This window comes from Periplaneta americana, chromosome 10 (genome assembly GCF_040183065.1).
Source record: "Periplaneta americana isolate PAMFEO1 chromosome 10, P.americana_PAMFEO1_priV1, whole genome shotgun sequence".
Lineage (NCBI taxonomy): Eukaryota > Metazoa > Arthropoda > Insecta > Blattodea > Blattidae > Periplaneta > Periplaneta americana.
The window spans coordinates 74,633,939-74,890,725 of NC_091126.1; the positions used below are offsets into that span (position 1 = coordinate 74,633,939).

Genomic DNA, 256,787 nt, shown 5'->3' on the forward strand with positions numbered 1-256,787 from the left:
GCACTTACCGGTACAAGTAAATTAAGATATTATGCTTATTGCTTACCTATCTTTTGTACACTAAGTTGATCCTCCGTTCCTTCAGGGCTGCGAACCTGCCAATAACGTTCTCATGGAGGGGCTGTGATTCCATCATTTTGTCCAACATACATTTTTGGAGCGAAATATTCCCTAACGCTGACAGTCTCTACCGTGACATTGAGTTTCTCTGTTTTGTTTTTATTCGTTTTAGACACGAGAACCTCTTCTCGGCCGATACGCTAGTAGACGGTAGTATTAAAATGAGGGAATGTAACTTCTGCACTTCTCCAAATACATATTTGTGTCACGAAGAAGTCTAGCACTTTCTTAACTGGTATATTCCTATATTCACTGTTCTGGTATGAAAGCTCAAGTTCAGTTTTTAGAACTTGCTTCTGTTTTTAATATGCTGAAATAGCTAGCTTATAGTGAAAAAAGCGGATCATGTGGGAAGTTTCTACTATAAGTGTCAAATTTGGAAGTACCAGCAAGGCTGACGAAACGAATTTTTTCTAAATCCCCAAATCTTTTACCGATCTGCATGATGATGTTGTCAATTATCTCAAAGAACAATAGCCTATATTGTAATTACGATCATGTTCTACATCACTTTTTGCACTGTAGCAGCAGTCTGTACTTTCTCCCTGAGAATTCACTTCTACTTTTTGCTACGTTCAAAATTCTAGCATAGTACAGTATCTGAAATTTCCACGTTAAGCAAAGAAATGTTTTCGTCATGGCTCCGAAATGATAATTCCTGCTTGCTTAAATACAAAGCAGCGTCGATGACTGACCGCATAACATATCTGTTTAAACGAACATTTTCAATATATTGCACTAGTAATAGACTAGCATTTTCTTCCAGAATATTCCCAATAGTGTTCATATTCTTCTGTAAATGTTTGAACTGCAGCACGCCCTTTAAATGTTCCGTCGAATTTTCATGTTTTTGTAGAGCACGACTAACATTAGTTTAGAAAATCACTGAATCCAGTTTCATTCCACACATTTTTTTAACTCCAAGTAGTAGGCAAGATTAACAAAATAGTATTTCAACGTAATGGCTCCCACACAACGACACATTAATGCTTGCAGTACCATGAAGTTTTAAAATAAAATTCGTATGATTTACCAGCTTGTGAGTTTAACTTTTACAGTTTATGTCTAAAATTGGTTGAGTTCTGTCTATAAACAATATATATCTCTTATACTGCTCACACCAGCGATTAAACGAGGTTTGAATTAATGTACACACTGTGTCATTGAACGGATTCATTTTCACATTGCAACATAACAATACAAAAACTTATATGGTAGGTCCTAACACACTTATTAGAAATTAATTAAAAACTGAAACACACTTAATGTCTTCATCTAATAAAGTAATAAGTAAAATAAATTATATTTTAAAAATTTGGCCTATCACAACTGAATAGCTCGTCATAGGCCTGCCGACTCAAAACACGACGAAAAACAGACTGAGGAAAGGCAAAAATTCATTCACAACTTCCACTAACAAGGCTGTGTTCAGAATATCAAATTTTCTTTCCATTGCTTTCATAGCACTAATTTTTAATGGAATTTTCCTATGAGGGACAGTAAAATTGTGGCCAGAAGAATAAATAATGAAAGGAATGAAGATATCAGCACAAAAATTAAAATCATAAAACGTAATAGGACCTATACAGGAAGAAGACTTGACAAAGCAGAATTTTCAGAAAAGAATGTTCTTTAGGACGGGCCATGTTGCTGGACAGGCAAGTAGTCGTAAATCTCCGTGTCACCCATTATAGAAAGCGCATCAGTTGGGCTGAAGACCAAATACGTGTTCGTCACAGCAATACCCGTTTCTAGAAGAATGTGGAACCTAACATAGAAGAACAAAATCATATTTTAAATTTGAGAATCATTGCCTCGTCGCTGCCGCTCAAGGAACTGAAACGTGAAAATTACACAACAGCGGGAATATTTAAACAGACTAGTGATACTGTACTTGAGATTTATTGATTTATAGCGCTATTGTTTTAAAACTGAATAATTTAATATATGAAATATAAATCAAATGGCTCGCAAAATAACAAGTGAAATTTTCTTCACCTTCTTCATTTGAATAGCCGCTACTGACACATAGACAATGGTAAAATTCAGAAATTTCGTCAGAATAATAGCTGTACGAATAAAGTGTTTAATGAATTAATTGGTCCACAAAATTCGAAATGCAGTTCTCCTTAAATGTAGATAAAGCTAGCTTTTAATACGCAAGAAGCAACTGGCAATTACCAATATGCGATATCGCTGATTTCGGTCTGTTTACAATGTAATAGGTCTAGGTGTAGAGCTCTTGTGTCTAGCTATGGAGTTAAGAATTTGTATTACTGACTACAAAAAATCCTTTACGAGAATGGAAGGAGGTAAGAATTTGTTAATTCAAATGTGTTACTGCAATATAGCTTTTACTGAAATGAAAGGAGGTAAGAATATTGTAACTCAAACGTAGCCTATTACAACAAAGGAAAAGTGAAAGAAGTTACCGGGATTTAACTGTTGCCAGTTAAGCATTTCCTCCAAGTGTAGCACTCCATAATGATTTAAGGATTACGTAGTTATGTGACAAAAGTTGCAGTAAGCCTAGATAATTATTAGACCCTCTTTGTACACCTAGGTGGTTAAGCCTACAATTAGTAGCTTACATCGGATATATAGTGAACACATTTTTAATTATAACAAGTTACCTCGAATTTTTGTTTATTTATTAAATGTTTCCCTGATGTATGTATTTTACAACATATTGTGATCCAAGATGAAATGCAATGGATATGAAGAAACAATAAAACTGTAAGCACTTCGCTAATAGTATGTTTTGCTTCAATCATGAACACTGCAATTTTATATGTATTTTGAAAAGAAAAAGTGCATTTTCATTAGACCTACATAATAAGACACAAATATCACTACAGAACAAAGGAGTAATTACAACAGTTAATACAAAGTTTCATCTGAAAGTTTAGCATGTCTGAACAGCTGATCGCTAAAATCAGCTGTTAGCTCTGCCGATACTAGCGACATGGTTGGATTCGTTGAGAACTAGACCTCCCTAAGCTTGATTTTAGTACCAACAACATCAAAGGTGCCGACAAGAGTTGTCTCTACTGTATCGTCTTTGAACGATGCGTGTTGCCAGCGATGTAACGTGCACGTTCCTTCTATATATCCTGGATTATCTTTGGAATAATGCATTTGTGTGAAGTCTTGCTTTAGTTAGCTGCAATTTGTCAATTTCTTATTCATATTCTATAATTTTATTAACTTCATTAGATCCTCGTTTATTTCTTTTTACAGACACTGTTAGGTGCACATATTTTTCATACGCTGCCTTAATTATTATGGATGATTATGAACTTCGAAAATGATGATAAATTAGCAATTGTATATAACTTACTTAGGCTAGCGAGTTTGTTAGTTGTGTGTAAAATACTTAAATTTTATGAATATTTAACTAGATTTGAGATGGAAACATTAATCTATAATAATATACGAAAGTAAATTTACATTCGTTAGCAAACATTGTCTCGAATTAATTAATACAGTGACATTTTCAATAACGGATACAATAAAGATAGATGATATTTTGGTGTTAATAGTCAGAGGATTTTTATGCGATGACAGTAGACGTGAAGCTGTGGAAAATATCGGAAAAAAGTTGAGAGTGAGACCTTGGTTTCGAAGATTTTCATATAAAGAGCACCACAAGTACCACGATAAGAACTATGACATGGACCAGGATAAGAAATAGGACAAGGACGACGAACACAATTAGGAACATGCAAAGACAACAAGTAACACTATAAGGATCACGTTAAATTCCACGACATTGTCCCAATGAAAAGGACCACGATGAGCACCACGACAAGGATCACGATAAAAAAATAGGACAAGGTCGACGAGCACGTTGAGGACCATGACAAAGACAACAAGGACCACAATAAGGACTGACAAAGGCAACAAGGACCGCGATAAGGACCATGACAAAGATAACAAAGATCAAGATAATGACCAGGACAAAGACAACAAGGACATCGATAAGGACAAGAACCACAACAAGGTTGACGATAACCATCACGATAAGGACCACGACAAAGATCATGATAAGTACCAATATAAGAATTATGATGAGGACCACAATATGAACCACGATAAGGATCACGACATGGACCATGAAAAGCATCATGTTTCATGTCGTGATCCTTGTGGACCATATCGTAATCCTTGAAATGTTTGTTGTGGTCTTTGTCGTGATCCATATCTTGATCATTGTCGTGATTCTTTTCGTGATCGTTGTCGTAGTGCTTGCCGTATATATTGTCGTTAACCTTGTCATGGTCCTTATCGTGATTCTTGTCTTTGTTGCGGTCCATATCGTGGTCCTTGTTTTCTTTATCATGGTCTTTATCGTCTTTGTCATGGTCCATATCGTGGTCGCCATCGTGGTCGTGGTACTTACAGTGATCCTTATCATAATGCTTGTCGTTTTCCCTGTAATCCTTATTGTTATTCTTGTTATCTTTGTTGTGGTCTTTGTCTTCCTTGTCGTCCTTATTGTGGTTTTTGTTATGTTTGTCTTGGCCCTTATTGTCTTTTTCACGGTAATACATTTGTCATTTCAAAATAATATTGCTTTTCTCATTTGCAAGTGACTTATGTGTCACACGGTAGTAAATCTGATCTTCATCCTAATGTCTTAAAACGCTGTATGGCAATCTGACCGATCACAGAGTTACTCAGGTTATTTTACGACGCTTTATCAACATCTTAGGTTATTTAGCGTCTGAATGAGATGACGGTGGTAATGCTGGTGAAGTGAGTCCGGGGTCCAGCACCGAAATTTACCCAGAATTTGCTCATATTGGGTTGAGGGAAAACCCCGAAAAAACCTCAACCAGATAACTTGCCCCGATCGGGAATCGAACCCGGGCCACCTGGTTTCACGGCCAGACGCGCTAACCGTTACTCCACGGATGTGGACCAGATTTACTCAGTCTCTCATGCTTCGAGCGAAATGAAGTATTTTACGTGCCCTATACGTGTTCCAAAGCCGTTTCCAGGAGAAAAAATCAGCGCTCTCACTGCCACATCTCGGCGCGGCGTTCTCACTCGCACGTCTTCCCTCTCCGGACGTCTTAATTGGTCCGAACTGTAGCTATGCGGCAGATTTCTTTCTCCGAGAACCGGTTTTCGCTGCATAATCGCAGTCTCGTCTTATCGCCTACTCTGAATAGCCTCTATTGTTTAAAGGTGTCAGTAAATGACAACCTTCCTATCTTTCCAGTTATCGCTACCAGTATTCACTTAACCACATACAGAACGTGAGTAGATTGCTCATGTATCAATTGTTTCTCAATCTTTATACTGTATTTGTTTTAACTGAAGAACGTTCTCATTATGTGTACATAAGATAAAAACTCTCTGTGATTGATACTGAACAAATGAATGGCATATATGCCTCACAGTTTTCCTACGTGACCACATTTTTTACCTGAATTGGAGATATTCGTTTCATTAGCTGCCACCAGTTTTATACCCATACAATATCTTGGATGACCCTGCTCTGCTGCGGTTCTTCCGTGTTGCGGATTGTGCTCTGCGACATTCCTCAATTTCTTACGTTACGTCAACTTTTCGGCTTCTCGCTCAAAATTGTCGAAGTTCTTCCAACGGAACGATGAAAAAAGCAATGAGACAAATGCCCAACCACCTTGGAGCGCTCATATTTTTTTTCTCATACCCCACATTTCTTTCAAAAGGCATGCGATCGCGTACGATACCTTTTAATTTTTCTGCTCCCATTTCATTCTATTTCATTGTCATTGACATTTTTAGGTAACAATCAATGAACACAACCTCTGGCACTGTGTTTTATTAATTCGAATGATCTTTTTCTTTTATAGAATTACATTACAGCTTTAATTTTTTACTTTTTAAGCATTTCACATATTTCGAAATACGTAAGACTCCCGATAGCGGCAGTGCATGAAGGTTCATAATGCCTCAAACTGAAACCATAATTTATTTAGACAGCCATTCCAAAAAGTAGATATTTTAACGCTAGACAAACGTGTTAAAAATATACTATTATAAAGTAGCGCACGGAAAGTCTTTTGAACGCTGGTACCTGGATAGTATCAATTAAAATGGCCAGAATTCACTTCCTTCCCAATCCTACAATACTTCATAACATCATTTCGTTCCCAGACTGTTTTTGTTCGTATTGTGTGTCATACAGACAATATCAGTAGTGTATTTATTAGTCTATATTGCAATATTACAAAATGTCTGTAATCTATGTAGTAATGGAAGTCGGAAGATCGAGGCTTCGGTTCCTGAAAGAGTAATGAATTTTATCCATTCATCTAGTTCTTCTGACCGTACTAAGCCGTAGGATTTGTGAGTAGGAGAGGTATTTTCTTGGGAGTGAAGGCGGAAAGCATGTAGGACTAATATCCTTACTGCTGCTAATGCCGATTTTCTTCAATAGTAGAAAACTTAAACCTGCGCTACTCTGTGAGTCTCCACGGGCTGTAACTAGGGTAACTTTGAACTCTAGAAGCTTATATGAAAAATATACGGACGATCCTATGACTTCGTTACATACTGTACTTTAAGGCAATGGTCGTCAGCACTCGCTGAAATGGGTAGAGTGCAAGGGGTGCTACAAAATATGCTCCGTCGTGCACAAGGGATAGGGAGACAGCACAACCGCCAGCAGCCACGGGTGCACTCCGGTGCTGTAAGAGACCTGCGGGTAAGGGACGCTAGCCCGAGAGTGCAATATGCTGATGACCGCTGCTTTAAGGGAACAACTTTCATATAGGAACCCGTAAACGGAAACAATTCGTTTGGTAATAAATGTTATTAGTCCAAAGCTCGGAACTTGGAGACTTGTGTCTTTGCACGTGGCTAAGCGACCAGACTTCAATGTCAACAAACGCGTACTGCCAGGTCTGCTATAAAAGTGGTTTTGGCTGGAACAACATATTGATAGTATTATGATGGGTTGAAATGCGTAATTTTATAGCATACATATAATAAAAATAAACACGAGAAATATATAAAATTTACTGTTCTACTCTGCACATTTTATTACAGTGTATGACTACGTAAATTCGAACATTTTCGAGCCCATAACTTCTTTGCCTGTTAGTTAAACAAGATTTGAAATTAGAAAAACTTATTTCCACGTCACATGAAGTGATCGGAGCAAACTTAAAATACTGAATGTTTTCACTGTCACCCTTTTCTTTTCGATTTTCAGCAGTTGCTAGCTGATCTCGTATCTGAGAAAGATAAGTATATCCTACATGTTTCTAGAAAATAGTTTTCAATTTGTGTCACTACTAGGGCAGGTCCCTCTACGACTTGATCCATGGCTATGGACAAATTTTCCATCGATTTAAGGAAGTGCAATGGCTTTCAATGAGTGACCGTTTCCAGCCTCTAGTTTGTGTGTGGCACAACTTACAAAATATAAACTCTCCATTCGAAGAAAATAATGAATCTCCTCCGAATTCCTCCAAGAAATTCTGTACCTAAAATTTAAAAATGTATTTTCAAACTTCTATTATAGGCATTCGAATAACACGTATTTTCTAATTCCTCAAACAGATCGTTTACCTTTAAGTCTCTGAATGTCACTGGCTTGGACATGACACAGTTTCCTCGTCCGTCTTCTTGTCACTCGAAGTGACCACTTTCTTAGTACATACGACTGTCCCTGAGCAGCGTGAGCTTTGTGTACGTTGTACAGTTGACAAAAGAAAAAATGGCCGCTCTCTAGACACAAAGTTTCCTTCAGGTATCTCCGCTACAATTCGGAGACAGGAGATGTTACATGTTATTGGACCACGTGGCCTGATATCTACAGTCAGAATGAAAGTTTTTGCGTGTTAATCTGTAGCATAATGGTAGCGTTTCGGGCAAGTGTTTGTAAGGTCGTGTGTTCGAACGCAACCTAATGCTTTTTATGTTTTTTTAGGAGAGAAAGAGAAAATATAATTGTTTCTGTTTCTTTTATGACTGTTTTATTAATTAACATCAGGTTCATGAATGTATTATGCCATGACTGTGTTATTATTTATTATGACATTATGGCTGCAAATGGAAAGAAAGATTATATTCTCAACAAAAACCGGAATATCTTTCGTGGCATAAACAAAACAAACTTACAGGCGTCTGCCTTAAAAAATTAAAACAATTAAAATTAAAAACAAAACAAAAAACAAAAAAAAAAAAAGCCACGATTCAATATTTAATCCATCTTCCTCCCATCTCGATCACATCTTGCAGTCGAGTGGGCATGGAATCGACTAGTGTTTTCAAATACCGACTGTTCTCAGTCACGGCATCCCAGGGACAATGGACTAGCTTCCACAAAACATCAGGGCGTCTTGGAGGGGGATTGGGCCAATTTTTCTGCATATGCTTCTTTACTTGTGCTCACATATTCTCTAAAGGGTTCAAGTCCGGAGAGCGACGAGGCCAGTCTGTCAATTCAATATCCTATCTCCTCGTAAACCAGTCCCGAATTGATTGAGATGTGTAGACTGGATGATTATCCTGCTGAAATTGAAGAATTCCAACACGACACAGATACTCTACCACTGCGGGCACGCATGGCAGCGTATCTGTGGTCGAATCGGATACTAGGAGGACGATATACAAGAGTGAGTCCTTCCTTTGTAGTAGAAAAGGTGACTTCATCAGAAAATATTACTCTTTTCCAATCCCGATCACCATTTCCCACTGCAAAGACTAAACGCTCCTCTATATCCTCTTCCTTATGAACTCCCCTAGGAATGGCACGTCGAGATCTCAAATTGGCGGCCCTTAAACGATTTCTCACGGTTGGTCGTGGCCAGGGAAATTAACAACTGCCTTCAAAGTAGCAGCGGTATAAAAGGGATTCCTTTCAAGCCCTGCCTCTAATCTGGCGTCCTGTTGTGGTGTTGAAATTTTCGTTCTACCACTCCCACCTTTTCGGCCAAAAATTGCCGAGTGTTGATAATTTTGCACCCATCTCTGAAACGTTGAAACGCCTACCTGCCTCGGATGCCGAAAAACCAAGATGAACCACAGCCCGTATTATACTTTCATTCGTTCCTGCACCTCTTTGTGGAGCCATGTCAGTCAAAGTCGCAGGCAGAAATGGCGTTGTGGTTTCCTCAGAGAATTAGCCTCTACCTAGGTCAAAACATTCACTATACTAAAAATACATATTCTTCAATTAGGAAATAATAATATAAATACTTATTAGAGTATTATTAATAACTACATCATTTTCAAAATGTCAACGTATCAGGCTCAAATCCTCGTGACACCTTTCCACAGAATTAAAAAGAACATAATTATTTTATAATCTCGACTTCAGTGTCGTAATTTGTTTTCGAAAAATCTGTATTGAACTGTATCCACGCAATACGTCCTTAATCATTGCTGCTGTTAACACTGCTGCTGTTGCAGTTGGTATTACAACTACAAATATTATTGTCATAAACGTAACCTTTTTATATTATTAATATTATTCACGTCGCTGAAGAACGATAACAGAATATAACGAATTATAACTTGAATATTATATATATATATATATATATATATATATATATATATAATAGCTAAAGGAACCATAAAATATAAATAACTTGAATATTATTCATATCGATAAAGAACGATAACAGAATACAAATCATAATTTGAATAATGCAGTATTTATATCGCTAAAGAACGATTAAAAAATAAAATGAAAACTTGAACAAGGCCCGAACTCACAAGCTCCAAATCATTAAGCGAGCTCGCTACCGCTAGTCTACGAAGCTCAGATATGGAATGATACCATAGTTCTGGAACTGCTTCTAAAAGCACATGCATCGTGTAACATCGCCGTGACCCGAAGTGGACTCAGAAAATATTCGCTGTTCACGAGTGCGACCACTTTTTTTTTTTTTTTTTTGATAACTGTACCTGTAAACTTACTCATGCACACGACACACAAGTCCCCAAGTACCGAGCTTTGCACAACACACATTAACATTTAAAATTAAAATTTCACGGAATTTATGAAAGCTTAATAACCAGGTTTAGAATCCGAGACAACTTAAGAATGAAGTGAAGTTACAGTGCAACTGAGTACAAATGGAGTGAGGCGCGTTGAGTTTTTGGTGTACAATCCGGTTCATGATCAGAGGTACAGTATTCTTCCGTCTCTCCCTACGAAACGAACTCAAGCCATCACGTGTATTTTCAATTCATAGTGATCAGTTTTTTTCTAACTAGTTGCAAGCATGTACATGGTTGTTCATTGTAACGCTAACGCCTTCAACATCGCCGAGGGGCGTGAAAATTTGTGAAGTGCAGTATAATTGTAGGACCATTTGAACAGTGGACATTTTCTTAACATGGACATTGCCAAACGTGGGACTTTTTGCATATTGACCCTTGAAGGAAGGGACCATATCTTTCATAATCTCCTACGCTTCCAAGAGAAAAAGGTAATCAAAAAATTGCCCCCACTAATATGTTGTCCAACCAAGAAGAACCCACACCAAATAGTCCAACATTTAATGACCCACACATAATAGGGTCAACATAATGAAAAGGACCACATCAAAATTGTCCCACGTAGTTGAAAGGTCCACAGGTCAAATAGTCCCACATTTAATGTCCCACATAAAATTGATCAAACTATTAAAAGTCTTTCAACTAAATGTCCCACACACTTAATTACATCGCATGTAATAATGTTTTCAATAATAATCGTTTATCGTTGCCATAATATTGAAATCTGGAATGTCAAATTCAATTGTAGAATGTCAGAATGGCCAAATTATCTATACTATCTGTAGTAAAAAAAAAACAAACCAATGTTATTACACCACGATAATCTGTACCATTACCATCAAGACAACCGAAAAGGTGACAAAAAATATGGGAGATGTTCTTATCGGAAGAACTCTAATGCGAGATGTACGACAATGACATACCTCGCTACCTTAGAGCCATAGCGCAGGCCTACCATATGAAGCTCTATAGTGGCCCCCAAGAAGAAGTTCTAAATTATGAGTGACTGGAATTTATACATGTAATGTTTATGATGTCAGTAAATTTGATACATTTTTCTTAAATGTATCTTGTATATTTAATTATTTTATTAAATCATATTCCTTTCTTAATTCCCTAATTCGAAATTTTTATTGCAGTTAAATGTTTCCTTTTAACACGTAGGACATTTAAAAATCTGACGTAATTGAATACTGACCACCATAAAAGTACATTTTATGAAAGTGATCCTTATGAAACGCAGGTCATATTAGTATGTTGGACCTCGTAGGCCGGGAACATGTACAACTGTAGGACCATTTGAACAGTGGACATTTTCTTAACGTGGGCATTACCATTACCAAAGGACATTTTTACGTATTGACCCTTGTAGGAAGAGACCATATCTCTGATAATCTATCCTACTTCATTTTCCACCGTCAATAGATTGTACTATTAACAGTAGAAATAACACAGCACATTGACGTCGTTGTTTACATTCAGAGTATGTCTGTCTATTATAGTCAAGTTGTGCGTACATTGGTTGCTAAAGTGTCCTGGATCCTAAGCCTCTTAATAACTTTCGATCACATTTTCTCTAAAGTAACTAAAGTGCACTTATACCCCTTTGCTTCTGACCCCCTCATATATCAATGCTTGTAACAGCCAAACGGTACGTATCCGGACATGGGTTTCTATACGGTATGAAAATTATCCACATTGATCTGTTATCCTTAAAAGTTTGTAACAGTCACAGAATCAGCCGTTAGAGAATAGTAGAAGACCAAAGATAGACTTTTCAAGCTTAGATAGAAACTGGAAATGCAAGCACATAATTTCCTTTTGCAGTAACTAGTAGTAGGTCTACTGTTCTGCAGCAACAGAACTCAGATGATACCTACAGTATAATTTTTCTCTGTGTCTTTGAGAAAGCCATTTCAATCATACAGTGCATTACAGTCCAGTTCTTTTAACATCCGTTTTAACAACATATTATTTGCTTTAATATTATTCGCAATTCAAAACATTAACAGGTCCGTAAATAATAATAATAATAATAATAATAATAATAATAATAATAATAATAATAATAATAATAATAATAATAGCTACCTATATTGGTGATTTAAAAAAACAGTGGTCATCATTTTGGCGGCCGTGTAATTCAGTTGGTAGGGCAATTTGCTAGGGACTGAAAGGTCCCGCATTCAGTCCCGTGTGGCGGCTGGATTTTTCTTGTTGCCAAAACTTCCATAACGGCCCTGGGATCCACTTAGCGTCCTGTCAGAGTATCTAGTCTTTCCCGGGAGGAAAAGTGGTCGGAGCGTGGTGCCGACCACACCAGACATCACATCATTCTACAAAGTGCCGAGGTCATGGAAGCATGGAGCTCTACTTCGTACCCACATACATCTTAATGGTGTCTAAAAGGGATACTTTTACCTGTCATCATCATTCTGTAGGAATTTCAGCATTCATTGGCTGTAACATTCTTGATCTTGAAGGCCTGGCACAGAGTAACACGAAATGGTCTAGGGGGTTTTAACCACTTTTGACCAGGACTCGAAGTGAACTAGGCGATCAAATTACGCGACCCACGCTCCTATTTTGAAAGTAAACAGTACTAATGGAAAAGTGCCGAGTAAATAAGTGTAACACTGTATTATTATTATTATTATTATTATTATTATTATTATTATTATTATTATTATTAAGGTGAACCGAGATAAGTGTAAATTTTTTGGCAAGTGTAACTCATACCATAAAATGCAAAAAGGCGAGTTTGTAAAGTCGCGCCAACTATCGAATGTTTATGCTTCTAGAAGCTGCTTCACATTATATTCTTGAGTGGAAATATTTTCGCGCTCAAAATATAACATTCTGATTCTATATGTCTTTTGATTCTTTCAATTTATCATAAGCAAAAGTTTTTAGGAATATAAAAAATGATTTTTAATTAGTTTGTGTGTCATTTTGTCATTTAAATTTTTGCAGTGTATTAAATGCCCAAAATATAAAATTCTCATTCTATACAGAATGTAATGTTCTTTCATATTTACTTGCCTCAAGACATATTTTGATCCTTGCTGCAGAAAGGTACTAGGTTACACTAGCCTCAGCTCTGGGGGGGGGGGGGAGCAAGTGTAACCTATGATCCGACAAATGTGTTTCGCGTTCGTGGATCTCAGCTTAATAACTTAATTTTTCTTCCTTTTCATCATAGTTAGGTAAGATATTGATGGTCATCTGTTCAAATTTTAGATAAATTTTAATTTCAATTCAGCAAGTTACTAAATGTCAAATTTGAACTATAAAATTTGTGTGTTCCGCTTACCCTTGTTTACCTTATTATTATAGACAGACGTTATCCTGATCGTAAGAACGAAATTCTGAGAAGGTTTGTGAGTTTAAATTTAGTCCTTTAATTAATATTTCTTTTCGGGAAGATACTGCGAACGGGTGCTTTTTTTTTTTTCTAGGGAAAAGGGTGCTGGAACTCTGTATCAAAATTTTTGCAAAGGATGGGGAGAAGTTTAGTTAGTGTCCAGTACACCGAGAATTCAAGGCCTAAACGGAGACCAGAAAAAAACATGTTAAAACATAATTACCGGTTAATCTTATTTATTTTCGCTTTTTAATAGACCTTTCAGAAGAAACACACATTAAATGCATGCTAATATAAACTGACTCAATTTGGGCTAACAAAATAATAAATTGGTTTGTAAAAAACGCATTTGCTGACTACTCGTACTTACAGATACCCAAAATATTTGATTTTCCACAACCTAACCATTTCTCCAGTATTTTCTCCTTTCCTGTTACGCGCTTTCCTTGTGACGTCTTTTGAAACATGGCGGGCTTTCAGCAACTAAGATTTAATATTACTTGTGAGAATTGAAGTTGGTCAAAGGAGGCCCAACAGTTCTAATAAGAAGTAGGTACCTCATGGTATTAACTATAACAGGAATGATCTCAGTAGAGAGACAATGAATTTGAGTTGGGAAAAGCCTCAAAATATATTGGCGGTGCAACATTCAAACATTTCTCCCCCAGTAAAAAAAAAAGCACTGCTACGTCCCGTAGGTTAAGAACCCTTGAAATAGTGGGTCTAGTACTAGATAAAATGACAGTACCTACAGAAAACTGTCACCAACACCGTCTCCGTCGTCATATATTTTCATGGACTCCTAATGATATGATATATACGAACTAGAAGTAGACATTCGGCAGACGGTGGCAGCCCCCTTATGAAGTTGAGTTGGCGGAGCAAATCAGGTGCGATACGGCACGCGCGCGGTGCGTCTATCGGACATCGACTCGCGTTATCTGAGACGTGACAGCGGAGAGAGCGTCGCACATTCCTGCCAGCTGCTGACTGTTTCAGCTCATTAGCGATAGCATTCGGAACATCTTTAAATTGACTTCGCAACCACACTTTACACATATTGCCGCTCTTTCAATTATTCCAGAAAACTGGTTCTTATCCTGGCGAATAAGACTTGGACTAATTTACATTACTTTTTCGTACTTATTTGTGATTCTGAGTTCTCACCAAAATAGTACGTACAAGTAAGAACTGCAGGGATTCACTCATGCGTAACAAATGTTATTTACAACGAGGACTATTAATCATGAGGCTCTATTCTCTTCTTTTCATATGAAGGGCTTGGGGCAATATAGCGACAAGCCACCCTCAAATTTTACAGGAAAACAACTCTTAAACATTTAAGACTTAAGGGTTGTTTTCCTGTAAAATTTGAGTGTGGCTTGTCACTATTTTGCCCCAAGCCCTTCATATATAGCCTGGAGTGGTATCAAGCGTTTTGGACCTTACAAGGGAACATTCAACACTGGAAAGTTTCGTAGTACCTTCAAATTTTGCACACTGATACGTCTTATTAGTGTAATAGGTGCCAAAAAAAAGTTGCGAAAATAATATTCAAGGTATTACAACGATGTTCCACGATGAAAACTAAGTCAAATTGGATAAACGAACTAGAAAAATATGTAAGCAGTTTAGGGCTAAATTGGTTATGGCAAGAAATTGGGGAAATTAATATAAATTTGATAGGTAAAATTATAATGGAGAGGAGTAACGAAATAGTGAGACAGGAAATGTTTAGCAATTTAAATAATTTAAAATCATTAATAAATTACAAAGAAATGAAAATCTTATGGGGACAGGAAGAATATACGAAAATTAACAACAGGGTAGAAAGGATGGGACTAGCGTGGTGGAGAATGGGAATTTGGAAGCTAAAAAATAGAAGAGGTTATGTAGAAAAAGACATATGTCCTTTATGTAATAGAAAAGAAGACGCATTACACATTTTGCTATCTTGTCCAGAAAATGAAAACAAGAAAAAATGTTATTCAGGAAGCATTACTGAACCTAAATTTAGAAATAGCATATAGGAAATTGTATATAACAGTAAACGAAAGAAAATTGAGGGAACTCGGAAAATTTTTGTATATAGCAAAGAAAAAATGGGAAGAGAAAACTAAAATATAAACTTATTTATATCGGAAATATTAACCAAATGGAAAGAGTTTTTGTTAATAAATAACTATAATGATTACATGATCTAAATGACGGGTTGGAAAGCAATGGTGGATCATTAATGTTTAGGTGAGGGGTTTGGACTTTTTCCATTGCTCGTTGTCACAATAAAAAATTAAGACACAACGTTTCGAAGGGTGGTTCTCCCTTCGTCTTCAGGTGAAAAGAAGGAGAGAACCACCCTTCTAAACGTTGTCTTAATTTTTTATTGTGACAACCAACAATGGAAAAAAGTCCAAACCCCTCACCTAAATATAATGATTACATGTAGTGTAGAATATATAGTAATAGTTATGAAGAATAGCATGTAGTTAAGGATGGTTTCCTGGAAAACAGAAATGTAACAGGATCACCATTAACAAATGATACACAAATTGTATATGATTTTGGTGACAATAAAACGATGTTCCGAATAATACTGTGAATCTACTGGGTGTTCATTTCAAAGTGTGTCATGACGTCACTGTTGTTGGGTCACCGATTTGAAGCGAGTTTCAGCTTATATGTTAGAGAATTTGCCTATTATTTAAGGCGTTCTTCAATCTGAACTTGAGAACGTGTACGGTATAACTTGAACGTTATAGCAACAGATGGCGGTCTGTACGGTCTGTGTGCTACCATAACCTCTTTCGAACTGTGTTTTGCGCCGGCAAGTCGTACGCAGGGTATTTATCATCGGTTGCGTACGGTAACATTCCACAACACAAATCAAATTCTCCGTGTCCATGTTGACCGTCGAAGTTAATGTCAACAAATACGTAAGTAATCGTCTTAACCCTCTCCCCATATCCCGACAGGACGTATTTCCAAACAGTTCACATTCCTGCCACTACCGGCGTTACCGTACGTATCGGTACGTACTCTTCAGAATGAACGCCGTACTTGCTAGGCAACTTCTCTGCCTCTTAGGTTATACACCTCTGCGGAAGTGTAGGAAGATTGAATTCTCTAGCCTCATCGGCTAGCCACATGACGGCATACAGCGAGCCATGACACATTTTGAACTGAACACCCAGTAGTAGTTGCGGAGCCTTTTGAGTGTAGCGTGTGGCAGAGATTAGGGAGAATCAAGGCTGCAACTGGACGTGTGTAAACGCAGAGTTAAATAGGGCCCATCATTACAACAAAATATGAACTGATTGCATGGAATTAAACACATAGTACATTAAATTGGTAAGGTATGTTTAATGGTCTCACAAATTAAACATGTAACAGTATGTTTTACAAAAAGTACAGAAGTACAATATAAAGCCCACCAACAGTAGTTCGTCTTTCTTAGAACCTGTCACTATTCCTTCTTTATTGTTACTGTTGTTTAGTCAGCTATCCGAAGACAGGCTGAACCTCACAAGTTATACCAATAAGGCACCACTTATAAGGCAATTGGGCCAGGAGATAATGGGGTAGGTTTGGCCAGTTCCTTTCCCCTCCATTGCGTACATCGCCAACAAGCTAATGTTACACTATAGTCAGTCTTCAGATGCATACAGACAATTGTTCTTCCTCTGATAGGCCTACATATTGTCAAGTGAGATGCAGTTCCTGATAATATATATTTCTTCTTTATTTCTCTTATTCTGTCCTTCCACCCTTCTGATTGTCTATAAAGACTACTGTCTCACGAAACATAAACAGAAGAAAACTGTGAACTATTCATGCAGTTGATGAAAACATAAATTCTTACTGCACCACGCACAGTAAATAAAACTGTTACTGCATCCTACATACTGTACGTAGTATATTCTTAATCCGTAATTTGTTTAATGGACTCACTCTTTATGTTCAGAACCAGTGATTTAAACTATTGTCCGTAAGCACATAGACCTACGCTAGGAGGCACGAAGTTGACCTGAGATGTTTTTTTGAATCTCCTGAAAAGTTTTGTTTTCTAGACATACGGGGTTTCTCAATATACCGGTTCATTCATACCCTATACAGTTACATAAAAAATGAGAATATTTTGTCAGCATTCCCCAAAATGAGAATTGGTATGAATTTTTTTTTAGATATTTTGACCAATTCATCTGTAGAACGTTCATTTCCAAGCTAAAATTAATAAAATATAAATTAAGAAATCAGATGGTACAACCACGCTTAAAAAACTTAAGTTTCATAATTATTATTGAACACATAGACACTAACTTCGAGGGACAAAACACTTTTTTCGTCCTCAACTTAGAGAGCCAGTGGCATTGGCCCCCTCAATAAAATTAATAGGCGAGCCTCGCCCCTCCAAATAATTCGAAGAGAGATTTCTCACGTTAAAAAATAATTAATTTGGAAGATGACCCAGGACAAGCTAAAAATGGTTATTTTAAATCCATAGAGACGGCTAGCTACCACAATGAACATGCTAGTGACGCAACTCACAATGCATTTCTTTCTGCATTTGAGATAGCTGAAACATATGATGATGGTGAGGTAACTCCACTTCTTTGTCTATGACCCACATTTTTTCAGTTCATTTCAAATCTTTATACTTTTGAGGCTTAATGGTCGAAAGTATTACCAAATGGAAATAATAATACGGAAGTGGCAGTTCAAATTAAGAGTGTAGGCCTACTTCACTGTATTTTTGCCTAATATCAATTAACCAATTATTAGCATATTAATGTTCAATATTTCTTCATAAATAATTAAATTTGTTCCAAAATTTAAAAGTATCGATAACCGTTATTATCATTCAGTTTCAGTGATCGTCTTTTGTGATGATCTCGTCGCAGGTTTGTGCTTGTTAAGTGATCAGCGATTGCGATAATAGATAGAGAATGTTCTCTTAACTTACGAGGAAATTAGATTACAGCGAAACCCCGGCATATACTACTTTCCTCGTTCCGTGCTTGCACTGGCAGAGCGCGAGTTCCATTACTACCGGAAAATCAAGGCATTTAGCAAGACTTTATAGGAATGCTAGAGTCAGGATATTTACGAGCAAATTTTCGAATGCATCTTCAATACTTATATTATTTCACGTAAGATTCCACCAAACAAATTCGCTGTTCAACCGTATAGGGTACTTAATTTTCCAATCGATTACTTAATACACAAGCAACAGTTACACACACGTTCCAGTACAATTCTCAGAAGTAACTAACTGATGAGATGTTTTGAAGGAGTGGCTTCTCACGCTGCAGTCGGGAGAGCAGAAAGTCTGCCGGTGGCGGAATGATGCTAAGTTTCTTCGTAAAATGAGAGCACTGTACTTTTAATGAAGAAAACTGTCTCAAATAAAACTGCAGTGATGGAAACAGAATGATAAATTGGGTTGAAGTAGTGGGCAGTAAATCTAATAGCTCATAAGGAAAGGTGGTGTATAAGGACCGTAATTTTCAACCATCTTAGGTTAAGCAAATGAACAGCTATTTGTTAAAAGGGCGAAAGTCACATTTTTTCGAAAATCGCTTTCTTAGCTTATAATGTTCTTTGAACATAGAGACATTGATTTATGTTAGAAGGACCGACAAATGTCCAGCGTAAGTGGCAACTAGACGGCATTCAATATCCCGATTTTTTGTTAAAAGGGCAGAAGTGTAGGACATGTGTTCTTTTAACAAGCAACATTATGCACTTGGAAACTTAGATGTTGGCTAAACTTAATCAATTAAGTTATTTTAGTTAAAGCTAATAATGGGGCTTGTGGTCATTGTTGCAGTACATGGGTTCCAGTCAACACACAGCTTTATAAGACGTGTACATGCTATTATCGGTATGTTTAGTATTTCATTACAATGAATTCTGATAGTGAAGTAGACGCTGTAGTTAATACTAATATTAAGAAAGGCAAGGGGCTTGCAAATCCAGACATCTACATACCTAAATGATGCTTCCAAAAGAGCAGCAGTTACAGCACTAGCTATTCATATCATGAAGTGACAAATCTGATGTAAAATCTATCAGAGTCCACAGTTTGAGCCTTGTGACAGATTATTAAACGAGCTCCACAAAAGCATGATCGAATTTACAGCATATGGTAATTGATTTAAATCATTATTTTTAGCAGTTCTTCGCTCAAATTTGCCGTTGTGGAAGTGCAACAAAATCTGTCGAAATTTACAATTTTAAAGTCTGATGGCAAAAATATTACAAGAAAAATCTGTGAAGAAATCTAATGCCGAGCGTCATAAGAAGCTGTTTCTTTGCTATCATTAAATTGTACCACTTTATTTATGATAAAGAGCATCCAGGAGTTATTATTGCTTTACCATTCATCAGTGGGTTTACCACTCACATCTTTGTTTTGCGTCATAATTATTGAACTGTCTAGTTATTGTATATCCAAAAGAAAAACTTTGACTTAGAAAGCAAAAATTTAATGATACAAAGAAAGTAAAATCATATATTGAGGATAATGTTAAAGTATTTTATGAGCAGATTGAACAGTGGACCCAACACTGATGTGAATAAATCGAACAGAGAAATATAATATAATATTTTCATATTGCAAAAAATAAATTTCAAATTGTTCATATCCATGATAAAAAAAACATTGTATACAGTAATACATATTAATAAATCTTGTTTTTCATATAAAACTCGTTTTTATTATATTTAAACAAAAAATCTCTGTTAAAATATATTATTTGTTAAAAGAGCACATATCCAACGAATTTAAGTGCTCCTAGTAGGGGCATGATTGATTTTATTTCCAAATACACTTCTCACGCATGTGAGTTAAGTATAACTTCTTAATTTGAATGATTCAGAAAATTAATAAACTTAAATGATTAAGCAGGAAATAGTTTTTTGTTTCTCATGTAAAATTTGGCTTTCTGGACTTCGGCCCTTTTAACTAACAGCTATTCAAATTCCATAGATATTACATGAAAAATCAGACGATGTTTTTTACTGAGAAATATGTAAGGAAAGTCTTGAGAAACAGCAATTAAAGTTTTCTCAGATTTTTGTGGAGAAACCTGCCACCACCCCCAATATTTCAAATAAGTCGGCGTCAATGATTGAACGTGAAATTTGCGAAGATTTTGGAAGAAAAATCTTGAATTATGCCTTCAAAATCAAAGTGTCGAAAAGTTCCTCTCTCTAGGCTATTTAAGAGAAGAGTGCTAATAAATGTGTGACTGCTTGTTTTATACTTTATTAGCATCTCTACCATTATTGGTTAGTATATTTTATATTTATAAGTGAAGTTCGTCTCTGTGTTCAACATCAAAGAGGTGAGTTGTTTTTATTGTTATTATTATTATTGTTGCTTGTTGCTATTATTAATTTTTATTTTTTACTCAAGGGGCCCAATTATTATTTTCGCCTGTGGCTCACACCCTTCTTGATTCGTCCCTGCATGGGATTCAATGTCATGGGAAATTGTTTTGTTTTTTTCACTGTGTAATGTATGCACAAACATGTAGTTCCAACGTTCAGTGCAATTTATTAGATCTATAATTAGGGGAGATAAAGAAAAATGAATATGTGTGTTGGTTCCTTCATCAAGAGCTGTTCTCCAGGACAGAATGTCGAAGAAATATCAGTTGGTTATTTATGTAGATCAGTGGTCGGCAAAGATTATGTCATATAAAATTTAACCCCCAATACACAGCAAAGAAGAAGGTAGGAGGGGAGGATACCCAGATTCCTTAACATTCAATGAACAAGTGATGGCTGGGGGGGGGGGAGATCTTGCCTTACCCCTCAGCCCTGCTTGTGTATTAAGGAGTTGACTCGCGAGTCATGAAATGCCGACCACTGATGTGGATAATATAAGGAACTTGTGCGTCTAGCTCTTGAAGAGTGGGAATTGAAGTCGAAATCGCAGCAGGAATTGGAGTCAGAAGCTTTATGTACCAGCTCAGCAGCCCTGGAAATAACTGTTAGTTAAGCACATATGTTTAACCCATTAATGCCCAGAACATTTTTCGTGGTTTTTAGAACTTATATTCATATTCTACCATCACAATAATATGAAATGAACATCTAAATATTTTTCCAGAAAATCCGGACATTATATGGCTTTTATAGGCCTATTATTGAAGTGGCAGGAAATCCTGCCACTGGGAAGTAAAGACATCAAAAATATACTTATTAAGTTATCATATTCTAAACCTCGGAATATGTTTGGAAATCATACATGTTATGAACTTTTCACTTCTTTCACATAAGTTATACATCGCACAAAGTCTACAGATGTTGAAATAATTGTTTACATAGGAAAAATATATAAAAAAAATACATTTTACAATGTGCTGCTCAATTTTCAGTGTGATAGATTTTCTGGCAATCTGGATGCAGTGGTACACTACATTTTTCACATACGAATGTTGTACTATGTCCACACTGCTTGCATCGTGCATTAGGGTGTTCACTATGGATGATCCAGTGATCAGTCCTGTCGAAACGAACATTATCATGAGCTACTTCTCGAATTTGAAGTGCTGAGCGAGGAGAATTTCTGGGTTTCCCGTACTGGACTAGGAGTTGCGGATTGCATTGCTGTTAGAAAGTTAGTAGTGATGTCCAGGGTGCGATAAAGCGTCCATGCATTTAGACCCCATTCAAACAGGGTCCACCACAATTTCTGTAGGTTGCTACATATTGATCATTAGAATGCACATCACTCATATATCTATTATACAGTGCAACTGTTATTGACTTATTTGAATCGTCCTCTTTGTCTTGGAACTCCAACGTTTACGTTTTCAAATCAAAGTCTTTTTAGCAACATTGCTGGCGACTGTAATAACACTATTGTCATTCCATCGCACTAAAATTACATCTGCAACAGCAGTCTCCATAGCTCCTCTCGCTTTCTTTGGAATTTTTCATTTATTTGTAGGAGGAGCCTTATGCACCCTGTTGCGAATTGTTCCTGTTGCTCAAATGTCCTCAGCAGCTAGGTCATGCATAAGATCAGTGGACGTGAAATAGTTATCAAAAAATACATTACTGCCCTTTTGGATATCAGTCTTCTTTAGAAGTCCAAAAAACAACATCAAACCCCTGTCCTTTCCCTGAAGTTCGTAGGTTCGTACTATTGTCACAATATGGCTCTGCAGTACAAAGAGACCAGAGCTTGAAACCAAACCTTATTGGTTTCGCTCAAATGAACTGTTTGGTTCCATGTCTGCCATAATACAGGACAATTGTTCCATCAATATTCAGGTGTTCTGTAATGTCACAGACTTTGAATGACTTATTTAGTATATCGAAAATTGGTCCAACTTAGCGATCATTAGAAATTGCCACATTATCAGTAAAATGCAGTCGTCTCATATCGTCAAAAGTATTCCAACTTATTGAATCAGAAATCAAAATGCTATGTAAATCTGGTAATGTACTCCAATAAAGTCGCCTGTGTGGAAGTTTATTATAGCCAGAAATCAAAAGAATGCCAAGAAAAACTAAAATATTATCTTTTGTTGTCGAGTCAGTAGAATGAGTAGATAGATTTTTCTGAATGCAGTAGATCCTACTTTGATCCAAGATCAAGTGTATGAGTTCGGTGGTGGTGGTGGTGGTGGTGGTGGTGGTGGTGGTGGTGGTGGTGGTGGTGGTGGTGGTGGTGGTGGTGGTGGTGGCGGCGATGGTGGTGGTGGTGGTGGTGGTGGTGCATTACTTTCGTTATCAGAATCAGAATCAAATTGGGCGTCACTCTGCAGCATACGCCAAGGTAAATGACAGAGTCCTCATCTGTTTCGACCTCAGGTTGCTCACGTGGAGGAAGAATGGCAACATTCAGTCGTCTGCGATTCTCATTACCCTGTATTTGCATCATATCACACATTTCATTGACAGTGTACAGCCGTGAACTGCAAAAATATTCAAATCAGTATAGGTATAATATAAATGACTAAGTTATATCCCAGTGGTAGGAAAATCTGCCATCAAAGTTTAGGCTACAATAAAGAACGTTATAAATTATGAAATGATGTCAGTCACAGATTATTCATGTAGTATGGTTTATTGACTATGTATTTTCATAATCAGGTGGCATTTATTATTTTAAAAATGTGTACTAATTACACACTTTCTACCTCGTTGCAAGCCATCTTTTGAAGAGAAATTGAACGGTGACTTCGAACCAATGTACTGATGCAGTTAATTAACTAATGTCGTTAAAGTTCGAAAATACCATGCGGAGTATATCTTAGAATCCATTGTTGCAGTATTCATAACAAAATAATTTATTTATTCATTGTTAAAAATTAAAAATTTGATTGGCAGGAAAACCTGCCATGGGCATTAATGGGTTAATATATCCATATCCTTACTTATTTAATACTGTTTTCAAAACTGTGTGTGATAAAATTGCAGTTTTAAGAATTAGTCATACTTGTGCTATATTACCCATATTGGTCTGATTTTCATTTTTTTTCCTTAAAGGCTGTTACTACCACCATCATCTGCGATTCTGATGGCTACGTTTATGGAGGTGAGAATTGGAGACTCTACAGTAAGCGATGTGTTAATAATGTCGTATTTGTTCCACATGCTTGTAAAAAGAGACAGTATTTTGATCCTTTTGAACATCGATGTTTAGGTACCCCAGGAGGTGGGTATGTAGTCTATGTGGACAATCATGCAACATGTATTAAACTAGGTTTACTTTCTCATCCGTCACAATCTCGATATTACTATATCTGCAAGTCAAACAGAGTGATAGTGGCCAAGTGTCCAAGACCTAAAGTTTTTAACAAGGAAAGAAACCACTGTGAATGGCGTTACATAACTGCAAGTTGCAAACAAAAGCTGAGTATCATTGATACCCATCGAAATCTCCCAAAATGTGAAACTATGGGGAAATTTCCGTCTCCAAATGACTGTTCGTCCTATTACCAATGTGCCAGCAATGGTGAGGGTGGTTTCATACAGTTTGAATATAAGTGTCCTCCTAACATAGCATACAATGCTACCCTCGAAACCTGTGATATTAACACACATTGTAGTGTGAATACTACAGTTCCAGCTGACTACCCAGAATGCTTAGGTCCTGGAAGATTCGGTGTCGCAACAAACTGTAAAATGTATTGCATGTGTAGTTCTAATAGAGGAGGGGATTTGGTTCGAAAATGCTTTTATTGTCCAAATGGTTATGTATATAACCCAAAAATTCAAGACTGTACACTTGGATCTGAATGTATATATGACACAGATTCTCCAGTGATTACTACAGAAAGACCACATTCAACAGAATTGTCGAAAGTCACAGAAGTTTATCCAGTTCTTACAACTGTGCATGTGGAAACTGCAACTAATAAACCAGCAAATGAAAGTCCAAACGAGAAAGGATGTTCAATAAACACTGAAACATCGAATGGAAAGGAGCAACTTTTAGCGAGTTCATTGACTGCAACAAGTGATTCCCATTTTGAACCCTCACATGAAGAAACAAGTGAAAATACTTTTGAAAATATCACTCCTATATCACACGGTACTCCATTGGATCATTCATCAAACATTAATAAAGTCTATTCAAAATGTTCAGAAAACACATATAACAGTAAAGAAGACAATGATGCTGTAAAAAGAACTTCAGTGACACATACTAAAATACCGGATGTGACAACACGTTCTGACTTGCAGGAACATGAAACATACAAACAAAATAAATGCTCAAATAACAAGAATCAAGAACACTCACCACATTTTAAGACAAAGGAAGAAGGTAGTAATAAACTTGTCATTCATAAATTACCTAACTTTGCAACAAATTCTGGATTCCTAGAAGCTGAAACCCAGAAAAGTAAAAAATGCTCATTAACCACATATGAAGAGCCAACAAATAAAAATAAAAATGATATTATTAAAGAGATCAATAACATTTCAAAAACCACTATAGTTACAACAACACAATCTGCATCAAAACAGAAAGAAGCTGAAGAGCCTAAAAAGTGCTTTAAGGACGTATCTCGAGATGATTGGCAGCATAATAAATTAGAGAAAATTACTCATTCTAAAAATGAAGATAATTTTTCGGACAGAACAGATGAGAAGACTTTCTTAACATCAACAGCTAATCCTCATTCTCGTTCGAAGCATGAAAATTATATTGTAAATTCACCAGTTACACCAGAAACACGAAGTCCACCTAAAAACGAAAATACAACCAGACAAGACAACCCCACACAGATTGATAAGGTGAAGGACTATGTTGCACAACGAACAGAAGACAGACAAAATGAATGTCCTCATACTTTCGAAAGGCAAAGAGAAATTCAAACTGAGAATACTTCAATGAAGAGTAAGAAGATTTTAATATCTGCAACACAAACAGAAAATATAAAGGATTCCATCCATAGAAGGAGCACAACGTCTTACTTAAAAGTAGAACAACTGCTAGACTCTACACCTGTACAAGATGAGAGGGAAACAATTGGATCAAATTGTAGCCATGAACGTTTTGAGAGAGTTTCAGATTCCAATAGAGTACGAAACTACGATGACGATACAACAGTAACAAAACAGACACAAGAAAGTTATTCTGATCTTAAAGAAAATACTCCGAAAATCATACCTGATAATGTTAGCAAGCAATCAGTAAATAAGCAATATGTTACTGTGGAGGCATATAAGCAAGAACCAAGCACAATTTCACATGATAAAACACAGCATCCTAGAGAGCCCAGTACTACTGCATGTAGTACGGAAAGAACTTCATTAATTACAACCTCAGATAGTATTACATACAGTTCAGAAACAAAAGACTCAATAAAGAAGATGCATTTACAGAATACTAAGGAACCCTCAAGATGCATGAACAAGGAGGATGTAGTAACTACACATGTACCATTGCTTGAAAGCCATGTAGACGCAAATGACAAAGGAGTTACAACTTTGAATAAACATAATAATTTTGATTTAAAATCGTCAAGTTTAAATTCTGAATTTATAAACCAAAAGGATAAGAATGAAATTTCAAAAGCATGTCCTTTACAACATATGGTAGTGCCAGTACTTAATTCGGACAGTTTGAAGAAGACAGATGAATTTCTCTCTACAACACCTATTAAACTTGAGCAGCCAACAATAAATCCTCTACAGGAAACAATCAAAAAGAGTAACTGTAATACGTCAACAAAATCAGCATTTATAGAAGTTACTTCCTATTCTGAGAAAATACCAGAAAGTAATAACTTCACAACTTTACGAGAAGAAAATATCGTCAGTAATAAAACTGATAAACAAACACAAAATTCAACAGAACCATCAGTGAATAATGCAATAACAGAATTGGATTGTGTATTTGTGGAAGAGGATGAGAATGTTGAAATAATTATAGATATTGAGTATAATATGTCATCAGTAGTTGATTATTCACCTTCAGAACAGACAGCAACTACAACTTTGAATGAAAGTACAACTAAACCCCCAGAACATGTAAAAGCTGAAAATTTGTCGCAAGAAAATTCAGCAACACCTCCAAAATATGCAGTATACACAACAAATTTGCATGGATATACTGAATACACAAGAGAAAAAATAATTTCCAAAAAAAATTCAACCACATTTTCAGAATATGAAATAGCCAAAACAATTTCTCAAGAAAATTCAACTACCGGGATATCTTTACAACAAACAGTAACAAGAACAATTTTGTATGAAAATTCAATTACACCTTCACAACATACAATAGACGAAACAACTTCCCAACTTGCGAAAACACCACCTTATGAAATTTCAACTATATCCTCAAAACATATAACAGTCATAACACCTTTGCCTGAAATTTCACCATCCGGTGTAGAACATAAGACTTCAAAACCTAGAAACGATATTACAGCTGCAGAACAAACAACCATTTATACAAAGTATAATGAAGTACCAGAAAATACTTACGTGACGCCAGAAGAACTCAGAATTCGAAACGAACCTGAAGGAAAAAGAAAAGTTACGTATTCACAAGACAACACATTGCCAACGAGTAAACAATCTTCACAAAGCAGTACACCATCAGATACAGGTTCAACTCTTAATACAAATCTGATTCTATTAGGAACAAGTGGGACAAACTCACTTAATTTACAAATAAGCGATCTGAAACAGGAAAACAGCACGCCTTTGATATCATCATCTGAAAAATTAGTAATGTGTAATGAAGAGACAACGTCTGAACAACCGACGAGGACAAGTTTAATGAGTAAGCACAGCACAATTTCACCGCTATCCCAAGAAAACTTAAAAGTATCAGAAACTGAGTCTATGCAGCAATATTCTGCTACCTCAGAGACACAATCTACTGTTCCAGATAGGCGTTACAATAAGGATAAGAAAATTTCTACGCAGATATATCAAATGCCTTCTATGGGATTTGCAATAACTGAAAACATTGGTACTACTTCACCAGTAGCACAAAAAAAAACTACTTTGCAGACAGAATCTTCGAATACCAATGAAGCAGTAGGAAATGCAACTTTAGAATTGTATTCAACAGAAATGAAAACAAGTTCGTTACCATTAATAACAAATAAAATGCAAGTAAAAATTCCATACACAAATATAAAACTTCCCTCATTTGAAGAAACAACAGAAGTCGTTCCTGAGTTTCATACAATGGAAATATTGCCTGAAATGTCAACACCAGTCAGTAAAGATAGTTTGACCTCGACAAAAACAAATGATAAAACAAGTAAACCAGTTTTTGACTTAGAAAAATTGACAACCCCACAAAAACATCATTCAGTAACAGGGTCCACATCCAGTGGAGTAGAATTAGGCACTTCATCAATTCCAGCAAAAGGAAACGCCAAAATAAGTACACATATGCCACTATCAGAAGCAAGTGTCACAGAAACTTCAACAGCATTATTAGAAGAGAGACAAATTGTCACAGGTTTCGAGATGCTACAAGACAGCACGCCGAACTTGGAAGAATATCAACGCTCATCTTCACAAACAAACTTTCCATCATTTAAAATTTCATCTAATAGTTCGTTATATATACATCCAACACTACCAACTACAAATGAACCTGAGACAAGAGTAGTAGTGAGTATAACACCATCGATACCAGTACAAGAATCTGAAATTTACTCTAAGAAGGAAGACACTACAAAACTGACACTACCGGAAACAACTCATTATAGAAAAACAAATACATCTTTATTGTCTTCACTGACTATCGCTATGGGATCAGAAACAACAACAGAAGAGAGCACGAATTTAACGACAGTACAAAGAAACACAAGAGAAATAAATGATAGCGAGAAGCAAAAAAATCCTGCATCCTCTGATATACAGTTTTCATCATCTGTGGCAGATTCAAAGAGACCGAACATTACAGAAACAACAGAAGCAATTGCAACATTCACTAGAAGTTTTTCCTTAGATAAAATTACAACAGAAAATGGAGTTATGTTAACACAAACAGAGGCTTCATCTTCACAAACTCAATCTCAAATCTCCAAGTCAGTACATGGTAAAGAAGCAGCGTTGTCAATATCAGCGTCTCAGACTAATGAAACTGCAGAAATGTCATTATTTACAACAGATTTGTCTTTGTTAGAGGAATTTAATACAAAATCACAAGTATCAATATCATCAAACACAGAAACTCCAGTACAAAATCTATCGTACAATGGAAAAGCAACTTCAGAATTACCACAAATAACTGAAAAAACATCAGAACTAGAACAAAATACAGACATTAATACAATGATGTCAAAAGATGACACTCTTCTTGACATCACTAGAAAAATACAATTGCTTGAGTCAAAATCTTCCTATGACACAACTTTAACAACACCTCCTCTACTTACAACTAAAACTGCACCCAAAAGAACAACATTTCTTAGCAATAATTTTCAGTTAAAAAATACAACCAAAATTACAGCAGTAATTGAACAAGATCTTAGAACATCAGAAACTTTAATGGATAAGTCCACTAATCATTACGATGATACGATTATATTCACACTTACACCAAGTACTTCAAGTTCAGGGAACATAATTAAAAAATTCAATACCAGTTCAACACATTTAAAAATGAATAATTTCGAAGAGAAAAATAATACTGAACCAAAAAATGTGACAAACCAGACGCATATGAATTCTACACCATTCAGCACTAGTATGACGACATTACAAATAAATTCAACACATATGAAAGATAAGAATGAGAAGAATATCTCCACCATGCCAACAATTCTTTCCAGTGCTCTTCTCAATGAAAAATCAAGTAACGGTACTTACATTCCATCAAGAGGGATCTATACGAGAGACTCGAAAATAACAATGGAACACTATCCAAGCTCAAAACTTAGTCAGAGAACAATATCTGAATTAGTGAAGTCTACGATAGCACTCACACCAGTAACAGTACTGAGGGCTTCCAATGGCTCAGCAACTACATTTTCACAGCAGGTGAATACAACTACATATATAACAACGGAACCTAGTTTTATAGAAGATTACTACACAGTTCCGAAAATACAGACACCGTATTCCTCAACAGTTGGGAAATCAACTACACGTTTGCCATTTTCAGAAAATATTGAAACAATATCTGAAGAAATAAAGGTTAAATCTGAGGGGGAGAAATCTGTAATTACACATGCAACACCAAAATCGAATTATGAAGAATTAACAACCCCAATACCAATCGCAATAAGAGAAATAGATGGTATGGAAACTAAAACAGTCTCTAAGCTGAAAGAATTCCTAGTCACAGAAACATCAGTCTCAGATTTCCAAAAACATCAAGAATCAACTGTACCTTCAACACAAATACATGTAACTGCATCTGCTACAATCAACAAAGATTTAAATTTTAAAGACACTGTTACCGGTACTATTCAAATACCAATGTCAGCTTCACAGAGTGAAACGATTTTATCAACGCAACAATCTGAAACACATCCATTGGAATTAAAAGAATCAACTTCTCACATCGAGCAGAAAGAGTTCACAACTCTTCATCCACCAGTAAATAACTTTAATGATAAATTATTGAACGAATTTGTATCGTCCTCAGAGAAAAGTGCTGCAAGCTTAAAAACAACATATTACATTATGCCAGAGACACTAACAATGATACCAATGTTGGGTGGAAGTATAACACAGTCAAAGGGAATCAAGGCTGATTCGAAAGCAGAAGGTTCCACTAAGACTAAAATGACACTGTCATCTACTGATTTTAATAATTACGCAACATCACCGCAGACAACTAAAACGGTACTGGTAACTGGTGGAGCAGTACCTGGATATGACTTCTATTTTTCCACATCTACAAGAGCACATGATACTAGTAGTATCTTTCCAGAACAAACTGTGTCATTACAAAGGAGTACAACAGAATACGAAAAAACTAAAAGTGGCACAGACACTGATAATTACACACTTGCACATATTCAAATAGCAAAAACTCATAATAACTTGGATTCAACTGCATCTGTACCAGCATTGCAGACAATTGTAACTAGAACTGAAAGTACTAAACCTGTTATTAGAATAGAAAATTCTACAAGAGCTCTAACAGTGTCAACATTTGATAGTGATGCAGAATTTATAACTGCATCATCTCCAAAGATATTTACATTAACTGAGGCAATAAAACGTGATTTTATTAGAGAAAATTCTAAAGATAATGAAACATTGATATCAATTTTTCCTAATACGTCACCGACACATATCTCTGAATCACGTAAGGTTGTAAGTTCTACACCTACATCTGAGATCAAATATTCCACTAATAAACCAATATTTGATAGTGATGCAGAATTTACAACTGTATCATCTCCAAAGACATTTACACTAACTGAGGCAATAAAACATGATTTTATTAGAGAAAATTCCGAACATAATGAAACATTGATATCAATTTTTCCTAATACGTCACCGACACATATCTCTGAATCACGTACAGTTGTAAGTTCTACACCTACATCTGAAATCAAATATTCCAGTAATAAACCGTTGCCAGTGTCAAAATCACAACAGAATACAGAATCAACAACAGTGGTATATTCTCCACAAACAATTACAGAAGAAGATAACAAAACTAAACGTAATTCTGCAATTGAAAAGTCGACAACTGTCGAGAAATTAAAAACAGCTCTCTTTAATATCACAACTTTCAATGTAACATTACCAACATTACCAGTAAGTGCAACAACAGCCAAAAATACCATAGCTATCTCCAATGCAGTACAGTTACCAGAGGTAAACTCTAAAAAGCTTGAGGACGTTGATATCTCAGCACTTGTGTTTTCTACAAGCGAAACTGAGTTTAGAAGAACAAAATCTGAGCTCGAAATAAAAGATTTCACTACTGCACAAACGCCCATGTCGGCACCTAACATTTCAGATGAAAGTGAAGAATCTAAAAGAAAAGTTGAAGACTCAAGAATAAAATTGAATACAAATCAAAATGATTACAAATTAAATCACTCAACAACTACTCACACGCCTGTCATGAAGTCTACCAACAGTATTGAAACAATCACATCAAAGATGTTGTCTTTGGAAGGTGAAAAAGAATATGAAGGGATCAAATCTGATGTACTGACAGAAGAATCTGCAACTGTACAAACACCATTTTCACTCTTTACAAGAACTTCCTATTTAAACATACCTCCAACAGTATCACAGACACTTATGACTGGATCTCGAAGCACTGAAAATCTACAAATAGGAGATTTAACTAACTTTGGTACAAAAATTTCAAGGTCCGACTTTGAAAAGGTATCAACTGTATCAATGACTTTGGCAGAAGAGGAGGCAGTGACAGCATCTAGAAGAAACAAATCTGATCTGGCAGAAGGTCTTTTCACAATCACTCATTCGTTAGAATCAAATGATCAGAATGATTCTTACTCTACGCTATTTGTACCATTGTCTGTAGTAAATAGGACTAGGGCTGAAAATCCAAAAATAATTTCTGAGTTAGAAAATTTCACAACTCTTCCGACAACACATCTCCGAACTTTCAGTACCGGTAATCCAGAAGCAACACGACTCACATTATCAGAGAAGAGTTCACCAGAAATGTATGAATTCAGTACAGAAACTAAGCAAAACTCCGTTACAATGGTCGAAGCACCAGTCTCACTGTTTAGGCCTACCAATAAATTTGAACTGACAACTGAACTGAAGATAACCTCAAAAAATGTTCAGGCACAAGCAACAACATCCGACAGTGAACTGGAATTGACTACAACATCTCTGCCAAAAATAAAACAAAGCTCCATCGTGGCTTCAGAAGCAGTGTCAACATATTCTAATAATGCTGAATTAACTACGTGGACACCATTTTCACAGAATATTACAATATTACAGAGTACAGCCACTGATTCTATTAAAAAAGGCACCAAAACCACGATAAACACCAGAGACATGATGTCAGAGTCAGTAACCCACAATTCTGAAAAACCAACTGTACATGAAACATCAAACAATTCTATGACAGTATCTAAAAAAATCCAGAATGGTTTCACAAAAGGAGTGTCGTCGGCTACAGTTGAGCCAGAACTTTCAACACTTTTTTATGATAAGGAGTCAGTTTTGTCGAACATTACAAAAGGAAATAATGTAACAAAAGCTGGTACAGAATTCAAACATTTGACAGTCACTCAAACTTCTATGTCAAACTCTTCTGATATTCAAGAATCAACTGTGTATAACTCATATAATCTGACAACTTTGTCTTCGAAAATAAAATCATTTCCTCAAGTGAAAAATGTTACACCTGCAACAACAATAATGTCAATTCTCGAAGAGGATCCAATCACGTCTGTAACATTTTATATGAAAGGCACGAATGGATCTACAGAAATAGAAAGATACTCAAATTTTGAAGATGTAACAATTATGCCAGACCCAATTTCAACTCCATTGCTGCAATCAAATACAACAGGATTTCTCAGAAGTAAACATGAGTATGAGTTAGAAGGCTCTTCAGTGATTCAAACAACTGCAACAATAATCCCAAACAAAGACATAACTGTCTATGGAAAACAGTCACATACGCTTTCACTAGTTACTGGTTCTGAACCAGAAGGACTAATAACTATACAGCCCATTATATCAGAATTATATGGTAAGCCACAGTCAACTACAACTACTCCAATGCCACGCAAAGATTCAACAGAATATGAGAAAGGTAAAGATTTGTCTGATCAAGGAGTCTCCAAAGACAATGAGAGAACAATGGAAAAGCCCATAAGTCATTCTGAGTCTACAACACTGTCACTGTTAAAAACAAGTTTTAAAAGATCTGAAACAATTGAACCTGATTTAGGAGATAAAACTGCGCAAACGTTATCACAACACACGACCATTCCAGAAGTAAATGCAACGTTTTCAATTTTGTATAAAACGACTGAGAAAGTGCCAGATGGAAGTAGAAGAGGATCGATAGGAATGTCAGATACTTCTTCACATGGTGTCCATACAACAGAGTTACCATCTTCCAGTGAATTGACAGAATACTTCACAACTGCACATATGAGAACATCCAAAGACATTACTATTACAGAAGCAACCACATTTGTGTCACCATTACATACAAGTGAAACAGAACATGGTGATTTGAAGAGAACGTCTGAGGAAGTTAAGCCTATTACTGTTGAAACACTAATGTCAAAATCTATAAATACTCCAGAATCTACCACATCTTTATTATTATCATCAGAAACAACTTCAAAATTAGGAAAAGAATCTGAAGCAAACTCCGATCTCTTAGGTCATATTACTGGTACTACTAAGATATTAATAGCAACATCTACTGATATTCGTGAAACAAACAACTCTTCATCACTTTTTAGATCACGTGAAACACAGTCTTACAGAACAGAATTTAACGATAATATCCTTGACACAACTACTATTCATGTTCCAAAATCAGTATCCATTAATGCTCTAGAAACAACTGCACCTGTAGACTTTACACACGAAAGCAGAACAAGATCAAGAGAGGAAAACACTAAATTGGGAATGGAGCAATATAAGCCCAACTATGTGAAGGAACTTTCAACAATTCCTGAAATGCCAGTGTCAACGTCTTTTATTAATGTAAATTCAACCACACCATTGTCACAGGCAAACTCAACGATAGTCGAGAAAGTCGAAACTTATCCTATGTGGCTGAATGTATCTTCTATTCAAACACAAATCCCGATCTCTTCAAACCTACAAAAGTTAACCACATCAATATCTTTCTCTGAGTCAGGATTACCAGTTACTGAAAGATCAAAAAGTTATTCAGGGATAGAAAGTTCACAATCACAATTTTCAAAATACCAAGAAGATTCAAAAGCAACTACCTCTCAACCAATTCTGCAAACACTTAAAACAGAAATTCATGATAGAAAGGATGAGGAGAAAATAGAAGACTTTGGCACCCCATTGATAAAATGGTCTAGTATTACAATACCAGTACCGACAACTTTGAAGGCAACAGTAACTGAAGAGTTGAAGACAGTACCCGAAGACAAGTACCACACAATATCAGTTTCAGGACACAATAATTATCCAGATGCGACAGAAAATCCACTATCCTCAATCTCTGTGAGAAGTGCTACAGAACCTAAATTTCCAACTCTTTATTCTAAATTAGAAGAATCCACAATTAGTAATGGAAATTTACCAAAAACTGATAAATTTCAAGAACAGAAGACAGCTATCACGTTGCCACAAGAAAGATCAAAGCTGTATGAAGGAGATATAATTGACCACATTTCAGATTATTTCACATCTACACAAACTCCAGAGTCAAAATCTACCAAATCATTTTCAGAAACAATCTTTGTAACATTGTCCGATATAAGTTCCACAAAGACTGTAGGAACCAAAGTTGAAAACAGTGTAAAGCCATCAGCTACACAAGTAACGAAGTCAGTACCTTCAATTGACGCAGAAATAACTTCAGTTAATCCATTAAGACAAACAAGTGCAGGTGAATCTGATGGCGTGGAAGTTCAGTCAAGAATCTCCAGTGTTTCCAGTAGAACTAGTACATCTACTCCAGTAACATTTCACTCCAAAACCAATACTGAAGATGAAGATTTCACAACTCTATTGATACCATTATCTGATCCTATTTACACTTCAAAACCTACAAATACCGATATTGTAATATCAACAGACAAGAATGAACTCAGAAATGTTCCTATATTAGAGGGGATGAAAAATGACGTGACAGACTCAATTGTTACTTATTCAGAACCAATTACCTCTATTCCAACGACAAGTATTATCAATGCATCTTACTCTCATGGAGACTCTTCAACAGTGCAACTACCAATTTCAAATATTCCCAATAATGAATTATCTACTGCATCAGTGCTGTTATCACAGACACATGTAAAGGAATCAAATACAACAAAATTAGATGATGTACTTCAAGCCTCTATCCAGAGAACAGTAACACAATCCAAAGATAATGACACATCTGTCACATCTGCAGTAATAGCACAAAAAAGTGTAAGAAAGTTTATGGAAACTGAAAATCCAATAGAAGGAACGCATTTTTCAACATTCAGAGATAATTTAAGCACAGTGTTTCCTGTTCAGTTGTCATATTCAAGTTCGATTTATTCTAAGGAAATGGAATATAATACAATTACGACTGATTTCTCAACCACAGAACTATCAGCACAAAAATTTTTAAACTCTTCTGTAAGTTCAGAAAATTCGTTATCTGTTGCTTTGTCAGAGATAAATACCACTGAATCTGATAAAACCACTGATAGAAAAGAATTCATTAGGTCCACACCTACAAAAAAAGGAATATCAGTGCACTCTACATCTGCATCAACATCAATAATACATTCAAAAGAATCTGTAGAAGAAGAAAAATATGATCATCTGGAAATGTCAACATCAAACCCTAGTAACATGTTGAGCACTACAGTGTCTTATTCATTTCCACCTACAATTTCAAGTAGACTTAAAGAAGAAGACATCACAACCAAACACTATGAAACTTCAGGAAAGACCACAGCTATTCCATGGAATAAAACTGCTTTTGCAGAAAATGTGAAAACAACCAAATACTATGAACTTCCAGAATTTACAAAAACTGAAGACAGCAAACGTGACAATGATCTCAAAGAGAGCACGCCACAAAGGGAAATGCTAAAAATTTCCAGTGTTAGTGAAGAAAGTGTACCTGCTTATTTGTCACATACATTTACGTCTGGAGGGATCAAAGATTCTGAAACCAATACAGCTGCAGACAGAGAAGTGACGAAATCCTTCACTCCTGCTTCCTACTTTTCATTACTGCCAATATCACAAAATGAAACTAAAGATGATATTTCTATACAGAACTTAACAGCACAGACACAAGAAATCAAGTTACCCATAATGTCAGTCACAGATGCAACAGGTCGACAGCCACACACAAGTTCATTTAGATATGAGGAAGTCAAAAATATCTCTCTGCCACAAGACATTACAACCACTATAAAGTCAGTTACAAGAACCCACAGTGCTCCTGTATCTATGTCCGTGACAGAGTCATCCAAATTTTCTGGAGAAAATACAGAACCCAGTGAAAATGATTTACCAGTAACAAACTCTACGTCAGAAATGCTAATGTCAGAAGATCTCAGCATTTCTCATACAACAATATATGCTCCCTCTTCATATGAAAATAAATTTACATCTGACGAATCCGCAGCAAAAATTATATCAAAATACAGTAGTCTTCCAACGTCCACTACTATCATGCAAATGTCTGAAGGGACTTCGACTTACTTTGTGAAAAATGAAATGGCCGAAATTGAAGTGTTAACACCTTTCAACGGTTTAAAAACAACAGCATCTGTCCCATTTACATTTACAGGCACATATGAAACTGAACGAAACTTACATAATGTCCCAATAAATGGCTCAGCAACCACGGAACAAGAAATATCCAAATCTCACTTGTTTGCAACTGTTACCGGTACAGTTTCCTTCGAAACTTCAGGAAAGACCACATCTATTCCATGGAATAAAACTGCTTTCGCAGAAAATGACTCTATATCTACTTCCGAATCAACAACAACGGGAAAACTCGTATCAGAACTGTACAAATTCCAACAATCTAGAACACCTACACCCATGACACCAGTGGTTTCTAAAGAATATGTAAAAACTGAATCTGATGTGGATGTAAACATCCCATCTGCGCAAACAGAAGTTACAAAATCTCAGAAAAAGTCTGATAGTACTGTATCTATTCCATTGTCACAAATATCTACAATACAACCAAAATCGGTAATTGAAACAGATTCTGAGGGCATAAACTCTGAAATTAGTCTACAACGCACCCAATCACAGAAGCAAATTTCAGAACATCCCGAAGTTTTTAAAACTGCTTCTTTCTCAACTACAAATGGAACCACATTTAATTCAGAAAGACCCAAAAATAAGTATGCAACAGAGAGTAACATAGCTACTCCAGACAGGATATCAGAATATCACAAACTTCTCACAAAATCTATATCTTCAAGAATAACTGAAGAATTAAAAAATCACACTAACATAGAAAACGCTGCACAAACTCAAAAGTTACAATCTTTAACCACTTTGGAAAGTATTGTATCTGCTCCATCATCAAATGGAAGTACGATGAAATCTAATAGCACTTTGTCAGACAAACTCACAACACCTGGAATTAACACCTCAACATTGCGCAACTATTCAAAAATAACAGATTCTGCTATAACGGAAACATCAACTTTAACAAAAAATTCTGCTATTATGGACAAATTTTATAGAAAATACTCTGTAACTCCAACAGTAACAACACTCAACTCTGAAGATTCGTTGGAATCTTTGCCACTGTTAGAGACAAGTACAATACTATCACTTGGTACAGATCGTGATCTTGAGCTAGATAGTTTCCCCACTGCTCGGACACCAATAACAATATCCATTAATAATTCAGAATTGAGCACACATTCAAGATTAGCAAGTCCTAATGATAGAGAATCTTCAACATCTAATATGCAAGTAGCAGCCACTATCCATGATATGAGTACCAGTTCCACATCTGCACCATTATCACAGAGGGATGCAAGTTTGTCTAAACATTCGAACTTGTTAACCATGTCAGTATCAGAATTTTACAATAGTTCCGAATTAACATCATATAGGCCTATGTCAATTTCAGAGGATCTAGTATTGTCTACAACTCCAAGAACAGTTTCCTATTTAGAGAATTCCATGTCAACAGCTCCAAAATTATTCACTATTCAGAAGTCAACAGGTATCACTGAATCGTCACTAATATTTGAACGGATATCTGAGAAGTATAAAACTGGCTCTGCAATCGGAGGTTCCACTATTACACAGACATCAGACACAATGTCTACAAAGTCATCAAACTCAAGCGTAATCATTCCACTGTTACTTAAAAACGCAACATCATCTGAGAAACTTAAAAATGACTATGAAAATGGGGACACCAGCATAACACAAGTTATATCCAAATCTACTTATGTCTCGGGAGTAGGGACATCTTTTCCATTGAACTCGGATTTAACAAAATCAGAAAGTAAAGCAGATTTTGTAGTATCAATATCTGATGTCACAGAAGCCCAAAGTACATTGCGAAGTTTCACAAGTTCGCCAAAGTCAAACTCTTCATTTTTAAATCTAGAGGTAAAGGAAGTAGGAACAATAAGGCCCAGAAATGAGTCTGTTGTAGTAGATTCTACATCTTCTCAATTAACAATCTCAACATCTACTGATAATCCCGATCTGACAACATACATACCGGTAACACTAAAAGACTATAGTGGAACGAAACTGAATGAAAATAAAGAAGGAACTGAGTTACAAGATTCCTCAATTGCTGCAATAATCCCCTATAAAAATGATACAACTTCAGTATCTTCACAATTACACGCTGTGAGCACAAGTTTCTCTAAGGATTTCGAATTCACAACCACACCAATATCAGAATCTTCAAATGCGCCAGATTCAACTACGTACGTGCCTCCTTCAGAGATAGGTGCCATATTGTACACAACTACCAAAACTGGGACTCAAATAGTTGATTTCACATCAGCACCAATTAAGTCTAAACTATCCAATCTTGAAATGTCAAGTAAGCCAACTGAAGTACCTTTGACTACTCAAACATTCAAACAAAGTAAAAGTAATTCTGTGTTATCAGGTGTTACAACTACCCAAACATCAGCAAAAGAAGCAGGATTTTCATTGACATCAATGGAAGAAAATGCAAGACATTCTGACAGAACTGTAAGTGACATTGAACAAGAAGGCACTAACATATCAAAAACTACTGACATTCCAAAATCAATCACATCTGTCTCGTTATTGCACACAAATCTGAAAAATTCTGAAGAAAGCATGGCTGATTCGAAAATATTTGATTCAACATTCACGGATCCTAGGATGTCAAAATTTTCCCAAACTACTAATGGACACCAGTACAAACAAAGTGAGGCTGCTACTGATTTCAAATACTTACCAAATACACAAACAACAGTATCAAATTTTCCAAGTGTTCTAAAGACAGACACATTGCACTTAACACAAGCAATTACAACAGGATCAGAGGTAACATACGTTGATTCGAAATCTCCACTGCATGCAACATTTGTAACACAACCAGACATATACTTAGATCCAAAACTTTCAAGAACAGAAATGAAACCAATTAATGATGTACCAGTATTTAAAATGTCTGTTATTCCTCCGAGAGAAGTTACAAACAATGTAATGAACCAAACTGATTTAGTGACTTCAAATAAGGAAGACTCTTTAATACTAGTTTTAAACCACACAGGAATATACCAAGGTGTTACACCATCTACTGTAAGTTATTTTGAGAAAAATTCATCATTAATTTCCCCAGTGAATGAAACACAAGAATTTACCACATCCAGAACTACGGTTTTGTATTCATCTCCACTAAATAAGGATGAATCTAAAAGTAGGCCTACATTTTTACCAGAATATTACATCACACAAACGTCAAAGATAAATTCTGATTATATAAGTACTACCGCTTCTCACAAACAAGACTTGCAACTCATAACCAAAACTACAACAGATAATCAAGAGATATCACCAAATAAAATAAATTCTATTATTCCAAAAACACAAATAACCGAAAATTGGAAATCTGAGAACCATAGTGATTCGAAAGAAGAGAATTATGTATCGCCAACAGTATCACCACTCTCATATGTAACCAAGGTATTACAAACATACACTACTTTGTCAAAAGATTACCCAATGTTGGACAAGAAAGTTATTTCAAGAACAATTACAGACTCAACAAAAACTAACTTAACAAATGATCAAATTTCTCAGGAAGAAAATATGACACATCCTATAACAAATCTTATCAGTACAGAAACTTATACCACTGAAATCGGCACTACATATTCCGAACAAAACTCTGCTACAACACCTTCAACAATATTTTCCAACACCCGTCCTAATCTAACTCATAAAAGTGAAGTACTGGTACTATTTGAGAAAGAAATATCTGTCTCTCCTGGATTAAATATTTCTATCTCTGAAACAACTCCAACCAGATCTGCTTTTCTACATAGCACATCTTATTCTGATGGAATGAAAATTTCAAGTACTGAACAACCTATATCTACATATAATATGTTTAACAATGAGCAAAGTAAAACAGAAACACCTCAGATAAAATCTCCCAGTATTGAAAAAATTATTCCACAACACAGTACAATTTATTCTGGAACTGAGAGTTATGTGACCCCTACAGTAAAACTTCTCAGTCTCGAAACAACTGTGTCCGCACACACAACTACAGAATCTGATCAAGATGATTCTGTAACAAATGGAACAACATTTTCTAACACAGATACATACGTTTCTAAGAAAGGAAAGACAACGTCTGAGAATAAACAACCTGAATTTTCCACAACGGAATTCTTTAGCACTGCAATTTTTGCTGAGCAGGAAAAATCTGAAATTCCTGAAGTAAAAAAATTCAACCGTGAACCAACTCGTCCTTCTGACAGTGCAAATTATTCAAAGGAAAGATCTGAAAACTCTGGAATTAATTATTATATTACCAAACCATCTTTTTCAGTAACAAACACATTTACGTCCGATAAAGAAAATTTAGGAACTACAGAAAAAATTTCTGGCAATCAACTAAATAAAGAAACAGTATATACTAGGAATGATAAATATGGAACTAGTGGAATATATATTACAAGGTCTGAACCAAATGTCTCTCATGATAGCACTATTGTCTATAATGAAGAATCTGCAATATCTGGAAAAGATTTTATCACTGAATCAACTGTAGCTGCTCAAACTAAATATTACACTGAACTAGACAAATCCACTACTTATAGAAAAGAGTTTACTGATACCCAAGCACTTGCTTCTGGCCTATCTTATACTCAGAGTAAACAACATGAAACATTGGTTAGAAATATTTCTAGCACAAAACCAACAATTTCAATACCAATTGAATCTTATTCTGGAGAAGAAAAATTAGGAACGCCAGGCATAAACACTTCCAGTACTGAGTTGCCCGTTCCTGAACAAAGTTTATCTTACTCTGTACAAGATAATTCTAAAACAATGAAAAGAATTCCTTCAATTACCGAATCGACAATTTCTTCTGGGGAACACAAACTCAGAACATCAAAGATAATTATTTCGAGCACTGAATTAACACCAAATGTGTCCCATTCTGATCAAGAAAAGGTTGGGAGATCGGATATAAAAATCTCTAGCACTGGAAACACCCCTACTGAATTACATTCTGTGCAAGAGATTTCTGGAATATCGAGGATAAATATTTCGACCACTCAACCGACCACTTCTGTTTCTAACATACTTTATTCTGAGCCGGATAAATTTTCTACATCCAAAGCAAATGCTTTTATTAACATTACCGAATTAACAGCGTCTGTATCAAATATATCTTCTAAAGGAGAAGAAAAACATGGAACATTAGCCAAAAATATTTATAGCATTAATGGAATTGTTCCTGTGTCATTGACGTCTTATTCTGATTTAGAAATGTCTTCAAAATCTGTGGAATTCATTTCGAGAACTAAATCAACTACATCTGTACCAATTGTTTCTCATTCTGACCAAAATATAATTGGGATGTCGGGAATAAATTTTCCTAATAATAACGAAAACATTTCTGTACCAAGCATATCTCACGTTAAGGAAAATAATTCTGAAAATTCGCAAATGAATATTTTGGGCACTGAAGCAAGCAATTCTGTACCAAGTGTGTATTATTTTGAGCACGAAAAATCTGAGTTCACCATGAGAATTAACACAAACACTGAATCAACAATATCTATACCTAATCCATCTCATTCTGAGAAGAAAGTATCAGAGATATCGGAAATAAATATTTCTAGCACTGAATCAACTGCATCTCTACCAATCGTGTTTTATTCTAAGGAAGGGGAATATGGAACACCGATTACAACTAATTATAGCACCATTGCAAATCCTGTTTCACGTGTCCCTTATTCTGAACAAGTAAAATATGGAACATCAGAAAAAAGTAATTTTGGCACGTCATCACACGTTACTGTATCCGGCATATTTGATAATGAACAAGAAATATCTAGAATATCAGATAGAAATATGTCTAGCACTGAATCAGATATCTCTGGAAACACTACTATTGAAAACAAGTCACAGACTCCTAGAATGAATTATTTCCCAATGAATCAGAGCACCTCTTCAAAAACTACAATTTACGGGAAAGAAAAGGATGTACACTCTACAACTAAACTTTTCAGCCCACAACAAAATATCTATAAAAATTCTAAAACTTCTGAGATGAATGTTTCATCCACAGAGTCAATTTCCCCTGCACACAACATAGCTAATTCCGAAACACGAGTAGGTGAAATTTCAGTTGTTGAGGCAAATATTCTGACCGCTCCTACATTTTACTCTGATGGAACATTATTGTATAGCACTGATAAACCTGTGCCCACAAGTAGTGCATTAAATTTTACGAGAGATGAAAGTGTGGTTCCTGGGATATATATTTCCAATACTGAACAAAGTATACCTAAACACACTACAATTTATTCTGAAACAAAAATGTTTGTAATTCCTAAATCAACACTTCCCATCCCAGGATCGTCCCTCTTTGTACAAAGTTCAATTAACCAGAAAGATCCCATAAACACTGCAGAAACAAGTTCCAGTACTGAGCTAAATATTTCAGTACATAATCCATTACAGTCAAAGCAAGAAAGGACCATAACTCCTGAAATAAATTTTCCCAACACTGAACCAACTGTCTTTGTTCATAGCAGTAATAATTCCGGGTATGAAAAAACTTTAACATATGGAATAATATTATCGAACACTGAACCATCCATATCAAGCAAAATTTATTCTCAACAAGAAAAGTCTGCAACTTCTAATACAATGTTTTCTAGCACTGAAAGCAGTGGCACTATATCAAACAAAACGAATTCTGAGCAAGAAAAATCTTCCACTTCTGGAAAAAAGTTATCCAGTAACGACAGGAATGACTCTGTACCAAACACATTTCTATATGAAAAAGAAATAACAGTAACACCGACGACTTCAAGCACAGAACGAAGCTTTTCTGTGCAGAGCGCATTTCATTCTGATGATGAAAAATCTACAATTCCCGAAATAAGTAATTTGAGAACAGATCCAAACATGTCTGCAAAAAGCAGTATTTATTCTGAGACAGAAACACCTGTAACAACCGCATTAAAGTTTCTGGATGCAGAGTCAAAAATTTCTTTTAATTCTGAACAAGAAAAGTCAGGAGCGGCTAAAGAAAACATTTCCAGTATTGAACCATTTACATTTACGATAAGTAAAAATTATTCTTCTCAAGAAAAATCTGTAACACCTGGAAAAACTGTTCCTAGTGAGGAATCGACAAAATCTCCTCACAGTGTCATTGATTCCGAAAGAGAGAGAGTTATAACTCCCATGATATTTTTGTCCACCATCGAACCAATGGTCTCTGCAAACAGTACTGTCTATTCTAAGCAAGAAACATCTGAAACTAGGCCTACTGGAGTACATCAACCTACAATTAAACCAAATTCCTCTACAGGGAGTGCATTTAATTTTGACAAAGAAATTTATCAAACCTCTGGAATAAATCTTACTACCACTAAACCAACTGTGTCTACAGACAGTACAGTTTATTCTGAGAGAGAAGCATTTTTAACTTCTTCAATAATGTTTTTCGATAATGAGTCAACAATTTCTTCGCTTTCTGTGCAAAGGAATTTAGAAAGGACTAAAGAAAATATTTCTAGCCTTAAACCAATCACGCCTGCGATAAATAAAAATTATTCTTCGAAAGAAACGTTTGTAACACATGAAAAAATTGTTCCTAGTGGTGAACCGACTGAATTTTCTTACAGCATTACTGATTCTGAGACAGAAAAAATTATAACTCCCAGGATACATATTTACACCATTAAACCAAATATTTCTGTAGAGAGTGGATTTTCTTTGGAGAAGGAAACCTCTTCAACCCCTGGTACATATTTTACGACCATTAAATCAATAGTGACTGCAAATTCCGAGCAAGAAAGATCTACAACTATTGAAGCATTCCCTTCTAGCATTACACTGGCTATGTCTCCAAGCGGTACATTTTATTCTGAGAAAGAAACACCTGTAACACATGATCTATATCATTTTAGCACTCAGCCAAACATTTCTGCAAACAATGGATTTTATTCAGAGAAAAACAGAACCGTAAATCATACAGTACATTTCTCTGCCATTGAACCAACTGTGTATGCAAACACCACATATTATCCTCAGCAAGAAAGATCTGTAACTACTAATGCAGAACTTTCCACTAATGAAATGACAGTTTCTGCAGATAGTATAGTTCACTCGGAGAAACAAACATTTGTAACTCCTGGAAAGCACTCTGTTAGCACAGAGCTAATAGTGCCTACAAACGGTGAATTTTATTCTGGGAAAGAAAGAGCAGTAACTTCCGGAGTTCATTCTTTTAGAACTGACCCAACCGTGTCCGAAAACACTACATTCTATTCTGAGCAAGAATCATCTGCAACTCCTGGAATACCGGTATACATTTCTAGCACTCAACCAAATGTCTCTAAAAGCAAAATATTTTATTCTGACACAGAAACAGGATTCAATCCTGAAATATATTTTTCTACCACTGAACCAATTGCACTTGCAACCACAGTTTATTCTGAGCAAGAGAGGTCAATGAATACTAAGTTGAAAACTTTCACTAATGAACCAACATTCTCTGCAAAAAATACACATTATTCTGAGAAAGAAACATCTCTGTCTCCTGAAGTACATGTTATTAGCACTGAAAAATATTTGTCTACAAGCAATGGATTTCATTCTGAAAAAGAGAACACAATAACTTCTGGGGTACATTTCTCTACAGCTGAGCCAAATATGTCCAAGAACACAGCAATCTATACCCAGGAAGAAACATCTAAATATACAAAAGTAAAACCTTCCATTAACGAACAAAATGTATCTCCAAACAGTATATTTTATTCTGCAGAAGGAAAATTTGTTACACCCGACACACACCTTGTTAACACTAAACCAATAATGTCTACAAACAGTCAATTTTATTCTGAGGAAGATACAGTCGTAACTTCTGAAATACATCACTCTACAAATGAACCAATTGTGTCCACAGACACCACATTTTATTCTGAGCAAGACATATCTGGAAGTACTGAAGTAAAACCTTTCACAAACGAAACAAAACATTCTGCAAACAATAAGCCTACATTTGTTTCTGAGAAAGAATCAATTATAATCCCCGAAGTACATCTTGTTAGCACCAAATCAACAGTGTCTACAGAGAGTGGATTTTATTCTGAGGAAGAGAGAGTCATAACTACTGGAGAACATCTCTCTACAACTGAACCAAATGTGTCCACAAACATCACATTTTATTCTGAACAAGAGAGATCTGTAACTGCTGAAGTAAATCCACCCACAAACGCAACAATCGTTTCTGCAAACAGTAAATTTTATTCTAAGAAGGGAGGAACTATATCTCCTAAAGTCGAACATCCTACTAGCACTGAACCCAAAACGTCTACAAACAGTAGATATTATTCTGAGAAAGACGGAGCTGTAAATTCTGGATTACATCTCTCTACAACTGAACTAAATGAAGGAGAGAGATCTGGAACTACGGAAATAAATCTTTCCACAAACGAAAAAAAAGTTTCTGTAAACAGCTCACTTTATTCTGAGAAAAGAGCAACCATAACTCCTAAAGTCGTACACCTTGCTAGCATTGAATCAATAATGCCTACAAACAGTGGAATTTTTTCTGAGAAAGTGGGAGCTGTATATGCTGGATTACATCTCTCTACAACTGAACTAACTGAGGGAGAGAGATCTGGAACTACGGAAATAAATCTTTCCACAAACGAAACAAAAGTTTCTGTAAACAGCTCACTTTATTCTGAGAAAGGAGCAACTATAACTCCTGAAGTCGTACACCTTGCTAGCATTGAACCAATAGTGTCTGCAAACAGTGGGATTTATTCTGAGAAAGAGGGAGCAGTAAATTCTGGAGTACATACCTCTACAACTGAACGAACTAAGGAAGACAGATCTGGAACTACTGAACTAAAACCGTTCATAAATGGAACAAAAGTTTCTGTAAACAGTATATTTAATTCTAATAAAGAAACAACTATAATCACTCAAGTATACCTTCCTAGCACTGAACCAATAATGTCTGCAAATAGTGGATTTTATTCCGAGAAAGAGGCAGCTGTAACTTCTGGAGTACATACCTCCACAACTGAACGAACTGACGAAGATAGATCTGGAACTACTGAAGTAAAGATTTCCAGAAATGAAACAAAAGTTTCTGTAAACAATACATTTTATTCTGAGAAAGGAACAACTATTACCATTGAAGCTTACAATGCTAGCATTGATCCAAAGGTATCTACAAACAGTAAATTTTATTCCGAGAAAGAGAGCGCCATAACGTCTGGAATACACCTCTCTACAACTGAACCAACTATGTCCACAAGCAACACATTTTATTCTGAGCAACAGAGATCTGGAAGTACTGAAGTAAAACCTTCCACAATGGAAACAAAATTTTCTGCTAACAGAACATTTCATTCACAGAAAGGAACAACTGTAACCCCTGATGTACACTTCACTAGCACTGAAACAAGAACATCTGCAAACAGTGGATTTTACTCTGAGAAGGAGGGAGCCATATCTTCTGGGGTACACCTCTCTACATGGGAACCAACTGAGCAAGAGAGGTCTGGAATTACTGAAGTAAAACATTTTACAAATAAAACAATGGTTTCTGTAAACAGTACATTTCATTCCGAGAAAGGAACAAATATAACCACTCCCGTTCACCTTGCTAGCACTGACCCAATAGTATCTACAAAGAGTGGATTTCATTCTGGGAAAGAGGATGCCGTAACTTCTGGAGTATATCTATCCACAACTGAACAAACTGTGTCGGCAAACACCGCATTTTATTCTGAGCTAGAGAAATCTGGAACTACTGAAGTAATATCTTTCACAAAGGAAACAAAATTTTCTGTAAACAGCACATTTTATTCTGAGAAAGGAACAACTATAACTCCTGAAGTCTTGCACCTTGCTAGCAATAAACCAATAGTGTCTACAAGCAGTGGATTTTATTTTGAGAAAGAAGAACCTATCACTTCTGGAGTACATACCTCTACAACTGAACGAACTGAGGAAGAGATATCTGAAATTACTGAAGTAAAACCTTCCACAAACGAAACAAAAGTTTCTGTAAACAGTACGTTTTATTCTGATAAAGGAATAACTACGACCACTGAAGTTCATTTTCCTAGCACTGAACCAATAATGTCTGCAAACAGTGGATTTTATTCTGGGAAAGAGGGAGCTGTAACTTCTGGAGTACATACCTCTACATCTGAAAGAACTGAGGAAGAGGAATCTGGAACTACTAAAATGAAACCTTCCACAAATGAAACAAAAGTTTCTGTAAACAATACATTTTACTCTGAGAATGGAGCAACTATTATCATTGAAGTTCACAGTGCTAGCACAGAACCAATAGTATCTGCAAACAGTGAATTTCATTCTGAGATAGAGAGAGCCATAACTTTTGGAATACACCACTCTACAACTGAACCAACTATGTCCTCAAAGAACACATTTTATTCCGAGCAAAATAGATCTGGAAGTACTGAAGTAAAATCTTCCACAAAGGAAACAAAATTTTCTGTTAACAGTAAATTTCATTCTCATATAGGAACAACTGAAAACCCTGATATATATTTTCCTAGTCCTGAAACAATAACATCTGCAACCAGTGGATTTCGTTCTCAGAAGGAGGAAGCCGTAACTTCCGGAGTACATCTCTCTACATGGGAACCAACTGAGCAAGAGAGATCTGCAAATACTGAAATAAAACCTTTTACAAATAAAACAATGGTTTCTGTAAACAGTACATTTCATTCTCAGAAAGAAGCAACTACAACTCCTAAAGTCCTACACCTTGCTAGTACTGAACCAATAGCGTCTAAAAGCAGTGGAATTTATTTTGAGAAAAAGGAACCTGTCACTTCTGGTGTACGTACTTCTACAACTGTACGAACTGAGAAAGAGATATCTGAAACTATTGAAATAAAACCTTCCACAAACGAAACAAAAGTTTCTGTGAACGGAACATTTTATTCTGATAAAGGAAGAATTATAACCACTGAAGTATACCTTCCTAGCACTGGACCAATAATGTCTGCAAACAGTGGATTTTATTCTGAGAAAGAGGAGGCTGTAACTTCTAGAGTACATACTTCTACAAATGAACGAACTGACGAAGAGAGATCTGGAACTACTGAAGTAAAACATTCCAGAAATGAAACAAAAGTTTCTGTAAACAATACATTTTATTCTGAAAACGGAACAACTATTACCATTGACGTTCACAGTGCTAATACTGAACCAATAATGTCTACAAACAGTGGATTTCATTCCCAGACAGAGAGTGCTATAACTTCTGCAGTATATCTCTCTACAACTGAACAAACTGTGTCCACAGACACCACATTTTATTCTGAGCGAGAGAGATCTGGAACTACTGAAGTAATACCTTCCACAAAGAAAACAAAATTTTCTGTAAACAGCACATTTTATTCTGAGAAAGGAACAACTATAACTCCTAATGTCTCACACATTGCTAGCACTAAACCAACAATATCTACAAACAGTGGACTTTATCCTGAGAAAGAGAGAACTGTAATTTCGGAAGTACATGCCTCAGCAACTCAATCAACTGTACAAGAGAGATCTGGAACTAATGAAGTGGAACCTTTCGCAAACGAAACAAAAGTTTCTGTAAACAGTGCATTTCATTCTGAGAAAGGAACAACTATAACCCCTGAAGTACAATTTGCTAGCTCTAAACCAACAGTGTCTACAAACAGTGGATTTTATTCTGTGAAAGAGGGAGCTGTAACTTCTGAAGTACATACCTCTGCAACTCAATCAACTGTACAAGAGGGATCTGAAACTAATGAAGTTAAACCTTTCACAAACGAAACAAAAGTTTCTGTAAACAGTACATTTCAATCTGAGAGAGGAACTATAACAACTGAAGTACAACTTGCTAACTCTAAGCTAGCAGTGTCTACAAACAGTGGATTTTATTCTGAGAAGAAGGGACCCATAATTCCCGGAATATATCTCCCTACAACTGAATCAACTCTATCGTCAAACATCACATTCTATTCTGAGCGAGAGAGATCTGGAACTACTGAAGTAATACCTTCCACAAAGAAAACAAAATTTTCTGTAAACAGCACATTTTATTCTGAGAAGGGAACTATAACTCCTGAAGTCTCACACCTTGCTAGCACTAAACCAACAGTATCTACAAACAGTGGATTTTATCCAGAGAAAGAGGGAGCTGTAACTTCTGGAGTACATACCTCTACAACTCAATCAACTGTACAAAACAGATCTGGAACTAATGAAGTGAAACCTTTCACAAAGGAAATAAAATTTTCTGTAAATAGTATATTTCATTCTGAGAAAGAAACAACTATAACCCCTGAAGTGCACCTTGCTAGTTCTAAACCAACAGTGTCTACAGACAGTGAATTTTATTCTGAGAAAGTGGGAGCTGTAACATCTGGAGTACATACCTCCACAACTCAATCAACTGTACAAGACAGATCTGGAACTAATGAAGTGAAACCTTTCACAAACGAAACAAAAGTTTCTGTAAGTAATACATTTCATTCTGAGAAAGAAACAACTATAACCCCTGAAGTACACCTTGCTAGCTCTAAACCAACAGTGTCTACAAACAGTGGATTTTATTCTGAGAAAGTGGGAGCTGTAACATCTAGATTACATACCTCTACAACTCAATCAACTGTACAAGAGAGATCTGGAACTAATGAAGTGAAACCTTTCACAAACGAAACAAAAGTTTCTGTAAGTAATACATTTCATTCTGAGAAAGAAACAACTATAACCCCTGAAGTACACCTTGCTAGCTCTGAACCAACAGTGTCTACAAACAGTGGATTTTATTCTGACAAAGTGGGAGCTGTAACTTCTGGAGTACATACCTCTGCAACTCAATCAACTGTACAAGAGAGATCTGGAACTAATGAAGTGAAACCTTTCACAAACGAAACAAAAGTTTCTGTAAGTAATACATTTCATTCTGAGAAAGAAACAACTCTAACCCCTGAAGTACACCTTGCTAGCTCTAAACCAACAGTGTCTATAAACAGTGGATTTTATTCTGAGAAAGTGGGAACTGTAACATCTGGATTACATACCTCTACAACTCAATCAACTGTACAAGAGAGATCTGGAACTAATGAAGTGAAACCTTTCACAAACGAAACAAAAGTTTCTGTAAGTAATACATTTCATTCTGAGAAAGAAACAACTATAACCCCTGAAGTACACCTTCCTAGCTCTGAACCAACAGTGTCTACAAACGGTGGATTTTATTCTGAGAAAGTGGGAGCTGTAACTTCTGGAGTACATACCTCTGCAACTCAATCAACTGTACAAGAGGGATCTGGAACTAATGAAGTGAAACCTTTCACAAACGAAACAAAAGTTTCTGTAAACAGTACATTTCAATCTGAGAAAGGAACTATAACCCCTGAAGTACAGCTTGCTAGCTCTAAACTAACACTGTCTACAAATAGTGGATTTTATTCTGAGAAGGAGGGACCCGTAATTTCCGGAATATATCTCCCTACAACTGAATCAACTGTATTGTCAAACACCACATTTTACTCTGTGCAAGAAAGATCTGAAACTGCTGAAGTAAAACCTTCCACAAAGAAAACAAGGTTTTCTGTAAAGAGTACATTTTATTCAGGGAAAGGAACAACTGTAACCCCTGAGGTATACCTTGCCAGCACAGAATCAATAGGGTCTACAAGCAGTGGATTTTATTCTGAGAAAGAGAGAGCTGTAACTTCCGAACTATATTTCCCTACAACGGAATCAACTGTGTCTGCAAATAGCACATTTTATTCTGAACATGAGAGAACTGTAACTACTGAAGTGAAACCATCCATAAATGAAACCATTGTTTCTGTTAACAGTACATTTTATTCTGAGAAAGAAGCAACTATAACCCCTAAAGTTGTACACCTTACTAGCACTGAACCAATATTGTCTACAAACAGTGGATTTTATTCGGAGAAAGAGGGAGCCATAACTTCTGGAGTACATTTTTCTGCAACTCATCCAACAGAGCAAGATAGATCTGAAACTACTGAAGGGAAACCTTTCACAAAAGAAATAAAATTTTCTGTAAACGGTACATTTTATTCTGAGAAAGAAACTTCTACAACTCCTGAAGTATATCTTGTTAGCACTGAATCAACTTTGTCTGGAAAGACTGCATTTTACTCCGAGGAAGAGAGATCTGTAACTACAGAAATAAATCCATTCAGTAATGAATCAAAAGTTTCTGTAAACAGTACATTTTATTCTGAGAAAGAGACATTTATAACCCCTGAAGTACACCTTGCTAACTCTGAAGCAATGGTGTATACAAGCAGTGGATTTTATTCCGGAAAAGAAAGAGGTGTAATGTCTGGAGTACGTCTCTCTACAACTGAGCCAAATTTGTCAGGGGACAGAACATTTTATTCTGAGCAAGAACAATCTGTAACTACTGCAGTAAAACTTCCCACTGGTAGGTCAGCAGCGTCTGTGAGCAGTACATTTCCTTCTGACCAAACAAAATCTCTACCTTTTAAAGTATACCATTCTACAACTATGCCATATATGTCTACAAGCAGTACACTCCATTCTGGGCAAGAAAGTTCTGCAGGTGTACATCTTCCTACTACCAGACTAAGTGTTTCTGCAAACAATGGATCTCTTTCTAAGACAGAAACATCTCCAACCCCTGCAGTAGATGTTCTTATTACCGGCAAATCTGTTTCTCCTATTAGTACATTTATTTCTGAGCAAGAAACACATGTAAATACTGAAGTACATTTTTCTACTTCTATGCCAACTGTTCCTACAAACAATACATTTAATTCTGAGAAAGAAAAAGTTGTAACTCCAGAAGTATATTTCGCTCCTTCTATACCTACTGTGCATGCAAACAGTATATTTAATTCTGAGAAAGGGAAATCTGTAACTTCTGATGTACATTTTTCTACAATTACAACAAACAGTACATTTAATTCTGTTCGAGAAAAATCTGGGGTGACCTATAAACCGACTATTTTCGAACATAGTACATTTCATTCTAAAAATGAGCCGTCTGTAACTATTGGGACGAAAGTTTCTAATAATGAGTCAACTCTCAGTGCTCACCATACATTTTATTCTGAACAGGAAACATCCATAACTCCAACAATTAAACTTCCCTACAATGAGTCATTTATGTCCACTAAAAACAGGAGTCATTCGAAAGAAGATAAATCTATAATTACTGAAATGACAACACATAGCCATGAAAAATCTGTCCCTTCACACAGCACTCATTTTTCTACTGAAGAAAGCTACGTTACACCTGTAATAAAACTTTCTACCCCTGAATATGACACATATTTTTCTGATAGTGCTGGAATCAAACACTCTAGTACTGAAAGAGCAATTGATTCCTCTCATAATTTGTTTCATACTGATAAATATAAATCGGTAACGCCTGGAATAACTACCCCCAAAACTGAAACTAATGCTTCTGAAAACAGCTTAATTTATTCAGAAAGTGGAACATCATTAACCACCGAAAAAAAATATTCCAGTTCTGAAGGAAGTGACTCTGAACCCTTTAAATATTCTTCTAAGCAAGAAAGAGTTGTATCTCAAGAAATACAATTCTTTAGTACCGAGAGGAGTAGTTCTGTGCCAAGCACTATTTATTCTGATGAAGGAAATTCCGTGACTCATGAAATGAAAGCTAACATGACGGAACCAAATGTATCTGTATATAGTAAAGATCATAATGATAAAGAGCAACTTGTAACATCTGGGGTGCAGTCTGCACTTTTGTCTGATAAAGATAAGTCTATAACTTCTGATGTGAAAACTTTCAGCAATGGACCACGTTATTATGACCGAGAAATATCTGTCACTTCTGGAGTAAATAATTCTACCATTGACCCAATTGTTTCTCCATCTAATGAATATTACTTTCGAAGTGAAAACACTTTGCAACCAGGAATTAATCTTACTACCATAAAAGGAAATCACATTAAAAGTAAAAATGATTCTCTTTATGAAGAAACAAGTTTAGGTGAACGTACGTCAAAGTACAGTAGTGTTGTTACACCTGTAGGTGGGATTTATACAACACAGTTCTTTCAGGAAAGTAATGCCACTTCTTTGCATGCTGCACAGTCTCGGGTATCAGGACATTATGAATTCCTCACAGTAATGTCTTATAGAATGAATGAAACTGAGGCAATATCAACAATAAATTTTATACCAAGTACATCATTGGCAAATAACAAAGAAGAGGAGACATTTCAAACATCCACAATGACCACATTAATTCTTCCGAATAGTGAAGGAAGAAACAACAATAACATTTTAAAGAAAGAACCAACAGCAATAATGCATGGAGATGAGAGGTTTTCTGAAAGTACGCTTCAACCGAGTGTAACTATTCACCATGCAATGGTGTCCGAAAATATAAACAAAATGCCTAGAAATGGAACAGAAATATCCATTGACGATCATAGTGTAACAAAAGAATTGGAATATAATTGGCCATCAACAGTTTCGTATAACCCTAATGACAAAGAAGGAATCACATATTCCCCTGAAATTTCCAACCCCAAACAATCTTCACAAACAGTAAAGGACGCGGAAATAGAAGAAACACAAACAAAGGAATCCATATCTCCTTCTGGAAAAAATACAGCCAGTTTTAACAAAGAAAATCTCCATACATATTCGACATATATTCCTATAAAACATTCGACATTTACAAAAATTATAGAGCCATACACAACAGAAACGTTAGCATGGACATCGCAGCAGTATTCATCACCAATAACTAAACAAAGAACTGATTTGGGGACCACAAACAATCATTTTCATGACAATATAAATACATCACGGCCGATGTATTCCACTCAAATATCTGAGCCTGAAAGACAGTCAAATATTAAAAGTATTCCAACAGCTAACACACTTAACATTTCTTATGTAACACAAAACGGCACATTTAGCTCATCTACTACAGTGTCATACGAATCAAGTACAGCTAACTTAATGTCACTGCTGTACTCTACTGCGTCTTCTGCAACTAAGCCTGACCTCACCACTAGTACCAGCAGAACTACACTTCCAGGTTTGTAAAACATAAATTCTGGATTTAAATGATCATTTGCTATTGGTATATCATGTACATCTTAAAGCTCAAGTTATCATTTTATTTTTAAAGTTAACATTAACGTGATGTCATTTCTACATTAGAGAGTTTTCGCACCCTACTGGTATGCTAAATGGTTAACGCTATGTTGACGTCATTGATGAAAGAGCCAATCAGAGCCATTCACATTACATTATTTCAATAGTATACATTGAGTGTAATATCATAAAATTCTATAGTAGTAATAGTAATAGTAATTTATTCACCATAAATATCTTTACAAATCATGACTTCGTCAATTTTATTTCTAAGTCTTAATCTAGTTTCTGATTATACTATAGATATATTTCTGAATTTGTAGCTTTGTTATTGCAGGACATCTGCTGACATGATTTAAGAAGAACTGTATCTAAGATAGTATAAAAATTAAAAAAAATAAAAAAATATAATAATAATAATAATAATAATAATAATAATAATAATAATAATGCCAACAATAACAACAACAACAACAACAACAATAATAATAATAATAATAATAATAATAATAATAATAATGTTAACAGCAATAACGACCTATATGCCTTCACCATTACACATTAGTCGACACTTTCATGCAAGGTCTAAAGACATAAATTCCTCTACAGGATATGGCATGTGCCGCATACTTTCTTACCTGCTCGAAAATGGCGCAACAACTAATTCATGACCTCATTTTCCAACAAGCTATCATTATTACACCAAAATCTGCAGTGTATCAGAAATAAAATGCAGGAACTAAAAATAATTCTAAATAGTAGCTTAAAAAACATGTAAACATCTTAAGCGTAACTGAACATTGGTTAAAAGAACAAGAAATTTGTTATTATACAATACAAAACTTCAAACTCTGTAGTACCGGTACCCATTCTATAGAAAAAAAAGTAATAATAAAATTGGTGGAATCAGTTATATTTGTAAAAGGAAATATCTTCTGCAAAGAAAGGTTACACACAGTCTACTTAAATGAGAAAAAATTTTTTGAAAATGTGGTTTCTGAAATTCATATAGAAAATTAAAAAATATTGATAGCATGTATATACAGGACACCTGATGGTTGTGTAGAGGGAGCTGAGTTAGGGACGAGGGGGGTTACCTGCTCGAAACCTGGATACGCAGCGAACCTTATTGTAGTCAGACAGTGTGAGTTTGGAAATGCACCTAGCTTGAGGGTTAGCGCAATAGATCGTAACAGGTCACAGTGCTGGGCCATTAGTGTCCCCCTCCCGTAAATTTCATTCCATTCCATTGCTCGCATCATTGCAATATTTTCTCATATTTTGTGTAAGGTATACCGGTACCGACATTTAATTTGTTAAATTAATGTGAAATGTTATAATTTCAAAATTATTAACACTAATAATTATTATTAAATTGGTTTACTGCTATGAGGTTTATAATATTCTACAGTAGCCTAACTTTCACGACTTGTGACAGTGTTTTAGAAATTAAACATAATATTGATAATATTAAAAGGAAAGTAAGCATAGGAACTACTTTTCTAATTTCTGTTTGTTAAATTGAGTGATTAATAAACTTTCCATGCAGGTATGCATGACTCAGATAAAAAGAAAAGTTTTTTTTTAGATGTCATGAAGGCGCATGAAGAGGCATGAAGGTAAAGCTCCCTGCTTTTATGAAGTCTACACTAGGATGAGATGGTGTTGTCTGCGCTATGCTCCGACCACCTTTTATCACCGAGAAAGATCTGATACACAATTTCAGAGGAGGCTTAGTGGATCTTGGGGTCAATCTGGAAGTTTGGGAATGAGAAAACTCTCGCTACTATCCGGGATTAAACCCGAAATCTTTCAGTCCATAGCCAGTTGGTCTACCAACTGAACTACTTGGCTGACAATCATGATTTATATTGCACATTATTTGTGTACTTATCATCAAATCGGATTAAATTTTTTTATATTCGAACATTTTGCTAAGATTATTAAATTTACAATCTTAAAAGTCCTTCCTTATCTAAGGTAATAATGAGTAACTATTAAGGAAATGCACTCCTCCAGAAAGATATGTGAGAATTTTTTCTATATGTTTCAGCTTTACTGCCAGCTTGTGAAGAAATTGGGTCTTTCCGCGCACCGAATAGCTGTCATCATTACTACGACTGTCTGTATTATGGCAAGGGAGAAATCGTACAGTCTCGAGTAAAGAAATGTCGTGGTTGTTTCGTTTTCAACAGTCAACTTGGAATTTGTGATATTCCTGAACATGTTCCAGAGTGTTCTGCAAATCCTAAAGCATCAAACTGTACAAGTGAAGGCTACTTCTTAGTTCCTGGATCAACAAGTGCATATTATGTTTGCAAAAAGAATGCCGAAGGCTTCATTCACAGAGAAACGAGAGAATGTGGGGGAGAGAGGATAAAAAACTGTACCTTTTTACAAAACATAACTTTATTTTCTGACGAAAAAGGGTTTAAATGCACTGAGAACGGATTTTTCTCACATCCAAATGATTGTAACAAATTCATTCATTGTGTGAAAAAGGTTAATGGTACATTTGTGCCAGAAGTTAAGAGCTGCTCCTCTCGTCTCTTTTTTAATGAAGTTGGAGGTTATTGTGATCATCCAGAAAATATTTTAAGCTTAGAGGAATCATATGATGTCGATGTAAGATAAGCAGTAATTAATAAAAAAAACAATTACTCATTTGGCTACCCTTATCTAAACACATTTACATAGATTATTATATACTGTAGCGTAAATAATTCAGTGAACTTCTATTTGGAGAGTTTTGTGGTGCATGAGTATTACAGAATGCTGATTGTTAATAATAACTGATGTTTTTACCAATATAGATTTATGGGTTCAAACTTGGCAGAAGGTGACGGATTTTAAAGGGCGATAAAATCCTTAGCATAGCTTCTTCTGGGAGGCAAATAAAGCTGTGATTCATGCGTTGTAGATTTACAGCATTTACAAGAAACCTGCCACTGATAGAGGGCTCCAGGCAAAATTCGTTGGCAATTTCTCGCTCAAGTTGAATTTTGATGCCGAATAACTTCTGCAGTGGAAACCATTGTTAAATAAAATACTACTGTTATTCACCAACATAGGCACACCGTTAACCGAAAGATTAGAGAATCAGCTTCCATGTTAGAGATGAGTTCCAATCCTAAGGAGTCCAAATAGAATTTTGCAGAACAAAAACATTGCTTGAGCAAATCTTTTCGGAGTAATGTCATTTGTTCAACCATCATCCCAATCCCACCATTTAATTATAATCATTATCCTTGACATACTAAGATTCACCTTCATGTGCTGCACCACAAGTAATGTCTAATAGTAAGACAATATTATATTCTACATACAACTTCAACAAGTTACTTATAGAGATGGTTACGTGTCAGTGCAATAGTACAATACTGTACCAAGATGCTTTATTGTAGGCTTATTGTGTGTTTATAGGACACTAATAAGAGATTAAAAAAATCATATTGTATTATATTTATTAACATTCCATGGTATTCGTACATTGCTTCACAGCTAGAATATGGAAGAAATAAAAAGTCTTAATTTAGAGTCACAGTCTAGTTGAAATATATACAGAAGAGATTTACAATATAGTCTACTAGTACAACACAAAGTTTAATAAATAGCCAACTTACTTAGATTTATTCATGAAAAGACTTTACAAACTATATATAGACCTAGAATTTGTGAACTGTGATGACATAAACATATATTCCGAAATGATACAGTGTTAAAAGTTGTGTAATCAAGATGTATGAAAAACTACTTTAGATATAGGAATGCAGTTTTCAGCAAATGATACCGCTCCTTTCAAAATTGTCATGCATTCACTTCAACACAAGCTCTGTTTTTTGCCTGGAGAACATCTAATTGAAACCAGATTTCATACCATGTTTTCGCCCACATCTCGCTTTTCCGACCCCAAATTTCGAACATTGTACAAGTTGACTTTTCCGGAGATACGGTATGGTACCAGTATGTGGCTAACTCAGAGAACCTATTTTTAATGAATAGGAACAGTAATGATCCTCATATTCTATCTACTGGAAGAACTACTGTAAAATGTTATCAAAAGCTATGAAAGAGGCAAAGAAAAATGAATAGAAAAATACAAAATTATAGATCCATAACATTATTAACAATTAAAAATAAAAATGTTAATCTTTACGTAGATTATTAACAATATTTTCAAGCGTTCGAGAAAGTTATGTATAATAGATTACCAGTATATCATTATTTGGAATCCAATAATATGCAGTGAAACTTCTCAATAACGGACACCCTCAAGTATCATATGTAATATTCCAAAAACTTTTAATATTATTATCTGAAAAAAATCATGCAAGCTTTGTTGTCAGATGACTGTCCCCGAAGTGCTTCATTTGCTGTGGACATTCTGGAATGCATTGAACAACACAATGACTACCTATCAAGTTTGGTTTTCTGATGAGACGATCTTGAATATCGGTACTTTACTTTTGGATTTTTTTACAATCTTGACTGGAAAATATTAATTAAATAATTCGTAAATGTAGTTAAGATATATTAAATGTAGTATCAATACCAATGTTGCCAGTACCGGTACTATAGAAGTTCATCCAGGAAGTAAGTTCCAATCGCGTCCACAGATGGCATGACTAGTTGATTGGAAATGCACATGCATAGCTGTAGAGAAGGGATATGTGAGACTAAGGTTATAAAAGTTTCAAGAAGTGAGTTTAATTTGCTTTTACGGAAGCTTTCTGAGAGATAATCTATGTTTATGTCTCCACATTTCACAAATTCTAGGTCTATATATGTTTTGTAAAGACTTTTCATTAATAAATCAAAGTAAGTTGGCTATGATTTTTTTAATCTTCTATTAGATGACCTATAAACACACAATAGGCCTATAATAAAATCTGATACCAGACTAGCAACCTGAATCACACAGATTTCAGTATCTTTTTCACAACAGAAATCAGGCATATTATACATATTGATTACTGGTATGATACACATCTTTTTAAATTTTGTAACACTTAAGAATTTAGTTATAATAGCAATTTTCTAGTGTTAAAATGAAAAATAAGTGATAAATTACCTAGTTGACTAATTGAGGGGTTTGGGGGAAAAACCAGACAGCTCCAATTTTTTTTCATTTTTGAGCTATTTATGCACAGAGGAAAAAAAAAATTGCTCTCTCGTTTGGCCGAAGAACCAGGTAGTTCCAAGAATTACATTCACAGTTATACTGCATTTTGTACCTGCCTCTTCTGTACATGCTTATTGTTTGGCGGTAAGTTTTTCTTCATTATCTCGAAAAGTACTGAATTGGAACTGCCTGGTTTTTCCCCCAAATCCCTCAATTAGTTTCCATTTTAACAATAGAAAGTTGTTATTATAACTAAATTCTTAAGGCAGACATATCAGTGTCAGTTTTACTAAATAACAGATCATCTGTAGGCCTAATAAAAATACAAACACCCTCATTTTGGAAGGCAAATCAACAGAAATTAGAACATAGTACATAACATACCTATGTAAAGACAGTTGTAATATTTCCTTTTGTTTCATATCGAGAGCATCATGCCAGAAAGGCATATCAACAAAACTGGAGGTTTACATCAAAGCCATATTTACATATCGAAGGCATCATGCCAGAAGGGTGTATCAACAAAAATTGTAACTTTACATTAGAGAAATTTAAATGTAGAATAATTTTTCCTATTGTTTTCTGCATAACAAGGTACTATCTCTGATTCTTCCTCATGTCCATTTTAATTTTCGAACTTTTGTTTCAAAAGATAAATACCGGTACATAGGTAGGTTTCAATAATACTGGGTGTTCAGTTCAAAATGTGTCATGGCTCGCTGTATGCCGTCATATGGCTAGCCGATGAGCCTAGAGAATTCAATCTTCGTACACTTCCGCAAAGGTGTATAACCTAAGAGGCAGAGAAGTTGCCTAGCAAGTACGGCGTTCATTCTGAAGATTACTTACCGATACATACGGTAACGCCAGTAGTGGCAAGAATGTGAACTGTTTGGAAATACGTACTGTCGGGATATGGGGAGAGGGTTAAGATGATTACTTACGTATTTGTTGACATTAACTTCAATGGTCAACATGGACACGGAGCATTTCATTTGTGTTGTGGAATGTTGCCGTACGCAACCGATGATAACAAATACCCTGCGTACGACTTGCCGGCGCAAAACACAGTTCGAAAGAGGTTATGGTAGCAAACAGACCGTACAGACCGCCATCTGTTGCTACGACTTTCAAGTTATACCATACACGTTCTCAAGTTCAGATTGAAGAACGCCTTAAATAATAGGCAACTTCTCTAACATATAAGCTGAAACTCGCTTCAAATCGGTGACCAAACAACAGTGGCATCATGACACACTTTGAAATGAACACCCAGTATTTGAATAATGCTGCATTTGTTGATATCCTTTCTGATATGATGCCCTCGATATGGAATAATTTTTTCTAACCTTGTCTACATAGCAAGGTATTTTCTTTGATTCTATCTCATCACCATTGTAATTCCCAAACGATTGTTTTCTAACATAAATTGGTTCCATTATTACATATGTTTCAATAACACAAAATTTATTGATACACCCTTCTGGTATGATTACCTCGATATGTTCAGTTATACATTTATGTAGACTGAAATAACAAATAGTAAGAATAAAAACATTAGAGATTTGTACAAGGGCATAAAGGAATTTAAGAAAGAATATCAGGTGAGTGTAAACAAATTAAGAATGAGTATGGTGACTTGTTTGCAGACTCTCATTCCATCCTGAACAGATAGAAAAACTATTTTGAACAACTACTAAATGTACATAGGCCAAATAGAAATGAGTAATGGTTAGTGCATTTAACCGCAAAACCAGGTGGCTCGGGTTAAAATCCCAGTTGGAGTAAGTTATCTGGTTGAGGTCTTTTCCTGGTTTTTCCCTCAACCCAATATGAGCAAATGCTGGGTAACTATTGGTGCTGGATCCCGGTCTCATTTCACTGGCATTATCAGCTTCATTTCATTTGGATGCTAAATAACCTGAGATGTTGATACAGCATCGTAAAATAACCCACTAAAATGATCAGGACGATATTCAAATAGAAACTGCTGAGCCATTTATATCCAAACCCACACTTTCTGAAATCAAAATTGTGATAGAAAAGCTGAAAAAGTACAAGTTTCCAAGTATCAATCAAATTCCAGCAGAATTAACACAAGAAGGTGGAAATGCATTATCTAGTGTATTTGCTATTTGGGAAAAAGGAATTGTACCAGAACAATGGAAGGACTCCATAATTTTACTTATCTTTAAGAAGGGGGGAAAAGACTTGTAACTTTCGAGGAATATCACTTTTATTAACATCGTACAAACTTTCGTCCAATATTTTTTTGAGAAGATTAACTCCATATGTAGATGAAATTATTGGGAATCATCAATGTGGTTTTAGGTGTAATAGATCAACTATTGATCAGATTTTTTGTATTCGACAGGTATTGGAGAAAAAATGGGAGTATAAGGGCACAGTAAATCAATTTTTTCATAGATTTCAAAAAGGCATATAACTCAGTTAAGAGAGAAGTTTTATATAATATTCTTATTGAATTTGGTATTCCCAAGAAACTAGTTTGATAAATTAAAATATGTATCAGTGAAACATACAGCAGAGTCCGTATAGGCCAGTTTCTGTCTGACACTTTTCCAATTCACTGTGGGCTAAAGCAAGCACCTCTACTTTTAATCCATGTTGAATCTTTCGTACACTACTTTTAACACTTGAATATAAATAATTGGTTAAATGGCGATCTTACTCGTGTTAATTATGTAAGCATGTGCGGCTTACAGCTGTTTCGGTGCTATTCGACCCCATCCTCAGAGCCTACTCTCTCTGAGGCTCTGAGGATGGTGTCGAATAGCACCGAACCAGCTGTAAGCCGCACATGCTTACATAATTAACACGAGTAAGATCGCCATTTAATCAATTATCTACTTTTGACTTTTTTCTAGAATATGCCATTAGAAAAGTCCAGAAAAACAGAAAGGGTTTGGAATTGAACAGGTTACATCAGCTGCTTTTTTATGCAGATGAGTGAATATGTGAGGAGAAAATCCACTAACGATTAGGGAAAACACGGGAATTTTACTTGAAGCAAGTAATGGGATAGGTTTGTCTCGAAAAGACAAAGTATATGATTATGTCTCGTGACCAGAATATAGTATGAAATGGAAATATAGCAATCAGAAATATGTCCTTTGAAGAGGTGGACAAATTCAAATATCTTGAAGCAACAGTAACAAATATAAATGACACTCGAAAGGAAACTAAATGCAGAATAAGTATGGGAAATGCCTGGTATTATTCGGTTGAGAAATTTTTGTCATCTAGTTTGCTTTCAAAAAACTGAAAGTTAGAATTTATGAAACATTTATATTACTGGTTGTTCTGTATGGTTGTGAAACTTGGACTCTCACATTGAGAGAGGAACAGAGGTTAAGGGTGTTTGAAAATAAGGTGTTTAGGAAAACATTTGGGACTAAGTGGGATGAAGTTACAGGAGGATGGAGAAAGTTACACAAAACAGAACTGCACGCATTATATTCTTCACCTACCATAATTAGGAACATTAAATCTGGACGTTTGAGATGAGGACATGTAGCATGTATGGGTGAATCCAGAAATGCGTATAAAGTGTTAGTTGGGAGACATGAGGAAAAAAGACCTTTGGTGAGACCGAGACGTAACCGGGAGGATAATATTAAAACGGATTTGAGGGAGGTGGAATATGATTGTAAGGATTGGATTATCGGTACTCTTGCTGAGGATAGGGACTGATGTCGGGCTTATATAAGGGTGGCAATGAACCTTTGGGTTCTCGAAAAGCCATTTGTGAGTAAATGTAAGTATATAAACTGAATTAATGTGCTCGCTATGTATTGTATATTTTTGTAGACACATCCGCCAGCTGATGTGGAGCTGTGCTTGGGCTTGGATTTGATTCCCATACTTCATTAAGTTTTTTTTCCAATGTTTTCCCCAACCATAAAGCAAATATCAAGTAATCTAGGGCGAATCCTCGGCCTCAACTTATCTCGCGAAAAAAAAAAAGAAGTATGTAGTTGACTTGTTCTACATTTTAAAGCTTTAACGCTGATGTAAGGTCTATGGAATACCATAAATGAAATTAAATGTTGTTTCCAGTAATGAAATGACTGCTTGTCGAGGGTGTGACAAATAAATTAATTAACTAATTAATTAATTAAATTGTCAACAAATTATCTACTGTGTCCGAATAAAAATGCTACAGAGGGTATTGATAGATGAAATACTGTACTTGTAATAGATTAATTGTCAATCATCAAAAAATGATTTACGCAGAGGCGTATACTGGTTAAAGGGTTTGGGCTACCGCTGACCCTATTATTACACAAAATATATCTAACAATTACTTTAATTTTAATTACTATGGTAAAACTAATAATACAAAATTATTACATTATGTTATATTATAAACTTTTTCTTTTGTAATTTCCTTGGGCTACCGCCGGTAGCCCGCAAAATACGCCCCTGGATTTACGGTTATTTATATGTCTTTCTCCTAGCCATTACGTTCCCTAGTTTATTAATGTAATATTTTTCCTGTATGTATCAAAGAAGAAAATGTAGTTCTGTGACTTGGGAAATTTAGGAGTGCGGGATATACTTTTCCTTCCATGAATGTTGGTGGTCGTGGTACTGTTTGCCGTAATGTTTAAATTTCGATTGGTAATCGTCGTGTCTTTCTGTCTCATATCTTTTACTGTGAGATGGACTTGAGTAATATGAATGAATGAGTTATGTTCACAAAACGTGAAAGGAATGACAGATCTTTAACAGTTGAAATGTTGAAAAATGTTAGTTTAACTCGTATATATTTTTCTATTTGATTACACACATCGTATAGGTTATGAGTATCTTTACAATATCAATATTGTCCTGGAATTGGACGTGATAAACGAGAACTAAAATTTATACATATAAGTTCAATGTAGGTAAATATGTTTACAGTTTAATATTTAAATTATACATGTATTGGTATAATGTAATTAATTACTAAGTCATTGGTAGATTCGCTTTTTGTGCAATTGTACCTAACTTAACTATTGGTATTAATTTTGAATTAGAGTTGCTTTAGTTAACAAATAAGTGCCCTGTACCAAATTTTTTCGTTTTATTTCAACGTGTCTAGGACAAATTTAGAGGAATTCAATGGGGCGATTTATTGAATGTTAAATATTTTAACTGAGCCATAGAGATTATATACGGAAGTAACTTAATTCATTCAGAGCATTTTTTTTTTTTTTTTTTTTTTTTAGTATTGCATGTTTTGTAAGTAGTAGTGGATTTCACGTATATAATACAGAAAAGAGCTAGACTATTGCTGAGGTAATTCGTTCGTATTCCGCTAATACATCTTGCATATACGAATCTGTGACAGTTTAGGTTTGGTTAGTTTAGGCTTTTGTTATGGCTTGCATATATGATCAACTGCATCTCCACAATAAATTCCATAAAAATTCAACCATTTTCACTTTCAAAATTACCGGAACTATCTCAGCGCTAGTTTCGCCCAGAAACAGAAATTAATATTTACGGAGACTGTGGTTTGTTTATGTCGGTTTATACTCTAAAGTAAAACTATGGTTAGGCCTACTGTTGTTGGTAATGCAAGTAAACTTACCGTACTGGTACAATAGATACATTTATTTTAACTTCATTAATGTCATAATCATATGTTTAATAGCAATGAAATAGGGTTTACATAATCCATTGCCCTAGTAATTTCGGCGAATGTAGAGTATCCAACGCCCACTGAACGAATATCTCACTTTTATAACTGCCAATGTTGCGCTATAATCGTATATGCAAGGTAGGCTATAACAAAAACCTAAACTAACCAAACCTAACCTGTCAAAGAAGCAACAAGTTATACTAAATATGTGTAAAATTGGCCTATGTCTCTATAGTGGGTGGGACATAAGTAACATTGACCATAATTTCTCTTGGACATCTCGCGGGAGTGAGCCGCAGTCTTTTTAAATAATTATCTGTGATAACCAGTAATTTTTATTACTTAATTGCAGTTCGCTGTATCTAGGCATTAATTTTGTCATCGTGGTGGCATAAGACAGTTAATATGAAGGTAAGTCAAAAAGTTATTTCATTATTTCCACATTGTTAATTGCATATTCTAAGAAAGCATTCTTAGTCTGTTCCAACTTGGAAAACATACATTGGACTTTTAAGGGTATTCCTGCATTTTTATATGATCAAATACCATTATTTTACCATTTTACAAAATTAAAGAACACTACGGTTTATTTCTTCTTCTTCTTCCTCTTAATCGTCTTCACTTCCATAGGAACTTCTTGATCTTGATACTTATTTACCACTTTCAGTCGTCCTGGATATCTGCCTGTTTCAATAGTGAAAACTCTAGTGGAGTTCAGGGGGAATTTGAAGTCCAGAATGCTGAGTCTCGTAAAAACAATGCTGGAAACGCGAACTCTACACCCACCACAGCGTCCATTTCGGAGAAGGACTGGTTGAAAGAGTATTCCCCGAAAAATCCCTCTGAACTTGTTCTTCAGAAACCCAAACTGGATCAATTAAATGAATGGATTTTGGGTTGTAAGAGAAACATTGGACAGGTAAGGTACATATTAACATTTTATTGAACCGTTTCGTTATATATTGATATTAATTTCTTACATATGAGCACTGTTTTCTTGTTGTCAGCTCATAAATTTTTATTATTTGACGATTTAGATCTTATTTGTTTGAAGAGCTTGGTTCCAAAACAATCTTCGATAATCTGATGCTAACAGAAGGGTGGGTGGGCCAACCTGTCTCAGCCCTGACAATGCTAGATTCCATCCCTAGACGAGTATCTGATAAACCTCGGGGCCTGGAATCCCAACCCGTACTTTCAACTTGTGCAGATGATATATGAAATGAAGGGGAGAAGGAGTATGTTGTTGGAACAGAAGAGAGAGTGTGCAATGTTTGCTTTGTCCATGATGAATTCCATTACGATGAGAGGCTCGGGATCGAACCCAGGCCACTTGAATGGAAGACCAGCATGCTAATGCTGAGCCATAGATGCGATCAGTTTAACTGGAGAATGCTTGTGGAATTTACAAAGTGCTGATTATTACAACAAAAATAAAAGGGAGTAAGTCTTAGCAGGAATTGCCATTGCAATGCAATTAATGCAAATGTCAGATATTGAAATAGGAACTGCAGTCTTTGGACTCAATCAGGAAAGAGTGGTGAAAAAAACTGACCTCCATTGCTGACACCTGCAGAACTTTCTTACAGAAATTTTCCTCTTCCCCATATTTTTTTTATAGAGATTGTTTTAACTCCACATTGCTCTCTGTTTTATTCACTTTTTTACCCAGCAGCTTCCTGTCTTTGCAGTTCGACCTTTTGTTCCCCATTTTATAATCAAAGCACTGATTTTACACTGCCACTTTCATTTCGTAATTAGAAACGATTTTCTTTCTACTGTATATTACTAATCTACAGACAAAATTAATTGAAGAATGAACACAAAAATGCAGCTGTATATATAAAAGCTTGCAGCTTTGTTGTAACTTTTGCAGCTGTCAGGTTGGAATGTAACACACTTCACACTACTTTTGGCATGTGTTTAGCAAAGCACCTACCAGTAACTTTTGCAGTTGCATTAGAGGAACTGTGCGATAAAAGTAGTGGGTATTTGAATTAGAATTGTGTTGCTTTTTGTACCCATTTTCCAGACGAATTCACTCATAAACATTTAATACACTTGTAAACTGGCCTGTTCTCTTGGTTTGATTTAAAATCTCATTTTGTTACATTTTCGTATGAAATAAATCCCAAATGTTATTGTTTGTTTTTGCTTAGTCAACTGTCCGAAGACAGGTTTGAACCTCATAAGTAACACCAATAAGGCATCACTCATGAGGCAACTAGGCCAGGAGATAATGGGGTAGAGTGGCCAGTTCCTTTCCCCCTCGAATGCATACATTGCCGATTAGCTACATATTCCACTAATCAGACTTCAGATGTATACAAGAAATTATTCTTCCTCTGACACATATCGTCAAGTGAGATGTATTGCCTGATGATACATATACATATCAGCCAGAACCTCAATCAGAGGTATCCCAAATGTTATTAAATTATATGTTTCTGTGAAGATGCCACATCATTAAGCGATATGGAAAGCAATGCTCGCACATTTGATGTGTACAAGGAAGTAATGAAAATGCACCGATAACATGTTAGTCTTCTACTAATCTTGACGCTTTAATTTTTATAATCAAGCCTATTTTCTAAATAAAAAAGGCAATTAATTGCAATAGGAATTAGTCCAGTAGAACATCCAAAATGTGTGCTTGTTTGAAAGTAATTTGAAATGTACTAATGTGACTTGTTTCTTTTATGCTGCTTAGGCACCTATTCTTCTAATCACTGGACCACCTGGTGCAGGAAAAAGCGCAGCTGTTAAAGTACTGGCTGCTGCACAAAATATTGAATTAATAGAATGGGAAACACCAATGGATATAGATGTTTCCGAGTTGGGTATGTATTACATTTTCTTAGTATCACTTAATTGCAGTAAACAGACGTAACAGGTTGCGATCAATATGATCTGGTAGCCAGTGTTGCGTTTTTAAGAATAAATCAGACAATGACAGTTATTGACTGTGGCATGTTTTGAGAAGGAATTTACTAATGATAGTTTCAAAAGTAAAGTTATAAATACCAACTCTTGAATTGGTAACGAGAATGCTTTTGTAATTTGTAAAATCTTTAGTAGGCCTTTTTTTTTTCTCTTGTACGGAGGAGGGACCCAAAGGTTTACACTGCAGTCTGAGGCTTATTGTGCTTACCACTCCTATTCTTGTGAATGATTGGATAGCCAAATGGCCACACTCTTGTACAAGTACAGCACACTACACCATGAACTTAACCTAGGCTATTGTATGGATGGTGATATGTGAATTAATGATGGCGAAATGAGTCTGAGGTTCAATGACTAAAGTTACCCAGCATTTCTGCTTCAGTTGATTGAGGGAAAACTTCGGAAAAAACCCCAACCAGGTAACTTGTCCCAACCAGGATTTGAACTTGGGCCTGCTTGTTTCATAGCCAGACGTGCTGACCATTACTCCACAGCGATGGATTTCAGTAGGCCTAGTCAAGTCCTTGTGTGTCTTTTTACGTTTTCTATAAACAACTTTCGGATCATATGGTTTGCTGCATTATCTATCGTATTGTTTGAAAAGAATTAATACAGTACTATCAGTCATCTGATTTTTGGAAGTACATGCAACATTTCTTACTGTGCTTCTGAAAAATTCCTTCTTGAAATCTGGATGTTTCCGTATTACAAGAGGGAAGGAATGTTAAGAGGAACAGAGGTTCAGGGTAGGTACATTAACAGAAAGCCACAATTTAAGTCACACAAAATTGTGTGCACTCAAAGTTGGGTTTCTGGCATCTTGTCAGCCCACTTGAGTTGTGTGGTTGTAAAGGGAAGAATTGTGACGGTGTCGTGTATGGTATCTGGGTTAGCTCAGTTGGTAGAGCATTCGTGCGCTGAGCAAAGGGTCCCAGGATCGATACCCAGCCCTGGAACAATTTTTCCCTTGAAATTATTCAAGCCTGCTTCACAGGGAACTTCTACCTGAAAGCCAGATTTGCAGAGGTTAAGGGTGTTTGAAAATAAAGTGCTTAGGAAAATATTTGGGGCAAAGAGGGATGAAGTTACAGGAGAATGGAGGAAGTTACACAATGCAGAACTCCACGCATTGTATTTTTCACCTGACATAATTAAGAACATTAAATCCTGAATCCTTCCTACTGTCCTGGCTAGTTAACTAGCAAGCCAGCAGCACCAGTGGAAGGGTGAGGGAAATGGGAGCATAAGGTGGAAATGTGCCGACTCAATATTCATAATGAACTCTGGACCTCAGCTCACCTAGTTCAGATAATGTGTGTTCTGCTATCATACTTTCATGTGGTTGTACAGTTGTCAAAAAAAAAAGTGACCGGACTCATGAACAGCGAATATTTTCTAAGTCCATTTCGGGTCACAGCGATGTTACACGATGCATTTGCTTGTAGAAGCAGTTTCGGAACTATGAAAGCATTCCATATCTGCGTCTTGTACACCAGTGGTAGAGTGTTTGCGTAATGATTCGAAGGTTGCGGATTCGGGCCTACTTCAAATTTTAATTTCATTTTTTAATCCTTCTTTAGCGTTATAAATAATATTCAAATTAACATTTATATTCTATTATCGTTCTTTATCGATATCAAGTTATTTATTTTTTGTTACCATTCTTTTAGCGATATAAATAATATTCAAGTTATAATTTTTTTTATTCTGTTATCGTTCTTTAGAGATATAAATAATATTCAAGTCATCATTTGTATTCTGTTATCGTTCTTTAATGATATGAATAATATTCATGTTTTTTTATATTATGTTATCGTTCTTTAGCGATATAAATAATATTCAAGTTATCATTTATATTTTGTTTTCGTTTTTTAGCGTTATAAATAATATTCAGGTTATTTATATTCTGTTATTGTTCTTTCGCGATATAAATAATCTGTACTTTATGTAACTAATTATTATAATACAAATAACCATTTTTCTTTGTAAAATAGGTTATTTCATTTTAATAATTAAATATATATTATATAATATCTTATATTAATTAAACAAACCGATATTTATAATTTATAGTCTGTTATCGTTCTTTAGTGATACTGTATAAATAATATTCAAGTTATTTGTATTGTTATTGTCCTTTACCGACATAAATAATATTTGTTATAATTTACATTCAGTTATCGTTCTTTAGCGGTATAAATAACATAAATTTAATAGTACGTTTGGAACAATGCAGTTGCATAATACTGATGTTAGTTTTTCTTTTTATATTATTACAGTATACTATCTTAAACCACAATAAAATGGAAAGGAGTGACGAGGAATTGAACCTGAGACGTTGACATCTAAATTCCGACGTTCGTCCGCTGAGCTACGAGGGCACAAGTGTGGAAATATTTGCGGAAAAATTAGCGAAATCCCCCTCCAAGATTTTTTGATGATTTGTAGAAGCTAGTCCAGGATGCGGGGGGGGGAGGCAAAGGCTAATTGGGATTTCCCGGTCTCTGATCGGGTCAAACATCCTGATAGAACTAATATTTAACCCTTGCCGTGACTTTCGGTGAAGTCCGGAGGGCCCAATTAGTCAAATCCACTCTCTTCATCTTCACGCTTGGGCCCCCCTTGGATCTAATAAGATGCGAAAGAGACAGTGGTGTGCAGAAAGTAATGGGAAGTTACCGCATTTATCCTTCCCAAGAAAAACTCCAAACATGAGCAAAGGAAGTTTTAATAGAAAAAGGAGCATCTTCTGTGGACCTCTGGAAAAAGAACTAAGGAAGAGACTAGTGAATTGCTTGTGTGGAGTGTGGCATTGAATGGGGAAGAGACATGGGCATTACGACGAAATGAAGAGAAACGAACAGAAGCATTTGAAATGTGGATGTGGAGAAGAACGGAGCGTGTGAAGTGGACAGACAGAATAAGAAATGAGTTGTGTGGGAAAAAGTGGGTGAAGGAAGAATGATGCTGAAACTGATTAGAAAGAGAAAAAGGAATTGGTTGGATCTCTGGTTGAGAAGAATAATAGACGACATTAGGATATGTGGATCATATACGGAGGCTAAGAGGAAGGCAGAAAATAGGAAAGATTGGGGAATGCTGGGTTTGCAATGAAAGACCTGCCTATGGGCAGAACACTTACGTATGTATGTCCGTCCAGAATGCCTGGAATGTTGTGTCTAAGAACAGCCGCTATTTGCAAAGACTAGTCGATTCCATGCCCATTCGACTGCAAGATGTGATCGAGATAAGGGGAAGATAGATTAAATATTGAATCGTGGCTTTTTGTTTTGTTTTTTGAACGCTTAATTGTTTGAATATTCTAAGGGAGACGCCAGTAAGTTTGTTTTGTTTATGCCACGAAAGATATGTTTGTTGAGAATAAAATCTTTTTTCTTTCCATTTGCAGCCACAATGTCATAATGATAAAGTCATGGCATAATACATTAATGAACCTGATGTTAATTACTAAAATAATCGTAAAAGAGACAGGAGCAATTATGTATATTTTGTCTCTCTCCTAAAAACAAAACAAAAAACAACATAAAAAGCAATAGGTTGTATTCGAACACAGGACCTCACGAATAAGAGGCCGGAACGCTACCATTACGCTATCAGGTAACACACAGATTACTTTAATTATAACTGTAGATATCAGGCAACGTGGTCGAACAACATGTAACATCGCCTGTGTCCGAATTGTAGCGAAGATACCCAAAGGGTACTTTGCTTCAAGAGAGCGGCCACTTTTTCTTTTGACAACTGTACAAGGCCTACCATAATTTCTCAGAAAAATTTTTCATTACTTAATGAAAAGAGGAGTTTAAGTTATTACACTGTATGTTAAAAAAAATAGTTTTAGCAAACATACATCATTTGAAGAATGTATGTAATTTTGTTTATTATTATTTTTTTTATTTTAATGTCCACTGAGCCATGGTTTGCATCTTGACTTGACCCTGTGCGTCCATATTATAGTGCAGTTATTTGAGAGGATTGGCTATGTTTCTAATGTAAATGCCAGTACTGTAGCATACTCAAGTTATCTCGCTGAGAACAATTGTGTTACTACTGCTAGACACTGTCTCTTTAACAAACACTGAAACTACGATTTTTGTTTTTTAGAAATCTTGAATAGAAACTATGGAAATGTTTCTATTCACGGAATTGTACCCGTTTCTGTTTGAGGAGAATAAGGGGACATTTTTAATCAGTAAGACTTGTAGTGCTGTTTATTTGCATCGTATGTAAGAAAGCTATTTCTGTTTCTCAAGTTATTATTCAGTCCCAGGAAATTCGTCTGCAAGACTTCGGCAGTCCAAGAGTTTATTGTAAGTGTAGGTATTACATGAGTTGATGGGAATATAAGTTAATGTCTTCTTGTGTACATTTCAGATGATACCAGATATATAACAAAGTCACAAGCAATGAAATTTGAAATGTTTCTGATGAACAGTGGCAGGTATATTTCAGTTCTGGGTGCTGGAAAAGGCACAATGAAGTTAATTCTAGTGAAAGAACTGCCACATATATTTTCAATGCATCCATCTAAATTTGAAGACGTTATCAGGTTAGTGTGTAAATAAGAGGCCTATTCATAATTTTTCACTGTAGAATTAAGCCGATTTTTGATAGTGACTGAAGTTAAATACAAGTACCATATATACGCGAATTTTTTTCTGGAATTTAGCAAAAGAAAAACTTGGGTGCTCGCATTATTTGAAATAAGGTTGGTACCGCTTCGCCTAAAACATTTTTTAAATTTTCTCTGCTAAAATTAGAGTGCGCGGATTATTCGATGGCACATAGTATTCACGTATATACTGTATGGTATTTACTGAAAACCAACTTTCTTCTGAAGAAAGTTGCAAATGCAATTTACACGAACATTGATTGTAGCTTTATCCTGAAAATGTAAATTTGTATTCAGATTCGGAATTTTCAGTAGTTGCACCTATCCTTGTTTCAAATTTCACTATGTTAGTGATTTAAAGTACCAGATAAATTACTTCAGTATGCTATAAATCTAAAAATTATATTCTTTATCACTTTGCGTGATGATGTTAAGTAGTTTCTGAGTATTTGGAGCATATGTTGATGTATTTTTGAAATCCTTATTGGCTCTATCTCAGCCATTCATGATCTAGAAATTTCATATACTGATTTGGGTCTGTCATGAATGGATTAGCCATGAAAACTAATCCAACAGTAGATTCCTCTTTTTTTCCCAATCCCACCAAATAGCATAACAAGTGTACGATTTGAGACTTACATGCTGATCAGCATGATGAGAGATTTTTTGGTATTTACACCAAGTCATGGGTTTAGAAACATTTAACGTTTTCAAAATTTAATATTGAGTCCATCATCTGAGAAAGCAGGGAAAGAGGACTGTCTAACCAGGAGTTACTCATTAGGATTGGATGTCAAATAGAGTGTGGGGTATGTATTTATGTATGTACAGTATGTATGTGTAGTAATGAGAAGGAAAGCAGGGCTATCAGATGAAAGAATGGCTATCTTTCAGAACCATGGCTGAGGGCTATAAAACTTGTCCAGGAAAAGTAAAAAGAAAGGTAAAGGAAGAAACACCTAAAAAAGAAAAAGAAAATATTAGAAGCAACACAACTAGTGTAACACCAAGAGAAAATATGCGTCAGATAATGCAGTGATAGCAATTGACCTTGAAAAAGTTAACCATTTGCTTGTCCATACTTCATATGGCTTACAAATATTTGTGTTTGTGTTTAGAATTTCTTATATGGTACTCTGGCAAAATGAGGACTAAGCAGATATCGAGAAACAAGCGTATTTAACAGCATTGTTGATGGTCCATATCAGGGTCACAATAACATGTATCAACATGCTAAAAGAAGATAAGAAGAGATAAATGAGAAAAACAAAGAAGGAAAGAAAGAAAAAAAGAAAGAGAAAATTGTCTGGAGGTACAACAAGGGAATAATTCAGAGACAATTATTATGCAATAGACATTGGCCTTAAAATGTTTGTCAGAGAGGTTACCGCAATTTGCTTTATTGAGTGTCCGGAATTCGTACGTGGGATAATAAAAATGACTATAAGAACCTGGATGAAGAAAAACAAGCATATCACAGCATTACTGATGGCCCTTATCAAGACCACAACAAAGTGTGTCAGCATGTGAGAAAATAAAAACTGGTAAAAGAAAGGAAGGAATAATAAGTACTTAAAATACGGGGGAAATATCAGAAAGGAATGGAGAAAATTCTGAATCAGGTGACTATGTTGCAGCTGTAGAATTTGAAAAGATTTCCTTTGAGATAACGTAGTTCAGTATTTGCCTTATTGTAGTGTGTGAATTCATTGCGAGTCATTCCACGTGAAAAAGGACAAATTAAAAAAAATGATTGTCATATTTCCGATTCTGTTCATATTTTGTACGTGTTCTTAAATCAAAATAAACGAACACGTGTTTCCTCCCATATCATCATTCCACCACTCATTTGGAAGCTCAGAAAACATCATATTTTTATTTTACTGCAATCTCCTGATCTAGAAATAAAAAAGAAGACGCAGATAAATTAATATTCCTTAAATAAATTTAACAAAAGTCAGCATATGATTTCTCTTAGTTCATCTGAAATAAAATTACTTACTGTGCTGCATGTAATGGATTACGCTGCATTGCTCCACATGGATACAGTGTGTGTAAAAGTAGACAGTCATGTGGCCAGGAAGTATCTCTGATGACGTGATGAAGTGAGTCCACACTATTAGTAGCACTAAAACATATTGTGATGTTGAGAAAAATGAGGAATTTACAAATTATTGTTTTATAATTGTTTATTTGTACCTACTGCCACATCCACATATCACTAAGAAGACTTGACTCTGCAACAATGGAACTGGGGTGGTGCGTGATAAAGTGTTACTATAATTGTTTCCTTTTGAGATGCGCACATTCAACTTTAAAATCAGCTAAACACCATATTATGGAAATGGAGCAGCAAACAATTTTAGGTTACATTGTGGGTTTATTTGACAAAAAATTAACTTGCATTAAATTGAAAAATGATAGTATATTGGGCAAATAAAACTATACAGTCTCGTCAGTGGTCAAGTGGTTAGCCTCTCTCCCTTCCACCATGGTGATCAGGGTTCAGTCCCTATCTGGGTCATGAAGATATTTATGGTGGACAAAGTGGGCAAAAGAGATTTTTCTCGGGATTCTTCCATTTACCCTCATCATCATTATCTCACCAGCACTTCACCCTCACTTTGCGAGATACCGAGCCAGGCCTCCAGAACAAATACAAAATGGTTGAAAGTTATACAAATGATGTTTAAAGACGTTGTTGTTGATCTACACTGGTTCTTTTATTAGACATAAAAACTCGTATAATATTTTTCGAGCAGTTAGAAAATTGCCATGTTTCGTAAGTGTTCGATTTTGCATGGAATGACTCTTATGTGGAATTGTGAAGGAATGAAGACTACTTGGATAATGAAAAGTAAACAAGTCACATCATAGCCACAGCAAAATTTTCTGGCAAATAGGAAGAAGTTGAAACTGATAAAAGGAGGAAGGAAAGAATTTTAAAGTAATAATAATAATAATAATAATAATAATAATAATAATAATAATAATAATAATAATGATGATATTGGTTACAGTAGGTCTAAATACTATGAATGAGAAATTTTAAAGTAATTGTACTATATTAGCTATTGAAAAGATTGAAAGTGTCGAGTATAAGTTTATGAATTAAGTTTCTCAGTAATATTGTAAAATGAGGTATTGTAGTCCAGTATATTGCAAAAGAATATAGATTAAAATTCTAACTGATAGAGAAGATGAAATTTGATTGTCTAGTTTCAATGACTGACATTGTATTTGTCACATTACTAATATACATTCACATCATTTCTGTTATTTGAGAGTTATACTGTAACATTTCTTTCGTTTTTTTTTTTTTTTTTTTTTTTTTTCAGGAAATATCGTGTCGATGGTAGAACGCCAATTGTATTTTCATTCCCAGAACAAGAGGGAAGTGGATCATTGTTTTCGAAGCAACTCCTTGAAGAAATGAATGTTAAACAAATAAGGTACTGTGTCTTATTTCGTTGTTTTTTTTACATGTTCATTATTTTCCTCCTGAGTCACTTTTCCCATTTTCTTATGTTTATTTTTTTCAAATATTTTTTTTTTCCTTAAATTTTTTGTCACTTTATTTTTCTTTCTTTGAACGTCTTTTAATTTATTCATTTTTCTTACTTTCTCTGAATTACTTTTTCTCTTTCTCTATTTCTCTTTATCGGTCTTGCTTTATTTTCTTTTTCTTTATTCCTTTCTTTGTTCCATCTTTCGCTCCAACCATTTATCCTTTTGTCTCTGTCAGTGTGGTATTTTTTTTATAAACTGTTACTTTCATGGGCGTCCACATGGAAGGGCAAGTGAGGAAAGTTGCCCACCTCCTCTTGGATTTAGTATATAACCTTTTCCTGTAAAATTAGAAAAAATGCACTTTATCTGTTTTGTGACAATGCTCTTCAGTTGAATTTAGATGTATCTTAGAAATAGCTGTTAACTTTTCTTGGAATCCTCTCATTCAGTGATAGTGTTCATTTATGTGCCATGAATGTAGTTTAACTTTTCCTTTCAGAGGCAACTACTGAAGTTGTGTTGCCTACAGTATATACATTATAATTATTATCTATTGGTATTTCAATTTGAGCAGTGAAGAAATGAACTCACTGCAGACAAAAGCATTAGTGATTTAATGTTGTACGTCCTTTGGTTATTGTTTCAGTTTCAATAAAGTGCCTAGCAAGTCAGTTATGAAAGCATTAAAAAATATTTGTAGCTTGAATGAAGTGCATAAAGTTCCTTCTATGGATACGTTGGAAAAGATAGTGGGATCAGTGAATGGTGACCTTCGGAGTGCTATATTGCAGCTTTATTACGAGTTTGTACAAAGTAAGTTTGTTTTTATTTTCATTGATCCTGTGAGATCCATCTGTCACGTCACATCATGGAGACACTACTGTTAATTGTTCTACGCATACGACGTGAATGAGAAATTATGCATACAATTGTTTGTACTTAATAAGGGACATCTGTACTCAGTTTCTATTTTTTTTTTTCATTATAACATAAAGTAACAAATAAATTGCTCATGGGCTCCAATAGTGGCAGACCACAGACCACAGATGACCACTGAAGATAGGACCGCACGTCCTAAAACATGTATGGTTTAAACATGATTTTAAATGCGTGTTTGAATACTGTAATAATTATATTGTCTTTGTATGTAAAATTTTTGAATAAATTGAATGAAAACACTGTCGAATTAAGACTAGGTTTTAACATGTCTGTTACAAGCGTGTCCGACATAAAAAAATAAGGTTTTGAGGCAAAGGAGCTTAAAGTTTCCCTTAGGCTTAGTACTAAAATGCAGAAATCATATGATTAATTAATGGCATTAAGAGTAAGCATTACTAAATTGTTGCATAAAAGTATGTATTACTAAAGTGCATAAGATTTCAGTAAAAAAAAAAATAATAATATTTTTTTTTTACCTCTCATTCCCTTTGTCATAGTTACAAATTATTTTTTGAGTTCTGCCACTATTGCGTTCATAGAAACAAAAGACAAAATATTTTATGTTAAGATAAACATAGCCTATATTTTATAGCAAGTAATGGGTAAAAGTAGTTTGCTTACATATTGTACAGTCAGATACTTGACCAATATGCACAAAAGTGTAGTATAAAATATTTTATGGTTTACACATATGTAATTATAGAAAATACAAGGTGAGTGATAAGTAGGGCTCGCAAGTTGAAGACCTAAAAGTCAGTGGCGGCTCATACATATTTAATGCCTAGTGCCAAAATCAGTGGTAGATCCAGGATACCCTAAGGGGGAGGGTAATTCTTTTTCCTATTATTTCCTCCCTGGATCCGCCTATGGTCTAAACCAAAGACAATAAATAATAATAATAATAATAATAATAATAATAATAATAATAATAATAATAATAATAATTAGAGACGATAATTCCATGCAAATGCATGTTTTATAGGAACATAGGACATAGCTCAAACTTAGTACTTATCCATTTCATTACTTTCCGGTTCCAAATATGTGCACTTTTCGCGTGCATATTTGCATGTTTTCGACTTTTTAGGGATAAAAATATGCATAATGCATATTTAGGTAATTTTTAGCTTAACAATGCATATAATATACATTACATTCAGTTTAAATGCATGTTTTAATGGTTTTGTGTAGACACCTCAGTTTCTCGATTTTATATCCCATATTTTAGCTTCAGGAATCAGAATTGAAGAATAAAAAGAAAAAAAAAACTAAATAACAGAAAAATTAAATAAAATGTTAAAATTTTCACAATAAGGTGTTAGAGGACCTTTCCCTGGACGGAAGTCACTTTTACAACACTTTACCGACGACCCTCTATACACTGCTTGTCATAAATGAATTTATTACGTTGGATATTTTGAGAATAGTAAGTAGAGAGGAAATATAGAGGGCTCAAGGAAATTGCCGACAAATAATTTAGATCAAAAGCATCCTCTTTCAGGGAGGTTGTAAATTCTCTTCCTTTTCTAGTACTAGTAGCAATTTAGATTCTTCTAAAATTGGAATCATCGTTAAACTGTGTTTGCGGTGTGTGAATATCATAAGTTGTTAATGTGCTTGTTTATTCTGTTTGCGCGTGTTAATGTGGTTCTAATATGTTTCCAATTTAAAGATTCCAAAAGTGTACTCTTTGCACAGTGGATTACTGTAAAGGAAAAGATTTTATTAGATCAGATGAGGATGTCGTATTTTGCAACTGTTGGAGTAAAGAGTTAAGCAATGCTGTTCTGTTTCCGAACATTTTATATGACAATTGTTCTTTGTAAAAAAAATCACAAAACTTGTTTAAAATAATTATTAAATTACGATGTCCGTTTTTAAATCGTATCTAGGTAACCGTAAGGTCTATTATAATTTCAGATGAAATGTACTAAAAAATTTCAAGTCGACCAGCATGTCGCATCTGTTTCACATATTGTAAGAATGGAACAAAAGAAAGAATCTGCAAAGAATTTCATAGATCCCTCACTTATGCCCGTGGGAAAGTGGATGTAGCGGCGAAAAACAAATTGGACAGGGTCATAAATGCTAACCCGGACTGCAGATTCCTTTGTTCAGTGAAGAAGATTATTTGTGGCGAAAACTTGAATGAAGAATTTGACCTGACACTGTCACAAATATGTTCATTCAAGTTTAAACCCGTAACTTCTTGCAATATAGAGAGGTCATTCTCTGCCTACAAAAACATATTGACTGACAAGTGCAGGAACCTCACAGAAACCAATTTAAAAATGTTGTTAGGTTTTTAACTGTGCAAAAAAAGTGAAGTGAAATAAGACATTTGAAACAAAAATAAAAGTTCATATTTTAATGTATTTTCCGCTTGGTCATGCATATATCATTGTTTCATAGTGCATGTATGCATGCTTATTTTGGGATTTTATAGTGCATGAAATTCTCGTCTCTAATAATAATAATAATAATAATAATAATAATAATAATAATAATAATAATCACTCACCAAAATTTATACAACTGGACCACTTGAGCACTTTTGTTGACCAGGTTAATATGCGCAATAGATAAAACCCATTCGCCGATACTTCTGACTTGAAAATAAATCCATCATTTTTTGTTGAAGTTGTCTATTTTGCAAACAAAACTCCTCAGATTCATCGTGCCCTGTTAGTGCTAAATCTAGTGCCCCACAAAATCGTATGCAATTTATTATTAAATTTAACACATCTGTTTTTATCAACTTGCTCATTGTGTTTTGCAATCGCGAGTCTGTAGTGTGAATTTAACTGATTTTCAATGTTCACTTTACCCAGCATAGACAAACTGAAGACGTTATTCATATTAACCTTTGACTTATGATGTGTTTTTATTTTACCCCATAAATGTACTAAATCTGTCACACCCACTTTTGACCAGCTAAGTTCACCTCGTAACAGAACACACGGGAAACAGAAGAACGCATTTTTCACATCACATCCACACAACCAGTTGTTTTTAAATAAATATCTGGGTTGAATTTGCGAGATCTATTAACTTCAGCACTTTGCTGCTTTTGATGAATATTTAAGTGCGGTATGTGTCTGCCTAATTCTTTAACACGAAGTTTGTTTTCATATGTTAATGTTGAAAACGGAGATTTCAATAAAGCGCCAACCGAGTTCATTTTTTCACAGTACACAACACGATCACATGACCACTATTATGATGACAACCTCACTACTTAACACGTTCACACTACAATTGGTACTGTTGTAGAAATAATAAAGTGAAAACTTCTCAAGCAAGTTTTCAAGAAACCGGGAGAGATTTTATTATCTTATTGTTGCAGTCTTTGCTCTACGAAACTTGTTCCGACAAAGTGGAAGGGCAGACAGAGCGAGAGGTAGTAAGGGATCGGCATAGAAAATGGGGATGTATACAGTTTTACAAGCATTGCAAAAGCCAGTGGCAATTTGTGCCTGGCACATTTTAAATCATGCTTTAGATGCTGAAAAGGACGAGCGAACATGAATATTGCTCGCGCATCCCATTATATTTCTTATGGGATGTAGTGCCTGGCACAGATCCATCCTCCAAACACTGGTTACAACGTGTTTCCCTGAAAATATCATATTGACGGTAGAGATTGTATAAGCGTAACTTGTTTCTCTCAGGTTTTGAGCAGAAAATATGAATTCTCCTTTTCCTTCTGTATTCTGGTAGTGCCATGGCACAACGGCACTACCTCTAAAGCCGCCCCTGCTAAAAGTTAGCGTTGCAACGTAGCTACACTTCTTTGGAATCCAAAGAGTCTTTGCTCAACACATGGTATTTCAAATGAAAAGAATTGTTTCTTGTGTAAACCACGCCACAGATTTTGTTACTTGTGGGGAGGGTACTGTAATCTTCCTTTTATTTACGCTTATTGTCGAAAAATTGTGAATAGATTTCGGAGTCAGTGTTCACCAGGCGTAACAAAGTACCTAGTGATAACGAGGATTCTACCTGAGATAGAGGGAATGTTTTCTTAGCTTGAACTATACTATGTTGCAATACTAACTTTTAGGTCTTCATATTCCGAGCCCTAGTGATAAGTATGTTTGTAAAATGCGTGAGCGTGCTCCTGGATCAAAAATAAGAACAATTCCTTATAAGAAAATTTGACGGAAAATGCTTATTTATTGGAGAAATTGTCATACTCTTCTGCTCTTTTTTGTTGTGTCACAAGTACATGTTTGGAAATTTGTCATTTAACGTTTACAAAAGGTGCACAATGTGTCCCCCTCCATTGTTTACACATGCCTGACCACGACGTACACATGACTGGCGAGTTTGCTCAAAGAACATGTTGTCATCACAGATCAATTGGCATGCATTTTCAACATGTTGCAATAGCTCCTCTGCATCATTCACTGGTGTTGCATAGACGACAGCCTTCAAGTGACCCCAAAGGTAAAAATCTAATGGGGTGAGGTCGGGTGATCTGGGTGGCCAAGGCACTGGACCACTGCATCCAATCAAAACAAAAACAGTATACTACTGTCTTGTCACTCTGTTATTTGTAAACAAATACTGGTACAAAATCAAAACAAAAACAACACAATAATATGATTAGATACTTATGAAAGCAAAAGTCACTATTACTATTTTTACCATAAATATGCATTTTCCGTCAAATTTTCATATAAGGAATTGTTCTTATTTTTTATCCAAGAGCACGCTCACGCATTTTCCAAACATACTTATGACTCACCCTGTATAATGTAATATGATTATGAATGTAAAATATGAGAATTTAAGCCATTAACTTTCGAGATAACATAAATGTATTTTTATAGAGCCATTCTTAAAAGTAGATCATTTAATGCTAGGCAAGCATTTTAAAAGCTAGCTATTGTACAGTAGTGGACGAAAAGTATTTTTAACAGTGACTTTGTTTGCCCTGATAGTCAATTGTTTCCCACCTGTTGCCACATGACAGGAATGATCAATAAAGCAGTTGGAACAATGCCAGGCCTACTTTTAAAATGACTGTTTCGGAAATGTACACAAAATTAAATAAATCACTTCAACAACTAACTTATTGGTAACCATAACTTTTTAATACATGTTTTAAGAAACTGTTATATTAACGCTGCAGTCATTGCAGTTACTTATAGAAATTCCTTGTTTGGAAACACTACTGGTAACACACTTGCCAGAATTCACAGGAAGTAAATTATGGTTTGAAATATCTGAATGAGTGGGATGATTTTTTTTTTTTAACTTACATGGACATTCTTTATCTTGCACCATTCCATAAATCTGTTCTGTGATATATCATATTGCTTTCTTGATTTTGCTGGCAATAATTCCAATGTTAACTCTCCCTGCAGTTTCTTTTATATTTTCTAGTTCACTTTCAGGATTACTATATATTTTCGAATTCTGGTCATAATGTTTAATAAATTTACTGCCAGATGCTTATCTATCATTTCGATCTATGCTCTAATAGTAGTTCATAAATTTTCTGCCAAGTGGCACATCCAGCAATTTCAAGTAATTTGTGTAAGCAAATTACTAAAAGATTTAATGTATTTATAAATACTGTCTAAAATATAGTATATGACACACATATTAAAAATTGTTATATTTTGCTTGTAGATTTGCTACATTCAGTCTACAGTCTCGTTTTGTAAATATTCCTACACGCAGAATGAAATTCCATTTTAACACATATCATAAATAATTATTATATAATTTATATTTCAAACGAGAGATCTGTATTTTGAGATTGAAACGGTTTTTTCCTCTCTTTTTCTTTTCCGAGAATGAATAATACAGTCACACCTGTGAAGTAACAGTTAGTGTGTCTGACCATGAAACCAGGTTGCCCAGGTTCAAATCCCAGTCAGGGCAAGTTACCTGGTTGAGGTTCTTTCCGAAGATTTTCCCTCAACCCAATATGAGCAAATGCTGGGTAACTTTCGGTGCTAGACCTCGGACTCATTTCACTGACATTATCACCTTCATTTCATTCAGACACTAAATAACCTGAAATGTTGATACAGCATCGCAAAATAACCCAATAAAAAATGAGTAATACAATTTCTTATTTTATACTTCAGGTAGAAATCAGAATTGTGAACAGAATGATCGACAAGCATCTCTGAAATATAAGACATCCAAGTCTTCTTCTAAATCGAGAAAAGTAAGCAATAAAAGGGGAAAAGAACCTTCAGTTCTGGAAACTGGTGTCAAAGACATACAGCTTCCTATATTCCAGAGAGTTGGACGACTGCTGTATCCAAAAAGTAAGACATTGTACTTTCTTTCTCTTGTTTTGAAGAGGTCGTAGAATGTTGCATTTGTTTGGGGGTGTAACTAATTTGTCAATGTAATTACATGAAATCAAAATTAATAGGGGCACATTATTTCACCTGGGGAACTTTCAAGTAAGATGGAGACAAAGTAATTATACTGTGTGAATAAGATTTCACTCTACTTCACATATTAATTTTAAAAGTTTAACATGTCAGAAATAAGGGGTTTATGTCATATTTACGTAGTATTAGGAAATCAGTTTTACATGTGTCTTTTTTTTATCTTTTCCAGCTAATGTTCGTACAGTTCAGTCTACATACACTATGAAAATATTTCGAACTGTATAAAGTTTTGTGATAAATATTGTTTTCTTGTTTAGTGGCCACTTGGCTTGGAGCTTGCATGTGTGTGCACTGATGTATTTTTAATTTATCCTTAGTTTCTCATACCTGTTGATTCGGATTTCTTGTTCTCATTATTGATATTTAAAAATAGCGAAGAAATTTAATACTAATAACAATTACAAATTAAGAAAAACTCCCTTGCCTTGTTCTTTTGGACAAGATGGTCAATATTTACATACTTACTTACTTACAAATGGCTTTTAAGGAACCCGAAGGTTCATTGCCGCCCTCACATAAGCCCGCCAGCAGTCCCTATCCTGTGCAAGATTAATCCAGTCTCTATCATCATATCCCACCTCCCTCAAATCCATTTTAATATTATCCTCCCATCTACGTCTCGGCCTCCCTAAAGGTCTTTTTCCCTCCGGTCTCCCAACTAACACTCTATATGCATTTCTGGATTCGCCCATACGTGCTACATGCCCTGCCCATCTCAAACGTCTGGATTTAATGTTCCTAATTATGCCAGGTGAAGAATACAATGCGTGCAGTTCTGTGTTGTGTAACTTTCTCCATTCTCCTGTAACTTCATCCCGCTTAGCCCCAAATATTTTCCTTAGCACCTTATTCTCAAACACCCTGAACCTATGTTCCTCTCTCAGAGTGAGAGTCCAAGTTTCACAACCATACAGAAGAACCGGTAATATAACTGTTTTATAAATTCTAACTTTCAGATTTTTCGACAGCAGACTGGATGATAAGAGCTTCTCAACCGAATAATAACACGCATTTCCCATATTTATTCTGCGTTTAATTTCCTCCCGAGTGTCATTTATATTTGTTACTGTTGCTCCAAGATATTTGAATTTTTCCACCTCTTCGAAGGATAAATCTCCAATTTTTATATTTCCATTTCGTACAATATTCTGGTCACGAGACATAATCATATACTTTGTCTTTTCGGGATTTACTTCCAAACCGATCGCTCTACTTGCTTCAAGTAAAATTTCCGTGTTTTCCCTAATCGTTTGTGTATTTTCTCCTAACATATTCACGTCATCCGCATAGACAAGAAGCTGATGTAACCCGTTCAATTCCAAACCCTGCCTGTTATCCTGAACTTTCCTAATGGCATATTCTAGCGCGAAGTTAAAAAGTAAAGGTGATAGTGCATCTCCCTGCTTTAGCCCGCAGTGAATTGGAAAAGCATCAGATAGAAACTGACCTATACGGACTCTGCTATATGTTTCACTGAGACACATTTTAATTAATCGAACTAGTTTCTTGGGAATACCAAATTCAATAAGAATATCATATAATACTTCCCTTTTAACCGAGTCATAAGCCTTTTTGAAATCTATGAATAACTGATGTACTGTACCCTTATACTCCCATTTTTTCTCCATTATCTGTCGAATACAAAAAATCTGATCAATAGTCGATCTATTACGCCGAAAACCGCACTGATGATCCCCAATAATTTCATCTACGTATGGAGTTAATCTTCTCAAAAGAATATTGGACAAAATTTTGTACGACGTCAACAAAAGTGATATTCCTCGAAAGTTACCACAGTTGGTTTTGTCCCCCTTTTTAAAAATAGGTACAATTATGGACTCCTTCCATTGTTCTGGTACAATTTCCTTTTCCCAAATAGCAAGTACAAGTTTATAAATTTCGCTATATAATGCACTCCCACCCTCTTGTATTAATTCTGCTGGAATTTGATCGATACCTGGAGACTTGTACTTTTTCAGATTTTCTATCGCAATTTCGACTTCTGAAAGCGTGGGTTCGGGTATAAATGGCTCAGCAGTTTGTATTTCAATTTCGTCCCGATCATTTCTATTTGGCCTATGTACATTTAGTAGTTGCGCAAAATAGTTTTTCCATCTGTTTAGGATTGATGGAGAGTCTGCAAGCAAGTCACCATTCTCATCCTTGATCACGTTTACCCTTGGCTGATATCCGTTCTTAAATTCCTTTATACCCTTATATAAATCTCGAATGTTTTTATTCTTAATATTTGTTTCTACCTCATTCAGTTTTTCCTTCAAGTAACCTCTCTTTTTATTCCTAAGTGTACGACTTGCTTCCCGTCTTTCATTGAAATAATTATCTCTATTCTCCTCAACTGGATCCTGTAAGAATTTCAATTTTGCCTGTTTCCTTCTTTCTACTACGATGCAACAATCTTCATCAAACCACGGTTTCTTTTTCTTAGTTTCATAATAACCTATGCTCTGCTCAGCTGCAATTTTGATACTATCTCTGATATTTTCCCACACGCTATTAACATCTAATTCTTTCTCAACTTCGTCGGAACTTTCTAAAGTGGCAAACCTATTCGAAATTTCGACCTGATAATTTTGCTTAGCTTCCTCGTCCTTTAATTTCAAAATATTGAATTTAGTAATATTAACTTGTTGCTCTACTCGCTTGGCTACTGATAATCTTTCTCTTAATTCTCCAATCACCAAATAATGGTCAGAATTACAGTCTGCACCCCTGAAAGTTCGAATATCTACTATACTAGTATGTCTCCGTTTATCTATCATGATGTGATCTATTTGGTTGTGTGTCAATCCATCTGGAGAAGTCCAAGTATATTTATGTATATCCTTATGGGGGAATGTTGTACTTTTGACAATTAAGTTTTTCGATGTGGCAAAGTTGACTAATCTAACTCCATTGTCACTACTAATTGCGTGTAGGCTCTCTTTTCCAATAGTTGGTCTAAAAATATCCTCCCGTCCTACTTTAGCATTGAAATCCCCCAATAAAATTTTCATGTGATATCTAGGGAACTGATCAAAAGTATGTTCCAATTCCTCATAGAAGCTATTCTTTATATGGTCGTCTTTCTCTTCTGTAGGGGCGTGAGCATTTATAACTATGATGTCGCACCATCTACCCTTAAGTACTAAATATGATAACCTGTCACTGATAAATTCGACCTTTTTTACTGCTGATTTTATTCTTTTATGAACAAAGAATCCTGTTCCTAATTGGTGATTATTGTTTCCTTCCCCATAATACAACAAGTAATCTCCTATTTGTGATATGCCATTCCCATCTAACCTAACCTCTTGTACTCCTACGAAGTCTATTCTATATCTAGCTAGTTCTTTTGCTACTAATGTTACCCCTCCTGTTCTATAAAGACTAGTTACGTTCCAAGTGCCAAATCTCAAATCCTTATTCCTTATTCCTTATTCCTTTGCTGTGGGGTCAATATTAGATCTTAAAAATATTGTTTTGTTAAATACTCGTAAGATTTCTTCCCAGCCTGCCTTTGCCATTAGTAAGAGTTTGTTCTCGTTCTTGAAATTCACTTTTTCGTAGAGAAATATATGAAATGTTAAATAGAATTAACCCTCCTGCTACCAAGGGAAGTAATAGGATTTTACCCCACATGATTTTTCAATATTATTTTCTTTTTTCTCTATATTTATTTTTGAAATTCTATGTATTTGTCCATTACATGTCTACCAACATTTTGAAATAAGAATAACATAAATAATTAATCTACTTTAATAAGTAATTCGCGTTACTTAAATGGGGTGATCTTGTTACTCCCCCCTTGATAGTCCGTGTCATGAAAATTCCAGGATATGGAATTCAATTTGTAGGTTAATTTTCTATATTTTTGAGCTTGTCTGTTTTCAAGTTATTCTATTTTGTGTTATTCGTATTATTATTATTCATATTGTTATTTATATTTTCATGAGTATCATGTCCTTAGCTTCCAATTTTTTTAAATGTTTATTTCTGTATGTTATAGTTTTTTCTAAAAGTGATTTTGTTAGAAATAATTATTAGTAGAGTCTTTTTCCGAGATATTCATTGTAGTATATATGTTCATACTGTATATTTGAATTTCAGCAAAAAACTAAAATTGATTTTCTTAGATTTATATTTGTATTTATTTATCTTTAGAATTTCTAAAGATTTTATTTTATTATAAACAAATGTCTTGCAGATGTTCATGGATGTATACTTATATTGCATTTGAATATTTCAACAAATACGGTAACTGAAATAATTTACAATTTATTTTATAATACTGTGACTTTCATTGCTTGTAGCTGTTTTTTCCACCCTGTAAAAATTATATAGCATTGAGGAGTTTTTGTCTTGAAATGGAAGGTAGGCAAGTTTAACTTTACTGATATGTTTTCTCATGATGTCACCAATAACATAACTGAAGTTCATTAATTTTGGTAAGTTACACACTTTTAACAAAATGAAACGGGACTTTTGAATCACTCTGTATTTTTAAAAAATGGAAAATTATTTTATATTTTTACATTTTGTATAGATCCATAGTCAATAATATATACATTGTTAATATTCCAAATGTTGAACAAGATTGGTGCCGGTACCATGATTTTCATTGGGGTGATTATATTACCCCCCTTGGTAGTAGTAAGTTGCAAGAAACCTTGGTAATAGGAGGGTTAAGGACATCTCGAGCCTCTTGAAGATACAATGATTCTCTAGGATCTGTAGTTTCCATTTTGAGTCTTGGGAGTGATAAAGAAATCACGTGTGTGTATACATGCATGGTTGGAAATTTGGTGTGTCAGAAGGGATACCAATGTCAAAATTTAATTTCGATATATATTTTAAAAATAAATAAATAAATATATATGTGTATATATATATATATATATATATATATATATATATATATACGGTAATAATAAGCCTTGTCCAATGTTTAGATATGCCTGAGCAGCTATGCTGTCATTTTGTAAACATGTCTGGAATATTGTAATGTTCAATATTCGTCTTCTATAATATTGGTTACCTCCAACTCCAGTAGTTCTTTATTTTTTAAACTTATGTAGTCTGCATTCCACAATATCGGCCCACTCAGTAAGATCATTCCCTTTATAATGTGAATAATGACATTTATTCCAATATCCAAAGACTTCTTCCAACTTTGAAAATTTATTTTTGGTTTCATTATTTTTGCAGAATTTCCAAAGTATATGAGCAGTTTCTCTCTTCTTACAAGGCATTTTGAATAACTCTGAAAGTTCTAAAATGAGAGTCCTATGTATTATTTTAAGATTCAGACCTTAAGATCACCAATGTTTGAATTTAAAAAATGTAATATACTCTGTATTGCATGACGATTTCCTGTAAGTATTTCATATTAATTTAAACTACATTAGTAATTATGATGATTTGTTCACAGAATCTGAAGAAGATGCTGTTTCTTTGAGTCACAATCCAGAGGAAATAGTAGAGCAGACATTGTCTCATCCAAGGAGATTTTTTGATATGGTGATTGAAAACTACTTGAAAGTGTTCCGAGATATGAATGATACCTGTCATGCCATTTGTTATGCCAGTGATGCTGACACCATGACTTCGGAGTTTCGCGTGAGTAAGCTTCTCCTCTACCGTAATCATAGTCATTAATGTCATTATCATAATCTTTTCCGTCTTTAGAGTGATCTGAAGTGATCTAATACGCGTAAGTCTAAATTATATGATCAGTATCAGCTTTCCATGTTTGAGACCCGGATTAGAATCTCAGTAAGATCAAATGAAATATTTGGAGGACAAAGACTGTACTGAAGCAAGTTTCCTTGCACCATTTCATCATTTAGTTCTGCATTGTAACATCATGATCTGAGGCATCGTGCCTCAACTCTCATTACAAAAATTAGCACTGGTTCAATTCTTCATGGCAGAAAAATTTGCTCACGAAATTTCGGCCAGTGTATGGACTAGTACCCACCCAGTATCATGATGAATTTGGGGAGGTAGCAAAATCTAGTTCTGAGAGGGATCATTGTTCTAACCATACAATACCCCTGTACTGGTTGGATTATCATTTACTTCTGTTGAGACATGTGGACGTGAGACCAACAGTCATCTGGTTAGTCTTGACCCTTTATGGGATGTCGCGCCCAGGATTAATATTATTCAAACATTTATCCATAATTCACATTTCTCAATACCAGTAGAGAAAGGAACACGACATTACTGTACATAATTATACCTTAAGAATCCCATCTCCTGCAGTTAATAATGACTGGAACAAGTTACCATTTCGAGTATGTGTGAACTAGTCATCAATACCTGAATGAGGCCTACTTGTACTGACATACTGGGCAATTGATGTTCTTTGAAGGAAGAGTAATACATAAAGTTACCGTATTTGCTTGGAATATGAGATACAATGGTGTATTTGTTGGACACACTTCTTTTTCTGTAGACATTTCTGAGAAGAATAATTTTAGTAGAGAAATGATAAATAGTGACATTATGTGTCAATAATCAAGGCGATAAAGTGAAAATGATCAAATCTGGTGTATGAAATCAAAGGAATCTGAAGTAAAGAGGAAGTACTCATAGCTCAATAAGCAATTTCTGCCACATAATTTATGTATGTCAAAGAGCCTTCACAAATATATCAAGAATGTTTCATAATAATAACTTAGAGAACAAATTAAATATCTCGTAATAAATTCATCCACATTCTGAACTCAGTTTGACACCACAACTGTTGGATGTAAAAATAACTTTGTTCAATTCTTTCGAGATACACATTAGTCAGTGTCTGTCAAAATGTAAGAAATTTCAGTATGATAATATATAATTACATAACTTCAGTAAGTGCAGTAATTGCTATTTTGAATACCAGTGGTGGCTCCTCCATATGGGCTGCAGTTAATTCAGTGTTGGGAAACATTTCATTTTTTTTTTTTATAAATTATATTCTTCACATTTCAAATTCACAGGGACCTGTGTTGCTGAACAGAATATTTTAATAATTTGTGAATGGTGCTCTGCTTTGAAGTTCATAATACCGTAGCCTAAGAACTGCTGAAAATATAATGTGAGGGAAAACAGACTGTATCATGGCAGTTCTTCAGGCTAGTGGTGTATAATTCCAAGTAGAAGATGGGACAAGCACATGCACATTTAGGCCACTGATAAATATTCACTGTGCTACCTCCAAATTTTAACATGGCTAGAAAGTTTTGTCAGGAACTCTCTATCATTGACAAATTTCTTTTGCATGCTGAACATCTATGACATGGGATTCTAGTTTTGTTTTTCTTTCCTAGGAAGCTGTGTTAGGGATTTTTACTTCCATTAAAAGTCCATTGTTCTTGGTCATATTTAAACCCACGAATCTCAGGTTCAAAGGCAAGTTTTATAACTACTAAGGACAACTTGCAGCCCAGTCAGAAGAGACAGTTTGTTTAATAATGAAGAATAATTTTTATAGATATATACACATCATAGACTGATAAAACCTCATTCAGACCTGCCCATAACTGTTGATCTTGGTTAGTAGGCTTACACACGGTATCGTTCTCCTGCCCTCAATCTTGCCTCAGAAGCAGGCAGGCAGTGTCGTTGCACATGACTCCAAACAGTCCTAATAGTGACCCACGAGGACTGTTGTGGTCTGCCAACCTGCGCCAGACTGTGCTGCTTTCAGTTGCAGGATAAACATCAATCAAGTCTGATCCAAACCTGACTGGAAGCATACAGACATAGACAAACTACTGAAAACTTAATTTATCCTCTTCTGAAATGTAATACGAGGCGCATCCAGAAAGTAAGTTTCCCTATTTAAAAAAAAAAAGAACACACACTTTCAGGAAAACATTTATTGGCAACAGTTACAGCAATGTTTCAGCTATTTTTCAACATAGCCACCATCAGAATTGAGACACTTGTCGTATCGTGGGATCAACTTTTGTATCCCTCTGTCATAGAACTCTGCCGCCTGTGAATGGAACCAGCGTGTGACAGACGTCTTCAGCTCTTCGTTGTTGCCAAAATGCTCACTGGAGGACAGGAATTTCTTGAGGTGCAAGAAAACGTGAAAATCGCTGGGAGCAAGATCAGGACTGTAGGGCGGATGATGAAACAACTCCCAGCCAAATTCCGTCAAAACAGCTGCTGTGCGCCGAGCCGTATGTGGACGAGCATTGTCATGGAGGAGCACAACACCTGCAGTAAGCATTCCACGCCTCTTGTTTTGAATGGCAGGTCGCAATTTTCGCAGTGTTTCACAGTAATGGTTTCACCTCTTGGATGGAAGTCAATGAGCAGAATGCCCTTCCTGTCCCAGAACACCGTGCACACCACTTTCCGTACCGACAGCATCTGTTTGAATTTCGTCCTGACCGGAGATCCATTATGCCGCCAATGCATTGACTGCTGCTTGGTTTCCGGGGTGAAGTGCAAAATCCAAGTCTCATCGCCCGTGACGATCCAGTCGGGGAACTCGTCGCCGTCATCATGATACTTTTGCAGAAATGTCAGTGCTGCTCCTAAACGTTGCATTTTATGTTCGGGTGTCAGGTTTTTCGGCACCCACCTGGCACACACTTTTTTGAACAGCAGGTGCTTAGTGACAATCTCATGCAACAAGGATCGCGATATATGTGGAAAATCGTGAAGCGACGGTTCTCCATGATGCACTGCCGCACCAGCTCAACATGGTCATCATTGATGAGGGACGGTCGCCCACTGCACTCTTCATCATGGACACTTTGACGACCTTCGGAAAACTGCCTACACCAGTGATGCACCACCTGCATACTCATGATGTTCGGCCCATAGATCTGACAGAGCTGCCGATGAATTTCAATGGGCGCAATGCTTTGTGCATTAAAGAACTTTATCACCGATCGAACCTCGCAGGCAGCTGGAGAAGGAATGAGAGCTTCCATTTCGGACCACTGCTGCCACGCTACTGGCACCAGGTGGGACCTGTCCGGCTGACATATGATTGATACGTCAAAGATCTGTTACGCATGTGCAATTGACACGGCTAATTACGTTTACTTTCAAGGGGAAAAAATCGGGAAACTTACTTTCTGGATGCGCCTCGTAAATACAAAGAAAACTATTTCTCGTGTGTGTGCATGCGTGTGTTTGTGCTGCCAGGGTAAATAAACCATTAGGTAAAGGTAAAGGTGTCCCCGTAACATGCCATGAAGGTACTTGGGGGGCATGGAGGTAGAGCCCCATGCTTTCCATGACCTCGGCACTAGAATGAGGTGGTGTGGTCGGCACCATGCTCTGACCGCCTTTTACCCCCGGGAAAGACCCAGTACTCAATTTTATAGAAGGCTGAGTGAACCTTGGGGCCGTTCTGAAAGTTTGGCAACGAGAAAAAATCCTGTTACCACCTGGGATCGAACCCCGGACCTTCCAGTCCGTAGCCAGCTGCTCTACCAACTGAGCTACCCGGCCGCCAAATAAACCATTATTATTATTATTATTATTATTATTATTATTATTATTATTATTATTAATCATCCATGGTGCAACAGCCCTGAAGGGTCAAGACCAACTGGATGCTGTCCTCACGTCCACGTGCTTCAGCAGAGGTGAACGATCATCCAGTCAGAACGGACGATTTCGTGTGGTTAGCAGGATGATCCCCTATTTGTTATAGCTGGTTTTCTTAACTGGTTTTTGTTACCTATCATAGTTCCCCAAATTCATCACGATACTGAGTAGGTACTGGTCCCATACACTGGCCAAAATTTTATGAGAAATTTCCATTCCCATGGGGACTGGAACCAGCGCACTTTCTGTAATGTGAGTTGGAGGCATGATGCCTCCGACCATGGTGCTATGGCATAAGCTATTTTTTTTTACGTTTACGTAAATTTCAATTAATCTTTTGATATGTAGTATTCTTAAAATTCGTGTCCTAAATTAAAATTTATGTATTTTAGGAAAGGGACCTGACCTTACCGATGGCACTGTCAACTTTGACAAGAGGTTTCATGACATGCAAGTCAAGTGCTAGTCGGAAGTGGACTCCACTGACAAACCAAGAACACTTTGCAGTTCGAGAGAAGATTCATTTAATGTAAGTTTTGGTTCACTTGAATTACTGACCTAGACACAAAACAAGCCATAGGTTAATTATAACAATGATATATTTTTTCAAAGTTTGTTAGATTCAGACCAATCCTTTTAAATGCAGAGTATTATTTAATCTCGACTATGATTCCAGAGGACATTTAGATACAAAAAAAAATACAATGAAGCATGTATAAATCAATATTTATATGCCATGTTTTTACTACTAATTAACCTTTGGGATATAGTGTGATCATAGAGTCTACCTTACTGCCTGTCAGTTCTGAAACTCTGATAGGAATGCAGGTCTTGTGGTTAGTCAGCAGCAATGAGGAAGCACAGATAAAGTTATGACTTATCTATTGAACAACATATTATCGGCTTACTTCCAAAACCTAAGTCCAGTTTTTCCCGAATGTTGAAATCTGTGTATATTTTCAAAGTGCTTATGTTGATAAAACCTCTTAAATCTACAAATAATTCTTTATTTTATAAATAACAAAATGCGTAAGAGTTGTTTTCAAGTAATCAGGTGGGAGAAGTGAAAGGGGAGCTGTAGATGGAAATGGGGTAGATAAAGAGAAGAAGAAAGGAAGACGAGGGTAAAGCTGTGTGGAGCTATGTAAGAACTACAGTTCCCAAGGGTTTGAGAGTTTGGGAACAGAGTTCTAGGTGCAGTAGAAAGAAGTTCTGATGAGTTGAAGAAAGTGTTTGGTGGGGACAGGAAAATAAGTGAAATATCATAACTGGGCAGGCGAAAGGTTACAGTGTGAAGTAAGGACTTGGGAAAAGTATTAATAAGAATGGATGAAACTAAAACGGAACATATTGTAAAACTGAAGAAAGAGTTAGTAATTAGTTTTAATAGTAGGCAAATATAGGTCGATAAAAGATCATGAAAGGAGTTGGTAAAATTATACAAATTGAAATAAGTCAATTGATGATATTAGGTTGAATATAGGTTAGGCTAGAAGTATTATTCGGAGTTAGAAATAAGAAACTATAGTTAATAGTGAGGGGAAAACAAACCTGTTTCGATGGAAAGCAATAAACAGGGATAAGGATTAGTAGGCATAGTTAGGTCAACGTATGTTGAACCGGGAAAAAGATCGATTAAAGAGTAAGTAAAATTGTAAAGTCTTAGAATAAGTTGGATTAAAGATAATAGGTTTGTAGGAAGGATAGATGAGAAAAATTAGTTGTGCTGAAAAAAAGGTGTAGTTGACAATGAAGGGAGGATTGAAAGTGGAAGACAGTATTGTAGCAAGACAGAGAAAAATAGATAGCATTAGGGATACTTCTCAAGCAGTGATTAGGAGGGAAGGGGTCAATACAATGTAATTTACAAGATGGCATAAAAGTGTTTTGTGTTAACGTAAGTATACAGAACATTTTGCAATGTAAGTATGTATATGTAATGCGTATACGAAATGTGAGGTCCACTATTGCATGAAAGAAATTGCTGACATGAAATATATCATATATTACAGTTGTTAGCTGAGCTGTAAAAGCTATAAGTTATTTCACTCAAACATATTTACGAAGTAAGCCAATGATATACTACCTAAGCTACAGCAGCACTTGTTATACATGGTGCAATAAATATACTTATTTCATTAATATAATACACTATATAGTACCGGTATATGTATATTATATTGTCACTCACTTATGGTCCACTGACAATTTGGTTCTTCAGTATGATAGTTAATAATGCATATGGAGAATGTTCATGTTCAAATTTAATGAAAAATTATTTAAGAAACAGCATGGCTCAATAATGGTTAAACCCCTTCAGTTTTTTAGTGTTGAATTTGATATTTTTAAAATATTAATTTGATGACGAAGTACAGACCCAGAAACAAAGTTTTGACCTACTTGAATTTTGTTTCTGGGCCCGTAAAAGATTTTGCCACATCAGAATGCAGAAAAGTTCCTTTATAATGGGGAAGCATATGGGTGGGAAGGAGTGAATAGGTGTGCTTTGTTTTGGATGCCTCCTTCACCATATTCACCACACAAAATGACTTATCAACTTTGAAATTCAAAACTGGCGAGTTTTTATTGTAATAATAATAATAATAATAATAATAATAATAATAATAATAATAATAATACTTACGGCTTTTAGAGAACCTGGAGGTTCATTGCCGCCCTCACATAAGCCTGCCATCAGTCCCTATCCTGAGCATGATTAATCCAGTCCCTACCATCATATCCCACCTCCCTCAAATCCATTTTAATATTGTTCTTCCATCTATGTCTCGGCCTCCCCAAAGGTCTTTTTCCTTCTGGTCTCCCAACTAACACTCTATATGCATTTCTGGATTCGCCCATACGTGCAAATGCCCTGCCCATCTCAAACGACTGGATTTAATAATAATAATAATAATAATAATAATAATGAGAATGGGGCACCTTCCCCAGTACCTGCTGAATTCATTGTTACCTTAAAATAGCTTTGTGTTGAAGTGTTACCAAGCATGCTGATCGAAAACAAACCAACAGGAAATAATGCTTATGAATTTAAGTAACATTTTTAGTAAAATGAGAAAACTTTGTCACTGAAGAAACTCTCTACAAGTCTGTTCTGTTTTATAGCACCTTTGTTATATTTCTTACGTAAGTTTCCAAAACAAATCACAGTGCTTAATTCAGTAAGTCAATTCATAAGTACTGTAAATCGCAGAAACAAGAAGCAATAATGAGGGAATTTGCTGTCGATGAAGCTGAGAAACTGTCATGTTTCATACATACATTTCCAAAAATTATCACAGTGGTTAATCTAGTAAGTCAACTAATAAATAAAAGCCAGAAACAAGAAGCAACTGCTGCTGGTGATGAATTTGAATTGTGGAAAGACTTACTTCTGCCTGAGAATCACAAGAACCTCTTGCTGTATGTAGAAAAAATGAGAAACCAATTGCTACACGTTTTGGCCTTGCAGACAGTTTTTTCTCTTCTGTGTGCTAGGGGCAGAAACTTTATGAGAAATATCTGTACAAGTACATGAGTTCAATTAGAGAGCCTCGATTTCTCGGGATAATCAGTTATCAGTAGCATCAAGAAAATTCTGGAAAGTTTGTATAACTTATGAAGAAGAAGTTAAATAACCACAAATATTATGGTAATTTACTTTTTGGCAACATAATGAGTTGTCAGAATTTGTTTTGAACGGTTTTTATTCCAAGACATTAAAATAAAATAAAAGAAACTTATGCATTTTATAATTAGGTGCATGGTTTGTTAGAAAATTAGGGTGAAAATCTACCGAGTTTGGCAATAGCGCATCCCCAGCACATGTATGAACACACACGTGCACTCAGTCTGAATAGCAGCATTCCGTTCCTTAGTCACTGCTGTAATTTATTTTAAACAGTCTATTTAATCTTTCACTTTAATCATCAGACTCACAACATGTTGGTATATTTAATTATAAGTCTCATGGTTGTTATAGACTGTAACATATAACTGGGTCTTAAAATACAAAAGTCAGAATTACAAGCAATTATTTTCGCACTATGTACTTTAATGTACCTTAATCTCTCTTTAGTGTGAGGCTGCTAGCAGCTCAGGCAAGAGTGAATGTGAAAATAAAGAATGCATTTCTTTGAATTGTATTGGGGTCAGAATCAATAATTTGTTTACCAACTTTTTCTCCACCTAGCATTGCTCCTGACTGTGACGCCATGGCTATAACTCCTGACACCACACTTCTGTTGTAACAGTACATTTCACTAGACAGTATGATTTTGGTAGTGATTTGTGTGAAACCTTTGCCAAAGCTATGGTACAGTTTCAATATACTTGAATATTTTCTTTATTTCAGTTTTAGAAATGCTTATATGATGTTTTGTAACATAAATGTAAAATTATTCTGTAATTTAATTTATCATAAGACTTATTTAATATATTTAATTTTAGGAGAGAACAGGTAAAGCTGAAAGGTCCAAAATACATTACAACTCCTCGAGATGCTTCCATGGATATATTACCAATTATGGAGGTACGATTATGTAAGTATTTCTCTAAGTTTCATGAAAGTTTGTTTTAAATAGTAACAACTTTTGACTATACCAGTTATCTGAAACCTCTCATGTCAAATTCAAATGATTAAAAAAAAAAGTCTCAACTGACTATTTTAGATCAGGGAACAATGGTCGGAAATGCTTATTTCAGGCACCACAATATCTTTAACGAGAAATACGTTTGAAGAAAGTTTATGTAAGCTGCTTTGGTTTTCATAACACACAACTGCCTACTATGTCGACATTTGGTTGTGCTAGTTTGAAAAACAATAACACAATTGCCGCAAGTAATGTAGACTATTCAAGTGGGTCAACTTACCCTGAAATGCATGCTTTGAAGGATACTGTGTAATGAGTACTGAGAGATCAGCAATTACACCCCTTTCACCTACTTCGGGTGGAAGCAATGGTGCTAAACGTTTTTGCACCCAGAGTTCAGTTCTGTGCTTCTCTACCGAACTTCCTGCAATTTGTACTCAATTTGACCTATTTCACCTGTGATGATGCTATCAACAGCTGCAATAACTGTGTCTGGTGAGACGAAAGTCAATTTACCACTCTAATGTCTGGTTACCAGAAATGATTTTCTGTCAAAGTGTGGGCTGGAATTGTACAGTATCATCTAATAAGACCTTATCTTGTGCCACCCCATTTTCATGGTCCACATTACATGCAGCGATTTTGTTATTGTTTTGCAAGCTAGCATTACCAGATGTCAATACAGTACGCAGTTTGTTATGAAAACCAAAGCAGCTTACAAAATCGTTCCTCAAACATATTTTTTGTTCAGGATCACATGGCACTTGAAAAAGACATTTCAGATTATTTGTTCTCTATCTCTAAATATACACACCTCTATTATCTGTATTACTTTGACGCAAAAGATTTCAGAACCTGTATGAAATGTGATGTGTTAAATTTACGTACTGTCGATTGTCTTCTTTCCATTTTCCTGCTCTCCCTCCTACGTCCTCCTTTTTATAAGCTGATCTAAACTTGTCTGAAGCACTTACACTTATGACTTTGACCTGTTGTGTTCCCCATTCATAGAGGCAAATGCCAGTAAGAATTTGCACAAGTTAACTGTCATATATTATATTTCCTTTAAGTCTTCAGGACATTGGATTGAAATATTTGAAGTTTCTTTTTTCCTTCTTACATTGCCTACAGAAGGAATAAACTTGACAAAGTGATGGATTTTTAAGGACAATATAAAGCAAAATGATGCAAGTTTTCCGTATTTGTTTCCCTCATAACTTTCAAATTTTTTAAGATAAATTCATGAAATTTTGTATGCAAGTGTATTTCATACTGTAGAACAAACTCTGCCTTTAGCACTGTTTTATCATTTCAAGTTCTTTTTTCATTAAAAATTCTTTTGGTAAAAGAAATGTCATTTTAAAATTCTTTGCATAAAAATTCGCAAAATGTATTTCTTATTTAAATATTAAAATGATAGGGGAGAGTTTATTAACACTCATTATGAATAAAATAGAGAATAGAGCATTAAAAATATTCAAAATTTTACAAGATAGCAGCAAAACCAATTTTTCCTGCACAAAGTGCACCACCAAATTTAAAAATATAATTTCCTTAACAATTAAAGTTTTTCGTATTCTAAAAATTGTTTATTAAAATATTAATCTGGAAGTAATGTCTTTCTAATCAGTATACCAAATTCCAGCTCAGAATTAATTCAGGATATGCAGAAATTAAATTTTGAATTTTATTAATTTGATACTAACGAAAAGTGTACATATCCCCTTAAAAGGACCTTTATTACTGTTGAAAATTCACTGTCCTCACTGTCTGAACCCTCGAACCTCGAGTCTAATGGTGAGCATGGTAACCACTTAACAATCATTTTCACTATATTATCAAATTGCCACTGTAGCTTGAAGTTGAAATACCTGGAGAGTACTTTAACTTTTTCATAATTACTCCTTCACCTGGAAACCAGTTACTGAGATATTTCAACACATTTCATTTGTGTTCTTGCCATGCTAGGTAGTACAAAATGGAGACATGTGCATTAAACTAAATTAATTTGATTTTCCTAGAATTAAGTACGAGGTGGTATTGATAAGCTTTAGCCAAACATGGAAAAAGTTACTGTATCTCAAAACAAATTTTTATTTATTTAACATAATCACCCTTATCTCTGTTCACTTAGCACAACAGTCATAAAGCAATTATCCCAAGCCTTAAGAAAATAGTTTGTCTTGGTTTGCAGTTCCACAGTACTTACTATTGCTCCATTTGATCAAAATTTGGTGATGCAGTAAGCAGTGGCGTATACAGGTTAAAGGGTTTGGGCTACCATTGACCCTATTATTACACAAAATATATTTTAAAATCCCTATAATAAAATTCCTTACATATTTATGTGAATTCCAGACGTCTTGATTGGGACGAAAATACGTTGATGACTTCGTCCTTGAAATTACAGTTGGGCCACTTGCAAAGTTTCTGTAGAAATGACTTTTCAATGGATATTAGTGCCAAGCCGGATAAACGTTCTTGTGTATGAGTTGATCTACAGTAGGATTTTATTCTCTTCAACGCAGAAAATGTTCTTTCTACCGATGCTGACGTAGCTGGTATTGTCACAATTAATGTTGCCAATTTAAGGACTTCAGGAATAACTTGGTTCAGCTGGTTTTCATATATGGCAGATAATATTTCATGGATAGGTTTGTTCGAAAAATCAAAGACTTCTGCTGAATATATTACACTTAATTCATTTTTCAAACGTACTTGATCAAAGTGACTGTTATAGGACTGAAATAATTTGTTTAGTGCCTCATTCGGGAAGTTTTCTCTATAAGCAGAAAATTTTTGAGAATCTAGAAGATGTGTGAACTGAAGCTTTCCATAATCAGAAAATCTGTCAGTAATTTCCATGTGCATACGATCTAGTATGCTGTAGTACAGCTGCCTGTATTTCAATTCATCATCTCCTTTTCTTCGCTTTAATGGTGGTTCCATTGTATTGGCTAAAGAATTTTCATTTTCCATATTACTCCATATGGACGGAAACCCACTACGTCTGAGCTCGGATATAGTATTTTTTTTTAACTTTGATACCTCTTGCAAGTAGTATGCTATGTCTAGACTTTTTGTCTGAAGAATATTGTAGAGCACATCTGTATGTGCGAACACTCTGGCATAGACTTCAAGAAGAAATATATTCTGAAACTGTGTGAAAAAATTCAAATATCCTTGAGCCTGCACATTTACAGCATCATCCCAGTTTTCTTCACAGTCATTACAAATGATATTTTTAAAGAAAGCAGTCCGTTTTTCTCTCTATTCCTTTACTGTATTTACAAGCCAAGATGTAAAATTCAATCTAGTTGGTGCTACTTTTGGGAGTTTCTTGTTCATAAATTCCTTAAGTTTTCAGATCTTTTAGGAGATGATGAGAAAAATGCAGCTAAACCCGACAGTGTTTTGAAAAAATGCGGCATTCTGGAATGGATGAAGTAGTTTGTTGCAAAACTAAATTGAGAACATGGCTGTAACAATGGACAAATAGTGCTTGAGGATACTTTTCTTGAACTTTTGTTTTTAAGCCATTAATATTTCCCGCCATAACTGAAGCACCATCGTATGTCTGTGCAATTAACTTATTGCCGACATTGTATTCTGCTATAACACCTTCCACATGCTGAAACAAAGCAGCAGCAGTTTTGTCCGAACTGACATTTGTGAATCCTATAAACCGTTCTTGAACATTGGCAGTACTGTCGACGTATCTTAAAACAGTGGACAATTGACTCTGATTAGAGCAGTAACTTGTTTCATCAACAACAATGGCCACAAAAGGTTTTATGTTCTTTATCATAACCCCACTTATAGCAAATATTAAGTCATTCTGAATTGCGAGAGAAGTACCACGAAATACTGTTGAACTCTCAAGATGATTGGCCAGTAAATGGTCAAATTCACTTAAGGAACTTAAATATTCAATATAATTTCCTATATTGTCTAATTCCACACTCTCGTTATGACCCCAAAAAGCCAATTCCTGTTTTCCTAGAAAGCAGACTGCGTTAATAAGATGCAGTAAAATCTCCCGACTTTTTTTTCACAAGAGCATTGTGTTGGTTGATGTGTAGAGCTTTTTGCTTATCTAGCTGTAAATCAATTCTTGTCTTCCCAAAGTTTGCAAAGTTCATGCTACTACAAATATGAGCTTTTGATTTGTCGTATTCTAGGACTGCTTTTCGAAGGGAGTTCATATTAGAAAACCCCTCTTTTGACCACACATTAGTTTCGCGGCTAAATAACAAACATGGCCAGCAAAATACACTGCCGAGCAAAAAAAAGCAGCACTTGAATAAATTTGAAATATCAAACCATAATACAAATTATAGCATTACTGTGTGCTTCTCTGGACCTCTTTGTGTTAGGCAAGTGTTAATTCATGTTTTTAGAAGAAACGTTTACCCATTGGGTGGTTTGTGACACCATCTTTGCCACTTCCTGTCCCTTAGTCTGTATTTATTGCTGTGACATTAAAATTTACAATCCTAAACACAAGCAGCTAAAACAAATTTACAACATTTTTGTTTTCTTTTTTTGCTTATAATGGAATTCTGTGATATTGAACTGAGTTTTAAACAACGTTTAAGAGAGTTAAGATGCCGTTAAAACCCATGAAAGCTGCTAGAGCAGTGGCGTTGGTAGAGGATGGCAGCATCTTACGTTATGTGGATCAGGTGTTGCATACAACTTCGTCGACGGTTTCACGTACAGTGCAAAGGTACAGGGAACTTTGTTCATATTCTTGAAGACCGGGATATGGTAAGAAAAGATCAACTTCTTGCAATAGATGATCAGTTCTTGCGCCTTCAAGTGCTGCGTAACCGTCGCACCACTGTGGTCTAAGCCAGAAATCGACTGGAAAAAGTGCGAGGTGTGAATGTCAGTGAGTGGAGTGTGAGGAGGAAGTTACATGATGCTGGCCTAATCTCCAGAAGAACTGCTCCTGGCACAGAACTTACAAGACAACATCGTGAAACTTGCTTACAGTTTGCAAAGGAAGATCAGGCATGGGCTGAGGAACAGTAGAGAACAGTTTTGTTCTCCGATGAGACCCAATTCTGCCTCAGATCCCCAGATGGAAGAGAAAAAGTGTTGAAGAGGACTGGAGAAATGTATTCTTCATGCAAATTTTCATCAAAGACAGCATTTCATAGCCGTTCAGTGATGGTGTGGGCAGGCATCAGTTTTACTCTACGAATGGACCTTGTCTTTGTGGAGGGTGAGTTTGTTACTGCCCATCGCTACATGAAAGAAATCCTTGGGGAACATGTTCTTTCTTTTGCATCATTTATTGGTGACAATTTCGTGCTCTTGGAAGACAGTACACGTCCTCTTGTGGCGCGATTTTTCCTCCAGTACCTCAATGAAGTAGGGATCCAACTCATGCAATGGCCATCACGTAGTCCGGATCTTAACCCAATTGATCATCTGTGGGATATTTTAGGAAGGAATGTCCGTCACCATGCTTCAGATACTCTTCAAGAGCTACGGGGCCATGTATGCAACTCCTGAGTCACATAACGTAAGCTGTGGTCATCCTCTACCAACGCGACTTCTCTAGTGGCGTTCTCGGGGCTTAACGGCATCTCAACTCTCGTAAATATTGTTTAAAACTGAGTTCATTATTACAGAATTCCATTATAAGCATAAAAAGAAAACAATAGTGTTGTAGCTTTGTTTTGGCTGCTTGTGTTTAGGGTTGTAAATTTTAATGGCACACCAATAAATATAGAGTAAGGGACTGGAAGTGGCAAAAAGGGTATCATAAACCACCCAATGTGTATACTTTCCTTTCCAAAACATGAATTAACACTTGCTCAAGACAAACAGGTCCGTAGAAGCACACAGTAATGTTATAATTTGTATTATAATTTGATATTTCAAATTTATTCAAGTGTTGCGTTTTTTTTTTTGCTCGGCAGTGTAGTTTAGACAGTTTAGAAGTACCACACAACCAATTCCACTTACCATATGATGTTGAAGTGAAATGGCGTGTGTACTCTCGCTGTTTTTCTTTTACGTCCATGGACAAATTTAACTGAGGAGTTGGTCTTTCCATTTTCACAATTTCAACTTTCTCGTTGTTATGTACGACGGTTAAAAGGCACTTTTAATAAACCTTCTATTACACAGTCATTTTCAACACAAACCTCTCCAGAAACTTGTTCTGCCATATTTTTCACAATATCACTTAATTGAGAAATTAAAAACTTAATAATTCACAATTAATATAACTCTTAGACACTCGAACAAATCACAGATTTAAAATAATGCACTGCAAGAACACAATCACATTCAATTGCTAGCGTACTAAGCGTATTGCTGCTTCGCACCTTCGAAGAAACCGATCACGAGAGCGGCAACTCACCCGCCTACACTGCACGATAGAAACAGTAGGGAGCGGGGGGGACGGGCAGTTGTGCTACAGGACAGCGTGCGCGGTACGGTCACAGGCTACCTCACGTAGCAAGCGGTTTCTCCAGCGATGCCGCCTTGACAACTTGTTTCTTTTCGAGAGCAGAGAGCGCATATAAATCTAACAATTACTTTAATTTTAATTACTATGGTAAAACTAATAATACAAAATTATTACATTATGTTATATTATAAACTTTTTCTTTTGTAATTTCCTTGGGCTACCACCGGTAGCCCTGGTAGTCCGCAAAATACGCCCCTGGCAGTAAGGGACTTGTGAATGGATGTATTGTCTTCCAAGAGCAGCACAACTTTGAAAATTTTTCCTAAAGATTACTTAGTAATGAAGAATAATACTTTATCATTACAATTTTACCTTGTAATAATTATTCTTTGTCCCAGAAATCTGATGCAGGTGTAGCTCAGTTGACTAAGGCGCTTGCCTGCCAATCCGGAGTTGTGCTCAGGCACAGGTTCGATTTTTGCTTGGATGATTAGCTGGTTGGGTTTTCTCCGAGGTTTTCCTCAACCGTAAGGCGAATGTAAGGTAAACTATGTCTAATCCTCGGCCTCATCTCCTCAAATACCATCTTGCTATTACCAATTCCATTGACGCTAAATAATCCTGCAGTTGATACAGCATCGTCAAATAACCAAGTAAAAAAATCTGAGGCAAGGACCTGCCGATTTTTTAACGCGAAATTCTGTTGACATATAGAACTGGAGTGTTTCCATTATTTTAATTGTTCTCATTTCTACAACGTAGTGATAAATCCAAGTTTCGTTCACAGTTAGATATGATCTGAAACGTTAGAAGGATCGTCTTCAAAATAGCAACAAAGTAACTTAGAAATTGTCTCATCTCAGTTCTTCCTATCTTAAATTCCACAACACGATTTTTATGGTGGCATACAAGGAACAATGATCCTTCAATGTATCCACCATTATGTGTATAAATTCCCTTGCCAGAAAACCCATTCAAAACTAGGTACTTTAACAGTGAATGATTTCAACTTTATAGAAAAGTAAGTTGTTTATCCTATACAATTTCTTAAAAAATTCAGTATATAAACTCGGTTAAACTTCATCCACAAACACAGAGCAACTATTTATTGAAATAACATACTTTTTTTCCATGGTGACCTCTTTCACTTTGTTTATAATGAAGGTACAATGCTAACTTTATATCAATATCTCTTTGTAAATAAGTACCTTAAGCAGTAATTTAATTAGTTTAGTTTATCGATTCAATTTTTCTCTTGCAGATTCTGCATCTATAGAAAGCAAAAAAATGTAAGTAATGGCAATTATTTTTATTTCATGAAATTGGCACAATGCAGAAAATTTGTGATTACATATCATAAGTTCAGTTCTCTTGCTGTTATTAGTTCATCTTTTTATCATTTTCTGTGTTTTCTTTATTGTCTTCTGTTTAATTACAGGCATAACAAAATACCATCAGAGATAAGTACAAAAGGGATGGGTGTTGAGGATGATAAAGACATAACAGGTATATTCCATTACTATATCATAAACATTCGTGCGCGCATGTGTGCGTGCATGATCTTTTACAGTAGCATGCAAATTAATCCGAACATGACATATTGTTACATTTTCTGTCATTGTTGGCCTCACAGCTGCTCATACCACTTTAATTGACATCTGTAGTACGTGTAATTCCATTGTTGAAGGTCTGTCGTTATTATTTTTTTTATAATATGTGACATTTTGCCTGTCGTTTTGTACTTATAAGCATTTCAGTTGTGTTGAAGACTTAATACTGCAATCCTGTGTACATTCTGTCGTCTTCACAAATGGATACAACTCCATGAAAACGGTCTAAAATTATAACATTAGCAGAGAATTCTTCTATGACACAGAGGCAAATTGCTGCAGAATGTCACATCAGTTTGGCTACTGTTAATTCGATCATAAAACGATACAGGGAGACTGGATCCATCACACCCCAGAAAAAAGGGAACTGTGGCCGGAAAAGGAAGACTTCACCTGCAGATGATCGTTTAATTGTCAGGAAAAGTAAATTAAATCTTAGATTAACTGCTGTCGACTTAACCCGCGAGTTAATGGCTACCACTGGAGCGAATATTTACGTCACAACAGTGCGGCGTAGGCTTTTGGAAGCTGGACGAAGGGCTCGTAAGCCTATTAAGAAGCAACTGCTAACCCCTGTTACAGTATGTGCAAAAAACGCTTAATGTGGGCAAAATTACATCAACACTGGACAGTGAATGACTGGAAGAATGTACTTTTTTCCGATGAGTCTCATTTCGAGGTCCACGGCCACCGTGTTTCTTATGTACGGAAAGGATCCGAAAAAGTAACAGCAGCTCATCTCCAACAAGCACCCAAATACCCCCTAAAGTAATGTTTTGGGGTTGTTTTACACATGAAGGGCCTGGAGCATTAATACCTATCAAGGGAATGATGAATTCTGACAAATATATTCACTTATTGGGAACCAGAATCGTACCCCAGCTGCAAAAATCATTTCCGGACGGCAGAGGTGTGTTCCAACAAGACCTGGCACCATGCCATATGTCTCGAAAAACTACAGAATTCTTCAACAAGAAGAATATTCAGGTACTCCCTGGCCAGGCAACTCACCCAACATCAACCCCATTGAGAACTTGTGGTCAATTTGCAAAAGAAGAATGCAAAAAATGGATTGTTCTACAAAGGAGAAGATGATTTCTGCCCTCATTGGTGTACGGTTTCGCGATGAAAAAATGAAGAATATTTGTGGGAAATTAGTGGAATCCATGCCAAATCGTCTCAGAGCTGTTATTAGGAACGAGGGAGGCCACATAGATTACTGAGGTATGTCTTAGATCCTTTTTTTTATCCCGTTTGAGTGTTTTTGCATAAGTAATTACGTTGTTCGGATTAATTTGCACACTACTGTATGCTTAGACACAGTGATGTTTTTATTCTTCTTGTTTCCCAGTTCATTTCATAACAATATCTAAATGTTTCCTTAAAAATATACATATCCAGACATGTTCATATCCATCTCTTCTTGACATGACAGTCAGTTAGATGATGACAGCATATCAATTGTATGAAGATATCATGATACAATTTTTAATAATACCTGTTACAAAAATTTTAAGAAAGCTGAAGCAAACAACAAATTAATCTGCTTCAGTTCAAGTTTTTGTTACCCCTTATTTCTGTATCAGTTATACTCAAACTTTTCACTTTTGTGAGCCAATTTTCTTTGCTCCTGTACCTACATTCCACTTCTTTGTCCCCATAATTGGTCATAATTAGACTGTCTTATAATTAACACATTTAGGAAATATAATCATAAATAATTTGCACATTGTATAACCCAACCAGAATGTTATTACTCCTGGCCTTGATGGCGCTGCTGTTTGTATACACTACGTCATCTTTCATCAGTAGGAAGACGCGGGTTGTTGGGGGGACGGTCAAATGTGTACACAGATCTGTTCCGATTTCTCCCATGGGTGATAACATTCTGGTTGGGTAATACTTTCCTATAAAGAGCACAGAGGAAAAACGTGATAAGTTCAAAATTATCGATTTTCTGTTTTAGATGTCATGTAATAGCTTAGGTACTGTATATTTGTTTAGTTTAACTGTACAGAATAACAACCTCATTGGTCCAAAGAAATCTGAGGAATGATAACCGAAATACAATAGAATATAATCAGAGTACTTGAATTTCACCTATTTTCTCGTATTATTTTGTTTGTTTCGGTATCGAAACAATAGTCTTGCAAACATGCTTTTCGATATGCTTGTCTCATTTTGTTATTGCAGTTAGTGACCTTGCTCTCTGTCAATACAAGTGTACTGGGCTGGGGCGGCCCCTTACATAGGTACAGCTCTAGCTAGTGAGAGGGAAAGGGGTACACTGAGCTCAAAAATCAGTGAATGCAATAGAAAGAAGGTTTACAATCTATATAAAATTTGTGGCGTAGCGTTAGAGTTCGTATATGTAAGAGACAAGAGTCCAGAAACTGTATTAATAAACAGTAAAATAAAAATGAAATCTTTTTCAATATACTGTAGTTTTATATCTCATAACAACTTAAATAAGTAAAGAACTTATAATGAAAATGAATATAATAATAATAATAATAATAATAATAATAATAATAATAATAATAATAATGATAATAATAGTACATAAAATATAATTTGTAAGTTCTGATATTTATAAACATAACAATCAAACAAATAAACTTATTTATTGCCATTCTATTCATGACTGAAGCATTGCTTTAAAATGAAATGAAATGAAAATCACTATTCCTCATTTTTAACAATGAAATAACAGTGCATGACATAAATGTAAACTACACAAAAATAAAGTAAAATTTATTCTGAAAACAGACAATACAATCAGTATAATATATTTTCGTATGATGATGAGAATACTAGACAAAATATAGAATATCTTATACACATAAATTGTTTAATTTATTATTTTCTCTTTGTTTTTCTTTTTGTCAGTTCATTAAAAAACAAAAATGTGTTCAGAATAAAAATTAAATTCAAATAAACAGCAAACGAGACTTAACAGATATTTATATGGAATCTAAGTAGAGCCCTTTTACTGTTATTTATTTTGATACAGGAACACAAGATCACTGAGATGGTGAGCATTCAAATTACAACGTCGACCATAAATGATACATCCAGCAGAGCCAAAACATCTTTCACATGAGATACTGATAGCTGGAATACAGAACACTCGTTTTGCAGCATTAGCTAACTGAGTATAATGTTGACTCTGACCATTTCTCCATGGCAAAATATCAAAACATTTATATATAATGAACTTGTTCTGCAAATAGTTATCAACTTTATAATACATTTCAGATTCGTCATCCGACCAGTCTTCAAAATTGCAAGATTTTGATGCTGAGGAGGAAGTGTCTTCAATTGACATGATGCTTCCTTTTCCTGTTTCCAATTCCAAGCACATCCCTTTAACAGCATTGTGTAGGCCTACCTCCTGTCGTTCTTGTGTATTTTAATTATGTAGCACTCAGTACTTTGGTACCAGAAATGTAGCTCTCTTATGGAGCAAGTCAATTTTGAATTTCTCTTTCAAAACTCTTAGGGCACTGGTCTTCAGAAACTTAATTTCTTCAGCATCTCTCTCTTCAAAAGTACAATGCTTCTGAAGCTGAAAAGACCATAACAGCACTAGATGTAAAGTGGGCTCTTTATCATCTTTCATGTTTTTCATAGCCTCTCTGAAGATGCCAAGGAAATTTATTAGTGCTTGAGTTAGACCAGGATCGCAACCCTAAAGTTTATGACTCAAATTTTCTTCCTCCAAAATTTTCTCAATGTCTTATATTTGAGAATTATTGAATCAAACATCTCCACGCAACTGTTTCATCTTGTCGAACACTTTAATTTTAGTGTCTTGCTCAGACGACAAAGAAGCCCCCTTCTTTCAAAATTAGTAATAGAACTTTGGTGGCATCTATGCACAGTTGAACTGCTGGCATCTCTGTTTTTAACACTTTGTCATCAAGTTTGTACCTCAAAGCAGTCTAGATGTTATGCGCTGCACAATCCATATGTTGGTTACCGTTAAGTGCCTTTATCATGTTGCTACCACAGTCCATAACAAATGTCAATATTTTTAAAGATTAGGGTCCACACCTGTGGAGTAACGGTTAGTGTGTCTCGCTGCGAAACCAGGTGGCCCGGGTTCGATTCCCAGTCAGGGCAAGTTACCTGGTTTAGGTTTTTTCAGGGTTTTCCCTCAACCCAATATGAGCAAATGCTGGGTAACTTTCAGTGCTGGATCCCGGACTCATTTCACCGGCTTTATCATTCTCATTCAGACGCTAAATAACCTAAGATGTTGATGTTAAACCGTCGTAAAATAACTTACAATGATGAATGTTAAAGATTAGGACGTAATGTCCAGCTCAGCCATGTGCTCCGCAATATCGCAATGGATATTCTTTCCAGTCTTCGGAATGTCTGGGAAGGGAGAACAAATAATAATACATTGTTTAAATGCCAGGACTCAACAATATAGTGTGCTGTAACTGCAATGTAGTGAATTTTCTTGTAGCCATCTGACCACATATCTGTAGTGGCAGCACATATGTTTTTAGCAATTGTATTTTTTACTTTAGGAACTATTTCCAATCGCAGCTTATCTGTCGTAACATTAACTGTTTTGGAAAAAGCTGTTGGATTAGAAATGACGTCATGGACATTTATTTCCCCATACTTAGCTCCAATATTCATTAAAGTGTGACAAAGGGCTAAGAAACCCTGTTCAGACGACCATCTTGAGCACACATTGGAGCTTCTGCTTCCTAAACTTTATCTCTGTCTGTTTTATCAATTGACAGAGACATATTTGCATCATATGATCTGCACTTACTGTTATCATGACGTAATAATTCTGTACTGTTTGCTATGCATTTTATAAAAATACCACACTTTTTACATTTTGGATAATATGCTATTGGTTTCTTACCTTCAGCCTCCACAACACAATAAAATTTACTCCAACTTGAACATGGAATACTCTCTCTCACATTTGCTTCTTGTCTTTCTACCAATAGGTAAACGCCAGAAGCAAGCTGCTCTTCCAATTCTGACCTTACTGCATGCAAACTACCCTCGTGATTCATATTCTCATTGTGGCAACTGTAACTGACTAAAGAGATGGAATAAGACTAGCAAGCTTTCTGGTCGTGTTATCTTCTTTTGACTCGTTCAGTGTGTGTTGCGTGTTTCATAACACGGGGTAAACAGGAATCTTAATGTGAAAGCAATAGTCTCTGAATATAATGGGCCTTGAAATTTTCAACTTGCTTTCCTGTAAAAATAATAAAACGTGACTTAACAGGTTTTTCCCCTGTAGTCTTCATATATTATGTTTGTCTAATCGACTGCTCGAAGACAGGTTTGAACCTCGCAAGTGACACCAATAAGGCATCACTCATACAACAACTAACCCAGGAGGTAATGGGGTAGGGTGGCCAGTTCCTTTCCCCCCTTTCTTGCATACATTTGCTAACTAGATACATATTACTCTAATCACACTTCAGATGTATACAAACAGTAAATTGTTCTTCCTTACTTACTTACTGGCTTTTAAGGAACCCGGAGGTTCATTGCCGCCCTCACATAAACCTGCCATTGGTCCCTATCCTGAGCAAGATCAATCCAGTCTCTACCATCATATCTCACCTCCCTCAAATCCATTTTAATATTATCTTCCCATTTACGTCTCGGCCTCCCCAAAGGTCTTTTTCCCTCTGGCCTCCCAACTAACACTCTATATGCATAAATTGTTCTTCCTATGACACATATTGTCAAGTGCCTGGTAATGGATGTACATAGCAGGTAGAAACTCAGTCAGAGGTATCATATATTATATACATTATACTACTCTAAGTATGTGTTAACTACTTTAGGCATTCTATTTCTTTTCTATTGTTCAAATGAGGAAATGTGGATAAAATAATCTCCAAGGCTATTTGTACTTCGTGTTAGAAGTTCAGTAATAACTAGTGTGGCAGCTATAGGAGAGAACTGTTCTAATTGTCTTTTCTATTATTTATTTCAATTTTAATAAATAATCGAAGTAAGTGTATTTTCTGACTATACATAACTTGTCACTCTGATATTCCAGAGTTTTTACTTTCCATTTCGATTCTTCATAACTGAGCCTCTGTATCACTAAACTCCACAGGTAGTCACTAAATATCTGTCTAGATAGTGAATAACTATTAGAATAGATAATGAGTTTTACATTTTATACTCTTTTAATTATTATATCAGCTTAAGACTAAGACAATTTTCTTAGGAATTATATGTTAAAGATATGTGGGAAGCATTTTACTTTTAAGTAATGACAGCAATGTAGCTTGTGCATGAAATAATTCATGCCTATTGTGCGGTTTAAACTGGTTCTTTAAACTGTACCAGCATTTTATTGCATTTTATTTTGTGTATGTATCAATTTATAAAAAGTTGATTTATGTAGAGTAAAATTAAAGAGAACAAAATATTAAAATATAGGCAAATGACAATAACTGCTCCTACAAGAAGCTACATTAGCACATTTTCAAATTATAACAGGCAATGCTTTCAAGTCTCAAGGGAGTTAAATCCCACTTTTAGATATTTCAGGAGTATGGAAAAGTAATTGTGTAAACTGAGAGAACTTTTCAACTTAGAAATCTGAAGAGACCGAAAAGAAATTGTATAAATGCTGGAAAACGTAAATGTTGGACTATAACAGTGGGGTTTGACTGTATTTGCATAAATTTAATTTATCACAGACGAAATATTACAAACTCTGGAGTGGACTAGATGCCACACTAAGGTAAAAACAATTTATTTGTGAAAATCTGAACAGTGACAAAGGAATACATCTCTGTACTGCATTGCAGAAAAAACATGGCACAAGTCGAAATAACTACTCATGCCATAAGGAGTCCATAAAAATGATGATAAAACGAATGTTTCTTTAACTTTGTTTCAAATTTCCATCCCATTATTACGTTGGTAAAAAATCATTTTAGGTCATTTTTCGTTTATTTCTAGATTTGCGGTAAGTTTGTGATAAGAAATATGTCTGTGTTTTCATTGCAGAAGAGTGCTATGAGATACAAGATTCTGAGGATGAAGATGAAATTCTTGGTGAATGGATTGATTTGTCTTCATTTTAGTGCATATTCTGTGAGTACACATCTTGAATTATGTTCTTACTGATTGTACTAACGTTATACATTATCGGTCTTACTAATAAACCGTGTATAGTTTTTATTCGACACTTATGCAGAGTTGAGACAGAAAACTTTACTAACAAACCATGCATAAGCGATGAATGTATAAACAGTCTGCAACTATACAATGGGAATTGCTTTGCAGTACTTATATACACGAAACCCCTTGTTTAAGCGTTGTATATAGAGAAAAAAATGGCTGCCTCTCTAACAGCTGTTCATATCGAATGTCATTTTATGATGATAGATGCCTTGTAACCACAGAAGAACACACCAAAGAGCACAGAATAAGTAGAATAATATTGCTGTAGCTTGTACTCTTTGACCAAAATATAGTGTGTAATCGATCAGAGCCAGTGGTACTATCAATACTTAACATGGCACACTAGAGCGCTCTACCGGATGCAATAGAGAATCTCAGATATTCTATTACCTTTTGTAATGAAGTAATGACGAAACTATGACGTAGCTGCATTAACAGTTATACTGTTACACACGATGAATGTAGTGATTATTAGTAAGGAATTTACACACGACTTATAAACGAGTTACTCATTGTGTAAGTATAAGACAGTTAAACATCTGTATATAGAGTTTTTATTAGTAAGACCGTATATCAAATACAGAACCTTATCTATAAGGAGCACTTACTGCCCGCAATTGTGCTACCAGCGTACTACAAAGAATCTCTTGGACAGTCACTCATCAGTACCACTATTTGTTATAACATTAGAAATAAAAATAAAATACATAGTTTTATTGCCCAATTTTTCCTCCTGTGCAACTCCTAAGGTGGTAGCGCATGTCATTGTCTTTTGTCTTTTTTTTCAGTAACACAGCAGTTTAGAAATGAGCTGCTCGGGGGAACAAAATGTTAAGTACCATTATGGAAGTTTTAATATACAGCGCAAATAAATTTGCAATTGTTCCATAAATCTGAATAATTTTATTCAGACTTCTGTCTTTTACTAAAAATGTTTTATCATCATCCTAGCTTCATAATATTACTGAAATAAAACAAAGAACAAAGGATCACACGTCAAGTATATTGAAAAAACTGGAAGAGAGTAGTGGAGATACCATTGTGTTACTCAAAATCAAAGGTTCACCGTCATATAAGTGAAGTTCCAAATAGTTATTAGTCATATCTGAAACATACGTTATCACTAGGGCCAGGATTTACGTGCACAAAAAAGGTCTGATATATGCAAAATCAAACCAGAAATATGCTAAAACATGCAAAATCAATTTATTTAACATATCAAGTATCGGTAACATGTAAAAAGAGTTTTAATCATCAATCCATGGTTATAGATTTTTACTTTTTAACATTAAAAAAAATAGAAAAGCAAAAAATGATTGTTATGTCAGGTTTATCGACTTCACTAAAAATTGTACATATGTAGTATATAGAGTGTTTTTAGATTGTTTTTGACTGCAAAACACTACTAAATTAACAATTTCTCAAGATTTTCTACTGTCGTGGATTGCCTATTGTCTGCAAGGATGTTTTTGAAAGCAGGAAATGAGTGTTCAACATCGCATGAGGTAATTGGACAAAATTTTAGTGCACAGACTTGAGAATTTGTTAGTTCCAAGTTCATGTAATCAATATTTTCCTGGCACATGACCTTCTTTATTTTGAGGACTGTGGCATACCCAGAGTTCTTTTTAAGCACCATATCTAATTTTCCTTTGACAGCCTCATCAGTGGATGCCTGTGGTTGCGGATTATATGTTAGTGATTCTACAATTTGTATTGATTCATTGAGTGGCATTCCTCTTGTTTCTAGATTTGCTATGAACTCAGGAAATTTTGTAAAGTTCATTTTAACATAAAACAGCTGTTCGTTTATTCTGCTATTGTTGAAGCAATCTTTTGCTTTAAAAATGGCTGCTGCATCCTTCTCATCCATTGCATCAATGACCATTGATTTTGTAGGTGGCATCGCAAATTCACACAAACCACACAGAATTGTCCTTGGACTGATACTGTTAGGCTTTTTCTCTCAAGTGAGAATATTTGTATCTTAAATGAGAACAAACGTCTATGTAACATTTCGCATCAACGGCATCATAGTTGATTGTTACTGGCAGAGTGAATACACTTCATATGAGGCTACAATAGACCTTTGTTTGCTTAGAGAAAATATTATACTGAAAAAAAACTGAAAAGAAAATATCGAAGTTTGGATATACATGTATGGCGATTTGTGCAACAAAATCCTGAAAATATGCTACAATGTATGCAAAATAGATTATTATATGCAGAAACACTCAAAATATGCAAAAATATCTCACAGATGTTCAAAACGTATATAAAACTGTTTTTGCATGACTTCCAAAGAGCCTGTAAATATACGCATTTGCATATGAATCCTGGCCCTAGTTATCACTCATCACTTAAATCACATGCATGCCCATTTTCCGAACATGTCAGTATAAGTGACAGGAAAAATGTGTGATGTATATGTGGGACATACTCCAGGAGAGACAAGATATCAGCAACATTTTTCTTTTCGACTGATCTGGGTCCATCATATTTCAGCTGAAGTGCAGGAACTGGACTCTGCCTTCCACGTTTTCGAAGATTAAGTTAATACCAGATATAATTACAAAATGTGTGACTGATAAATACTGATAATGGATTTTCTGATGTGACCTTCAATCGACATAGCCTACATCCCTTAGGTTGACATCTAGTTCATAAACAGTCCCTTTTCTGAAGACAAAAGCCTTTTTAGATGACATATGGAAGATGTCATATCATAGAGTCTGGTCCTACATATTTCTTCTGTTCAACAATTCTTCACCCATATTAAGCTTCTTTTGCGTCGTTTTACATTGTGAAGAATGTTTGAATCTTTTCTGAGAAGGTCTCTTTGTCTCTTCTCCTGCTTTTTCATCACCGATATCATTTCCAGCAGCGTGTTATTCATTTATTTTCTCTCTGTCCTTAGTCACCTATATATGGCAAGCATTATTATGATTAATTATATAATTGTTTATATAAATAATAATACTTATTATTATTATTATTATTATTATTATTATTATTATTATCATCATCGATATTTTTATTACTAATATTATGATTTATTATCATAATAATCATATATTTACAATAATTGATCAATTCTGAAGCCTAAATCAGAAGACATATGGCAATAATATGCCAATTCGCGGATTTCAGAAACATAATGTAAGTACATGCACTTACCATTATGTTAGCAAAATGCGGATATTACAATTAAAATGCAAATTTACGTGTCTCTGAGTCATCAGAACTATGAGCAATGTATTCGGGATCCTCATCACTGTTGTGAAGTTCAATCAAAGTATTCTCATCTTCAAAATCGTGTACTTCGGTTACGATCACAGGAGATGCACAAGTATTCTTCTTAGCAGCAGCCATTTTACTTGTCACTTACCATTGTGTTCCTGCTACTTGCGGCAACCGGTGTTTACCATATGACCTCCCCCTATCATCCATTGAGGAGATTCGAAATTTCTACCCAAGGTCTATCATAGGAACTGCCAAAAGCAACAATTGTAGTCGAAGATACCAAAATACACGATAGTGACGCTTACCATTATGTTCGAACGAGCAGCTCAATTAATGACGTGAAACATGAAACAGATTTATTTGCATTGAGAATTACTGTAAAATTGGAGCATTAAAGTCATTTACTTTTTTCGTGACAGTGAAATGTTCTTGCTTAATTTACCATGCATGTTATGATTTATTGAGATAAGTGATGCCAAGATGCTCATACATATACTTCGACTAATTTTTTCAGATGGCATAATGGATACACTTCCCGTCATAATAAGATCAAGAAAATGGTTTGTGTTGGAGGAACTTTGTCCTACCTATAATGAATTTGTAATGTGACATAACATTCTGATCGATATCTGCATCTTATAAATCTGAAATATGTTCATATAGGCTGAGAGGATTACCCAATTTAGAAAACATCTGTTTACAACAGCTCAAGTAGTCCAGCATAAGTGATGTGTATCCATACGAAAATTGAAATATTGACAACACATCACTCAATCTGTCTTCTAAAAAGAACTGTTGCAGCATAACATGGCAGATATTCTGTATCATATTATCATTGTTATTTTGTTATTATTTTTTTAATAAATGGCATGTTTTTTATGTGGTTTGAAAATATACTGGGATAGGCAAAAGTAGGATACAGTTATGTTCATTATAATACCATTATAAAGTGAATGTGAATACTAATAATAAGAACTTACAATATCCAGAGAACGACTAATAACAGCAATTAAGTTCATTTTCTTAAGTGTTCAAATTGGAGTCATGAAAGAGAATATTAACAATTGTACAGGTACCAACTTTTGCCCATCCTGGTACTTTCTATGTCTAATGCTCAGGATTTAACAACAATGATATTACCCTCTTTCCTTCCCAGTATTTAATAACATTTCTGGATACATATTCAAAGCTTAAGATGTGATATATTCCATGTCCATATTTTCTGTTTAGAACATAACAAATGTCGTGGTGATGGTCGTAGTAAATTTATGAAGGTGGCTGACAATGCAATCATGGAGAGTTGCATGTCTTAAAATACCAACAGCCGATTTGCATGGTAACTTAAGTATAATTTTAGGATTGTCGATAATCATTTTTCCGCTAAACTGGAGAATTAGCACTGTAGATTTGAACCTTGCCATTACGGTTATGACCAAATTTAACTAAATACACAATGTTTCCAAAATAAGAACATGACTTTCGTCTGTGGTGTCATTAGAAGGAGAAATTTGTTTCTTTTTCTCTCTACCTCCTTTGTTCTGAACATTACTGAGAGATAGCATCACTGTTACTGTCATCTATTTCAATGACTTTTCCCTGGACCACCAATTTATTTGAACGACATTTCTATGTAAAAGATTAAGACAGATTCTTACAAGCGATCTCCAGTTACTAACAGTATGGTCATCAAAATTGTGTGTCCATTTTATCTCGAACTAAAATCACTCTCGCATTTTCTTTTGTTTCATCACAGCCGAATGGATTTATCTCTTCGGTATCGACATTTCTAGTCGGTCATGGCCTTTATGAGAGTTTTTGTTTCGTAATATTGATAAACCGTAATATAATTAAAGCAGTAAATAATTTCATGGCCCCTAAAAGTTTCTTTTCGTAAAAGGCTAGGTATTTTCTCTAGGCCACAAAGAAAACTTCAACACGGTCATAATTACGTACTTAATGCTTTGGAAAACATTAACCGGAAATTTACTTTCCGTTATTTAAATGATATTCCGTGAAACACACCTTTTTTTCTCTTTATTTCGTTGTTTTCTTACTACATATGCATTTTCTTTTAGTGCATTCAAAACATGGTCATTGTACTGCATAAACCTTGCACTTGACTAATAAAGTGATTTATTTAGAATATAGTCACGAATTTTACTATACCATTTCGATTGTCTTTTGTTTGACATGGCTCAGTATGGCGTGGTGACTAGTGGCCAGTGAGTAATGTCGACTATCGACATTGCTCTACCATGCATATTATCCAGTTGTTCCCATTTTTCATTTCAAATTATCATTCCCATTCATTATTTTCGTAGAATAATTAATGTTGACGTTTCTAAGACTAGCAGCATACTGCATTGGATATTCTGTCTGGAACAGAACGGTTTTGTCTTGAACCATTCAATGTGACGGTGATTACATATATTCTTATGAGGCTGCAGCATACTGAATCAGACGAATGTTCCGACAAATGTCTGATGCAGTGTTCTGCAGCCTCATAGCAATGAGTGTAATCAACTAATCACCATCACATCAAAAAGTCGAGACAAAATCGTCCTGTCAAGGACAATGTCGAATGAAGTATGCTGGTGGCCTTAGTTTAGTTCTTTAATTGACTCATTAGAAAACTTGTGTGTAGGGCTTGTGTTATTTTTGTCCCTTTCTTTACCAAAATATCAGCTTTCTCATTGCCATCTATCCTACAGTTACCTGGAATCCATTGTAATATCATATCCTTCCCAGTACTTTCACTTTAGTTAATCCTAATACGCATTTTTTTTTTTTCCGTCTTGAGGTTATGTTCTGATTGCTGGATAGCTATTCTACAATCTGACATTTATGTAACCAATTAAATAAGTGTTGGAGATAGGGTTGCCAACTGTTTTTGAAGAAAATACTGGAGATTAAGCGACTTACAATATTTCACACAGAAAATTGACAAATTATATAATTCAGTTAGCGGTACTAAAGAAATTTATTCTACTCTTCAGCAGTTAGGTTTAAGTTAAAAGTATTTTTGAGACTTTTGCCTTGCGTAATAGTTTCGAATAAATTGTAAAAATCCCCTACATGAGTAGTTGAAGTTGATTTGCAGTTCTGGTTTGATTAGATGTGTCATTCTCCTGTTTCCAACATCTCTTCACTTACTATTCGTAAGAGAAATCACTCTCTGCATGAGCTTTGCTGCCCGGTATGCTTACAATTTTTCTGCTCTTTTAACCCAATTTCTAATTGAAAAAGAGATCTCCCCTTTCTTTATCTCTACAGAATTTCATCCTGTTTTGAGAAATACAAACTTTAGGAGATGATTCCTTCTTTGGAGCAGTTTCCATATTTTGTCACAAATTCACTCTCAGTTTCACATTATATTCTGTGTGATAATTCCACACTCGCATTGTAAATTATATTACAAATTCGGTTGTATAAAATGAAACTAAACTTAATTCAGTGCACACTACATTTTCTGTTATAACTAAATTAATCAGTAATAAAATATAAAATGCCTGAACAAATTATAAACACAACACAACACAACTGCAGCCAAGGCCTACTGATCATACTCAGACTGACTCACAGATGACAGATCATACATAGACTGTTAGACTGTTCTTCTATGGTGACTGTACAATGTGTAACTAACAGTCAGTTCATGAAGACATTACCAGTAATGTGAGCTGAAACAGGTAGTAAATATAACTTTTGCGTTTGTTGTGTTCAGAAAGTTGTCCTGAATTTTACTAGTAACATTAAACACAGTCGTGTTTCTCTGGCATAATTTCTTTCTATGTAATACAGTTAACTAATAGCAGAGAAATTTATTGTCATGCAGAACTTTCCTGCTGGAATACAACCTGAGACAATGGAATCCGTCAAATTGGAATGAAGATGCTTCATCAAAGAACAAGTAAATTCAGTTGCTGTTGTGTAGCTTGCCGTGATGAATTGAGGATGTTTCATCATAGAACGTGTTTCTCCACTGGATACCTTTATACAACACTGGAATCTTCACAACTGGAATGCTTAGTTACAGCTACTGGAGTCCAGAATACAAGTGGCATTTCTTCAAATGCAGTTATGAAGCTTAACTACAGAAGAAATTTCTACTTTTCCAGCCTTCATAAATTATATTTGCTCAAGAATGGATAATTTTTTAGGCCTGATTAACTACAATGAGAATATTTTCACAATGCAGTAAGTTCTTTCAATTATTGAAACCCAGTGTGAAAAAGTAGATTGTTCTGAATGCAATGAAAATATTTTATAAGGCTGGCCGCACACTTATCTAGCCAAACTGCTTTAAGCAAAAACTTTTTTGCTTAAAGCATTAACGTTTTTGCTGTAACCGAAAGCAATTTTGTTTTTCAAAAAGCATTTTGCTTAACAACATTTTTGTTTCGTATTGGAGTGTTTTTGCTAGAAAGAAAAACGTTTGCTTTTTCTGAGTACATTAGAGCCATGGCAGACTAGAAACAAAAACAGAAATTAGTCTTGCAATGGCGGTGGAGGATGATGTGGTTGTAGTGTTTATGACATTGGATGGACTTGGGTTGAAATTCACTTATGCTTGTCAGGTTCAGGTCGGGCTCAGGCCTTAAAGAAACGAATTTTTTTTTTTTTTTTTTTCGCGAATTGTATGTACTGATTAAAAAAATAATACGAGGTTTTAATGCATGCACGAATAGATGTCCACTTGGCGAACAATAGACTACTGGTACAGGAAGTTATTGTTTAGTTTGACTTCGTATTCATAATGGGATTTGTCTCGTCTCTACTGTCATAGACATGGAGCAATGATTAATTATGTAGAGATTAATTTTTTGGTCCTACAGAAACAAATTATTTGTTTTACCTGGGAGAGTGAGAGATTATTCTTTCTCATGCTGCTACTGGAGTAATAACCTCTAGCAGCTGTACCTGACCCTGTGGCCCTCTGGCCTATGCTTTAGCTATTAGTCTGCTCACAGTAACAAAATAAATAAGTTTAAGTAGCTTATTTTGTTTCTACGATCAGTGCATTAATTCTGTACTTCTCCATGTCTTTCTAAGATAATCTCGGATTTTGGGTCTGGTTCATATTGTGCCGAGCCAGGCCTAAGAATTTCGCAGACCTCTATAATCTATAATGGAAATAACTATAGTTATTTATAATTACTTGTAAAATGTAATGGATTTATATACTTCCATCGAAAGACCTTCAGGAAAACTGTATGTCAGCTAGACTCCTTGGATAGATTAGTAAATAATAAAGTAGCCATTTACTTGCAGCACCATCTATTTCATTTGCCACTTCTTGCCACAATTTTTCAATCAGATCCTTAATATGATGATCCTTAAATGTATAATTTGTAAATTGAAGATCTCGGTTCCTCCAGAACTAATAATTTTTCACCATCTATTTCCATGGTCACAAATTAATATTTTCTCATTCACCCAAGATACTGCTATACCTGTTGTAATAATTTCACACTACAGCAAACCATGTCGACAGGGTCACCTGCATATTGCAAGCACATGCGCATAACAAAATGTTTTGCCTTCAAACAATGGTCAGCATTTGTGCTACGAGCAGTCCCAGCTCTGCTCAAACTTGCTGTATCATGCTGCACAGCATTTTTACTTTTTGCTCAATCATGCTGTATAGCTTTTTTGCTTTTTGCTTAAACATGCTGTAGAGCATTATTATAATCGTGCTAGATAAGTGTGCGGCATTCCTATATTAATCATTGGGAAAACATGTTTAAGCTAAAACATTTTCGTTTAAAGCAGTTTTGCTGGTAAGTGTGCGTCCAGTCTAATAGAACAAGTGGAGTCTGCTGCTATAAAGTCCAGTCTGGAATAATGGAATCCTCAACTGAAATGGGGATGCTTTGTCATGGAACAAATGTTTTAAATAACTGGCATCTGGTCTTTAACAGTGACATTTCTTTAACTAGAATGGAATGTTTCACCTTAGAACAAGTGTTTTCGGCTGCTGGAAATGGTTATGTTACTTAGCTACTGGAGTGGAGTCTGCAATTGTAGAATCTCTTCACTAGTATGGAGAAGTCTCGTCATGAAACATTCGTTTAGTTACTAAAGTTGATTCTGAAACACTGGAATCTTGTTAACAGGGCTGAGAATGTTTCATCATAGAACAAATATCTTTTGCTGCAGGAGTCCGGTCAACAGCGGTGGAATTTTCTCTCCTGGAATGGGAAAGTGTAATTATAGAACAAGTGCTTTCAGCTTCTAGAAGCGACAGTAGTATCACTTCAGTGGAATGGGATGTTTCATCGTAACAAGTGCTTTCAGCTCCTGGAGCTCACAGTGGTATCTCTTCAGTTCTTGGAGTCGACATTATTTCTTCAACTGAAATGTGGATGTATAACCACAGAACAAGTGTTTTCAGTTGGTGAAGTCGAGTCTGCAATAGTGGAATCTTTTCAACTGCACTGAGATATTTCAACATAGAAAAGGTGTTAGTTGCTGCTGGTGTAGAATCTGCGAGAGTGGAACCTTGTCACCTGAAATGGGAAGTTTCAACACAGAACAAGTAATTTCAGTTGGTAAAGTCGAATCCACAATAGTGGAATCTCCTCAACTGGACTGGGGATGTTTCATCATAGAACAAGTGCTTTCAGTTGTATCTCTTCAACTGGAATAGGGATGTTCCATTTTTTTAGTAGATTATTTTATAACACTTTATCAACATCTTAGGTTATTTAGCATCTGAATGAGATGGTGATAATGCCGGTGAAATGAGTCCGGGGTCCAGCAACGAAAGTTACCCAGCATTTGCTCATATTGGGTTGAGGGAAACCCCGGAAAAAACCTCAACCAGGTAACTTGTCCCAACCAGGAATCGAACCCGAACCACCTGGTTTCTTGGCCAGACATGCTAACCGTTACTCCACAGGTGTGGACGGGGTATGTTTCATCATAGAACAAGTGCTTTCAGTGGTATCTCTTCAACTGGAATAGGGATGTTTCATCATAGAAGAGGTGGTTTCAGCTCCTAGAATCCGCAGTGGAATCTTCTCGAATGGCATGGAGATGTCTCATTAGAGGACAAGTGGTTTCCAGAGCTGGAGTCAGGCTGTATGAGTGAGACCTGGTCGAACCTCATGAGGAATTTCTTTCATCATACATTTTGTGGTGAGTTTCTTCAGCTTTTTAATATATATGGCTAAGGCTACTATTATACAGGGATATGATAAATGGTAACTGTATTTCTTATTGTACATGCTAAGAAAGGAAAAAAATGTGTATCTGCCATAAAAAAGGTGATCCCTGTGGAAATTAATATACTGAATGTAAATTACTATAACTCATATTTAAATCTAGTTTGAAATACATTTAAAACATGAAAAATCCTTTCTCTATGTAACTTCATGTTATAACCTTAACAGAATACAATGCTTTAAATGTTATCTTATTAGTACTATTAACACTAAAGAAAAATTTTATTCATTGTATAGGCCTACCAAAAATTAGGTTTGTATTTATAAATGCTTGTCCCTCGAAAAGTTTGTCTTGTAATTCAGTTTGTTCTCCCTTATAGGAAACCATTGATAGTTCATTATTACATGATTCCAGCGATTTTGAGAGAAGACTTCTATTGTTGGTCAAAACTCCTCTTGTTTATTTGCAGTGTCAAGTGTGAGTGAAGGAAATTAAATTTGAAAGTTATGTCACGACGACATATTTTTACTAGAGTTGTCACAAATGGTTGTAATTTTCGTTCTGTCTAAGCCAAGAAATATTTGTATTACTGCTTTGAAAGATCACCAAGTTGTTACTTCTGCATTTAATAACTTAGGTTTTCTTGTTTTAGAAGTTTCCTTATCTGAGACGCAATGAAATTCGCTTTCTTCACTTTAGTACACGACAATTTACCAATACATCCCACAAATAGCAAAGACTACTTATTTCTTTGTCTAGTCTAGTTCATTAATTCTAATTTTATGTTCAGTGGGACAGGTATCTGCTAATGGGACAAGTTTTGCAATGATTTGCTTAGGATGAATTTCTCTTTCTTTCGTACTATTTCACAGTATAATGTTTTTCTTTTACCACTTTTTCGCATATGTACTAATTTGATGTTTGGAATTTATGATATTAGATCGTGGACTTTGCGCCATATGTTTATTTTAAATCTGTCTCGTGAAGTAATGGAATTGAAGGCAATTTATTGACATTGTAAAGAGAAAGAACATTTTGTTAGTCACTGATTAATGGCCACTTCCTATGATGACCGAATTCAACCATCAGGGCATTAATAATGTTACAAAAACATAGATCACCTTCTATGGGGAAAAACTCGTGTTTATCAAAGTGTATGTGTCTTAAATGTAACTGGTGTTTCATTAAATTTGAGTAAGTTGTCGCACAACTGAGTCACATTTTATTCCTGTTTGTAGTAGAACAGTAACAGGCTATATATGGGACTCAAAAGTAAATAAATTGACCGAAAGAACAATTTATGTATTGTATTTCGAGTTAATGTTTAGGAATGGAACAGAAACAGTGTTACTTTTCCAATGGTAAAAGTATTAGTATCTAGTATCATTAATCGAGTCTTTTCTGCCCTTCGTTTTTCTTTCTTATTAAGCAAATAAGGAGAAAATATTATATTTTTATAGAAATCATTATTTTTGTCGCTTTTGTAGAAATAGAGGCTTTAAGCATCATACGTAAAATGTGGTTTTTTTGTGTGTTGCGGTCCACTTGTCATTTGTTTGTGCACAGCCTTTCCACCTTAACTATTTTCGTTGCCGTATGGAGCTGCAGGTCTCTGCACAGTAACAGACAGCTAAATTTTTCCAAGGCTAAAATACCTTTATGTGCGTGCTCATATCCTGCTATAGATATTTAAATCACTAGGCATGAATGAAAGAAATAAGTAAATTTTCTGCTTGTATTATATATTTTCACTATAAAATATATTTATTTTATTTTGATACAAAGTTCTAACTGTTGTCAGTGCTGTTTGGAGTCTTGTGGAAAATTTAAACTATTATCAATAATTCACGAATATGCAATGAAAAATCGAATGAACATCTTTATGAAGCAAATTCTACATGTATGAGCATTTCTATTTTGATTGTTTGAGAAACTTTTGTGGAAAGTTTTAACGATGTAAACTTTGAATATATGTAGGCAAATAAATGCAGTAATATCATAAAATCAAATGTTAAACATTTTTTTTTTCAACTGTAACACATTACAGTCAAAGCTCGATAACTTGTACGAAAGGGGACGGAGATCTGTCTGAGTTACGAAAAGTCCATCTTATCGAAAGGAAATAAAGTTGTATGTAGGAATGAACACTAACACCATATGTTATCTATACGGTAGCAATATTATACCGGTACTGAACTTTAATGCAACAAGGTTATCAATACATACCAGGTAAAACAGAGACACAAATAACACAGATAGTGGACAAAGTGCATTAATCAGAGTCTGCTGTAATTCGATTGGTCTATTATAGGAACATGATGGTGATTTATCTGCCACTTTGTTGTTGTTTTTCCCAGCAGAACGTTTGAAAAAGTTGTCAATCTTCTTTTATATTTTCTTATATTTTATTTTCGAAAAATTTGGTCTGAGTTATCCAAAGTCCGAGATATCGGGGTCCGAGTTATCGAGTGTTCACTGTATTCAACTTTCAAGTTTGTAAGCAACAATCAGAAGAATTTCACTTAATTGCAATTTTTACTGGAATCACATCAGAATCAGACTCTCCAGATTTTCGTTTATGGGCTCCAATATTTATTTCATCCCTAATATTTCTTTTAAAACCCTCCACACTATAGATTTTTGACACTCATCCAGGAGGAGACTTTCATCTTTGATCGAAATATCATCTTGCATTATGAAATCTGAATGATATATTATTAATCTCCCTAACCACTGCCACCGGGTTTTACCACTGCCACCAGGTGCTTGCCCACTTGCATTGTAAATAAATACATACATACAACATATTAATTGGAACTCTTCATTAGTCTTCACATGGTTTTGGTTGAGCCATGATTTATCCAGGTAATATATCTGTACATTATCATTTTGTCGGATGTTATGCATTGTCATCGAAAACTTGACTGGAACAGCAACAGTATTGGCCTGTTCCATTAAAAAACTTATTTCGTTTTGCATTCCTTACACCTGAATCTCATGTCCTTCAATCAACTGTATCGACTGTGCAGTCATCTAGTTTCAGAGTTGATGATAGCAAGATTCTACTCTGGCGAAATGTATCCGAGAAACTGTCAGGGTATATCCTGCATACAGTTGGGAATAAACCTCTCAAAAGACAAACCAGATAGTCAGCCCAAGGAGGATATGAAATCTCAGCTGAGCAGAGCCTCGGACAAAGTCTTGCTCTCTACTTCTGGACCAGACATGTTAGAATTGGTTATGGAAATGGGTCACTTTAAGTCGCCTTTTAAAGTGGGTTATGAGTGGGTAGTTCTGCATCATGACTGACATGAAGAAACAGTGTTATGCAAGGTGGAGGCACTTGTTCTGGAAGGAATTTCTATGTCAAGCACATGCATTTTCTATGGAAAATAATGACAGATTGTAGGTGCTGATATCAAGCAAAGCAGTGGTATTGAGTGCAGCTGACTAAGGTAAATAAATTTGTTTATACTCGACCATGCCGAAATGTAGTAATTATACACCTGGTAGCAGTCCTTTAATGCATGTCATTAAAGTACACCTACTCATTAAAGTACAGGTGTTTTCAGCCAATGATAACTCAGCTTACAGGTGTTCAGCCATTAACAAGTCAGCTTTGTACCATTATAAAACTGCAAGTATCGATTATTCTCGGATATGCAATCGAAAGAGAATTAGCGAAAAGTCATGGAGGCTGGAAATCCAATACTGTCGCAGAAGGTTATGTTCTGTTACTATAATAATTAGCGTTAATTGTAAATAATATTCAAGTAAATTCAATTTGCCATCTCGTTTTTCAATGTCGAATTCAATAATCAAGGTTATACCAAGTTTAACGGGATTACACAAGGTCAATGACATTATTGTTCCTCGGAAAAAATCAATACTTTCGCGTCTGCGCACATCTCACAATTCACGACCTAGAACAAGGTCACTTCCGATCTTGTCAGATACAAATTAATAAAATGTATACATCTGAATAATTTCAAGTTAGAAATATGATCGAGCATAAAAAGTCGTATGAAACTCGCCTATAATGGTAATTTAGAAGCTCGTATGAAAATTATGAAACTCGCTTGCGCTCATTTCATAAACATCCATACTCGCTTCTTAATTACTATCATTATAGGCTCATTGCATAATGCACTATTTAAAGCTTCCTAAGATCTCACGGTAGTGTTTTAAATGAACTATGCATTATGGACTTTGGGAAATAAATAACAATAATGAGTTTATTGTAACAGTTATAAAAGAAAATAAAACATCGCCACCTTCACTCAGTGCATCTCTTTGAAGTAATGGTTGGCATGTCTGATCATGAAATGAGCGGACCCAGATTCGAATCCAGGTTGGGAACAGTTACTAGGTTCAGGGTTTTTCCGAGGTTTTCCCTCAACCAACTTTCGGCATTGGACCTCAGGATCATTTCTCCATTGTAATTACACTTCCTCTCTTTCATCATTTCCATTTCTTTCCCATATTTTGGGGTTGCTCTGATTTAGAATCAGCTGCAGGCTGCCACTGAACTTGGAACCTGTGGTAAGTGGTCATATATAAGGTTTCTAAAGTACACAGCCAACTTTTAAAAATGTTTTAGAAAACATACAAAATATTTCCCACTATGAGCCCCGTTGTAACTGATGACACCTTCGTTACTACTCATTTTAGGTTCACAAACTTAAAAGTTGGCATTATGCAACAAAAACTGAAATAGGATATCTAGAAACAGGATATCCCCCAGTGTGTGAAATCTCTCTTTTTTCTCTCAGCAGCAATAAACTTTTCTGGCTGGTAGGACTTCTGTAAATTGAGATGCACCATTTTCTCAGCTATATCCCACTTTCTCTCTCAGTATGCTGCAAGAGCTTTTGCCTGGTAGAGTTTACAGAATTAGAGGTGTGCAATTTTCCCCGCTATGCTAAATCTCACTGTGCTCTCTCAGTACGCAGAAAGAACTTTGTGGCTGGTAGGATTTGCAGGCACAGATTTTCACATTTTATCCCCTGCACATGCAGTACACATCAAGGACTTAATGGTTGATAGGATTTTGATAAATACAGGTGAGCCATTTTTGCGTTGCTTCAAATCTCCTCCTGTTCAAGGAGTAGGCAAGAAAAATTTCCTGGCTGCTAAGTTTTGAGCCACTTCCCTCACTGCGTCAAATCAATCCTTTCATTGCAGTATACAGCGAGAACTTTCTGACTGATAGGATATCTAGAAATAGGAATGTGCCATTTTTCCCTACAACAAATTCTTCCCACTCTCGCAGTACGAAGCAAGTACTTCATGGCTGGTAGAATTTCTGGAAATAGAAGTGTGCCATTTTCCCTGCTGCGTCAAAATTCTCCTTTCTTTCGCAGTCGCAGCAAAATCTTTCAGAGTAGTAGAATTAATAGATACTAAGGTGCATCATTTTCCCGCCGTTCCAACTACCCCCAATATCCCACAATAATTAACGAGAAATTTCTAATTGGTGCAATTTCCATAAATACATTTGGGCATTTTACTGCTGCTCCAAGCCCTCCTTTCTCACGCACTATGCAACCAAGATATTTCTAACTGGTACTATTTTTGTAAATAGAGTTGTGCCTTTATCTCTGCTGCGCCAAATTGTCTCAAACGCATATAGTAAGCATTAAGACTGGTAGGATTTGTAAAAAAAGAAGTGTGCCTATTTCTGCGCTTTCTCAAGGAGGAACCATTTTCCTTGCAGTGCCTAATCCCTCCCTTCTCTCTCAGTATATATGAAATTTCTGACAGGATTTATAAAAATTGAGATGAGTCATTTCTACAATAGTTGTAACAATACCAACATTAATGTGAAAATGGCCATCCAAATCATGCCACCTATTTACACAGGGCTAGCCTAATGCAGACTCTTTACATGTGGATGATATTTCATCTGTTATTTCATTTGAGTCACTTTTTGGACTCTACTGCAGAGATTTTTGTATTTTATTTAATGAAAAACCATAATTGTTACATCTGGTGGTCGTTAGTATGACTGTTTTCTTAGTATGTTATTTTACGACGCTTTATCAACATCTTAGGTTTTTATTGTCTGAATGAGGTGAAGGTGATAATGCCGGTGAAATGAGTCCGTGGTACAGCACCGAAAGTTACCCAGCATTCGCTCATTTTGGGTTGAGGGAAAACCCCGGTAAAAACCTCAATCAGGGAACTTGCCCCGAACGGGTATCGAACTCGGGCCACCTGGTTTTGCGGCCAGATGTGCTAACCGTTACTCCACAGATGTGGACTAGTATCACTGTTACAGATATGTATAGTGGTTGTTTCGTCTCTCTCTCTTTTTTTTTCTTTTTTTTTTTTTTTTTAGTTAGGCTTATGACTAAGTATGATTCCAGAAATGCTGCAGTTTATCCTGAGCTTCAATTCTTAAGGTATTCCACGATATTATTTGTTATAATTGATAAGTAACATTCCATTGCATCTGTAGTATATTATGTAAGTAGCGTTACTAGAAGTCGTTCTTCCCTCAGATATTCCCTGTTTTCAGACCTCAAGGATTGGTCATGTGGGTTTTTTGAAAATTTCGAAATATCTCTTGTGTTTAATATGAACAATATTTTAGACACTCAGTAGTGAAATCTGACTTGCTATTGTCTCCTTTAGTCAGAAGCTATGTTTAGAGCAACAGTTTTCAATTTATCAATGTACAAACTGTTATTTTCTTACATCCTGCAGTCTTTTCATGCCGCGTAATACACTGGTCAAACAAATTAAGGGATATTGTGTTACCTTTCAGACACGTGATTGAAAATTTTTCTTGTGAACTAAATTAACTGAAGCTATCGATAAACAAAGTGAATTTCATGTTCAATGATTTTAAAGGCAACGAAAAGATAATTTACAGTTCAGTTAGCATTTTAGCTCTTAAAGGAAGAGAAGGAGACTTCAAAAAGTAAATGGTTAATAAGGTGTATGACGTCCTGCCACTGCTAGGACAGCTCCACACCTATCACTAGGGACCCTGAAGAGTGGTGGATAAATTCATGAAAGAACGGTGTAAAACTGTTGGTCAAAGCTGTTAAAACCATTCTATATTTGTCATAGCTGTAAATAAAAACAATCCTAAAACTAAATTTATGCTGCAGAATTGTCGGCACAACAGCTGATATATGTAACATCTTACTTACAAATCACTTTTAGAGAATCCGGAGTTACAGTGCCGTCCTCACATAAGTCTGCCATCGGTCCCTTTCCTGAGCAAGATTAATCCAGTCCCTACCAACATATCCCTACCAACCTGTCCCACCTCCTGCAAATCTATTTTAATATTATCCTTCCATCTACGTCTCCGCACTCTCAAAGGTCTTTTTTCCCTCTGGCTTCCCAACTAACACTCTATATGTAATTCTGGATTCGCCCATATGTGCTACATGCCTTGCCCATCTCAAACACCTGGATTCCTAATTATGTCAGGTGACGAATACAATGCGTGGAGTTCTGCGTTGTGTAACTTTCTCCTTTCACCTGTAACTTTATTCCTCTTAGCCCCAAATATTTTCCTAAACACCTTATTTTCAAAACTGGTAATATAACTGTTTTATAAATTCTAACTTTAAGCTTTTTTGAGAGAAGACTGGGTGACAAAATTTTCTCAACCAAATAATAACAGGCATTTTCCATATTTATTCTGCGTTTAATTTTCTCTCGAGTGTAATTTGTGTTTGTTACTGTTGCTCCAAGATATTTGAATTTTTCCACCTCTTCAAAGGATAAATTTCCAATTGTTATATTTCTATTTCGGGATTTACTTCCAAACCTATCTCCTTACTTGCTTCAAGTAAAATGTCCGTGTTTTCCCTAATCGTTTGTGGATTTCACATCATCCACATAAACAAGCAGCTGATGTAACCCATCTACTAATATTACCCCTGCTGTTCTATAAAGACTCATGACATTCCAAGTACCAAATGTCATAATCTTATTCCTTTTGCTGTGATCGTGCCATAGAATCAGTCCCATTCCGAGGCTTATGTTTCGTTTTACGGTGATGGATAATTAGTCCTTCACCCAACCCCCAAGCTGGAGAATCATCTCTTGTTGGCTGTCCGCGACTTCTTATTCAATATATTCGCAGTTACCCTCCATTTGTGGAGGCCGTCTCCTCAATCTGCAATTTGAGGACGCACCACACCATGTCATGGCAATAGGAACCGAGAGTACTTGGATAAATTATTGTTCATCTTCGTGTTATCACACTAAATATTACGCATTTAACAGAACCACTCAAGATGTAACTCAATCTTAAAATTAGCAGCTATTGAGACCCGTGCAGATATATTGTAGACTTTAATCGAATATGGTGACTGGCTAAACTAGCTTCATGGTGCTCTACTACTGACAAGCAAACATTCTCATGGGGGCAGATAAAATAGGTAATTTTTTTCTTCCACCATGTTAATAATGTCAAAAAAGTACTTAAACAAATTTTGGTCACTCGACCGCAATTACGAGGCCGTCCAGAAAGTGATTTTCCCCCGGGCCGTTTACAGAAAGAAAATATAATTTCATGGAAAGATTTATTGGAACAGATACAACAATTGTGGAGTTATTTTTCAACATATTCCCCACCAAAATTGAAACATTTGTCATACCGTGGGATCAACAGAGAGGTGCACAACTTGACACAAGGGTACAAAAATTGATCCCATAGTATGACAAATGTCTCAATTTCAGTGGGGAATATGTTGAAAAACAGAGCAACAATTTCTGTATTTGTTAATTTTGAATTCGTTTTTTAAAGGATGCCTTACGAAAAATGTGCTAGAATTATACTGCTTAAGCAATGGTTTGAAGGACACGCAACTTTAAAGAGAGATTAACTACCATATATGGACAATGTACCAATGTTAAATTATCTCAGGAATTACGATATCATACTGAAATTTTTATAGAATGAAGATACAATGTTTCTAAGATACTAACGCTGATTTATCAAGAAATACAGGTTGTAAAAAAAGATCTGAATCTTTAAAATAATATTGTCCTTATTTTTTTTATACAAATGCCCCATTTTCTCACGAACTATGAATGATAGAAAAATGAACATTTTAAACACATATCGATAACAATACATTAATGAATTTGATGCACATTAAGTAGTGTATATCTATTACTTTGATTAGAAAAAAATATATTTTACATATAAAAAGCCACCGGCGTGGCTCAGTCGGTTAAGGCGCTTGCCTGCTGGTCTGAAGTTGCGCTCGGGAGCAGGTTCGATCCCTGCTTGGGCTGATTACCTGGTTGGGTTTTTTCCGAGGTTTTCCCCAACCGTAAGTTGGATGCCAGATAATCTATGGCAAATCCTCGGCCTCATCTCGCCAAATACCATCTCGCTATCACCAATCTCATCGACGCTAAATAACCTCATAGTTGATAAAGCGTCGTTAAATAACCAACTTAAAAAAAAGTATGAAGTAACAACATTAAATCAACATTATCTAAAAAATCAAATCTATTTTTACGGCTTGTATTTTTTTATAAATCAACATCAGTTGCTTAGAAACCTTGTTTCTTTAGCCTGTAGAAATTTCAACACAATATCTTCATTTTTTGCTGAAATAATGTGTCATTAAATAAGCAAATTTAACATTGGCAGTATAATAACTAATGGTGTCTCAATATTCTTAGATATAACAAAAAAAACGGTCTATAACAGTAAATTGCTTAAAATAAAATACTATCTTTATATTTAAACCTTAACAGTGCATATTTTGTTATTTTTAGTGCATATATCCTGGTTTTCAAGTGCGTACATGCATGCATATTTTGCCGGTTTTAGTACATATGAATTGCCACCTAGTCATCAGTAGGGGGTGGATGTTGATGAAAAGTCATCTTCTTATTTTTCACATTAGAACGATGCCTATTAATATAGAAGTCCTTTCTATATTAATACCAGCGTAAAAAATTAGTTTCTTATATTGCATTTTTTTAATTTTTCGACGTTTTTTAACTAATAGGTCATTTTTATATTTTTTTCGGCATTTTTGGTCATTTTTAAAACTTTGAAGAACTTTTAGACCATTTGGAATCTATTTTACTTTCTTCTTTACTGATTGGTCTGTTAAATCTTTTTCTAAGCAAATAGGTCAGTAGTAATTACCTACTGAATAAGTGAATAACAGTGAAGTTTGAGTTTTGTAGTTTGAAACAAACTGTAAAGACCATCCCTCATTCCACTGAAGGCTTCACCTCACACAACAGAGGTAATAAAAAATGCTTTACAACAGCTTAGTTTAAGTGAGGGCTTTGACCGCTACTGTTCTTTTGTCAGTACGAGGGTGTCTTTAGAATTTGTTTGGAAGGAAGGGAACTTTCACCGTGTCCTGGACAGGATGTTGTGTCCCAAACATGATTCGAATGGGATGTCTACTGTAGTAGACAGTATTTTTAACACAAAGATTGCAAGAATGCACGTTGCACCCACAATTTGTTTTGTCATTCACACTCCCTCATCTGGAAGATCTGGTAACAAAAGTGAAGTGCGGAAGGAGGAGGAGGAGACAGAGAATGAAGGCACTGATATGGACCACCCTTGAGTAAAACATATTGTAAACCCTCATTAAAATCTATAGTTTTCCCTTAAAACCTTCATTTTTTTCCATGCCCTTTTCTTTTATCTTCGCCAAATTCCACGGAGTTACCACCTCTCCGAGATTTGCAGGGCAGTCATTGAAACAAGGTGACTAATTTTTAAGAAGTTGTGGTGCGAGTATTTTGAATAATATTTAAATGTCATTTTCTTTTATTTATATGTCATTTTTTCATTAATTTAAGGGCTTTTTAATGATCATTTTAAGTAGATTTTTAGGTCATCAGCATCCGCCCCCTAGTCATCAGTATCTTTAATCCATAGCGCTATAACCTTTTAAGGGCCCTGACCGACCAGCCGGCTGCTGATTTCACGTCCACATGCTGAAGCAGAGGTGGATCATCATCCAGAATGGAAGTATCGTGTGGTTAGCACGATGATTCCCCACCCAGCTGTTATAACTGGCTTTCGTAACCAGATTTAGCTACTTGTCGCAGCACCGCAAGTTCATCACAATGCTGGCTGGGAACTGGTCCCATACACTGGTCGAAATTTCATGAGTAAATTTCTTCTCCCATGAGGATTCGAACCAGCGCGTATTCAGTAACGTGACTCCTAGACAGGATGCCTTCCTCGGACAACGGTGCTGCGGTGCGAGACCATCAGTATCTTAAATCTTGTTATTTCTTATTTAGGTGTTATCCTCCTGCGAGCTGTGTTCTTGATATTACTCAGTCAGTGAAGAACTCAATCAGAACCACCTGATTTTTTAATTAAACTCTCTATAGATACTATCTCACCAAATAGGCACTCATGACAATTTTTAAATTGTTTGCTAGCCACTCGATTTTTAAACAGTTGTACACAGTTCAAACTACAAATCCTCGGACTCTGATGTTTCATCAAATTGGTCCCATCCAACATTTGAAATACAGTAGAGCATCGATTATTCGAATACCGATCAACTCTACAATTTAATTTCACTCCCGTCAACAATGGGATTTGCTCTCCGCACAGCAACACACCGTTCGTTATTGCACTCCACAAACGACAATGACAATTTACTTGGACTATTACGAACAACAATGAACTGTTAATCTTAACTAATATTCACAAAGCACTATTTACAACACAGAACTGTCAGTTCTCAGTTCACAGCTCGTTTGTCTTGGCTAGTTCTTCTAGCTCAGTCACTCGCGTTCACAGAACCTCGAACCCCAGACCTTCAGAGACGATCCGCTGAACTTCGAACTCAGGTCCCCCAACTGCGGTCCACTGCACTCGAACTCCGGGCTTCAGGCTCCACAGTTACGGACACAACTCAAGTCGCGCTCTGGTCTCGAAGCTGGCTTCACTGCTACACAAGACTAACTCGCTCTGTCCAAATCTGCCTGTAACAACACTGGCTTACTGACGGGCTGACTGACTCAAGTTCACTTGCGTCTTCTCTTTTATATAACCAAACTATAGTTGCGAGAAAGTACGAGTTCTGGATATTTTCAAGCGTGTGTCCATTCTCGAATCATCCGGATATCTCTTCTCTCTGCCGCAGACGCTCTTTCCCCTTTCTCCCCACAGTACATGCCCCAGGAAGCAGATGCGCGCGCAACCTGCCCGTCACGGCCGACTTAGCCCTTCCTTCTCACGTGGCTGTCACATTGCTCCCTCCTTAGGGCTGCTCGTCCCGAGCAGTCCCTTGGTAGGCTGCTAATCGGTCCAGATGCACCACCACCATCTTCCCTCGGGGTTGTCGCTGGATGCGGTACACCACGTTGTTGATCCGAATCACCACGCGGTATGGTCCATCCCAGGCACGCTGCAGCTTTGGTGATTTTCCTTTGGTCCTGGTAGGTCGATACAGCCACACCAGGTTGCCCTCCTGGAATCCTGCAGAGTTGGCTAATCTGTCGTAGCGCACTATCATCCTGTCGCTGGCCATCTTGAGGTGCTCTCTGGCCAGTTGGTGGACTCCATTCAACTTCTCGGTCAGTTTTGCCACATAGTCGCTGGCTGGTCGGCGCTGGGTGGCGTGCCAAACAGCAGATCACAGGGCAGGCGCAGCTCTCTCCCGAAGACCATGTTTGCCGGTGTTATCCCTGTTGTATCATGGACCGAAGCTCTGTAGGCCAAGAGGAACAGTGGGACTCTGCATCCCAGTCTCGCTGATGGTTGGACACCACCTTCCGCAGGTGCTCCTCCACGGTTTTGATGTATCGTTCCACCATGCCGTCGGACTGTGGGTGGAGGGGAGTGGTCCTGGTTTTATGCACTCCCAGACGCTCGAGCAATTCTCCCATCAGGTTGGATTCGAAGTTGCGCCCCTGATCGCTATGCAATTCCCGGGGCACCCCGAATCGGCAGATGAAGTTGTCAAGCAGCGCTTCGGCCACCGTAGAAGACTCTTGGTTGGGAATCGCGTACACCTCTGGCCATTTTGTGAAGTAATACATGGCGACTAGCAGGTAGCAGTTCCGCGATCCGTGACCGGGAACGGTCCAGCAACGTCGATGGCGATCCTCTCAAAAGGAGCTCCCACGTTGTATTGCTCCATGGCTCCCCTGCTGCGTGTTCTTGGTCCGCGACTGGCTGCACAGGTGTCGCATCTTCGGCACCACTGTTCTGTGTCGGTTCTCTGATGCAGCCAGTAGAACCTCTGCCTTAACTTGTCCAGCGTCTTGTTGGCGCGCAGGTGGCCTCCAGTCCCTCCAGCATGAGACTCCTCCAGCACTTCCTTCACCTTGCTCCTGGGCAGGACGAGTTGTTCTATGCGGGTCTTTCAATCGGCCGACTCCCAAATCCTCTTCAGGATACCGTCCTTTACAGTGAAGGATTCCCACTGGGCCCAGTAGCTCTTGTAAGTGGTGCTACGGTTGGCGATATCGGCCCATACTGGTCTCCGGCCGGACTCCACATCTCGCAGTAACTGTCCAATGTTTGGGTCCTCCAGCTGCTCCCTCCTTATGGCGGCATTATCCCATCCTGGGCTCGGCTGGGCGGCAATTGCTCGGACTGCGTGGGCGCCATCCTGCTCTTCTACTTTCAGGCAGTGTTTGCAGCCATCTGGGCACGGGCGTCGTGATAAGGCATCAGCGTTGGAGTGTTTCTTCCCTTGGCAGTGTTCAGAGGTGAAGTTGTACTCTTGCAGACGTTGAACCCAACGGGCAGTCTGCCCCTCCAGATTCTTGAAGCCCAATAGCCAGGTGAGTGCAGAATGGTCTGTCCTCAGATGGAATACCTGGCCATACAAATATTTGTGGAAATGCTTCAGGGCTTCCACAATGGCAAAAAGTTCTCTACGCGTCAACACAGTAGTTTCCCTCAGCCTTGGATAGTGTTCGGCTGAAGTAGGCAATCACCCTCTCTTGCCCGTCCTGTTCCTGAGAGAGTACTCCGCCGATGCCTACGTTGCTAGCGTCCGTGTCGAGCGTGAACTTCCTTCCAGGGATGGGATATCCCAGTACAGGAGCAGTGCAGAGCGCCTCTTTCAGTGACTGGAAGGATGACTCCGCCTCGTCCGTCCACTGGAATTGTCGTTTCTCCTCGGTCAGCTGGGTTAGAGGCTTAGCGATGTTGGCGTACCCAGCTACGAACCCTCTGTAATAAGTGCAGAGGCCGAGAAAGCGGCGCAGCTCCTGCTTGTCCCTCGGTCTCGGCCATCCTCTGACGGCTTGTAGCTTCTCCGGGTCCGTGGCCACTCCGTTGGTCCCTACTACGTGCCCCAGGTAGCTGACCTTCTTCTGGAATAGATGAAATTTCTTCGGTTTCAACTTCAGCCTGGCTTGTCGCAATCTCTCGAACACTTTCCTCAAGTTCAACAGCTGTTCGCCGAAAGTCTTGCCGACCATGATGACGTCATCAAGGTCCAGCAAACAGTTGTCGTATGTCAGGCCTCTCATTACGGACTCCATTAGTCTCTGGAATGTAGCTGGGGCGTTGCAGAGGCCGAACGGCATAACGGTGAACTGCCATAGTCCCTGACCTGTAGAGAATGCTGTTTTCTCCTTGTCCTCCGGATGTAGCGCCACCTGCCAGTATCCTGACTTGAGATCCAACGTCGAGAACCACTCTGCTCCTGCCAGGGTGTCCAAGGTGTCGTCAATTCGTGGAAGGGGAAAGCAGTCCTTCTTGGTGACGTCATTCAGTCTTCTGTAGTCCACGCAGAAACGCAGGTCCCCATTCTTCCTCACCAGCACCACAGGTGATGACCAAGGGCTGTCGGATTCCTCGATGACCCCTCTTGCTTTCATGCCCTCCAGTTGACTGTCAATCTCCTCTTTTTACTAGAGGAACGCGTCGAGGAGGTTGTCTGATTGGGCGAGCATTTCCGGTGTCGATGCGATGATGAACTTTCTCTGTTCTCCCGTAGTCGTTTTCAGACAGACTGAATACGTCTTGAAATTCTGTCAGTAGATCGTGGACTTGTCTTCTTTCTCCTTTGCTTAAATTATCCGCCAATGCTCGAGCCAGCTCTTTCAGTGATGGGTCTAGATCTGGACGTGGTCGGTGACACTCTTCGTTATCTGCCAGAGACGTCACAGACACCACCGGCTCGACGCTACCTAACACAATTCCACTAGGCACCTCCTTGTCTCGATTGGTGACATTCAGGACCCTCACCGCTACCACCTTCTTGTTCGGGAGTAGGGATCTGGCCACATAAACCCCATCTATCGGAGTTGTCTGTGAATCGAGGAGCAGGTTTCTCTTAGGCTGTCCGTCCAGTCTTGCCGTCACCACCATCTCGCAAGCTGCTGGGATTGTCACTTGATTCTCCAGGGTGAGTCTGCTGGCCATGGGTTGGTCTTCGACGTCTCTCAGGAACACTTCATCCTGACCAAAACGGAGTATACGGCGCCGGACGTCCACCGTTGCATCGAAGATCCGCATGACGTCTTCAGTGATGTTGGCGACGAACACCCACATCTCCAGTCTCCTCTTTCCCAATGTCAGATCCAGGAAAACCTCTTTTTGGATGGGCAGGTTCTCGCCTGAGGCAGTACGTAGCTCATACCGGCGCAGCGGCGTCCTCCCAGGTAGGCCACGCACGACTTCCGGTCTGGCGATAGTGAGTGACGCCCCGGTGTCTACCAGTACTCTGCATGGGCGGCCTCTTATCCATCCGTCAGCAATCAGCCCATGTTCGCATCTTCTGTTAACCGTCTTCAAGATCAACCGAGGGGATGGTGATGACGGCGCCGACGTGCCCCTCACCGCATCGGCCACTTTTAGTTTTCCTGTTTGTGACCAGATCGGTCACAGTCCCTCCTCAGGTGTCCAGGTTCGCCGCAGGACCAGCAGGTGGGCACTCCTCGTCTTCGGCGCTCGGGTGATTTCGGTTGACGCTCCTCGACGTCGGCCACCGTCACGCTCCTAATCCGGTGCGACGTCGAGATGTTCGCCGTCAACTTTGCTGCCTCCATCCTGACGGCCACCGTCAGAGCTGCGTTGATGGTGCGATGCTCTGCCAAGAGTAGCTGTTGTCTGATTTCGGAATCTCGAACTCCTCTGCCGAAGGTGTAGGCCGCCTCTCCAGCGATGAAGTCAGTAGGTAGGCTCCTGAGGGCGTTATGGGCCAGTTGTTCCACAGCCATTGCAAATTCTTGCAGGGATTCGCCTGACTGTTGGACCCTCGTTTTCAGTTGGTTCCTGAATGGTGCCGCAAGTTGGTCACCATAACGTCCCTCCAAAGCCGCCATTATCTCAGCGGCTGTCCCATCTTCTGGAACACTATGAAGTATCTCCGATACCTGTCCCTGAAGCGCGGCCAGCAGCTGAGTAGTTTTCTCTGCCGGCATCCACGCATTGTGCTCTGCGATGGCCTCGAACTGGCGACGGAATATCGCCCAAGACGTCGTACCGTCGAACTTCGGCGTCTTGACGTTTGAATGTCTGGCTGAGTGCGATGGTTCCGCAGGGCCACTACATGAGGTCCTCCATTCTGTCGCCGATCTTTCCACGGCCCTCTGAACTTCCTCGGCAATTATCTGTTTCTGTTCTCTAGCCTAGCGATCCACCAACGCGAGAATGTGCTTGTTTTCTTCAGCATGTCGGTCCATAAACGTAAGTATGTGCTTGTTTTCCTCGGCGTGTTTGTCCATCACCTCACTCGTCTTGTCCAGCAACTCGCTCGTCTGCTCTTGACGACGCTCGAGATCGCGGATTTTACCGTCGAAATGGTCTACCTCCTGTCTCAATTCGGCTACTGTCTCGTTTATAGTTGTAAAATTCTTGTTTAGGTTGTCAAAATCGGCTTTGGGTTCGTCTTTCACGATGGCGACAATTCCATCTACGTGGGCCGAAACGCTTTCAATTTGCGTAGTGACGTCATTTTTCACTCCATTTATGTCGCCTTTCACTTCACTTATGTCGTTCTTCACTCCACTTATGTCGCTTTTCAGTTCCGCGATGGCTTGCAGGATCAGCTGTAGGTTCTCCATTATGTCGATAATATCCCACTTCTGACACCAGTGTAATTTTTTATACTGAACAACAATGTAATTTTATTATCTCAACACTCCCGTCAACAATGGGATTTCCTCTCTGCACAGCAACACACCGTTCGTTATTGCACTCCACAAACGACAATGACAATTTACATGGACTATTACGAACAACAATGAACTGTTAATCTTAACTAATATTCACAAAGCACTATTTACAACACAGAACTGTCAGTTCTCAGTTCACAGCTCGTTTGTCTTGGCTAGTTCTTCTAGCTCAGTCACTCGCGTTCACAGAACCTCGAACCCCAGACCTTCAGAGACGATCCGCTGAACTTCGAACTCAGGTCCCCCAACTGCGGTCCACTGCACTCGAACTCCGGGCTTCAGGCTCCACAGTTACGGACACAACTCAAGTCGCGCTCTGGTCTCGAAGCTGGCTTCACTGCTACACAAGACTAACTCGCTCTGTCCAAATCTGCCTGTAACAACACTGGCTTACTGACGGGCTGACTGACTCAAGTTCACTTGCGTCTTCTCTTTTATATAACGAAACTATAGTTGCGAGAAAGTACGAGTTCTGGATCTCAGATGTAAGACACTGCGCATGATCAGAGACCAGAGCACTGATACACAAGATAACGAATATTGAGAAACTTAAATTCAGGCTATTTGGTTTCTTACTAGCATCGTTCCGAAATTCACTTCAAAAACTGCAAAACATATAATAATATTACGTAAATAAAAGATAAATATATACATAAATCATGTACTTAAATCGACAATGGACCTTCATGACTAGATCGACACTCCGCACAGAAAGGAAAGCTTTCGTGTCGTTTCAATAGCTCAGACGCTAAGACTTCTGCGTCTCGCGTAGAAGAGTGCGAGTTCGATTCCTAGTCTACACAACGATTTTTTTTTTGTTTAAATAACTTTGAAATAGCTAAATAACGTTGAAATAGAGTTTTACAAAGTCCTCAGATTAAGTGTTAATGATCACAGACAATACAAAATTACAAGTTATAATATTGTAAACGTTAATATAATGAATGCATTTATACATACACACGCATACAATGTAAATGCATATATTAAAAACTAACAATAAAAATGAAATTTAAAAATATTCCTAAGCCACACAGACAAACTTTTACAAAGGTTTAGAGTCTTTAGACTATGTCATTTGTTGAGTAGTTATTACAATATTTTATTAGTAGCTTTTCCATATGTGTAAGAACTGCACTCGCACAAAACAATTTTTGTTAAAAGTGTGGCTTTGGATTATTTCATTCTCACCCCTTCAGTTGATTTTAACTATTTTATCTACGTGTTTGCAATAGTGTTTAATTTAATGTTCATTCAATTTTATTCATGTTATGATTGAATGAAAAAGCACTGTTGCAGTTATTGACTAATTATATATATATATATATATATATTAATACTAATTATTAAATGCATCTGTTAAGTAATCAATTGCAGTATCTTTTGCAAAATCTTGAATGTTTAAGTTGTCAATAATATTTCTGTACTATATACTTTAAGACATTAAAAGAATTTGCAATAGATTTGGGGTCCTCTAGTTTATAATCACTGGTTTTAATGAAAAAATATTTTGTTTCTTAGAATATCTACAAGTTTAACTTCAATAATATTCCGAATAGCTTTAATTGCATTATCTGAATGTTGTACTTTTCTATTCGAATGTATTCTATTTCCCTCTTTCATAATTTTTTATAAATTACACCGTACTTCTTGTAGTATTTAAGAACATGAGGATCATTACATTGCAACTCATTACATATAGATTCTTCTTTTTAGTACATGAGATTTTTAAGTCCCTGCATTATCTACATGTTTTTACTTTTGAATTTTTTCACAACATTGAGCGGAGAACATCCACTAAAGTGATTCTGAAATTAAAGTGAAAAATACAATACATTTACTCTTAATATCAGTAGTACCAGTATCATATACGTTTTTCCCAGATTCATTTTGTAGACATAAATGTAAATAGTCACTAGATACAGCATTTACGACCCATTTTTAGTTTCTAAATTAATATTTTGAAATTGTTCAGTGACATTGGAAACACTTAGGATTTGTTTATCATGTTCAGACAAGCCATTGATTATAGGTTCTGTCGAATAGGAATTCAGTCTAATTCTGTGTACAAAACTTTTATGAATGGCTGTGCTACTTCAGCTTGTATGCTGGTGGAAAAATGGCTCTACGATTAAGGTGTCCAGTTTCAAGGAGTGAATTTAATTTACTCTTACGGAAAAGTTCCGAGAGATAATCTATGTTTATGTCACTACAGATCACAAATTCCATATGAGATTTCTAATGTCTTTTCTTTACAAATTCAATGTTGGCTATAAATATTAATAAATAATGTAAGATATATGAATGATTGTATTTAGAAGTCTGATTTACATTATAAAAGCAAGAAGTTACATTCCGCGGCAACATTCGAACTTTCGATGTTTGGTTTTGTCGTCCAACGCATAAGCGCGGACCTATTCAATGCTTATGTTAATAACATAGAATTTAGCTGTTGCAATGTGGTGTCATAACTTGGGATTTGTTTACTTAACGCAATTAGATTTAATTTGATTAGTTTCGTAACAATAATTGGACTTCCTGTTATATCCTGTTATTTAAATATTTAATTTAGGGTTGATTTATTAACTCTTACTGTGCAAGATGCCCCTTATTTCAATAATTCTATATCACGCTAAATAGTCATTGTCTACACTAAAGTATTATCGTCATCCATCATTTCTCATCGTAATGGCGTACCGACGTGACATGAGACAGCGAGTTATAGCTCTAGTTGAGGCTGGATATGGGGCTAGATCTGCTGGCCGTTTGGTCGGTGTTCCTGGAAGTACAGCCGCGAGGGGGTTCATTGTTACAAAATTCAGGGGAGGTCGAAAATCGCCCTATTCCTGGTCGTCCGCGGATTTCTTCATTGGAAGAGGATGCTCTCTTATTCGAGACAGTTCGACAGGACCCCTTTCGGACTGCTAACGAAATAAGAGCAGCATCTAACTTTCCTGGTTCTTCACAGACTGTGATCAGCAGGTTGAGGAACCGCGGTATTAGGAGCAGGAGGGCTGCGCAAATGGAAATATTGGGGGAAGCACAAGCTGTCAACCATCTTGCCTTCACTACCAATCGAGTGGATTTCGATTGGAGAAATGTATGATGGTATGTGGACAAGATTTTAAGTTAACGGGTCTCTTTTTGTTTTTTATGATTTTTGTTTCAGGAAGAATACTTTTAACTTCCAAGTAAGATTTATTTATTTTTTGACGAGGTTCAGCCCACTTGTAGACCAAAAAATTGGGCATAAATTATTCCATATTTTTCGACAAATCATACAGTCGAGGAACTCTGAACAAATTAATTACACCTCACTAAAAAAAAAAAGAGTTTTACCTGGGATCGAACACGAAACATTTCGGTTATACGGTGGAACCGACACGCTACTATATGAGCTACCCAGACAAGACAGTGACAGCAGCAGTCCAGAATGTAGATCCTATAGCAGGCATTTGCCATTCGGTATAGAGAAGCAATGATATTTTGTTACCCGAGCTATGTTGTGAAATCGTGGCCTTAAATGGCTGTCTTCTTCGTGATTCTTATTCTGATCCTTGTCCTTGTTGTGGTCCTTGTAACAATTCTTGTTCTATTTGTCATGGTACTTATCGTTATACGTCGATATCGAGTGAACCGCGCTGTAGAACTTTAACTTCCGACAACCAAGAATCGTCTCATTCTTTTTAAGGGTAACTGTACGTTGTCTTTCGTAAATCAGGTATCATCTGTGTACAGTACCATTAAAAAGAAAAAGGAGGAAACGCGGCAGTGTAGAAAAACTGTTTACAATACTCGACTTCCTTGAATGGTAGGGATGAAACTGCCGCATTATGATCTGCGATAGCACGGAGTGCTAATGGATGATTATTTTGAACAATATTTAGTGCTGCTTCCTCAAAACTCAGAGTTTTCCTAGTTCTGGGTGAACTGCAAATCTTAGTATAAAATTATTCTGCTGTTGCCGTCAATTTCGATATAATAACAGGGTTTTCGTAAATGCAGATTTGTGAAATTCTCCATTTCTACTACTCAAGGGAAAAGTAAACACGAATTCGCGACGTTCATCCTCCCGGCGTACAAAACAAATAAATTTAACAAATTAGTGGGTGTCTAAGCAAACTATCCCTTCACTCTGCAACAATTACAAAGATGTCTGTGTGAAAATTTGCCTAAATTGCCAGGCGTTTGATCACGCATTACAGTGCCGCAATGAGGCAATGTCGATTACGTAGTCTTTGGTAAAATATTGACATCTTGTCTCATTCCCCGAAGATTATTTAACAAATTCATCCTTACGCCCATATGAATTAATATGATGTGATGTGCATGGTGTAAACGATAAAAAAAAAACTACCAAAATTATATAGACAGTACATATCGGTCTACTGAAGAAAATGCCTGTTGAAATTTAATTATTTCTTATAGTTTTGTTTTTAATTTTAAAATACCATGTTTTAAGATCGATAGTAGTCTAATAATATTTCTTTAGGCCTACATTTTGACTGAACGTCAATGCCATTGCCAATGACCTTGCGCCCAACACATATCAATACACAATAGAGACAACCGAGTAACAAACAATTGCTTCAGCATACGCATCGGGCAAAGTAAATAATGGCTATCTACACTCATTTTCAAAAGATTTAGACATACAAAACTTTTTTTTTCTGGAAAACCTTGACAGTTACATAGAAAAACATAACTTCACTTTCTTCTTCAGTTATTTATGCTCCACCTCCAGTATTTTTGGCCGTAGCTTGCAAGTTAGTGGTCTAAGGTGTAACGCCTGACCTGCTTTACGGAATGACCGCTGGTCCAAGACGTCATATGGGAAGAAATTTTCTCATAAAATTTCGCCCAGTGTATGAGACCAGTGCCCACCCACATCGTGATCAATTTTCGGATGCTACGAAAGGTAGAGAAATACGGTTTCGCAAACCATCGTGCTAACAACACGATATCCCCGTAATGGTTGGATGATCGTTCACCTCTACAGAGGCATGTGGACGTTAGGCCAGCAGTCAGCTGGTCGGTCTTGGTCCTTTATGGGCTGTCTCGCTCTGGATTATTATTATTATTATTATTATTATTATTATTATTATTATTATTATTATTGTTATTAATGTTATTATTAATGTAATGAGGCACTACTACTACTACTACTACTACTACTACTACTACCACCACCACCACCACCACCACCACCACTTCTCCTATAACTACTACCACTTACACCATCGCTACTACTCCACTATCAACACTAACACTACTATTACCACTGCGTTTGTTCTAAGGAAAGCAGCAAAACAGTACAGCGTTGTTTGTTATGACTAGAATCCAAGCCCCTGCATATCGGGAAGGCATTATGTCACAAACACGTTCACGTCTGAATATTTCTCACAAAGTAAATACAGTATTATTCAACTTTTTGAAAAGGCGCAAATATTAAGGATATTGCTGGAGAGTTTAAGGTATTATTTCTTTCTTTCTTTTTTTCTTTTGTTCTTTCTTTCCTTATTTATTTATTTATTTATTTATTTATTTATTTATTTATTTATTTATTTATTTATTTATTTATTTATTTATTTATTTATTTATTTATTTATTTATTTATTTATTTTATTGATATATTCTAGAAAATTAAATTAATTTGTAATAACGTTGTATGAGATTCTCTTTTTTTTTTCTTAATAAATTAACAACTCTTAAATACCCTTTCCCGTATGATTGATTTTTTTTGCTGTTCATAATATTCCTGGATTTTCATGCTTTACCTAACCATGATGCTTGCTGATTGCAGGAGACTTGCTCCGCGTGTTGTGTCTAAGTAGGTAGACATTGGCTTTCTTCTATATCGACGGAGCAGTGTGCCATCAACGCAACCATCAACACTGCTATCAAAACTATATAGTAGTAGCACCATTACTAATACAATTACCACTACTACTGCTACTCCTCTTAATACTATTACTACCACTACTGCTGTTACTACCATCACTACCCTGGCAGAGGGGCAGAGAAGGCCTGACGGCCTTATCTCTACCAGGTTACATAAATAAATACTAATACTAATACTAAAACTCCACTACCAACACCAGTGCTACTAGTACTATTACCACCACAACTAGCAAAACTGCCAGTACAATTAGCAATAGCAACACTACTATTTCTAAAATTACTACCACTACTACTACTACTACTACTACTACTACTACTACTACTACTACTACTACTACAACCAAATCACAACTATTTTTACTACTACCACGAGTATCACAACTATTATTGCTATCACCAACAATGACAACAATAGGCTACATATGTACATTATTTTACTGCGTTTTACAAATCAGATTTATGTATCTTATTCTGGAAATGTTTTCGTGTGCCATTGTTACATGTGGCATGACACTTTGGGAAACATCACTCCGGCGCAAGCTAAGAGTTTTTCCTGGTGACTAATACGTATCGTATCGTAACGGAACGGCGCAAGTGCATAGTGACGTGGGGCAACAGAATCTCATTCTTTTATTAAATAACGCACTTAAATGACATATGCTGTTCATTATCAACTGTAATGGAACAATATTAGAACGAGAAATCTCAATGTTGTGATGGAAGATGTGTCACAAAACTACCATAAATTTGTCGTCGTCGGTGTTCTAGCGTTTGCCATACTAACAGTTGAATTCGAGACTCCGTGGTTCAGTTCCGACCTACGGCGAGGGTTTTGAAGGGCGATAAAAATATTAGCGCGGCTTCCTCCTGGAGGGAATGAAACTGGAAGACCTGTGTCATAGTTTTGCTACACGTAAAAGAACTGTATATCTAATAGAAAGCTCCAAGGCAAAATTCGTCAGCCATTTCTCACCCAAATTAAGTTTCAGTGCTGAATAATTTCCGCTGTTGATAGCGCCGTAAAGTATAATCATACTGGCCAAAGTTTCGTGATAAAATTTCTTCCCCCAAAAGAAATCGAATCAACTTTCATTCCATAACGCCAGTTCTAGGTATGATGCCTTAGACCAAGACACTACGACACGGGATCTTCATGTAGTCTACAATATGCTTTGGAAGATATACGTCAAGTAAAATCTACAGGATGTTTAAGATTTCAACCGAAGATGTGTATCTGTAAATAAACAATTTTATATCACGGTCTCTGACGAATCTATATTTATGAATCGTATATTATGGAGAAATCGTACAAAAAATGTATTGCTATATTGCTACAGAATTATCCTGGCCTTCAGTAAACATCTCATTCAACAATCCAGAATTTAGTGAAAAAATTGAGAGAAACTGACTCATTTTTAAATAAGAGAAGGCGCACAAATCGCGTTCCAATCGAAGAAAAATTCGATGTTACAGGCATAACAGTTTCCCATGAAATCCTTAAGAAATTTAGCTCAACACGAAGGTGTATCCAAGACAACAGATCGGAAAGGGACGAAATTGTTGAAACGAACGCCTTATAAGACCAATAGTATTTCATATATATTGAATGTAATTGTCATGTTTCCAGGGTTCAATTCTATCAATAGAGACGAAATCCAGAGTAGGTTTAGAACTCTTTTCGAAAGATGTGAAATGTGCGTGTAAGAGGTCGACCTCTTATTGGAAGGTAAGGCAATAAATTACATCTGCAGTCTTATATATAAAAGTCAATGTGGCTATGTATTTATGTACTCTATACAAATCTACACGCTTTGACTGATATTTGCCCAAGTTTGCACATTTAACCTTCATAACTAGAAGAAGAACATAGACTACATTAAAATTGGAAAGAAGTACGTTCAACCATGCATGTATAATATAATTTGGACGTCATCCAATCACGAATCAGAATCGCGGTGACGCGCATCTTTCGTTATAACTGCTCCTTCGTTGCAAATACGGCCATATTGCTACTGAAATATTAAATAAAATAATATTAAATTAAAATTACGTAAATGAGGGATGATCTCTTGATTGAATGTGTCATGTGCAGACTTCGGCCTAGGGACAAGAGTAACCAGTATGAGGTTTAGAGTACATGGAGTATAAATGACGTCATGGCCCGTGTGCAGTCACCCGACTGCAACAGCGCAGGTGGGTCCGTAATGTGCAATAGCTGCTTGGCTGCGGTACGTGTAACAGGCTTCGGCGTAGGGACACCTGATTGAAAGTTACAACTTACGTTAATATTTTAATGGTAGACATTTATTGTCTACACTAGGAATTTACTGTATATACTGCATCTGTACATGATGAAATATATTTTGTGCCGTACTGTGACGGACTGTTTACATGTTGAGACACGAAGTAACGGCGCTCTTCATCTCCCACTCCACTCGACCAACAACACTATCGTCCGTGCGTTTTGAACTTAATGCGTTTCTGTGCCCAGGACCGAAGCCTGGTCATGTGGGATGAATATACAATATACTGTGGCATAAAATACATTTTTGCTTAACATTTAAGAATTCAAAATCAAACATAATACGCAGCAAACATGAAAATATTCCTAACACGTCAATTCAATCCCTTTACTACGTAGCTCTCAGTAGCATAGTGGTAGAGTCAAACGCTTTGGTGTAGGGGGACCCGGATTCAAACCTGAGGTCAACTGACTTCTTTATTATTTTGATAATGTATTTACATTATTTTAAATATGTTGCTTTATTTTAACCCGATATAAAGGGGGTTTTACTACATAAATAATACATTCGTAGTATTTTATTTACGCTGTCTCAAAGTTACCATACAATTATGTAAATGTACATATGTAAGGTCACTGAAAATAAAAAGTGTATTAATTCTAAAATATATGTCTTTCAAAATATTGTTGTTCATGTCCGAATATGTATTACTACTAAATTATATCTGTATTATCATGTCGTGAATGTACAGTAGTATGTATGTTAAGCCTACTGGAAAGAACAATCTGTTCATTTTTTAAATAAGCTTCTCTCAAAATATTATTCTTCAAGTCCAAAAATGATTTATTGAGAGATTATACTGTATTCTGTACATAAGATGAACATGACATAATTAATATAAAGTATTATATATGAGTATTTGTAAGACGTCATTTTTCAAGTCATATTTAAGAAACCGGGTGTGACATAAGGGGGCTCAAAGCTGACAAGAGGTACAAAATTCTCCAATCCTATTATATATTTTTTTATTTACATATTGATTCTTTGATACGACCGATAAAGAGGTAAATTTTAACCGACCATAATTTTGTACCCCTTGTCCGCTTTGCGCCCAATTATGTCATACCAAGTTTCTTAAATATGACTTGAAAAATGACATCTTACAAGTACTTTTCCATAAAATTGTACATTAATCATGGGGTTCAGACTGGGACCAAGAGAATTCTCTATTTATCGTTAACTGTTTTTAAACGCCAAGCGAAAGCACACGTAGACAGGAAATTACATTAAATTTGTGTCAGCACAGCTTTAGATCAATGTAGAACATTGCGTTTATATTAAACGGCTGTAAAGGGACCGAGGGGATTTTTTGTTTAGCTAAACTACAAGACAAAACTAATTAAAAACAAAAACAGTAAGACACATGATGACGTCTTTTCTTTTCGGTGCCTGATCTTCAGCTGTTTTAAATTGTGTTAATCTTGGTAGTCGTTTTGACTAAGGTCATTAATTCATGTAAGTGACGCTATGTAAAGATTCATCTTTAGGGACGAGGAAAGCTTAGTAAAGACAGTAATTCGTTTTGTTTTCTATAGTTGAGTTGCCGAAATTTCCTTAAGTCAGAAGCAAAAAGGAAAACCCGGGCAACGCCGGGTGCTTTTAGCTAATGTAATATAAATATCTAAATTTTATCGCCGAAAACTGACGTTCTGAATCCTCACAAAGAGCGCTTTTACTAACCCATGTTACTTTTCCAACGGCACTATACTAAGCAAAAACAATTTCCAAGCGTAAAACCGTTATTACGAATGTATTTCCGTGGAAATTTCGAAATCGGCTTTGCAAAATCACAGTCCCTTCTTTTTTCCGCCAAACTAGCTACTTCATTACGTGACAGATATAATAGAATTGAAACACCAAAATTGAAAGTTTTCAGTATCTGTAAGTTTGTGAAAAAGAAATAGAAATAGTGTCATCAGAAAAAAAAAAATGAAAATAATGAGAAGAATAATATAAGATAATTATATTTGTTGTTAAGTCGTTTCCTCCTTTTCAACAGTTGCCTTTAATGTTCATTCTTCTCGATAGAGGGGAGCACACTCCTTTGCTATATTTTTGGAAGGTGGGAAGATATCATGCGAAATTATGTTACGAAAGATCGGAACATCGGGAAGGAAGTGGGTCGTGGTTCTTGTAATGCGTACTATCTCACAATTCGCCTGGCGAGACTTCGGAAACTACGGAAGTTCAAAGTCACGATAGCGGGCCACTGGGATCGAACCCCGGACCTCCCGAGTACAAGGTGAACGTGTTAACCACCATACCAACATGTTCGGTAGTATAAAAGACCTGAATGTGTAAAAATAAATGTCAACATATTGAAAGATTCTTATCGAAACTTGTAATTGTGTGCTGGAAACACTGAATAGGCCTATACCTCAGAGCAGAGGTTGTTGCAGACGAATTTAAAGTATGCCTGTTTCAATTTTTCTGCTGAAGTTCTAGTGCTATTTTCGAGTTCCCGGACGATATCTCCCAGTTCCATTTGTCATTAGACGTGAGATGACATATACTGAGTTGATAAACCGTCATTACGTAAGTCAAGAATGAATTACTATCCCGCCTACTACACGAAACTCGAGACGTTGGCGGGGGCGGGCTATTCGCCCGCTCGACGGTATTGATCTTTCATGGAGGGCGCGACTGAGGGTGCGTGCACCAAGGGAAGGGGAGGGAGTCGGAGTCCGCGGATTCGTGGGGTGCAGGGTTCGATCCCCTATCGATCTGACAGCACCACGAGGATGGACCAGGTGAACTCGCACTGAGGCGCGACTGGCAGTCACCACACAACAATTTGGCGCGGTCTGCATCCAAGACGGAGGAAATACGCTTACTGGACGTGGGTCCCTCCCCAACCCCTTCCTCCCGAGGTAAGTCGTCAGTTGTTACATAACACTGCGAGTTGTCGGTCAACGGGACGAGAATGTCGGAGCCGACAGCCGGAAGACATCTATCTGAGAATTTTGGTATTCCCCATCAAAGTAGGATACAATTATTGCACTCGTCGTAAGCGTCAGTATACACGTTGCTTTTTTAATTTGTATATTGAAAGCTGTGTGTGAATGTCTTTAAATATTACGGTTAATAGTTGTGAAAATTCGGCGTTAACACTTATTGCAAATTATTATTATTGGCATGTGTTTTTGAGACGTTCGCTGTAATCAGGCCGTTCGGTGTCATCTTATTTCGAAATTTCAATAAACGATAAGGAAAAATCGTCGAGAACGACCTGCATATTCACAAGTACTGCCCAATTTTTCAGTCAAGGTTTCAACCTGTTTAGCTTTCACATCAACTTCATGGATTCTGTCCCGGAAATAAGAGTAATTCTGAATTTTATTAAATGCATACCAGGATTCATTCCCCGAGAACATACGTTCCATTATTTATCTGCATCTACCCACTGTAGAAAAATTCTTAGAACCCTGTCCAAGGCCCCCCCCCCCCCCACATACCAGTATCCACGTGATTTCAACCAATTGACATATGCATTAGCGTCTGGAACAAAAGTACTCAATTTGGTTTGTTTTAAAATGACATTATTTTCCAAAATTTTAGCATTCTCTCTTAGGAGACTCCCCTAAGTAGTTCGTTGGAGTGTCTGCCTGTGAACTCACTACCTATGGTTAGAATCTTGGCATTAGTACTTTTCTTCTTACCATATCCAATCTATTACTCAAAATTCACATATCTTCTTTCACATTAATAAAATATTATCACTGTATCTGTCGAACATTTTCTTAGTCTGTAGTACTTGCATTTAATACGATGAACTACTGACGAAATCCTTCAGTTAATATTTGCCAGTACTCTTTAGGTGGAAATCTATAGGGATTATAATGCCACATATACATTACAAAGAATGCGAAAATACAAAATATATGAGGAGGTCCGTTCTAAACCGTATTAAGTCCACCCATGGACGAAATTGAGTTGTATATGATTTCGTATAGTTCTGAATATGCTCTATCATGCTGTGAACTTTGTTTGTGTGTAACTGTATTAAATTCCCTTCAAAAGAATGCATTAAATTGTGTTCGTGACAAACCATATTATGTCCACATATTTTTCCACGTCAAACCGTATTCTGTCCAAAACAAATTAATATTATATATTAAATATTGTACGTTTGTTCGTTGCTTAAAACAACATGACGTGTTTTTTTTTTTTTTTGTCTTTCCAGAAGATAAACTGAAAATTTTTAGGAGAATACCACATTTAGAAGTATTGGTGATAGTAATGTACAAATTTAGCATTAGTGAACATTACCATTGTGATTCAGTTTTACATAGGAGTGAATCAAGGAGTGTTACCTATTACGTACAAAATTATTTTGGTTGAATGTTTACAAATATTGAGGAAGAAAGTTTTTTTAATTTTTTATGTTAATGTCAAATCATATTAAGTCTATGACATTTTCTGAATTTCAGAACAATCTAATGTAAAAGTGATTTGAAATATAATTGATTCTGTTAAATTAAATTCTTTCAGAAATTAATAATTTAATATTTTAATTCATCCCCCTTAGTTGGCACATAAACGGTTTTTCTTCTCTCCTGAAAGAAATTACATCAGTTGACTTAATATAATTTGGAACGGACCTCCTCACATGTATTTACTTACCACGAAATGATGGTTTATTTAGTTTAGGTAGAGTGATTGGTAATGTAAATATAAGGAAGAAAATAGTCTTGAATGCGAGAATATTGAAATAACACAAAACCAAAACTCAGCTCAATCGTTTAACTCAGAGTTCATTCCTAGCAGACTGATGAACACAAAGTGACTGTAGAAATTTTCTCCGAAAACATTGATTTTTCTCATTCTATCATTGTACCATTACAACCATAACGTTACGTCATTTATTCTGATTTGCGTCCGTAATTAAATGTATGTTTAGAATTTAAGAACTAGCAAACTTACACATTTACTCTGACCAATATAATCGTCAGCACTGCGAATCTCGTATATTTGAGTTCTTAAGCAAGAACATTGATCACCAATGATATTTCACCCTTGAAAAGAAGGATAGCAGGAAACGAAACTTCAATGAGTACATGCTTGTTATATATAGATACTATTAGAACAACTTGCTAAAGCCTCCTATTTTCCATTGTTTACGTTCTTGTTCATAAAAGTGAACTTACAGCAAAACAGCAGTGAATATTTTAACATGTTCTTGCAGTTTCTTGTTCCTTACAACGGAGATTTGACAGATGTCTTGCCCACTACAGAAATAATTACAGGACTTGATTTATACCTATATATTCAAATGCAATTGCAGATATTATTGCAAAAACAGTCCTTACCAAAATTGCTATTTTTCAGAAGAACAGGTCCACGCCTGTGGAGTAACGGTTAGCGTGTCTGGCCGTGAAACCAGGTGGCCCGGGTTCGATTCCCGGTCAGGGCAAGTTACCTGGTTGAGGTTTTTCCGGGGTTTTCCCTGAACCCAATATGAGCAAATGCTGGGTAACTTTTGGTGCTAGACCCTGGACTCATTTCACCTGCATTATCACCTTCATCTCATTCAGACGCTAAATAACCTAAGATGTTGATAAAGCGTCGTAAAATAACCAATAAAATAAAGAAATAATAAAAAAATCAGAACAAGAAAACATAAAAAGAACAACACATGTCAGTGGTTTTCGTACAATTGGTGTTTATCTTTGTGGCTATTGCACTTGACATGGGTCGTTTTTGGAGTATATAAACATTTCAGATGTTAGCAAATGTGTCTTTAACTCAATTTCATTAAAAATGACAAGGGTTGTTCTTGTAATAATGTCTTCAAGTCCTTTTAGTTCAATGTACATACTTGCACGATTCAGATGCTTCTCTATTCCCTTCAAATAAAATTTACAACTTTATGACTGAAACCATAATTCACTGCTTTCATGACATCACTATCACTTTTTAATTTCCTTCCTTTCAAGTGCTGTCTGATGTTTGGAAACAAAGAATATTCTTATGGAGGCAAATCTAGTGACAATGGTGGATGACACATCAGTTCAAACCCACAGTCTTGCAATGTCATTTGAGTTGCGAATACTCTCTTCAAGGATGATTCCTTTGCTCAGATTTCTTTACATCTTGAGCTTCAGTTCGTCTAGCAGTTACAGAAGGTTGTGAAAAGAGGTATGCTCCCTCTGATTTGACTAATTTTTTTGTTTCAGTATCAATGAGGTGGACCCATGTTTCGTCTATAGTAACATAACTTCCCGAGAAATGTGTTTGTCTCTCTGAAAACACTGGGCAATCTCAAGGCAACACTCCACCCTTTCCCACATCTGATCAGCATCCAATGTCTTAAGAACCCACGTACAGCAGTATACAATAATATGGCTATAGACTGGAAAATATCTGGAACAATAGATAAATATAGTATAAAAGACAGAATAACATTGGTCGTGAAATCCATTGCCACCTACGGTAGGCTAAAATTTTACTAACCCAGCGCTGTACAAGTAATATACATGAAATAAGCGTGAGTAGGCTTACTTTATTTGAAAATATACATGGATCTGTATCAAGGTTACGGCTGGAACTTTAAATGTTTTAGTACAATTTGTTTTCAGTTTTTCTTCTCCCGAGAGTGACAGAATTATATATATGATTTCACAAATAAGAAATAGATTTTTTTTAATATGGTATACTTCCCCTTATCTTCATTACATCGAACTCTATTCCTTAAAGTGTAATCATATTAATCTCCATCAGCACATACGGCTCTAATGCCTCCGTATAGGATTAATAACATTTTTGGATTCTACTTGTTTGGTACTTTAATGAATTCCCTTCCTGAAATGGGACAGATGTAAGATGGAATTAATTATCCTGTTTAAAGGATTAGGTAAAAGAAAATTGACTAGTTGAATTTAATTTTGATGTGAGCAAGAAATGGCTGCAATTTTTTTGTCTGAAGTCCTTCCATAGAAAAGCAACAATCTTTTATGGCCTTTAAATATATAACATGTGACCCCTAGGTTTAGTTTTCTTCCAAAGAAGTTATTCTGAGGCTTTCTATTGCCTTCAGAAGTGTATCGTCTTTGGGGTTGGTTTGAATCCACGGACCCGAATTTAATGGTGATAATGATAATTACTTAACTACTGACAACTTATCAACATCTGTCAGCATGGAGATAAAGCATTTGAACAAGTATGTTCTTTACTGAAGAACTTGAATTTAGTATAAGCGCTCATTACGATTTCATGACATAAAAGTGATTTTGTAGCTCAAAGATTCTTCTATCGAAGATTTCTAACAAGGTTATCTTATGCACCATGAAATATCTAAAGAAATGTTATAAAAATACAATATATTTTGTAATAATGTAATGGATAATGTACTGTCATTGAGTAGTTAGTATGTCACAGACATTATACACATACCAAAATGAGAGAAATCATAATAATTCTGCGTCAAGAGCCCAAACTTCGACCTATAACAATTAAGTAAATTTCTCACTGATTGTCAAAAAATCAAAGACACGAAATTTGAAAAGATCACTGACTATGTTAAACTGATGTTTCTTTACAGTTGTAAAGTTAGTGCCACAAATAATTGCATTTCAGTACACACATACTAAATACAGATTTTTACCCTCACCACCACCACCACCACCACCACCACCACCACCACCACCACCACCACCACCACCACCACCAGGGCTTATGCAAGGGGGTGGTTACCAGATTTGAACCCCCCCCCCCTTGACTTTTTGAAAAAAAGTTATATATTTAGATTTGAGTATTTTTTTTATCCATAATCGTTTTCCATTCTCTAATAATTTTTCACTGTTAGAGTAACAAAATCTACATCTACATAAGGCGTAGTCCTCCTATCCCTCCTTCAATATAATCCCTGTGCTTGCTGCTGCAGCACGTTCAAATTATATCAATGCTATCTTTATTATAGAGAGACTTACCAACTGGTACCAACCTTGTAATTTAATGAAACTGGCATAATATGAAATTTAACTTGTGAAATATATTGAAAAGGTTACGTTGACAGTTCTGTAGTGCAGATGTTAAATATTATACATTATCGATTTTAAACTTATTTTTAAGAGTTGTATTCACCTGTTCCTTAGTTTGAGTTCTGACTTTATTGTGAAACGTTCGTTTAATGTTTTGTGCATTTGACAGTTCATATTTTTAGTATAAACTTCACATTATTGTTCCGGGTTCTTTGAATGTCTAAGTGAATGCAGAACTCAATTTTACAATTTTTTTAGCAAAAAATCGCAGAGTGATCTCGCGAGGTTAATGAAAATTTCACATTGGTAAATGTTTCTTCACAGTATCAGCATAACAATGTTGTTGCAAATGTTCTTCCCAGAACTAGTTTCACAACTCCTTGCGAAAACTCAGTTCATGTTGATGATGATGATGATGATGATACACAAAATTTGAAACACCGATCATGTAAATTGTAAACAATATTAATGACGACTCCTCCTTGACAAAATTCTGCATACACCATTGACCACCACCATCAATAATATCTACCAGTACTTCATATATGTGGGCCTATTGGTCTGCCTTAATTTGAAGAGTTCTTGAATTTATTCATCTAATCTTATGCATCGAACATCTCATTGTTTTCTGAGTTTGTGATTTAGCTTATTTTTGGAGTCTCTCTAATTGCATTCATAAAATCCCTGTGTACCAGTCTCATTTCTGTTTTTTCTCTCTCTATGGCCAACGATATGCAATTCGACTCTACTCGTTTACATTTCAATATATGTATGTTCCACCATCTACCATGTACAATGTATGTACATTCCAATGTATGTATATTCCACCAAACCTCATTGCAACTCGATTTCATCGTAAGTTATACTGTATTCAACATTACCTTAAAATACAGTAGTTAAATTGTGTAGTATGGCAGTGCTAGTAGGTTTCTGTTGTGTTTCGTCTGTAAAACTATTCAGTCAGTTTGTCACATTATTTATTGCCAATATCTTCATCATAGCTACTTTCAGTTTGAGGCCAAAGAATTTGTGAGAATGCCATATGGAATAAATTACAAAATTCCTACATTACATGGTTATTTTCGACAACACTGTACGTTCTTTGCATATACTGGAATTATTATTCTCAACATTAAATTTATATTTATTGGTTAATGGAAATATGACATGTGATTTATTTCATATATAACATATTGTTCTTGAGGTATTTTTGTTATTATATTGCACTTCGCACAAATAATAGCTGCTGTTTTTACTAAAGCTTCGAATCACACTGCATTGTTTAGAGGTTGACCTATTATTAAAATAGTCTTAAGTTTTGTGGTATTGTGATGACTGGAATGTAATGATATAAATGTGAGTTACATGTAATGATATTTCTCTTTACTTCCTTAAAAACAAATATTCGGTGCCAGTGACTTATTTATTTATTTCGTGTAAATCATAATTACTTTATATACCAGTATTAACGTGACATTTTTGTTTACATTCTCATTGCATAAGGCATAGAAAAAATATTGTGTTATTGTAAGAGACAATTTCGACACGTTTAACTACCATAATATGTTCTCACTTCTTGTTTCTAGTAAATCATCCCATTATCTGTGAACAAAATTTTTATGAAACGTGTTGCATCTTATTCAATGTGCATTTGTCAATTTACCGAGAAAGAATATTCTTGAAATGTCATAATTTTATATGGAAAATAAAGGTGATTTACACGAAACCCTTCGGTAAAATAGCAAAAAATTTTTATTTTCCAGAGATTAGTAGAGCTTACATATCCTAAAATATTTATGAAGAAACTCTCAATTTGAATTACAATTAATTTTTAGACATGTTTAGCCTACTTTTAACTAGGAATTAATTTTAACAACAAATTCACAAAACTATAATATTTGAGGTCCCGCGCCGTGGTGTCGTGGTCTAAGGCATCCTGCCTAGGACTCACGTTACAGAATGCATGCTGGTTCGAGTCCTCATGGGGGAAGAAATTTTCTCATGAAATTTCGGCCAGTGTGCCCACCCAGCATCGTGATGCACTTGGGGAGCTACGATAGGTAGCAAAATCCAGTTGCGAATGCCAGCTGTAACGGCTGGGGGGATCATTGTGCTAACCACACGATACCTCCATTCTTGTTGGATGATCGTCCACCCCTGCTTCGGCATGTGGGCATGAGGCCAGCAGCCGGCTAGTTGGTCTAGGCCCTTCATGGGCTGTAGCACCATGGATTATTATAATATTTGAAATTTGTCTTTATTTAGGGAAAGAAATTAAAACAGAAGAAAATTGCATGATTAGTGTTTAAAATTCAGATACTTCATTAGTCTTTAAAGTGAATAAATATGAAGTTTTCTCTTCAAGAGAGATCGCTCTTATTTAATTAAATATTAATTCAACTTTTTTTAAGTTGTCTGTCTTAATGATATTAACGCAATCTGTAAAGTACCAGCAACTCTTAATGTCGTTCACATTAAATATAGAATGAAAAAGTAAAGTGTGTATGTTCTTTTCAAATGTCTATATTATTTTAGTATGTGAAATTGATCATCTGTTGTGCTTTACAAACATTAAATCTGAGTTAAAGAAAGGTAAGAAAACAGCCATGTTAATGTAAAAAAGTTACTATAGTTTTCATATTCAGATCATAAATTTACATAATTTGTGAAATATTAATTGGTTTCGAAATTGCATTTACACTCCATTGTCTCATGCTATTTAAATTTTCGCCAAGTTTTAAACATGTCTGGAAGAGAACTTCCAACTCAAAATTAAACTCCCAATTTGCATATCATTATTTTCTTTTGTCTTTATTTTCATTTATATTTCTGTCTTGGTTATTCAACGAATTTTGTTCATATACCTTCACTCTTTTATTACTAGTGGTCATCCTATTCAGAGTAAACACTGTGGAGCAATGGTTAGCATGTCTGACCGTGAAACGAGCAAGCCCAGGTTCAAATCCTGTTTGGGACAAGTTAGCTGGTTGAGGTTTTTTCCTGGTTTTCCCTCAACCCAATAAGAGCAAATGTTGGGTAACTTTCGGCACTGAATCCTGAACTCATCTCACTGGAATTGCCACTTTCATCTCATTCAGCCATCTGCATACACTTGATGCGTATCTATCTCTTAGGCCCAGTTGTACGATCACGGAATAAATATTGGAATAGCTGTTCGTGAAATATCCTAACTATAGAATAAATGAAGCTCTGTGTTGTATGACGTTCATTTATTCCAAGTTTGTCTATTCCATAGGAAACAGGATTGGAATAGAAGTTTGCAATACTTTAGCTGGTGTTTTGTTTATAATGTGCATTCCACAACACCAGTATTTCTTTAGTAATATCTGAACATATTATTACTATTTTGTCTACGAGTTTATTATAAAGAAACGAATGAATCAAAAGGAACTGGAAATAAAAAATATAAGATAGAAGATACATTTAAGCTAGTTGAGATGGTGAATGTCTATAATAAGGTGCTAGGAAAAAAAACTGATGTCATAAGTCATAACATCTGTCAAAAGACAAGAGCATGGGAGTCTGTAGCTTGTTTATTTAATGCTCAGACTATATCTACAGGAATACAGAATGTAATACTGATATAATATTACAGTATTGCTTTATGAATTTGTTTAAAATTTAATTATAGAAAATGTAGCATTCTTTAAAATGATGAACTATTTTTTACCCATCTGTCATGTGTTTCAAATTATTATCGATTAATTTCAGTATGCTTTAAAAAAGTGTCCACTTTCAGTCTAAATCTTGCCAGAAATTCTTTGTCATACTCACTTCATTCATTAGGTTTATTATGCCTTATTTTCTTTTGTTTGCAGTTCTCAAAAATACATTATATAGTAATTCACAATCAGTATAAGAGATTCATATCTAATGCTGCTGCCATTTTATAATTTATTCTCTAGATAACAATTTAACAGTGATTAAAAGTATAGAATAGTTTATATGGAAGATATCCTCCAAGTTTATGCAACACATTACTTGCATAACCATGGAATTAATTTTAGCAGGACTTTATTCCATGTTCGTACAACTGGGTCTTAATCGAATAAGCTTCATCAGCACCTTCGACTTACAGAATTACAAATTTAATTCTATAAATTTCGTCTTTTAGTATTTAAATTTCTTTGTTCTGTCTGTTGTAGAATCGCATTAATTTTAACTCTGAAGTACAAGTTTAACTCATTATCAAGGTTCATTCAATGTCTGATCAAATACAAAGATAATTTTTATGCACCAACATTATGAGAAATATAGAAATTCAATTTATAATCATTTATTTAGAAGTTTTTACGAAAAAAAGACACCTATTGCAGTATTTCTGATAGTGAAAATGTAATATTCTTGACATAAATTTTTAACATCTGTTTCCTTACAGTCATTCATCCTCCACTCTTTCAAGAACTTCCTTTTGTTCAAAATCTGTGCATTCATTTATTTAAGAAATATGAATATTATTTATCATAAACTACTTAAGGATGTCTTTCTTATGAATAGTACCAAATAATACAAGATGGACCTGTATTTGAAAAAAATATTTCAGTGTAATAATATTTACCTGTAAATACGGTAAAACTTAAGATTTAGTTATAAAAACATCTTTCTAGTGCTAAATTGAAACTAAGATGGTAAATGACCTTAGTTGACTAGTTTCGACTGCATTGTTAGGGACCTTACTAGTTCTGAAGATGACTAACAGTGCTAAGTCATCTAAGGTCATTTACCATCTTAAGCCCAGATCCCACGGTGCTTGTTTCTGTGATGGATTGCATGCTGGGAGCAGAGATGGGATTTCTGCGTGCTTGCTTGCTGGAAATCCTGCTCCCTGGTGGCTGCTTTGTTAGCTAACATGCTGGATTTCGAAATTAGGTTGCTTGCTATTTTTCGTGTTGGCTTGTATGCTGGAACCAAAGATAATATAGTATCACTGCTGGAACCGTGTTGCCATGTTCGTTGTTTTCCAACTAATTGTGTGTTTTTTTTTTCTGTATTCCCTAGTTTCTAAGAAACAGCAATTAAATATCGGACTTTAGCTGTTTTACACTTCTGGTTTAATTAGTTTAGTACAACAATTACTATTGTTAATGTAGGACTCTAGTTGTTTTCCACTCACGATTTAGTTTATTTTTCATCATGAGTGTTGGCAACAGATGAAGCAGCAGATGACTTTCCAATTTGAACTGTGAAAAGAGCCAGCTGCATATGAATAGTAACCAACATAGTAACAAACATGGGAGCCAGCAGCATACCCATGAGAGCACCAAGGCTGCTCAGTAAGCACTGAGCATGCGTAATATGTTATAACTGGAACTTGGAAAATTCAAGTGGCCCAAATTTTGTTTCTGTGTCTGTACAACCTATCTGAATCTCTTCGTGTATGATGTGAAAGAAGTATCGTATATAATACATGAAAAACTACATGCTAATATGCTTAAAATTAGATGCTATAAATCGAAAGTGGGATAAGGATTACCAATTTTGGCAGGTTATCTAGTAAATCTTTGCCTGTTCTATGTACTGAGATAAAAGTACTCTTTTTCCAGTATAGATTCCTCAGGTGTCCCTTCCACCAGTACTTATGTCATTCATTAGTAGTGGATTTTCGTAACTAATTGGTCACTACATGCTCAATAAATTAAAAATTTCATGGCACTACATATTATGAACTGTTTATTCTCTCGCAAATATTAATATAGTGAATACAGTATTACTGCACCATACATCAAATAAACATTTCAGTTATCGTTTACAATATGGTGTCAACAGACTGCCACATTCAGTCGATTTAATTCCATATTATTGTTGTTAGGAAGTTTATTCTTCTGATTAACAATTGATGTTAGAGGAAATAAAATCAGCCAAACAAATTTTTCATTTGTTCAGCAAAATAAATACAGTATATAAAATTTAGCAATGTTTTTTAGTAACATATATTGATACGTATAAGTGCATGCCATTCCTCTGTTGATCATAATGCATACATTACTTTTAATTACTGAACTTATGAAGAGGAGGCCTAGCCTTTTTTCATGTTACAAATCGTGTTGTTCTTTTTTTAAGTTATTTTGCTTCATGAAAATTCTGTTTGAAGGTATATCGTTGCTGTTCCTGCAATAACTCCTATGTGACATATTTATCGATTTTCAGATTTTTGCTCTATTAAATAACTTAAATAGTGATGCAGCAAATAATAAAATCTCCTAATGTAATTATATGTCTTTATTTCGAAAATGTAAGAATTCACAGTCTCCTATATACGGCTGTCATAGGATGAATAAATGTTTTTTCTCCCTACTGAAAAATTTTATATGTCTTATAACCTGAAAAGTATATTTGTGTTTTGGTAGACACGACATACAGTTTCTCAAAAATAGCGCATAATAAAATTGTTATAAAAATTGAATAAAAGGATTTGGGGGAAAAAAAAAACTCAGACACCTCAAATCTTATATTTAGACATTCATATTTTTATGGGAAGAATATATTTTTGCGATTATTGTTGTGCGAGTTATGACGTCATTGAAAACCTATTTCTAAATGACACGCTATAGTTTTTTTTTTTTTTTTTTACTGTAATCTGAAAGAGCATATTTTGTATGCAATACTTCATTTCTTTTATACAGAAGCACTATGGTTAGGGTTACTATGGTAACAATTTTATTGTTGATACATTTTGTTAGTTCTTATATTATGAAAGCAGTTTTATTGATGAAATCAACATAAAACAAGATTTTCTTAATATGAGATGAGAGAATTAAATCTATTTACCAGTTAATTGTTTGTTGTTTAGTCAACTGTCCGAGGACAGGTTTGAACATCATAAGTGACACCAATAAGGCATCACTCATGAGGCAACTAAGCCAGGATATAATGAGTAGGATGGCCTGTTCCCTTCCCCTCCCCATTGTATTCCTCCAACACATATCAAATGATATGTACTGTCTGATAGTAGATGTACCTGGGTACACATCAGCCAGATATAAGAGGTATACCAATTCGTTGTGAGTTGAGTACCGGTAGAAGCAAAATTCAGAGAGCATGGACATGTCAGAGACATAAAAAGTTCTGGTAGACCATACATTAATAATTACTTGAAACTTCATATTTTGCTAATGGTCAAAGAGAAACCTCATTCATCTCTCTGTGAAACAGAATCTACATTAGATATCTCGAAAGGAACTGCCTGGGGAATATTGCACAGTGCTAAATGTCACCCTTATTAAGTCCAACCATTGCAGGAGTTAATGTAAGACAACTTTGATGGAAAGTTGCAGTTCATGTTCTCTGAATTTCTCTTCTATTCTACTCGCAATTGACTGAGAATTAGTTGGCCAATTTGGACGAGTTTCGTTAAAAAGTGTTCTGCCACCAAATCCTGTCATCAGGATATTACTATTATGTGTTAATTTTGAGAAACCCTATACTTAATTATATGTGGTATTACAATAGTGGTAAATTTTTTCATAATATTTTGAAGCATTAAAAATGTTGCTTACTATTATCCTCCATAAAAATAGCTTAAACCTTCTGTGCTCTCGTGTTATGGAAATCCTGGTGTTCCTGCTCTTGTGAATTATTCTTCCTTAATTGATTCTGGTAAAAGTTATTATGAAGTGAATAAGAATTCTTCAGATTCTTCTTTTCAAGTTATTAACAATTGAAAATCAAAACCAAATGAATAAAACTGGGGAAAAAAAAAAAAAAAAAAAAATTTGTACGGAAAATATTAATCCTATCCTATCTTTGTAACATAAAATCTGAATATTTATATAAATATTGTTGTAAATAATTTTCAAATATTACATAAAATTTCGAAATGAGTTATATTGCTTGTGAGAGAGGGAATATTATATTTAACATTTTATTTTTGAATTTATATTTGCCTATGTAAAAATTAAAGTATGTGATACTACTACTTTTTTTTATCACTAGTGAATATTTACCTTACAAAACCAGATGATAATATTTTTTTTCTTAAAATTTTGTATAAACTTACATTGGATCTAAAAAAAAAAAGAAAGTGTTATTACAATTTCTTTGTTTTTAATTAGGACACTATATAACACATTTAAGAATGATAAATGAATGTTTAACAGATAATGACTATTTAGATATCATTAATACTATTAGATCATTAAAATAATATTATATTCTGTAAATCATCTGAATGATGTTGTTTGAAATTGTTCACTTTCAGTAGTTCTGCCCTTACACTCTCTAACATTTGAACTCCTTAGATGAAAATTATAATCTCTTCTGATGAAACATTCCTGACAGTATTAGTAAGTTTCATTTCATTTTAATGGTTCCCTCATGAAGCTAAGTTTTTTGTATACTACGTAAAACTTATTATGAGAGTTAATGTCAATAATATTAACAATATAGCTCAAGTATTAATTTATTTCTCTAGTTACTTAATATGCTGCCTTCAGTAGTTCTGCACGCCAACTCACTTCAGTAAAATATATACTACTTAACTAAAATCCACCAAGAAATTGTACAACGTTCTGTTTCACCTACCATATTATGCTGTATTGAAAATGTTTAAGTGAACTTATTTCACCTATAAATATTAATTTATCTGTATCAGTACTCGACACTTTGGGACTTATACAATTTAATAGAATCAGAACAGTTAAGAGAGTTCGAATTGCTGAAAATCGTGTCACTTAATTGTTTTCTCTCTGCAGACGAGGGAGGCGAGATGGGGCCTCAAGAAGACAAGGAGTTCCCCTTTGTCCTGACAGAAATAACTCCTCTCCCTGCACCTGTCGTAGAGAACACTCCATTGCCAGATGTCGTAGTGAAACTTGCCCCTTCAGAACAACCCAATGCTGAGACACACATCAGTATTGGGTGTCAAGTTGTAGCTCCTTTCCTAATCGCAGGAATGGGTATGGTTGGTGCAGGATTCTATCTAGATCACGTTCAAGTAAGTACATATAAAATGTAAAGGTTTATTAAGTTTTTGACTACTGGTAACAATTGTATCTGGTGTTACTGTTGATAAGTCTATAGTTGCTTGTACAGTGTCAACAGTTAAGCTGTTTTCCATCAAGTGGAATTTCTTTTGGCCGTGAGTGCTGAGTTTTGTATTGTTTTTTCTTTACATGTTTTGTTATTGTATAACCACAAAAGATAGAAGGTATCCGTTGAATTATTCCATTCCACAAGGAATGCTCTTATCTACCGGTACTTTTCACATTTGTGATTATAGTCAGAATGTGGAAGTTGAAATATATTATTTGAAAAAAGTTTCCCTGGTCATGAAGTTCCAATTGCACAGCTATTAAAAAACTGGCAAGTAAACTTCATGAGACAGGAATTGTTCAATACAAGAAATATACACGTCCACACTGAAGAATATTTGTAAGATATTGCTTATCTCCCCAGCCCCGTAAGCCCAAACACCCGAAAAAATTGTGTGCTTCCCCCCCCCCCCCCCATCAACAAACTTATATAATTCTCACACATTTAGCAGACAAACTAAAAAAAAAATTGACATGTATTAACAATTTAACATATGTTACTATATAAAGCAGGCATCTGCTAAGTAAGAAAGTATAGAAAATTTATTTTCAGCTCGATTATTTTTTTATTTTCTAAAAATTTTGCTGCCCCGAGTAGGGTGACCAGATTCACATCGATAAAAAAAGAGGACACAAAGCTTCAAAAAGGAGGACATTGTTCGAAAAAAGAGGACAGAAAATATATGTTTAGATTTACGCTTATTATACTTTAAATTATGTCAATATCTATTTTATTACAAAATATTTACAGTACAGATTTAGGCTTATATCATACTTAAAAGTATATTAATATCCATTTCATTATAAAATAATTAGGGCTATGAAAAAAATTAATAATTATAATGTTTTTACAGTTAGCTACATATGAAAGTCAAGGGAACTATAATTGAATCAGTTATTTCGGAAACGTAACATGTGACATTTCGTGCATGTTACTTTTTAACCAAAGTGCTCTTCACTCTTTCCTATAACATATTGTTGTTAAAAATCATAAAATAAATCGCATATTTCATCTATAGAAATGATTGAGAAATGGACTTTTAGTTTGGATAATGTAATAAATGCTACTGAAGTAGTTTGCGCAGAACAGTACATGTTACGTTTTCGAAATAACTGATTCAATTATTAAAAAGGACAGATAATATCTATTTTGATTTAGGCTTAGGCTTATATTATCCTTAAAATTATATCAATTATATTTTATTACAGGATACTTATGGCAAAACTTGATGTATAAAATTATTTTGCAGTTAGCTACATCTGAAAACAACGAGCATAACAAATAGGAACAAAGAGAGTTGTGATCATTGGCAAAGAGTATATTTCGTCGTTGCTGCTGCCACCTATAACCAAATTACTTGAGAAAGGCGTCAAATCAGATAATTTCAAAATATCAGGCATACAATTTACGAAAAGGAGGACATTTCTTGATTTTTCTTTGAATCTGCCTGGACCCCGGACAAAGGCCTAAAAATGAGGACATGTCCAGACAAAAGAGGACGTCTGGTCACCCTAGCCCCTAGCCCCGAGCCCAGGCCCATGTGGCCTGTGAGTAAATACGCGCCTATTAATCTAGAAAGCTATTTTTGGAATTTTTCAGAAAAGAATGTCGTATGGTTATGTATGCACACAACAAATTATTGAAGATAAGTTTCTTAATAACATAGGAAATTACAAAAAGTCTGTCTCTGAGGAATTTTAAAGACAAAGTGTACAAGTGAAGTCATTGCACCCCGGAAAAATTGAAAACAATATGCAAGAAAAGTATTGCCTTGATATGACTGTAGGAGAAAACTGCAACTGGTGTTTGGTAATTTATTAAAGAGATGCCAAGAGTGTTCGGAAAAGGTAAACAGTTTCAATGGCTCGTAGATTAATATTCATTCATTCATAGTTTTCTGCCCAAGGGCAGGTCTTTAACTGCAAACTCAGCATTCTCCAGTCTTTCCTTCTTTCTGCCTTTCTCTTTGTCTCCGCATATGATCCATAAATCTTAATGTCGTCTTATCATCTGCAATCTTCTTCTGCTCCGAACTCTTCTCCCATTCACCATTCCTTCCAGTGCATCCTTCAGTAGGCAGTTTCTTCTCAACCAGCAATCCAACCAATTCCTTTTTTCTCTTCCTGATAGGTAAATAATATTTTGTGTGTTTATTTTTAGTAAAGACACCAAGTGATAAGTTGAAGTGCTCTTGCCACCAAGACGAAAGCCAGCTGGTGGAAATTCGCTCACTGTACAACCTCTAGTTGCTTAAAGAATTGAATTGGGAGAATTGTATGAAGACAAAACGTTTTCAATAGGACAGTGCATTTCATTAAAAAAATTACCTGAAATGTTACATATATAGGTGCACAAATGCCATGGAAGCTTTTACATTTCATCCAACTGCTTTACTATTATTTCAGAAGGGATCTCTATATCTAACAATATTTAGGTCTACTTAAATTTCTTCTCTTTGGAATGCACAATTGCCCAACAAAATATAATTGTCAGTAATTGCAGGAAAGGCATTATATTTCATAACTAGGGTCCTGCGTTTGGTTACTTTGAGTATAAGTTAGGAGTACATGGATCATAATAGCTTCACTCTGTGAGGCAGATCTGTTAACGGCTGTAATGAGGCCGTCTCTCCATTCTGTTTCGTTTGTGTACATCTGCTTATTCATATAGGCACTGATCAATGAGAACAGTACTTACGTACAAAGTATGTCACGTGGATTTAATAACAAACTAAATATTTATTTAAAGCCACCTTATGAACATCAGAAGATTCTCACAATAAATAAAACCCATCTAGATTCTAGATACTGTTTGTTTCATAGTATATTTTTCATCCAAAGTAATGAAAACCAGTGTTCATTATTTTTCTCCTATTTACAGAGTTTTCAATATTTAAATTGCACTTTTTAAAATAAATAGATATATTTTATCGAAGTGAAAATTAGTTTAGAAGTAAAAAATATGGAAAATTATTGAAAGAAGTGAAATGTGAGTATTCACAAAAATGAGTTAATTTTGAAATATATAAAAGACATTTCAGCCCTCATGTTTCAACTTTCGTTCATTTAGAAATATTTGTAGGTTTTTTGTCTTCATGTATTACCGTCTGTAATGCCAGATTGTAGAAATTAATTGTGAATATCTGTTTTACACGTGAATATCGTAACTGGACACAGCCTATGTATGTGCACATATATAAATAAGTACATAACTAAATAAATAAATAAATGATGGAAATTACAATAATAGAATAAATCGACGTAGAAACAAAATTACGTACACTGACTACCTGTTTCTCGTTTTGTTTCGGCATGTTGACTGTCTTACTCACTGAAGGCAGACCTGAACTGTGTGGGGGGGTTCAGTGCCACTGGCCTATACCCCATACGTAATACTGTTGTGGTTGCTTGGTGATTCTAGGTAACCAAACACAGGACTCTATTCATAATTATACCGGTACCAGTACTGCATCAAAGTAGATCCGAATATTCTCCATTAGTAATCAAACCTTGAAGGACATGCCAAAATACAATGTTGTCATTTCAACATGACGTAATTTAGAGTGTTCATTTCTTATTTACAGGATTGGGAAGTATTTACAAAAGTGCCTGAGATTATCATCCTTGTGCCATCTCTTCTTGGCTTAAAGGGCAATTTAGAAATGACTCTGGCATCAAGATTATCAACTGAAGCCAATTTAGGACACATGGATGATAGAAAGGAACGATGGAGTATGATCTTAGGAAATTTAACATTAGTACAGGTATTTTATATTCGTACTTGAAGGAAGTGTTTGTTTATAGATATCCAGTCTTTGAAATATATGATTCGGACTTCACAATGACTTTTATGTGCCCAGATGAAGGAGGAGGAGGTTCTTGATTTCGAAAGAACTTAAGACAAAAACATACAGAATTGAATGTTGTATGATAAGTTTTATTGTAATGGAGTATTTGTATTTCGTGTAGGGCTTGTACATTATTTCGTCAAGTACAGTATAACTCCGTTATGAAAAATTGAAACTATTACAATTTCCTTATGATTATTTAAAATTGCATGTTTTTATTTTTTAGTTGGTTATTTAACGACGCTGTATTAACTACTAGATTATTTAGCGTCAATGTAATTGGTGATAGTGAGATGGTATTTGGTGAGATGAGGCCGAGAATTCGCCATAATTACCTAACATTCGTCTTATAGTTGGGGAAAACCTCGGAAAAAACCAACCAGGTAATCCGCTCAAGCAGGAATCGAACCCATGCCCGAGCGCAACTTTAAATTGGCAGGCAAGCACCTTAGTCGACTGAGCTATGCTGGTGGCCAATTGCATGTTATTATAAGCTATATAAATATATTACAGTGAGCGAAAAATAACACACTAAAGATAAATTCTTAAAAGAAAAGTTTTGATGTTATAAACGATATAATTTTTTTTTATATATCATAAATATACTTTGAATAAGTAGAATTCTTACGAACTTCAGACGTAAGGGATAATGTATTTATTAGAGTATTAAACTAAAATTTCTTTAAAAAGATATTTAATAGGCCTATAAGGTTCCATTTCATCTATCTTCTGTGGTCTAGTAGTTACTCTACTGTCTTGTCATTGAATCTGTACTCGCGGATTGAAATCCAGCCTGTGATCATCATCATCATCATTGTTAGTGCTACAGCCTATTGCAGGCCTTGACCGCCCCTACAATGCACCTTCATTTGTTCCTATTTTCTGCCTTCCTTCTCCATTCTTGTACTCCCAATACTCTCGAATCTTGTTCAGCACTATCCAACCATCTAACAGGTCATCCAATTCTTCTTTTGCCATCTATATTATTCACAGCAATACTGAAACAAATTTTTCACTGCAAAATTAAAATAAACAGTGCTTTCCTGTTTCATGAAAGTGTGAGCATTAAACATTAATACACCAGGTGAATTTTACTACAATGATTTTCTGAATTTTTAAGTTCTCATTATTGTCTTTGAAGGCAAGCTTACACTTTCAAAACCTAGAAGATTTAAACATTTTTCTCTGCAGCCATCACAATAACAGTTTTAGCAAAATCTCCATCAGTAAATGACCTTAGATTTTTGGCTATACATTACCATAATTTTGAAGCTCAAGCAAACAGAATATTCGCTAATTTGAAAATCAGCAGTCCCCTTTAACTGTTTCATTATCTCATCACGTTCATCTCCCTGATATTTGTCATATTCACTTGCGTGGCACGAAAAATAGTGCTGTTGTAGATTAAACTTTTTTAACTCAGTGCATTTCCTTGTCACAAAGTAAATATTTTTGCCTCTTCATCACATGACACAAGAAGGAAAATGTTCTCTCATACTGACAAGAAACTAGGCATCGATTGATCAGAAGCCACCACAAAGATATGTTTACTTGCAAAGCTTACAGTGACAGAACACTTGCAGTGCCTTTACACCGAATTCCCCATACCGTACTGTAACCAACTACACTTGCACTCAGAAGACGCCACTAGCTGTACAAGCCTTACACTCGATGAATTTACGTCACAATTAGTTGAGTTGTCTAGGCCTGATCTGAGCCTTCCTTTTTCTTCTGTCACCTCCAAAACAGAATAATCATTACTTAACACGATGCAACTAGGAGGTTTTAAAAGGCAGGTAGGATGACAGAACATTTTCCGGAATATACTTATGATCTCATTATAAATCACTAGCATTTTTCAACATTTACGTCACTTGCATATACCAATATTTTCAAATAAAAAATTATTAGAAATGATTGCAATATAGTAATGTCACAGAATTAACGACGTGCATCTACTTAAATCGTACAATGTTGGGTTAAGTCATAAAATGGATTTTGTGTGAAATTCAGAAAATGAAAGTTTTAGCTTATTATTTAGGTGATTTCATTTTATGCATATGTTTTGAATAAGAGTCCAAGAAAATAAACTTCAAACAGTAATGTAATTCGCAATATTATTTAGGAAGTCAATTGTTGCGAAACATGTAATGAGAAAGTATGTGCCATCCTCATGATATTTATATTTTTTTACAGTGCCAAGCCATTGTAGTAGGTTTGATGTCTGCTGTGGTGGCCATTGTGATGGTGGGAATCACTCAACAGCAGTTTAATCTCAGCCACACTTTGCTCTTGTGCTCCTGTAGTATCATTACCTCATCCATAGCTAGCCTTTTGTTAGGTAAGATTTGTAGTGTCCAGAAAAGACGATAATAATCTGTAGAATTTAAGTACTATTTTATAATGTATTTAATATGACCACAGTTATAACCAAATTCAACTTACTTTGATAAAATACAATATTTTTAGCCCTTTTGTTCCGTTTTAATGAAAATGTGTTTACCCTCCATTGCAGGTTTTATTACCGCAACAGTTATTGTCATTTCTCGTCATTTTAAAATCAACCCTGATAATGTGGCAACGCCTATTGCTGCAAGCTTAGGTGATATAACATCACTGGCTCTACTGTCATGGGTTGCTTCTATGCTCTATGATGCAAATGGTAAGTAATAGTAGTAGTAGTAGTAGTAGTAGTAGTAGTAGTAGTAAGAAATATATTGTCTGTTAAGCATTGGAAGTTTAGCCTCTGTTTAACTTTACATGACTGGAGGACAATTTTTTAAACTACAATTTCCTCCATAGCCGAAATTTAGTAGCACTAAATTATATTATTTTTGTGTCATTGTATTTATATCACTTCTATAGTTTCTCATTTTTTAAAAAGTGACAAAACATTTTCTTATCAAATATTGTAAATGATTAAATTTTGAATATCCTACATAGTGGAGGGTCCATTCCCAATAAATTATTTAAGAAGCCAAGAAAGGTGCATATGGTTTTAAGAATGTAATTATTTGGTAATAATTTAGATTATTCATTCTTTATTCATACAGTTTTAACACAGTTAAGTATAAAAATTGTTAATTTAACAAGTTTTAATTTTTAGTAGTAATAATTTAAACATTTCTGTGGCTTTTATTTTCCTCAACACTGCTTCTTACTTTACTAGCGTACATTAATTTGTAATATACTTCAGAAATTTATGTATGTTTTAATAGTTGTGTTAATTTAATTTTTAACCTAATGATTCCTTAAATTTCCCTGAATTTAGATATTTTAAAGGTGAAAATTAATTAGAAAATTCCATAATCCTTTTGGAATTCATTGAACATTTAACATTAGATCTTCATACAAAATACCGGTACATAAAATGTTATAGGAAGCATAATACTCTTTTTAAATACCGGTACTATAATTAAAACGGACTTAACATTTACAGTGTGATTTTTAGCTCAATTCTGGTCACTTAATATACCTTAAAATGAAATCAGATGTTAAGTTGGTTCTTGAATGATCCAACATGGAGCTTTTGGCCGAACGTGCATCAAATAACAATGACAATATTCATTTTTCCTGATAACAAAATTGTTTTTACTGCAGAAAGTGGCCTGAATCATAATAATTTAAAAAAGACCTACCGGTATCCATAAAATTTTAATTATTTATTAAATTTAGAAACACGATTCAGTGTGCATTGTATTTAAATAATTACTTTTTATTATGCGTTACAGTGAAACCTCAGTATATTCCTGATGTCTGGGACAACTTTAACACACTAGTTAAATGCTACCCTACATGACCATTCCAGCAGTAGAATATTCCAAAGTGTGGTATGTCGAGGTTGCATTGTATAAGTGGTATTATTTCTTGATATAAGAGAAACGATACATAGTAGTTTCTGAAGAGTGGTACTTTGCAACAGAGTGAACTCTCAGTAAAACTAATTTCTGGACTTCGTAATAGAAAAACTTCATCTACATTTCTGTTTGTAAATGTTATCCAATGAAATAATGTAATGACAGTTTAAGTTATCTCTGACTTTGTAGAAGCTCGAATATTAGGGAACAGCAGAAAATGTGAAGAACAAATAATTTTTATTAATATGAGAATATTTTTCTCATTTATGTTCTATTAAATAATATTTCAAATGCAAGAAACTATAATGGTGTAACTTAGGTAGGCGTATATAAAGATGGCACTTGTGCCATGTTCAGGGAAAGTAATAATTTCTACTGTCTCTTGATAGTATGTAAGAGCATACAAAACAGTTTATTTGCTATTTCTGAATGTCATTCATTATACAACCTCAAGAATTAACTCAGTTAACATCATGTGTACTGTAGGTTGTGCAATTATGGTTGATAGTTGACTAAGAAGGAAATTTGTGATAATAAATGTATTTCAAAATGAGTATTTGCAGTCTATATGAATGAAACATTCTCGAAATCATACGTAAGTGTTAATGTTTAACAATGGTATGTGGTTAGAGTATCTAAACACTTATCCTAAAAGTAATAATGAATATTCAGTAAAATTGTGTATAATAATTTTCGTCTCATAACTTGGAGGATATAATAAAGAACGTCCAGTACTATATGCTAAGAAATGTTTAATTAAATACACACTTGTACTGCTATTTGTTACTGGAAATTAATAGAATACCGTACATACTTCCATAAATAATAGACAGATTCTTTCTTAACGTTTCAAAATTTTTGTTGCTCTGTATTGTTTGCTTTAGATGTCTTATATTGATTAAGTGAGCTGTGTTATGGGTTAACATTTTTGTTACAATTTTTATACTGCTTACATATAAAACTTTCATTTTTGTATACTGATTCTTTGAATTTATCGGTATTCAAAAATCATTATGCATGGTGTGCTTCTTTGCAAAAAGCAGTTATTAATGTATCTGAAGTAGCATTGTGATTAAAGTATTGCACCACAAACCAGAAGGTTGCGGGTTCGATTCCCGTTAGAGTCATGGAGTTTTTTCCATTCATCCAGTCCTTCTGCCCCACATGGCGGTGGGTTTCACTCATCCTCTTAACAGAAATGAGTACTGGAGTGGTTCCTTAGGGGCAAAGGTGGCCAGCACGTAGGACTGACATCCTTACTGCTACTCAGTACTGATAGGCCTATCTCGTGAAGAGCCTTAACATTTAGCCTTTCAGGGCCTGTAATGAGATAGTTTTTTTTTTTAATACATGAAGTTTCAACTCTGTGCTATGGGAAACATTTAAGTTGCAACCCATAAATGAATATGAGAGCTTAATATGATTTACGTAAGTGGAGTACAGTAGTTACTAACCATTAAAATAAAGATGAGATTAAGCTGTTTTCATTTATAATTTTATTTTCACATCAAGAAAAGAAAAAGATGTATGTTCAAAACAAAAATTAAGAATAACTACATATTTTCATTTCAGATAGCTTTTTCTGGATTTCGCCTACAATTATCGGTTGCTACATTCTTGTGATACCATTTTGGGTCTTCATTGCTAAGAAGAATAAATATACACAGTCCGTCCTGTATACTGGTTGGACACCCGTCATTATAGCAATGCTAATCAGCACGTGAGTAACATAATTATTTAAGTAAATACGTTGCCTGCATCTGCTAGATTTTATCATACTGTTAATACAAAACTCCTCTATTTACATTACAATAGTATTTTCTATAGAATTTACATTCTAGAATATTCTCTGTTATAAACGTGAATTATTTACACTGTCTATTGTAACACATGAGGCGCCAGTAAGTCTTGAAATGTATATGAGAATTATCAAAATGGATTATTATAATTATGAAAATACATAACCCAAGATACAAATCATGTATGTGTAATTAGGCCTACACTAGTCTCTGTGCTGTAGTGTAGTGGCAACTTTAACATGCTGACTATCATTTATACAGAGGGTGCCGAAAAAATGTATACACACTTTGACAGGAGATATCTATTTAATATATTTCAAAGTTGGGCCGAAAAACAACAGTAATATGTAGTATGATGTCCTGTAAACAGATGAGACTCACATATGTTATGCTAGCGTTGCTGCACTACAGGTCAATCGGCAACAACAAATAAATGGAGCCAAGATTATCGTTTGAACAGCGGAAAGCAATTTTGAAGTGGTATTGGAGAACCGAGAATGTTTGTGAAGTTCAACGGCAATGGAGACGTGAGTACAGAAAAGAACCAACAACGCGATTAACAATTGCACGCATTCGTGACAAATTTGAGACTCATGATACTGTAAGCGATGTTTACAAGAGCAGATCTGGGAGACGCGCACAACAAGCAGAGAATGCAGTACTGTGAGTGGTTTCGGAACATGGTGCAAGAGGAGGAGACCTTCATAGGGAAAGTTGTTTGGTCCGATGAGGCACAATTTAAGTTGAATGGAACTGTTAACCAGCATAACTGTGTCTACTGGTGTGCAAAAAATCCACATGTTTTTGTGGAAAAGGCTGTTAATTTATCTGGAATTAATGTTTGGTCTGGGTTGTCATCTAGGGGTCTAATTGGACCATTCTTTTTTCATGGAACAGTAACTGGCCAAGTGTACCTGAACATGTTACACACATTCGTCTTACCCACCATTCGTACACTCTATGGAAATGAGGAATTTTACTTCCACCACATTACCACCGAAATGTACGTGCGTACCTTGATGACAATCTTCCAGGGCACTGGATAGGATGAAGAGGTCCGATTGAGTTTCCATCACGTTCTCCGGATCTAACTGTTGGACTTTTACTTATGGGGACTCTTAAGAATGTTGTATACCGTAGAAAACCAGCTACACTGACAGCACTTCGGGAAGAAATTAAAATGGCATATGCTGCAATCACTGAGGACACTTTCGCAAACGTTGCTTGAACAGTAGTTCAACATTCTCAGAAGTGTGCCGACGCCAATGGTGGGCATTTTGAGAAATTGTTGTAACTGTAAAAGTCTAAGATGATTAGTGCTCATCATTTTCTGTTTGTGTGAATTCAGCTTTGTTATGTTAACATAGTTTTTTCTTTGCTTGAAGTGTGTATAGATTTTTTTGGCACCCTCTGTATATCTGTTGTATCAAATGTAAATATAATTGCTTGACAAGAAAGTATAGATATACGGGTATTACTTCTCAAATTATTTTCCATTTATATTTAGATACCTTGGGTTCTGTTTCTTCGAAATTTAAAGTAATTTCTTATATTCTACTAATAGTAGTGTAATTTACAAAATGACTGAACCTTGTGTAGTAAAATTTTATGTAATGTGCAGGCTTCTGTAGAGAGTATATGCACGTCACGGATTAGATCCTATTCAGAATCAAATTGAACAGAGATGTTTCTACAGTACACGGTATATCAAATAAACCTATTCCAATGTCACAATATCTAATTTTCAGTTAATTCATGTTTAAACAACTTTCTTTTGTTCGAAACAAATTATAGACCACACTTTTAGATTGATGGTATATTTACAGTCATAGACTTCGACACCATGATTTTGAATTGTTACACAGAATTATTTTTCCAATACATGTAGAAAATATATTACTATTGAATGTCATTTTATTCACTGGAGTTCTATTTTCGTAACTTGTTTACAGAAATAATTAACATACTTGAGAGGAGAAAATGTTCATTTGTATATGAATGAATTCAGTTATATTTAATACAGTATTTCAGAGGTTGTTATTTAACGACAAATGATGTACACTACCGATCCCACTACATGAGACCACATACACATTGCAGTTCACATAATAATGTTCATAGAGGAAGCATATAGCAGTTTATGGATTCATGTTTGAAGGGGTCAAGTTAATCGTGCTCTGGAATGTTAAAACTTTGTTCATTGATTCGTTGCAGGGTCGGCCTGCCTGATGGTACAACCTGCATAAGGACAGGGCAACAGGTTTTAGAGTAGCAAAAATTAAATGTGTTTTTTCTCACTTTATATAAAATTATTCTCTATAATAGTCCAGTTATTAAGACAGGATAAGTGCAAAATGCCTCCTCTCCCTCCAGCCCTTTTCATGAACCCAGCTACATATGAAACCTAATAGGTGCCATTTTTTTCCTTACATTCAGCATACTCAGCAATTAAATTTATATATTCTTCCAACATTATCACTGATATTGAGATTATTAAGCTTAAAATCGATAATGTTACTAGAGCATTTCGAACAAATAGCAAGTAGCAATTTTCTAAAATATAAAGAGAATCAACGCCATTATCAATATTTGCATAACTTTTCTTTGTGATCATTCTGATCACTTTTAATTTAGACCTTGTGATGTAATTCTTGGTTATTTGAACCGTATTTCGGAGGAAACATGATTTCCGAATATCCAAGAAGTATACCACTACTTATCCAAGGGGACAAATCTTAAACTCATATAATTTATATTTTGCATATAACTTACATAATGAGGATAAGTCCTCGAGAAATTTGAAAGTACTTTTATTCATAAATTTTGAATAGTAATCGAACAGTTAGCTTCCTGCATAGTATATTTGATTACTCCTGTCCAGCTTGTGTCTTTAGTGTAATACATGTGCTTTAGTTTTTAACTTTTCTGTAAAATTAGTGGTTCATCGTACTTGTTTCATATTATTAGGTTAATGTGTATAATTTTTCTCACAGAAATAATGTTACGTATCTGTTACAAAATTTAGGTATAAAATTGTAACTGAAACCATTTAAATATTTGTCAGTTTTTAATTTCAGTGAATGTAATGCTAAAATATTCGTCAGGGCCTCAGTTAAGTGTAATGTGCATCAGTCATCTTGATACTAATTGATTGTTTAATTTTAAGTTATGGCTGATAAATTAAAATTGTTTCTTGGACCTTCTAATTTTATTTAGGTACCAAAGAAAAAGATTCCTTCGTAAATAGAAATAAGTACAGATTAAGAAATGAAAATTGAAATTATAAAAAAATTCAGAGGAAGATAGTAGAGGCCAATGAAAACTGTAGCAGCTGTCAAAGAATAAAATTATTCAAAATGTGGTCTGCTTGAGAATTTACAATTTGTGACAAGAGGATAGGTGATTTCTTGGTCCTGACGTGGTCAACTGCAGACCAAACATTGCTCCCCTTTATGTTATTCTCGCCGGAATTTATTACGAAACGTTAGCAATTCATTGCTGGCCTCTAGTTGTAATGCCAAAAATTGACAGGATAAATGAAGTATGTGCCCGATATTACAATTGAATACCAGTACTTCAATCTTGGGACAATATGTCATATAAATGTATGTGCCACAGTCGACAATTATAGAATATCATTACTTCAAACTTAGGAATATATTAGTCGTAAATAGCAGTAGAAATAGAATGGAAAATATTAATGCATGTATGGCAAGCAATATGCATGGACTCGAATAGGAAGAAAGAGAAGATTTACCAATTTGTTTTATAGTGTTATTTTCTCTCTGTAAGAAACAAATTGTATGGAATTGTATCCAAGTGTTGAAAATGCAGTCATTTTACATAAATCGCCATATATTTGACAATGAGTCATATATATCTGGGACAGTTCTGCCTATTGCAACATCACTAAAGGTAAATATTAGATATTTGTTGGAAACTTATACATTTATGTAAGACACGTACTGTTAAAGACAATATTTGCTCAGAGAAGTAACAATTGAATTTGAGAGATCACTGAAGGAAGGTTGACATTTACTAAATTATAAATAACAATATAATAATTTAGGTATGTATTAATTTTAAAATGTCTGTTGAAAAATTAAATGCAATTATTTTAGGGATGTGACAAAGTTTCTGAAAGAAAATAGTCATTTATAAACATTTAAGAGAAATGATAAAGATATAAATATCTGATGATATGGATAGCAAAATTTTCACAGTTTGAAATCCTACGATGTTGCAAAACAGAACTTCCCTTTGTGAAGTATTGCATATGAACGTCTTGTTCACTTTTTAGGTAACTGACGTGATGCTTGCTGCAGGTTTGCTGGCCTCATCTTGGACATCTTGATGGCCAAATATAAGGATCTCGCAGTATACCAACCAGTCATCAATGGCGTGGGTGGAAATCTCGTCTCAGTCCAGGCCAGTCGACTCTCCACTGAGCTCCACAAAGACAATGAGTTGGGAACATTGCCTCCGTCGACACGTATATGTATAAATCCATTGGATGCCTTTATTTCAAAACGTAAGTGTAATATTAATTTTAAATGGGTTAAAGAAGTCACTTCTAACATTAGATGTAGGTACAGTAGTTTAGGTTTGTTACCGAGTGTACTTTACAAGTAGAAACCCTGTTGTACTTTGATGACATAAGCATTAAAGAACAATAAAATTTGTTTTTTTTTTTTTTACACATGATTAAAACTATAAAACTTTCTAGAATTAAAATGTTAAAAGTGTTACAATTTTTTAAATGGTAGTTCGAAGGACACTGAAGATGACACCACACTAGTGTTGAAACGGAGCCTGTCTGTCATGAAGGTACATTACTTTTAAAAAAATTGTAACACTTTTAACGTTTTAACTCTAAAAAGTTTTATAGAAATAAAATTTGACTTTAATTGCCCTATTGAATAAAGTAGGAGACAGACAACATTCTTGGAGTAAGCCTTTAGTAAGATCTAGAAGATTTTTACCATTCTTAAAAATCCGTCACCTTCTGCCAAATTTGAACCTGCACAAATTAAATAGCAAGCATAATAACCATTACACCATCGATGATGACTGTTAAAAGTATACTTGAGAGGAATGAAGGTTTAATGCTTAAACTACCATCGCTCAAGAGCAGAACATTGCTTTACAAAATTAACTGTGACTAGAATGACTATGGTGAAGATCATTGCTGAGACCAACTTTGATGTTGTACAGAACCTACGATTACAGTATCGAATTCTGCCTATGGCATGGATGTTAGTCTGCTGTCAATATGTGTTGCATAGATATCACATAATGTGATTCCCACTGTGTGTTTGCCTAGTGTAGAACAAAGGAAAACAAACTATATATCTAGGCTATACAGGAGGTGAAAATCCTCGATAATGAAATGTGGATAAAGTAATTGATTAAAGAACTGCCAGATATTTCGTCACTGTGTCTCCAAAATCCACTATGTGTTTTTAAAAAGATTTTGCAGGTGAAAAGAAAAGTATTGTCACTTTTAATTCCCTTGATTTTTCAAAGCTACTTTCGGTACAATTTCATTATTTTCTTTGTAATGATTGAAATTATACTGAAAGTACTTATACTTACGGCTTTTAAGGAACCTGGAAGTTCATTGCCGTCCTCACATAAGCCCACCATCGGTCCCTATCCTGAACAAGATTAATCAAGTTCCTACCATCATATCTCACCTTCTTCAAATCCATCTTTATATTATCCTCCCATCTATGTCTCGGCCTTCCCAGAGGTCTTATTCCCTCCGGCCTCCCAACTAACACTCTATATGCATTTCTGAATTCACCCATATGTGCTACATGCCCTGCCCATCTCAAACGTCTGGATTTAATGTTCGTAATTATGTCAGGTGAAAAATAAAATGCATGCAGTCCTGCATTGTGTAACTTTCTCCATTCTCCTGTAACTTCATCCCTCTTAGCTTCAAATATTTTCCTAAGCACCTTATTCTCAAATATCCTTAATCTCTGTTACTCTCTCAAAGTGAGAGTCCAAGTTTCACAACCATACAGAACAACCAATAATATAAATGTTTTATAAATTCTAACTTTCAGTTCTTTTTTAAGCAAACTAGATGACAGAAATTTCTTAACCGAATAATAACAGGCATTTCCCACACTTATTCTGCGTTTAATTTCCTCTCGAGTGTCATTTATATTTGTTACTGTTGCTCCAAAATATTTGAATTTTTTCACCTCTTCAAAGGACAAACTTCCAATTTTTAGATTTCCATTTCATACAATATTCTGGTCACGAGACATAATCATATACTTTGTATTTTCGGGATTTACTTCCAAACCTCTCTCTTTACTTGCTTCAAGTAAAATTCCTGTGTTTTTCCTAATAGTTTTCTGGATTTTCTCCTAACAAAGTCACATCATCTGCATAAACAAGGAGCCCATGTAACCCGTTCAATTCTAAACCCTATCTTTTATCCTGAACTTTCCTAATGGTATATTCTAGAGCAAGGTTATAAAGTAAAGGTGATAGTGCCTCTGCTTGCTTTAGCTCACAGTGAATTGGAAAAGCATCTGACAGAAACTGGCCTATACGGACTCTGCTGTACGTTTCACTGAGACACATTTTAATTAATCGAACTAGTTTCTTGGGAATATCAAATTCAATAAGAATATTATATAAAACTTCTCTCTTAACAGAGTCATATGCCTTTTTTGAAATCTATGAATAACTGATGTACTATACCTTTATATTCTCGTTTTTTCTCTAATATCTGTGGAATACAAAAAATCTAATCAATAATCGATCTATTACACCTAAAACCACACTGATGATCCCCAATAATTCTATTTACATGTGGAGTTAATCTTCTCGAAAGAATATTGGACAAAATTTTGTACAACGTCAACAAAAGTGATATTCCTCGAAAGTTACTAAAGTTAGTCTTGTCCCCCTTTTTAAAGATAGGAACAATTATGGACTCTCCATTGTTCTGGTACAATTTCCTTTTCCCAAATAATAAGTAAGTAATAATACCTTCATAAATTTCGCTAGATAATGCGCTTCCACCCTCTTGTATTAATTCTACTGAAATTTGATCAATACCTGGAGACTTGTAATTATTCAGCTTTTCTATCGCATTTTCGACTTCAGAAAGTGTGGGTTCTGGTATAAATGGCTCAGCAGTTTGTATTTAAATTTCGTCCCGATCATATTGAAAGTAGATTTGAAAATCAAGGAAATCAGAAGTGACAATGCTTTTTTCTTTCCCCTGCAAAATCTTTCTAAAAACACATAGCGGATTTTGGAGGTGCAGCTACGATTTCTGTTCATTGAGCTTATACATGTCATGTTACGAAAGCAGAGTTATTATTTTATGCTTTAACTAAATAAATTGGTATACATTTTTTTAAAAACTTACTTATTGAAACATTCTTTTGCAGAACAAAACGCAACTACTGCGCGTGTTCTGATGGTGATGGTTGTGCCAGGTCACTTAATATTTGTGTTTACCATCACATTCATTCAAGGAGGAAACGCTTCTCTTACAACTTTATTTGTCTCTTCCTACCTCACAGCTGCCTTGATTCAGGTAAGACGAAATATGGTCACTTCCGAAACGTAATTTACCAGACTATGTAACCTTATTTCTATAGCTTAAATTTTTTGTGTGGCAACTAACTTCTTTTTAATTTAACACAGACTTTCTTATTTCAGCGTAACCTCTCTGTAAGTAAGCAATTTGTTCCCTATTTGTTTCAAGATAATGTGAGTAAAGTTCATTCACATCCAATAACATTTTCAGAAAATAATAGAATAGTTAGGTACAGTGTCATTATTTTTTTTAGGATATGCAAATGTTTTACATTGAAATTAGATAGAAACGTGCATAGTAATACATAATATGAATTCATATTCATTTGTCATTTTGTATTGTTATTTTTATATTAATTAAGAATTATACATTTTAAAGTGATACCTGCTTTCTTATTATTAGTAGCACCACATTTTGTAAATATTTTAGTATTTCTACAGAAGAGTAATATATTTATATTTGCAGGTTGCCATTCTCCTGTATGTGGCATATGTAATAACATACTACTTCTGGTCACGGAAAGTAGATCCAGACAATTCGACAATACCATATCTGACTGCTCTCGGTGATCTTCTAGGAATTGTGTTGCTGGGCATCACATTCGAGTTCCTTTATCTCGTTGGAGACAAACAATTACCCACATGAATTAACGAAGTGAGTGAATAACTTTATTACATTCATAACTGATTAGTCGTTAAAATTATATTTAGTTGTAAATTTAAAAAAATATATACGATAGCCATTAGTTGAAGACAGATTTCGAAACGCACATTAAATTAAATGATGTACAGCAGCATAAAAATGTTAATGTTACCATAAACTAAGCACCAGGGTGACCAGGTGTCATGCTTTTGCATGATACTCCTTTCTTTTAGCCTCTTATCTTGCGGCCTGCGTAAAAGCTTCAAATCCCTATAAATATCTTGCTCTTTAACTTTATTTTGCTAAAAGACCTGTGAAATAAAATTTTATGCAAAAGTCCTGTTTTCTATTCTCTTAGAGAAAGTAAGTGAAGAGGAAAACAACAGCAGCGAATGTTTGAAAAATCTAGACTGAAGGCAGAAACTTTAAAATATATATTATGTTGATCACAAAGTGCACTCTGAATTATAGCTGTGTTGATTTGTATGACTTCCTTCTTGGACAGTGGCAGTTGTTGAAAGCAGTATGTTCAAATCAGAATTATGTAGTTTCCCAGAAAGTGCTGAAGAATAATCGTGCTACAGTAGCTACATTGTGTGTATGTGTGTGTGTGTGTGTGTGTATTTTTCTAAGTCATGTTGAAAATATTTAATAGTGAGCATGAATAATAAATCAGGTTCAGGTTCAGCCCATAATGTCCCCTTGGGGCATGGGCCTCTTCCTAGAAAAGCGGCTGGTTAATGCGATCCCTGTTAGCCATGCCGGGAAGGAGTCTCCTTTAAGTTGTAACACTTTTTGCACGTGTTCTTTTAGTTTCTCCCTTGCTGCTCTCTGGTCCTCTGGATGCACTCTTCTGTGTGTTGTCTTAATGAGGGATGGTCTGTGATGCTGTGTTGATACTTTGCTTCCACACTGTCCTCTCTCTGGCAGTTGTTGTCCATCGGTTCCCAAAGGTCTTCCTGAGATCGTCGACCCAACGTGTCCTTTGATGCCCCACACTCCTTTGCCCGCACCTGGGGTCCCAGACTGTTGCTTTGTGAGTCCATCTGCTGGGGTTTAGCCTCATGATGTGGCCAGCCCAACTCCATTTCAGGTTTCTGCTGGTAGTTACTGCATCATTTATTTTTGTTTTTATTCTTACAGTCTCATTTCGCGTTCTGTCCCTCCATGTGACGCCTAGTATCTTTCTTTCGATTCTGCTTTTTGGCATACTTGTAACATGTTTCTGTCTCTCTTCGTGGTGCTCCATGTTTGTGAGCCGTATACTAGTGCTGGTAATATGCACGTATTCATGACGTGTCTTTTAATCTCTAGGCTGTATGACTTTCCTAACAATATAAATTTCAGTGTCCAAAATTTTGCCCATGCTGCCGCTATGCGTCTCACTACTTCTTTGCTTGTGCTTCTCGAGAACGATATGTTCTGGCCCAGGTATACAATTTCCTGCACATACTCTATTGGGTTGTTGGGTGCTAGTTCTATGATTTCTTCCACATGATGTTATGATCTTAGTCTTCTGTAAATTCATTTTTAGGCCCGCTTTTTCACTAAGTTCGCTTAATTCTCGTAAGTACTCTTGTAGCTCTTCTTTGGTGTTGGTGAGGAGCACGATATCATCTGTGAAGCGTAGATTTGATAGTTTTGTCCCATCTATGTTGTTACCGTAATCTTCTGTAATATTTCTAAATAACCCTTCTAGAAGGCATATAAAGAGTTTTGGTGAAATTATATCTCCCTGCCTTACTCCTCTTTGTATCTGGAATTCCCTACCCTGACTGTCTTATTGTATGTTTGCAGTGGTGTTTCTGTACATTTTCGCTAGTATAGAAACACCACTGCAAACATACAATTGAATCGGTCGGAGCTAAAAGGAACTAAGTCAAAATATGCAGTTTGTGGTTATCCAACAATTTGAACAAAGGATTTCAAGCGCATCGAATGGTGAAAGAAGGAACTAAGACTTTTAAATATTCTTTTGTCTTCTACAATATAAAAAATATATACATTTATGTTATTAGTGGATGTTTTTTGCTTCTCCTGAAAAGCTGTGAAAAGTGACTTAGTTACTTTTAGCTCTGACTGATTCAATTGGACAGCCAGGTTAGGGAATTCCAGATGCAAAGAGGAGTAGGGCAGGGAGATATAATTTCACCAAAACTCTTTATATGTCTTCTAGAATGGTTATTTAGAACATAACATCAATTTACACCTCCTCATAACAAAATGTATTATATTTTTATTCTTGAAAAATTATTTTCTTTGTTGCAGTTGTATCCAATAGTTATTGGTCTAAATATTTGAAAATTTATATTATATTAAACTGGTTACTGCTTTGGTATGAAGTTTAGATATATGATATAGGTATAAGGCGAATAGCAAAAACCAAAAGTCACTCTTTACAAGACCACTTCCAAGAATGCATCCTACTTTTTTGTCTGAAAATCTGGTCACCCTATACAAGTACTGTAGTCTGGAGACAGTCTCTGGACTTTATACAGATAGACACTTTAATTTGCTATAATTGCATGGGTAAAATTGATTCCAGTACATTGTATTTTTAATATGAACATTCTTTCTTACATACAGCAATTATTTTCTTCCAGGTACCAGATTCTGCACCTGTACACTCGTAAAGGTGAGATAGTGTCAAAAGCAGCAGGATTGCTTTTAAATGAGAAAAGAAGCAATTAATTTGAAAGTGAAACTAAAATATTTTATTTTTTTGCTGGAATTTGTCATTATATTTATGAAATTATTATAATAAATGCATATAGTATTGTTTTAATCTGAGAGGATGTATTGGTTAAGTTTGTCCTGATTAGAAGAGGAATATAACTGAATTATGAGTAAGCTCCAACATCTGTCTTGAAAAACCAAACTTCATTCCTTATCCTTCTGTACCAGAAATTCAAATTCTCAGCAGTCTTTCAAGGAACATACAAATACGTATACAATAAGAGGAGCTGTAGTCTGATTGCCTCACGTTCAAATGGATAATATCATAAATACCACTGAGCTTCACATGTCCCCTTATAAAGTGCCTTTAATTGAATTTCTGTTATAAAATTGCAATGTTAGTGGAAGCATTGGTTTTAGGTAGTGTTTTTTTTTTAATTAATCTATCTGCTTCAAGTTAAACAATCTTTCCCTTACTAGGTTCAAGATTGAACTGAGGAGCCTACCAACTGCCACACTGCTTAATAAGAAGAGATATCTATTTTTATTTGCCTAACTATGAATTAGATAAGCCTACATGAACATTCCTGATGTCTTAGTAGCAGTATCTGTGGTGTTGTAGTTGATGAATATGGAGATGAGTGCTGAAGAATCCCTTCCCGTGCAACTGCGTCTCAACTTCAGGGTTTTCGTTTGTAGGAGTAGCTCAGGATGTTATACATATTGTTCCTTCGTGCTCAAGACAGGGCAATTGTACATTTTGTTCACTTATTGAATTAAATAAATGTTCTATAATTTTGTGTTTGTTTCTTCTCATCTGATGTTGAAAGGAAGTAGATTATCTCATGACTTGAAACGCTCGTAGTTCAGTTGCTTAACTGATAATATATCATCCAAAGGAATGGGGTTCGATCCCCAGCACACCCTCTGAAATTTGCAATGGACAAAATGGCAGTGGGGAATTTTCTTTCGAGTATTTTGTTTGCCCTGCCATTCTCTTTCCATTTTCCATTATTCATCTTCTATCTCTGTAAGGGCTTTGATATCTACTAAAGCACTTAGGCACAAAGAGCCCATTTAGCGTCCTATAAACTAAAACTCAACACAACATAGCAGCAAGAAGAACTTGTGAGCAGAGGGTGCACTCCTGTGTGTATTCGAATCCAGCTCGGGATCATTACCTAGTATTTTTTTTTTCGAGATTTTTCCCAACTGTGAGGTGAATGTGAAGGCAAATCCTCGGCCTCATCTCGCCAAAATACCATCTTGCTATCAGCAATTCCATCAACAAAAGATAACCGCACAGTCGATACAGCATCATTAAAGTAAACGATTGAAAAATTAGCCACTGCAATTTGAAAAATCGTTATATAATGCAATTTCTCTTAACTAGCTCATGACATGGCCATGTCAGAGACATTTTTATGATGTGAGGCGAGAAAACAGCAGGTTACTGGCAGCCCGCTCCCTACGCGGTCTGCGATGTGTGGGCTGTTAGAGGTGTGGCATAGTAGATCCTCAGTCGCCATATGGCATTTACTGTAGTCATAAGTCGTGTTACAAAAGTCTTGATTCTTCAAGTGTACAAAGTTAGTGTATAAAGTTTAGTGATTATTGTGTATTTAGGTAATGCCTACCAACAATTCTCATTGCGTGAACATGTGTATATATACATAAAACGCAGGTCATGTGCGAAAACAAGATGTAAATTTCGAATAAAGTTTCCAAACAGACCTGTGCCTTCTGCCGAAACAATTAAAAGACTCGCTAAAAGATTTAAAGAAACAGGCTATATACAAGAAGAAATCGAGGCTATCAATGATGTGGAACTTCAGACTGTTGTTCATTCGTTTATCAGAAGATGTTAGTTGTTTGTGGTGGCAAATGAGGGCCATTTTCAGCAATGACTGTGAGCATGGCAAGTTAAAATTATTGAACATTTATTGTTAGTACTGTTATGTATTGAAGTGCTGGAGAAATGGTTACGTGCTCACCTGAAACCATGCTAGCAGTGAGCCATTAGTCACCCGCTGTTTTCTCTCCCCACATCATAATAATGTCCCTGTATATAATAATGATTTATTTTAGCTGGCAGAGTTAAGGCCGTAAGGCCTTCTCTTCCACTCAACCAGCAAAAAGTGTATATACATATGCATGAACTTACAAAGAATCCAACAATTTGATTTAGATGAGAGTTACATGTATACAAAAGTTATTTACAAATTAAACAACAAAATACTATGAACTATTAATTAAACACTGAAATAAACTGTGTAGCAGAATTAAACTAAAATACATAGAATGTTAATATATTTCAAATAATATTAGATAATAGAAAGAGATTATTACGAGACAATTAAAATACAGCACAATCAGGATGATGTCTAAAGAAAAAAGTAACAATGTAGTCAGTGATAGTTTAAATCAGTATGATTGGAGTGAAATGCTAATAAGGTTATCTTTTAAGCTGTTCTTAAAGGTGTTTATTGTCTTGCAGCCCCTAATACTTTGTGACAAGGAATTCCATTGACGCGAGGTGGATATTGTAAAAGATGATGAATAACAATAACAATAAGAAAAGATACGAATTACTGAAAAATAAATTCAACTTCCATAATTTATTTAGCTATTTGTGATATATCAAATATCTTGGAGCAACAGTAACAAATATAAATGACACTCAGGAGGAAATTAAACGCAGAATAAATATGGGAAATGCCTGTTATTATTCGGTTGAGAAGCTTTTGTCATCTAGTCTGCTGTCAAAAAATTTGAAAGTTAGAATTTATAAAACAGCTATATTACCAGTTGTTCTATATGGTTGTGAAGCTTGGACTCTCTCTTTGAGAGAGGAACAGAGATTAAGGGTTTTTAAGAATAAGGTTCTCAGGAAAATATTTGGGGCTAAGAGGGATGAAGTTACAGGAGAATGGAGAAAGTTACAGAGCTGCACGCATTGTATTCTTCACCTGACATAGGCCTAATTAGGAACATAAAATCCAGACGCTTGAGATGGGCAGGACATGTAGCACATATGGGTGAATCCAGAAATGCATATAGAGTGTTAGTTGGGAGCCCGGCAGGAAAAAGACCTTTGGGAAGGCCGAGACGTGGATGGGAAGATAATATTAAAATGGATTTGAGGGAGGTGGGATATGATGGTAGAGACTGGATTAATCTTGCTCAGGATAGGGATCAATGGCGGGCTTATGTGAGGGCGGCAATGAACCTCCGGGTTCCTTAAAAGCCAATAAGTAAGTAAGTAAGTATTTGTGATACTAATTTTTTTATATTAATAACAATTTCGGTTTGTTTTCACTTTAGATAAGATGAAAAGGGGACTCTTCCATTAAACTAAAACACTGATACACTAGAAAATTTTGTGAAGTTATCACATTTGCGGTAGTACAGTACTTATGTATCAGTAATAAATTAAATAGGTCAACACTAATAACCGAAAGTTGTATTTGACTACTGGTGCTTGCTGCAATAGTAGACCCTAGTACTTCTCTGATGAGTGGATCTTTTCTACAAATTTGCTGTGTTAGGAGATTAACTCATATAATTCTGAGCATGAAACATTTCTGTAATGTGTTTTTAGGATAATATTAATTTTAGGGAGACTACGCTTGGAGACTACACTTCTTAGCAGTCCAGAGAGTTAATAAGTTAGAATCCATCTCTCAGTTATGGTTTTGTTAGAAATGTTGCATTCAGTCATTCATTCATTCATTCATTCATTCATTCATTCATTCATTCATTCATTTCTTGTTCACTTGTACTTTTTAACATAGTAAAAAATCATCAAAAGGCAGACTTCAATATGTTAATTTGAGGAAGAATTTTCTTCACTTCAGCAGTCTAACTATATGAGAAAGATTGTAATGAAATCCATTCCATTTTTGTAAATACGCTAAATGTCTGTTGTGATCATTTATCAATGTAGTTTGCTGCAGTTGGGTAAAAATTTACAACATTTTCTCTGAAAGAGTTTTCTGATATCAGGCCATCTTCTTATAGATTGCGTACTTCAGCTAGTAGTTCACCAGTTCAGTAAAGTTTCCATCAATATTGATGACTGAATTGGTGAAGAGGTCATTCGTTTTCTGTGCGAGTAACACTTTAAATTTCTTTTTATTACATTCCAGGAAAAAAAAATATATTTTCTGATGTTTTGTACGACATATTGCAAAGTAAATGTATGTTACAGTAATAAATTTAATGAATAATGAACTTAGCAATACTCTCCAAAATACGAAATGACGAGATTTTTAGATATGGACAGGAAGCAGGAACTAGTCATGACGACTATGAAGAATATATACAACAAATAAAACACAGAGACTGATGTTGATCGTCATATTTTCTTGTACATCTACTTGCATCATCTATCCTATTATTTTTAAATACCGGTATTATAAAGTCATTAATTGAATAACTGTATACAGAAATATTAATATTTCCTTCGAAACTGCATCTACTCGTATTGATGTTTTCTATTCTGAAATTGAGTAGTATGTAGTTATCATATTTATCTTTTGATCCACATAGGCCGCATTATATGTAGTTCTCTGAAATATAGATGTCAAGATCTTGATCTGAGACATCTGATTCAGAGTGTACATAACGCATGTCTTCAGATATACACCTGATGATGATTGTGTAGGCCTATGTTCTTTATGTGAATTTCAATGTGACAGATACCACAAAACAAACTGCAGAAATCGGTACACTTATTTAAAAGAATATAACAGAGTGTATCGATAATCACTTAACAATATGCAATTTAGTGCGCTTTTCCTCTCATCATAACGGATGTCTTCTGACAGATTTCTAGGTTTAAAATCTGTGGGGACATCTCTAAAAAATAACAACAAATTGGAAAAATACATTTCGATGTTCTGATCTGTTCAAATTCTGAAAGCATGGCGCTATACCTGTGTTTTTTTAAAGATGGATCGTGATATTAGCGCAGTGATCGGAATAACAAGAGAGGCCTGTTGCTATTGTAACAACGGCTGAGTTGCCAATGTTACAGTGACGCTACATTCCCGCGTGGTGACTATTCAATGTAACATTATTTTGTCAGATGCGAAGGATATGCGATAATTACTTCATTTTTTCTTTATTTTATGTATCACAGTTCTGTATAAAACGTCAATCAGCTGTTCGCCTCTTGCTCATTTGGCAACACAGTGCTGTAGTTCCAAGCTCAGCCGTAGTGCCATGTTCCATCCAATGACGTATAGTTGAGAAGAAACTGGTGTAAATGTCGCAGCTACGTCATATTGAAGAGTGTACTGTAGTTCCCTCCCTTTCTAATTAGTGTGTTTCATTCTGTTTTCCATGAGGTTCGTGTTGTGTATGCTCAATACAAGCAATTCAAGTGGTGTAAAGTTCTGATGGCATTTGATTGTTCAGAAGAACCAAGAAAGGGAAGTAATATTCCTGTTCCATAGATAAGTTTATTCTGGTTTTTTGTCACGAGAAATAGGAAACCAAAACATAGTGTTACTTACTGCAGGCTTAGGCTAGTCATCAATTCGTGTAAATATCTGGACCATTAAAATTAATATAATTTTTTATGTACAAATGTAGGTTTCCTCAGTCTCACTCTGAAATATTGGTCAATGTAGAGCATCCACCGACCACTGAACGAATATTGCACACTTTAGTCACTGCCAATGTGGCGCTATAAACCAATTTTCAATACTTTTATCACAACCACAACACATTTAAAATCTTACTATACCATATATAGAGAACTGTTACTACATTAACACATTTAGTATATCATGAAACATGTAAAATGTAATTATTATGAAAGTCGCCATCGCTTCTTCTTCAAATTAGTAGTATTAGTACGAACTACTTCCACCAGATGGAAACCGACACGATTGGCAGAGCCAGCAATACATGAAAACGAAATGATACTAAGTGTGAGGAATGTTACTACAGGTGTGTAGTATTATGTGACAGGTTAGGTTAGGTTTGATTAGGTGTGTAGTAATATGAGAAAGGTTAGGTAAAGTTTGATTAGGTGTGTATATTATTAATATGTTGGCAACACTGAAACCCACTGTTACATTAAAGAAATATGGCGGTATTCTTCATTCACGCACGACGATTTTCGTATATAAGTACTGGGCGGATTGGGTGGGCTTACAGCTCTCCCAGTGATCACATCAATTGTCTTCTACTCAATACTTTAAATCCAAGGCATTTTGAAGGTATTTTATCAAGTTCTTGTAATGGCCGGGACATAAGTAACATTTACCGAAATGTTTTTTTTAAGGACGGAAGCAATAGGAAGACAACATTTCTTACGTTCCACATCCCTCCAGAAGGAAAAGGGAAAAAAAAGAGTTACGATAAATTCAGTCATCTTCATCAAATTATGATCTACACCACACACAGGAGAAAAAGTGTACTTAGTTACATCATTGAAAAGAACATCAGAATTGTAATACACCACTCTTGAGACACGATGTGATCCCTGCGAAAGCTATGCTACCCAGCACACCAAAATTCTTTCCTACCTTATTATATCAGATCGATTTTCTTCGTCATTTTCACGCACAATGATAGCGTAACCCAGTGGTTGAGTAGTATCATAATGATGTTGCACTACGAAGGAAAGTGAGAAGGCTATGGTCCAGGGTAAATCAATTCGTTCTTCCGCTATGATCCAAGGTATATAATTTCTTTCTTGGTTATGGCCCAAGGTAAATCATATTTACTCATTCATATTTATTCATTTTTTTTCCCCCAGATACCAGCAAATCAGCACTCCTTTCTTCGCTGTAGGCTTTCTGCTATCGTCTCCAAACAGGTCTCAACATGAACAGATTTAGAAGCCTTACACAAGAAGTTGGAATATTGCTACATGGATGGAAAAAAAAGAACAGAAGGGTTGACAAGATCATTTCATTACTTCTTCGATTGACTAGAGACGTTATGTTTGACAGAATGATATGGATAGCAAAAAACAAACCTACTTTCAGAATGCAGAAAATTGCTTTAAACTCACAAACGAAGTGAGGAAGTAGGAGCTTCCATGGTTCGACAAATTCAAGCCCTTAAATGGAACGTTGACTCGAAAGACTTATCAAAAGATAATACATGGTGATCTTTAGTACTGATTAGTGCAATGGATGCCCGCTAGCATATCCAGAATGCAAAGTCTGCGTGCACGAATTTACTTGCACATGTGTTGATTATCTGATTAAAGGAAATATGTTCACGCTTGCATTTGAGTGAAGAGGAAGATAGAATTACAGAGTGTTCTTTCTCTCGAGGATGAGATCGAAATCTCAGCAACACAGACGAAAGAAGATGGCAGCACATCATTTAACCAGCATTCTCAAAGTCTGATGCGATTGATACAAAGTGTACCTGTACACTGTGAACAGAAAAATCTACAAACACTTTTAGAGACGATTTCTGGTATTGTTGTTAAAGCTTCGGACGAAATTATTCCCGAGCTTCGTCAGAAGGCTGAACGATTCCTTCCCAGAAGACGAAAGTTATGCCATAAAACTAAAGAAATTGAATCCAATGACACACTTCACTTCATTGCACCTTCCTCAGTTCAACCGACACATGCCAATATTAAATGGCAAAGGTTCTTTACGACGAACAGGAAATTTGCTGTCTCCAAAAGAATAATTTCAAAACCTACCGAGACGTAAAAAGTTATGTTAAAATAAGTAGACAAAGTAAACCTAGTGAAAAATGTGCACGCAGATTTGATAATGTATACGAGAGTGGAACTCTTCTAAAAAAAGAAGGAATGAAATTATTACTGTACCAGTGCTTAAAAATTTTAGGCCTAACTTCTCTTCCCTTAAAAAGTACAAGATACTCTACTTAATCTAAATCGAGAAATTATATAATGTTTTGCTTTATTCCTAATTTGTGATTGATTCTTACGAACTATGATGATTGTGACAAATACTCTTTTATGTTAAAGCTTATGGGTGCTATGCATAGACATTTCGCTAGCCAGGGCTACGAGCGTGCTAAACAGGATTCATATCGTATCATATCACTAACACTGGTTTATGAATATGGCCCTTTGAATCTATACTGCAAGTGTGTGCTAATGTTCTCTGTAATACTGCGCACAGTAGCATTGTGTACCAATTTAAAAAGCCGGGCTGACTAATATGTCAGTTGAAAGAATAGTGCAAGATACAACTAGCGGTGGAGTCCCCAGCCGCGCACACAAGGTCACGAATGTTGTGGGAGGATATGACAGGGAATCCCACCATAACAGCCTAGTTCGATGGAGTGCAGATGTACTGGTCGCGTGTTGCCTTCAGTGTGACATTATTTGTGAGTGTTAGTGTTTGGTAAAGAAAGAAGGTGCAATGTCTTTCAATGTAATGCAGAAAATTTGTATTGTGGAACATTAAGTGAGAAAGAAAGCTTACAAGAAATTGAAGAGAGACGAAAGTATCCGCAAACGTGAGTTCCTTCACAACGTACTTATAAACTTCGTAAGTGGAGATCTACGGGATATGTGTGTAATAAAAAGTGGACTGTTTTAAACAAAAAAACTTACGAAAACAATATTAATGACATTCCAGTGCAGTCCTTTGTCCGAAAGTGCGATAAATGTTTGGAAGCGTAGGGTGGTCACTTTGAGCAATACATTTAAATTTGGTAAGTAGGCTTAATATCATGCTTCATTTATTATTTATTAATTTCGTATATGTATTTATTATTCACTAATTTAATTTATTATCCATTATTTTACTTATTTATTAATTTCATAGAATACTCTATAGGGTGTATCACGAGGTTTCCCCCGGTTTATTGAGGTGATTCCTGATGTTATTTGGAATAAAAAAATGTAAATACAGTAATGGGGTGACATAATTCATAATTAAGGAATTACGGCAATTTGAAAAAAGCGAGAAAAACTTTTTATTTGAGGATGTCACTGACAAAAAATGGAAATCATAGTTAGAATACAAACAAGTGTTTCATTTTGTACCAGTCTCTTGCATGTAGAGTGAATTTAAAGCAAATGTTCAAAATTTCCTCCCTGCATCTGAAGGCAAAGATTTGCACGGGTGTGAACCGCACGTGTAGCATTTCGTAACTTCATATGTTCGTTCCTTATTGTCGCTCCAGCATCGAGAATGCATTGAATCAACTCTTCTCGTGTTTGCACCCTATTCTGGTACACGATGTCTTTCACCCACCCTCAGATGCAGTAATCTAGGGGTGTTAAATCTGGGGATTGGCAGCAGTGGCGGCTCATACATATTTAATGCCTAGTGCCAAAATCAGTGGCAGATCCAGGATACCCTAAGGGAGAGGGTAATCTTTTTCCTACTATTTCCTCCCTGGATCCGCCTATGGTCTAAACCAAAGACAAGAAATGAGCAATAATAATAATAATCATAATAATAACAATAATAATAATAATAATAATAATAATAATAATAATAATAATAATAATTAGAGACGATAATTCAATGCAAATGCATGTTTTTATAGGAACATAGGACATAGCTCAAACTTAGTACTTATCCATTTCATTACTTTCCGGTTCCAAATATGTGTACTTTTCCCGTGCATATTTGCATGTTTTCGACTTTTTAGGGATAAAAACATGCATAATGCATATTTAGGTAATTTTTAGCTTAATAATGCATATAATATACATTACATTCAGTTTAAATGCATGTTTTAATGGTTTTGTGTAGACACCTCAGTTTCTCGATTTTATATCCCATATTTTAGCTTCAGGAATCAGGATTGAAGAATAAAAACAAAAAAAAAAAAACTAAATAACAGAAAAATTAAATAAAATGTTAAGATTTTCACAATAAGGTGTTAGAGGACCTTTCCCTGGACGGAAGTCCACTTTTACAACACTTTACCGAGGACCCTCTATACACTGCGTGTCATAAATTTATTACGTTGGATATTTTGAGAATAGTAAGTAGAGAGGAAATATAGAGGGTTCAAGGAAATTGCCGACAAATAATTTAGGTCAAAAGCATCCTCTTTCAGGGAGGTTGTAAATTCTCTTCCCTTTCTAGTACTAGTAACAATTTAGATTCTTCTAAAATTGGAATCATCGTTAAACTGTGTTTGTTGTGTGTGAATATCGTAAGTTGTTAATGTGCTTGTTTATTCTGTTTGCGCGTGTTAATGTGGTTCTAATATGTTTCCAATTTAAAGATTCCAAAAGTGTACTCTTTGCACAGTGGATTACTGTAAAGGAAAAGATTTTATTAGGTCAGATGAGGATGTCGTATTTTGCGACTGTTGGAGTAAAGAGTTAAGCAATGCTGTTCTGTTTCCGAACATTTTATATGACAATTGTTCTTTGTAAAAAAAATCACAAAACTTGTTTAAAATAATTATTAAATTACGATGTCCGTTTTTAAATCGTATCTAGGTAACCGTAAGGTCTATTATAATTTCAGATGAAATGTACTAAAAAATTTCAAGTCGACCAGCATGTCGCATCTGTTTCACATATTGTAAGAATGGAACAAAAGAAAGAATCTGCAAAGAATTTCATAGATCCCTTACTTATGCCCGTGGGAAAGTGGATGTAGCGGCGAAAAACAAATTGGACAGGGTCATAAATGCTAACCCGGACTGCGGATTCTTTTGTTCAGTGAAGAAGGTTATTTGTGGCGAAAACTTGAATGAAGAATTTGACCTGACACTATCACAAATATGTTCATTCAAGTTTAAACGCGTAACTTCTTGCAATATAGAGAGGCCATTCTCTGCCTACAAAAACATATTGACTGACAAGTGCAGGAAAATCAATTTAAAAATGTTGTTAGGTTTTTAACTGTGCAAAAAATGTGAAGTGAAATAGACATTTGAAACAAAAATAAAAGTACATATTTTAATGTATTTTTCGCTTAATCATGCATATTTCATTGTTTGATAGTGCATGAATGCATGCATATTTTGGGATTTTATAATGCATGAAATTCTCGTCTCTAATAATAATAATAATAATAATAATAATAATAATAATAATAATAATAATAATAATAATCACTCACCAAAATTTATACAACTGGAGCACTTGAGCACTTTTGTTGACCAGGTTAATATGCGCGATAGATAAAACCCATTCGCCGATTCTTCTGACATGAAAATAAATCCATCATTTTTTGTTGAAGTTGTCTATTTTGCAAACAAAGCTCCTCAGATTCATCGTGCCCTGTTAGTGCTAAAGCTAGTGCCCCACAAAATCGTATGCAATTTGTTATTAAATTTAACACATATCTGTTTTTATCAACTTGCTCATTGTAATAATTTCGAGGGAAAAATTGTTCCGGAGCCGGGTATCGAGTTATACCTGAAATCTTGATTTGCATAATACACGTCACTGTTCGTTAACAGAAAACCACAATTGAAGTCACACGGAGTTAGTGTGCACTCGAAGTTGGTTGCTTGACGGTTGTCAGCCCACTTTGAGGTCTGTGGATATAGAGGGAAAAATTGGATCGGTGTCGGTTAGAGTTCCCCGGTAGCTCAGTGGTAGAGCGTTGGTACGTTAAACCAAAGGTCCCGGGTTCGATACCCGGCTCCGGAACAATTTTTCCCTCGAAATTATTCAAATCAACTTTACAGGGAGTTATACCTGAAATCTTGATTTGCATAATACACGTCACTGTTCGTTAACAGAAAACCACAATTGAAGTCACACGGAGTTAGTGTGCACTCGAAGTTGGTTGCTTGACGGTTGTCAGCCCACTTTGAGGTCTGTGGATATAGAGGAAAAATTGGATCGGTGTCGGTTAGAGTTCCCGGGTAGCTCAGTGGTAGAGCGTTGGTACGTTAAACCAAAGGTCCCGGGTTCGATACCCGGCTCCGGAACAATTTTTCCCTCGAAATTATTCAAATCAACTTTACAGGGAGTTATACCTGAAATCTTGATTTGCATAATACACGTCATTGTTCGTTAACAGAAAACCACAATTGAAGTCACACGGAGTTAGTTGCTTGACGGTTGTCAGCCCACTTTGAGGTCTGTGGATATAGAGGGAAAAATTGGATCGGTGTCGGTTAGAGTTCCCGGATAGCTCAGTGGTAGAGCGTTGGTACGTTAAACCAAAGGTCCCAGGTTCGATACCCGGCTCCGGAACAATTTTTCCCTCGAAATTATTCAAATCAACTTTACAGGGAGTTATACCTGAAATCTTGATTTGCATAATACAAGTCACTGTTCGTTAAGAGAAAACCACAATTGAAGTCACACGGAGTTAGTGTGCACTCGAAGTTGGTTGCTTGACGGTTGTCAGCCCACTTTGAGGTCTGCGGATATAGAGGGAAAAATTGGATCGGTGTCGGTTAGAGTTCCCGGGTAGCTCAGTGGTAGAGCGTTGGTACGTTAAACCAAAGGTCCCGGGTTCGATACCCGGCTCCGGAACAATTTTTCCCTCGAAATTATTCAAATCAACTTTACAGGGAGTTATACCTGAAATCTTGATTTGCTCATTGTGTTTTGCAATCGCGAGTCTGTAGTGTGAATTTAACTGATTTTCAATGTTCACTTTACCCAGCATAGACAAACTGAAAACGTTATTCATATTAACCATTGACTTATGATGTGTTTTTATTTTACACCATAAATGTACTAAATCTGTCACACCCACTTTTGACCAGCTAAGTTCACCTCGGAACAGAACACACGGGAAACAGATGAACGCATTTTTCACATCACATCCACACAACCAGTAGTTTTTAAATAAATGTCTGGGTTGAATTTGCGAGATCTATTAACTTTAGCACTTTGCTGCTTTTGATGAATATTTAAGTGCGGTATAGGTCTGCCTAATTCTTTAGCACGAAGTTTGTTTTCATATGTTAATGTTGGAAACGGAGATTTCAATAAAGCGCCAACCGAGTTCATTTTTTCACAGTACACAACACGATAACACGACCACTATTACGATGACAACCTCACTACTTAACACGTTCACACTACAATTGATACTGTTGTGGAAATAATAAAGTGAAAACTTTCTCAAGCAAGTTTTCAAGAAACCGGGAGAGATTTTATTATCTTATTGTTGCAGTCTTCGCTCTACGAAACTTGTTCCGACAAAGTGGAAGGGCAGACAGAGCGAGAGGTAGTAAGGGATCGGCGTAGAAAATGGGGATGTATACAGTTTTACAAGCATTGCAAAAGCCAGTGGAAATTTGTGCCTGGCACATTTTAGATCATGCTTTAGATGCTGAAAAGGACGAGCGAACATGAACACTGCGCGCGCATCCCATTATATTTCTTATGGGATGTAGTGCCTGGCACAGATCCATCCTCCAAACACTGGTTACAACGTGTTTCGCTGCAAAGATCATATTGACAGTAGAGATTGTATAAGCGTAACTTGTTTCTCTCAGGTTTTTAGCGGAAAATATGAATTCTCCTTTTCCTTTTGTATTCTGGTAGTGCCATGGCACAACGGCACTACCTCTAAAGCCGCACCTGTCTGGCAGGCAAACAGTTGGCATGATCATGTGGTTCTAAATGCTGCAATTTTTGCACATGAAAAGGATACAGTCCGTTCTCATGACGAATTCTCCATACCTTGGAATGTGAAACGTTAAATCCTTCCCCCACACATCGTTATTCCTGCCCAAACATGTCTAGCGCTACATACACCATGGCGTGTTTCGAAAATCTGTTGTAATTCCTTAATTATGAATGTCACCACATTACTGTATTTACATTTTTTGTTCCAAATAACACTAGGAATCACCTCCATAAACCGGGGAAAAACCTCATGATACACTCTGTATACACGGTGTTTAAAAAATACGGGGCATAATTTCAGCTATGTATTTCCCACATGTAGACAATCAAAATGGTTCATTACAACATGTGTCCGGAAATGCTTTATTTCCGAGTTATGGCCTTCACAACATTGAAATTCACCGGAACGTTTTTCTTTCCGCAGGTCGTTGCCGTCAAAGGAGACATTAAGAGGGCACTCTGACAGTTCATTCCGAGGCGAAGGTTACATTCAGTGTTGTGTAGGCGTTAGACTGTGCTACATTTATTCAAATCAAGAGCTGGCAGAGATACACTTCATGTACGGTAAGGCGGACGGCAATGCTGCGCTGGCTCGTCGTTTGTACCAGGAGAATTTACCCACAGCGACAATGTGAAGATCGGAAGACATTTGTACGTCTCCATTACCGTCTGTGCGAGTATGGAAAATTTAACTCTCCTGGTTTGGGAAGGGGACGACCAAGATCTACAACTCCAGAAGTACAGGAGGAGATTCTGGAGGCTGTGAACATGACTCCTTCTATCAGCACACGAAGGGTAGCGTTGCAAGTCAATGTTCCTCATACGACTGTCTGGAGACCGTTGAAAGAGTACGGTATCAATTGTATCCTTATCATTTGCAACGTGTACAGGCTCTGTCACCAGCAGATTACCCTGCACGAGTTAAGTTCTGTCAGTGGTTCTTGCAGCAGTGTGGTGTAAATCCGAACTTTCCTGCCTTAGTATTATTTACAGATGAAGCACAGTTCACACGAGATGGCATAACAAATTTCCACAATCAGCATGTATGGGCGTATGAAAACCAACCCACGTGCAACTGTTCCATCTCATCACCAGGTGCGGTTCTCCCTCAACATGTGGGCCGGTATCATTGGTGATCGATTAGTTGGACCCCATGTACTTGTAAACAGACTTACGGGGCAGGCGTACACAAACTTCCTGGAAAACACCATACCTCATGTTTTATAAGACACTCCACTGATCAATCGTTAACACATTCACTTCTTGCATGATGGCGCTCCTGCACACTTCAGTCGTACGGCTCGCCGGTATTTGGATCGAAGGTTTCCTGATCGATGGATAGGTAGAGGTGGCCCAATTGCTTGGTTTATTCGTCTCCGGTGCCTGATTTGGAATCCCTTCGGAATCGAATTGTGGCATGTTCTGAGGACATACGCAATACTCCTGGAGTTTGGGATCGTGTTCGCAGGTCAATGAGACATCGATGTGAGGTCTGTATTCAAGCAGGAGGTGGACATTTTGAACATCTTCTGTAATGACAACGACCTGCGGAAAGAAAAACGTTCCGGTGAATTTCAATGTTGTGAAGGCCATAACTCGGAAATGAAGCATTTCCGGACACATGTTGTAATTAACTATTTTGATTGTCTGCATGTGGGAAATACATACCTGAAATTATGCCCCGTATTTTTTAAACACTCTGTATATTAAATGGGACGAGCAGTGACAAAACTGGACGGATGACGGCAGAGTTCACTTTTCCTTGAATCTGCCTATGTTATGAAATATCGTTAAATTCTTTATATATATGAGAATTATTCGTTTCATTGCCTGATGCATAAACCAACATTCTTCGAAACTATTATTTCAAACGTACCAAATACATTTCCTTGCAATTATATGCTTTCCTTAATGACATTTTATATAATTAGGGTAAATTCTCACAAAAAAAAAGGGAATATTTTGTAACATTAATGTGTTACTCATTTACATGTGACTTTGTGCCAAGATTGAAGAACTTCCGTTTGTAAAATCTAACCGTACTTGCATTTCGTTTACAATCAAAGACGTAGTTTTTATAATGAACAACAGTAACAGTAGTCTTTCTTGTTTCTTCTACTCCTTAACGAAGAAAACAAATACGCCGCCATCATAACTGGAAACAGAATTATTAATAAAATTATGTATTGAAATATTTTTTTTTCGTAAACGATGATTATTATAATGGTGGCATAGAAACCTTGAACATTTATTTTAACAAGTAGAGACGTACGGTACCTATTTATTTGCCTATGTACGGTAGGCCTACTGTGTGAATTCTTCCCTCGCACATCGCGATCAGTGTTCGTGATTTACGATTCCGGCTCCTGCCGGTTAAATTCCGTGGCTGTACATTGAACGGCTCGTGGGATAAATTCAATGAGTTGCCAATTTATAACAGGTTCCCACTTGGTTAGTGACAATAGCTCTCTTGTCGTTTGTTGTGCACGCAGTTTCAACTATTAACACGTTTAGTGTTTCACTCTGTGTCGATTTTTGTATTGTTTCATACCTTCGCGTCGATTGTCAATGAATGTTTTAACATCAGCCATCTAACTTCAGCCGATAGCTCGCATCAGCTGATCTACGGTGACTCTACATCAGCTGGTAGCTTGCAATGATTCTCAGCCTTTCAAAGACCGCTGCCCGTTAAATTCTAGTTTATACAGTGCTTTTCTTTCACATTGCGGCCAGCGCACGACGGCTCGCACGTCGGCCGCAGCATGTCGGACTCCCGCCGAAAGACAGGGTACGGCCACACGAGCTACATTTGTAGCAAGTTTTCTGCGACAAATGTAGCTGGAATTATAGGCAGCATTGAGTTAAATGGAAGCGGCCACACGGAGCAGTAAATGTAGCAAGTTTGGCGCATCCCAAGGTCGTGTCGCAACTCGAAAGGGACCGGGTCCATTTTTTCTGCGACATTTACTGTTGTTGGGTGGCCACACGTAGCGACATAGGTGGCTACACGTGCAGCTACATTTGTAGCAACTTTCTGCGACAAATGTAGCTGGACTTAGGGTACGGCCACACGAGCTACATTTGTAGCAAGTTTTCTGCGACAAGTGTAGCTGGAATTATAGGCAGCATTAAGTTAAATGGAAGCGGTCACACGGAGCAGTAAATGTAGCAAGTTTGGCGCATCCCAAAGTCGTGTCGCAACTCGAATGGGTCCGGGTCCATTTTTTCTGTGACATTTACTGCTGTTGGGTGGCTACACGTGCAGCTACATTTGTAGCAAGTTTTCTGCGACAAATGTAGCTGGAATTATAGACAGCATTGAATTAAATGGAAGCGGCCACACGGAGCAGTAAACGTAGCAAGTTTGGCGCCGTCTGACATGTTAGGTCTATTCGTGACCAATAATTTTCCACCTTAAACGAATTAACATTATTGTTAGTTACTGAGAATTTCTTATTATGAAATCCATATTTTTAAACTTTAAATTTATATTAATATTTATTTCCGCTTTACTAATTCTCAGAGGAGACTCAGCGAGTCAAAGAATATACCGGTACATGTTTATCTACTAACTGACAATAAATAAAGAATAAATATCATGCAAAAGAAAGCAAAAAAAAATTGTAATAAAAGTACAAACGACCGTGTAAAATGAATGGTTATGTTTTAATTTTTTAGGAATGAGATAGAAAGCGAAAATCAAATGCCATATAAAGGACACACAGATTAAGACTTTAAAAAGAGTGAAATAACAAATCAAAGTTATTCATTTTACAGTAGAGAATTACAATAATTTAGCGCAATGTAAGTTTACAAATGCGTATGGATACACGCGTAAGCTAATTTTAAATACTATTTTCTTAATCTTACTCCTGTTTTTTGTTACTTCACCAGAAGGAAAAGTAAATATCGCCACTAAGTTCCTTTCTGATAATTGAATTTGCAGCCAGGCATATAAAACCTTGGCATTTTATTCAGGCCTAATGTATTTAAAAATAAAACAAGTGACATTGATGAGTGCAGTGAAATTGTCTCTCGAATTAGCTATAAGATATCGCAATTTGTACCACCCCGCTTATCTTTTAGCGTTAAAATTTTCTTTTGTTGGTAAAAAACGTTATGAGACATGAAACTGTAACATACCCTAAGATTCACCTTTCAGTTTCCCCCTCCCCTGAAATTTAATAATCTGAGAAACGTGATCTATCATGTTTAAGAGAACGTAAACTCTGTTTTTTTCTATTGGATAAGATGTAGGCCTACAATGGGAGAAAGGCATTCTCAAATTTGAAGGAAAACCCGTTTTTCTAATGGTTGAAATTCTCAGTATGTAGGCTATATGTAATCAATCATAACAACAGAATTAACTTGTGTTTATGAGGGAGTGAAGTAGAGAGGGAGATTGACTTTTAGATGGGAAATTATTATCATGACAGATTTATAACAATACGATACCAATATATATATATATATATATATATATATTTTATTGGGTTATTTTACGACGCTGTATCAACATCTCGGTTATTGAGCGTTTGAATGACATGAAGGTGATAATGCCGGTAAAATGATTCCGGGGGTCCAGCACCGAAAGTTACCCAGCATTTGCTCATATTGGGTTGAGGGAAAACCCCGGAAAAAACCTCAATCAGGTAACTTGTCCCGACCGGGATTCGAACCCGGGCCACCTTGTTTCGCGGCCAGACACTCTGACCGTTACTCCACAGGTGTGGACGCCAATAACATTTTGTTACTAATAATACGGTGCTTCGCTTATGTATAGTCCAGCTGAGTTGCCCTATTTTTTAACTCTCTTCAAAATATCTTTCTTTAAAAAGTACATACATTTTTCTTCTTTCAATTTCGACCTAAAAAATTCTTCAATAATAAAATGTATACAAAAGGGTTCTAGCAAACCCTTCACAGCAATTTTGTTTGGTAAAAAACAACGTACAATTCTTTTGCAGGACAGACCTTGCAAATCAGAATTGTTTATAAAGACATTTCCATTTTGAGTTTTATTTTGGGATATAAGGATCAAGTTTAAATTACCGCAACGTCCAATAAGCATTCTGCAAAACCAAGAAAAAGAGAACTTTTATGATAGCTGTGTTTATTTATACTCTTTTCAAAATACCGTTCTTTGAGAGTATACATTTTTTTTCTTTCATTTTCGACCGAAGGTTTCCTTCAATAATAAAATCTATACAATAGCGTTCCAGTAAACCCTTCACAGCTACTTCATTTGGTATAAAAAAAAAAACAATTATTTTACAAGACAGATCTCTCAAATATGTTACAAACAGATTGCCTCTTTGAGTTGTGTTTTGGGTCATGTTTAAAACTCCTTTTTACTTGGAGATGCTTCAGAAATTCATGTATTGAAAAGGGAAGAGCATGTCTTATCTGTCGTACAATCCCAATGACCCTTCTACAGAACCACGAGAAATTAGGTCTTCATACAGCCTTTCAGCAAACCCTTCACCCACACCGCACTTCCGATTGTTATTGACGAACAATATTGCCTGTTGTAAAATCGACGCAGAAATAAAAGTTAACTTTATGGCACTGCTATAAATTTTCTTCTCATGCGCATTACAATTGTGTGTGACCGTAATAATGTACACTAACAACACACAGAAAAGCGACTTTGGCTTCATAATCCATATCGGAAGAAACCGTCCACTACACTACTGCTGAGTGCTGCAAAACGCAAAAGAACTAGCTACAAATGTCGCTACGTGTGGCATGTCATGTGGCCACACGTAGCGACATTTAACGCAGAAACTGGCAGTAATTGTAGCGCCCGTGTGGCCACCCATTTTGCGACAATTACGGCAGCGACATTTGTAGCAGAAAACTTGCTGCAAATGTAGCTCGTGTGGCCGTACCCTTATAGACCGCATTGAGTTAAATGGAAGCGACCACACGGAGCAGTAAGTGTAGCAAGTTTGGCGCCGTCTGACATGTTAGGTCTATTCTTGACCAATAATTTTCCACCTTAAACGAATTAACATTGTTGTCAGTTACTGGGAATTTCTTATTATAAAATCCATATTTTTTTAACTTTAAATTTATATTAATATTTATTTCCGCTTTACTAATTCCCAAAGGAGACTCAGCGAGTCAAGGAATATACATGTCAAAAGACTTTTATCTACTAACTGACAATAAATAAAGAATAAATATCATGCAAAAGAAAACAAAATATTGTAATAAAAGTACAAACAACCGTGTAAAATGAACGGTTATATTTTAATTTTTTAGGAATGAGATAGAAAGCGAAAATCAAATGTCATGTAAAGGACACACAGATTAAGACTTTAAAAAGAGTGAAATAACAAATCAAAGTTATTCATTTTACAGTAGAGAATTACAATAATTTAGCGCAATGTAAGTTTACAAATGCGTATGGATACACGCGTAAGCTAATTTTAAATACTATTTTCTTAATCTTACTCCTGTTTTTTGTTACTTCACCAGAAGGAAAAGTAAATATCGCCAATAAATTCCCTTCTGGTAATTGAATTTGCAGCCAGGCATACAACACCTTGGCATTTTATTCAGGCCTAATGTATTTAAAAATAAAACAAGTGACATTGATGAGTGGAGTGAAATTAGTCTCTCGAATTAGCTATAAGATATCGCAATTTGTACCACCCCGCTTATCTTTTAGCGTTAAAATTTTCTTTTGTTGGTAAAAAACGTTATGAGACATGAAACTGTAACATACCCTAAGATTCATCTTTCAGTTTCCCCCTCCCCCGAAATTTAATAATCTGAGAAACGTGATCTATCATGTTTAAGAGAACGTAAACTCTGTTTTCTATTGGATAAGATGTAGGCCTACAATGGGAGAAAGGCATTCTCAAATTTGAAGGAAAACCCGTTTTTTTTAATGGTTGAAATTCTCAGTATGTATATGTAATCATAACAACAGAATTAACTTGTGTTTATGAGGGAGTGAAGTAGAGAGGGAGATTGACTTTTAGATGGGAAATTATTATCATGACAGATTTATAACAATACGATGCCAATATAGGCCTATATGACATATTTTGTTACTAACAATACGGTGCCAATAAATATTGCTTCGCTTATGTATAGTCCAGCTGAGTTTACTTATTTTTTAACTCTCTTCAAAATATATTTCTTTAAATAGTACATACATTTTTCTTCTTTCAATTTCGACCTAAAGAATTTTTCACTAATAAAATGTATACAAAAGCGTTCAAGCAAACCCTTCACAGCAGTTTTGTTTCGTAAAAAAACGTACAATTCTTTTGCAGCACAGACCTCACAAATCAGTATTATTTATAAAGACATTTCCACTTTGAGTTGTATTTTGGGATATAAGGATCAAGTTTAAATTGCCGCAACGTCCAATAAGCATTCTGCAAAACCAAGAAAAAGAGAACTTTTATGATAGATGTGTTCACTTATACTCTTTTCAAAATACTGTTCTTTGAGAGTACACATTTTTTTCCTTTCATTTTCGACCAAAGGTTTCCTTTAATAATAAAATCTATACAATAGCGTTCCAGTAAACCCTTCACAGCGACTTCATTTGGTAAAAAAGAAAAAAACACAATTCTTTTACAAGACAGATCTCTCAAATATGTTACAAACAAATTGCCTCTTTGAGTTGTGTTTTGGGTCATGTTTAAAACTCCTTTTTACTTGGAAATGCTTCAAAAATTCATGTATCGAAAAGGGAAGAGCATGTCTAATCTGTCGTACAATCCCAATGACCATTCTACAGAACCACGAGAAATTAGGTCTTCATACAGCCTTTCAGCAAACCCTTCACCCACACCGTACTTCCGATTGTTACTGACGAACAATATTGTCTGTTGTAAAATCGACACAGGAATAAAAGTTAACTTTATGGCACTGCTATAAATTTTCTTCTCATGCGCATTACAATTGTGTGTCACCGTAATAATATGTACACTAACAACACAGTCTAATACTTACAGTCACGCAACTCATACGTATAAAATATGCCAACATTTGACAGCTGGCGCGACAGTAGCCCTCTAGCGGCAGGCAAGTTAAAATTGTACACACGACATATGATAACACATCTGAAAAGGGGTTTTGCGTAATTTGTTTTATATTTTTATGCTATACAGTAAGTGTATATGATTATTATTAATTTTACTTTAGAATCCTAGAAGAATTTCACACGCAGTTAATCTACAAGTTTCAGAAGCTGGGAATAAACATAATTCTTTCTGCTCCTTACAACTGAATCATGGCCCAGTTCACGTATCATGGTTTGAAATAATATAATTGTTCGTACGTGGATGGTTAATTAAATTCATTCCTAAATATATCTATGAATCATTAGAACTCTATATTTCCTGTGAGAAGAGTCAAAATTAGTAGCTTCAAAACTGTAGGGCATATTTCTTAGGGTACATTGCGTGGTGAACTCCTCTCCCTATTTCCTGAGAAATTAACTATTTTCCATACCGCAAATTGGGGTAAACTCGGCCGCTAAGGTAAACTTGAAAATAAAAAAGGGGAAGATTTAAACCTTAATAGGCTATGACAGACATTGATTTATGAAGTTCATTATTTTTCATTTCTTAAGAACCGGTATTTCCTTTATTATTTTGAGTGACAAATAGTGATGATATTATGGTTTAAATGTTTATGGCAAGTTTACCGCATTTTACATTACATTTCCAGTTTTCACACATAAGCTTAATTTTAACTTATCCTACCTATATAATACGTAATTTACATGTCCTTATTGTTAATATGACGTAGGTGAGAACAAATGAATGAACACACAATTTTGTTGAAAAAATTGTGACTTCAATTAACTCAGAAAATGTAGGCCTAATTTTATTTTCAGAGCAGAAGTGGTGTAAGTCAAAATGGGTAATGAGGATTAAAGTAAACATTCTTTAAAATACAGTGCAAAGAAGCACTTAATATTGAATTTATTTAAACTATTAGTAGTCAGTGAATAGCACGAAGGATATATTAATATTAATTGCTACGTTGCGCTGTATTTTACAGAATATTTACTTTAAACCTCATTACCTAATTTTGACTTACACCACTTCTGCTCTGAACGGCTCAAATAATCACTGGGAATGTAAAATCAACACCAATAACAGTCATGCAAATTATTACAGAAAAGATTGCTTTTTATATTAAATTTAAAAAGTCTCTTGAGAACTTAATACGTCTGCCACATGAATCTACACCAACACATCAGAAATTTATCGACAAAGTCTGGATTTATTCAAGAAGTGTATATTTTGCAAAAGGATTACAATACTCCGTGAATTCTTGAAAAATTAACACCATGATCCCTACTTGAATGCAATATAACGTTCAACTTTTGAAAAATATAAAGAAAAAAAAAACACGAATACAAAAATTATGGGATTACTTGCATTAAAAACTGTACATACATTATCCAAAATCGGAATGGTTACACATTTACACATATGATTTCTGCAAAAAAATAATATACTGTAACAGGTATTTACTTTGTTTTTATTTAAACTCTCCTTCCTGCCATACAAATAGGTAACTGATAACTAATAAATGTTTTATAGAACACAATACGTAGGCTACCTACCGCGTGGATTATTGGTTATGACTGAGTTATGATTTTCTCTTGATCTTTAGGGAATCTGAAGAATGACAAATTCGGAGATTTAAACTTGTTACTGCAATTTTCGTCATTGCACACATTGCCTTTATTCCGATGCATGATTAAAACGTTATTATAACATCTCGCATTCCTTTAAAGCACGTGCTGGCTGAACGAGACTATGACCCGTGCCTTGCCTGCCGCTTGGGCGCTAGTGTCGCGAATGTTGGCAGAAAAAGTGTTGAAGTTTCGTGACTGTATGTATTAGACTGTGCTAACAACACACACAAAGCGACTTTGGCTTCATAATCCATCTCGGAAGAAAGCTTCCACTACTACGGCTGAGTGCTGCAAAACGCAAAAGAACTACCTACAAATGTCGCTACGTGTGGCATGTCATGTGGCCACACGTAGCGACATTTAACGCAGAAACTGGCAGTAATTGTAGCGCCCGTGTGGCCACCCATTTTGCGACAATTACGGCAGCTTCATTTGTAGCAGAAAACTTGCTACAAATGTAGCTCGTGTGGCCGTACCCTTATACAGTAATATCACCGCAGCTGGGACTTCCGCCACCCGCACGTGACACGCAACAGCATGTTGTGTGACTGAACAATAATCGTACTAAGGCCATTGCCTAGTTTGTTTCGTTCCTGTTCCATGCTTATAAATGTACGAATTTTAAGTGTTAATTAAGTTACGAGTGTTATCAGTTTTTGTTCCTGTTCCATGCGTATAGGAAGCCATTGTCTAGTTTCAAAGGCATATTGAAAAATGAGTTATATTCAGTCAATACTTAACATAAAACACAATAAAACATGTTATAATAACATTTACACATATTTAAAAACAAATGTTTTCGCCAATTTTGATTGGCATCTTCAGGTCGTGTAGGTCGAATGGAACATGTTATAAAAAAGTGAACACTTGGTATATGACGTTAAAAACCAAAGTTATAACTGTAATATCACTTAAAAACAGAGAATAGAATATATCAAAAAGCCTCCACGATGTGTGAAGAATCACTGTGTTGAAAGAGGCGTGTGTGAACCAAGGAAACAGCAAAACTCTTCTGTCATTGCAGATACAGTTTTCAAGATAGATTTGAAGATGCTACGAACAGGTCGGTCGTGTGGCCGTTATGGAGAGCAGGAAAAATCCTGTAAATTGTAAGGTTAGAATGAAAGAATATTTAGAAGCATTTAAGTATTATTTAAATCTTCTAAAACAATACTTACAAAAAATGGAAGAACGTCTTGAAATCCATGAGGCCGGCGACACGACTGATCTTTACATTAAGTGGTAGCGTATGACGAAAACTGTAGACGTTGCACGACTAGTGGATGAGTGACCGTTACTTGCATTCATATAATTATGATTGTTAATAGTCTTTAAGACCTGAAGGGCTTCTTCTATGCCAGTAAGTTCGTGATTAAGGGAAATGAGATGCGTGGCAAACTTTGATTTATTCCTATTGAATTTGAAGTCAGAGACATGCTCTTTGTAACGCGTGCGAAAATTCCTTTTTGTTTGGCCAACGTATTTACTGGGACAGTTTTTACATTGTAATAGATAGATACCGCTATTGGCAAATTTATTGTAATTTTGAATATTATTGGGAATTATATTATTAAGTTTGTTGTTGGTACGGAATGCTACGTTAATTTGTTCTTTACTAAACAGGTTACCTAATTTATATGATACATTACCGAAAAATGTCATGGGTTTCCAGTGGGTGGTTTTAGTCTTTTTGACAGAACTTATTAAAGTGCTATTAGTTTTGGTTTCTGCTTTAAATTTATTTAAGCGTTTTCTTATCAAATTGGTAATTAAATTCTTATTAAAGCCATTGATTTGTGCTAAATTTACAATGTATCTATATTCAGCCTGATAACTGTTTCTATTTAGGGGGACTTTGAGCAACCTGTCAACTAGAAAACGGAAATTACTAATCTTATGTGTGTAGGGGTGATTGGAATCAAATTGGATGGAATGACTGGTGGTTGTAGGTTTCCTATAAATATTATAACAAACAGTGGAGCCTCGAATGGCTATGTTCAAATCCAAAAAGTTTATAGATCTATTATGTTCTGTCTCACAAGTAAATTTTAAATTAGGATGCAGGTTATTAAAGCTTTTGAGAACATCTTCGTGGATTGCACTACTACTATTGTAAAGTATGAGGGCATCATCTACGCAACGGGCATAGAAGAGTATGTTATACTGAGTAGTTAACTTGGGGACTTGTTTACATTCCAAACTTTGTAAGAACACTTCCGAAAGGAGACCAGATAGGGGATCGCCCATGGCTAAGCCTTTAGTTTGTTAATAAATTTTGTCATTGAAAGAAAAATAATTCTGTTCTAAGGAAACGGAAAGTAAGTTGGCAATTTGTTCTATGATGTTGTGATCTATGTTCTTCGATCTTAATTTATCTTTTACGATATCTATGGTTTCCTTAATGGGAATATTGGAATATAGGTTTTCAATGTCCAAAGATATTAATTTGGTATTCTTGTTTAGCTTATTTGATTTCAAGTTATCAATGAGATGTAACGAATTATTTAAAGAGTATTTATTTTCAAGCTGCAAGGCATTTTTTAAGAAATTATGCAAGAATTTCTTAATTTTATGATTAGGGGCCCTAACGCTATTCACCCCTGGTCTCATGGAAAGTACACTTTTATGTGTTTTCGGGAGGGTTCTTAAAAATGGTGCACAAGGGTTTTGTACCATGTATTTATGCGCATTGGAATTCGGTATAATTGTTGAAGCTGATTTAATGGCTTGTTTGATCTGTTTCTGAAATGAATCTGTAGGATCACTTTTTAATTCTATTACATCATTTTTATTAATGAAGTCGTTGGTTTTATTAATGTAATCGTCTTTAGTCATTAAAACAATGGCATTATTTTTATCTGCCTTGACATGGATTATATTATTTTCTTTTAATCTTTTTCCTAGTTTTCTAACTTTGTTATTGACTAATTTTGCTTGTTGAGTATGTATATTTGAAGATTGGCTTTTAGAATAATTTTCGATAATTTTGGCTGCTTGGAATCTTAAATAGTCCTTGTCATGATGCGAGCTACTTTGGATAGTGGACTCAGTTTCGATAATGAGATCGTCTATGACCTTCTTAACATCATGGGTAGCATAGTTATGTTTATAACCCCTGTTCAAGATTTGAGTTTCTTCCGGTGTTAGTTGAAGAGTTGTTAAATTGACAATATTATTTTGTTGTGTGGTATCAGTTGTCTGAACTATTGCAGGTTTTTGATTACGAATTAATTCATTTAATTTCTTGTTTAATGTGGAATACTTTTTCTCTAGTAGGGCATTAACCCTCTCAGTGCAAGTGGAATAAGCAATATCTGCGAGCTGACCTAAATTTTTGTTAAGCTGTAAGTGAAGCTCATACAATTTGTTGTTAAGGTGCTCTTTCTTGACATATTGGAATTTTATTTCATTTCTGACCCAATATAACTGCGAAAAGCGTTTAGTTCTTTGGGCTACTGTGGATTTGTTGCGTATTTGAATGGTGGCGTATTTAGGAATGACCTTTAACATAAGGAATTGCTTATTGAACCAAATGTTAGCTTTTGTTGTTAAGAGTTTGGTTTTAGTATTCACAAACATGTTCATGATTTTTGCCTGACTGGCATTAGAAGATTTAAATAATACTTAAATGCTTCTAAATATTCTTTCATTCTATCCTTACAATTTACAGGATTTTTCCTGCTCTCCATAACGGCCACACGACCGACCTATTCGTAGCATCTTCAAATCTATCTTGAAAACTGTATCTGCAATGACAGAAGAGTTTTGCTGTTTCCTTGGTTCACACACGCCTCTTTCAACACAGTGATTCTTCACACATCGTGGAGGCTTTTTGATATATTCTATTCTCTGTTTTTAAGTGATATTACAGTTGTAACTTTGGTTTTTAACGTCATATACCAAGTGTTCACTTTTTTATAACATATTCCATTCGACCTACACGACCTGAAGATGCCAATTAAAATTGGCGAAAACGTTTGTTTTTAAATCTGTGTAAATGTTATTATAACATGTTTTATTGTGTTTTATGTTAAGTACTGACTGAATAGAACTCATTTTTCAATTTTCATTGTCTAGTTTGTTTCGTTGCTGTTCCATGCATATAAATGTAAGAATTTTAAGTGCTAATTAAGTTACGAGTGTTATCAGTGCTTGCGCAGTTTTCCATAATGCTTCGACTCGATTACACATTACCACAAAGGATTTTTATATACGACACACATGTGATAACAAACTTTTGTAGGGAAGTTAGAAGGCGATTTGAAACACAGTTTCCCGGTTTACCTATCCCACACAGAGAAACAGTTCGAAGACTTGTGAACAAATTCAGGGAAACGGGGACGATTCGCGATGGAAAGCGAAAAATAACAAAACGAGTTCTTACTGAGGAAAAGTTGGATGATATTGGAGAACGTTTAGAACACAGTCCTCAAAAATCTCTATGGCGGCTTGCACAGGAAACAGACGTTTCGATGAGCTCAGCATGGCGAGCTACCAAGCTCTTGAAATTGAAACCATACAAGGTCACTGTGGTCCAGAAATTTCTGCCACGTGATCATCAGTGTCGGGTACATTTCTGTAATTGGATTTTGCGAAGTGTCAGTGGTAGAGTAATTGACCCACCCTTAATATTCTTCTCTGACGAAGCGCGGTTCCATTTACATAGTTATGTTTCGTCGCAAAATAACAGATATTGGAGCACAGAGAAACCCGATTTTACACACGAGATTACCTTGCATTACGCAAAAATTGGTGTGTGGTATGCAGTCAATGCAAACAGAATAATAGGTCCTATATATTTTTGAAGAAACAATAAATGCAGCGAGATACAGGAATGACATACGCCATTTTTTGAGCAGCTAACCGACGTTGAATGTCAGCCTGGATTTTTCCAACAAGACTCTGCTACCGCGGATACGGCTGATGCGTCATTAAATTTAATTCAATAATTTTTTTAATCAATTTCGGATATTGAACTCTCGAGTGTGAATGAAAATTTCCTGAGAAGATGCCAGAAATGTGTGGATAGAGAAGGACAACATTTCCAGTATCTCTCATGAAAAAGTATGTGCTTATTATTATTATTATTATTATTATTATTATTATTATTATTATTATTATTATTATTGTAACTGTAATTATGAGAACGTGAAGCGGTAGCGGGGATATTATAACTCTTTTGGCGGGAGTCCTGGATGCTGCGGCCGGCGTGCGAGCCGCCGTGTGAAAGAAAAGCACTGTACATTTAACTAATACGAGTATTTATAATTATGGCGTACGTAATCTTAAGATTTAAAGAGAATGGTTGAAACTTGGGAAATAATATTGTCTTTTCTATTTGAAGTACACCTCTTTTACGCATGAAGAATTCAATTGATTTGTTGACTGAGTGTTTTGTGTTTAGATCTTGAAAAAGTTGTGATGGCTTCATAGTTTCATTTCCCAGAAAAGTGACACAAATAACTCATTGAGGTCGTGGTACTTGGTCAGGGCATTGTATGAAACAAAATTGTAAGTAGTTGTCCACGTACTTACGAGTAAACTTTTTCTTCTGTGTGCTGCTAGTTTTTCCTTCTTTTGCCTATCCTGGAGATCGCTCTGTGGACTTGAGGTGGATGCATTACTAGTTGTTGCGTCACAAACATATTCAGTACGAAATTTCTTAATACCAAAATTAAGCAAAGTCCCTTTCTTTTAATTATATTAATATATAAATCTGTAGGCCTCTTATTTAAAAAAAAAAGCCAGGACACTTGGGTTTTTGAAACACGCGCTTACACACTACAATACGAACTTGCGAAGAGTCAGTATTTGGTTTGTTCAGTATCGAGAACTGGATGTAGACTGCCTTAATCTCCAATTTAAGTGAAAAAATATTTTTATATGCACCAGCTAATTGGTCACCGACATCTGCAACACGTTATTTCGTTCAGTTTAGAGAACAGAAGATTCGCCGCCCATTGTTATAATCGGCTTGCAGGCAATTTTTATGACCGGTATTCCCCTTCCCGAATGTTGAAAGATTTCTAAGTCTGAAAAATTTCCTGTCATTTAAAAATAAGTAACTTGGTCACTGGGATTTACTACTACACAAATGTTATTTAATTATATTTTAGAATTTAGAGTTAAGTAAGAGACGATCTGGTTTCATTCGGTTGAGATTGATGTATTCTTACAGTGCACGTATAAAGAAGTTCGTCTCTGATACGTATAAAGCAAATAAGTTGTAATAGTCTACATTTAAAATGTCCCCCTTATCACAATAATTACAGTAAACTAATAATGCCTATAATAATAATAATAATAATAATAATAATAATAATAATAATAATAATAATAATAATAATATTATTATTATTATTATTATTATTATTATTATTATTATTATTATTATTATTAGATTCGTTGCTAAAAATAAAATTGTTAGATGTGTGTCAGAGTACTACTAGTGAAACCAGGAGCATACGCAAGAGGGGTGGGGGGGTTACCGGGTTTGAACCCTCCCCTTGAACTTAAAAAAATGACATGTTTAGATTTGAGTATTCTTCTTAACCATATCGTTTTCCCTTTGAAAGTTACTCATCGCCAGTGGGTATCTTGTATGTGCGTTATTTCGTTCAACAGCAGCATGTAGCGAGTAGCTGACTGATCAGCGAGTGGCCGTGAATAAAGTGAAAATTGTTTTGTTTGGTGATTGTGGACATTTAAGCTGAAAATGGCGGCAAGTATGATTAGCTTTATAGAAGATTGTCGCAAATACATGTGCCTATGGAGTGTTTAACCACAATTTTGAGAATCAAGCATGCCAAAGCATTGGGCTGATATTTAATATTTATTAATTAATATTATATACGTAGTGAAGATGACGTTCAACACGGCGCATAATGTAGACACAAAATCTGCATGTATCTTAATTTAACTTTCGTTTTCAACTTGATTCTTTCAATATTCTCACCAGATTTCATGCGTAAATGCATGGAAAGTTGAAGTGTGTAGCTGCACCTTTATAGATGTTATAAATTTTGCAAAGACTTCAGCCATTGAAAAGTCGAAAATTGTGGAATATCAGTTGTTTTATACTGCTGAACACTGCAGTATTCAGAATATACTATATCATTTAACTACGGTACACTGTGCAAAAAATATTTCCTGGAGAAGTAAGTGAAAACATTCAGCTTAAAAGTCAAAATGCTCGGCAATTTTTCAAAATGTGTTGTGTCTATTCTTTTACAAGAATTGACATGGTATTCGTGATGGTCCATAGAGTTTATTGTCGGGCGAGTCAAAAGGACATCTCAGTACATGAATATATAAGTTGTACTATTATTTATTATGATAAAAATATTTATGTATATAACATGATAGAATTTTCTAAATCTGGGGAATATATCATATAGCGGTTTGTGAGACCAATCTGGCGAGTAGGGTACAACGAGAGTTGCCAACACTTTTTCTTGTGACCTGTCTGCTAGTGATGGGCGAAGTTGTTCTTTTCCAGGAACAGTTCCGGCTGTTCCGGTTCCGGAAAAATATTATGTTCCAAATAACAGTTCCGAAATAACAGTTACAAGTAGAGATGTGTCTGAATCGTTCACTGATGGGAGCTATCTGACTCTCGCTCCATTTGAGGAGTCGTACAGAACCCTCCCTCTTCCCCAAGCAGCTCGCACAATCAGTGTCACCAACGGGACGGAAATTCCGTCAAAAGTTACGGAATTTCAACGTAGCGGGCGGGAAAAGAAGGGCTTCGACGGGTGACGGATTTTGTGGCGGAAATTACGATTTACATAACCTTTTTACTGTTTTAGCTGCTGTCGTTTTAAATTGTTAAATTTTTTAGGGATTTTACTTTTTCTTTGAACAGCCCTGCCCGTGCCGTACCATGTTTAGGAAACCCTTGTTTCAGATTTCCTCGTAATCAAGTCAGAGGTTGAAGAATTATTATTTTAATCGAGACTGGTAAGAAAGTTGTGTTAAAATTTTCTTTGTATTTATATACTGAGTGGGTTTTATTTACTTTTTTTTTTATTTCAGGGGCGTATTTTGCGGACTGCCGGGGCTACCGCGGTAGCCCAAGGAAATTACAAAAGAAAAAGTTTATAATATAACATAATGTAATAATTTTGTATTACCGTATTAGTTTTACCACAGTAATTAAAATTAAAGTAATTGTTAGATTTATATGCGCTCTCTGCTCTCGAAAAGAAACAAGTTGTCAAGGCGGCATCACTGGAGAAACCGCTGCTACGAAGGGTAGCCTGTGACCGTTCCGCTCACGTCGCACAACTCCCCGTCCCCCCGCTCCCTCCTGTTTCCATCGTGCACTGTAGGCGAGTGAGTTGCCGCTCTCGTGATCGGTTTCTTGGAAGGCGCGAAGCAACAATATACTTAGTACGCTAGCTCATTAATGTGATTGTATTCTTGCAGTGCAGTATTTTAAATTTGTGATTTGTTCGAGTGTCTAAGGGTTATATTAATTGTGAATTATTAAGTTTTTAATTTCCCAATTAAGTGATATTGTGAAAAATATGGCAGAACAAGTTTCTGGAGAGGTTTGTGTTGAAAATGACTGTGTAATAGAAGGTTTATTAAAAGTGCCTTTTAACCGTCGTACATACAACGAGAAAGTTGAAATTGTGAAATGGAAAGACCAACTCCTGAGTTAAATTTGTCCATGGACGTAAAAGAAAAACAGCGTGAGTACACACGCCATTTCACTTCAACATCATATGGTAAGTGGAATTGGTTGTGTGGTAGTTCTAAACTGTCTAAACTATTTTGCTGGCCATGTTTGTTATTTAGCCGCGGAACTAATGTGTGGTCAAAAGAGGGGTTTTCTAATATGAACTCCCTTCGAACGGCAGTCCTAAAACACGACAAATCAAAAGCTCATATTTATAGTAGCATGAACTTTGCAAACTTTGGGAAGACAAGAATTGATTTACAGCTAGATAAGCAAAAAGTTCTACACATCAACCAACACAATGCTCTTGTGCAAAAAAAAAAAAATCGGGAGATTTTACTGCGTCTTATTAACGCAGTCTGCTTTCTAGGGAAACAAGAATTGGCTTTTCGGGGTCATAATGAGAGTGTGGAATCAGACAATAGAGGAAATTATATTGAATATTTAAGTTCCTTAAGTGAATTTGACCATTTACTGGCCAATCATCTTGAGAGTTCAACAGTATTCCGTGGTACTTCTCCCGCAATTCAGAATGACTTAATATTTGCTATAAGTGGGGTTATGATAAAGAACATAAAATCTGAAATAGAAGAAGCACCTTTTGTGGCCATTGTTGTTGATGAAACAAGTGACTGCTCTAATCAGAATCAATTGTCCACTGTTTTAAGATACGTCGACAGTACTGCCAATGTTCAAGAACGGTTTATAGGATTCACAAATGTCAGTTCGGACAAAACTGCTGCTGCTTTGTTTCAGCATGTGGAAGGTGTTATAGCAGAATACAATGTCGGCAATAAGTTAATTGCACAGACATACGATGGTGCTTCAGTTATGGCGGGAAATATTAATTGCTTTAAAAACAAAAGTTCAAGAAAAGTATCCTCAGGCACTATTTTTCCATTATTACAGCAATGTTCTCAATTTAGTTTTGCAACAAACTACTTTATCCATTCCAGAATGCCGCATTTTTTCAAAACACTGTCGGGTTTAGCTGCATTTTTCTCATCATCTCCTAAAAGATCAGAAAAACTTAAGGAATTTATGAAAAAGAAACTCCCAAAAGTAGCACCAACTAGATGGAATTTTACATCTCGGCTTGTAAATACAGTAAAGGAATACAGAGAACAACTGACTGCTTTCTTTGAAAATATCATTTGTAATGACTCTGAAGAAAACTGGGATGATGATGTAATTGTGCAGGCTCAAGGATATTTGTATTTTTTCACACAGTTTCAGAATATATTTCTTCTTGAAGTCTATGCTATAGTGTTCGCACATACAGATGTGCTCTACAATATTCTTCAGACAAAAAGTCTAGACATAGCATACTGCTTGCAAGAGGTATCAAAGTTAAAACATACTATATCCGAGTTCAGACGTAGTGGGTTTCCGTCCATATGGAGTAATATGGAAAATGAAAATTCTTCAGACAATACAATGGAACCACCATTAAAGCGAAGAAAAGGAGATGATGAATTGAAATACAGGCAGCTGTACTACAGCATACTAGATCGTATGCACATGGAAATTACTGACAGATTTTCTGATTATGGAAAGCTTCAGTTCACACATCTTCTAGATTCTCAAAAATTTTCTGCTTATAGAGAAAACTTCCCGAATGAGGCACTAAACAAATTATTTCAGTCCTATAACAGTCACTTTGATCAAGTACGTTTGAAAAATGAATTAAGTGTAATATATTCAGCAGAAGTCTTTGATTTTTCGAACAAACCTATCCATGAAATATTATCTGCCATATATGAAAACCAGCTGAACCAAGTTATTCCTGAAGTCCTTAAATTGGCAACATTAATTGTGACAATACCAACTACGTCAGCATCGGTAGAAAGAACATTTTCTGCGTTGAAGAGAATAAAATCCTACTGTAGATCAACTCATACACAAGAATGTTTATCCGGCTTGGCACTGATGTCAATTGAAAAGTCATTCTACAGAAACTTCGCAAGCGGCCCAACTGTAATTTCAATGACGAAGTCATCAAAGTATTTTCGTCCCAATCAAGACGTCTGGAATTCACATATAAATAGGTAAGGAATTTTATTATAGGGTTTTTAAAATATATTTTGTGTAATAATAGGGTCAGTGGTAGCCCAGACCCTTAAACCAGTATACGCCACTGTTGTATTTTGACGGATTCTGACGGATTTCCAGGTGTTAAACTGACGGGGATATAATTTATGTGTTGGCAATACTGCGCACAATACGTTATCGGCATGACGACATAGCACACGTTTCTCAATAGATAATAGAGTTGGGCAACACGATTCTTTTTCAGAAGTCGATTCCAACGATTCAATCATACATTACCAATCGATTCTAACGATTCGTTCACGATTCTTCTCAGTCTGCGATTCCAACTATTCTTTTGAATCGTCAACGAGTTCACGATTCTTCCTACTCTGCGATTCCAACGATTCGTCAACGAACGACTTACAGGGCACTTTCCTTTGCAAACCACGCGTAGAACAAAAATGTTCTACATCTCTCGCATAGATGGCATAAGAGGCGAGACATTGGATTGTCTCTTTCTCATTGGCTGGAACCATTCAGCATGACCTCCATTAGTCTACAAAATTACCCAAGATAATGTTTCTAAATTATAATTTATCAACTGAACCTTATTACGAAGTACATTTTTTGCATTACATCTCTATTTAACTATGTAAATTTCAGGTTTGTGTTCATTATTTTCCATACTTAACAAATGCAGTATTTCGATTTCACTCTCGCTCGGGAGTATTCGGCACGGTTCGGAAATGTCCGTTGACAGGCTACATCAAACAAGTAAATAGAATCGTGGGTTACGATACCATGTCAATTCGTTACTATTCTTTTGAACGACGATTCGTTACGATTCTTTTGAACGACGATTCGTTGATACCACGAATCGATTCTTACGATTCTTTATTATTAGTCGTTCGAATGAACGATTCGTTCACGAATCGACCCAACTCTAATAGATAACATTCCAATCTGTTTGGAAACTTGTTGTGTATGCGGACAGAAGCTTCGTGTTTATTAGATAAACAGCTGTTGAATACAAGGTCAGATTGCAACACTAATTGGTATATGAAGTCATGAAGACACGGTAACCAACTAAAAAATGTAACATCTCATTTAAAACGTGTAGTATGTAATTTTTGTTCTCCGTGTTCCGCAGTAAAAAAAAAAAGAACTAAAATTATTAATTTTTATTTTTACGTTTCTTAATGCTTAGTTATGATGATAATAATAATTATATTATAATTTGATACATAATAAAAATATATAACTACTGTGTATATTTATACATTAGCAGTAGTGAAACCTAAAATTCCCACACTTAGCAAAATGTTAGGAACGCATCTGTACCAAAGTGTAATAATTTAAACTTTGCATCACACCTCGCTCTCTGTCATTACTTATGATCACACTACAAGGATTTCAATTTCCATGCTTCCTCATCCATCCACGTGAGAGTTCCAAGTTCCAACTTGTTCCAAGTACAACATAAAGAACAACGAGAACCGAGAACAGTGTAGCCGGAGCTGTCATTGGTTCAACGGAACGGGTTCCGACTGTTCTCTGTTGTCTCGGAGTCGGAAAATGCCTTGCGCAACGCAGTACTGCAGGCCCGCAACAGCTGGGCAAGTGAGAAGCTTGGAGTCGGAACAGTGTTATTTCGGAACAGGAGGTTCCAACCATTATAACGTCTTTGGTTCCAACCTACTGTTCATTTTTGCAACAGTTCCAAAATAACTTGTGTTATTTTTTACCCACCTCTACTGTCTGCTGTTTCTAGTAGAAGGGTCCATAACCTAAATTTCAAAGCTTATTTATAAGCGTGTGCATTTCAGTGAAGGAAAAAAGAAAGAAACACACAAACAAATTGAAATTGTGATGGAAGGTGCAAAGAAGATTTCTTTTGGATTTTCGAAAGTGGCAAAAAATTCAGGTTTTAACAAACCACTCAAGGTTAAAGCCGTGGAAAATGTGCAATATATTGATTGTCTGGACAGCAAAATTATAGTTTTCAAGAAGTGAGTTGCAGTTTGTTTAAATAACGGGTATTCCAAATAAGAGTTGTCTTCTACGTGCAAATAAATGGGCGAGGTGCCTGTGTAGCCCTTCTAGCTTTAATCCTTTCGATTTAATTTTTTTTTTATTTCCTATTTACTGCATTACGTGTTCTTTCGGGAACGTGCAACAAGACTCCTAAACAGTAGAGTGGCTTCTGTAAAATAAGTAAAAATCCACAATTGACAAGGATCATAAGATATCAAATAGTAGTAGTTAAAATATGTATTGTTTATTAACTTTTTGTACAATCTTGGTAGCATTTAAAAAGTGTGAAGATTCCGGGAAAATTCTTTACAATTAGCCTACGTTAGTGAAGGAAGACGAATATCTACCCATACCCACCTACCAACCAAAATGCGTTTATGCAAGATATACCGAAAACCTGAACTAATCAAACCTAACCTGTCAATGAAACTCGACCTTATGAAAACTCGTTTCCTATCCAACAGCTTACATGCGAGGCATCTGACTCCGCCTCTCCGCCAGCCACCACTTTGACAGAAACTTTTTACGCTTTTTCCCAAGGCCCTAAATGGACCGGAGCGGACCAAAACACTGTTTGGTTCGTAAATTTCAGGAAATTTTCCATTTTGTTTCGTAAGAAATGGCTCTTGCCCGTTCCGGACCGTTTCAATTTGTTATTGATTATATAATGTATTTCAGAAAATTCTTTAAATTAAGTGTGAATTAAATTATTACTGACTATAGTGTACACGGTACTGCTTTATTGTATTATACGATTCGTATACTGTAAGCTCGCACTAATTTAGACTGTCTTTCCAGCATGCCTTTAATAAATTTGATTCTGTATCGGGTTTCGTTGAGTTTCTGAATAATAGCGCGGCGTTATTGAAATTAAAAGGACCGGGACTCAGCAACACTTTATCGCTACATATTGAGATAATGATCAGATGTCATACACCGCTATGCAGCGAGTCGAATTTCTTTAAGCTGCGACTTGAGTAACGTATCCATTTCAAATACATTGCGAAATAGAGGTTTCAGTCATAAGTGTAAGACCAGAATTTTTCTTCTGCAAGTAATAATATATGCGTCAAAGTAGATTATAATATGTGTGCATTTTCTTCTTATTTATTATTGGTGTAACATAAGGCAGCTACAAACTTCTTCCTTTGTGCATTTTATTCAGGATATGTAATATATTTTTTGACTGAATAAAATGACTAAAGTTCGTAGTATATATGTCTGCGTAAATACGATATTAATTAATGTATAGCTTTCTGACCAAGGGCAGGTCCTTCACTGTAAACCCAGCATTCTCCTTATTTTCCCTGTTTTCCACTTTCCCTCTTCGTCATCGAATACGATCCATATGAAATATGGTAGATGAAAATTTCCGGAGGCGTGTCGTAAATTTTTACATAAAGTTAATTGATGTAGCTATAAGCTTATATAAATATTTCATGGTAATACTCGGCGTCTTCTGACTGGTCGTTGTCGTCACCAACAACACTTTGTCCATGAAAATGACAGTGTGTTCGTGAAAATTTCCATTTCGAGCCCTGCTAATTCTGGTGCGAAATTGGCGCTTCCGCTCAATTAGGTCTAGTGTTTTGCTTATGGTACGTTTGATTCGACTACAAATCAAATAATAAATTATGTAAATACATCCTTCCTTTCTTTGGTAACACAATTGTAAATAAATGCCGGGTCTGGTATTATGTATTAGGCCTACGTATAAGTATGTTGAATGTATTTTAGAACGAATATTCTAATTTTTCTCACAGATGTTTCTTTTCACATTCGCAATGATAAGATTTCTTCCCTAGCCATTAAAATAACTTCTTTTTGTGATATCAAATATAAGCAATTTGTTTTATGTAGGCTACTGAATAATAATAATAATAATAATAATAATAATAATAATAATAACAACAATAATAGTTTCTCGAATAGATTCTAAATTTCTCTTGATGCCATTTAAAACAAACCAGTTTTCAGTTGTACCAATATGGAAGAATATAAAGTGATTGTCCTTCCATATTGCCGTATTACTTATATTTTCATGTAGCTATATAATCAGTCCATGTTTGTGATCCAATTTTGTTGCTAAAGAGTTACTTAAAATAAAATGGAACACAGTTATAACACAACCACAATGTAATTAATACATAACTAATTACTTGAATTGTTTTTTTTCCCTTTACCTTCATTTTCATTATCTTACTTGCTTCCAGTTGCATCAAATACCGACAACTTTTCACTATTCATCTAGACTGATTGAAATAATTTTTCAATTCATCGCATTAATGAGTCGTCTAGAATCAAACTGAACTTTCTCCAAATTATAAAATATGGGATTAAGATATGTTTCAGTGCAGAATTTTGCAGGGAATGTGATAAACTGCTCTTTTGGAGTCAAACTGGAATTGATCTGCCTTAACTTTAGTAGTTAAATGACAGTTTGGATTCTAACTGCAGTAGTTTTTCGTCTTTTCTGACAAATCAGATTTTTGGATAAAATGTAGTTTGATTCTAGACAACTCAAATAAAAATAACATTAATTACTGAACAAAAGAATAAACCACAAAGTAAGCAGCACAGTTTGCTAAGTGAGGAGGACTTTCTTCACTTATCTACAATCTGTTTCAGTGTTCAGATAAAGTGCTACAATCTATTTCCAAACCATCAAATAATAGATTCATTTTATTATTCATTTAGAAACAACTTACATTGTTGTATTTATTAAAACTTAAATTAATTTTTGGATTTGCGCCAATTGTATTCTGAGCACCTCGTATCTTAATGTCATCTATTATTTGATATCTTCTTCTATCCTGAACTCTTCTCCCATTCCTTCCAGTGCATCCGTCAGTAGGCAGTTTCTTCTCAGCCAGTGACCCAACCAATTCCCTTTTCTCTTCCTGATCAATTTCAGCATTATTTTTCCATGTTTCCTGTTTTTCTTGGGAAAGGTACATGTGGTAGCTTTCTGTTGCTTTCCACACACCACTCTCTCCTTTGCATCTTAAAAGATCCCAGGAGGCCCAAGCATGGAGGTGAAGAGAGTGCATTTGGCTAATTAGGCCCTCCAGACTTCACCAAAATTCACCACAAGGGTTAAATATCAGTTCTATCAGGGTTTTTGACCTGATCAGAGATCAGGAAATTCCAATTAGCCTTTGCCCCCCATATTAACATTAGACACAATTAAATATCTATAATTGTCCACTGCTGTGGAGTAACGGTTAGCATACCTGACCATGAAACGAGCAGGCCCAGGTTTAAATCTGCTTAGGAAAGATACGTAGTTCAGGTTTCTTTTGGGGTTTTCCCTCAACCCATTAAGAGCAAATGCTGGGTAAGTTTCGGCACTGGACCCTGAACTCATTTTGCTGGCATTATCACCTTCATTTCATTCAGACATTAGATAACCATGACAGTTGATAAAGCACCGTAAAATAAGCAATTAAAGAAATATGTTTCTATAATTGCTACAATCCTACATTCTTATATTTAATGGATGGTAGCCAACAGTAAATTGTACTTCACTGTCAGAACCTTATGTCAGCAGAACCTATAACTGAAATATTATTTATTAATGTGTATTGACTTTTTGTGCTGAGGCAAATAATTATGTTTACCCACTTATCTCATTGACTTTTTTTTTTAATTGTAATTTTTTCTTTTAGAGATGGTTGTAATGAAGATGAAGAAATGAAAGACAAGAGTTTAATAATTCCATTAGATAATTCACAGAAAATTCATAAAGTTGAGGAAGAACAGAAACGTGAATCACAATCAAATGATATTAACACATCACAAATACAAGAGAAGAAAGCCGATATAAGCGAAAGTGGAAAATTGGGGTCTATAGAAGAAATCGCAGTACAAGAAATTTTGGAAGGTTAGTGTTTACTCCTTCATCCCAAAAAGACAAAGTATATGATTAGGTCTCGAAACCAGAATGTTGTACGAAATGAAAATATAAATATTGGAATTTATCCTTTGAAGAGGTGGAAAAATTCAAATATCTTGGAGCAACAATAACAAATATAAATGACACTCTGGAGGAAATTAAACACAGAATAAATATGGGAAATGCCTGTTATTATTCAGTTGAGAAGCTTCTGTCATCTAGTCTATTGTCAAAAAATGTGTAAGTTGGAATGTATAAAGCAGTTATATTACCGGTTGTTCTCTATGGTTGTGAAACTTGGACTCTCACTTTGAGAGAGGAACAGAGGTTAAGAGTGTTTGAGAATAAGGTGCTTAAGAAAATATTTGGTGCTAAGAGGGATGAAGTTATAGGAGAGTGGAGGAAGTTACACAATGCAGAACAGCACGCATTGTATTCTTCACCCTGACATAACTAGGAACATTAAATCCAAACATTTGAGATGGGCAGGGCATGTAGCATGTATGGGTGAATCTAGAAATGGATATAGAGTGCTGGTTGGAAGACCTGAGGGGAAAAGACCTTTGGAGAGGCCAAGGCATAGATGGGAAGATAATATTAAAATAGATTTGAGTGATAGGGACCGATGGTTGGCTTATGTGAGGGTGGCAATGAACCTCAGGGTTCCCTAAAACCCATTTGTAAGTAAGTGTTTAACCCTGCAGTACTCACGCCATAATTTGTGATACCAGTATTCGCGCGGGTTACATTTGTAATCACATTTTTTTAATAAACAATTTTTTTTACAGGTAGGAATGAATGTGTAATTTTACAACATATATCATGGTAACTTTACTTTATTGATGCTATTAAACTGTTTGTGCTATAACATTGTAACTCTATTTGAAATTTAATATTTTAATCAGTGATGTCAATAAAATATAATGAGTGGTATTATGGTGCAAATGATGCAATTAAAAAAAATTCTGTTGTTTTTATTAGGCTTAATTTTTAATTATCAACCATACTCTAGAGTTGTAATTTTCTACACCTAAAATTTCACTCATTATTGGGTTCAAGTTCATGCCTATTTCATGGGATAGAAAGTAATTGTTCTTTATTATCAAATAGGTATATTTTCGTAATGATTTATATTTCAGGATAACATAACCACAAAAACAATAGAAAATACGTGTAAAAATGGCTTATGAGTTGCTTATAGAAATAAATCACATTACAAATACACGCTTGTATTCTCACCTGTTACAAACACTGGCATCAGCACTCACACGGATTACAATAATAATTATTGTAATCCGTGCAAGTGCTGACGCTAGTGTTGTAATCCACTGTAAGAAAGTAATTATGTATTACTACACAGAAAAAAGTCACAGTTACTTCCAGATACTCCTGACATAGTTAAACTGTAACAGAAAGGTACTGAAAATTTGACACTATCAGCATTGAAAACAGAGATGTGATTACATAATAAACAGCAGTGTGTTACAAATGTATGCCGCACGAGTACTGGAGAGTCATGGAATACAGAAGTACATGGGAAGCATTTTAGACACATTGTGGGCCAGTACATCTGCTGTTGGGTTTCACTTTCAGCCAGTGAAGCCTTAGTTTGTGCAAATGTGTTTTTCTTAACTTTTATTTACGAATTTTCTTCTGGCATTTAACATTTGGCTTTGTTTTCCGATGGTGAATCATTCATTTAGGTAGTAAGTACTTGGGCGTTTCAAGCTCTGCAGCAACACTGATTATGCACTCTTAAGTTGCAGTATTATGACGCTCAAATTTTAAGTTAGACATGCTTTATGCACCACATACTTTTCTAAGCTCAAAAAGTATACAAACTAAAAGAAATATGGCAAGCCAGAATATTGACATAAACTGTAACCTAACATCTAGTCTGAGCTATTCTATTAAATTTTTTTACTCCGAAAAATTTAGTAGGAAAAATAAATAAATTCATTCATTCTCCTACAGTCCATGAAGGACCCTGGCCTCTCCTACAGCTCCCGCCTAATCTTGTCCACAGCACACTCCTTCAATTCCTTACTTCCAGCACATCTTCTCTGACATCATATATCCACCTCTTCCTGGATCGCCCTTGTTTCCTTCTACCTTCTGGGTGTTGAGCAAGAGTCTTCTTGGGAACTCTCTCCTTTTCCATTTTCACAACATGACCCAAGTAGTACAATCGTCTCTCCTTTGCTTCTGCTACCAGGTCTGTTTCCCCATAGGGAAAATAAATAAGATAGTCCATGTTGAATCTTTCGTACACTACTTTTAACACTTGAATATAAATAATTGATTAAATGGCGATCTTACTCGTGTTAATTATGTAAGCATGTGCGGCTACAGCTGTTTCTGTGCTACTTCACACCATCCTCAGAGCCTTCTGTGTCTCGGCGTCATCTCAACTTCGCTGCCTGTTGTGTGGGTGTGCTCGTGTGATGAAGAGTTGTGTCAAATATTGTGTGTGTTCTGAAATTGATCTGTGTGTTGAGTATTTGATTAGGGTGTGTTTTAGTGTGTCTGCATATTTCATATTGTTCTAGTGTGTTGAGTTTTTGGTTTTTGGGTTGTATGTGTAGGATTTCCATGTCTGTATTTATGTTATTGTATGTGTGGTTGGCATTAGTTATGTGTTCGGCATATGTAGATGTATTGTGTCCCCTGGTTATTGTTTTAATGTGTTCTTTGTATCGAGTTTGGAATGATCTGTCTGTCTGTCCAATGTAGAAACTGTTGCAACTATTGCATGTGAGCTTGTATATGCCTGTGTGGTTGTATTTGTTTGTTTGTGTTGACACACATACACAACACATCTAATCACCCCACACAACACAAACATGCTGCATTCAGGACAATGGTACACAGATTACTCAACATACCCATGAGCCAACAACATTACAATGAAGAAGTGAACACGATCAAATACATAGCACAAGAAAATGGTTACAACCCAAACATAATAGGCAACATCATAAGGAAGACAAAACAAAAACTCAACAAACACAAAAACACACAAAACACAACACAAACACAAGAACACAAGAAATACATCGCACTAACATACGAAAACAAAAACACACACAAGATCGCATCCTCATTCAGAAAACAGAAATACAACATAGCATACAGAACAGAAAACACACTACAAAGACATCTCAACACACAAACAACACAAATAAATAAAAATGGTTGAGGTTTTTTCCGGGGTTTTCCCTCAACCCAACACGAGCAAATGCTGGGTAACTTTCGGTGCTGGACCCCGGACTCATTTCACCAGCATTATCACCTTCATTTCATTCAGACGCTGAATAACCTGGATGTTGATACAGCGTCGTAAAATAACCAAAAAAAAAATAACCAAACAAATAAATACAACCATACAGGCGTATACAAGCTCACATGCAATAGTTGCGACAGTTTCTACATTGGACAGACAGACAGATCATTCCAAACTCGATACAAAGAACACATTAAAGCAATAACCAGGGGACACAATACATATACATATGCCGAACACATAACTAATGCCAACCACACATACAATAACATAAATACAGACATGGAAATTCTACACATACAACCCAAAAACCAAAAACTCAACACACTAGAACAATATGAAATATACAGACACACTAAAACACACCCTAATCAAATACTCAACACACAGATCAATTTCAGAACACACACACACTATTTGACACAACTCTTCATCACACGAACACACCCACACAACAGGCAGCGAAGTTGAGATGACGCCGAGACACAGAAGGCTCTGAGGATGGTGTTTAGTAGCACCGAAACAGCTGTAAGCCGCCCATGCTTACATAATTAACACGAGTAAGATCGCCATTTAATGAATTATTTAAATAAGATAGCTAAACTCAGTGCTTTTTTTCTGACAGAACGTGCCTGACAACTTTTTATTGTATTTTCCATCATGGAACCGAGATGTGTTAATTAAGCTTTTAACATAATTTTTTTTAACTCCGCTTAGGCCTTTTAAGTCTTAAAGTTGGACGAAAAGAAATTTAAAAACGACAAAATCCCCGTGCACTGGGCAGTAATCTTCTCCTCATCCACTATAATATATTCCACACACAGTCCCACCACCTTTTCTCCAGAATAAAAAAAAGCATTGGCTAAACTACAGACCTAACCTCTGACATTAAACATATCTAATCAGAGCTATTGGTGTTACATGAAAGCTGTCTCAATTAGAAATATATTATAACTAGGAGTTCATATACTTTTCTTTAATACAGGACACTTTCGGTTTGAATAAACCAACCAAATTTTATTGCTTTCCCTATTTGCGAACATCAGCAGTGGGGAAAGAACATTCATTACATTAATTATGGGGTACTGGTATAGCAATCTTATAAGTGAACTTTAAACAATACTAAATTGTTAATCTTTCCCTGTGATATACTTCTTGGATGAATGTATTTTCTCAAGTAAAGAATGATTATATTATACCAAGTTATGAAATTCTACACAGTCCTTATTAAAAACAGTTTAACAGTGAGCATAGCTTTCACATTTTCTACAGATAACTTATTCTTTTTCTTTGTCCATAAGGAGTTCATCCAGGAAAACAGTCTTTCAGTATTAACATAGTTAATACCACGTCTGCTAGTGGCAATGTTCCCACAACATGACAGTATTTCCAATTGGCAAGATATTTTTATGAACGAGAGTTATGGATTTCTTGGCAATTACATGTTTTAAGTTTGAGAATAAAAATTTTAAACACAAATCCACAAAATATGGGACAATTCTGCATCCCGAATAAGTTTATTGGGATGCTGGAACACAACCTCATAATAAGGGATGATCCCTTAAAATATTGGATATATACGAACCCTAACTATAACTCAACAAATGGTTCTAGATATTCATTCATAGTTTCCTGCACAAGGGCAGATATTTCACTGCAGACCCAGCATTCACCAGTCTTTCCTCTTTCTGCCTTCCTCTTAGTCTCCTCATATGAACCATGTATCTTAATGTTGTCTATCATCTGATATCTTCTTCTGCCCCGAAATTTTTCTCCCATTCACCATTCCTTCCAGTGCATCCTTCAGTAGGCAGTTTCTTCTCAGCTAGTGACTCAGCTAATTTCTTTTTCTCTTCCTGATCAGTTTCAGCATTTTTTTTCCTCACCCACACTTTATAGCACAGCTTCATTTCGTATTCTCTCTCCAATACACACACTCCATTCTTCTCCATATTTACATTTCAAAGATATGTGATTGTTTCTCTTCACTTCTTCATAATGCCCATGTTTCTACCTCATATAGTGCTACACTCCATTCAAAGCACTTCAGTAGTTTCTTCCTTAGTACTTGCTCCAGAGGTCTGCAGAAGATGATCCTTTTTCTATCAAAAGCTTCCTTTGCGATTGCTATCCTCCTCTTTGACTTCCTGACAGCAGTTCATGTTACTACTTTTTGTACATCCCACTTGTCCACTTGTTCCACTATCTCATGACGTTTGATAATGAATTTATCTGTTTTAATTTCCCAAGTAGGCTTAATATAATAATTCGGAAAATATTTCATTTAAGTATCAGGCTAGGGTCTAAAATAAAAGTGCATTACATCTCTTGTTATAGTGATACTACGATATTTTGAAATACAATGTGCCCAATTTTAAACCATAATGCTAAGCTGAATTTTAACTGCCCACAGTTGCACTACCAATTTCTGTCATGTGACCCGCATGGTAAATCATATAAAAATGTTGAACTGTTACTCATTATTACAACTAATTGTTACTAAGCTTATATTCAAAATAAAAATAAATACACAGTTTTATTTAAAATGTTCTATCCGAAGTGCTTATATTGTCTAGGGATTTATGAATCAAAACATGTGGCCTCCTCTTATTTTTTCTGCCCTTTACCCATCCAGTCTATAAATAATTTTTAACAAGTTTATGCACTGTTTGATGACAAAGAATTTGACACCTGGAAAATCCTTTGCAACTATTGCACTTGTCAGACATATTTATTCAAATCATATGAGCACCATAAAATAAATCCTCACCTGTACTGATAACTGCCAGACCCAGCAGAAAAATAAACTCTTCTCCATTGACATTTGCTGAGTCCAATTATCTTGGATTTATCCTGTGTTATCTTAATGTCTTCTCAGGCCTTGATCTTAGCCATCATTCACAGTGCTAAGCATGTAACAAAAACTCGTAAGTCCTAACACAGTTGTGGACAGTAGATGTCTTTGGTGACAAAATCATAAGCAGAAATCTGTTGTCACCTTGATCCCCACACCTAACCCCTTGTGATTACAGGCAAAGTGTACAGGGAAAATCTCAATACTCAGGAACAGATGCAAGAAAATATATTCAAAGAAGTTCACTATGTAACACGAGAGTAATTACATTAAGTAATAAGGAATTTTCTTTGGTTGTGTAAAAAATGTGTGCATATCAAGTATCAAGAATCAACATGTTCAACATTATCTTTGAGGTTTGTGAGTGTTTTTAAACAAAGCTACACATTATTTTTTATGTAATAACAGCTAGTGATAATTAGTGACTTTAAGACATTTCTTTGCAGCTACTTTGTGGGCCACATGGTGGAGGCTGGTAGCACAGCTGTTGGAAGTTAATTGTGCTGTCTAATGCTAAGATTTTAAATTGGACACACTATACTACCAGGAAGACTGCAATATGCATTTATTTTCAGGAACAAAGAAGAAGTCTGAGGAGGTTAATCATTCAAATTCAGTACTACAGATTATAAAATCCAGAGAGAGAACTAAAATATCTGAAGAGGTATGTTGCAATTATGTCATTACTTTACTTATAAAGGGCCATTTCAGACTGATTTTACTAAACAGAATGTGCCTTAGAGGATGATCATACACACGTGTGGTGCAGTAACTGGTATATATGAGGACTGTTCAATAATGATCATGACTTTTTGTTACAGCATACCTTTATTTATCCTCCTTTGATGGTCTTTCTCAAAGTAGAGCCTAATGGTTTCAATACACTTCTTCCAGAGTTTCTGCCATTCAAAGTCGTGCTGGAAACATTCTTTATAGCTCTTTCAGAATCATCTCCGCAGTCTTTACCACTTGTCCTGAAGACTGAAAGTGCATTCCATGAAGATCTTCCTTCAACTTTGGAAACAGAAAAGAAATCATATGAGTCAAAATTCTGACTATAGGAAGGATCAGAGAGACATTTCATGTTCAGTTTGTTGAGCTATTCCGTGACTGTGTTTGCAATGTGGGGTCGTGGTTATCATAGTGTACCATCAACTCTTTTGGATTGAGATGTCGTTTTTGCCTGACATGATCGTTCAGGATCTCCAATACATTTCTGTATTGTTCTGTCACATTTGTGTGTGCATTTACAATACACTGGTAAACCATTCCTTGAATGTCAGAAAATGCAGGTGACCTTTCCTGCAGATGCCACCACTTCGAACTTCTTTGATGTTGGTGATGATGGAGAGATAGAGGAAACTTTGAATCCAATTCAGTATGTTTCCTGTTATGCCTAAATGTGACAACTTATTATTAGTTTTTTCCTCTAAGCATGATCAAATGCTCCATTAAAATCGATAAAGAGATATAGTTTAGTTTTTATTTTCTTAAAATTTCTTTAACACCTTGAATGAATCTTGTTACCTGATGGATTGTGGTGCTGTCTTTCCTGAAGCGTGCTTGCTCTCGTAGTACATTCATCTTGTCATAATCATTCTTTCGAACGATTTTACTACTACTGAAGTTAATGCAACTAGTCTGTTGGTCTGTAGCTTTCTATACTGCTTTCTGGTTTGTATTTCTTCTTTATACGGATAAAAATTGTGGCCTTCCTCCAAGTGGCAGGTATGTTGTGTTTATGTTTCCAGATTCTACTATTGTATGTTGCAGTGTTGATGCTTTATCGCCCAAGTTCTTGATAAATTCTACATGTATGTTGTCAGGGCCTGAACTCTTCTTGTTTCTATTTTACCTAGTGACTGTTTGAAATCTGACATTGTGACTGGTTCATTGAATAGTGCATGAACACCAGTGGTTGAATCTTGCTTTTTATTCTTTAGGTATTTGTTCAATCTTTTGTTATTTTTACAAAGAGAACTTGTCATTTTACAAAAGATAGCAAACTTATTTGCGATCAGAGGTTCATCATAAATTTCTTTATTATCTTTTTTCAGTGGTTAATTTTATAGGCAGTTGTAGCTATTGATCCTATTTACATAACTGAACCTTATTGCTATTTTTCCTGTTATCTAGTTTGGATACAATTTTTTCAAAATTCTCTCTTTTTGCATCCTTTATGTCTTTCTGTAGTTGTGTAATTTACTTTCTCCATGCTAAGATATCTTTTTGGTTTTGTATGTTTCCTGCCTTTCATCTAGTTGCATCTCTCTTCGATTTCTGAAGTTCAAGTTTTTTACTTCAGAATGGTTTGTAATTTTATATTTTGCCTCGAGATATACATAGTTTAGCTGATCTAATAATAAAATTATTGACTGGAGATACTATTTTGTCCATATTCTGTTCAAAGTTGATTTTGCTAAATGCAGTATCTGTTGTTTTGTATTTTCTCCAATTCGCCTTCTTGAAGTTCCATTGGTTTCTTATTCTTGTGTTAGTTTTATTTTGTTTGCTTAAATCTGTAGTCTTTATAACAGCTCGATGACCACTGCCACTGTCCTCTATTGCAGATCTTGTAGTTCCATCTGCTGTCTGTTCAAACTATTGCTATAGCAGGATTATTAGTCTCACCATTATAATGCAAAATATTACTGGATTGCCATCATTGTATAATATATTCATTGTGTTGGAATTCACAGATTCAGCCACCAGCATAGCTCAGTCAGCTAAGGCGCTTGCCTGCTAATCTGGAGTTACACTCAGGCATGGGTTCGATCCTCGCTCGGGCTGATTACCTGGTTGGCTTTTTTTTTTTTTTTTCGAGGATTTCCCCAACCGTAAGGCTAATGTCAGGTAATCTATGGCGAATCCTCGGCCTCATTTCGCCAAATACCATCTCACTGTCACCAATGTCATCGACACTAAATAACCTAGTAGTTGGTATAGTGTCGTTAAATAACCAAGTAAAAAAATTAAGAAATTCTTCAATGACATCTCCTACATTGTTATTACTGGTATATCCTCATCTTGGAAAGTGACCATTGTTTTCTTGTTATTTGTTATCAAGTCTAGAGTAAAGTAGTTGTTATTAGGTGAACTTTATATTCCATAACTTGGAATTTGTTACCATGTTTCCATGCTATTACCTTTATTATTTCTGCTGAATCATTGTCATTCATTTCCTTCAGTACTGTAAACTTTCCTGCTATTTCGTGATTAATGCCTACCAGTAGCCCATTTGCAATTTGCCTGTGCTTTCTAAGAAGTTGGTATTGTAGTTCTTGAATTTGTAGTACTGGTATTTTTCTTTTTATGTGTCAATTATTGGACTCTGCTATAATAACTATATCTTCATTTGTCTTTATTAATATATTTTACATCATAGTTTTCTTCACTTGTGACATATCACCAGCATTCCAGAAAAACACTAAGAAGCGCTGTTTGTAGGTACATCTTTTCAATGTCTAATAGGTATGATCAGGATTTTTTCTTTTTAAGAGTGATGTGAATTCACTATGCCTACTGTGAAATTTCAGCATACTTATGAAAGGACATAATGGGCAATAAGTTTAATAGTGCTCAATAATTTAATTGACTCGCCCCCTATAGCAAAAAGAGGCTCTCCATTAGCCAAATAGCTAGGGCATCAGCTTTACATGCTGGTAAACTAGGTTGGAATCCCGGTAGGTCAAAGTTGGAATTTGCGTTGGACAAAAATGGTGCTCAGTGGTTGGTTTTGTGAGGTCCTCCTGCTTCCCCTAACAGCATTCCACCATTGCTTCATTATTCATAACCACCACCATCATCATCTGGTGCTATGTAGGTCTCATCCCCTAGTGCACCAAGGGCAACAGTGAGATGGCAAAAATTTATAGTTACTGCATATCATGGAAACACTGGAGTTGAATGACACAAGTAAAGTACCAGCCATTGGAAAGAGAATAGCAAAAAGGAAAGAAAATTGTACAAATGCGTAGTAATTCTTATTCTTTATTTTCATTTCAGTCAAGTCTTGAAGATTATGAAAGTATTCCAGTCACAGATTATGGTATGGCAATGCTGAGGGGCATGGGCTGGAACCCAGGGAAAGGAATTGGAAAGAAAGAGAGGTATGCAGAAATGGTTGTTCTATACGTTCTTGAAGTTGTACAACATGCCTTCCCATAAAACATATCTTGCCATTTTTATTTTCTCAATATACGAAATTCCGAGAGGAATTATTGTGATGCAACAAAATATCAGGTTTGATGATATCTTCTCAGAAATACATTTTTCACCACTGAAACAAGGTCTTAAGAAAAGAGGAATCTTCATGTAGGCAGTATAAACTACAACTATTTATTAGCTCGGTGGTTCCCAAGGTAGGGGTCATGTGAAGAGCTGAGGGGATCGGGGGATTATTTACAAAATAGAACAAAAATGCCTTATTAACATTATATTTATTTTGTATTTAGATACATACACAATGATGAACATAAAAATAAAAAAGTATTTTCAACATTTATAAAGTAAAAGTAATTAACCATTTGTTTACTAAATGAGTACAATCTGTACTCAGGCCATATATTTTATTTATATATTTATTGATGCTGTGAAGTTAAAATTGTGGCAGGTCATGTATTTGTTCCTTAAGCTCTTCTGAGTATGTATATATAATATCTAGCAACTTGTTTTTTCACATATATACTTGTTATACGATTTAAAACAAAACCCACTTAGTAATAGCTGGATCTGTTTTATTATTTTAAAATATTTTGTTACGGTTCTAAGTAGGAAAACGGACTGGAAATGTAACCAATGTAATGCATGACTGTTTGCAAGGATCACTCAGAAAAACTCATTGTGTAATGTGCAAGAAAAATTTGTTTTTTTTTTTTTAAGAAAAAATGAATATTACTGAAATTATACGTGCGCCCTCGCGCGCGCGCACACACACAAAAACACACACACACGCACGCACGCGCGCACACCCCCCCGCTCTCTCTCTCTCTCTCTCTCCCCCTCCCTCTCCCTCTCCCCCCCCCCTTGGTTACACAATGTTTAACACTATATCACTTTGGAAAACGTATTATGTCTTTCACACACCCACAGGAAACAAAACAAAAGGCTATTATGGATTGATTAATTTGTCCTACAGAATAATCTCTGTAATGTTGATAATTAATATTTGAGGAATTAATCAATCCATAATATTCTCATAGCTAGCAGTGCATCATAACTGCGGAATCCCGGCCAAATAAGTCACTCAACTGAGTGCGCTCCTAGTATAATGGCAGTTGACACTAGACATATACGTCAACATATTATATGCCTAACTTGGAGTTCGGCCACAAAGGGAAACACTGAAGGAGGAAGATTCTATCCGGTGCTGTGGATTGAATTCGGTGTAGCTCAGTGGTCAGAGCGCTTGGTATGTAGAACCAAGGACCCGGGTTCGATCCCCGGCGCCAGAGCGAATTTTTCTCCTCAAATATTAATATTAAAACAAAAGGTGCCAAGACCAGCAACAACCAGTTCTGATGATGGCCAATAGCAGGCCGAAACTTGTTAACCAGGTAACATAAAATTTAACACGCGAAAGACATATAATACGTTTTCCAAATTTAAATGTATATTTAGTGTTTCAAGTATAAAAGTGTTCTAAGAACATAGTTGTCTTCAAATAAAACTTGAAAAATGCATTAAATCGGCCTCAAAATAATTTGTCCAAAATGTACCCAGTCAGTGAAATTTAAAAAAAAAAAAAAAGTTAAGTAAACCAAGTGTTTGTGATAAGTGTGCCTGTTTTTCAGAACTTAGACTCTAAAATCTGGAATAAGTATTCAATATATGCACAGTGATATCATTTTTAAGTTCGGGATTCTCTCCTGATATTGTGTTCATATTTACAAAAATCTACATTAAAATTTATATATAATATGCTAATAAGTGGTTCCCAAACTTTTTAAAGGTGCAAGAATTCAGTTTGTGACCCCCCTTCCACTATCATATCAGTTTTCGACTCCGTTCGAAAAATACAAATGCCTGTAAAATCGCATACTACTATAATTTTACGCAAAATTAGTGGATACACTCAAAGTACGAATTTAAACAACAGCTTTTTGAGTATTTTCTGGAAGAAACTCGAAACAATTACGAGTCACAGATAGATACTGAATCCTTTGTGTTCAACTGGCTGAACTTCCAAAAAGGTATAATGGAAAAACTCATTGAACTATGTATCTATAATCTATTGTGGAATGTTGAAACTAGACCATTTTTTCGCAGAGCATGGGGCAGTTTTGCATCAAAAGAATACTTCAGTACTGTATCGCAAAAGAAGCTCTTAAATTTTTTACAACAATTGCAACCTCATATTCGTACAAAATAAATTTCTCGTCTATGGTTTCGATCAAAACAGTCGATTTTTGTAAATATGAACACAATATCAGAAATGATTATAGTATTATGTGTAGTTGTTTCATGTAAATTTGTACACAGTTACATACAGTATATTTACTTAAGCTTTACAATTTATAAAATAAGCCAAGTCTTTTGTGATTATAAAGAATAATTCCATGTGAATTTAAGAAAACGAATGTTTATCATCATAATTGGGTGCGCCACTGGCGTGGCTCAGTCAGTTAAGGCGCTTGCCTGCCAGTCTGAAGTTGTGTTCGGGCACGGGTTCGATCCCCACTTGAGCTGATTACCTGGTTGGGTTTTTTCCGAGGTTTTCCCCAACTGTAATGTGAAGGCAAGGTAATCTATGGCGAATCCTTGGCTTCATCTCGCCAAATATCATCTCACTATCACCAATCTCATCGATGCTAAATAACATAGTAGTTGATACAGCGTCGTTAAATGACCAACTAAAACTAAAATAAAAAAATAAATAATTGGGTGTATATTAAATAACATTTTTTTCGTACTTTTATAATATGTCTTTTCAGTAAAAATTCAAGAAAATAATACAGTAATAACATTTCCAACATGATACAGGAACTCAATTGTTACAAAAGACATAGTACATAATAATAAGAAAGTATGTGCCAGTATCATATTCATGACAATCATTTTCTAATTGTTGTTGGTCATTATTTCTTCTGTCTGCAGTGAATAACTTGAATGATATTTTGGGTTTGACCAAAGATTAATGAAACTGTGCACTGAGTAGATAATAATATAACAGGAGATGAGGTTGCATTGCAATGACATGCTCGTTTATGTTTCTAAAACTCATCATTTGGTTTTCTTTTACGAAATTTGTTACATTTATTACGTACACTTGTTAGGAGTTCGAAAGAGATGACAGAATATTGTTCATAATGTATACTTTCACTCGTCACATTCATGGTGGATGGAAATAAATTTCATTTGTTTTCTTCTTTGTTCTGATCTCACCGTAATTTAGTCATCTGTTCTGAAGCTGAGTTATGATTGTTTTGCAGAGTCGTTGCTCCAGAGATTCCTCAGCCTCGTCCCAGAGGAATGGGACTGGGAGCTGATAAGATGACAATTCCTGTATCCCAAGATGAAAAGGAAGATTTGAAAGTAGTGAAAGGAGCATTCGTACAAATAGTAGCTGGTTCATATAGAGGGCGTTATGGACAGGTACTTCATGTTTGTTATAAAAAGCATTTAAATATGGCACAGGAATTATTTCCATTAGTGTCCAGAAATTTTATTTTTGGTACTTTCCTTTCTTCCTTTCTCTTGTGCCCTTTCCTTGCCTTCACTTTTATAATTTGCATGACATATGTTATATTATACCGTATTAGATTACATTGTATTACATTACATTACAAAACACTACACTGAATGTTTTAGTGTAACGTGGACCGCATGCGGATTTTTCTTTATTAGTTGTTCCTAGTGCATAGGGTTCCATATGTCCCCTAAAATACAGGAATGTCCCTTTTTTCGCTAATTTGTCCCTTGTCCTGAAAGAAATCTCCTGTGTATGTTTTTGTCCCATTTAAAAATTAGTGACAAAAAGAACAAAACCCCAAATATCAACTGCAATTTTATTGTAAATAGGGAGCGGATTTTTATGTGCTAAAAAATTTAAATATATTTATTTTTTATGTGCTAAAAAGTACGAAAATATTTGCTAAAAATAAAGAAATATATTTTTTTTTAAATATGACAAAAATATCTTACTTAGCTTGGAAAAAAAAATGTTACTACATACTCACCAACCACACTTGAGTGCTAGTAGTTGGCCGAGAATTGCAGTGAACAACAAAGGTCATCTCCAAATTCTCCATCACAAATGCATGCTGATTATCTCTGAACAACGACTTATACTGTGAAAACGATCTTCCCACATCACAGGACGTCAGACGTGTATATTTAAAGAGAGGAATATCACAAACACAGACACCGTCAATTTCACCTACAGGCACACCCTCCAATACTTGAGCAACTTTACACATTTTTTTATATCCACTGTTTTTCCCAAACACAGTCTAGAATTTGTCCCTTAGTACTTGTACGTCTGAATCTGCTAGCGAGTCTAGTGTAATTTCCACGGCACTCACCTCTCTGTTTCAGACAACAGGTTTTTGGATGTATCGTTTTTTTTTTTTTTTATGGTGTCACACAAAAAGCTTAGATTTGCTAATAGGAAAGCCAAATCGTTTTTAAACAACCATCTTTCAGTATATCTTGAAGGATATCGATTGACGAAGCCCGATAACAAGGAATCACAACAAGATAATATATTGTAGATTTATTTCAACTCAACAACAATGTAATTTTATTATCTCAACAATAATTATCACTCTCTACAATTTAATTTCACTCCCGTCAACAATGGGATTTGCTCTCCGCACAGCAACACAGCGTTCGTTATTGCACTCCACAAACGACAATGACAATTTACTTGGACTATTATGAACAACAATGAACTGTTAATCTTAACTAATATTTACAAAGCACTATTTACAACACAGAATGGTCAGTTCTCAGTTCACAGCTCGTTTGTCTTGGCTAGTTCTTCTAGCTGTCACTCACGTTCACAGAATCTCGAACCACAGACCTTCAGAGACGATCCGCTGAACTTCGAACTCAGGTCCCCCAACTGAGGTCCACTGCACTCGAACTCCGGGCTTCAGGCTCCACAGTTACGGACACAACTCAAGTCGCGCTCTGGTCTCGAAGCTGGCTTCACTGCTACACAAGACTGGCTTACTGACTGACTGACTTTCACTTGCGTTTCTTCTTTTATAACTGAACCATAGTTACGAGAAATTTCTACGGGTGTCTTCTCGAATTATTTGGATATCTCCACTTCGGACGGACTTCTGGAAGATTCGGGAGGGTCCGTCCACCCCTTCACTCCGCACGTAGCAGTTTGCTTCCTTCAATTCTCGGCAAGCACCAGATGCGCGCGCAACCTCCCCTTGCGCGTTGCTGTAGTACACCGTCCCTCTACCCTCTCAGCATCCAGACGCTCCTCTCGCCGCCACACCTAAGCGACCAACGGACACGCGTTCGAACCCCGGTGTAGCTGTCACAATATATTGCCTTGTGAGAGGCGAGAGATTTGTTTAAATTAAATACCGGTAATGTTCATACTTGAGCTCTTATCTGTTGTGTTTCACAAACAAAGCGTGGAATGAAATCATCTTCAGCAACAATAAACATTCCTAATTATGTGTCCATGTTAATTTATTTTCTAATAATAACATTGATATGCTGCCTAACAGTTCTCAGAACTTGAGGCAATACTATTACGAAAATGGATCATGGATACACCACACAGTGCTTAGAAACACGAAGCAACCAAGAATTCTTAAAAAAGATAACGTACTTCTGAGTGATATAATTGATTTAGTTTTAAAATATCTAAAATTTCTTGTAAAAAAATTATTTAAGTAAAAAACTCAAACATTTAAGTATTTATAATAGATTTCGTGAAAATATGTATTTACATATTTTTTTGTGAAAATATGTGCTTTATGTGAAATAAAATTCGGGTTTTAAATTTGAAACTTCATGTTCGGAATTTTTAACTTTGTTAATTGTGTTTTATCACACACAAAAAGAATATTTAATTACATAGGAATCTGCTCCTTAATTATAAATATCACTTTGTCAACTGTTGATGTCATTGGAATTTGCTTCATGACAGCAATGGAGATGAAACTGAATCTATACAATGTTCTTGAAGCAGTTCATACTATGAAGTGAATTGCTACCAGATCAAACATCATTGAATCTTGCGTGTTCAATGAGATCATTATTGTGAAACATGTTCTGAATTTTAAAGAAGATAGTGAATTGAAGGAAATTCTTATATCAAAACATTAAATGAAGTCTGCGTGGATATGTTCAAAAGTGTTCTTGAAAAGCTTCCAAATTATAAAAAGAAAGTGATAGGGTTCATTATATATATCACTGGTACAAATGCAAATGTTGAAAGATTGTGCCCCCTCATGAACTCGCTGTGGACTAATGACAAAAACAAGTTGCTTATAAAGACAGTAAAATCAATGCTTATCGTGAAATCATTTTCAGTGAGGTTTGTGTTGAAATTATTGACTTAATGCTTCGGAACAAACAGCTGTTCCAAGAAATCCATTCTTCAGAAAAGTATTGTACATGTGACTGATTTATAACTGTGTATTATCAGTTGAACCTATTTTGTAAGGAGTACATTTTCAATTCATTTTGTTCAATTTATTCTTTAAGTACTTTATTTTCAATAATAGACTGGTATTAAATTTTATTTATGTTGTCTTAATCAGTTCAAAAACAACACAGATAAATGTAATGGAAAGTATACACCAAAGCTCTGTCTTTAAAATCACTGCTGAGTGTCCCATGTTTTTCCCCTACTAGTGCATGAAGATAAAACTCCATCACATATATGCGACGTGTTCTTAGTCTGAATTAGTCATTTATTTTAACAAGGTATGTGTGTGTTTTCCTTTTTTTATGTGTTTGTATGAGTTTTTTCAGATTGCGGTATTTCTTTATGAAGTGTGTAAAGTGGAAGAGTTCAGATTTTCTTTAACTCATCGTGTGTTCTTACATATATACAGAGTATGATTATCAAATTTGAAGACTACTTGAAGAAAGCGTTCCTGGTGTGAAGGTTCCAACTCGTGAAACAATCCGTAAATCATTACGTAAATTTCTTGAAACTGGAAGTATTACAGATAAGCATAGAAAGGGGAAAAGTGGTTTTCACCAAAAAATAAAACATTGCATGACAATGACTACTACTTGAAAAAGGCCAAAAAATTCATTAGGCAGCTTGCCCAACAGGCAAGAATGTCTCGTTTTTCCACACATAGAGCTACAAAGTTCTTGAAAACTCAAACATACAAAATTAATGTGTCATGAGTTACAACAGGGTGATCCTGGAAAAAGGCATATATTTCTTGAAGGGTTGCGAATAATGTGCATAAAGGAGAAATAGATCATTATCTTATTTTCTTCTCCAGCGAGAATTTGTTCCATATCTACAGCTATGTAAATTCACAAAATTACTGTTACCAGTCGAATGGAAAACCAGACATTATTCACAAGGTTCCCCTACATGGTCAGAAAGTTGATGTATGGTGTGCCACGAATTGGGACAGAATTATATGTTAAATCTTATAATGCAGGTATAATTACTGCATTATCTAATCGGATTGGGGATGTTTGTTTATTAATAGCGATTTCGTGAATATTAAATTTTGGAAGATGAAATTATATTATTTATTATTTGGAGGTATTAAAGGGTAGTTTTGAAATAGAAATGATTTCTTTTCTAACAATTTTCTTTTTGAAGAAACAGCAATTTTTAATACTGATAAGTATGTGAATAAAATTTTAAATTCTTGTTACTTACTTGTTCGCATATTATTCGTAGATTTCATTCTTCCGCGCGAGATGAACTACAAATCAGTTCTTTTACAATTTACAGACACCATGCAACAATTCACTGTCATGCACAGCAATCAAAGAAGAATTAAATATTATTTTTACTTGTTTTCAATGTATGTTTACCAGAGAATTTTTAATAATTATGTATGCGTGCATTTTTTAGAATGTGAAAAAATATTTCTCACTCTTCAAGGAATCTGCATAGACTGTTGTAATATTGTTGAACATACGTACAGTTACGGAAGAAAAAACTGGCCGATGAAGAGCAAAACTCGTAATGTTACTTATGCCGGTTTTGTTGTGATTACCACAGTACATAGTACTGTTTACTCGAAGTTGCTGGACTAGGAGAGAAAGGCTTTCGTACTATTTCTGTTCACATTCTATAAGGTTGAAACTCTCGTGTTTTTGTCGATGTACAGAAATTTGTTATTTAATTGTTTTTACCAGTACGAGGAATGTTATTGATTTCATTATCAACTCCTCTGTTCGTCTCTCTTTACTCTATGGACATACGGTACTTCGTTTATTTATGGTTTATTTTTACTTTAATATCTTCCTGGAAAAACAGACGACGAAGAGTAAACAAAATTGAGATAGATACAATACATACGAACTTAATGGTAAGATGATATAGACGTGAACAGTTAAAGTAGAATAAATATAAATTTATTAAGGTAATCCAATACAAATTATACAAGTGAACATTCAGTTAAATTGAAATAAATAAATACCTATAAATTACTTTCGGTAAACAATTAGTAATGAGGGAAGAGAAACACAAATAGATTTGTTAGTTAGAAATAATTTTTGTGCAATTTAGGAAAACGTTTGATTGTATAAGTGATTCTAGTGTTTACTAGAACCTATTTATTTATTCCATTATTAAAGCTACAGGGTGCTATTCATAGACATTTCGCTAGCTCGGGCTATGAGCGTGCTAAACAGGATTCATATCATATCATATCATATCATGTCATATCATATCATATCATATCATATCATATCGTTGCCTGAATGCAAGAACTAGGTAACTTGATTTTTCATATTTTGTGATATCGCCTATTTACTTATTTATTGCACTAAGGAATATGTCTCGTTTTCTTTTACCTGTTTGTTATATTGGAAAATAGATGTCGCTGGTATCGTTCGATCAGTTACCTAGATGCTGGATTAATTTTGTGCGATTTTTGCTATGCTATAAAAGAGGCAACTAAAAAACGCAAATTTCGAGTTACCTAGTTCTTGCATTCAGGCGACGATATCATATCATATATCATATCATATCATATATCATATCACATCACATCACATCACATCACACATCACATCACATCGCTGACACTGGTTTATGAATACGAAAAACGTTAGTTCGCTGATCATCCACCGAAAGCCCGCGCTAAGAATGTCTATGAATACGGACCATAGTGTTTATTTTTGTTCTAAAATAGAAAAGAAAAATACATTCCTGAAGTAAAATCATTAATACTGAATGTTCTTTATATCACAAATTAAAATGACTTTCTACCTATGTAGTTCTAGTTATATACAACAGTTTTCTTCTGGACTTAATAGCCTGTCCATAAACCGTTGAAATTGATCACTGCATCCATTCTTCTACTTACAGAATTAACAAGGCTTTGGATATAGACCTACTGTATCTATCTAACAATGCAACATCATCCCAAACATCTGCAATGAGATTCCACAATTCATCTGCAATCCTAGGACACCGACTCTGTAGTTACACATTAACATTGCGTTGCACTTCCGTACACACATTTTCTATGGAATTTAAGTCAGAATTTCTTGGCACCCATGGAACCTCTCGACATCGTCCCTATGAATGTTGAACCACCGCTGCACGGCAACGCATGTGTGTACCGAAGACAAGTCATGTTGGAATTTTATCTTGTTTTCGGGCTTAAACACACGAACACTAGGTAGCATCACATTTTCCAGTTTATTGGTGTACTGATGCTCATTCATATGCCCATGAATTCTCCATAGTGCACCGCCACCATAACCAGAAATCCGTACAACACCGACACGGACAAACAACCACTGCGTTGTCTCTGGACCACAAATATTCAGGGTCAAATCTCTTGGATTGTTTCGGTCGATATATGTGCACTGGCCTGCTATAGTTCATAAACATATCATCCAAAAAGATGAGCTCTTTCCATGGATAGTTGTATGAATTCGACAAAATGTGACACGATCAATTCGATGGTCTTCAGTCAGAACTTCCTTCACCGCTGTTCTTCTCAGCACAACGTTGGCACTATTGAGCCTTTTACTAGCGTTCTGTTGGAAGCAGGAAATTCCCTGCCGGCCACAAATATTTTAGAAGTATAAAATGAAAGCGCCTCGAACATTTTATTAACATAAGATCTTGTTGTGGTGTTGATGCCTTGGGCTTCAACTACCAGGTTTACGAGTTATGTAACCTCGCTCTTGATACTGCGCCCACCACCTGGACGCCGTTCTAGTCGCTACTCTATAGTGTTCTCCAGCTCGAGCCGTGCTAAATCGCCCTTCCTCGATCAGTGCAATTACTTTGGCTTTGACGTCCATATCTATGGAACTGAAATACTAATTATGATTTTCGTAGTGGTTGTGGCTATTTATAGACAAATTCTGTTAATAGGGCTGGAAAGGGTCACGTGCCTAGGACTCTAGAAAGAACGCGAAATATACAGTAGTCATAAACCATAAACATAGTATGTCTGTAGAGTGAAGAGAGACGAACAGAGGGGATGAAAATAACATTAACAACATTCCTCATACCGCAATGGCAAAACCAATGGCAAAACAACTTTCTGTATGTTGACTAAAACACAACAAACATTGCAAATATACACATAGGCTCTGTGCCAGATTCAGGCCTAGGTAACTTAGACACTTGCCTAGGGCGGCAATTTCCAGGGGGCGGCATTTTCTGTCTTTCTTTCTCTCCCTTTTTCATTTTTATTTTACAATGAAATTTATTTTTAAAACACATGTTGGTAAATCTTTTCTGAAGTTTCTTCTTGAACACCTTGTGGAAGTCAGATATTGTTTTGTTATCACATTGTCGCGGCCGTGGCAAGAGTGAAAGGAAAGTGTGCAGCTGCATAGTTATATTGTAATTCCGGTATCACATTATTATACTATGAAACTGCTTAAATTTAACTGCTTGTATGAACAAGAATGCAGTGTTGAAAATCAAATTGCATATTGTTGTTTATTAGCTATTTATCGCTATGAATAGTAACCACAACTCTCAGTTACATTCACAATATAATAGCCTATATCAGCGTTTCTCAACTATGGTCCTTGGACCACCTGTGCCCCCGAGGTCTGCCCTTGTGGTTCTTCAAAAGGACAGAAGAAAAAATCAAATTCAAACGAATTGCTTATCACACTATCTGAAAATCTCAGAGTTTGGAAATGACACATGACAGTCACCTTTCACTTTTACTCCCAGTACTGACATTTTATGAAATTTATTAACCTACCTGTCTACCGAATTCCCACCCTACTCTCAGCAAAAAAAGAGGGATTTAAAGCACTATGAACATGGTGTTTCTCGCCGTCTTTTCCCTGCACATCAGCTGACGACATGTGGCTAAGTACATTGTAATATCTTCCAGATATATTCTCAAAACTGAACTAACTAAATCTCTCTCTACAAGGTAATTCTTTGACTGTATGAGAAAAAAGTGTTCGGGAGGAAACTTGGTTTGTGGGTCAGATCCGTAAAACAGAGTTTCTTTCACTATTTCCAACCCTAGAGTCTTCTTTGATTGAAAATGATTTCGTTATTGGAAAGAAAATTATGCAATGACATATGTTCGCATCTCGAAACTCTGAGGTCACAATTTGAAACTTATTTTCCATGTAAATATGACGAATTTTCATGGGTTCGCGATCCCTTGATATTGAAAATAACAAACTTTCGTTGAGTGAAAGAGAACAGTTAATTGAACTCTCGACTTAAAATGAAATTCCAAGCAGAAAGTATGGTTAATTTCTGGACCTCAACACAAGTGAAAAGAAAATATATTGAACTGTACAGTGGTGCTTTACAGATTATAATTCAGTTTGCTTTTACGTATCTGTGTGAGAAAGGGTTTTCATCACTAACTCTAATAACACCAAAGTACCGAAATCGACTCTATGTATGTAACGATCTCTGACTTAAGCTTACCAGCATATAACAAAATATAGAACAACTGCGCAAGAATCAGCAGGCTTATCTATCTCATTAATGAGAATACCAACATTTTATTCATTTATTCATTCATTCATTTATTTATTTATTTATTCATTCATTCATTCATTCATTCATTCATTCATTCATTCATTCATTTATTTATTTATTTATTGTCCAAACTCTAATACCTTGATTTATTAAAAATCTAAAATAAATTTTTTTTCTATTAACATTAACTTAATTAGTTAATACTAATATAAAGTTAAACGAAGTAAATTAATTTTAATTAATTAATTCAGTTTTAAAATATACTGGTATTAAAATATGCTTTGCTTTCAAAGGGAACAAGAGTAAGGTGGTCCTCGGAACTGTTCTGACTTAAAAAAGTGGTCCCCACTTCAAAAAAGTTTAAGAAACACTGGCCTATATCATCAACAATACTATTTAATCCTTTTCAGTATGTTCACTATATAACTCGATTTGAAAGGTTTATTCTGTAAAGAGTTGGAGTTTATTTTTCAATTTATTTTATACTCCTGTCGAAGTAAGAAATACTCGTAAAAATTATACACCAACAGAAACCATGCTTAAAAAAAACCAGAGCCTTCCTTTCAAATATAAATTTTGTTTCAACAATGAAAAAGTTTGAGTATTATGTTTCTTTGCTTCGAGTCTGATATGCTTCGTCAGATCGACTTTGATAATACCATCATTGCTTTCTCTGTGAAGAAAGTCCGAAGAAAGTCTTTATAATTCACAAGTAAGATGCATGTATTTTGATTTCAGTAATTTACTGTTTTCTGAAGTCGACCTGGTTGGCAAGTTAGTATAGCGCTGGCCTTCTATGCCCAAGGTTGCGGGTTCGATCCCGGGCCAGGTCGATGGCATTTAAGTGTGCTTAAATGCGACAGGCTCATGTCAGTAGATTTACTGGCATGTAAAAGAACTCCTGCGGGACAAAATTCCAGTACATCCGGCGACGCTGATATAACCTCTGCAGTTACGAGCGTCGTTAAATAAATCATAACATTTAACATTTTGTTTTCTGAATTGTAACATTTCATTTAAAAATAACTTTAACTGAACGTCACCTGTATAATAGCTATCCATAAACTGTTTGTGGGATTTGGGGACAGCAAAATCTAGCACTGCCTAGGAGCGGCACTATACCTAACTCTGTCTCTGCATAACCTACAGAATACTGTAGAATGTAAATAAAACCATTCCGAAAGCCAATCTCTCTAAGGGACGAAGTGAAAAGCGTTAATGTATCTCATGAAGTTATTTCTATTCACTACATTATACACCAACAGAAATCATGTGCAAAACAAATCAAAATGGTGTTATAGAAGTAGTCCAGTTGGAAAAACCACCAACACAATTATATTGAAAAATCTCGCTCATTGTCAATTTAAGTCCTTGATGAATGCAATAGCGAGTAAGGCGATCTGTCATATTATAGTAAAGTACGGTGACTTCGTCGTGGCAAATTATTGAATAGGTTCTTTCAACTGAGGGAGGAAACATCATCGTTCACGGAGGAAGAAGAAAAGTCTGTATCATAAGTGAAGAATGAAAAAATGGATTTGTGAACTTGCCTTCTTAATGGAATTATCTGAATGCTTTAAATTGTTTTCTACATGGTAACAACAAGATTATTATACAGTTATATGACAGAGTGAAGGCGTTTAATATAAACCACCTTTAATTATGGAACGTTAGCTTAACTAAAAGAATAAGTTACAGCACATTTTTCAATATTAACAACGATATAGGCATACTAGTTTCTTAAGACTTTGGATTTCGAAGAATATATTCACACATCATGACGATCTGCACCAGAACTTTGATTCGAGATTTAAAGACTGGGAAAATTTTCAATTTGATTTTCAATTAGTATTTGTAATTAGAACTTATTGATTTACTTTACGATAGTGAATTGAAGGATAAAAATCAAAACAAAAGCAGTTATCTGACTTTTATATGAACTTTCCATGTCTTAGATTTTCCCGATTGTAGAGACATCCTTTTTCGGATTCACGTAGGCCATCTGTGCGAACAGTAATTTTTTTCCTATGATGAAGATAAACAAGCCATGTCATGGAAGCCAATTATCGGATCACAACTTAAAATGTGCCGTCACATTATGCATTATACAAACAATAGTTCCAATCGTTGAGAAATTGCTGAGGAAAAAGAGAATTAAACAAATCCCGAAAAATCAGTGCTAATGCCAGTGTTGAGTGGACTGAATGGAGTTAAATTTCTGCATTATTATTCCTAGGATTTTTATGTATTTTGTTCAACATTTTCCTTAACAGAAGCAGTTTACACATTTACAGTAATTGTTATGCATTACCCGAATAATTAGCATGAAATGTGTATTAAATTTCTGAAAGTAATTATAAATTTATTAACTTCTAACTTTGTTGAAAATAGGCTACAATGTCTTTTTTTTTTTTTTTTTTTCATATTGCTTAAGATAGTTCATTTAGTTATTTATACTCAGCCCATATCTTTTTTCCATCAGAAAACAATCATAAACCTATGCAGTAAATTCATATTTTGGTCCCGCCGCTGAACGTCTTACCTGCCCTGCTATGACTTTCCGCGGGCGAGCGGGCAAGGCTTGATGACGACACAGTGCTCTGAGTTGAGGACCAATGCTCTATAACTGTGATAATCACAACAAAACTGGCATAAGTAACATTACGAGTTTTGCTGCACATCGGCCAGTTTTTTCTTCCGTGACTGTACATAAATGCATACGTACACACATATACGTAGTTACACACATACATAATAGGAGATTAAAGTATTTTTTTCAATCCTTTGTAAGCGAAGTGTGTCATATTTAATAACAAGATTTCCTTTCAGATTGGTGGCTTCAATGAGGATTCAGGCAGGGTAATAATAAATTTATCATTTCAATCATCAACCGTGTCCATTAATGAGAATGCCTTCAAGTTGGTTACTAAAGAAGAATATGATAAAAATTCTCGTGTTCTGAGTGAGTAAATTTTTACATTTCCTTTACTTCTATTAAGAAGGAAGAGTTACAATCTTATGTGGAATAACATTTTAGAAACATTTACAGAGTGTCTACTTAAGAGTGATTTTTTCGAAATACAATAAGAATGTTGAAAGTTTTTTAACACCTTACTACCAATGCTAGAACATTGCTGTATGTCCAAATACTTTTTTGTATGTAAGGAAATAGATTGAGAAAATTATGATACAGTTGGTATTGCTAAAATAAATTAAAATTTATTTTCAAATAATGGTGAATGTATTTTCCAAACTTGTGTTAAATTTTAGCAGTAAGAAGAATGACTATTAACCTAAACTTTATTTATCTCTTTACTCCGAGTAAAAAGAATGACTATTAAGCTAAAATTGTTAGATAAATAAGTCTACATGTGTAACTTTTTAACTTATACTGTATTGTAGGTTCCAACACGTCAATTCAAACATCCCTCAAAAGCTGAGAAATTATTAAATACCTCTTGAGGGGCAATAAATTACTTTAAGTTAGAAATTGATCAACTAGGTCAACTTCTTTCATTTTAAACATAATATGATAATAGCCCTTCTTGCATATCACAATAGCCCTTCTTGTACATACATTTTACTGCTAGGCTACTCAACATTCACAGCTTTTCTTTAGAGAATAATGAAGCTGAAACTTTTCTGATAAAAGGAAAATTTAAAAATTATTCTATCTTTATTCATTCAAGAGCAATAACAAAAGTAACCGAGCACCACAGCAAAGTTTTTCAACAATGAAAACTACCTTTCTTAAAAATGCATTTATGAGGCTGATAATGATTTTTTAAACTTTGTTCAGTATTGCTGCTTAAAGAGCATAAAATGTACTTCCATAATCGCGATTTGAAACATTTTCAAACTATGCCTTGGGTACATTTTAAAGTTTGTATCAAATTAGCCCGATTTTCCTACTTTACCCTACAAATTGTATGAAATCATTCTTATCCATATTATAAAAACTTTTTCATCTAGTGTTATTTATATCATTGGAGGAGGAGAAAGACAAGAGGTGCAAGATTTTTCCATTGATGTGCAGATGAAGACAATAGTGTCAGAGTTACAATGCATGCAACTTGTAGTAGACATGATTGTAATTCATTAATGAGCTCATTGGTGACATCATAGAGTGACCTCAAATTCAGAAGGATGTCATTGGTGCTCACTGATACGTCATGCTGAAGCTGACTACAGCACTTCCCCGCATAAAAATAGCCAATCAGAGCAGTGATTTCAGCTTCGCACATGCGCATTAATTGTCTACATTCTCATGTAGAGTTTTGAGTAGCACACCGTACCCCCTGAGGCACCAAAGAGCGAAGACTAAACATTATAACGCATCATGAATATAACCAGGTGAAATTGTCAAATGACAGATCAAATACTATTGTATTGCAAATACATTATTTGAGCAAAAATTATCATTGTACTGTAGCACATAAGGACGGGCCGCCCCTACAGAATTCCCTAGGCTATCAAGTTCACTGATCAACCACTTCAATTCAGAGACACGTATCAAAGTAAAGAATTAATTTTTGTTTAATTTTAATTAAATTTAATTAATTAATTAATTATTGTCGTTTTTATCATGGTACACAAGCAAGAAATAGTAAAGTAATGTCTGCATATTTTGAGTCCGAAAACATAGAGAAGTATTTACTTCGTTTAAAAATGTTATGTTATGGTAGCAACTCTTTTGGATTGATGACATTTATTGCCTAGATCGACCAGGCTGTTACCACAGTAATCTGAGAGATTAGCTCCTCAGTTAAATTTCTATACATTAGTTATGAATCAGTCTGTAGTTCAGATATAATTTCGGTAACAAAATTTGATGTAATTAAAGTGTTGCATTTGTGACATTACATGACACTGTAAAAGATTTAACATGCTTACAGTGACTTGTAATGCAATTTTGAAAATTGTTTAGCCTTGTAAGCATAGTTTAGGGTAATTGATATTGTGCTCTTTGTTGGAAAGTAGAGCGAAATATTTCATTTCTCAGTAAATAAACTACCTTTCTTTTATTTTTACAGATATTACTACGTATGAAGAGTATAAACATAAAAATGATAGAAAACCAGAAGCTGAGCGTGAAAGATTAAATCACAATAATGTTCAACATGCAGAGAAGAGACAGCGAAGAAGTTTAACACCTACAAAGTGAAAGTGAGGTCAAATGAAAATTAAATATAAATTTTGATTACACACTTTTAACGCTTTGTATCACTTAAGATTTAGTTATACAGTAGAGTCTCGTTAGTCCGAACTAATTGGACCAAGACCTGTTCAGATTACAAGATTTTCGGGTCGCCTGGAATCTGATTACACACTTTCAACACTTTGTGTCACTTAAGATTTAATTATACAGTAGAGTCTCGTTAATCCGAACTAATGGGACCAAGACCTGTTCAGATTTCAAGATTTTCGGATCGCCTGGAATCTGAAAGCATAGCGGCTGTTAGTTTTGACTGTAAAACAGAGAGTACTCATGCACGAGTATATACTACAGTACTATTTCTACCCACCATGCGACGTCACTCATGCTTGCAGATCCCAGGCAGGAAGTGTAAGCATTTTTAATTGTAAAAAAATTAAATTTTGCCAATTTCACGTGTTCATAACAAGTCTAACTTGTCTGAATAATGTACATTACTGCTGTCGAACATCTACCTGTTATATAATTTTATGACACACTCCATGTATATTTCATTGTGGTAACATTAACTTAATTAAAATTTAAAGAAAATTATTTTTGAACATCAGAGTTATTGTTTAGTCAACTGTCCGAAGACAAGTTTGAACCTCATAAGTGACACCAATAAGGCATTGCTCATGAGGCAACTAATCCAAGAGATAATGGGGTAGGGTTGCCAGTCCCTTTCCCCCTTCATTGCATACATCGTTGACTAGTAACATATTTCACTAATCAGACTTACGATGTACAGAGCCATTATTATCAGTGGTCCCAGAAAACAGCGGCCAGCCGGCCACACCCTGCGTGGTTTCTGCATGTACGTAGAGGTAAGTTTATTTCATTAATTTAATAACAGTGTTATAAAGTCTGTACTGTACAATGGATTGATGCATTATCCTTGCAAACTGTGTACTGACAGACTGAATGGATAGAACAACCGAGCTCTGTTATATGAATGCAGAGAAGGTAGCTGTAGTGCGAGTCCGCTACTGCGTGAGCGTTCTGCTCTGGCTTGGAATTGAAGTGCTTTGTGGAGTGAGAGCAACTCTGGGTGCTCTCATGGCCAGCACTGCCTTATGTGAATGTTGCTTTTCAATTATAGGCACTTTCATGTCATTGAAGAATTTGATTCAATTCATGTGAATTTGATTAGCCTACAGATAATATTTGAAGTTTCCTCACTCAGTGCCTAAGAACACAATGCATATGCAAAAGACAAATCCAACTGCAAATCAAGGTATTGGAGGAGGTGACGTTTCTTTAAATTTTAACGAAGAATAAATTTTTCCAGTTCAGTCAGTCTCTCAACGTGAAGATTTAGCATTGGGTGTATGTGTTCACTTTAAATTTCCATTTCACCTATGTATCACTGTACCATTAGCATTCACACTCCCCATTGGACAGGAATATGGTGGAAATACAAAAGAAACAACTTCAATTGCAAAACAAGATGTTGGAGGAGTAGGAGGAATAGCAAAGTTCCTTCATTGTTTGACCACAGAATAACCCTTTCTTATCCAGTCTTGTTTCAATGTGTAGCAGCGAGTGTATGTGTTTGTTCTAAATATCAACTTCTGTGTATCACTTTACATCGAAAGTTTTAGAGTATTCGAAACTAGAGTAATATGGTGTTTGGAAGACAGCTGAAATCACAGCTAAGGGATTAGCAAGTTTAACTTGTGCTCTGAAGCTAGGCTCAGGTGTGAGTTTGAATTCCTCTTGATGCTGGATTTTCCCTCGACAAATATGATTCTTTCATCACCAATTCCACCAACACTAGATAACTGTACAGTTGACGCAGCATCATCAAATAACTGATTAAAAAAACATTGCTGAACATTTTTAAATGTAAGAAAATCCAGGCTGTGGATATTTAGAATAAAAAAGATGATTTTATGAAAGTTTGGATTGAAAATGGAAATGATTATGCCGATTTTTTTTAATTATGGTGAAGTTATACAAGTGAACAAGTATATGTCTGAAAGGTCCTCAGGAGTGTGCAGTAAAAAAATTTCTGTGTCAAAATGTATGATACAAGCTAAAGCTTTAGAAATTACAACAGATAAAGGTTTCACTGACCTTTTAAACCTCGTATTGAATGGAAAAGTTCAGACAGTAGTGGCACATTTCTTTCAAGGCTGTCTGTAGTAAATCTGCAGATGTAAATATGGAGGTGGTAAACAATTTTCTTGATAAATTTTCATCAATCACTGCAGATTATTCTCCAGAAAACATTTGTTATGCAGATGACTATTCTTTCGAAGTCTGTCTGAA

At 35.6% G+C, this 256,787-nt stretch overlaps 4 protein-coding genes across 13 annotated transcripts; all 4 read left to right on the plus strand.

Annotated features, from left to right (window-relative positions):
* The first annotated feature begins 48,083 nt into the window (after nucleotides 1-48,083).
* Nucleotides 48,084-58,547, plus strand: LOC138707782 (mucin-3A-like). The gene is made up of 2 exons (XM_069837686.1): nucleotides 48,084-55,406; nucleotides 57,519-58,547. The coding sequence occupies exons 1-2, from the start codon at nucleotides 48,446-48,448 to the stop codon at nucleotides 58,097-58,099; spliced, it is 7,542 nt and encodes a 2,513-aa protein (XP_069693787.1). The 5' UTR covers nucleotides 48,084-48,445; the 3' UTR covers nucleotides 58,100-58,547.
* Nucleotides 58,548-65,213: 6,666 nt separating this feature from the next.
* LOC138707784 (cell cycle checkpoint protein RAD17-like) lies at nucleotides 65,214-118,210 on the plus strand. 4 transcript variants are annotated; one of them, XM_069837690.1, is made up of 15 exons: nucleotides 65,214-65,497; nucleotides 66,590-66,648; nucleotides 66,905-67,156; nucleotides 68,948-69,077; nucleotides 73,576-73,750; nucleotides 77,152-77,265; nucleotides 77,970-78,136; nucleotides 84,367-84,552; nucleotides 90,113-90,300; nucleotides 94,638-94,774; nucleotides 98,692-98,783; nucleotides 106,526-106,553; nucleotides 106,703-106,770; nucleotides 113,895-113,981; nucleotides 117,829-118,210. In XM_069837690.1, the coding sequence occupies exons 2-14, from the start codon at nucleotides 66,643-66,645 to the stop codon at nucleotides 113,969-113,971; spliced, it is 1,620 nt and encodes a 539-aa protein (XP_069693791.1). In that variant the 5' UTR covers nucleotides 65,214-65,497; nucleotides 66,590-66,642; the 3' UTR covers nucleotides 113,972-113,981; nucleotides 117,829-118,210. The 4 variants fall into 4 exon arrangements, 3 of the variants coding, with proteins under 3 accessions (XP_069693791.1, XP_069693790.1, XP_069693792.1); XM_069837689.1 differs by having other exon boundaries at nucleotides 65,214-65,493; XM_069837691.1 differs by having other exon boundaries at nucleotides 65,214-65,359.
* A 5,494-nt stretch (nucleotides 118,211-123,704) lies between these two features.
* On the plus strand, nucleotides 123,705-188,019 carry LOC138707785 (solute carrier family 41 member 1-like). 4 transcript variants are annotated; one of them, XM_069837693.1, is made up of 11 exons: nucleotides 123,705-124,454; nucleotides 166,491-166,732; nucleotides 170,414-170,593; nucleotides 172,874-173,018; nucleotides 173,193-173,339; nucleotides 176,107-176,254; nucleotides 180,659-180,864; nucleotides 183,755-183,903; nucleotides 184,372-184,560; nucleotides 187,152-187,183; nucleotides 187,705-188,019. In XM_069837693.1, exons 1-9 carry the CDS (start codon nucleotides 124,400-124,402, stop codon nucleotides 184,549-184,551), a joined length of 1,452 nt encoding a protein of 483 aa, XP_069693794.1. In that variant the 5' UTR covers nucleotides 123,705-124,399; the 3' UTR covers nucleotides 184,552-184,560; nucleotides 187,152-187,183; nucleotides 187,705-188,019. The 4 variants fall into 4 exon arrangements, with proteins under 4 accessions (XP_069693794.1, XP_069693796.1, XP_069693795.1 ...); XM_069837695.1 differs by lacking the exon at nucleotides 123,705-124,454 and adding an exon at nucleotides 152,492-152,670; XM_069837694.1 differs by lacking the exon at nucleotides 123,705-124,454 and adding an exon at nucleotides 152,706-152,766.
* A 34,071-nt stretch (nucleotides 188,020-222,090) lies between these two features.
* Nucleotides 222,091-255,076, plus strand: LOC138707783 (G-patch domain and KOW motifs-containing protein-like). 4 transcript variants are annotated; one of them, XM_069837688.1, is made up of 7 exons: nucleotides 222,091-222,179; nucleotides 226,848-227,062; nucleotides 233,787-233,875; nucleotides 237,217-237,320; nucleotides 240,642-240,804; nucleotides 252,149-252,281; nucleotides 254,353-255,076. In XM_069837688.1, exons 1-7 carry the CDS (start codon nucleotides 222,130-222,132, stop codon nucleotides 254,481-254,483), a joined length of 885 nt encoding a protein of 294 aa, XP_069693789.1. In that variant the 5' UTR covers nucleotides 222,091-222,129; the 3' UTR covers nucleotides 254,484-255,076. The 4 variants fall into 4 exon arrangements, 2 of the variants coding, with proteins under 2 accessions (XP_069693789.1, XP_069693788.1); XR_011334360.1 differs by lacking the exons at nucleotides 222,091-222,179; nucleotides 254,353-255,076 and adding exons at nucleotides 222,667-223,154; nucleotides 244,159-244,328; XR_011334359.1 differs by lacking the exons at nucleotides 222,091-222,179; nucleotides 254,353-255,076 and adding exons at nucleotides 222,667-223,154; nucleotides 244,159-244,316.
* The last annotated feature ends 1,711 nt before the right edge of the window (nucleotides 255,077-256,787 follow it).

What these genes read in the sequence shown, in the direction of transcription:
- LOC138707782 (XM_069837686.1), top strand. Translation starts at nt 48,446, where the DNA reads ATGTCTGCAAACAGTGGATTTTATTCTGGGAAAGAGGGAGCTGTAACT. An exon ending in CAGCAGAACTACACTTCCAG is followed by an intron (nt 55,407 to 57,518) that starts GTTTGTAAAACA and finishes TATATGTTTCAG; the next exon opens with CTTTACTGCCAGCTTGTGAA.
- LOC138707784 (XM_069837690.1), top strand. An exon ending in ACGACTGCTGTATCCAAAAA is followed by an intron (nt 84,553 to 90,112) that starts GTAAGACATTGT and finishes ATTTGTTCACAG; the next exon opens with AATCTGAAGAAGATGCTGTT. An exon ending in AATTATGGAGGTACGATTAT is followed by an intron (nt 98,784 to 106,525) that starts GTAAGTATTTCT and finishes TTTCTCTTGCAG; the next exon opens with ATTCTGCATCTATAGAAAGC.
- LOC138707785 (XM_069837693.1), top strand. Translation starts at nt 124,400, where the DNA reads ATGAGTGAGACCTGGTCGAACCTCATGAGGAATTTCTTTCATCATACA. An exon ending in GAAATTTAACATTAGTACAG is followed by an intron (nt 170,594 to 172,873) that starts GTATTTTATATT and finishes ATTTTTTTACAG; the next exon opens with TGCCAAGCCATTGTAGTAGG. An exon ending in TCACAGCTGCCTTGATTCAG is followed by an intron (nt 183,904 to 184,371) that starts GTAAGACGAAAT and finishes TTATATTTGCAG; the next exon opens with GTTGCCATTCTCCTGTATGT.
- LOC138707783 (XM_069837687.1), top strand. Translation starts at nt 223,015, where the DNA reads ATGGAAGGTGCAAAGAAGATTTCTTTTGGATTTTCGAAAGTGGCAAAA. An exon ending in AGTACAAGAAATTTTGGAAG is followed by an intron (nt 227,063 to 233,786) that starts GTTAGTGTTTAC and finishes ATTTATTTTCAG; the next exon opens with GAACAAAGAAGAAGTCTGAG. An exon ending in ATAGAGGGCGTTATGGACAG is followed by an intron (nt 240,805 to 252,148) that starts GTACTTCATGTT and finishes ATTTCCTTTCAG; the next exon opens with ATTGGTGGCTTCAATGAGGA.